General features: G+C 42.6%; 6 protein-coding genes across 6 annotated transcripts; 2 read left to right on the top strand and 4 right to left on the bottom strand.

Annotated features, from left to right (window-relative positions):
• Positions 1–32,235: 32,235 nt before the first annotated feature.
• On the top strand, positions 32,236–36,817 carry LOC310942634 (intraflagellar transport protein 140 homolog; the record flags this gene model as incomplete). Its single annotated transcript, XM_083908048.1, has 13 exons — positions 32,236–32,312; positions 32,439–32,616; positions 33,736–33,926; positions 34,002–34,097; positions 34,210–34,342; positions 34,866–35,009; positions 35,094–35,222; positions 35,352–35,534; positions 35,612–35,815; positions 35,899–36,111; positions 36,200–36,363; positions 36,441–36,582; positions 36,683–36,817. 13 exons carry the CDS (start codon positions 32,236–32,238, stop codon positions 36,815–36,817), a joined length of 1,989 nt encoding a protein of 662 aa, XP_083764174.1.
• Positions 36,818–40,043: 3,226 nt separating this feature from the next.
• On the bottom strand, positions 40,044–41,810 carry kbtbd11 (kelch repeat and BTB (POZ) domain containing 11; the record flags this gene model as incomplete). The annotated part of the gene is made up of 1 exon (XM_083907891.1): positions 40,044–41,810. The coding sequence occupies one exon, from the start codon at positions 41,808–41,810 to the stop codon at positions 40,044–40,046; it is 1,767 nt and encodes a 588-aa protein (XP_083764017.1).
• A 5,228-nt stretch (positions 41,811–47,038) lies between these two features.
• arhgef10 (Rho guanine nucleotide exchange factor (GEF) 10) lies at positions 47,039–87,126 on the bottom strand. Its single transcript, XM_083907492.1, has 29 exons — positions 87,054–87,126; positions 80,351–80,460; positions 76,380–76,742; positions 74,927–75,271; positions 74,029–74,065; positions 73,832–73,920; positions 73,447–73,503; positions 72,620–72,816; positions 72,065–72,181; positions 70,851–70,962; positions 70,643–70,755; positions 70,462–70,539; positions 70,206–70,385; positions 69,562–69,678; positions 69,370–69,462; positions 68,680–68,850; positions 67,954–68,099; positions 67,483–67,667; positions 64,253–64,368; positions 63,600–63,727; positions 62,292–62,392; positions 61,967–62,088; positions 61,121–61,207; positions 59,876–60,105; positions 59,065–59,222; positions 56,361–56,503; positions 55,269–55,443; positions 49,225–49,347; positions 47,039–48,588 (listed from the first exon to the last, which is right to left on the bottom strand). Exons 2-29 carry the CDS (start codon positions 80,385–80,387, stop codon positions 48,074–48,076), a joined length of 4,335 nt encoding a protein of 1,444 aa, XP_083763618.1. The 5' UTR covers positions 80,388–80,460; positions 87,054–87,126; the 3' UTR covers positions 47,039–48,073.
• Positions 87,127–87,976: 850 nt separating this feature from the next.
• On the bottom strand, positions 87,977–90,753 carry cln8 (CLN8 transmembrane ER and ERGIC protein). Its single transcript, XM_083907509.1, has 3 exons — positions 90,666–90,753; positions 89,619–90,236; positions 87,977–89,115 (listed from the first exon to the last, which is right to left on the bottom strand). Exons 2-3 carry the CDS (start codon positions 90,156–90,158, stop codon positions 88,810–88,812), a joined length of 846 nt encoding a protein of 281 aa, XP_083763635.1. The 5' UTR covers positions 90,159–90,236; positions 90,666–90,753; the 3' UTR covers positions 87,977–88,809.
• Positions 90,754–97,007: 6,254 nt separating this feature from the next.
• Positions 97,008–172,697, bottom strand: dlgap2a (discs, large homolog-associated protein 2a; the record flags this gene model as incomplete). Its single annotated transcript, XM_083907935.1, has 13 exons — positions 172,669–172,697; positions 141,802–142,943; positions 132,885–133,099; positions 126,280–126,348; positions 124,061–124,220; positions 122,841–123,057; positions 115,033–115,092; positions 109,360–109,745; positions 102,814–102,902; positions 102,279–102,718; positions 102,085–102,176; positions 97,605–97,757; positions 97,008–97,214 (listed from the first exon to the last, which is right to left on the bottom strand). Exons 2-13 carry the CDS (start codon positions 142,873–142,875, stop codon positions 97,008–97,010), a joined length of 3,162 nt encoding a protein of 1,053 aa, XP_083764061.1. The 5' UTR covers positions 142,876–142,943; positions 172,669–172,697.
• A 79,052-nt stretch (positions 172,698–251,749) lies between these two features.
• On the top strand, positions 251,750–257,207 carry erich1 (glutamate rich 1). The gene is made up of 6 exons (XM_083907926.1): positions 251,750–251,921; positions 253,035–253,175; positions 253,286–253,423; positions 254,759–255,124; positions 255,280–255,474; positions 257,096–257,207. Exons 1-6 carry the CDS (start codon positions 251,903–251,905, stop codon positions 257,194–257,196), a joined length of 960 nt encoding a protein of 319 aa, XP_083764052.1. The 5' UTR covers positions 251,750–251,902; the 3' UTR covers positions 257,197–257,207.
• The last annotated feature ends 7,695 nt before the right edge of the window (positions 257,208–264,902 follow it).

The raw sequence follows: 264,902 nt of genomic DNA, 5'->3' as shown, positions 1-264,902 counted from the left end.
TGTGAGGCAAGAAGACTGATGCGTCATCACAGCAACTCGTGCCCTCTGTCGCGTAATAGTCTGGTGTCCATGACTTCAGAGGACATTATATTGATTTACATTCATTTCCTGGAGACTTTCCTCTCACCTTCACCATAACTACCATTGGCCTAACCTTAACCATACAATAATATGTCTTCACCTTGAAATTGAATATTGTACATTATGGAGACAATTTCTCTTAATGGGTCTTTTTTGTCCTCATAAGGAAGACCAGTCCTTATAATGTGACAGTGTAAACAACATGAACAGCTCGAACACACAAATACACAGAGGTAAACACTGCTGCTTGTCCAACTTAGTTTTATGTCTAACAACAGCACTGAAAAGGAAGGCTTTCATAACAAACGGAGGAATTTGGAACGATTTTGAATTAGGCTAATTAGGTTTGTGTTTTGTTTGTTGTTCAGGAGGCATGATCAAAGCGATATTTCACCAATTTGTGTCAGTTTGCGGGGGAGAGGAAGAAGAGTTTGGAGAATTTTGCCTATTAATCTCCTCAGGTTCGGCACGCTGCGCGTTAGGGACGGTAATCAAAACAACAGAATTATGAATAATGAAAAGTGTTGATCAGAAAGGAAACAAAACAGAGGATGTGTGCTTTATTAGTAGATGAATAGTAACAGAAACTGGACTCGGTGTTTATTCCTCCTTGTTTGCCGGCTGTACAAAGAAGGCAAAGAGGGCTTCTATTTCAATACATGCTCAATCCTCCCTGCACAGCCTGAATGGAAGAAGGAAAATCAAAGAGATGTGGATGGCTTGACCCAGGAGCTCAGAGTCTTAGAGCAACCGGCTGTTTTGATATTATCTAATATTTATGAATAACTTCCTTGATATTTCCTCCGCTCCATGAAGCTGTCTGCTTTTACAGTGTTACACAATGATGTCTTAGAGGGGCGATGGCGGAGATCAAACAGGGCCTGGGCTCAGAATACAGAGAGTGCTCTCACTCTCTTTCTCTCTCTCTCTGAGGAAACCGAGAAGAAAGCAATCTAATGCTATGTGACTGAAATAAAAGCTCCACGAGGCTGCAGTGTGAAATGTGATGATATTTGTATTTGCGTCTCCGTCAAAGGAGGACGGGGACAGAGAGAGAATAAAGCGTACACTGTATATAACAAAAAAATTGACATAATGTGCCGGCTGCAAAGCAAAACTCACATTTTTGAAGCTTGGACCGGCGCCATGTCAGTTTTTGGATGTCCACAGATGTCACCTGCAAGACACGAGCTGTCAATCACACTGGTGTTCAGTAGTGATGGGAAAATTTAAGAGATTAAAAGAACTTATAATAGGTTATTTGTGGTGAATTTCTTCTCTTAAAATCGTCCCATGCCTAGTATCTTCTCATATGTGCAATTATTTATTGTCTATTTTTTTTTCTTTTGAGAAAGAGCTGAGTGTTTATTTTTCCATGGACTTCTGTTTTGTTCGACAGAGTTCCTATAGCTTAAAGCACGTTAACTTTAAGACTTTTTCAACCAATTTTACAGTAAACAAAAACAACAAAGCTGCCCAAAAACACATAAGTTAAGGACAACTTTGCTCAAATCGACTTCCCGGTGTTGGTATTGTGATGTCCTGGCCCGAAAAATAACTGTTACCAATTATTTTGAGATTTTCACTTCGCAAAAGCATTTTCAAGACTTTTGAAAGAGGGACATTTAAGACATTTAAATACTAATTAAGGCCTTGTTTTTAGATTTACGAATGCTTTTTAAGACTTTTTAAGGATCCGTGGGAACCCTGTTCGAGTACCTTTTGCAAACAATGTCCCCCCCTGGTGGCTAACTGCTGTATGGACCTTTTCTGCCATAAACACAGAGGAACTGGTTACGTTAAGGGATAAGATTTAAATTATAGGTTAGGTTTAGAAACACTGCTTTGTTGTGGCTGTCCAAAATGAATGGCAGTGTCCTTAGAAGAATAGCTGCACAAACCTGTGTGTGTATGAGCCATGTCACACGTGTGTTTTCTGCAATGGAGATAATTCCACACTCTGCCAAACCCATTGCTTTCCACAGACAACCATTCAAGGCTGTTTGGATCCATGATGAACTCAGATGCTTTTCACTATCTCTTCAAAAAAAAGTCAAGTGTTCTCAACATGTTATTTGCCCAGAGTGGCCTTGCACCAAGGCTCTATTGTTAGCCTAATGGGGGCTAGATGACACTAAGACTCTAATTATGGACACCAATGATCAGCCCTGATAATATCGAGAGGAAAGTGGGTAATTTATGGCTGTTGTGTTGAAGGGTTGAGGGGAGGTGAATACAAAGGCAGGGAGGAGGGGGTTGTGTGGCGAGGAGAGTTTTCTCGTGTCATCGCTCCATCGTCCGTCACCTTCATCATTTCCCCAGAGCAGAAAAGCACAGACATGGGCACAGCAGGAGAATATTAATGGACTGTGTGACATTATGGGTCCTGGCCATTCAGAAGAATTGTCCCATTACATTATGAGCCATCAACAGGTGATTTCTCAGCGCTCGCTCGGCCTCATCATACCTGTATTTCATGAAGTGCCCACACAATAAAGCTCGAGTGTGCATTCGTCTTTATTTATTGCAGATATTACAAATACATTAGGGCCCGAGCTTATATACATCAGAGGCTCGTTTGTCGCTAAGCTCGCTTTCACGTCTCGTCAAAAGATTATCTGACACAAAATGATTGACGGGGATATTTTTAATTGGACGTCACTTCTGCATTATCGTATTTTCCTACAGCCTCCAATCCCCTTAACGGTAAGTACTGCGAGGGGTTGCGATGAAAGCTAGGCCCTGGTCTGAGGTCTGAGTCTATCGCGGTCGATACTGTGCCGCGCCAGAATTGGCGAGACGGATACCAAAAGCAACTCAGCGAGCACTGTGCCTATTCTGTCAACACCCCCAAAATCAAAGCTGCTCTCCCTTGAGTGATCTGTCCAAACAATTAAAATGAAACCTCTTTGTACAATCACACTTAACATGTCAGACGGAGAAATGAAAGGAGCCTCGTGTACCCGGAGCCGCACGCCGCGATGCCTCCTGTGACAAGCCCCATCCAGAGAGAGAGAGCGGCACGCCACAGGAGTGACGCTACTGTTCAAATTTTAAATATGTTTTGACACAAAATCAAAAGTTGCACGCCATTATGGGGTAGAGATTCCCCCGTTTTCACGTGTGATCACTTATTAGACCCCTAGGTGAACGAGGCAGAAATACTGACACCTGAATATTCTCTTTGCACTTTCTTTGACATTTTTTTTTTCTCCTTTAGCAGATCTGGGAATCATATCACATTGTGAGATATCGTTTCATAAGATTGAAGCTCTGATCTCTGCACATCTGAGGCTCACAAAAAGCCACCAATGATCAATGAGGATTCCTGAGTGAGTTGCTGAGGTTTTTTATCTTATCTTATCATGTTCTTCCTTCTGGTGTCCAAAAAGCTAGGTTCGCTGCTATTCTATTTCTGATTATAGGAGTAGAGACGACTTGACGGCTTTGCCGTCGCGGCGCTGACAGCAAACTCTGGGTTATTTCTAACAATTCTGAAAATACACGGAAACGAGAATAATCTGTATTTGTCTGTCTTTTTGAAATCTGATTGGTTTGATTAATACGATCCCTAAAGAGCACTGCCTGACTAATCAGCTGAACAATCCCATCAATCAAAACAGCTTCCATGCGACACTTTTTCGTATAGGTTATACGACAACGGTGCTACGTGGCAAATAATACATTTTTCTTTCACATTAATAAGCTTGAGTGGCTTTAAACATAATGGGAAAACAAAACCATTTCATGGGCTTTCATCGTATTCTACACATAATCCCAAAGATGAAATGTCTAATCTTCTACCAAACAGGGGAGAAGTTTTAAAACCAAGACCCCAATTATGCCGGGCCACAAATTAGCATGTTTAATGCAGCTAAATGTTTTAATAAAGAATAAAATCAAGGCAGGAGAAAACAAAAGCCAACTGGGTAATAAGATTATCTCTACCAGACGCCCAGCGCACATCATTGTAGTTCACACAAATGGAAGAGATTATAAATCACATTCAAAAAAACAGACTAATCCTGGCAAGACTCCCCGATATGATTACTTTCTATTACGTTTGGTGACCGAGAGCGAGGGAGTTATCTGGAATCCTGAGGAGTCTTTAAAGTACAGTTGGACATAAAGGCAAAGAGCCAGCTGAAGATTAGCTCAATCCATCCATGATACGCAGTCTGCAGTCTGGCCACAAAATGGAGATAAACACAAAATCTAAGGAGCAGACGATGTAATACACATTCGACGGCTATAGATTATCCTCCGCAGATCACACATTTACATAATGTATCAGAGACGTTATCCCCTCTCCAAAACACACACATTTGTTTATTTGCTCACTTCTGTCGGGAGACTGAGATCGTCACGTTTCTGAATCTGACTTAATGCCGCCATTAATGCCGTACAGCAGTCGTCTTAAGTCATCGTTGTAGGTACTGCTTCAATGTGCTCCATCTCTCTTGGGCCGATTACAGCCTCCTTCATCCCTGACCCCCCCCCCCCCCCGCTCCCTCTTAGTTCCTGACAAGGTCAACCATTTCCCATTAGGGAAAACTAGGCCTTACCTTTTTCCAGTAAAGTATCCGAGTCATACATCGTGAAGGTCAGGGGCTGCATAATGAACTGGAAAATGTCACTTATATATTACTCCACCATTTAAATAGTGGATTTTCCGGCACCAGGAACAAGGGTGATATTTACCCGGTTTTTTTTCCCCTGCGCAGGCCTGAAGCGAAAAGTCCGCTTAATCCGGCTTGGAGTGTGAAATGGAGTCGTAAGTGTGAGGGAATGTGATTTCCTGGGTACAGAGATGAGCGAGTCCTGCTATGCTATATAACACGACACAACCAAGTCTTCTTTACACAGAAGAAAGACATGAGGAGGAAAAGTGTAATAGCAGAGTCTCTCTCTCACATTCTGGATCCTAAAAACACAAACGTGATAACAGAAAACGGGGGAAAACAGCAGCTAAAATGATATTTTTCCTGTGCCAAAATACACGTCCACTGAAGTGATGGCGCAATTGCTAATTATTAGTCTGATTATTCACATTTTCCAGCACATTCTCACACCGACAGGAATGTCAACGGCTGCATAAATTAGCCCGAGAATAAAACAGCGGAGGTGACAAGGCTGAGATGACAAAAGGGCATCCAAAGGAGAGTGTTAATAATGATTCCTCTCAAACAATTTCCATTAATTTTAAGTCATCTCGCTGGGGAGTAATATCTACATGCCCGAGGCAGGTTTAAATTGCACACTCTGCCTGAAAAAAAGGAGACGAAGGCTCCCCGGTGTCCAGCTGGCTGTCATCGGAACAGGAAGAGCGGGGGGAACGCCCAGGAGACGGTGCCACAAAACGTGCCAGCTATAAGCTATTAGCACGGTGTCAAAGCAGAGGAACAGTGCAGAGTTATTGTTTTGAATGATGACGTGAAACAACACACATGAGAGAGAGAAAGACACACGTGATGTTCAGACACACTAGGCGCTCCAGTATCCATGCATGCCTGCCCGCTACATAGCTAATGGGCAATGTCAAAGGTAGGACATGAATAATACGATCATTTCATATTCTGACTCCCTGCCAGGGAAGATGTCACTTGGACACCGGGTCACAAACCCAGTCAGCATGTGAAGGCAAAGTTGGCGCTGGAGAGGAGAGTAGAGGAGAGAGGGAAGGTAGCCAGCTCATGTCACACAGAACATGGTCAGGGATCCTCCCAAAGTTATTCAGCGGCCGAGTTGGCGGCAAAGCCCTCTTCACGGCCAGCTTTGCAGGCTTCTGCTCGGCGACGCAACACCGGGCATGTCTCGTGGGTGTGTGGACACACCCGGTATAGACAGTCAGGACAGGCACAGTATGTACTAGAGCTGCAACTAACTAATATTTTCATAAATGGTCCATAAAATATCAGAAAACTTTGATCAGTGTTTGACAAACCTGATTCTCAAATGTCTAATATTCACATTTAAGAAGCTGAAACAATCAGAAATCTTGTTTCAATAATGAAAAAAGCTTCAAACAGATTCATCGATTATCAATACAGCTGGTGATTCATATAGTGATCGATTAATAATCAAATAATTTAGTAATTGTTTGAAAAAATGAAGCCAAGAAAGAAGGATGAAGTAGCAGTTAGCCACCAGGGGGCGACTGTTTGACTGTACATAATTTATTTAAATCACTACTTACACATTCACACCTACGGTCAATTTAAAGTGTTCAATTAAACTGCAAGGTAAGAGCATTAGCCACTACTCCCCCGTGTGTACCCGGTGCAAAAAAAACCCTGCTATTTAATCAAATGTAAAATGTGTATCAATTGTGAAAATGTCTTCTTCACAGATTACTAACTAAAAACTACACTCAGGCAATTTGTTACTGGTTAAAAATCATTAGTCATCTGTTCATTTTCGTTGATACCGAAGCACTCATGTCATCTACAATAATCACTGCACAGTAAAGCTGTTAAAAGTTTGTGCAAAAAAATGACAAATATGTTAATATTATCGTTGTATTTTTTTGGAATAAATTAAAAAGGCAAATAGAAAACGACCCAGGAGAACTGGCGTGTGTCTATTGATCATCTCCTCCCACAGTCAGTCACAGAAAACCATATAATGAAAACAAAGTTTCCCTCAATGAAACTTTTCCTGTCCCTAGCTGCTTCCTGTGGAAGGTTCGATGTCTCATTTGCAAGTGAGAGTCAGGATAAGAGACGGCTGCCCACCAGCCTGTCCGTCAGAGGAGCTCACTGGGGAGTGTGTGTGCGCCAGCTTGAAGGAGTGTGTGTTGATTAATATCAAGAGGGCAAGGCAGCGCTCGGGCTGTGGCTGTCTGCGAGAGTGAGAGAGAGGACAGTTCTCTTCTCTGCCGCCCAGGGAGATGTCTGCTGGCAGAGGAGGTAATGAGCCAGAAACAGGCTGAGAGGAGAAAGTAGAAGCCTGCGAGAAGAGGAGTGGAGGAGGCACAAGGACAGGCCACACTCAACCCCCTCACACCCCACTTCACTCAATCTCTCGAGTTCCCTTACCCCTCCATCCCTCATGATGGACCCACAGTAAACCAAGCACCATCCAGGTTCCTCAAGCTTTCCTTTTCTCTCTTTCTTTTCCAACTTCCTTCTGTCTGTTCTGCTCTACATCACACTCTAAATTGAAAAACACATTTATATGTGCCTGCGTGCACACAGTCACAGGTTAGGCACACATGCATCTTCATTACGATTCCTATCAGGGCCTTTAAATATTGTGCGAGGTTGCACGCGCGCTACTCTCACTTCCCCACGTCCAATTATTGCCAACGCGCTTGCAGTTCACAGAGATTACATTGTTAAAAGTAATTAGATTGCACTGATAATGCATCACTGTTTTAGAAAATGGATGCATTTACTTATTTCCAACGCTACAAAGTAAGTAGTCTATATATATTAATAGACAAATAGAATTCAAATAGAACAAGGGACTTTCTGCGTGGAGTTTGCATGTTCTGTGTGGGTTTTCTCTGGGTTCTCCAATATGGGGATTATGCACATTGGTGACTCTAAATTGACCACATGAAGAAGGAAGGAAGGAAGTTAGACAGACAGACTTCAAATAGACCTCAAGATTCCAAATCTGACCAGAAGTTCACAGACGTCACTGGCAACCAGGCACAAATAAGCTGTCAATCACACTGTGTCTTCTCGTATGTCCAGTCAAGTCAGTTTTATTTATATAGCCCAACATCACACGCACAATGTTGCCTGGAAGGGTTTTTACAGTCTACACAGCGAGTGACACCCTCTCTCCTTAGACCCTCGCATCGAGTGATCAGCTCTCCCAGGACAGACAGACGTGCAGTAGGTGTCACATGAAATATCAAATTTAGAGTGTAAAAGTGAAGATGATAGAGACCAGGAATCAAATCAGTAACAATTTCTATTATCACTATTATCTTCATCATCTCATCCAAGGTGTGGCACGTGCTATCTCCATCTGGGATTGGCTCCAACTCCTTTTTTAATTGGAGAAGAGCTTAAACTGGTGAGTGAGAGAATCATCTCCTTAGGAAAATGACATTATGTCAACGTTACAAATCAAATGAGAAGTAGAAGCTCATTTTTCCCATAGACTTCCATTCAAACGGATTTCTTTGCAGCCAGTGCAGTCGCCACCTGGTGGTAAAGAGCTACTTCTGAGGCTCCAATTTGTAAACCAGAAGACTATGTCCATTTTTTTAAAGTATATATACAGTCTGTGTCAGTTAAGAAGATAAGTAAGATTTTTGTCATTTTGTTTTTTTAGTTGTAATTAGTTTTGGGATGTGTTCATCAAAAGTATAGCACTGTACTTGTCTCATCTTGGCAGCTAATATGCCAACACGTTATCACAGAAAGTGTGAAAACATCCAGATGGATTTTGAGCCAAAAGCAAACAGGAAATAAGACAATGAAAAATGTTGTATTTGTTGAGCTAAAGTAGAGTTACTTTTGAGGCTGCATAATATGAAATGGAAAAACTAACATACTATTATCACAATACTCTGCAGTGTTTTAGCATATTTTAGCTTATTGTCTTGGTTTTACAGGCTGAAACTCAATCATCATCGACAACCTCCTCAAACGAGTACAGCTCAAGGATGAACAAAATGTGAATTTACATAATTTTTCGTCTTAAAAGGAACATCTCTGCTACTAATCGACATAAAAGCCCAAAAACAGGTCCAGTATTTCACCATTACATGAAAAATAAACTGTTTTGAGGGCCTGTAAATCTCTCTCCGACTACACCAGCACTTGGACAACACTCATAACGCCGACGGCCTCAGAGCAGTAAGCCATAAAAAAAGAGACGGCGACAAGAAAAACTGGGCAACATGTGCCTTTTTCACAGTGGCCAGAGGGTAATGAGGTAAACAAGATGCCACGGGTGAGGACGAGGATTGGAAGCTCAGTGTTATGGTGGGGGGGGGGGGTCATCTCATGGAGCCATGATTTGTTTGAAAATATTAGCCAACAGATAAATGTGTGTGTGTGTTTTTAGAGCTGTGTGCTTTCTGGATTGAGGACTGAGCCATGCAGCGTCTGCCTGCCAAGAGAGGATGCATCCACAGAGACTTACGAGACAGATCTGGGCATTGGACGGGTGGTGAGGTGGGGGGGGGGGGGGGTGGAGGGTAGGGTGAAGGAAATAACATAAGCAATTTCATAAATGGAAGGGAGAGGCTGTGACTTCCTAAATCGTCTGTGAAAGACAGGGGAAGGGAGCTCGCGAGGCGGGGGAGAGACGGTGGACGAGAGATGAGGGAGGAGAGAGCGTGACGCAGAGTGTGAAAGAGAGAGGAGAGATGGGGCTCGGCGGTAAATGGATATAACTGGGTGAGAGAGGAAGGGGCAAAGTGAGAAAGAGAAGAGGCTGGAGAGATGAAAAGATGAAGAGGGCAGATTTCCCACCAGCTGAGTGAGCACCTCTATTACCCTTTCTCTTCCTCTGCCGTTCCCTCCCCTCCTCTATCTCTGTGTCCTATCAGCCTCAGTGTGGCATCCTCTCAGATCAGATTAGCTCCAGCCCAGAGAGATGGTTCAAACTCCTCTGTCAAAGTTATTTAAAACGCATCAGACGCCGAGGCCACGCTCTGGCTCTGCCTCCCCTCCCCGCCATCACTCTTTCTCACCGTTCGTCCTTGTCAGAGCCCAAACTTTCGACTGAGGCTGGAGACCCGGCCTCAGCAGCTCAGCTGGTACGCTGCAGCTCCCCCATGGCATCCAAAGTCACTATCAATCAAACATGAGGGTGCGAAGGAAAGGACCTAGGTGTGGTGGCAGGAAGGAAGGAAGGGAGACTGCAGGAGACTTCGCATAAATCACTAGCCAAAGGAAAAATGTCAGATATAAACATGACCTGGATATTATAATTCATCTTTCCTCTTTGAGCACAGATATATGAAAATAAAAGCTCCAACAGTCAAAGTGGCATTGAAAACTTATTGCTGTTGACTGTTCAGTGAGAGAAGTTACATTTACCGAGGACATGGAATCTTATTTTCATGATTTCTTTTTTCTGCAAATCAATAAAAACATGTTATCGGAGAGCTGAACACTGCAATCCAATGGAGCAGTTAAGGGAGACTTGTTTTTTTTTTTTATAGAGGCATGACTGTGCATTGACCAGCACTCTATGGATGACTCCCATGAGTGAGAGGAACACATCGAGCCATGAGCCACTGTGACAGGGCTTCATCCCCTCCTGATGAGAGAGGCCAGTTCTGTGTGGCACACAGCACAAACCTGGTGCAGCCCATTTTCTGACACAGACGGCTGTTTGAGCTCTCCAGTCATGGCCTCAGTGATGAATGGCCTCCACTGCTGGGGAAACAAAGGAGAAGGGGGCCTGGGAGCCCTCTGAGGATCAATACGTACGCATAGGAGGACCTGCTTCGCATGTTAAAATCCCTGATCCAGCCCCTCCTCTGGCCCGCTGTCTCCTGCATCACTGACGGACAAGCCTCTGGGACTAAGTGGGCGGGGAACTGACTGTGAGGAGGCAGGACTTGAGTGCGTGTGTGTATGTGGGTGCATGTGTATGTACATAAAGTGTGTCAGCAGGTTTCTACAGGGGCTGGCATGTCAGCAAACTCAAGGTCGACGAAACACACACGCGCGCGCTCATGCACCTCTGTAAAATGCGCCCGCTATTGATGCTGTGAAAGGGGCCCACACTGTGACATGGTAATTCAGAGGTGTCTAAGGCGATGGATATCCTATTAATGAGCCTAAAACAATGACGAGACTAATGAGCTTATAATGGGAATATTGAATGCATGGGAATGGGATTGGGCCGTGCGCGAGCCAAGTCGAGGGACCCCTGAATGAGAGCCAACGCACAAGGGCCAGAGGGCTAAATGCTCGAGATGAATACAAACAGCGAAGGGCGTAGCAGAGGCTGTTGGAGTACGGCTGTGTGGTGGGGCGCACAGTCAACCCAAATCAATACACCCCTACCCTGCCTTGGCTCGTTGGGTTTGTGATATACGAGAACAGGCAGCTTCTCTGAGCATTAATAAAACATGAAAATGCAACAAATTATCAGGGCCAACAGACAGAGATCTATTTACTCACTAATGCTGTATTTTTTATTTGTCAGATCAGTCTGCAGTGGGAGGGACTGATTGTTACCCTGCATCCAATTTGAGTCGACCGATTGCCAAGATGTGATTCAGCTTCTGTTTGCGAATTAATGAATTAATCAAAGAATGGTTGGTTGGGGGGGGGGGGGGGGGGGAGACAGGAGGGCGAAGCGAGCAAACGAGTGTACGGCAAGCAGTGACGGCCTAATAGCAGGAAAAGGAATTACAGTCCAATTGCTCTGTCTTATTCTGGCTCTAATGCTGTCGAGGCCTTTTGCTGCAGCCCCTCCGTGTGATTTGATTCCATTTGGAGAGCCTTATTTTCCTCTTGATCTCACACATTAAGGACCTTGCTATTCACCAGAGCAGAAAAAAGGGGGGAGGACGGACGGAGCAATGGAATGGATTAGCACACAGCTGTTGAATCCCGGGCAGGTCAATGTTTTAAATCTCTGGCCCTGTCCAGTTAAATCTGCCGGCCTGTGTCTCACAGACACTTGTGGATCTAAAAAGGGGGTGGTTGAGAAGAAAAAAACTCTGGCGTATGAAAGGCTGAGGTGGTGGCCTTGTAAAAGTGGCTTTTAGTTTCCTAGTAAAACTTGGAAGTGTCATTTGAAGTGGCTTAAAAACAACAGATGTGTTGTCTCTCAGAGAGTGAGTAGCTTTCGCATAATTTACAGATTTCTGGTTGAACAGAGCTGTGAGACGGGGTCTTGTTGCCCACACTGATTGGAGTTTAACATAACCATTAGTACAGCCATGTTTGGAGGACTCCTCATCACCAGAGTGATGTTTTCTGAGGAGGAGGAGGATAATGACGAGGGGGGAAATTTGTGGAGCAGCTGATGCATCGGAATGGTACATCTTGTTGGGGCGGGACTGGGGATCAAAACAATTGAAAAACATTTGATTGGATGGAACTCGGTACCCCATTTTCTACCGCTTTATCCTCCATATGAGGGTCGCGGTGGAGTGCTCTGCCAATCTCAAGTGACGTAGGGCGGGGTACAATTCACCAGTCCATCACAGGGCCACACAGGCCACTCTCACCCTACAGACAATCTAGAGCGTCCAATTTACCTAATCACCATACTGGAAGCCGGAGTAAACCCACGCACACACGGGGAGAACATGCAAGGATAAAGGCCCTTATTCAGACTGGGTCTCAAACCCAGGTCTTCTTGCTGCAAAGACAAGAGTACAAACCACTACACCAACCGTGTGGTCCCTCTAAAATCCAATGGTTTGATTACAGCACTAAAATTATGATTTTAAAGTAAGGGGGACTTTTTAAGATCTCAGAATAAACATGTTTAGTGCATCATAAAGGGCAACGAAACATGCAGCGTCTCAAAATCCATCGGGATCACAGACAAATGTATTCTTTCGGCTTTCCAACTTACGTTATTATATCGGATTAAACTGTGACCTTCAGTGGCTCAGATGCCTCTGCTGTGTGCGTTCGCGATGCTGAGGTAAGGGATGGAACTTTACCAGCAGGGCTCGTCTGCCCAGAGCACAGCCAGCCAATTATCCCTCTTAATTATCTATTGACGAGATGGAATTGATGTTTTTGGAAACGCTGATCGGATAATCAGGAATGTTGGCCACAGTTAGTCTCCTTGGCTGGTCTCACTCATCTGTCCAATCTGGTCTCCTTGTCTAAATAATCTGCTCGTTTGCGCGGCGTATTCCTGCTTGACAATAATTTAGGATCACAGTGAAAGGCATGGGGAGACGCCGCCGTACACTCACTGAAGACTTTACTAATAACACCTGTGCACCTGCTTATTCGTGCAATTATACAGTCTGAGAATCATGTGGCAGCATTGCAACGCAGATCCCGGTTAGACGCTTCAGTAAATGTTGACATCAAACATCGGAGTGAGGATACAATGCTGATGTCAGTGACTTTGGCTTTGACAGTGGCTTGATTGTCCGCCCTGGATTAGCAGGGTTGAGTTTTTCTGAAACTGCCAAAACTCTCTTTTTTTTTTTTTTTTGCCCAGAATGGTTCACTGGAGAATGACAAGACTGGCTGCAGCTGACAGAAAGAATACAGTAACTCAGATAACCACCCTTCGAAACTGTGATGAGCAGAAAAGCATTTCAGAATGAACAACATGTCAAAGCTTCAGGCAGATCGGCTACAACAGCAGAATACCACATCGGGCTCCACTCCTGTCAGGCCGCAACAGAAATCTGCAGTGGACACCGGGCTCACCGACACTGGACAGCTGAAGACAGAGGTAGTTTGCTTTGATGAATCTGGATTTCTGCTGAGGCCACAGATGGTGGAGGCAGAATTTAGCATCAAAAGCATAACTGGCCGTGATTTCCATCTTCTAATGGCACGTTTCAGCGTGACAATGCATCATGTCATGACAGTAAACTTCAGTGGCCTCCACAGTCACCAGATGTGAGCCCAGCGATGTGTTCATGTCAACATAGAGCGGGAATCTCGAAGGAACGACATGTTCCTTTGTGCATGGTTTCAGTTAAACACATCACAAACCCCCCCCCCCCAACAATAGACCAATGATTTCAGGAGAACAAATCACAACCTTTTTCCTTTCTGCTCTGTTCATTAACCTCCACCTTTATCTGCAGACAGGCCATTGCTTCTTCTGGGGCTCCATTTCCAAAACAAACCCATCCTGAACAAAAGAACTTAGCTGCATTCATTTCTCCCCCCCCCCCCCCCTTCTCCCTTTTCACAGCAGCAGCATTTTCTTTAAACTCTCTTGGAGATCGAGCTGGCACAGGACCAGGCAGCACAGAACGAGAGTAGAGTGACACTGATTGTGCCTCCTCTAATTAAACCCTACCTGACCCTGGTGTTGGGACATCATTTGTTCTCCCTCATAATCATCACACAGCAGCAATTACATTCTGTTTGGCCCTATTTGCATTTCACAAGATTTCCCTGAACAATCAGAGACAGATTGGGAATAGAGGAGGAAGCCAAATAAAGCATGCAAGTCCTAAATAAAGCAACTGGATTCAATTTCACAACAATACAGTGCAATGGATTGTTGCAGTGAAAGAATGTCTTTGCAGAAATATCATGGGAGCAACAAGGTTAAATGTAGAATTTTAATGACTGAGATCGTAGTGTGAGACCACTTTCCCATACAGCTTTAATGCTATCCTGATGTTTTCTGTGAGGAGGGGGGGAGACAGGAATAAACGCCCGTTCTTGACTAAAAAGAAAACACGCACGCAATTTCTAGCAGCACAAAAACACCGACTCCTTAAGTCTTGAGAGTCTCATATTCTGCCAGGAACCAGAAATGGGTTTATTGCAGAGATGACTGCCTCAATTGGGTAACAGAGAGCGAGAGAGACCGGGACACAGAGAAACTGAGACACTAAAAATAATCACACTCCAGAATACTCCACTGCAGCAGCCCAACGTCTCCCCACTTGCAGGAGGGAGGAACACGCACAGACACACACACACACCAGTGCAGAATAGAGCCATCCATGTAAGTACGCACTTCAGGGAAAGTGCACAAGGGCAGATCTTCCATCTGTATTCTGGGTGACAGCAGCGTTGTGCTGGGGTAGTGTTTCTCTCCACGAGATGCCGTGTACACAGAAACAGTCATACGTCACAGACATAAAAGCAGGCCCCTTGAAAGCTCATACACACAGTTGGCATTTGAACAAGCCGAAGGAGACTTTTTTTTTTTTTTTCCCTCAAACCTCTCCTCTCCTCTCATGCATCTGCTGTTACTAAATCTGACAACAGCAGCAGAGTAAGGTCGTTGTGTTAAGAAGAGAATTATGCTGGCAAATACCCCCGGGGGCATCCCGCTTTCTAGGCAGCAGACGATCGGACGTGAATTCTCATCTCCATACTGCAGTAAATAGAAAATGTTGTCATTAGAGTTGAGTCAACTCCGCAGTGGCTAAAAATATACGCCTCATACTCTGCAGCGAGCTAAACAACAGCAAATGTGCACTGGAATCCAGAGATGGGACGGTACAACTTTTTTGGTTCCGATACTGATACTGATATCACAAACTCGAACACCCACCGATACAGAACTATGGTTCACCTGTATTTAACTAAGCAAATAGGTAAGAGCCTCCTGCATTTGGTCAGGTCTAGGTTCAGCAACATTATGTGCGCAAAGAATGAGGTCAGCTGACGACATGAATATACTGAATGACCAGATTATTCCACGGGCATCTTCCAAGATGCCAATGCCAGGATTCATCGGGCTCAAATTGTGAAAGAGTGGTTCAAGAGAGCATGAGAGACATCATTTTCACACATGGATTGGCCACCACAGAGTCCAGACCTTAAACCCATTCAGAATCTTTGGGACGTGCTGGAGAAGGCTTTGCGCAGTCGTCCGACTCTCCCATCATTTAAAAAAAAAAAAAAAAAAAAAAAAAAAATGAACGCAACACTGGACAGAAATAAATCTTGTGACATTGCAGAAGCTTAGCGCAACAATGCCACAGTGAATGAGTGCCATAATCAAAACTAAAGGCAGTCCAACAAAATATTAGTGTGACCCTTTTTTTATATACATATACACATATACATATGTATATGTATATATATATATATACATATACATATACATACATATATATATACACACTTATACATATATATACACGTATACACACATATACATACATATACACGTATACACACATATACATACATATACACGTATATACACATATACATACATATACACGTATATACACATATACATACATATAAACGTATACATACACATACATATATACGTATACATACACAAACATATATACGTATACATACACATACATATATACGTATACATACAGGTATATATATATATATACATACACATATATATACACACACATATATATACACACACATATATACACACACACACATATATATACACACACACACATATATATACACACACACATATATATACACACACACATATATGTACATATACACATATATATACATATACATGTATGTATATATACATATATATATATATATACATATATACATACACATACACATACACATACACATACACATACACATATATACATTATACATTGTTCTCGAATAAAATGCGATCATCTGAACTGGTTCCATTCACTTTTTCCATTATCAACACGTCAGATTATTGTCAGTTCATTGATACTTTTTATCCGCTCCCGTGTGACACCCTCAACTGGCTTTTCTCTCACAAACCAATCTCCAGCCAAGTGACTCTAATCTCTGCAAAGTCTGCAGAGAGACACTGTTGTGGGATGCACTCTTAGCTGTGACTCCATACCAGAATTTAGATGATCTGGGCTGAGATACTGCGAGGTGCACTCATTTGTTGAAAGATGCACACAGAGCTTTTGGATATGTGGCTTTACTAAAACATAAACACCGCGCAACGCCATGCAACCCGAGAGCCGTGTGTTTGAATCCAAGTTATGAATACTCATTTAGATTCTGCTGGTTTATACGCTTAGAAAAAAAGGAACGGCGAGTGTCTCTTAGGGTGTAAACAACAGTTATTTTCATTAACGATAATAGTCCTGATTTGTTGATTTGCATTTAATGTTTTAAAGGACATCATTTTGTCTATTTTGTGTAACCGAGGAGAAGAAAATCAACAGAACAAAAACTACAAGATATTAAATTGGATTGGGAACAAAACAAAATCAATCGGATAATTAAAAACATGTACATTTATATAACTAACATCAGCTGGGGGGGTTTTGTTTTTGAAGCATTATTGAAAGTTGACAAAGTTGTTTTCCAAATCGACATCAATTATTTTTTGATTGTTAAATTAATCAGATAATTGTTTTCATACTGGTTCCTCTCAAGCTATAATACATTTCTGCACATAATGTCACTGTAATTGTGCATTAGAAGGACAAAATTGAAGGAAGCTAAGGTGAGTACAGTAAAATAAAATATTACCATTAAATAAACATTTTTCCTGAGGAGATGATGGTCTCAGATCACAGGATTTTTGTAGACTATGTTCCCATTTAGAGGAAAATAAACGTTAAAGTATGGTCATTATGAGTGATTGACAGCTGGTACCGTGCATCATGGTGTAGTGGTTAGCACTCTTGCGTTAGCATGTTGTGTGGGTTTTATCCAGGTTTAGGTTAGGATTAGGTAAATTGGACACTCTAAATTGACCGTTGGTTGTTTGTCTGTGGCCCTGTGATGGACTGGCAAACTGTCCAGTGTGTACCCAGCCTATAATTATATACCCCGTGACCCTAATGTAGAGAATAAAGTTGTAGATAATGGATGGATGGATGGATGAAAAGTGATGTCACAACCGCTTGCCACTTGGGTGCTTCTTAAAATACTGCATGATAAACTTGGGCTGTGATCGTCAGAATCCACAGTGACCATTAAAACACCAGCTCTGAGCTCATAATTACCCTAAAGTCAAGTTGGACTGCTCGGCTCGCGGGGGAATGTTACTAAATGCAAAGTGAACAGGAGAGCTCGCTAAGGACTGCTGGGAGCAAAAACACCGCCGACTATAAAAACGTTATTACAGGGCCGAGTCGGAGAGATGCTAAACAATATATTAGACAACTAAGTTCTCATAAAAAAGATCAACAGTCAAACTAGCTCTTGTTCGTGTTCAGTTTGATGGGCATTACCGTACATTCTGATGTGATATTTTCACTCCACGAGCCTACACAAAGCTATACTGTGGTGGAACGAGGCGCCGTATGAAATTGCAATTACTTTATTCAGGGAATAAATCATACGAGGTGGAAAAGCGTGATAAGAACTGCTAACAGGTTATTACAGGATGCCGTGTTCATCATGGCTAAAAACTTACCTCATACCGTCAGAAGAGAACAAAGTGTATTCCTGAGCCAGATTTCACATTAAGGCTATTTAAATTATCCAGACCGCCTAATTTAGGGGTCCGACTTCTGTGTAACTTAATTCGACAAGATTAATTATACAATTAAATCCAAACTTCTCTCAATTATGTGGAGAAATGCTGCCTGCCTGCTCGAGCCGACCCTTCACCTTTGCCGAGGCGAGGTACCTGATAAGCATAATTTCAACAGGAGCCGGAGAAACTGTGCCTGTTTTTTGTTGCAGAGCTAAACTCAGCACATCATGGCTCCTAATTGCTGGCAGACTTCGTAACTGTGCCCTTGACGTGCAAAGGCAAAATGTTACGCCATTTACTCGTGCATTTACTGAACATGCGGCAGCTCCTTCCTGATTGACGGGACAATCCATTGAAACAAAAGACTTAATTGTGTGTCAAATGGTCCTGTAATTACAATTGGCAGGCTTGCCACTTGAGTTTCACCGATTTATCATCTGCGATGAGCAAGAACCTAATGACATAATAAGGCATTAGCACAGCAGCGCGCCACAGAGTGTATATAAAAACGTGGTGTCAGCATTGTTCCGGAGGCTCCAGTACACCTGCAGTTTGGGTAACAGGTAATGTTCATGTCTTCTTTCAGTAAAACTTATTCTTCCACTGCTCTTTTCAGAGAATATTTTACCCTTTACAGCTCCACTGTCTGACAACCACCATGCAGGATCACTGCTAAACCCCAGTCGTGTTTCTTTCATATTTATGTTGAGGCCATGAGCTGAACCAGCAGGACTGACTCACAAAGAGCAGGTGGGCTCATCTGCTTTGACAAGCAGCTATTATCAACACACTTCTTGGGAGTGAGAGAGGGGGGGGGAAACCGCCAGGGATGAGTGTAAAAACCTCTTTCAAAGAACCAAAATCTGAGTTCCTAGCCTCACTCACTGTCTCTCCCCATCGCTCTCTCTCCCCCAATGCCACTCTGTCATCATTTTTTCCACATCCCTTCATAGAGGAGGGGGTATAGAAAAAGAAGGGGAGTCACTTGACCTTAATCTGCCCAGCAGTGAGTTTTCACAGAGATGACATGCAACCTCAGAGGTAAAGGGCAATTGTTTCTTTTCCCCCTCTTCTGAGAGCCAATTTACAGTGCCTGGGGACTTTTTTTTCTAAAAGTGCAAACCATTTCAGGTTCTGCCACATTGTTTTGGTTTCACTCAGACGGAAGAAGCTAAAGAGTGCACACCTCCACTTCCCCTTATTCTCCATCACCCTGCAGCCCATTTCGCTCCATTCAGTTTCCCTATGCCAGACAAGGGCATATAAAATGGTATTTGCATTCCATTGACAATAACTGTATGTGTAACCTATAATGGAAAATGTTCGCTGCTTGCCGCGGCCGCTATTAGAACAAGTCAGCAATAACATTCATCTCAGGGAAAAGCCCAACAACTCGAATTGTGCGGAGAAACACACCAATAAGAAAACAAATCCCAGAGGAAGTATTCAGTATGCATACCCCGAGGAAATGAATGAGATGTGCCATCAGTAGCAATTGGCTTAAGCAGTGTGTGTATAGCCGATACGCTCTGCAAGTCTGCATCAAAATCATGAAATCCTCAACTCTCTGGAAAATCAATTTTACAAGCAAGCACGCAAATAGACTAAAAATGTCCATTCTGTTAAAAAAAATATATCTTCATAGTTACATTGGCTGCACCTATGGAGCCCCAGACATGAGGAAAAACTCTATTTAGTGGCCATGAAATAGGTATAAAGAGCCGTGTTCCCTTCTGTAAATGTCACAGTGGTACCTGATGACGACTGCATGTAGAGATCAGTGTAGTTTCTCCAGCTCTTTATGGCTGTTGTTGTCACACCATTGTGTTTCAACATTTCATTTAAATGTCTTCGATCAGGGAAGTTTGAATATGTGAACGTCTTTCTTACTACTTTCAAACACAAATTAGTATTTCATGGCCACAAAGTATTTTGTGCACACAAAGTAGTATTTTGTGCATTTAATGTAGTATTTAATGCAAAGAAAGTAGTATTTTGTGCACACAATGCAGTATTTCATTCACACAAAGTAGTATTTTATGCAAACAAATTAGTATTTTGTGGGCACAAAGTAGTATTTAATGCACACAAAGTAGTATTTCATGCACCAAAGTAGTATTTCATGCACATAAATTAGCATATCATGCACACAATGTGGTATTTTGTGCACCCAATGTAGTGTTTCATGCACACAAAGTAATATTTTGTGCACACAATAGTATTTCATGTACACAAAGTAGTGTTTCATGCACACAATGTAATATTCTGAGCACATATAGTATTTCCTGCACACAAAGTAGTATTTTGTGCACACATTGTAGTATTTCATGCAGACAAATTAGTATTTTGTGCACACAAATTAGTATTTCATGGCCACAGAATATTTTGTACATATAAAGTAGTATTTAATGCAAACAAAGTAGTATTTTGTGCACACAATGCAGTATTTTGTGCATACAAAGTAGTATTCCATGCATACAAAGTAGTATTCCGTGGCCACAGATTTTGTCATGGTGACCTGTCCAGCATCTTTCACCCCATGTCAGCTAAGCTTGGCACCAGCGACCCTCAAGTGGAGGATAAAGATGTAGAAGATGAATGTTTCATGACGATGACTTGCCTTTGCAGTAGTTCAGGTGGCATGACTGATTAATCAGTTAATACTTTTACCTTCAGACAGTTAGCACCCAGCAGGAGACGGGAAGAAAAAAAAAAAAACATCACCCATGATTGCTGGATTGTTAGGTGGCCTAATCAGAACCTGCTCATTAGCTCAAGTGGGAATCCAACAAGGCTGACTCCATTGTTTTCAGCTTAAATGCTAAAAAGAAAAGTGTGGAGCCACATCCTGGACCACATCAGTATGATGCACAGGAGAAAGTGCACATTTCTTAAGCTGTAAACAAAAATTCTAACGACTTGAATATTCATATCAATATGTAAACAGACTGAACAGCAGCTCAGATTTTCTTTACTTTGACAGATTTGCCAAGTGCCTCGTGTGGAATAGTCGAGACGTAATACATATTTAACAATGTATAAAGGCAGAGAAATTAACATCAGACAAGTCTGGCTGAGCCAATGTGAGCCATGAATTAATAATTCGGGAGTGAAGTTATTAAGTTATTTGTTAACAGTAAATATTCTGTATGTGTCCCTGAGAGCATGACTTTTTAATAATTTGGATTTTTTAAACTTTAATGTTGAGCTCCGTTCTGGAAACAATGGTGCTTAGCTGTAATTGATTCTGCTGGCGTGGAGTAATTATGATGGCTGTGTCGGAGTGAAAGCCCCGATCCACTTGGCCCTGGGTGATGGAAGAGAAAGAGAGCGAGGTGGAGAAGAAGAAGAGACAGATTTAGAGACGAGGGGGAAAGACAGCACATGTGGATGTGGATATATCTCCTGACAGGCAGTGTGACTGAACTGGAGGCAAAATACTACACACTAGTGGGAATCGCTATAACTCTGAGGTATCCATCTTCTAACCACTTCTTTCTTCTTCTTTTTTTTTGCCTATTCACTTCATTTTTTATTTGTATGGTGTGGGACTCTCTGCATTTCATTCCATCACTGCTGCTCTCTTTGTCACTCTTTCCACCCCTTGGCCCAAAAGTGTTTTTTTTCTGCTCACAGGTCAGAACGCCAACAGCAGTGAACACGGTCGATCTCAGCAGGGTGGTATTTAATCCATCGGGGCTCAGTGGTAATTACTCACACGTCCACCGGGCTCTGGGAATGATCCCGTCACCATAGTCGGGGTCTTTGTATTAGGCCCATTATTACGTTTGGTTATAAAAACTACTACATTCACAGATTAGAACATTTGGGTTCAAAACAAGCATTTTAGCTCCATTTCAGAAGTAATCTGTGGTAGAGCGAGTCCTCTTTCAACTGAAAGGTTGTGGGTTTGATTCCCAGCTCCACTAGTCTACATTAGGGACAGGAATCGGCATTGCTCAAAATCACTGCTCCCGATATACCCTATATACCCTTACATATAGTGCCACGGCCATTATTAAAATGACTGTATCGGACTTACATCGGTAGATACATGAGTTTTTGATATCGGTATCGGACACAAAAATGTGGTATCGGTAACAAGCCTATGATGTGTCCTTGGGCAAGACACTTCATCTCCATGGTCTGGCGGCTGTCCCTGCAGCGTGTAAATGGGTATGAAAGACGCGTGATAGAAACAGATGCACTTGTATGACAGTGTGAGGAGAGTGTGAATTACAAAACCGCAGTGTAACCATCAAGACTAGAAGAAGCAGCGCTATATAAATACAGACCATTTACCACAAAAAGGCAAGAGAAAGAATAACTTTGTTTTGACTGAAACTGAAAGTTAAGTTTTAATGGAACTTTTCATTCACAGCTGATAGTGGAGTCGGAGCTGATAAGAAGCCAGAAGTGAATGTGGGGAAACTGCATCATTGCACATTGATACTAAAAGCCAGGCCTGGAGTTTGCACTCAATAACAGAACCAGGAGACTTTATGCATTTTTTGAATGAATATAAAATAGTGTGGATGTCACCTAAAACAAACACACAAGGCTTAATAATCCCGCAAAAAGGTAAAGGTGCACAGTCTGTGACTGTAGGTGTCCCACATAGGTCAACGTTTCACATGGACCACCGGGACAGAAATGCCAATTGTCTTGTGGGTCAAGACTATTCCGACCAAAACCACACAGACACACACACACACACACACACACCTACACCGAAGTCCTGTCTCGAGTGGCATAGAAAGCCCTGGTCACAGCTGCTCTCCCCCGCCTCGGGAGGAATTGCTTCCATTTGGCCTGTCACTTTGGCCAGGGCCACTGTGGCTTTTCTCATTTGTCAGAGAGCGGGGGTGATCCTCCGGCTCTCGCGGCTAATCTGCAGCCGCAGGCTAGGAGGAGACACGCGCTCCGCTCACACATTCACAAATACATACGTGCACACGCTCGCTCGCTCTTCTATCATCTGACGGTTACAGGCCGGGTTTTTTTTTCCCACTCCTTCCAGTCAGTAAGGGGAAAAACAAGAAGAAGGAAGAGACAGAAAAAGAGAGAGATGTACAACGCATGAAAGTCAAGGATATAACAAGAACTGCAAGAAACACAAAGTTGTATTTGTAATTATCCTCAACAACAACAACAAAAAAGATCACTTAAACTCAAGGAGTCTTAGCTCCTCAGTCTCTTCCATGCATAAGCTCTCACTTGGCACTTTGTATTAAAACATGATTTTAGTGCATCACAGAGAGGGATTTCAAGGTCCAAATGAACATGACCCTGTGACACACTAATTCCAAAGATTATCTTTGTCTGGATTCTAGGGAAGAGTATTAGGGCCTCGTCTAAAAAAAGCATGAATTCTGAGATTAAGCAAAAGTAAGAAATGTGAGATGAAAGTAAAATTCAGAATTGTGAGATTAAACACAAAATGAGAATTCTGAATAAAAAAGTCAGAATTCTGAGATTATACTAAATCAGAATTCTGAAGAAAAAAGTCAGAATTCTGAGATTAAAGAAAAAGTCAGAATTCTGTGATTAAACAAAAAGTCAGAATTCTTAGATTAAAGAAAAAAATCTTTATTCTGAGATTAGACAAAAAGTCAGAATTCTGACATTAAACAAAAATCTGAATTGTGAGATTATAGAAAAAGTTTCATTTATTTTTTTTTACATGTGGCCCTAATACTCTTCCATACAATTCTATTACAGGATATTGTGGAATACTACTACTACCACTACTACTAATAATAATCATACCTCAGCCAAGCACTGCTGGTTAATAACAATCTACAGCACTGAGGAAGCGCAGCAGTCCAATTAAAGAGCTGTCACACAAGGCTTTGAGGGAAACGCGGCCAACGTGCTGTGCCAAAACCGATCCCATCATTAGAGGCTGCCATTGCTTTGAGGCACAAATACTTAAAAGTCTTTCTTTCAGTCGGCCTCAACCGCAGTCAACAGGTGATGGCTCTATACTTGATCATTAGTCCCCGTCGTAAATCCACTAGTATCAATATGCATCTACCTGTGAGATCTCTGTCGGAATGAAAATAAATCCCCATGTGATCAAAAGCGGTTCAAAATTGGTTTGTCTGTTCAGATGAAAACAAATAAGTTGTGGCTCTCGTGGTGCTTTTAATACCCAGAGACAAACACAACAACTCCACAGGAAGTAAATGGGTCCGTGTCAGTTCAACATGTCGAGCTGCTCCAGATTAAGAAAAAAGAGAGAAGAAAAGACGCTCCTTTAGAAATAAGTAATTAAAGGAATTGTCATTTAGTTGGGGCATGTCTGACTTTCATCATCTGATAACATTTTAAAATAGAGTTCTTTTTTCTGAGGAAACGCGGCTCGTGTTTGCAAATAACGCTCGGAGCGTCGGAGATTACGGCGCAAACTAAACACTAATGAACTAATGAGTTCAATTTATGTTGTATAGCTATGATACACACACGCGCTCATTTTATTATTTTCAGAGAAAGAAAGATAATTTGAGCACAGCAGAGATTATTTGTCTGAAGCATATATTTAAAATATATGAGGCAGTTTAATTGAGAAACACAATTATTTGTGGGTTGTTGAGCGTATTCAATTATAACGTGCACGCACACAAAAACACACACACACGCTAAACTGATATTAACTGTAATAATTTAACTAATTGAAAGTACGTGTTGAAGTATTACTGCAACTGGGGGAAAAGCAGAACACTTTAAACAAATTAAACGTATGTAAATATTTGAATATTTACTCTTTCTAATATATACTTCTTTCATTCTTTCTGTGATGTAGTAAAGTGAAATACGATATGGTGTCGACATGGGATGTTTTATTCTGAAAAGTAAAACGGGATGTGTCATTTTCCTACTTCCTCTTCCGCTAGTGCTGAATACCGCCAGAAATAGAAGTGCTGCATATCCACACCGATACTGTGGGTGTGGCCAGAGGAGGACGGTTGGTGACGGAAGCCCGGGATGAGGCGGCTAGTATGAAAATTCAAATGTAATGGGAGGTGTTTAGGCAAAGAGGCAGTACATACAGCCATTTTTAAACACAAAATATGTAATTCAAATACTTAATACACAAAACTACCAAGAGTTGGACCTGGATAATTGAATAACAATACTATACTAAACCATATACACTAATCTTAGCCTAAAATAAAGTGGTTTAGGGGTTTAGTGACTCTTTAATTACTACTACTTTAATCTGCTGCTACCATTGCATATCCTGCTGCTGATTTTTGCTCTACTGTCTATTATCTAGTCATCTAATCAAGTCTAGTTATCGTCGAGTCCCTTAAGTGTTTTAGTGTCTTTATTTAAACTTGTCAGTACTGAAGCGAGAAGAGAAACTGCATTTTTTGATTTTTCTGTATGTCCTATATAGTGAATTTTGAACAAAAGTCTTTGAATGTTGAATAAAGTTGTATATACTGAATTTCAAACTGAATCGATACACATTAACCCTTAGAACACTCCTTCTTTCTATGTTTAAACATACACTATATACAGAGGCTATAAGAACGTGCGATATAGACTGTCTTGTATCCTTATTTTTAGCACAACCTAGGCAATCTGATAATAATTTTCACCAAAACAAACCTGAGCAAAATGTACTGAAAAATGTGGAAATTTGGAAATACGTAACAGTTCAAAAGTTCCCTTTTTATAAACCAAAAGAAAAAAGGTCTATTTTGTGCACAATTATTGCTACTTTATAATAAAACGTGATATAAAATGAATCATAACTGACTCAACAACACATAAGACGACAAAAAAAAAAAAACATCTTTGTGCCACAGATCTGCACTGCATGAGCACTAAGGGTTAATAAATAATTGCAGATACCTCCTAATGCATTAGTGGACGCTCTCAAAACAGTGAGGCTGTGAAGTGCAGGAGTTAAAAGTTAAGAAGTTGATGTTGTTTCTCTGACAGAGAACTCATAGGTGATCGCGTAACTTCCCCCGAGTATCCGGATAAGTTTTGTCACACACACACACACATTGATCAAAGTCTCAAGTTTAATTTGCAAATCGTTGCAAAACATATTAGAGAAAACATCATTTGAGTGATGGCCATAACTTTTAAAGTCTTTCTGACAACCTTAATATATTTCCAGGTTTAATTATTTCTTAATATTGACATTTCTAATTAAGCGGCATAATTGGAAATCCTGTGTGCAGCGGCAATTATTTCAGAGGCCACTGAAAATTTAATATATATATAAAAAAAAAAATTATTAATGAATACCACCGCTTTTAATTGCTGTGTACCCAGAGTCGTAATTGCTGCAGCATCCTCGCCAAAATGACATGATGACAAATACAAGTGTCATGTCAGCGCTTTCCTCCTTCATCTCACACCTCAATCAAAGCTAATCCATTTCACCTCGGCTATGAACACAGAGACAAATTAAAGTCCCATTTCATTTTCCACCTTCATTAAAGGCATAGTGTTTCCAAGGTTACAATCATTTAGTAACAGTGGAACAAACAATTTAAAAGGAGGGTGTGCGTGTGTGTGTGTGTGTGTTGATTTGTCGTGCGGAAGACTCTGGATGAAGCTTAAAAAAACAACAATAACAAAAAACAATCAGTGAGTTTTTAATCCTCGGCGTCAAAGTGTTTCCCACACACATTTATCTCTTTTTTTAATCGAAACTAATATTTTAATATTAAAAATCAGAAGCTTATTATGAATTATACTAATAAGTGCGTCCTGTTTAGAGACGTGCTTCTCCAAATCCATGACAGCATGAGCGGTAACATCATGTTCTTAGTGTTTCCTTAGTGTACAAAGACCTTTTTAAAGGTGGTAGTGTTATTTTTTTGTTGTAATCATAAAATAAGTCACATTTGGAGAGTGTTGACACACTACACTTTCTTCTTTGCTCAAATATAAAAGGAAGAAACTGAAAAAGAAAAAGAAACGCAGGGCTGGAGGATGTGGTGGAGGTGGTGGTGGTGGTGGTTGGGGGGGGCAATGATGAGCTCTCAGACTAGCCTCTTTGGCATGCAAATCATATCTGAATTTCCTCATTAGCATAAATGCATGAGCAACTTTAAATGCTTTTAATTTTCAATCTCGCCAAGCAGAGTAGTAATTTGTCACTGTCAGGATGGGAGAGTAAAAAGGGTGGGGGTGGGGGTGGAGGGGGTGGGACCAGAGGGAGCCAAGGACTCCACGCTAAACAGGAATCACTGAAAATTTCTGATTTACTAATTGACTGATGTGCAGTTCAGTCGAGTTGCCTTGAAGGTGTAAATAATTCTGTGTACATTCAAAATGGCAAAGAGAGAGAGAGTGTTGGGAGGATACAGGAAAGCACATTAAATGATGATGATGCCTCGCTCTCTCCCCAGGCCACACTTTTCTCTGCCCATTCTAATTTCCAGCCTTTTACATTTCCACTCTCTAAAGGGGGAGCGGGGGGGTCTGCTGTTTTAGTACACAGTACACAGATAATCAACGGGAAATTAAAACAAAATGTCACTTTTTATTTTTTCCTCTTTCTGCCGTTACGTGAAAAATCGAGGGCAGCTCAAAGGCTTTCAGCAGCCGAGCACAAAAACATTCCGGCAGGCTTATCACACGAGGAGCTGTAAGTCATTTTTTTTTTTTTTAAATGTTATCTTCATGCTTTCAAGACGTTAAGATCAGTTGACAGTGCACCCTGATGTCTAAACCATTAACGTCTAATTTTTACCGAACAAAGTAGTTCAGATTCAGACAGACCTTGTTAGCTAAATTTAGCTGAAGGTGAAAACGTGTGTGTGTGTGTGGGTGGGGGGGGAGAGGGAGAAAAGATTTAACAAGCTCCCCATTTTTAATGACTAAAACCAATTAAGCAAACATAATTAGTATTCTGTAAGAAAATCACTGACAACTGCAGCGTGAGGATAGCTGCTTACCTCCAAAGAAGGCGCCATCTGACGAGATCTTGGAGAGGATGTGTCCGTCTGTACGCCAGCTGGGCCGCCGAACATGGAATCGATGCCCTCGTCGCCATATTGCAAAGTTAATCACCTCCAGAAGATTTTTTGGGGACATGCGACTGCTTCGCACTTAGACTGGGCCCTGGAAAGAAACACAAACAGTAGCATGAGGAAATCTTGTGCCTTAAACCTTTACCATTCCTTCACCTTTACCTTCGCTATCCTTTATTTTTTTGGTGCCGTAAACAGAAAACTCAATTGTCACTTAAGATTACTTAACCCTTAGAACACCATCACTGTGTTAAAATGTACAGTATATACAGAGGCTATAAGAATGTGCAACATAGTGTCTTATATCCTATTTTTCAGCACAACCTGGGCTAAAAGTACTCAAAATGTTTAAAATCGGATTGAATTTGTTCACTTGGCTCCTTTTGTATGAACAAAATGAAAAAAAACACTCTTTAAAGCCTGAATATATGACCTATAAATACACACCCCCAGGATGTCCATATAAGTAGCTGTGTATTATTCCCACAGTAAATTAACATGGGTGCACTAAAGTTTAATTAAGTACAATAAAAATATGATAAGGAACTCATACAATCAGATTTCAGCAGTAATCACCAAGTAAGTTATAGCTGGATAGTAAGAACAGGAAATGTGTTTTATCCCATAATGTTATATCTCAACGTTAAGGTGTTAACTGATGGTATTAGGGCTGAACGATGAATAAAATATATGTTAAAGACGGTATATTTTACACCATTTAGCTGTGACACACACGCAACTAACGATTATTTTCATCATCGATTAATCTGTCGATTATTTTCACGGTTAATCGAGTGAATCGTTTGGTCCATAAAATGTTGATCAGTGTTTGTCAAACCTGGAAATGACGATGTTCTCAAATGTCTTGTTTGTGTCCACAAATGAAAATGATTGAGTTTGAATGACGGAGCAAAGAAACCAGAAAATATTCACATTTAAGAAGCAAAAATAATCAGAAATCGTGTTTCAATAATGAAAAAAGCTTCAAACCAAATAATTGAGTAGTTGTTTTGGCTCTACTTCTTAGTTATTATTATTATTATTATCATGTACATTAGAGCCGATTTGAACATTTATGTTACTTATCGGTTTAAAAAAAACTACCGTGTAACTTTTTTCTGTCTCTGCCAAACAGACCACTGAGCTGTGAACCTTTGCTTATATCAACACATAAAGAGGATACCTGACATCAGGGTTTTAGTTTCCAGTGTTTCCTTGTAGCATTTTTTATTTAAAAAAAACAAAAACACAAACTGAAAGCTATTTTGGTCAGACGGGAGACGGCAAATAGGAAAGTGCACTCCTGGTGTGAGCAAACCATCCCACAGGATCCTCAGATGCTCGTGTTGAAACGTCAGCGGCTGTCAATCATCCCAGCGCCATGGCAACAGGCGGAGGGAAGTGGGATTTTAGTTTTATGGTGAGTGAAATGTTGTGACAACTAACAAGGCTAATTAGTGAGTGTGATATTTTCCTTCATCCTGCACCACATTATATGGAACTCAATCTACACTACCGCGACTGATTTCATTTTATTGATTCAGTTGCTTTCCAAATGTCCAGTCATGATAATAATAACAATAATAAGTATAGGACATTTTTATACACAGGAACATGTAGCACACCTTACTGTTTCTTCATTTCCTGTGAAGTAACAGTCTTGCTCTGCCATTTCACCCGTGACAAATACAAAATAATTGGACCACAGATCAACCAGCGAGCAGGAGAAAGGAAGCTATATGGACTATATGTGTTTGGTGTATGGCAGCAAACACTCAAAGGTATATACTCTCTCTATATAACTCCTCTGCAGGCAGAGGGAGACATGAAAAGAGAGGAAAGCTGTGGCATATCAATTGCCTTACCTCACACTCATACTGCCCTCCAGTGGTGAAAGAGTGAATGACTGCTGTTGCGATGCCAGGAGGTGAACACACTGTGAGATGACAACAGTGCCACGGAAACATTAAAACAATAATCTCCCATCAGGATAAACATTTATTCTCATTTTGCAATCTGGAATAGTTGATTATTGTCTCTCGATTTCTCCTGCGCAAAGGAAGATAATTTCCCCTCGACTAATTTGACTATAAATTATTCAATTAGCAAGTAATTTATGAACTACTTCAGAGTGTAAAATAAAAAATCATTGTACACTAAAGCTTTTTGTCAGAGGTATAGGCTTATATGCATTTATATTGAAAATGTTAATGTGAAAATGTTCAAATCGTACGATTTATGGTCAAATCATATCCAAAGGGAAACACATGACGGGCTACCTGGTACATTATTATTATTATTATCATAATATAATATTATTTTATTCAGCCCAGGATTTCTACAAGACAACAACAAACTGCCCAAAATGTCTTAGCGTTAAGGTTGTCCTTCATTGGAGATAAGGGTCCTAAAAGACTGATTATGCCTGATTAAAAACACCTGCATTCAACACGAAAACAGGTGTGGCCAATTACTTTTATCCATATAGTGTGTTTTATTTTTTAAATTATGTAATATATATATATATATATATATATATATATATATATATATATATATATATATATATATATATATATATATATATATATATATATATACGTACGGTATATCATTGCAGACGCCATTAATGCTGAAATTTGATGGAATATTGTGAAGAACGGTTGATTAGACCTACTTGCTTCATTGGAGATAAGGGTCCTAAAAGACTGATTATGCCTGATTAAAAACACCTGCATTCAACACAAAAACAGGTGTGGCCAATTACTTTTATCCATATAATGTGCATTTTATTTTTGAAATGATGTAAAAATACATACCTTTATATCATTGCAGACGGCATTAATGCTGAAATCTGATGGAATATTGTGAAGAACGGTTGATTATAGCTCAGGCGGCCCGAAGGTGTTCGAGTTAGCGGACCCTAGCATGAGTTTTAGCATTAGCTTTGAACTGAAGTGAAGTAATGGATTAACATTCGTCAACACGCAGAGGAAATTAGACAAATTAATGTGACGTGTTTCAAACAACGGTTGCCATGTGTGCATTACACCGTAAGGTCAACAAAATGTTTGCTTTGTTTTAATTTAAAATGATTTATAAAGCACAAAAATAATCAAGAAGTCTGAATGAGAGCAGAGCTAATACAACTTTAACAAGATGTAGTTTGTCAGTGAAAAACTATGAACATTTTCACCAGAAAGTATAATTAATTAATTAAACTCACCATGTCAATCACAGCAGCTTTATTTTTTTTTTCAATCCCTTTCCTTCCGCCTCTTCTTCTTCTTCGTTGAGTTTTAATGTTAAATTATCCTAATGGCAGTTGACGAACCAGCTTGTTGGCGCATTGCTGCCACCTACTGGGCTGGAAGGTGTAGTGGTCGAAACATGGACGTACTGCGTAATAATAATGTCAAGTCAAATAACAATCATTTCAGAGGGATTTTCATATCCCATCAATAGTTTTAGACATGTCAAAAATATGCAAAAATATGATGTATTTATTTTTGGACTAATTCAACTATTTGTGAAATTAAACATTTAAAACAAATCTTTCAAACAAAATAGCAGTGATCAAAATAATGAAAATAATAGAAATTAAAAAAAAAATACATAGAAATATCAGTAAAAATAAATATTTATTCAAGATGTGAATCATAATGACTTTATTATTTATGGTTACTCCCTTCAGGGCTGATGCTGCATGGCTTGAATGCCGCTTCCAGAGTTGTGATGTCATCATAAGGCGTGATGTCATCGGTCCGCCTTTCATCTGTTCAAAAAGAAGTGACATCGCTGACGACATCACGCTTTCCTCTTTCAAAAGACGACAGACGTATTTCTGTCAGAGCATTTTTTTTTTAGCAATGTTAAATGAAATGTTGAATTTAGCTTTGTGTTGGATTCACATTAATTGTAATATGTGAGTATTATCTTGCACCGTCTGTATCTTTGTTGCTGCGACACATTTTGCCAAAAATCAGGGGCCAATTTTTACTTTGCAATAGGACTGAGGTTAGGCTGTATGTGTTCTCTTTAAAGTTTACTTTTACTGTTATCAATACAACATTCAATAAAGTATACATTATATAAGTGACATTATTTTCTTCTTATGCCATAGAACATGGATTCAGAAGCAAACGACATCCAGCTTCAGTTTGAAGCGCTACAAAAGCAGGATATGCACTCATCAAATGTCAGGTGAGTTACTTAGAGGCAGCATTTATTTCACATTTAATTCACTTAATAAGGAATATGAACAGGATTAAGTGTGAATCCAAACATACCGACACTGAAGTCATTTTTGTCTTATTATTCCCTCTGTAGAAAAGCAGAATGGGAAAACATGGCCCGCTTGTGTGTGAAAACCTGCAGGATGGATGTGGCACGCGTGTGCTTTGGGAAGATGAAAAACGCCCGAGCAGCAAAAGCGCTGAGGGAGGCGGAGGCCGAGCCGGAACCAGAGGCCCAGGTGGCAATGTTGGCCGTTCACCTCGGCATGCGAGTGAGACATCAAATATTTTTCAATGTCCATGTTTTCTCTGTTTTTGTTGTAAAGGGCCACTTCACACAAAATATAAACAGTTTTATATAGGGATGGGAATCGGGGTCGGTCAGTATCGGTATCAATATCAGGATCAATATCAGTGTCAGTGTCAGTGTCAGTGTCAGTGTCAGTATCGATCCGATACTGGTTAAAATCACGGGATCGGATATGGGATGGATAAAAATGTAAAAACCAATACAACCCAAAAATCATATATGTCGACTGAAAATTTTTTCAAAAATCAGCAAAAGCATTTTTTAGCTGAGTCGTGTATGTCTTTGAATCGGGATCGTTCAGTATCTGTATCAGTGTCAGTGTCAGTGTCAGTGTCAGTATCAGTGTTAGTATCAGTGTCAGTATCAGTGTCAATATCAATATCAATATCAGTATCAGTATCAGTATCAATATCAGTATCAGTATCAGTATCAGTATCAATATCAGTATCAGTGTCAATGTCAATATCAATGTCAATGTCAATGTCAATGTCAATGTCAATATCAGTGTTAGTGTCAGTGTCAGTCTCAGTCTCAATCTCAATATCAATATCAGTATCAGTATCAGTATCGGTCCGATACTGGTCAAAATCACTGGATCGGATATGAGATGGATAAAAATTTAAAAACCAATACAACCCAAAAATCTTATATGTCGACTGAAAAAAATGTCAATAAAAATCAGCAAAAGCATTTTGGCCGAGTCGTGTATGTCTTTGAAATGACATGGCACAAATTGCATCGCTAACAGCACCATACGTTCATAAATGGTTCAATGAAAGGACCGTATCGGACTATAATATCAATATCGGTAGAGTTCGTCATATCAGTATCGGTATCACGTGTCTCATTCCCACAACAAAAGAGGAAGTTGGGATTGAAATTTACAAAAAGTCGACGTCAAAGTCGCTTCCTTTCAAGAAAATAAAAGCCCAACACTACTCTTTACTGTGTTTGACCATTCGAACGTGCAGGTAAAACCACTCCTTTAAGTGTAAGCACACACCATTACATCTTAACGGCCAGGACTTTCCAGACCAACATACGTTCATCATTCCATTGTGTTTCCCTGTCGTTCCAACAGGAGGACGCCGAAAATCTGTACAAGAGCTGCCAACGCTACGACCTCTTAATTTATTTCTACCAGGCGTTGGGAGAATGGCAGAAAGCTTTAGAGACGGCCGAAACCCACGATCACATCCACCTCAGCACCACCCACTACAATTACGCCAAACACCTGGAGTCCATGGGTAATAAGACCCTGGCCGTTGAACAGTGAGTCTCAGTGTCGCGTGGATTTATATTCAAGATGCAGTAAATTGGGATTATAAGTTGTCGTTGTTGTTGCAGTTATGAGAAATCAGACACACACAGGACTGAAGTTCCCAGGATGTTACAGCACGACACGTCATCTCTCGAGAGCTACGTCAACAAAAAGAAGGACAAGTATGTCGAAAACGTCCCTTCATGATTGTTTTAATGTGTATTTTTTTTCTGAGAGACGTCTGCAATCAGGAGTGGACATCACGTGATTGTCATTTTACATTTTCCAAACCAGGGACATCTACAAGTGGTGGGCCCAGTACCTGGAGAGCCAGTCAGACATGGACTCAGCACTGCGTTATTATGAAAGTGCTCAGGATTATGTCTCCCTGGTTCGACTCTACTGCTGCATGGGGAACACACAGAAGGTGAGTGTCATGTAGCCATTATATTACGCGTCCCCACGCAAGTTTTCCCCCATGCAAGGCGGGTATGTACGCATGTACATGTTGAGGGTTGGTCTCTTTTGTCACGTATGAAGTTTCGAGGCGATAGGTCAATGTATGACGAAGCACTTCCTGTTTGGTGGCGAATGGTCGAAAAATTTGCCACCAAACAGGCACTTCCGGTTTCGAAAGATTTACTTCCTGTGTGCAGGTCATGACATGCAGTAATGTTCAAGGTGGGCCCCTGGAACTTGCGCATGAAGTTTAGAGGCGCTCGGTCGATGTATGGCCAAGTTACAGGGCACTTCCTGTTTCATGGCGGAATGACGGCTAAATTCAAAATGGCGAACATCACGTTGGGTCAAGTTTGTGTCCGTAAACGTGTTCGGGGTCAGTCTCTTGTGTCACGTGTGAAGTTTCGAGGCGATCGGTCGATGTATGGCGAAGTTAGAGGGCACTTCCTGGTGCACAAATGAGATAATAAATAAATATCCGTCTTTCTCAGGCATTTGAGATCGCTCACACCACAGGCGACAGAGCGGCGTCGTTCTACGTGGCCAGGAACTTTGAGCGCCAGAAGGACGTCAAACAGGCGGTCCACTTCTACATCAGAGCGCAGGCCTACAACAACGCCATTCGACTTTGTAAGGTAAAAGCACCGCCGGCGTGCACGTCAAACACGTGATTTCTTGTACGCACGCGGTTATACTCGCGTGTCGTCCTCTGTGAACAGGACAACGGTCTGGACGATCAGCTGATGAGCACGGCGCTGCTCAGTAACCCGCAGGACATGATGGAAGCTGCCAATTACTACAGAAAGAAAGACATCCACATGGACCGAGCTGTCGAGCTCTACCTCAAGGTTCGTGGATCATGCCTCCATCTTGTCCTTTGCCTTGTGTCCTCAACATGTCCTCCTCCACAACGTCCATGAACCTTCTCTGTGGTCTTCCTCCTGGATGTTCTATTGTATGTTTATGTTTAAATGTAGGCTGGTTGTGCCTCCGAAGCTTTTGAGTTGGCCTTCGCCACCCAGCAGTTCTCCACACTCCAGTCCATCGCCGAGAACCTGGACGAGAACGCGTCCCCGGCTCTCCTGGCACGCTGCGCCGACTTCCTCATCACGCAGTCCCAGCACGAGAAGGCCGTGGAGCTGCTGATAGCTGCTAAGAAGGTAACCGGATCAGGTCACATTAGTTGGCACCTCTTTACCATCTGCTTATGTGCGTCTTTTGTTTTTCGTGCTCCCAGTACCACCAAGCCTTGAAGGTGTGCGTTAAACAAAACGTGGCCATCACAGAGGAGCTGGCGGAGAGAATGACCGAAACCGCTTCAAAAGACTTGTCGGAAGAAGCCCACAAAGAAGTGCTGGAGCGGATCGCCGACTGCTGCAGACAGCAGGGCAATTACGGCCTGGCTGTAAAGAAATACACACAAGCGGGCAACAAGTGTAAGGTAAGATTGTCGCGCCTGGAAAACGCGAAGTGGACCCACAAGGCTCTGAAAATCTCAGATTTGACTCCACTTTCTTGAAACAGGCCATGAGGTCGCTCCTGAAGACGGGCGACACGCAGAAAATCGTGTTCTACGCCAACTTTTGTCGCAAGAAAGAGCTTTTCATCATGGCCGCGAACTACCTGCAGTCTCTGGACTGGCAAAAGAATCGGGAGATCTTCAAGACCATCGTGGATTTCTACACTAAAGGGCGGGCGCTGGACCTGCTGGCTGGCTTCTACGAAGTCTGGGCTCAGGTGTGGGGGAAATAGAATCGGATAATTTTTACGCTGCAGTAATATTTCGGGCACATGAAATGCTGAATAAACCGTTACCTTTGTTAAGGTGGAGATCAACGACAACCAGAACTATGAAGAGGCGCTAAATGTTTTGAACGAAGCCGCCAAGTGTCTCTCAAAAGCAAAGGACTCTTCGACTTCAACGGACGCGAGACTGGCTGACCTGAAGCAAAAGATCGCCCTGATCAAGACCTTTGTTCGTGCTCGCAGGTAAGAAATATAACATTTCTCCAGACCGTCGTTCTCTGGCTGTGATCATGTGAGCTCGGACCTTTTGTCTTCTGCAGGTTGTACGCAGAGAACGCTGGCTTTGCTCTGCAGATATGTGAAGGACTGCTGGAGGAGCCACAGTTAGAAAAAGCTGTCAGGATCGGCGATGTCTTCGGTTTCCTGGTGGATCACCACTGTCAAGAAGGCAACATCCAGTTGGTAAGTGACTCTTTTCAAATTTGATCGGTGAAACCTCTCCTCTAAAGGGAGTTCTTGGGAGGCTGAACGTGTCTCGTCTTGTTCAATCTTTCACGTGTAGGCCTTTGCTAAGCTGCAGGAGCTCCACAAGCTGCTGCCATCTCACAACGTGAGGCAATACATCAGCCAGGCAAGTCTGAAGGCCTTGCAGAAAGGGATGGCAGAGATCGGCGTGACACCCGGTGGTACACTGTGAAGGAACCAGGACTTAAAAATCTTATACTTACATAATTGCAATTTTCAATACACAATTTACGCCAGATCCTATTGACAAGTAATCATAAGAGTAAAAATTTGGTTTTGGAGAAGTGAGGGTAGAGTTGGATGCAATCAATCCTTTTTAGCATAGGCACGAAACTAGCGCTTGTTCCACGGAAGGGACCTGTATGCAGAATAGCTGGAGTTGAACAGCCAATAGGAGAGTCCGCTCTCTCTGAACTCTTCTGTGATTGGTCTCCTTGGACAGATCGTCTAAAAGCCTGCAATCAAAGTCTGAGTATGTGCAGTTTATCAGTTTAGAAATAAAGCAACATTTTTGAATTATATCGTGTAGGGTTAGGGTTACTACTACTACTGATTTGTTTTAAAATCTTTTACATCTTTTTAACCCTTTAAGGTACCAAAAAATTATTTATTTGCATTTTTTTATTATTTTGTTTACTTATGATAACCATCTTTTTTTTTAAATTAGACCCTACAGTATTTCAGATACAGGCCTCTACCAAACGGTTGAGACGTCCGTTTATAATAAACCTGGTTTGTATAATTCATAAAGTACAACATTCACAACATTCCCAAGCCACATTAAGTTAGTGTTAGTGAGTTCAGATTGATGATGTTTTTCAATGAGATTTATTGACTTAAAGTGTGGTTGACCAAATGGTTGAGTAGTACCTTAAAGGGTTAATCTTACCTTTTTTGTGTATTTATGTGTTACTTATGACTTTTTAGGCATTTGTAAGCACAAAATAAACATGATTTGTCAGATCACTTGATGTACAATACAGTTATTGAATCTTCTGCAGTTTGATGTTACAGTCAGTGTCCACTAGATGGCAGCCACTCACCAAACCAAAGCAGCAGCACATCACCATTTCGCTGTTATTCAGGGAGGACCCAGGTCTCGTTTTTTCCAGCCACAGAATATTTTATTGGAAACACTTAATCCTGACCGATACACATTATCCAACAGCATGTTTGTGAGCTCACTCCATGTGCCTTGAACAGGAAGCCTTAACGTTACATCACTTTTTACCGTCCATCACAGCAGCAGCAGCAGATCCCAAAAAAATGACCAAATCCTTACAAAAAAAGTCACAAAAGTACAGATGCCAGCCAGCCAGCTAGCCAAATATATCAAAACCACATCCATTTTGTCTGAGCCCCCACTGACTACACCGATACACATCTGCAAATATTATTCAAAACCCCCCCCGACTATATTAACGCAAAGCATGGTATTTATGGCCACTACTGAAAGTGAAATATCGCTAATTTTAGTGTCTTAAGACCAGGAAACGTTTGTAAAAGCAGTGGTGGTCATGAGCTGAACGACAGCACAGTGGTCGGATTTGATCTTCGGGTGAGCACGGAAGTTTAAAATGACAGAAACGGGTGTTCTAATCTAAACCTTCCATAAAGTGCCTGTTAGCAGCGAATACAAATCTACGGATGTGTCGAAAGTCGGCGTTTTTTTTGTAGAGGACTAACTCGAGATGCAAAAAGGTTTTTTCATCGCCTCAGAATATCTATTCATCTTTGGCAAATGTGCAGGAACTTATTTTTTTTCCAGGAGAATATAGGCACTATGACAGGGCAGCCCTTTTTTTTTGTCTCGTCAGTCCATCATGTCTTCTACTGGAGCTGTGGAACTTGGGTACACCTGCACGTTCATTATGACATCTCTGTTGATCTTCCACTTTCATAACCTGACTTCTATACGTCAATAAATACCATTTTCTACCAGTTTTTAGGTTGTTTTTTGTGTGTAACCTCCACATTTGCCTCGGCCACCTGCGCCCACGTTCACGTTCGGATTTGTGACTCAAAGTTTAGGTGCTCCATAAATGTTTGGAGGTATTTTTGTGCAGTTTAGAGGATGGATACAGCAGCGCGACGCAAAAGATCAATCAAATCAGCGATCTTGGAATCCATCCAGTCAAATCCACTCCACATTTTCCACATTTTTAAAGGACCAGTATGCAACATTCCGCCACACAAAGTATCAGGATACAACAAAATATTATCCTCTAAATCCTGCATGTAGTACAGGAAGTGCCGTGTTTTATTTCGCGCTGGGCACGTTAGCGATGTGTCAACGTTAGCGCGTGTCGCGTTTCCACAGCAACTGAGCGGAAAAAGACGTCCGTGACATCATGTTTACGTGACTCCCGATTGTTAAAATGAGTCTCTAAAGTAACGCAGTTTCTCGTGCAGTAGCACCAGAGTCCAGGCACCAGTTAGCTGCATTAGCTCCTTTAGCGCCGTTAGCGCGCCTACAGTCGAACTGGAGCGGTCTGCTTATTAAACGAAAAAGAGCAGCGCTGCAAATAACCAGCGTACCTGTGTACTGCATATGTGTGCCTCTGTTTTTAAAGTTTAGCGTTACTTTAGAGACTCATTTTAACAATCGGAAGTCGCGTAAACATGACGTCACACGTCTTTTGGCAGTCAGTCGTCATGGAAACGTGTCATGCGTTAACCGTGTTGCACTAGTTTTATTATCAGGCGTCTGTTTCAGTGGCTGCTCCAAGAGACGTATTTGAAAACGGGTTAATGAGTTTTCGCTCGAATGTGACATTAGCCTAGCCTAGCGGGTTGTTGTGTCGTGTTTCGCGGAGGCAAGATGGCAGAAAGTAGTTTCAGCTGTCTCCGGATTTAAGCCCCAAAGGAGCGAGCTTATTCTTTGGCGAAGAAGAAGATTTGAAACGAGGACTGAGATAGGACCATGTTCATATCCGAATGACTCCAATATTGCATACTGGACCTTTAAATAGCACAGCATAGCAGCAAACACTCATATATTCGCTTTCATTTGCATAAAACCATCATTCATAAAAAAGCACGCTGCAGCGGCCTCTGTCAACGAGACTCTTGTTCCTGTCACCAAACATCAACAGTGAGCTCGCTAATGCGTCATAAACCGCGTCAAAGATAATCTACTGTCACTTTCATCATCTCTGATGTCAGGTTCAAATAATTCCATTCAACACGTGCGCACACACACACACACACAGAAAAGAGATTTCCTTTAAGGCGTAAAACCTGTAAAATTGCCATGCAGATACACACACATTCCACTGCAAGCAGGCAATGACACACTGAGAGAGGGGGGAAAGCCGACACTGAATCGTGTATATATAAGGTCTTCTAATAATTCTAGATCTGCTAGGACACGTACGTCGCGTTACCACGCAAACACACTATGTTACTTTGTCGGGCTTTTCGGGCAAAGTGAGGACAAAGGGGAATAGAAAGCCCTTCGCCTCCACAGGTGCCGGCAGTGTCTCTTCAACAAAGTAGGCGTTCTCCTCCTCCACCACAAACTGAAGCGTCTGGGACTTGTTCACGCAGTAGATGCAGTTCCCGATCACCGCGCACCGGAACGGCAAGTGGCTGCCGAGCCTCTGCGACGCGCAGTCGTGCCACATCTTGACTATGGCGTTGTACTTGTACACGCTGATGCCCTGCTCGCGGTTGACGTCGAAGCGGTAGATGAAGCTCTTGAGCGCCACCATGTCGCTGGACTTCCGGCGGCTGTTGTTGTAGGGACACTCCTGCCACTCGTCGCGCCTGGCGTCGTACTTCAGCAGGCGGTAGAAGAGCGAGCCGCCCGAGACGTAGAGCTCGCCGCTGCAGGTGGTCGCCTCGTGGGCCACGGCGAAGGCCCCTTTGGGCAAGGGGGCGACGGTGGTCCAGCGGTCCATGCGGGGGTCGTATTTTTCCACCGTAAACAAACATTCCCCTCCGATGGCGTACAAGCAGCCGTCCATCGACACGAGCTTTAGCTGTGCACGCGCCTGGATCAGGGGTCTGACCTCGGCCCAGCGGTTGGTTATCGGGTTGTAACAGAAGACCTTGTCCGAGACTTTGCCTTTGTCCCCGTAGCCCTTGATCCCCCCCGCCACAAAAAGGTAGTTGTACATGGTGCAGACGCCGCACCCTTTCGCGGTGATGTCCTCGGGCATGGACGTCAAAGGTCTCCAGTCGTTCGCGGCTTCGTTGAAGTGGTAAATCATGTGGTTCTCCTCCAAAGACCCCGCCGACACGGGGCTCTGCGGGCGGCTGCCGCAGCGACTCGGCGGCCGGCTCCCGACTCGATCGAACACGTCGTTGGTCTCCACTACCATCAGCGTCTTCCTCCCGTCCATTCTCTTCTTCAGGATCAGATCCCGTTCGGAGCCGTTCAATCGGCCGTACACCGCCGGGTCCTTGAGGACCTGCAGGAAGTTGTCGCTCATGAACCCGTACGCCGTCTCTTTCAGCTCGCTGAGCCGCTGCTTCTTGGCGATGGTCAGGATCTCGAAGCAGTTCTCGGCGCTTATTTGCGCCGACATGGAGTCCATGGCCGCCTGGACGGCGCAAGGGATCTGCAGGACCTTCGCTCCCATGATGACGTCCACGACGTTGTCCTTGCTCACGCTCATGCGCGACGTGTAAACGTAGTCTATCAGCGTGGACAGCGTCTTGTAGTTGACGCCCTTCACCTTCAGAATGTCTCGCGAGAGCCGCGCCTTGAAGTAGTCGCTCTTCTCGGCCAGGACGCACTTGTGAGCGCTGATTGTCTGCCCTCCGACTTCGATGACCAAATCGGGATCCTTCTCACCCTGCGCGCTCTCGGCCGTTTCCAAAACCGACTCGGATTCCGCGCCGTAAGACGCTTTCGACCTGGCGCCATTGTGGTTTTCACTGCTTGCGCAATTCTGGGTGCCAGACACGTGATTGGACTCCAGATCCACGGCACACGAGCCGTTGCCTTCCTGGCGATCGATGTGATTGTTCTTCGTCGCTCTTCCATCCAGCAGGTATTCCTTCTCAAACACCGCAGGAGGAGGACTGAAATCCGTGTATCCTGGACATAAATCCCCGTCGCTGTCAGCAGGTGAGATGAGGTCAGGGTTCACGGCGTGGAGGATGACGTCGGCCTCCACGGTGAAGGTCCCTCTGCCTTTCCTGCAGCCTTCGTCCATGTTTGGGGCGTCGCTCACGCCGCGATCATGCTGCTGGAGAGGAGAGGAAAACCGTCTTATACCTGCATGAAGAGGGGAAACAAGAAGAGAATATGAGGCAACTTTCACTACTGCAGAGACGTCTTTGTTCTCCGAGGGGCGCCGTTTCTCTAACAAACTGGGAGGCGTAAAAAGGAAAGGATTTAGCCCTTGATGTGAAGGGTTTTCCTGGGTACTGCATGTGAATCCTTCCCCTGACAGTTGGCATAATTAAAAACAGGTGAGAGAGGAGAATGAGTCACACTCTCTTCTGTTTTTGTGCCGACAATGGATTCATAATCCACGCAGAGAAAGAAGAAAAGGAACGCCTCTTCAAAATCTGGAAATGTTGTGATGCAACCAGTGAGTCTCTGAGCCTGTAAACCAAACAAGGAGGGTTGATTTGTTGTGGATTACATGTAATTTATGCTCCACTCTGGAGCCAGTCTGCAACGGGCATATAATCTGCATGTAATAGCAGCTTTGTGAGGCTGTAAACTACACACTGGACTGTAAATATCAACACGATATGCGTTATTTGTAGTAATGTGGAGATATTCAGAGCGCATGCGCACACCGTGTTGCGCGGATATGGAGGATTTAATCCTTAACAGACGAGGAGAGAAAGAAAGAAAGAAAGAAAGAGCGTTGCATTTACAAGAGCAGCTCGTGTCAATTACGCGATTAACCGATAAGAACACAAGTCGATGGAATTCCTGCACAAAAGCATTTGTGCGCAATGAGACTTTAAAGTGACCTACCTGTGTGTGTGTGTGTGTGTGTGTGTGGCTGCAGCTCAGTTATGTAAAGGCGGTGGTGTCAGCGCTGGTGCAGCACTGACCAGGGCTGTGGACCGGAGCTCGCGTGGGGTTACACTCCGCTGAAAATGTCCCACACGGTCGCGGAGACTCTTGGAACTGTGCTGCGTTCGTGGCGAGATCTCTCCACGGGCGCGGCGGCGGCGGCGGCGGCGGCAGAAAGGGAGGACGATCCCACTGTGTCTCTCTGTCACTCCTCAGGTCGCAGCACCTTCAGGCTCCGCCGTCTCCAAAAGTGGTTTCCTCCTCCTCCTGCGGTGCGCACATCCAGCGTCCTCCTGTGGAGCTGTCCAGCGTGGACAGCGCAGACAGTGGCTGTCTGGTTTCTCTCTCTCTCTCTCTCTCTCACTCAATCTCTCTCTCTCTCTTTTACAGTTCACTACAACGAGGCGGATATTATTGACCTTAAACCACGCCCCCTTCAGTCGGCATTAACCCTACACTCGCGCGCACACACACACACACACGGCTTAATCTGTCGTGCGCACACATCATCCAAGAGATGCGACATTCCTTTACGCATCATCCCTGCATGCGCTGCTGGGTACCACAATATTGGGAAGGAGGGGGGGCTGGTGTCTGGTCTGGGGGTTGTATCTATGCGACATCACTCCCTCCTCTCACACACACACACACACACACACACTAATCCTAACACATTAAACTCTTTACTACGGAAGAGCATTAGGGCCACAATTCTGAGATTAAAGTCAGAATTCTAAGATTAAAGAAAAAGACAGAATACTGAGGAAAAAGTAAGATTTCTAGATATTAAAGACGGAATTCTGAGATTAAAGTCAGATTTCTGAGATTAAAGAAAGTCAGAATACTGAGGAAAGCAAACTGAATTCTGAGATGAAAGAAAAAGTTGAATACTGAGAAAAAAAACAAGAATTCTGAGATTTAATAAAGTCAGAATACTGAGGGGAAAAAAACTGAATACTGAGATTAAAGGAAAAGTCAGAATACAGAGAACAAAATAGGAATTCTGAGATTAAAGTCAGAATTTAAATATAATAAATAAGTCTATATAAATATATAAATAGGTTCCCTCACACACACATCGTCTATGGCCAAGTATTCACCACCAACATCTAATCAGTTCTTCCTGGAGACATAACCCACATCCCCAGAATAACTGACATTATTCTGCTCCTAAACTCACAGCTAAAGAGAGAGAGAGAAACTCTGGCTTAAACATAACCTCCTTTGGCAGAAGAAACTCAGCGATAAATTTCATTTACAGCCTGTTGGTTCACATTGTACTAAAATGAAATGAAGTACACTCTTGTGGTAATTTATATGGCAGCACTTAAAAACACTTTTAACAACACTTTAAAAATCAATAAGTGTTCCATTAGTGCTAAACCTGTTGGCGCGTGAGATTATCACCGTCTGCAGTCACATGATGATGATCTCGTTAAAACAGTTTAAGGACAGGAGAACGATGAGGACAGGAGAGTGACGAGGACAGCAGAGTGACGAGGACAGGTGAACGATGAGGACAGGAGAACGATGAGGACAGGAGAGTGATGAGGACAAGAGAGTGATGAGGACAGGTGAATGACGAGTACAGGATAACAAAGACGACAGTGAATGATGAGGACAGGTGAATGACAAGGACAAGTGAATGATGAGGACAGGTGAATGACGAGGACAGGAGAGTGACAAGGACATGAGAGTGACAAGGACAGGAGAGTGACGAGGACAGGATAACAAAGACGACAGTGAATGATGAGGACAGGAGAGCGATGAGGACAAGTGAATGACGACGGCAGGTGAATGATGAGGACAGAAGAATGAAGAGGACAAGTGAATGATGAGGACAGGTGAATGACGAGGACATGAGAGTGACAAGGACAGGAGAGTGACGAGGACAGGTGATTGACGAGGACAAGTGAATGATGAGGACAGGTGAACGCGATGAGGACAGGTGAAAGATGAGGACAGATGAAAGGTGAGGATAGGTGAACGATGAGGACAGGTGAGTGATGAGGACAGGTGAACGATGAGGACAGGTGAATACCATGAGGACAGGTGAACAATGAGGACAGGTGAGTGATGAGGACAGGTGAAAGATGAGGACAGATGAAAGATGAGGACAGATGAATGATGAGGACAGATGAAAGATGAGGACAGGTGAACGATGAGGACAGGTGAACGACGAGGACAGGTGAGTGATGAGGACAAGTGAATAATGAGGACAGATGAAAGGTGAGAATAGGTGAACGATGAGGACAGGTGAGTGATGAGGACAGGTGAACGATGAGGACAGGTGAACGATGAGGACAGGTGAGTGATGAGGACAGGTGAACGATGAGGACAGGTGAGTGATGAGGACAGGTGAGTGATGAGGACAGGTGAACGATGAGGACAGGTGAACGATGAGGACAGGTGAGCGATGAGGACAGGTGAGTGATGAGGACAGGTGAACGATGAGGACAGGTGAAAGATGAGGACAGGTGAGTGATGGGGACAGGTGAACGATGAGGACAGGTGAACGATGAGGACAGGTGAGTGACCCTTGACCCATGTTGACTGATACGTGTTATTTTGTCAGCACAATATAATTTGCTGCTATAAAAAAGTGTTATTACAGCAGGTTTAAATATCAAGACATGGTTGAGTTTAACTCATCAGAAACAATTCTGTGTTTCTATCCACATTTACTGAGATAAGATTATTTACGCAATTTTAACATTGTCTGTTGAAATGTATGACACCGGTGATTAAAAAAAACACAGAATGACACACTCAGCATGTGACACAGCCGCATCCTTGAAGGGCAGCAGCTGCAGGAGCAGACATTTTTATATCCAGGGTCTGCAAACCTCTACACATCTGAACAACTGACCTCCACAAATAAAAATAGAGGGGGGGGGGGCATCACAAGGACACCACGCAGTTATCAGAGCTGTTTGATTCGACAGCGTTCAAGCTGGGAGGTTTTAATAGTAGATATTCCAGAGAACAAAGACTCGCTGAGGACACACACACACACACACACACACACAGTGCGTCTCCATGGAAACCTCAGGGTCAGAGAGAAAACAAAAGATTTCCCATCACTGTGCTGCCTCGATATGTGAGCAACGGCAACACCCAGTCAGACACACATGATAACTGGGTTGAGGCGTTGCCATGCTCCACTTTAGTTAATAAATACAAGACAGTGTTTAGTTACAAAAGTTAAACATTATCTCCCCGGATGAAGTCGAGTCAGTTTTCGTAAAAAAAAAAATAGGAAGTTGAGGAAAAACCCAGCTCAAAACCATGAAGTCATATCGTCTATTTTTTGATCCAACTGACAACGCAGTGAAACTCAGTTGTGCAACAGCGTGTGTGGGCGTCAGAGAGAAAAATATCATGACCCTTTTCTTTCTGTTCAGCAGTAGGAGAAACACAGCAGCAACAATCTCCCGGAAGAGCTGTATCAGGATCAGCTCCTGCACTGCAGCCCCCTCAGGCACATTGCTAGTCCCTGCATGTACTGATGGCGACACACAGTCAGAGCAGAGCAACGTACAAAGAGGGGAAAACAGGCACACTGACACACATTTACTCCTTCCTTTATCTCCCACTACTGTTTTTTTTGTCTGGAACATCATATAAAACTGCTAGCTTTGCTAGCTTGTGTCGTCATTATTTCTCTGAGGGAGTTCAAATAAGGTCGTACCTATGTTCCCCAAAAAGGTCCTATGTGACCGGGGAACATAGGACACTTTTTCAAAAAAAAGGTCCCATGTTTCCCGGGTCCTTTTGGGTGATAGGGGCTAACATAGGACCCTTTTTCTCAAAAAAAAAAAAAGGTGCCATGTTCCCCGGTCACATACAAAGCGGGAAACATAGGTACGGCCCTGTTCAAATGATTCAAAACTGCTAGCTTTGCTAGCTTGTGACATCATTACTTCTCTGAGGGAGTTCAAATGAGGTCGTAACTATGTTCCCCAAAAAGGTCCTATGTTCCCCACTTTGTATGTGACGGGGGAACATAGGACACTTTTTCAAAAAAAGGTCCCATGTTCACCAGGTCCTTTTGGGCGATGGCGGAGAACATAGGACCCTTTTTTCTAAAAAAAACGTCCTATGTTACCCGTTTTTCCCAAAAAAGGTCATATATTTCCCACTTTGAATCTGACCAGGGAACATAGGACCCTTTTTCTGAAAAAAAAAGGTCCCATGTTCCCCAGTCACATACAAAGCGGGGAACATAAGACCCGGGGAACATAGTTACGGCCCTGTTCAGATGATTCAAAACTGCTAGCTTTGCTAGCTTGTGACGACATTACTTCTCCGAGAGAGTTCAAATGATTCAAACTCGCGCACTTTCGTGCACGAAACACACACATTAGCTCAATAAAACAACGTTTATGGATTTGCAATATACACGACGGACATACAGACAAGTTGAGACAAAAGTATAAAGCTTTTTTTTTTTTTTATCTTCTTTTTTTTCTGTAATAAACAAAGATGAATTAGAATTAGAGTAAATCTCACGTGGTCATCGCAAACACCCCGTTTTCTTTCCCTTTATGAATAGAAACCTGGCCAGCCAGGAATTCACCTCACAAGCCACCTCGCACTTATTCAGTCAGACAAAACATCCTTTTTTTCCCCCCTTAAAATAATAGCTAGCGCTAACTGATCCATTTCACGAAATGATCTCGACTCCTTGTTTTACCGTACGTAACGTCTTTCAAGCAGGACAGCGTCACGTCTTTGTAACACTGATTTAAATACTGCTCTGCTATTCAGTCGCAAACACCGGAGAGTAATGCATTAGCTAGTAGCTAGCATTAGCCGTGTTAAAATTAGAAATCTGAGACCTTTCACTATTTTGCAGCACAAAAATATCCTTAACAATTACATAGTATATCCTTGCAAGATGATGAATGAGTGGTTTTATTACAGTTTAAATAAATGGTCCTTGTTTAAAATAACACCTTTTAGTTATTTTGGTGTCAGTCTAGAGTTCTGTGTGACACCAGGTTTTGCTCAAAGCATTTCGCTTTTTCCTTTTAACACGGGCTGGGTATCAGACAATGAATACTTTTGTGGTATTGTCTGGGTGTTGGACTTTTCCCCGATTCCCTCAATATCAAATTTTGGCACTTACAGAGTTAATCTCATTAGCACCAGAGATCTAACAGTGCTCATGATTGGCTGTCTTGACTTGACTTGACTTGACTTGACTGGGTCAGCTAAAACTGCAGAATTTCACCATAATATATAAAGATTTTTTTTGTTTCCTAAAATTGGAATAAAAAAAAAGTATAGTTCATCAATATCATATTTGTTTAAGCAGCAACATGGGCTGTTTATATTAAAATAAAAGTGGTATATAAATAAACTTTTTTAATCAATACCCAGCCCAACTTATAACTCATAAAACTCTATTTTACTAACCGATCCAGGTGGTTTTTGGTGTCACATGTTAAGTAAGGGAATCTGCCAGATCATTATAGTGGACGTGGTGTCCTCGTGACGCGACTGTTTGGTCTTTTTGTTGACCCTGCGATGGCCCAGACCTCCCGACACCACCAGCAACGAGCTGACGTCCACTTTGCTCGAGCGGCGGCCCCTCTGCTGGTGGGCCGGGTCGTGCAGCACGTCGTAGAGCGCCCCGTCCTCCGGCCCGTGCTCCAGGGAGCCCTGGGACGGCGCTAAAGAGCCGCAGGACGACGAGGAGACAGAGTCTTGGAGGGCCATGGTGGTGCAGCCCGCCTCCCCTAACCACACGCCTCGCCCCTGAGGAGGAGATGGGGCTGAATCTGAGGGCGGCGGCGGCGGCTGCGCGTTCTCCCCATCGTCTGCCTCTGCGGGCTGGACTGAGGTGGCCGCAGTGGAGGACGATGGACCAGAGGAGCGGTTACACACTGCTGCAGCGACAGTGAGGAACTTGACCGGTCCATTGTGAGCGTGTAAGGAGACCATTCCCCGACCTGACAACACACACAAAAACATCATTTTAAATGTCTGAGTTGTTTTTATATATTTTAATTTACTCTCGCTAAACTATTGAGCGTGACCATAAAATATGTCTTTGTCCCTGCTACTGTGCAACTTAAATCTTCTTTAATTTCAGCTTACACTGTACAAGCTAATTTGGCTACATAAAGCTAAAGCAGGCACTATATAGTCCGATCATAGAGCCATGAGTTTCCTCTCCTTCTGTGTCCTCATCTTGCAGGTTGCAGGATCCAGATCCAGTTTTGAGGCAATTACTTTACCTTTGTCCCCCATTTTCCTTTCACCACAACCGGTCGAGGCAGATGGCCGCACACCTTTGAGTCTGGTTTAGATTAGCTACCAGGCAACGACAAACAATACTATCAAGGCAAAAATACTTGACAGGATAAACTGTCCATCTTACAGAGATAACTGGAGGTAAGCTAACCTAGCTTTGCTGCTGTAAGGTCCATAACTTCCTTGTTGTTAAGTTGCTACCAGCCATAAACTGCACTTTCTGTATTAGGACACGTAGGGGAATGAAATCGTGGTTTTCTTTCATGTCAGAAATTCACCCACCCTGTGGTCTGATGGCCGTTCAAAATGAGGTCAACAACGGGGGCCGTTACCTGTCACTTTGGGGATCCCCTGCAGTCTGGGTACAGAGAGACCCACAGTCACCCCCAGGTTGGTCCCTACCAGGAGAAGACCATGACAGACCAGCAGACTGCTCACAGACACTCTCTGGTTCCCTACACATGGAAAACAAAACACAACATGTTACATTTCTTCAAGTAAATTCAACATTTATTTTGTTTTGGCATAAAATCTCCTTCACCCAGCGTGATTTATGGTGTCTGATGTGAACTGTTCGTACTCACACAGGTGCACTCGGAAAATCAGAGACGCTCATCGCTAATGGGCCACTTCACTGGGCTTGAATACAGTGAAGTGTGTGGGAGGGAGCAGATGTATATCTTTTCTTTAAAAAAAAAAAATAAAAAAAAATAGCAGGGGCATTTCTGCAGCGATGATGCTCAACTGTTATTTGTCTCCAGGGCAACGTAGAGGAGGAGAGCGTGGATAAAAGCAGTGTCTGAACACAAATACAAACAGCTCACCACGGTGCGCTTAGAGCCAAACAAACAAACACAAAAGTCTTATGTAAGCGAATGTTGTAATCAAGCAAAGGGTCTCTGCCTCTATTCAGGAACCTTATGGCTGCTACAAAAGAACAAATCGGCGGTGACCTTTTCCTCTTCCCTCCCGGTTAGAGAATGCTTCTTCAAGACTTTAAAAGCAGCTATTGTGAAGTTGAAAGCACCTTTAAGGCAATAAAATCAGCCTCACTTGTTGACTGTCTGTGTTGGGTGACTTATTATATGGAATTTGGAACCAGACACAGGAGGGTTTTGTCAGGAATAAACCACGCGAAGAGACGGACGGTATCTCGTCAGACGTTTTCATCGTCTTCTTTTCGATTATATTTAGGAATCTGGCATTTGGCAAAAACAGCGCTCCGAGCGCTGCTATGTGGGAGGCGAGACTGTCATGAGTCATTACTGCTGTAACAGCTTGACTTGAATTTCCTCCCTAAAAGTAATCCTCTCGGGCTTAAGGGAAAAATTACTGCCAGCCTCTCCAGCATTGACCCCATCCCCCCCTTCACTGGATTTGACCTCTTGCTTGGGACACACACACACACACATACCATACTGCCACACTTCCAGGAATCCTGCCAGGCAGGTACAGTGGAAGACGAGGCTCCGCGTCTTTTGCCTTGCCCACATGTGCTTCGAATGAGGAGCCGGCGTTACACAGCGCAGCACTCGCTCAACTTCCTCCTTTCATAATATTTGGAGTTCCCCACCCAGAGGGTGAAGTAAAATAAACCTGGCGTGAGCATCAACACGACCCGACTCTGGCCCTGATCCTGCATCGCGGCGACACTTTGATCTGCACTTATTCCTGACAACCGCCAGCAGGAGGGCGGAGCAAGATCCCATACGTTACAATAATACACTATTATTATTATTATTATTATCCTTTTGCTATAGCTGGAAGTTATTAGAACCTCTTTCTATATCACTTTTATTGCTAAGTTCCACCGTTTTTCCACGTAAATCTGAAGCTCTGGCTCAGTTTGCCGCACGTCAACAAGCTCACGCTGACAACGATAACACGCTGACGTTTTGGCTGACACACTGTTGACTCTGCTCTCTCTTATTTCATTGCCATCAAAGGGTCGTAAATCAATAATATATTCCAGGGAGGAAAAAAATTCATGCCTGTAATAAATTACACGGGAAGCTATCGATAAAAAAAAAATCTGCCGAGACAGAACTGAAAGGAGATCGTCAATCAACGCAAGTATGGTTCATCGTCTGGATGTCTGCGTTCATTTTTCTGACAACTGTACCTTAGACATTGTTGAAATGAAGTATTTAAGTACGGCTGACGTTGCTAACCGTAGTTCCAAGCTGTTAAAAATAAGGAAATACATGTTTATTGCGTTGAAACCATTGTTTGAATGAGTTCACGCAATGCTAATTAAGGCTATCAGCTGCACACAATTCTGTTTTTCCTTCTTCAACACAAAGAAGCGTCCACAAAAAGTTTCAAAGAATGAATTCTACGGCTCAAAAACCCCGGTCTATAAGCAGGTTGAAGGGACGAATGCTTCCTGTGATGCCAGTGTATACACACAAACACTCCCACAGTCAGGTCTGATAGTATTGCTTGATTTTTAGAAGTCATGTTGTTACATTGTTTCAGAGGCAGAAAAGTAACTTGTTCAAAGAATATGTTGAGATTCAAAGATCAAGGTTTATTACTCAGGTCCAGGAACTGCCACAAAGTACAGTTTAAAAAAAAAAAAATTAGTTGTAAAAGTTAATTTTAAATCAAATTTCTGTTATTATTGAATAGCTGGAGTTCAGCCACAGTGCGCCGCCTCGTCGAGTCAGCGCTCGCATCACTCAGGAACAAGTGAATTACTCTGTATGTGTCCTGTATATCAGGAAATGAAAAACAAAAACTGAAGGTGTTGTTTACCGACTCGCAGTGATGTTTGTCCGCGCGTCGCTGCCTTTTTAGGTCACGGCGCAGCAGACTACTCGACCTCTGAGACATCATCACAGCACTGTCTGCTTCGATTAATATAGTCACTACATTTATTACATTTTAACCTGCTTTACACCAATAAATGTCCTTTATTATGAGCATTTTTTACAACTACATTATGGCTTTTTGTGTAGATTCTTTGCCCTGCTTTACCCTGAGACTCAGTGGCCACGCCCCGGTGCTTAAAATAAATCCGTGATCCAGTATAGTTAATCTCTATTCGTCTGGCTCTGAGGAAGATATACAGATTCAGATTCGGCAGCCACTGATACCACTGAATTACTCTAAAATATGAACCGTACAGGATCATAAGAAACACTGTGTTAATGACGCCTATTAACCCGCTGTGATCTCAGTGATGGATAAGGAAACTACGGTCTACAGCAGAGGAGAGTTAGCAGAAATTGCTCCAACATGCTTGAACATGAGACGCTTAACTCCACCTGCATTTACACACTGAACCATTCATGAGAGGCGTTCGCTCTGAAGACAACGCCCCGTGTTCCTTTTTTCTCTCATGTGGAGATACACAGTCTCTGGACAGGCCACAATTGCATTAGGCTCGGTAATGTAATATTAACTTCAGAAATAATGTGGACTTCCTGGGAGGATCCAGTCTGAAATAATGTCATTTCATAGCCGTTTTTCACATGACCGTTAGCTCCAGCTTGTGTCTCGGTGAACAATTGCAGAATTTGTGCAAAAACAGCACATTTCCTGACACTCAGGTGAATATAAGGTGGATATAATGCAGAACTACAACAGCAATAGAACCTTTTTTGATTTGAATTCTGACTGACAGACTGGAGATCAGTGCAGTTATCAGAGGAAGTGAGCTCTTAATAGGGAGGCCCAGCGGATGAAAGCTTTCATGTGCGGTAGTCTGTCCCAGAACCGGCTTCCTCTGCGGTCGCATGTATCTTATTAGGCGATATATACGCAGCGAGGTCCCAAAGCAGACCGTGCTTTATCGTTCACATCTGTTGTCCGATAGAGAGGCCTTTCCTGAAATTCTAAACACGACTTGTTTTTCCCCGCCATATCAAGAAGAGAATCCCAGATAAATCCAGAAGCAGTGGTTGCTTGCATTTTTTAGACTGTGAATGCAGAGCAGAAATGTGTTCTCTCTACAGTCAGAAACATGACGGTGCACAAACCACGTTAATCACTGTGCCAACGTGAACAATGTAGCCATGGATACGAAAGGCTATGTGCAAACGGTTCTTTGTTGCAGTTTGCATTTAACCCTTTAACAACTTCTAACATTTTGAGCTATATATTCCTAATGCCTGTCTAAATCTGAATATACCACTGCCTGATGGCAATAACAAGGGACTATACACAACTAGTCTAGCTGCAAATGTCTGGTTGTTGATGTACATACGTGTATAGAGGCCCATTTCCAGTGTTCTAATGGTACATTGTGTTTGCTAATAGGGTTAGAAGGCTATTGCATGATTAGAAAACCCTTGAAAACCCTTTTGCAATGATGTTAGCACAGCTGAAAACACTTTTACTGGTTCTTGGATGAAAAGCAAAGTTTGTTTTCAAGAGTTTTCAACTCTTTTGATGAATAAAAGTGTGAGTTTTTAATGGAAAATACCAAAAAAAGTGTATAAGTGACACCAATCTTTTGAACGAGTATATACATGCATTGCATTCTACACCAATTACAGACCTGCTAATGACGCTATAGATGAAGCAACTGCAGGCCAAACATTAACTGGACTGCATATTTTGAGCAAGTGCAAGAAGGGAAAAACATTCACATAAAATGTTAAGTCAACACTAAAGAACTGTCCTGGACAAATACCAACCCACAGCTGTGGGCATTACTCAGCAATGAAGAAAACGGCACAGATCCAGACTTCATACAACACACGTAACCATGTGTTTTTAGGTCAAGCTGACGTAACACAACAGGGTCAAGATCCCAAAGTTACTCCGATGACTTCACTCCAGGACGCCCTGAACGTCCTCAGCGACAATGCTTAGCAGGAAACGGTTCCCGTTTCACCTCCCACTATACACAATATCATCCACTGCCACAGAAACAAAACCACAATCGAAGCTTTAAGGACAGCAGCAGGAACCGAAACCACTATGATGCAATTACAATCGGTCGTGTATGGTTTGTACTTCGTAAAACAAACATTTGCTCTGCAGAACGAAACTCTACTGGGATGAAATGATGAGCAATGTGTGATTTTGGCTCGGCCTCTGACACCGCTGTGCATTTACAAGCTGCTAATGACAGGTTTATAGCTGCAGCGGTGAGGTGAGATAGTGGAATGATGAAATTAAACTGCCTTTCAACACAGGTAAAAAAATAAATAAATAAAAAACTCCTCTGTGATTATCAGAATTACTGCACTTGAAAAAACCCAACAATCTTCATGAACCGCCTGCACTGTTTTAACCTCTTATATTTGACAGGTTCAGTCTAACTAAATGAGGTTAAAATTAGGTACTTGTGAGTGGAGAAGGTGTTGTTTATATCTTTTATGATCATTATCTTTGCGTAACACTAACAAGCTCTTGTTTCCCGTGGCTGAGGACTAAACCTGTGCTTTTTTTTCCAACGTGGTGTCCTCTTGTTATATACTTGTGTTCAACTTTTCCTTCCAAAGCTCACGAAGTTGAACTTTAATTGTTATTATTAAATGCAAGACTTATGAATAGCGACTTAATGAGAGGTTTTCATATCGAGTGTTTAGAAGAGGACAAGAGCGTGACAGAGCTGCCATAACAACAGCTGCGTGGATGAGCACCTACACTGATGTCAGCTAATTACCGACAGGCACCGAGTAAGACGGCATTCTTGAAACATGAGCTCATGGGACGTGCAGCCGCAAAAACACAAGGTGGCTACAGGACTACACTGGAAGAAGACGCGCGGCGGTTCACTAGGCGATGACAGAAGATCACATATCAAAAAAAGGAGAACGCCGTTTTTTTGCTTTGTTGATCTTTCGTCCAACAAGTTTTGACACTCGAGAGCGTCAAAGAGAACCGAGAGTAGCGGCGGTGCGTAAAATGGTAAAAGGAAATGAGACCACAGAAACACAATGACTGTATTTTCAAACCGCAAGGCTGAACGCAGACCGAGGACTGACACAAGGTGAGAGAAATGCTTCGATAGCAACAGACGGTGTGGAATAAACCATAACGTCAAAGCATCAACGGGTAGATCTTGATAGGTCAGAACAAGGCAACCAGCTCCATCTTTCTGCATGGAGTTTCAGGCTTTCTATGGAGATTTGGTAAATTGGACACTCAGAGACACACAGAGAATTTATATGTGGTCCTGTGATAGACTGGAGAACTGTCCAGGGTGTGGCCCCCACCTATCGCCCTATGTCAACCCCCCCACGACCCTCATGTGGAGGATAAAGTGGTAGAAGATGATGGTGATTGGATGCAGTTAAGTAGAGTTATTTGGAAATGTAGGCTGACTAAAATAGTCTTTGATTTGGAATATTGGAACTATGAACTTCTAACTGAACCATACCCACGTTTTATTACTTAATAATTATTACTTATGTCTTACCCGGCAGTATGTTGTGGACAGGCGTCGCGATGTTAATGTCCTGCAGATGCTCCAGCGTCTCGGTGTGGAAAAGGCGAAGCGTGGAACCGGAGCTGAAGGCGATCCAAATGCCCACGCCGGCCACCACCATGTGGGACACCACCATGCCCTCTTCCTGGTGAACCTCCAGCTGCCTCTGTGTAAGGAAGGGTGAAAATACAGTTAGCCTGAGGGAGGATGTCTGTTTGCAACAACCTACTATACATTTGTATACAGAGAGAATTCATTATTTAGTTTAACTTAGAATACTTGGAAACGTGTACAGCATGTTATCGTTCTCAAGTGTGTGCATGGAAACCAATAAAAGTAGGACCTTTTTCCATCACCACCACTTGTTACATAATAGTGGAGTTATGTTTGGATAAGGAGAGTCCATTCATGTGTCTCAGTGCACAGCTCTGATCAAATGTGGCAACGTAGGAGCAGGAAACGTAGACGCCGTGTCTTGTACTTTTCAGTGTAAACCCTTATTATATATATATATATATAACTGCTACATGTTTATCTCTTAGTCACCACCATGGACAAACCTGTGAGAGAGTGAGTGAGTCAGGCAGGTGGTCCAACTTAATGAGCTTAATGAGGCTAAACAGATTATGAGTGAGTGCATGCCACAGGAACGTTACTATTCCTGGACCCAGGGCAGGTGCTTCCATTCCCCTGAACCAGGCCAGAACACACACATTAGGAATGAAATTCATACACAAGGATACAGAAAAAGGAAACACTGAGAGGAAAAGTTGCCCGTACTGAATTGTGTAAAAGGGCTTTTGTCCATTGGCACATTTTGCATAGAATATGTTGCTGAAAGACGGATTTTCCTGGTTAAATTAAATAGAAACACTGAATCTTTCTATGATATCGCATCTCCTCACTAAAATACTGAATACATTACTTTGGTGTCGAGCCACAGGTTTTCCCACCGTCTAGACAAACTCATATACATATCTCCTGTGTGATTTACACAGGGAGCCGGGGACAGATGCACACAGATAAGAGGAACATGGTCGTTTATAGCATTTTTACAGCACTTGGCAGCGCTCGGCTTTATACCTCCACAGAATGTGTGTGGGAGCTGACGATGAAGACCTGGCCGCCCGACGAAGCCCAGAGGTGCTCCTCCACCGCCAGCATGGTCTTTACTGGGAGGACGCCGAGCTTCAGCACCTCGGGTTTGTCGCAGTTCCACAAACCGTCTGTGAAAAACAAGGGAGACGATGTTGAGTGATTGGAAATGAATTGTGAATTGTTCACGCCACAGGAAATAATCAAGTGTAAGAGTCCCTCTGTCTTTATGGACGACGTCTGTAAAGTTCATTTATGCATTTATAACGCCGCTAATGGCGCTGGAGTGGCCATTGATGGGTTTCGCAGCCTTCGCTATGAATATAGATGGGCTGCGTGCGAGGCTTTAGTCAGAACGGAACCCACACACACCTCCTACACACTCTGTTCTACTCGACGGTGCCAGCTCGGCCGCAAAGAAACACACACGACACGGTGCGTCTTCATACAAAATATCAGCAGCACCGTTACATTCCTGCCACTGTGTGTGTGTGTGTGTGTTTCGATTTCAGTCAGAGAGTAAACATTAAGTTTGTACAACAGTTAAACAGCCTCTCTTTTTGTGTCAAAAAACGAACTTCATTTCCTCCAGATACCACATTCCCTGAGCTAATCTAGCCCAGGAAGGGAATGAGGCCTGACCAGGAACTGTTTGTTTAAGAGAAGGCACAAAGGCGGCTATTGAAGGAAACCACGCAGAGAGAGAGAAAGAGAGGTACAGTAATGACGGGGGAAGAAAAAGAGTATAGAAGCTGGGTGGGATTAGCATTCAAGCAACGCCATTTGTATTGTTTTAATAATCATACTGTACAGGTGAATGCACATGAGAGAGAGAGAGAAAAAAGCCAGGATTGCCAAACTAGACTTATGTAAGTTGTCAGCCCACATACTGTACAGTATCTCATTTTTTAACTGAGGCATTCCTGTTGTCAGCTGCAGCAAACTTGTGTGGGTGTTTCAGAGGAGCACATGTAGTAAACCAACTAATAAAAGCTCATAAAAAGGAGCCCATCATTTATTCCTAGAAGGGCTGCAAATATCAATTACTTGCACACGGGTTTTCAAGGATTTTCTAATCGTCCAATAGTCTTCTAACGCGATTAGCAAACACAATGTACCATTAGAACACTGGAAATGGGCCTCTATACACCTATGTACATATTCCATTAAAAACCAGACATTTGCAGCTAGAATAGTCGTTTAGAGTATAGAGTGTATTTCTGATTCATTTAATGTTATATTCATGGACATTTTCGAAGTGACCCAAAGGCGTGATGCAGAACAGAGCAGAGTTTATGCTCCGAGTGTCTGTCCGTGACATGCGACCTTTGCCAAATCGCCGCCTGCCTCTCGCATCGTCTCTCACACGGTCACAGAGGACATAGCATGAAACGCCAAGCGTGACAGAACAAGAATGAGTTGCCGGCAGCAGAGGAGCGATTCACATGCAACACCAACAATAACTCACAGCGCAGAAAGTTTAAAGGACATCAGTCGATCATTCTCCCTGGTGATGCTGGCGTTCTTTCTCTACAATGTAAAAAAACGGTCTGTGGGTGTGCTTTATGATGCTAATGCTAAACTGTGACAACTGTAGAGCAGCATGACAGTACGACAGGCATGCAAGGCACACTTTCTCTGCCAAAACTGTGCCGGATGAGTCATGAATTTAAGGATCAAACATCACGTCCGAGTGACGGAACACTTCATGTGGTGGAGATTATACAAATCGAGGGTTTCGGGGGGGGGGGGGCAGGATTAATTTACTACTACATACTAGTGGTGAGAGTCACTCCGAAGATTGAAAGTGGCATATACTCTACCACTGAGAACAAGACGTGCATCCAAACAAGGTGTAATGAGCGTTCAACAGAACATTCCTGAACTGTTGCCCATACTTCAGGTTTCTTCCAGGGAGGGAGGAGTTTTCCTACCGTCTTTCTGTCCTCGGGGCCATTATTTATATTAGACCGTTTCACTCTCTCTCTTAAAAAATATGAACTCATTTTTCCCCACAAGACACAATGTGACAAGGAGACGAATCACACAAAGACCTAATAAGAAATGGAAACAAAAATCGAAGATGTGAACGTCTTTCCTCTGCTAAGTCTGTGCCTCACAGGGAGGGAGGGAGGGGGAAAAAACGCTAAATAGGTCACTACTAAGATTGGCTTCTCCGAGACGACAGAGCAAATGGAAACAGGACGTCGACACACATCGGAGGACACCTCTGAACGCACTGAACCTCTGACTTAGGGCCCTGTCATGCCTTCCACGTCCACACAGACGTCCGCTAGCACTGCTAGCGCAACACCTTTCAGTCCAGTTGTTCAAAAGAGACAACAAAGACAATGGTGACCATGGTTGTGCTTGAGGTCATATGAGGAAGAGCTATGCTAACCACACATGTATGACTGAAATCAATTGTCAATTATGTCTAGAAGTTATGAAATTCAGACGCAAGAACAGACTAAACAAAACGTAAACGTCAGCCCTCACACTCAAACAAATTGAATTAACCCAACGACTACATTCACTCCTCGTACAATAGTAGCAATTTGAGCTTGTAACCGCCCTAATTATAGCAGTTTAAGAGAATCAACAAACCCTATGAAAGCAGAATTCAGACGACAGTGTCTCAAATTCAAGTCCACCGCCCTGTAGGTAATTAGACAGACACACAAACACACACCTTGTGATCTGGAGTACACGGCCACAGAGCCGCTGACCAGGCCGGCGTACAGACAGGGCTTCTTATAGACCAGGCTGGTGACAGTGGACTTGTCCGGTGTGAAGAAATGCTGCAGACGTACTTTCTTGAAGCGCTGGCTGCTTTTATACACGATGATGCTGCACGGATGGGGAAAAAGCATTATCGTTAAAGAATGCGACTTTAACATACATGTTTATCATAAATAACTGTGTACATAATTTACATGGTACATATGTTCTGCACACACTAATATTTTCCACAAGTCCAAATGCTGCCAATCGTTTAGGTAAAAATCCAAGATATAATACAAACACATAATGACTGTCTGTCATTCTGTCCATAAACATCTATTCTGTCTTGAAAAGCAAGATATAAATACTGGAGGTATTACATAACTTATTAAATAACTAAATGCACATGTTTGTGAATTAGAATATTGTGATTTTGGTTGTTATTGATTAATTGTGCAGACCTAACGCATATACCGGTAGTTAAAAATCAATGCAGATACCAGGGCTTATATTGGTCGGTTTGGCTCTGACCTGGTTCATGCACTATAAATGTGCATGTTGGGTTTTGTTCACTTGCTAGTGGACATAGAAGTGATACTACTAAATTCAAAATGTCATTATGACCCATTTAAGTGAGTGTATCTGATCAATATGATTGAGCTTTCCCTTGTTCTTTGTTGTTGGGGGACCAGACATTTACCATTTTTACAAGAATCATTTCAAGACAATCCATTGTGTCAGGTTAGTGCTGGAAACAGGAGGGTTATAAGCATGTGTACCTTCCATCCTCCATGCCCAGACAGACACTGGGAGTGTCGCTGGCCTTTGCAGGGGCAGGGACATTGTTGTTTTCAGGAACCTTCTCGCCGTTTTCCTGCGGTTGCTCAGCTGGGACGAAGGTCATGCACAGGATCCGGGACTCCACGTTGAAACACTCGGTCACTTTAGGGCTGGAGTTCTGCATGGCCACGATAGCGATCTGGCCCATCTGATTGGTGCAACTTGCAACCTGGTCCAAAAATGACACGTTCCTTATATAATGCATGAAATAAACACATAGGACTCTCCTAAGGGTGGTTCAATGACAAAGAAAAATATTTAATTATATTTAAAATAACTTATATCATATAACAATTTAAAAAATCTCCCCTTGGGGTTTAACGTAATTCGGCAACGTCTATCACCTCTCCATAAAAATAACCAGCTGAAGATGTGTTTATGTCTTTAACAGATGTGAGGTTTTCCCTAATGGACGAAAAACTTAAAAAATACTAAAGTCATAACTATTCCACTCTCTCACGGGCACATTGGACACATTAATAAATAAACAGCATAAACGTGCCATCTGCTCCGCTAACCCATTTTTTTAAGGAAAACATAAAAAGTGAAGGCTTAATGATAGCCAAGTGTTAAATAGTAACAGCGTTGGCTGCTGACTATACGCGACTACAAAAACCATAGCAGTGAACACTTGTTAATGCCACTCAACGCAGTTTTAAAAAGACTCAGATTTCAAAGTTGAGGCCCAGTTATGTACAGATTTAGCTCTACCTCTGAGTGGAAAAGACCCACATTACTGTCGGCGGCCACTAGAAACCATGGGAAAAGGTTGGTTTTTGTTAGTTCTGGGCACGTTGAAGCACGACGGGTTTCCGTGACGACTGACAGGAAAAAGACGAGCGTGACGTCATGTTTACGCGACTCCGGATTGTTAAAATGAGTCTCTAAAGTAACGCAAAATTTTAAAAACAGAGGCACACATACGCAGTACACAGGTACGTTGGTTATTTGTAGCGCTGCTCTCGACTGTAGGCACGCTAATGGCGCTAAAGGAGCTAATGCAGCTAACGCAGCTAACGGAGCTAACTGGTAAACGGTGCCTGGACTCGCATGTAAACATGACGTCACACACGTCTATTTTTAGGTTAACGTGCATTAACCTAGTGCCCAGCACTAGTTTTTGTTCACATATTTAAATAAGATTTTATATTATTAATAAATAAAAAAAATGAAAAAAAACTTACCCAGACACATCCATGGCCCACAATGGGAGTGTCTGCCGTGCTCTCAGTGTTGACATGAGGCTCTGGGTTATGAACGGCACACTCCACCTGACACAGAGTGGGAGGAAAGCAGGCAGGGTGAGGAAAGAGAAAGTCAAACCTCCACAACAGGTGTTACAGGTGTCAAGATTTATTTATGTTTACATTATTTACGACTGAATGACTCTTATTTTCAGTTTCAGTGGTGACATTTACCTCAAAGGCAAATACCATACCATATGAATCAAAATCTGATGGCCAGTACGGGGATCGAACCCGCGACCTTGGCGTTATTAGCACCACACTCTAACCAACTGAGCTAACCGGCCCATGTGCACTGGGAAAAATATTCTGAAAAAGTGCAGACGTATACTAACAAATGTGATTAATCCACATAGTCAGATATACAAGACATGTAACCACAGGTGTAAATAAACAAATTAATGATTGCTGAATTCCATTTAGCTTCCTCATTTTAAGGGTACGTGCTTGCTGATTCACCGTCACATTGTCCTGAAGGAAGCCAATCAATACGTTAGCATAACATTACAGAAAAACTGACTATTCTGATTAAAACTGTACGAAATCCAGTTTCTGAGAGTTGGACTAACACACACACACAGAGAGAATGCAATTGGGAAGTGGAGCTACTACTGTATGTACACAATTAGATCAGTGGGACCAGAGTTGGATTCAAGCTGACCTGGGTGCTCTGCAGAATTACTACACTGGCCTCAGCTGGAGCTTTCCAGTGTCATGTTCTAAATCTAAATAAAATCACTGATCAAAAACTACTTTCAGATGAGATGCAATAAAAAAAAGTCTCACCTTGAACTCCTGCAGTTTCGACATGACCACAGGCATCTGTCGCAGCAGGAGAGGGTGCTTCTGCTTCTTGATCTGATTCCCATCGTCTTCTGCAAAGAACCAGCCCTGTAGGTTGTCCTCTTCTAAAGTGTGAAACACACACAAGCACTTTAGTGTTAATTAATTCAGGAATGTTTTTTAAATGGCATTTATTTGTTGTTTGCAGCAGATTTTAATGTCTTATTTGTTTCATAATATCCGGTGACACTGTGTACTGTACGTTCACACAATTAAGTTTTGAAAAATAACCGTGTAACTGAGGCAGTAGAGGAGTATAATACGGTACCTAGAGCCAGTTTAGCCATCTGCAAGTTACTGATCCATGACTGTTTGATTGCTGGGCTCAGAGTGTTGAACACAGCACTGAAGTAAGTGGCTTTACCCGACCTGGCAACAGAGAGGACGACAAAAACAAACAAAACAAATTCATATTCAAGCAAATACAAGTAAATTAAAAACACGAACAAAGCACCAGGTGTTCAGTGCTTACCTGAACCTTAAAACACCTAAGCCTCCAAATGTTAGACTTTTAGACTTATTTCAACCACAAAAGGGCCAGAAAATGCCCTTTTTCCTGAATAACTTTCAATATTTGGCAGTTATTTACAATTTACTGCATGTTAAAATGGTGCATTAACAATTTAAAATGGAGAAAAACAAATAGTTTTATTTGAAAAAAAAAAACATACTTGGTTGAGTTTTTGTCCAAAAACAGACGAAAAAAATGGAAACTATGTATTTTTGTGAAATTACCGTAATAACCACACGTTGGCTTTGACGTGCAACTTCTCAGCTTTCGGTGTTAAAGGGTTAAAAGACGATAAGAGAAAACTTTGAAAGAAGATAAGTTGAAAGTTAATATTTAACGGTAGTAAGGCGGCTTGCAGAGTAAGTTAATTAACCAGACACCATTTAACGTTCTTTAGCGCCATGCATCGGTGATGTACCGAATAATTTACGATATATCAAAACTTAAGACACCCAGAGGCCCTGAACGCTGCATATCGAGGGTTCTGTTTGGCCTAAACTGCAGTAAAGGGAGGCAAAAAGTCAATTCAGTGCCGACTGAGTAGACAGACTGTGACAGAAACACGATACGAGTCGACGTCAATTGCTGCAGCTATGGTGCAGACACTCAATGTGTGTGTGTTTTTATTGTATAAGTGTGTGTGTGTGTGTGTACTGAGGGATCAGGAGGGAGGGGGAATAATGGAGGCACAGCTGTGTTTCTAAACATACCCGTGGATAATCTCGTCGGGCTAAATGCAGCAGGAGTGAGGGATGGAGTGAGGATGGGAAATGTGACAAAGCCAAAACAAAGTTTTCGTCCATGTGACGCCATGTGCAATGTTATAAGAGTGTGAGTAACTATGTGTCACACCGCCGGTGCTTGTGTCCAGCAACGGCAGCTGCAGCGCTGGGTAGAGTTTGAGTGTGGATTCTGAGAGGATGGGAGGAGGAAGCAGGGTAAAATGGAATAAAGACAAACCTTGGACAAACAAAAAGAGGGTTGGGGCAAGGACTAAGACGAGAAACTGTGTTAATGCCGTATAAGAGGTAGTAAATGTGTGTTAAAAAAACAAAAAATACAGACTTGTCTTGTTTGCCAGGCAGCTGGAGCTGGATCCGACACCGGTCTGCCGCCCTGATTTCTTCCTCCTTCTTCAGGATCAGCCTCTGAAGACCTGAAACCCAGTCCTGGGCCACTGTGGGGTTCACATTCTGAGGACATCGGAGAGTGATGGAGAAAACAGAGAGAGAGGAAAGGGATTCAATTGACAATAAAATGAAAACCACATGAGATGATGATACTGTAAGCAGCGCTGCGTTTTAAGCTGTAGTAAGCAGGAAGGAAGGCGAGGGAGACGCTTGATTGTCGAGTCTTGTGTTCCCTGACAGAGTGACCAACGCAGCACAAAAAAAACACACTCTCAAACACTCTTGCTGTGCTCTGCAAACAAAACATCCAACACAGCAGTTCAGGCAGGCAAGTGTGTGTGTGTTTCTGTGTGTGTGTGTGTGTGTGTGTGGCCACATGACATGACATTCAAGATTTTAGGAGACTTCAAATTACCCATGTTTTTAAACACCACAGCTTAAAAAGAGCTGCCCTGCCCTCAGAGACATGTTAGGAGTAAAACAATGGATGTCTGTATGAATTGTTTTGGAGTAAAAAAAAAGTTGTTTGTTTCTTCTTAAACTGGTTCTTTTTGTGTATAATGACTCCAAAGAGCAGTTGTACCATACCTGGTAGTTTCCTTTGAGGCTGCTGATCATGCTGGAGATCTGCTTGACCAGGCTGAGGTCGTGGATGAGGTTCTGCAGATCTTGGTACAACTGACCCGGGCCCATGTACAATTTGTCTACACAGAAACACACACACACACACACATAAAATGATTACTTATACGACCTATATGAAAGACAAGTGTTATAATAGAGAGCTGATGCTTCCACCAGTCCTCACACACAATAATGAGCAAAAAACAGTCGATGAAACTGTAAATCAATAACCACATCAACCACAGCTATTTTTTAAACCCTGGCTTTTAGAGACCGCATGTCGTACTATACCATCCTCTTGTGTACCTGCTGTACAGTACGCACTATATCATGTCAGTAATGGTCTTTGCCTCGTTCACGGTCATAAATCTCGTGAGCCAACGTTGAACAGTTCAGTGATCTCAGCTGTGTTGTTTTGTCGCTAAAAGGGCGGGAAACAATGGCTCGCTTTGTGCGTGCACGAAGAAACACACCGCAATTCAGAACACTTAGTCAGGCTCGTCAGAATTCTGCCAGGACATGAGTCTCTCTCTTTTTCTCTTCCACACACACACACGCACACATGTAAAGCGAGGAAGATAATGATGCAGAGAAAGCACAGAATACAGGCTGGCTGGTCAGTTGGTTGCAGCTGCCAACCGTCAAATTACTGAGGTCATTCGATTACAACAAAAACCCCAATTAACAAGTATAGGACTCGTGAATGTGTAACTTTTAAATATGACAAAATGAGTCCCCACAATGATGATTAAGCCAACGTTTATTCTGACTGTGAATACTGACTGAAATGTTGATATCCAAGCATGTGCATCCTCTTCTCTGTATTGACTATTGAGAGTATGTATATACAGAGTACTCAAAGAGGCTTTGGCACCTTCTGCTGTGTTTGCTTCTGCCCTTCTACTCTGCCTTCCCTTCCATCTCCTCCTCCTCCTCCACCTCTTCTTTTCATACAATGGTCACTAAGTCTAAGTCTGGCCGTTCCAAAACCATGGCAACCCAAGCCCGGTCCTCTCTTGAAGGTCTCGCTGACGGGGGCATTCAGGGGGGGAAACTTTACCCCAGTAACGTATTTGTAGGTGGTCGGTCTCTGTAGAGATTGAGACTGAAATGCCTCCCTGTCAAGTTTGTAAACAGGGAGCTCTGCTCGCAGATTGAGAAACCCTCTGTTGGCTCAGCACATTCACCACACAGCGGTCAAAGTAAAGTTGTTGAACGGATGGGATGGAAATGGTAAATTACCCTAATGTTAGTGGATCATATCGCAGCCACTCAACGATGCATCTGCGTTTATTTTTTCCTAAATGGTCAATACGATTGAAAGTGACATCTCAACTAATCTGGGTGAGTCAAAGCGGGATGGAATTCAGGTCAGGGCAGAAACGCTGAGTTAAGCCTCCACGCTTGATGTGTCATATTATGAGCAAACACAGATACAGCGGTACAGTGAACTGACGCAGAATACAGTGCTGTGTTAAGACTTGTAGATGTATTAAAACCTGTAAATCAAATCAATCAAAAGAGTTTACTTGTGAGTGTATATAATGTACATTTTTCTGTTTATTACCGCTGTGTAATTGCAGAAACAATGACAAAACAGTGAGGCATCACACTGTACCAGCGCTAGATTGACTATTCCCACAGACTGTGTTACCCCCCTTTTTCAAGTCACATCCAACTTCATGAATGGCTCTTTTGTGATGGTGCCAAATGCCAAGGGTTTTTCCCTCACAAAAACAGGCCCTAGGAGCATCTTCAGAAGCAGGCCAACGACACACAGAACCGGCACGATATCTACAAATTATACTGTGTATACTGTTAGAGCGGCGGGAAAAAAAACGGCGACTTCACATCGTGCTCAGTCAAATGCACGGTGGTCTGTTTGCTACGCTACATCGAGCAGAGATGAACTAACCAGAAAGTGAAAGAGGTGACATCATATGCTGAAGAGTCTTTTCATTCAGCCTACGCACAAGCTGATCGCGGAGATATTTTCGGCTGAACACAAACAATTGTTTTGGACTTGTTAAAAGGTTCTTGGACAAAGGACACATTTGTATGCACACACACACACACACACACAAGCTGAGAAAATAGAGCAACGGAACCATGTGAACGTCTATTATTGCTGACTAACACAACAATTCAGTTCAAGGGAATTAACAGCTCTTTTTGAAGCACTTGGAGTTGGTCCATGTCATTTAATAAAAACAATTCTAGAACATCTAATACAATAAACTGCTCTTTCCTGCTGCATATGCACTTGTATCATCGCATCACCTCTAAAAGGCAGTGAACCTGGAAGCCCTAGGAAAGGCTTTAGCCAGAGCAGATGTTTCACAGGCCTGTATGTGCCATCTGTTACATATGTGAAGCATCCGAGGTGGTGGATTTGCAAAGATGAGGGTGGGGGGGGAGCAAAAACACATCAAATGTGGCATAAATGAAAGTAAAGGGAGCAGGATATGAAGATAGATACATATTGAGAAAGAAAGAAAAAGTAGGTGAGAATGGATGTGGCAACCAATGGCCACTGAGAGAGTTGGTCCTTTGACCTCAGCTTGAATACACACATAACCTTTGACAAACCAGGGAGAATGAGAGTATTAAAGGAGTCACCAGCACAGCTATGTGCACTCCAGATACCTCGGCACAACCACACACACACACACACAGAAAAAATCTAGGTCCCAGAATAAAATCTGCAGTGCTGGGACCACAAAATCATACGCTCTGGTTCGGCTTCTTGTTTGTCTGATGTGAACTTTTTTCTAAGTGGCTGAGCAGCTGTTTGTGACAGAGGAGAACCCAGTGGAAAGACTGAAATCATTGGACTTGGCAGCCAGCAGACTGCAGGAGGAAAGAAATACAACATCGCGATGGCTGGATGGTCTGAGCAGGACTTACGCAATTTTAGAAATATCTGCAACTATCAGTTATTCTGTGTATTTATATAAAGTGGGAAGCACGATAGCTCATGGCACATTAGCACATTGCAAAATGGTGCAAATCTATGGATCTAATTGTTCAATGTGACACAGTTTCCTTACGTTAGCGAAGAGAACATTAACCAGAAAAGCACTGGCAGCTAACTCAAATCTATAAGATCTACACGGATCAGACCTCAGCTGCTTAACTATCTTCACTCGTAGCAGGCCTTTTGTCAAACAGACAGACTGACATCTCATACATACTCGGTTTAGCGTTGATGACCACCTTCTCCCCAGAATGAGGCGCAGAGTAGCGGCTGCTGTCGGCCATCTCCTCACTGGACCCGAACTCCAGCACCTCCACGAAGCTCAGAGGGACGCTCCACTTGAGAAGGAACTTCTGGTCGAGCGGAGCGTTTCCACTGACGCTCCCGGTGCCGTCCTGACACCTGGAAGGGCGCAAAAGGAGACCATGGTGTTAGCATCTTGTTATGCACGGATAATCCGAGTTTAGAGTTAACTCTAAAACCAAATTCAGTATGTGGTGTCCACCAAGCATTTTTCAATTAAAGGACAAAAGCTGAACAGCTGGGGAATCAGAACTCGGACACGGTAACATACAGTAACAGAGATCCTAGCTGTATGTCGGAAAAAGGTATATAAAAAGCACAAAATGGCAAAATGATTACAGGATATTGCATCTAATAACAAGAGCGAGATGACGGTGACTCTTACCGGATGTTGGGCGTGGCACACATGAGCACATCGTTGAGCAGGAAGAGGCGGCGCTCCTTGGTTTTGATCATTTCACCGCGTTCGTTGTAGACCGTCTCCACCATGTCGTCCGAGCGAATCAGGTAGCGACTGCCGTTGCTCAGAAGCTAGGGGATAAGCATGTCAGAGTGATGCAATGTCAGTGTATCTGTGTTGATATATAGCCATTGAGTTGGAAGCAACTGGACTTGGAGGCCACCTTCCATCAAGTCCAAAGTGACTTTTAACATTTCAGTTTGTTAAAGCTGAAACCTCACCAGTAAAAAAACGAAAAAAAATAAATATTCTGCGTATCAAGGAAATAGTGCAATCTTGCTTTTCCATCCCCCTTGTTTCCCCGTCACTTGCTACTGTGAAACCACCCATTCTGGATAACATATAATCCATGGCTTTCAACAGTGACTCTGACCAATTAAATGCTATGAGGAACAAACCTCCTCTGCCCAATGTGGGGGTATCCTGTAAACACGGCTCCACGCAGATGCCAGTGTGGGTGGCAAATAATTATACCTCAGTGAAAGCCGTGTGCGTTGTGTGCACATGTCGTGCTCAGCGCTGGGCTAAAAATATGGCGCGCAGGAGAAGACATTGGTAGAAAATGTGACCTGATGGCCGCCCACACTGGGACAGAGAGAAAATGCCGCAGCACATGCTAAAAACGATCGAACGTCGAGATCACAAGCAGACCTTGTTGAGGTAGCGCTCGTTCATGGCCTTCGAGATGTGACGGATCTCACAGCGCTGGTCGGCTTCCCTCTTCTTCTCGTTGAGCTTCTCCGCCAGCGTCTCCAGTTCGGTCAGGGCCATCTGGAGGGGCAGACGGTCAGCGTGGCCCACTGGTGTGTTCTTCAGCATGTCCTGGTGAGGATGGAAAGACGAGTTACACATTATTAAGTCACTTGTTGAATAAAAGAAAGTGTTTTTTTCCAGTCAATAGTTCTTCTGTATTCATACAATTTGCAGCCTGATGACAAATACAGATGCTATAACACATTGAAAGTCCTTTAAAATAGAAAACTACAGTTGTTTTACTGTCTCCTGTTTCAATTTAGACTGTAATTCCAAACTAAAAGGGGTTCCCTGGATGAATAAAGGTTAAATAAATAAACGTAAGGCCAATAAGACACTGTTATACATATATTCTTAAAAAGAGAACAAATCAAAGTGTTAGCTGTTTTGTTAAAAGACACAGGGCAAATGAAAGCAGGAATCAGAGAGATTTCCATTCGTAGCATTAATTCCTCATGAAGTAAACACTTCACACCATCACTTATGTGTATAGCTCGCCCTCTGCTGGCGAATACACGTACTACACCGTCTTCTTCACATTACACTGACTGTAAAGGAGCTCATAAAAATCTAAAAAGTCCACTGTACCTGAAGAAGCAGAATGAACTGTGGGAACCTTTGGATGGGTTTCATCATCAGGCCATATAAGGTCATTCTGTCGCTGCTCGTTTCCTGGCGATGCTGCACATGAGCGTACGGGTTATTGCAGAGCAGTCGGGGAGAAAGAACTGACATTAAGAAATCTGAATAAATATATAAAATGTATGTGCACTGTCCAACCTTGAGGAACTCCAAGAAGGCAGGTTTGGAGGCGCACGTCTTCCTCACGACTGCCATGGCGTTGCTGAAGTTGTTCACATACTCACTGTAGGCGTCCAGCACCATTGACTTTGAAAACTGAGGAGTAAATACATGAAAATGCTAATTACATGCAGATGAATATTATATCATAGCTTCTGCAGCCGTAATACAAGCCATTTGTGTTTTGCGATTAAAAATGTGCCACTGACGTTATTCTTTCTACATCTCAACAATCACGTTATATAATGAACACAGATGTTGGATGACGAGCCAAATAAACAGCACTAGAAAAATGATTATAGTTAAAGTTGTAAAAATCTTATTATATTTTATTGTACATAGACAGGGAATATAAATAAGTTCCATGTGCGCGAGAATTGTATTTTTATGATGGAGTGGGAAGTGTGAGGTGAAGAGAGGGCAGTAAACAAACTAAAATTGGTTCTCATTAGGGGCCTCGCTGCCCTTTTGTTGTCATGCCAAGAGGTTATTTCTCCTGTTATTTCTTCTGTCTGGAAACAGCTGAACTCACAGATACCAGAGCTAATGCAGCGAATCCTCCGTTAATATAAAAGTGGTGCAGTGCCTTTAAATAGGCCTTAAAATGACAGCCCCCAGCTTACCGATGCAACAAAGACATCCCCGATCATCTCCAGGCTCTCCCACTCGGCCACGCGGCACGCCAGGGCGATCTGGAACAGCGAGTGGCACTGCAGGATCTCGCGCACGCGGTAGAAAGTCATCTTCAGCTTCCTGTCGCTGAGCAGCCTCGGCTCGAGCTGGGACAGGGGCTTTTCGTATTGCTGGCGAAGCAGACAACGGGAACTGTAAGGACAAATACTTCACAATCTGGCGTTAGCTGCAGCTGCGGCTCCATACCTCTAATATCCTCTTCAGTGCATCCAGATAGTTCTTCTCGCTCTCCAAAATAGATCCCAGTATGCATCTTCTCACCAGCTGCAGAGGGAAAAAACACACATGTTGCTGTTTAGTGCATTTTCCCTTAAAAAACCAAGCTCACATGGCAGAGAGCTGAGTAAATAAGGATAGGGTTCATTACCTGCTGCTGTGAGAGACCAGCTGGTGCGACACACAACACTGGCTCAACGTTAAAACAATCCACTTCAATGAAGAGTTCAGCCTCCTCATCTTCAAAACAGGCTGATTTCCTCTCTGTGAACGGATTAAGGAGGCGAGAGTGGACCTTAGCCTTGAATAAACCACAGGAATCCCTCACAAATAAACAGGATCGTCTACGGATTACACACCATGACAGAATGACTTGGTTTTGATGAAAGAGCGTCCCTTTTTCACCGCAGCTTTGGTTTTCTCAAGCCCGTCCTTGGTGCCCTCCTTCGCTGCCTTTACCAGCTTTTGCATCTTCGGATAAGACGAAACACACAATTACATACATGGAAAATAAAAAATAACACAAAGCTTTCAGCGTCAAGGGTGAAGTTTAGTTCACATTGACTAAGCTGAGCAGGACAGACACGGTGTAAAAGCAGGGATGAATATACTGCACAGTGAATGGTTTACAGAGCTGATCAGACGATGGCAGTTACTGGGACATAAGATAAATATAGTTTTTAAAATACATTAATAAACTATTTTGTACAGAAGAGAGTTAGGGCCACACAGGAAAAACATATTTGAGTTCTGACTTCAAGTCAGAATACTGAGAATAAAGTCTGAAACTCAGAATTTCTGACTTTAAACTCAGAATTCTGACTTTATTCTGAGAATTCTGACTTTAAAACTCAGAATTTCTGACTTTATACTCAGAAATCTGACTTTATTCTCAGTATTCTAAGTCTGAAATGTTGAATTTAAAGTCAGAATTCTGGGTTTCATGTCAGAATTCTCAGAATAAAATCAGAGTTCTCAGAATAAATAAGAATTCTGAGTTTTAAAATAAGAATTCTGAGTTTAAAGTCAGAATTCGGGGAGGTTAAAGCCAGAATTCTGAGTTTTAAAATCAGAAATTCTGAGTTTAAAGTCAGAATTCTGAGAATAAAGTCAGAATATTTTTTGTCCTGTGTGGCCCTAATCCTCTTCCGTAATCTTGAAACAGTAAAACTACATGTTTTTACTTTTACTCAAATCAGTAGTTCTAATAAAACAGAATGTCCTGGCTCTGTTTCCTGAAATCTCAAATGTAGGTACTGGGTAAATAATAGTCAGGTAAATAAACTTCAGAAACTTCAGGAGCATAACGATATAATGAGACAGATCGATGCAGATGACGGGGGGGGGCAAATGAATCGGATGCAAATCCATCACCAGTACCAACACCACCATCACCACCACAACCACCACCTCAAGTCATTCACATCAGGAACATGAAGGGACTGTGAAATGAAGTGTCAAAAACACCAGACTGGTTAGCTAGACTGAGAGTTATGGTTATGAGGTTGGGACTACTTTGCCGTCGCACAGGCAGGCAGGTGAGGTGAGGTGAGATGAGCCTCAGGTGGTTTACCTTCTGCTCGTGTTTCTGTTTTAGCTGCTGCAGCTCTACCGTTCCCACTGTATTTGCCATTAGATCTTTCATCTTTTTCTCATAGTGTTCTTTCAAGCGAGTCAGATCTTGAGAGAGCTAAACAGAAGCAAAGCAAGCATTACTGGTTATTATTGTGGATTTGGAATCATCAGGTAGCAGCTTAGAGCTTGTTGCTACGCTGCTGTCCAACAAACACTTCCTGTTGAATAACCCACACAAATGGGTAATAATTAACTAGGTAAACATTTGCAGAGGACATGCCATCACATGATCTGATGTACAGTATTTCTTTTGTTAAGTATTTTTCAATGTGTGCCACACATTTATCAAAATAAAAGCCAGAATAAAACAATGCTAAAGAGAGTTTTCACCTTTCTCTATGAATGGCTGTGGTGCTACAGTGGCAAATATGACAAATTCTCTTTTTTTTTTAATTCTTTATCCACTGTTGTCATCCGCCCGCCCACAGATGGACAGTATACCGACACAGGAGTTGGTTGACATCCAGAGACAGAAATGGGAATTGTCACATACATGCGTCTTCTTCTGGGGCGGTTTCCCCCTCATGAAGGCGTGGGGCAGGCCGTTCTCAGGGGGACCCTCCCCGTCGCTGGCGTCGTCGTAGCTCTCGAACTCGCTGGAGCTCCATCCGTTGTCGAGGGAGCTGTTGCAGCCGCCGCCGCCGCCCTCCTCGCCGAGCTCCACGTCATCGTAGATCATCTCATCTGGATCTGTGCGACGCAAATGTATTTAGAAACAGTGCAGTGCATAGCTTGAAACCACTGTCAAAAGAGGCAATCAGCTCCACACAACTCTCTCTGGGTTTCTCAGTATTTGTGTTTAGCTCTTTAGCACACATTAAGTGATGGAGGACGAATGAAAACACAGAGAAGTGTCCACAAAAAGTGACAGAAGTTAATTCTACTGCGGTCATTCTGCAGTATTTGTGGGATAAATGCTTCTCGTCTCGTCCGCCCCAATGTATAGACACGAACATTCCCTCAGTCAGGACTGATTGTATTACTTGACAGATGAAGGGCACAGCATACATATAATATTACATCATATCTGCTCAAATCCACGACAAAAGAGTTGCAGACTGCAGCTTTGGTGTAATTACGTCCTTCTGAAAACACTATATTGTTTTATCGAATCTGCATGCAGCGATAATATACTGCACTAAATAGCCTTAAAATGCATGTATTTGTAATGCAATGTAATGACAAAATTAGGAGCCGTATCATTTGCAAAATTGCATTAAGAATGGTATTGTAATGAGCCAGCAAGAAAAGGAGAATTGAAAGTAAAAGTCACTGATAGACAAAAAAAAAAGCGACATACGAATGAGAAACAACACAAACCTGTGTTGGAGTCAGAGTTCTCTCTGGGTACGTCATCATAAATCACCTCATCTGGATCTGAATGAGACGAACGAACATACAGCGGAGGCGATGCGTGATTTCATTGATCATTTCAGTTTAAGGCAGTTCACAGTGCAAACAGGATGTAATGCGAGCGGGACCTAAAAAGACAGGCACACACACACACACACACACACACAACAAGTCCCCGCTTCCTCAAAAGAACAGGGAAGGAAGTGTCTGGGAATTCAGCATCGTTAAAAAGACAAGAAGAAATAACGGCACACTGAAGGAAGAGAAGGGCTGTGCAGAAGCGAGCATGCAAGAGACGGTATTCTCTTAGTGGATATCACTCACACACACAATTTTGGAAGTCAAATCTTACTTTCCATCCATGCAGTGTTGGCAGGATCTGATGCCCATTTGGCCAAAACATCCTCTTCTCTGATGGGTGGATTCTCGTCACTAAAAACACTAAAAAAAATGTGGAAACAAACATTGAACATATACAAAAAAATAAGTCTATATTAAATAAAATTTTAATGTATTGATATATGAAGCCATGTTGAGGGTGTCTCATACCTGTCAACGGACGTGTTCCCAGTCGCAACCACAGTGACTGAAGGGGGAAAAATAATGTTGTGAATAGTGAAGACAAGAAATCAGTGTCACTTCATCTTCTGCATAAAAGCTTTAAGAATTCATTGTTTCACGCACCACCACCAGATGTCACTGAAGATTTCATGCTTCCAACATTTTTCTTTAAAAAATGTGCATTTATGAAGTAAAAAACGCACATAACTTTGAACGAGACACAATGCCACTTTTGTCGTGATGACATGGCGGTGACTAAAGTAAAAGCCTATCATATACAGTAAGAAAGTGAATGTAAACAATTCTGTCCATTTTTCACACGAAAACCCTCTCTCAGTGTGACCTTGGTGAGATAATGACTGTGTAATCAGACTCTTCACAGTGCCAGGCCACAGGCTTGGACACTTCCACTGCAGTGTTTTAGGGGGGGGTGGGGGGGGCAGAAAGTCCTTCCACAGCCAACACAGATCTTTTGGGGGATGGCTAAATTTAGACTCTACTTCCTCGTGGCAAAAGCTTTAGAGGAAAAACAAGTGAAAGACAAAAAAGGAGGCAACGTCGAAGCAGCTCGAGTGGCGTTCGCGTGTCATAGCCTGTGAAAAATGAGGAGAATTTTCCTGGAAGCACAGAATTTACAAAGAGAAAAAAGAGCTTAGAGACCTGTGGGAATGAGTTATATATAAAAAAAGAAAGTAGAGCAATGACAGGAAATGAGAGGTGAGGCATGACAGGAAGAAGAGGCCCTGGCTAAATTCAGATCAGGGATATTGTTGTTTATGGTTAGAACCAAGGTCACAGGACAACTGGGATCAGCACAGAACTTTTAACACATCATAACTCAAACATAATTCAGAATAATCCGTGAAGTCTGCGGGCTCTGCCTTACCGTCCTCGTCCATGGAGAGGTGTCGAATGATGACGGGCGTAGTGTAAGCCGGTGTGATGAGTGGAACACCGGAAGGGGTGGCATATCCGCAAGGCACGGGGACAGAGTATCCCGAGGTGACGCCGACAGGACTGGTACGGATCACCTGGGCCTCGTCCTCTCCTTCTTTGGGCTCCGCTGGTGAAGAGGTGGAAGACGAGGCTCCGTGGTGCGGATCGACCGGCTGCAGCTGGAGAGGCGTGATGTCAATTACAGAGTAGGGGTTGACTTTGCCTTGAGAGCACGTCCTAGGGACGGTCTGGGGAAGGAGAGGGTCATCGATGGACGGAACCTGGTCTTCAATGCCTGTTGAAAGATTATGTTAGAAATATTCAAATGCAGCCCCTCTGATTTCCTGTTTGTAGTGTTGGCATTTGATGCCATAAAACAAAATGAGATGGTACGATTGACATGTGATGCCATAGATTTACTTCCTGATCAATCGTGTTTGGATTTGAAATCATGGCATTTCCTGCATCTGAGGGTATTTTGGCATCACAGAGTGAAAAGATGGAGAGCCGTCATGTATTTTTACAGTCTGCTGAGTTTAGGGCATAAAGGCCACAGTATACTTCTCCGGCTGCGTAATGCGATATCTGACTGCGTCACCACGGAGACCCCTCGCGCCTTTATAGTTCTCTGTGGTGCCGGATACACAGTGCAATTTCCCGCCCGATCAGTAGGGGTCGCTGCGCAAGGTTGTTGTGCTTTTGGCGACAGTGAGCAATGGCGTCCGGAACGCAGTTTTAAGATAATTTGAGCGAGAAATTTGCCATTTCTAGTCTAAACACGTGGTGTGTGTATTAAGATGTAAGCGACGTATTTATAGTTTGGCAGCAACGTTGTCGGCGGTGATCAGCTCCGCCTCTGTGGACGCTCGGTGCACACAGGGCCCGACACAGAGCAGCGTCACCTCGGCATGTCCTGAGGACCAATCGCAGCCCTTGCCGTCTCCGTTGTCCCTTGACGGAGTGACGGACACTTAAAAAATATTTAGTGCGGCCCGAAATGACGGAGAGGCTCTCCGGCGACCCACGTAGAGCACTTTACGCAGGAGTATACTGTGGCCTTAAGTTGGAAAACATAGTCGTAGTGGCATTAGTGATTGAAACAGTGAAACCACTCCTGTCCCCGCCTGCTGCCGCTGCTGCTGCTGTCACAACTTTCTGTGATAGAAACCAGACAACCTCCAGCACCAGGCAGCCAGAGATACAAGGTGTCTGGAGAAAGACATACTTCCCCCACTTAACAGCCCGACTCTGGCCCGCGCTGAAGACGCTGCATTAAAGTCAGATAATGTACACAAATCCTGACAAGAGAATGAGGGGGGAATTTTTCAAACCACAGACAGAAAACAAATATTCATGGAATTATTAACAGGTAGCCCTGTGTCCAGATACTCATATACACAAACCTGTTGCTCCAGGATCTGTCTCTGTGTCTTCATTAAGGAGAGGAGGTGGAGGTAGTGGTAAATCTGACTCTGTGTCAACAGCTCCGTCAGCAGCAGATGTCCCCTCTCCTTCGGCTGTCGTTCCGTTTGTTTTAAGTGTTGTTGATAGTGGGGCTGTGTCGAATGTGGGGGAAGGCACTGGTGGGGGGTCGGGTAAGGGGACATGGCCATCAGGGACACTGGTCTCCACATTGTCGATTGGGACTGGAGGAGCTGGAGGTGCAGGGGGTGGGTGGTCTGCCTCACGGGCGTCATCGTCGCTGTCGTCAAAGTCGAAGGCCTCCCCCTCGTCTTCATCCGCAAAAGCGACGCCGTCTGCCAACACTGGAAACAGAGACAGGATTCAGATGCTGGATTAAGTCAAGCAAACTACATGCAAAGAACCTGTGTGTGAAATTATGGAACATTGTTAAATTAGACAGAAAATGTGTGTTGAAAGCAGGGTAATCAAACCACACTTCAAATTTAGGCATGGTTGAAGTTGATAATCATATTATTTTACTCAACGACTACTTTAGCGACTGTTAAAATATACGCTGTGGGTGGCTGCTCTGGTTCTTTGGCTGTGAAAGTTAAAAGACTGCGGCGTACTCTATGTAGACTTATAATTAAGGGTGGGGTTGTGCTTCTGCAGTGTGTTTTTCTTACAGAAACGTTAACGTTGAGGATTCAGCCCCAGAACAAAAACAATATGTCGTCGAGCTCCTGTCCTGCAAGATACTGTTTAGTGTTAGCAAGTACTCGGAGGCTTTACGTTCACTTGGCAGATGACAGGAAGGGAGCAACCAATGAACTTCCAGTTTTCACACTGTAATTAGGCCGGCAGGAAAGAGAGCCGGCACTCCCCTCAGAAAACGAAAAAGAGTTTTGAGTATTATTTCTGATCTGACAAACTGCAAACAGACTTGCAGCTCCGACAGCCAATAATCTCAATAAGGAAAAGCACTGGATAAACTTTCATCAGCTGGTTTTCAAGTGTTTGGCATTAATAAGAGCTCAATGTGTAAAGATTAAGCCTTTCAGCTTTAAGTCAGCTACACTCACTGCTGAGGAAAATGCTGGCGAATCATTTTAATAGGTTTCACAGACCAATAAACCAGAAAGTCTGAGGAAAAAGAAACCACTATCCAACCCTCACAGTCTTCCTATGTGTTGCCGATTTCCTGATAAGGAGCAAGCATTAAGGGAGGCTTCTTTAACCCTTTGAGAACCTCGCTTTTCATTACCACACTTTTCCTCAGAAGCATACCATGAATTCTTTGCATGCACTTTCATTATGAGACCCCAGCTTTATTGTACTGGCTTTGTCCAAACTCTTACTCTCATATCCTGAGTATTTTCTCAAAGAAAACAGAAAAATTCCAAGTCTGAATGGGTTAATTTCCCCTATGACTCAGCGACATGGTCCTCATTGCTCCACCAGCCGAAATAGCTCAGTTGGGAGAGCGTCAGACTGAAGATCTGAAGGTCCCTGGTTCAATCCCGGGTTTCGGCACTTTTAACCTCTTCTGACCCCCTGCTAATGTTTAAATCACAAACCAAGTCACTGTGTAAACTCTCACATTCACTCAGACACATCCTACTCTGTTTAATTTGCAACTTTCTTCCTATCTTAAGTACATTAAAGTTTAGTTGACGCTGTAGAAAGTACATTTGTGTGAAAGATATTCCCTTAAGCAAAACCCCCCCAACACTTTGAAGTTCCTCAAAACAAAGCAGGCTGCTCTAAATCACGAGTAAAAGTCCCTCAGGCTCTGACAGGTAGTTCTTTTACTCTGTAGTCAGTGTGTGAGGAAAACGGTCTGTGACTAATGCTTCAGGTCGACACCGTGACCCCGTGTCCATCTGCACACACGACTAAATATGCAAGAAAAGACAGGTGTAAAGGGCAAAACTGGACTTCCAGATGTTATCTGTCCACTTTTTTTTTATTTTCCATCTGTGCAGTAATGAATGGTGTGGACCGCAGCAGAGATAAGGCACAGTTAGCTGACTTAACAGCCTGTGGTGACTCCAGGACTGTGGTGGAATGTAGATCATTTGCCAATACTTGTCCTACTCTGCAGTCAGTGTGAAACGCTGGACTGCACCACAACAGTAAAGCACTTGAATTGAATCGATTGTATATCTGGAACCTGACCCTACAGCGTGACCACACACACAAACATGCATACCTTGTCAACCAAGGAGGACCTTCTCGATTATTACTTAATAAAACATTTTGATACAGTAACAATATCCATATGGACTTCAATACCAATTCCAGAAATCAGTTTCACTCATTAAACAACCACCAGCCTCTGAAAACACAACACAGACATATACATGCATTTGTTAAGCCCCACCTTCCTCTTTTCCTTCTATGGTGATTACTTCCTGCATGCCTGAGTCAGCCAATCATGGGCACTGTTAGATGCTAATGAGATGACCTCTTTAGGTATTAGTCGTCAAATGACAAAACATTTTAGAAATGAGGCGATACAGAGGATGTTTTAGACTACTACTAGGGGTGGGAATCGGCAGGGAAACAATGATACGATAGTATCACGATATTCAAGTCACGATACGATATAATCACGATATTGTATCAAAAGCAATATATCACGCCGCAAAATATCACAATATTTCACTACCTCGTTACTACAATAAAAACTTAGGTCCGATACCCAGTCTGAAGTTTGGTCAATATCAAAAGTATTGAAGTTCAATATTCAGCCCTAGTCTTGATAGACAATCCTCCATCAATGCAGTAGGAGAGTTGCGACTTGGGAGCAGTTTGAGTCTTTCTTCCCTTGTGAGAATGCAAAGTACAAGATCGTGGCACGATATCTGCACTGTGTGAAAGTGAAAGTACACTGGACACACGCAAACGGTTACCATTGTCGATTCATGGCGACAATATGGATTCTGTTCCGTGGCTTTATCTCCGCACGAGCGACATAATGCTCCTCTGAAATGAGTCACTGGGATACAATCCGCTCCTGCATCACCCTGGCAACAAAGCAAGTGACTGGGCAGCAGGGGACGAAGCATTTTCTCTGGCCCGAGCCTATGTGTATCCCCCTAGCTGTGTGTGTGTGTGTGTGTGTGTGTGTGTGTGTGTGTGTGTGTGTGTGTATGTGTGTGTGTGTGTGCTGCAGCAGTGTTGCAAGTCTAATACTGAGCCACATTGTCTGGTATTCACAGCAGCACAGCACATTTTACCCGCCTTACTCCCTGCCCACACACTCTCCGCAGCAGTGAAGGAGCAGAGGAGAGGAATCCGTGTTGTTTACTCATATTGTCCGGCTTCTGCAGACCTCCAACTATGAGATGTCCCACAGATACTAGACGGAGACACTAATGGTGTAACTCTTCAAACTCAAAATCCAAAATCCATAAAAATTGAACACGTATGACAAGAGAAAGTCTTGAGTTTGGTCAAAAAGTATCTCCAAATCTATTGGGCATTTCTTTTTAAAATTAAAACAATTATTCATTTCATTATAAAATGATGAAATAATTATTATTATTGATAATGAAATCACAAAGAAAAGCCTCAAATCCACACACATAATATTACTTAAACAATTAAAACTGTCTAACAAAAACAACACTCCCATTTTTGCCAATGAAGTAATCAATTTCAAGCTTACTGGTTTCAACGTGTTATTTGTTTGTGAATTCCTTTAAGTTCTCCTAACTTTTACTTTGCATTGAAACCAGTGAGTGTGGCGGTAATTTTGTCAAGTCGATCGTTGCTGACCCCTGTGAAAAAGGGGTGTGGCCAGTACGGGGATCGAACCCGCGACCTTGGCGTTATTAGCACCACGCTCTAACCAACTGAGCTAACCGGCCCACATTTGAAAGAAACTTCACCCATCACACAACCCAGGTTATCACCACTGTCTGCAAAGTTGTTAATGTGAATGACAAAGCTGTGTTGACTTTACTTTCAGGGGGTGGGGGAGGAAAGTCTTCCACGTCCATGCTTGCTGCTCCTTTAACTCCAAAACTCCTCAGACAGCTGCATGCAGGGGATCAGCTACGCCAACACACATTCCTAAAGGGAAAAAGACAAATGTCATAAAATATGAACTATGTGGGCAGATTATGCACAGTATTATGACATGAGGCATTTATGTGTATAAAGAGGCTGCTTCTAACACATTTTTTTTACTCCGTGTTACTTAATCACAATAGTGAAACGTCAGCAGAAGAGCTTTGTTGTGGCTTTGCTGTGGTCACGGTCTGGTACCTTTTGTGTCAACACCAGAATCTGAGCCACGACTAACGCAGACAAATGAGAACAAAGGAAGCTCTTATAGACCTTCCCGAGGACTGTTGACACTGACTTGTTTACGTGTACGGAACATGCTCATTTGCTAATTGTGGCATCGAGTCATGTCATGGGTATAAAAGGACTGAGGCCCCCCCCCCCCCACACCCCCCAATGGAGTGGCCATACCAAAAGCAGAGGGAGGGTTTCTGTAGCTACAATAGTTATGCAAAGCAGATTTTGATGGGAGAGTAAACACTGGTCAAGACAAACACCACACTTTTAAGTTGTTTTTGTTCAAACACAAGACAAATCTATTATCAAGCTTGATCATGGTAACAGGCAGTCAACAATATGTTACTGTAAAGTGTATCCCAGCAAGGTTATCATGTCTGAACATATCCCCATAACATACCCTCCTATTTCTTGACATCATGACTTGAAATAAAAACATGTAGTATTGCAGAGGCCAGTGTGACAATTTGATGGCATCCATATACATTACGGCCCAGGGAAAGACCAGGGGGAGAGACCTTTGGACCTGCTTGGGCACGATGAGAGACATTGCATTCCAGTGCAGCACAGGCCTTTGTTTGCTGATGTACAATTCGTATCCAGAGGTGACAGTTTCTGTCAAGGACTTCCTCTGCAAGAACTCGCGCTATTTCTACTCGTCTAGTATCCACACGAACAGACGGCAGAGTCATGACATCATACCAACGCAAAAGGAAGCCATTGTTGTGGCGTGCATGTCCCGGATTCTACACAATCTCTACAGAACACAAGTTTAAAAGTCTTCTTCTTTTAACTCAGACGGAAACTTCAGCAAACCAAGATCTGGAGGATAATAATAATAAGTCACTCTCAAAGCTCATCTCGTCGCCAAAACAGTGGAATCCTTCGCTTGTTTGTCCTCAACAATATTCACATGGCACACGGCCAGAGCAGTGGCTGTGAACACACAGGGCCAGTGTGTGTGTGTCTGAGTACAGTGTGGCTGACAGACAATGCTTGCACTAACAGGGGGGGCAGGTAGAGTATGCGTAGCCTGAGGATACAGCAGCGAACACAGAAGAGCAGAGAGAAATGAAAGAAGCCCCAGTGTTATAGAGCAGGACATGTGTGTATACGAGGGTTGAACTGTTTGAGAGAAAAATCTAATTACTACAACTAATCGAACTTAACGATTATAGTACACTACACAGTTTGAGGGAAATGCATGTGCGAGAATAAAAACAGTGACATGATTAATGTGGTTGCGATTTGACTGGCACATCTGGGAGTGGGACCTACGTGCCCAGTCATGACGGAAGCTTTGAAGCCTGACTCACCTCTTCCTCCCCAAGCACCGCACGAGGTTGAGGACAGCAGGAAACTGAGAGACAAAAGACGAAAAGTCTTTCTCACTTCTGAGTCGAAACAAGTCAACAGATTCCTTCGAATAATACTCTGCACAACACTATTCGTCCCTTTCCCCCCCCCCTTCTGCATTTTGAGAGAAAACTATTTGCACCACACAACAAATGACATACTGCACTACCTGTGGTGCATTTGCACCATACAAGCATCTGGCTCACCTTGTGGAATTGACCAGCTGGAGAAAAAAAAGCAATCCTTACATCTGTAGCAACCCGTCCTTAACAGAGCTACGGTACGCAAGCAAATGTGTGCGCCTAAACTAATCCCTCTGTTGATGTGTTTGATGGTTTAATAAAATGCTAAATGTAATTTAATCTCACAGCAATGATTGAGGACAAAGCAGACGGCATCCGAGAGGTAAAAACCCCCCCCCAAAAAAAGAAACAGCCGTACAGCTGATGACAGGCTTGGTCGAGCGTGTCGTTACATGCAGGGAAGGCAGGAAAACAGTCATCTGGCCCTGCCAATTTGCTCACCTGTGTATTCCTAATGCTCACATTTGTCAAAGAACAATTACGACCCGGTACGCCATAGTGTCAACGACACTACTGTACATACAGGAGGTTTCACAAGGCACATTTTCCCTCATTTAACTGAGCAAAAATTGGACTGGTTTTGTATAATTCAGTCAGGAACATTCCTGTCATACTTTAACACCCTCTTGCAACAAATGGAAATACAGTGCGATTGGTGCTGATGGCTCCGCTCTCCACGCTTCCGGGATTGGACAAGATAACCAAACCACAAAGTAGGGAAACCCCCGTAAACAAGAGTAAGCCCCAAGGAGTGTTATTTGAACTCTTTAAAATGGTCTGTGTATAAAGGTTATTCATGCATTATTTATTTTTTTTAATGAGAATGACGTTCTGCAACCTCCTCTGTTCCTAGTGGTCTATCTTGGAAATCTTAAGGACGTGACGTTATGTGCACTCCTGACTCCTCGACTTCCTCCCACTGTTAGTAATAGTGTGCGAATATGAAGAAATACAACGAAATAGAAGGTTTTATCAAGCGTACCCCCATCGAGCCACACAAGAATGCGACCAATGCTGAGCGAAGAAGGCTAGAGTGATGCTTTTCAGTTACCTCATCAGTGTGCATCTTGCATTTCAGTTATGGCAACACACGTTGCTGTAGAGAACTGTTTTTGAAACTTGCGTACACTGAGCATGCACAATCTAGCACTGGCGCCTGTATCTGTGAATGTTACCTCATCCGCCAAAAGGGCGATGCAGTCAACGAGAAGAACTTCAGCCGAAACAAATGTGCAGCCATTAAGTCGGTGCTTCCCGGCATTAAATAATTCAATTAAATTTCTGTACATTTTTCAAATTTACGTAAAAACAGCGACTCACTTACGGCACCCAGAGATCCGTCTGAAACGAAATGTGTTTTGTCGCTGAGAGCTGCTATAAGTCAAACAAACACCCTGGTTTGATGAGGAGCTTTTTGATTATTCTGGAGAGTTTTGTGTAGCACACTTAATGACAAGTGGCATTCCACCACACACGGGCTGGAAGACATGAACAAAAGCCTGGGGGGGGGAAAGTGCAGTGAGAGAGAGAGAGCGAGGGAGAGACTTGCAGTCTGCTGTGAGCATCTGTCTTTGGCTTTGCAGTTCTGTGGCTGAGAGATGCATTGAGCAGTGTGTCGTCGTGGTCTTCTCCTTTCCACCATCTTTACAGTGAATCGGGCCTCAAACGAAAACAGCAGATTCTGGGCTTACAAAGAGCAGATGGACAGGCGTAACACTGCACTGTAATGTATTTGTGAGGAGGTTCAGGGGAGGATAGTCTCGAGGGGGTGCTCTGCAGCATACTAAACATTCCTTATTCCAGCTTCTTCATAATCAGCATTGAAGTAAATATAAATAAATAAATAAATCTATAGCCACAAAACTTGTAGAAACGCTTTAACGTGTCAAATAAGTGACACATTACGTTACATTCTCACATAATTATAACTGTCTAAAAAAGATCTATGGCCCCTAACAGAATCACACTCACACTCCTTATTGTCACATTTTGATGAACAGCCACTCTGCTGTTCTCTGCTGTGCCAGGCAGCGGAGGCCCTGTCCTCTAAATCTCAAACTAAAAAAGCCTGTGCAGCTCATACACGGCAAACTTATCTCTCAGCATCTGGGTAAAGCAGCCTTGACAACACTTCACAAACCCACCCTGACCTCAAAAAACGGGTGTGGGGGGAAACCACACAGACAGACAGACACAAGATGGCTGCCTTTCAGAAAATCTCCTGACTCCTGGGAGAATACTTGCTGACACAAATGTCACAATAAATCACAGATATGCAAACAATCTCCCTCATAATTGCACAGCAAAAGACGGAGTCGTCCACCCAATCCCCCACTCGGTGTAATAAAACCTACCCTCAGTGAACAATCGACAAAAGGATGAGTCTCTTATTCACCGTCGGCTATCAGTTACATATGCAGGCCTGGATTTTTCGACATTTTACATTACAAGCTTACTTTTTAACAGGTTTTCAGAGGCTCTGTTTTCACTGAAAAGAGACCACTTAATTGGCCCTGCCAGCTTTGGGAATCACAGAGCAAAAATGACAGACTAGAGCTGCGTAGTATTTAAAATGTGGCGTCCGTTTGAAAAATCAGTGACAGCCACGGTCTTGGCTGTCACTACTCAACGGTCTCCACCCGCCCGGTGAGCCACAGCAAAGCTCCGAGAGGCTAACGTGTCACCAGAAGAACACTACACAGTGTCCGGCGAGGGGCGGATAAGCGAGCGGCTGCTCCAAAGAGCTTTTGTTGAAGGAATTTTAGGGATGAAAGGAGCAAGTTATTCATCAGACGACGACAAATGAGCTCCGCAGAACTGCGACACTCTATTTCGTCCAGCGTCTGAGGATATGAACATACCCTTGGCTGCAAAGAACAAAGATATTGGTATAGAATGCGAGTAATTTGTCACATCCACTTGGAGACAAGTCGTGGGTCATGGGTGGACATGAAAGCCAAAACTACCCATCGTGTAAATGACTGACATGAATGGTATGCTGGCTCGACACAGCCAGTGTGTTCTCTGCGCCACGAGGAGTTTGTTGATTTTTCACCACAGTTACGGTTTCTGCCTTTATAAAAATAATAATATTATATCCACAACTCTGCAGCCAGACGTGAAGAAAATTGATGCTTGGCTCAGTCAAAGACTAAGAAAAGACTCGAGCTAAAAATACCATATCATCAACTTGAAGGAATACCTTCTGTTTTCACAAAAACAAATCACAGAACACTGTGTTGCCCTCTCCTTTTTGTACGTGTGCATGTTTTCAGCAACACGTGCATGAAATGGAGACGTGATTCATTTATCAAACTGACAGTTTATCGGTTGGAAATGGCTGATTAAACTGTTATAAAACAAAGCAAACTGTCATGAGTGAAACGGGTTGTGACGGCTTGTCATCGGTCACCAAAACAGTGCTTAATACTCAATAACAGAAATGTCAGACGCATTATTTCCCTTGAAGCACAAGTGTCCTCAATCAAACTATGTGTAGTCGGAGAAAGTGACGCACATAAAGAGATCCGAGTGTTGATTATATGAGTATTTATATTAACTACAGGGGGGAAAATGTATCTGTGACAGCCTGAGCCTTTCCCCAGGTTTTATGACAGTGGGTGGAGGCATGAAGCAGCTGTTTGCAGCCTGGTTATTTGCCAAACAAATTACCAATGTGTACCTGTCTGTGCTGTAGGTGCTGTGTGACCTCCTGCATGTCCCAACTCAGATCCAGAGCACAAAACACAAATGAAGATCAAAGCTGCGCGTCGTTGTTTCCTGTAAACACGATGCTGTATTTGTGCAGAAACAAGGCAACTACAGAGAGAATTAGTTTATCTTTAAATCACAGCTTTACCTCTTTTTTTTTTTTGTTTTGTTTTATTAGACTGATCTTCCAGTTGACTGGAGCTGGGTGGTCTTTCTCATTGAGGAATGCCATGCATGACTACTTGCGGATGAATCTGTGGATGGGTTTCAATGCTCCTGCTCTGAAATAGGAGTCTTGTATTTGTTTTTTTTGTGACACCATTCGTGGTTATTATCAAGATGAGGAACTGGACATGCTTATAAATCTTTTTTAATCTCACCTAGCACCTGCAACTGCACCCTTGAAGTGGGTTCAGGTTGTAGTTAAAGGTGCCATATGTAAGAATGTGGCCAAAAACGGTTACTACATTCAAATTCAAAATACCGAGGGCTTTTAGGTTTCGTTTTCTGACGTAACTGGCAACCCGCGGTTCCTCGGCAGCTTAGACTCTACTCACTGCAATGATTAGTGGACAGCAGTAGGTGGCGCCACATGCCAAAACATGATTTCGAAAACATAAACATGATTTGCAGTCTGCAAAAGTTTTTTTAATACAAATATTTTGGCCGTATTGTTGTTGTTGGTGAGTTCAGTTTGTTATATTAACATTATTCCTGAGTCTCTGTGACATATTAGGAGGATTTTAAGGCCTAGCTAATTTAGATTTATTACATAATGCACCTTTAACACTGACCCATATGTGATAATATCAAACCCTGAGGATATGTATTAGTATCAAGACATGCTAGTGTGTTAAAACAACAACAAAAAAAGTATATTTGGGATTTCTAGGTCTTCGCAACTGCTAATTTAGATATTACAAAGGAAAAAGACGTTGTTAAAAAGCTGTGGCTGTGTTTGTTGTGGCAGGTATTCCAGTGTTGGAAACTTGGCAGTGTTGCTGAGGCGCCACGTTATAGCCATCTCCCCCTCAGACACTGTTCTAAAGGAAAACACGCATGTCACACGAATAACAGCTAGCTCTCCACAGCTAGCTAAACACGAAATGCTCACCTGAAACATATAGCTAAAACAGCTAACTTAAAGACGTTTAAAAAAAAATAAAAAAAAAACTTTGCCAGAAACGTTAAAAAAAAGTATCCCCAACTCACCATTTAGTGACGTTTCGCCGCCGCGAAAAACTGCATCACTCTCACCGAGTTAAAGTGAAAAGCTGTGCATTTCTCACTTTGACGCGACACAATTTAAAAAAACCAAATTAATTAAAATCACGACAGAACACATCCAGCGCTTCCCAGTGTCCTTCTCTAAACTTCTCCCCCTTCGTTGCAAACTGACTCCATCCATGAAGACGCTCACCTCCTCCTGGAAGCTGATTGGCTGACACGGGCAGCGGGAGAGGAAGTCTCTGATTGGCTGGAGGGAACGTCAATCAAAGATTCCGCCGTCCTCTCCCGTGGGAACGGGAGTTCCTCAACATCACACGTGACGCGTGAGGTGGCTTCCCTCAAAACAGCTGTCCAAAGAGGGATGTTGGACCAAACCATTAGCAACTTTCGAAATACTACTACTAATCATAATAATTATAATAATAATAAAAGAGAGAGAATCTGTTTCACCCACACTTTTCTTTAATGTTTACTTTCGACTTTAGTAAAGACTGGGGCAAATGTATTTCTATTAATTAGAGCTGAAAAAAATACTATAGACTTCTGATTGTTTCAGGTTCTTAAATGTGAATATTATCTTAAATTCTTTGCTCCATATAAGAAAGAAATAATTAAAAAGTGACATTTGTGAACATCATTATTTCCAGGTTTGACAAAACACTGATCAACATTTTTTAACATTTTCTGACATTTGTATGGACCAAACGATTACTCTAGCAGTTACCAGATAACTATTAAGAAGTTTTTTCCACATAAAATAAACAAAACAAATGATTCTGCAACTGTAAAAACATTCCAGCAACCTTACAATATCTCAGAAACAATTATTCTCAACAACAACCCTACTTTTAAATATGCTGCTTTGTTATTTTGGAGGGAATAAACCTTAAAGTGGGACGAAAATACTGTATGTGGTTACTCATGGATTTGTGCTGGTCACACCGAATCATTCTGCTGCCACCTACAGGCTAATGCACAACCTTAATACACACATACAAAATAGGAAGAAAAACACAATACTATTATGCCAGTAAACCATTTTTAGTATGCAAATCAAATCAAAAGTGTTCCTCACTTGTGTTACAATACAATGCTTCCATGGTGTTACGTTATAAATAAAATGCAAAAAGGAAATACAACACTATCTGATGTTAGTCATTTCATGTACAGCAAGAGAAAAAACAATACACACTGCATTTCTGTTTATTAACTGATGAAGATACAATATTTTCAAATACTATATCACTTCTTTGGTCGCTTATTAGCAGAACTAATTATGAGGTAAGGTAGAAATACTGTTACAGAGCTTAGACTCTGAGAAATGCTCAGCTGTTTTGAGAAAGCGAGAAAACTCTGCAGTCCCTAAAGACACAACATGTGACTTCTCGTCTTATACTTTTGCTTAACAGAACAATAAGGAAACAATTCAGGTTTTTACTATCGGCGTTACAGTGGTTATGTTCTCTCTGTCACGGCCCTTTCTATTCTTCCCTCTGTGAATGAACCGACCAGACTGGATGTTTCACAACACGCTGAATGTGACAAATGCAGCCATTCCACCAGCTTACACAATTACACTGCTGAGAGGTAAAAACAGGTTAAATATTAAAAAAAAAAAAAAACACTGCACTGGGAGGAAATGTGTATTGAAGAGCATTGAAGAGGCCACAAAATACGATAAATTTAAAAAAAAAAATATGTCATCAGTCAATCAGGAAATGACCTTGTCGGTGGAACCTCAGCTCGCATGAGGTTTATCGACGGCACCGTTTACAGGAACCGACTTGTTGCCAAAGTTCCAGTCCACGGGGTTGAGCAGCTGCATGGTCTTCTTGTGTGTCCAGACGGGGTTGAGGACCACCGTGAGCATAGCGAGGCCGGTGAAGAAGATCAGCCGATGGGCCAGGGCCATGTGAGCGTTGATGTCGCTCCAGTGGGTGAAGGTTACCCACCACATGTAGTAGGTTAGGACCATGCGACAGTGGAACATGTGGATCATCACCCACTGGTTGGCTCTCCAGATGAGGGTGCGTGCCCAGCCAGCCTGTTGGGGGTGGTGAAAGAAATAGATTTTGTTAATAATGCAGCAGGACAGTGTGTAGACAAGATGCTTTCGAGGAAGCAGGAGAATTTATTGAGGATTTGGCCATGACATAGCAGCAACTGGTTTGAGTTTAGAGGAGGACACTGAGATTAGCTTGAGTTTTTATCTGCTATGTTCTCAAAGGAGTTCACTATGGACTGGAAAATATACCAGGGAACTGGCAGGAGAATCGCTGTAGCGACTTCAGTTGTGTGTTCATACATACAATCCCCAGAGGTCAATGCATGTGTGAAAGCAGCATTAGAAAGTAGTAACTCTGCAAAGAAAAAACAAACAAAAAACTTCCTCTTTGCAACAGTTTGGTTCACAAGACACAAGAGGAACTGAAACCTGATGATGTTCTTAGTTATTTATTGATAGGATCTGTACAAAAAAGGTAAGCAGAAGGAAACCAACAACATCAAACACACCACAGAAATGTGTGCAAGATTAAAGTCTCTTACCTTCAGTAACATCCAGGATATACAGGTAAACGGTGTGCTCATCTCCAGCAGCAGAGTAACCATGGGCAGGTAGTGACCAGTGAAATCCCACACAACCGCCCCGGCATACCCCGAGAGGGCGAAGAAGTGGTGCGTCGCCAGCGGGAGGTCAAATGACCGAAACACCACGCTGGAGACGTGAAGTGCTGCGTTCTCAAACACGAAGAAGCCCGTGGCTGTGAGGATAGTGAACCACGACCAGTCCTCCTGACCTTTCACTCTGTCTCTGGCCAACACAGAGTTCTCAGTGAGCGCCCGGAGGCCTGCTACGGAACTCTGGACGCCAAACACGGCCCGGGTGGCTGCAAGGTTCCAGAACACTTTCTCCTTAGATAGCAGGGAGTTGTAGGTGCTGGACAGAACCACAGAGACGAGGTGGGAGAGGAGGAACGTCGCTGCATAGAACCCGAATCCCAGACTAATAAGCTGGAGGCGATAGTCCCACTGGAAATAGTGTGCACTGGGCTGGGGGAGAGGGCTGTTTCCCTGGTCAGCATCCATGGTGAGGAAGGGAGAACACTGGAGTTAAAACGGACTGAAGCTCTGCTGCACAAGGGATTGTGGACCATGCATGGTCGACTGGAAAAACAAAAAGACAGCACTCAGTTAACACGAACCAGATAGTATATTGCGTTGCTATAACAGTGTCTTAGCAAGTGTGTGCCTCAGACTGGGCTTTAAAACTATACCATTAGTCAGTGCTTAGCTTAAATGTGGGCGTGTGTCATAAATAATAATACATGTTGAATTTTCGTCGACACATTTTTAAGCTAACAAGTTAGGTTCGCTGTAAAGAACAACTCAACGTTAGCATAGCAACTCGGGAACAAAAAGGCATTTCAGGGGGCTCCGTACGTAGTAGCTAGCTAGAAACGTAAAAGTTAGTTAGCGTTTCAATGTAAACAAAGGGGGCTACATACATAGCAAACTTAGCATAAACTTAGCACAGCGGAGACTCCGACTATAACAGCATAAATAACAGCATCTCAACATGTTCGCGATACATACCGTAATTAGTACATAGCGTACAGAGGCGTCTCCAGTGAACACTTTAGTGCCGCTTCAGCCCCAGCAGCAAACACAACTCACATCACAAGACTTCAATTTGGTCATGTGCCGTTTGAAGGCGGAAGTCACGCCTCTTTCGAAAGCCCCTACCTCCCATTGGTCAAGACCTCCGGAAGCCAGACCCCCATTGGTTGTTTTCTTTTCCTTTTGTTTTTAACCTATGAGATAATAACGAGATAATGAGACTGAGTAGAGGAATTACATAATAATCCGAATTAATTTGAGTATATTTCTACTGCAAGTTCGTCTCTACTAATCAATGTGCTTGTTTTGTGATGATGGCGATTGTGTGCGATAGAGAAACCATGTGTAAGTTATCTACAAAGTGATCAGAAACAGTATCCGTTATGCGTGACAGGCAGGAAAAAAAAACAAAAAAAAACATTGCATGCATTTCTTTCTTTGGCCAAAAGGTGGCGACCTTGCCTCTTATATTATAGATTGTCACAGTGTCAGAAGTTGAGGCTGAGTTTTAGGTCATAAAGTTGTCTTTAAGTATGAGAAATAATGAAATTATTCATGCTTTTTATACTTATAATGTCTGAAGAAATAGAACCAATAAAAATAAACAGATGGTTAATTGGATAAAAAGCTGAATTAGTACTTATTCACTACACCCTATCACGCATAATGGTATTTGGTGATTCCAACCACGCCACTGTGCTCTATCTGTTCCAGGCCCTTTTGAGACTAATGATTTTTGTAGTGAAGTAAAGTCCAAGTGTGTAGTAAATCCTTGCAGAAAAAATACATTCAAACTTTTTAAACCAATGCTGCTGTTGCACTAGGAAGTTTGGATAATACAGTATATAATATGGATAATAACAGACCAAGCAGTCAGTATCAACATTTCATAGCTGTTAAATGTCCTACTTTAGCGTTCTCAGATGTTCGATATCTCGATTTTTCAAAGCAACCCACAAAGACAAAACATTTCCAAACTTTTTCTTCCAAAAATTTAATTGCAGGATTATTTACACTGGATGACCTCAGCAATGATCAAACTAGTCAAAGAGGCAAAAATCTTTCGATAGCTCAGCTAGGAAAGAATGGGAGGGAAATGCATATGCTGCTTTAAACTGTTTAAATAATAATAATAATAATAAGAATAATAACGATGATAAACGGTAACTTGCACTGAGAAATGCATATGTGATCAACTTAAATAAATAAATAAATAAATACATAAATACATAAGGAAAAAAAACATACGTACAGTGAAAAAGGAAAAGCCTACATTCAGAATCAATATTTCGCATGCCGTCATATCAGCGCACAGTAGAAAACAACCGTAACAACGAAAGAATGAAAACAAACAAGACGTGGGGCAAGAGCAGAAAATAGTCAATGTCGTCGATGAAGCATATATTATATATATATATCTATATATATATACTGTATATTTCTTTACAAATAATGAATATTTGGAATTATATTCATCCTCCCTAGAGATATGATATACAAGAGATGAAAATTGGTTTTTTTTTCGCTAAACGACTACAGTTTTTTTCCTTTTATCTAGTAATTATAGAGTTGTTCCACGTTCTGAGTTCACAAAAAATCCCCCCCCTTTGAATTATTATTATTATTATTATTATTATTATTATTCAATGTCGTGGGCTCTCGTGTGAAAAGCAAACAGACAAGAGAGGCCACAGAATGTCAGGATACGGAGGGTTTAAATGAGAGAAATAAGTGATGAAGAAGGGGGAGATGACAGGAATGATCTGCTTTAAGTCATAAAAAACGATGGCATTTTCACAGTAAACGTGACGTGGACGATATTATCTGCAGGAGGGCCTGTGTTATATGACCGTAATCTTTTTTAAAAAAAATGGAAAAACAAAAGCCACTGCTGCTACTTTCTGCCAGGTGAAGAACCCTCACAGTGTCGCACGAGCGCATATGTCAAACCCCAATGGAATTCAGCACCAAAAATCACTTCTTTTTGAACACGTGAAAGAGTAAGAAAACACTTCTTAGAGGTGGAAGATTAATCGCTGGGATGAATTTGACCAAACGTTACAGCAGAAAGATGTCGTTCGTCGCTTAGAAAGAAGACTCTGAGAGTGTTTCGGGGGGTAAGTACTGAGGTACCAAGGTAAGATTCTTCTTGTCTGAAAACTAATGTATGATACAAGCAAACTTTGCTTCTAACCATACACTCTTAGCAATAAGGGTTCCAAAATGGTTCTTCTACAAGGGCTGAGGTTCTACCTGGAACCATTTTCTTCTGAAAAACCCTAGGGTTTTTCAAGGGTTCTTAGTAACACTAATGGTTCCAGTAAGAACCATTTTGATCCAGAGAATCTGAAAGGGTTCTTAGTAACACTATGGGTTCCAGGTGGAAGCTTTATAAAAAGGTTCTACCTGGAACCAAACAGGGTTCTCTTATGAGGACAAGCCGAAGAACCTTATATGGTTCTACTAAGCACTTTTATTTCACAAAGTGTACACTCTTAGAAATAATGGTTCCAAAAGGGTTCTTCTACAAGCGCTGAGGTTCAACCTGGAAACATTTGCTTCTTAAAAACGGTTTCCCAAAGAAAGGGTTTTTCAAGGGTGATTAAAGTTGACCCAGGGAACCCTTTGAAACCCCTTTCCTGAATAAAAGGTTTTAAAAGGGTTCCAGGTGGAAGCTTTATAAAAAGGTTCTACCCAGAACCAAATAGGGTTCTCCTATGAGGACAAGCCGAAGAACCTTATATGGTTCTACTTGGCACTTTTATTTCTAAGAGTGCAGCTGCAAATTTACTCAAGTCTGTGTTTCTATTGCACAAATCCTTTTTCAACATTCTCCGCTCCCTCGTGACTTTTTTGGCACTGATCTTCCTTCGCTCTTTAAAAAAAAAAAAACGCGGTCTCGTTGCAATTACGTAAGAAGCGAGAGAAAAGCTTGAAGAAACGGAACCAAAGGTGGTTGTTTTTTTCCCCCAAATCTTTTTTTTGCATATGAGAAAGAAAAAAAACACACGTGTGTTGACTGAAACTCGCACAGTGCTGCTGATTTCGCAGCGAAGGCCACTAATTCAGCAAAGCGTCTGTCAACGTAAGCCGCGAAGGACCTCGGAGGTCGTTCGCTTGATCTCGCCGAGGACCCTCGAAATCTTACATAAGCTGCTTTTGCTTAGTCAAAGACAGGCAGGGGAGAAATATACCCAGCGAGCGACGCGCGGCGACACGACAATCCGCACGAGTACAGCGTACAACACCAGCAGTTTGGTACTCGTTGCGGGCGCTATCATCTCCTCTAAGCCAGCATATGTCAGGCCGAGTCTGTCTCGCTGCCGTCTGCATGCCACTGTGGCAACAGCAGGGGGGGGAACGTCTCTGCTCTGCCAACTGACTGGTGCTCTCCACAAACCTGCTGAAAACAACAGCAACAAAATGAGGATGATTTTTTAGCTCAAATAGGCCATATATGACATCTCACAGACGCTCACACGTTATAGACTTTGGTTACTTGGCAACTTGTTCGTCTGAAAAATACTTATTAGCTTTCTGAAAGTGTATAATGTCCGAGTTCTGCTACGAGGAGTATATCATAACTGAAAAAAAAAAATGTTGATGTGAAGCCAAGGAAAGTTGAGCGAAGGCCAAGTGAACTTGGTGGGGAAAGGTCATACATAAATATATGATTATATATATATAGATAGATCTTCTTAAAATGATCCAATGATTGATTTAGATTAGATTGTATTTTATCAAAAAAAAATAAATAGAATGTGCTGTTGACACGGTGCGTATCTGTTAATGTGTTAATGAGTGAGTCAGATATAGGTCAAATTCACAGAAATGTACTTTAGTGATAAAATGTCCTTCGAGTGCTTAATGAAGCCAGGCTCGCTGGCACAATTACTCAGCCCAATACATTTATAAGCCGTAAAAAAAAATGCTCCAGTGACATTGCATTGATCGGCTAACATGACCTTATGTCGCATTGATAGTCTGTCTAGTACTGTATTGATTAAACAAAAAGGCAGCACCGTTTTGTTCATTGATTATCCAAAGTTCTTACAACAGACTTCGGGGCGTTTAAATCAGAAATTTCGACGTATGAACCTGGAAAGAAACTCTTTACCTGGAAGGGTCTGACAGAAGTATGCTAAATGAAAACAGCAGTTTTGTGTGTGTTCCAGTTGTTATTGATGTTGTGGTGGACCTAAATCTGTTTACAGTATGGTTAGCATGAGTTTAGGGTTAGCGCAGTAGTAGTTAAGTAGTTATGGTTAAAGTTAGCGTAATGGCGTGTTTCCACTAGCTTGATTTGCCTCGCCTCGGCGTAGCGCGGTTATTTTTGCGTTTCCACGAGCATAGTACCTGGTACTTTTTGTTTAGCACCTGCTCTGGTGATGGTTCCAAACGAGCTGAGGCTATACGATGCGTGACATCGCCAGAGACGTCCGACCCAAGGATCGATGCCAAACTGTAGGACATATGGGGACATGTTGTATTGTTAGCATGAGTTTAGCGCAGTAGTAGTTGTGGTAAAAGTTAGCGTAATGGCGTAATTTTGCGTTTCCACTAGCATAGTACCTGGTACTTTTTTTAAAGCACCTGCTCTGGCGGTGGTTCCAAACGAGCTAAGGCGATACCATGCGTGACGGCGCCAGACTGCTGGGCCACTGAATTGTGGGGACATGTTGTATTGTTAGGGTTAGCGCAGTAGTAGTTATGGTTTAAAGTTAGCATAATGGTGTGTTTCCGCTAACTTGCTTCGACGTAGCGTGGTTATTTTTGCGTTTCCACTAGCATAGTACCTGGTACTTTTTTTTTTAGCACCTGCTCTGGCGATGGTTCCAAACGAGCTGAGGCGATACTATGCTATCAGAGTGCTGTCACAGGCGTGAGCAAGATGTCCAACACAAGAATCAAGGGATTTTAGAACACAGGGCTTTTCGGAACATAGGGATTTTAGAACATAGGGATTTTAGTGTCGCAGTTTCATGCAGCCGTACAGTGATGACTCCACCCACGTTGAGGAGGCACTATATTGTGATGGAAGCACAACCTAAACCGTGCCGCACCGAGGCGAGTCGAGCTGGGACCGTACGTGGAAAAGAAGTTACGAATGTTAATCAATGTAATGTCAGCAAACCTAGATTTGTCAAAAGCAATAGCAAGGGCAGGCAAGCAGTGGATATGTGCGGGGCGGGCGGGGGGGAAACAAACGGATAATGAATATTCTTCCCGCTCACAATTCAAAAATACAACAGTACTATTGTGAACTTGGATATGTACATTTCCCTTGGAAATAGAGAGAATCGTTATAAGTGCATAAGTGCATTTGTCTACACATTTTGATCTAAGGAGTTACACAAACCTTCATAGTTTCTTTTTTTTTGTGTGTGTGTTTTTTTCTTCTTCTACTGCATTGACATGATGGAAATGTTGGCACACGACTTGCATGTTTTCTGCTTCAAGTAAATGTCAGTACTTTGAGAGTTGGCAACAGGAACATGAGATATATGGGGAAGTCGGTTTGAAATGTGGACGTTAATGAGCTGAAACGTGTCGTTCTTCCACCAATGCAGACCACGAACGATGTTTTGACTATGACCAGATTGGGTAGAAAGCTGCATTTTTCAACACTGACCAGACCAGAGCTTGTACAGGCTGCCTGAATAACCTTGAACAGGTGATCAGTGCCACATGCACATAGTTGAGGTATTTCAAGCATTGGCACTTTTCAAAAAGATTCGAACTTACAACAATTTTGTGATATTTAGCTTGTCGTTTTTAACATTTACTCCAAAAAAGGAACAAAGGAATAGTCACAATGTAAGATTAAATTATTTAAAAATACTAACTTTGACCATTTATTTGAGTTAAATATAGATTTACTCTTTTTTTTTTTTTTTTTTTAGCTCAAAGGCCTAGTTGCTGGTAGGTTTTCAAAGCTGCACTTTTTAAATGGCACTTTGCAAATGCTGAAAAACTACAGATGTACCCATCCAGGACATCGGATGAGAGAGAGCTTGTGTAGGCCGAGTTATCGGGATCACCAGCAAAAACCACGGATAAAACCCCAACCGACCCGCGTCAGACGTACACACATCTCTGCGAAACACATACTCTACTGGGCGATGGGAGAAGAAGAAGAAGGCTCGGCACATCCTGCAGACCGATGACGATGATTACTGAGGATGGCGAAAAATCCAGATCAGACAACAGATGGATAAAAGGAAGAGTAAAGAGAGTAGCAGTCTAGAAAAAAAGGCTAGTTTTAAAGTCGTTTGAACGTGGGAGCAGGGAGACGTGTCGGCCCCTGACCCGATCTTCTCAAAGTCTAGTCTGAGCCTCGGGAATATAGATCTCGATGCTGTCCGCTCGCTCCGAGGCTGAGTTCTGCCGGAAAGAGGCCGCCCTCTTGGCCGCCATGAGCCGCCGACGAGCCTCCTGTCGATGCCTATCTGGAAGGTCCAAGGATTTCTCCCTGGTCACTAGACTCCTCTGTCGAACTGTCTTCTTTGGTACTGGAGCTGGTTGCTTTAAGGAGAAGAAGAAGGAGAAGATTGTGAAGTGGTCGTAATGGTCCTTTTAAAGATTGTTATTGTTCAGGCAGTGTGTGAAAGTTCCCCAGAGTGATCCATACTTGATCCAAAATAAAAGAAATTGCCAATTAGCCCCTTAAAATGTGCACGAAAGAATTTAGAGCAGTTTTTTATACTAATAAGCCAGTACATCACACAGTAGATGGCTATTTTTTTTGCTCCCTTGAGGAATAATTAAACTAAAGTTTGAGAAGACCCTCTTCTATCACTTTCTCCCCCCAAAAAATCTATCTTCAACATCAGGACGATCACACAAACTACGGGCGACTGACAAAAGTGACATCTTGGATCTGCCTAGCGCTAACCCTTGGAGACTTCTTCTTACCTTCTTCTCCGGGCTGTCGACGGGCCTCCAGTTGTTGTCCTTGATCTGCTGCAGCTGGTCAAACTTCACGGTGACGTCTTCGATGGAGAGCTGCAGCAGGTCCCAGAAGCCGGCGAGGTCCTGAGAGGTGGGCCGCGGCATGGCGCTGGGGTCCTACACGGGGACGCACGAGCGAGAGGAGTTTACAACCCGAGACGCGAGAAAACACGCATAAACAGGCACGGAGGCTGCACCTCTTAGCTGCACTGCAGCTTGCGTACCACTAGATGTCCTTATCAGATTCAACAAAAACCACTGGTGGACATGAAGGATGAGAATATGTGATGATGTATTCTGTTCTGTTCTGTTTGCCTGTCTTTTACCAGGATTACTCAGCAAATACTGCGCCAATCTCTTGAGGTTTACCAACGCTGAAGTTTCGGTGTTGATCCAATTAAGAGAGTGGATCGCAGCACTTCATTTTTTAAGACTTTTTAAAGAATCTGTGAAAAAGAATAATGCAAGGGGACATTTTATGGAGGGGAAAAAAAGGCACTTTTAAGATCTGGTGCAGATGAGGATTACGATCCAGATTTTTGGGGGTTACTGTACAGTCATCTGTGCTGTTGTAGTCATCATAAAATAAATATTATGCCTGGCAGAATATGAGAAAAAAAAGCAGAGTTAGAAAGGCTGGTTATTGGTTTGAGCCCTTGAGTGTTGGCAGAGGTGTTTGCTCTCTGAGCTTCATGGATGAGCTCTGACATAATAAAGTGCCTCCATCAGTTGGGTCCAATTCATCACCCGATCACTGCTGAAATGAAATGAGCATCAAGATTATCTGAGCGCCTTAATGAGTCATGAAAATCCGTTTTTTTTTTAAGGTAACAAGTGTTAGTGTGTACGATTGTTTTAGCTTTAGTTGTTTAGAAACCAGAACAATATTAGGCACCATCTGTGTAACTGACTGCAAACATGGGGAAGAGATTATCTGAAAAGCACGAGCTGTTTTTGAAATGAAAATAGAAAAAAAAAAAAAAAACACTTCGGAATATTATCTGAAAAATCTGGCTGTGAATAATCACAAACTATAGCTTTGTGACATGAAAAAACCCCCAAAACAAATGCTGTGGGAATAATACAGAACTCCTTATATGGACATCCTGGGTGTGTGTGTGTTTATAGGTCACATATTCAGGCTTTAAAAAAGGCGTTTTTGTTACAATTCATTTTCTATCGCATTTTTAGTCATGATGAAAGTTGTAATAATTGTGCAGACGTCACAGAAATAGAGCATTTTTCTTTAATTTTTGTTCATAAAAGTGAACTTTGAACCTTGACGTATTTTCCAAATTTCACAAATTCAATCTGATTTTGAGGACTTTTTGCTCGGGTGTGTTTATATAGTTGGTGAAATCCTTTTTTTTGGGTCTAGTTTGTGCTATAAAAAGGATATAAGACACTATATTACATTAATAGTTCACATTAAACTTCAAACGTATTAATTATGCATAATAGGGTGACTGGAACATGAATCTCTGTCCACGTCCTCTTGGTTGCGCTCGGTCTACAAACCCAGAGAAGTCACATGTTCACGATCTATGAAACAACACACTTTCATGTATCCCTGGTCTTCTGTGTCATTTCTTCAGGACCTTTAAAGATCACATGACTAGTAATACCAAGGTCACAGGGTTTGCTTTCCTGAATGGACTCTTCGGGTATCATCGTCTAATTCCTTTCACTGCGTCATCGCTCAAAATAAGCAATTTACTCCAGAAATCGTGAGTCTTCTTCAACCTCGTCTCGTTATGACCACAGTGTCCACACGCTGTAACACGCTCCAACTCTAAACCCTGTGACATTTAGAGAAGGCGGCTGGGGAAGGTTGCCGCTGTCACGTTCATGGTATGACGGTAGCGGCTGGTACCATTCCAAATGATATCTTGACCTTGACATTAAGGGTTATTGACGATCTCACAGGGAAAACGCTACGGCGCTACGACAGAAATGCATCGGTGCTACTGAGAGCCGACGGTGAGGCTAGTGTGCTTCACCGTATCGCTTTTTAAAATGCCATTTCTCGTGATTTAAAGCTGCAGTGGGATGAGAGAGAGCTTGTGTAGGCCGAGTTATCGGGATCACTAGAAAAAACCACGGATAAAACCCAACCGACCCGCGTCAGACATACACACATCTCTGCGAAACACATACTCTACTGGGCGATGGGAGAAGAAGAAGGCTCGGCACATCCGAGTGCAACTTGTGGGGATTTTTGTTGTTGTTTGGTCTCCGATGATCAAGTAGCAAAAATGCTACGGTGCTACATCGGGCAAAAACTTTTCATTCGGCTCGTTTCACGACAGAAATGTATCAGTGGTAGTGAGAGTTGACGGTGAGAGGCTAGCGTGCTTCACCATAGCGCTTTTTAAAATCGTTAGCCTAATAGCATAATTGCATGGCGCGTTTCCATGACTACTGACTGGAAAAAAATGTGCGTGACGTCATGTTTTAAGTGACTCCCGATTGTTAAAATGAGTCTCTGAAGTATCGCAGTTTCTTCGTGCCGCAGCACCGGAGTCCAGGCACCGTTAACCAGTTAGCTCCTTTAGCTCCGTTAGCTCCTTTAGCGCCGTTAGCACACCTATAGTGGAACTGGAGTGGTCTGTTTATTAAATGAAAAGAGCAGTGCTACAAATAACCAGCGTACCTGTGTACTGCGTATGTGTGCCTCTCTTTTTAAAGTTTAGTGTTCGTTTAGGGACTCATTTTAACAATCGGGAGTGACGTCACGCGCGCACTAAATTGTTTATAATTCTTACTACAAAGTCTCGGCGTTTACTTCCGAAAAAACCACACTCTAGACTTTAAATAAGTGCAATATCCATCTTGTTCAGGTAAAAGTTTTCAGTCATTACTGGTGCACTGCTTCACTACTGATCACTTTTACTTCCACCTCTGCAACTTTTGAAGTGCTGCAAAAACGCCTCGCAAAGACTCTCAGGGCTCAGATTATCCAGTCAGTGACAGCTCCATGAGAAGTCAGTATAAGTTTTAAGCCCCGACTTTGTCAGCGAGCGCTTTGAATGTGGGAGAAAAACTGTTTTGTCTTGTTTTAGGAAAGAGTCAAGCTCTGCGAAAGCTTCCGTTTTGGGGCGCATTTATTCCCACAAATGACGGCAATAATGTGCGAGATGAATCGTGTTTGGCTCTCTAATCCCCCTGTGATTCCACCTTCCCCCTGAATGAGCAGCAGAGTCGCTTTCTTCTATAACTACAAACACACTTCATGTGAAATATTGTGTGTTTGGTTTCAGATCGATAAAGCAAGACAAATATGAGGCAAAAATCCTCTCTCTCTCTCTCCCTGTTTCTTAACTCCTGGGCGGAACATTGCAACAGCAGCTCTCTGAATATTTAAACTCAGCCTCGTTCCTCCCCCCTAAAAATATTCCGGTCACATATGAACGTGCTGGAGAGCTATTGACTCACAGAAGTGTTGCTTTCCCCAATCAATAACACATCCAGGGAGTTTTGATTCAGTGGAAGGGTAGAGAACAAAAGGTGGTGAGGACGCAGCACATTCATAATAATCAAATGCAATTTCTTCAAACTCCTACTAATTTATCTTTCCCTGACTTAAAATACAGATTCATGCAAAAACCTATGATGAAAGAAGTCAGAAAAAAATGAAATGATAATTGTGAGGGAAATAAAATGTCACAATTTTGATTTCTCATAATTTCATAATTTTTATATTTTTTTAAATATCCCATACACTTTTTGTGTCATAATTTCAACATATTTTCCATTTCATCCCACAATTATGACTGATTAACATCACAATTTTTGACTTTTACTTCAGTTATCACTTTTTGATCATTTTATCGAACAATTTTGTCATTTCTAATATTTTTACATTTAATCTCATAATGTTGACCCCCCCCCCACCCCCGAGACTAAATGTGTAATTTATCCCACAATTGGAACTTTTTAAAAAATCTCTAAAATGTTAATTTAAAAAAAAAAAAATGTTTTTGGCATTAAATCTTGTAAATTAGAACCTGTAAATTACATCATCTTAATTTTCTGGTTTTTAATGGAATATGTACATAGGTGTATAGAGGCCCATTTCCAGTGTTCTAATGGTACATCGTGCTTGCTAATCGCGTTAGAAGACTATTGGATGATTAGAAAAACCTTGAAAACCTTTGTGCAATGACGTTAGCACTGCTGAAAACAAAGCAAAACTTTGCAAAGTTTGATGCAAACTTGTCTTGACTATATTTTCTATTCATCTTGCAACTCTTTTGATGAATAAAAGTGTGATTTTTAATGGAAAACACAAAAAAAATGAATAGGTGACCCCAAACTTTTGAACGGTAGTGTATTAATACGTAAATTCTGCTTTGGGTCCTTTCCTTAAAGTCATACGCTTCTATCTGTAACCTGCTCTGTAAACATCCGTGATCATGTTCTGCCGCTTTGATCGGTTTCTCACCAGGTTTTGCTGACAGAGCCAGTAGAACTGCTGGAATTTCTGAGACATGAGCAGCTGAGCACTTCCCACTGCACTTCGGATCTTGCCCAGGACTGAAACACACACACACACACACACACACACACACAGCATATTAAAGAGAGGGAAAACACACACACATAGTGCCACTTTAGAATCAGAACTATTCAACTCACTCTCCTCTGTCAGGTCGTTCTCTTCGGCTTCCGCCTCCATCTCTTTACACCAACCCTCCATCCTCTTGGTCTCTGCGTGCAGCAGCTGCATGAACCAGGTGCCGTCTCTGCGCAGGGACGGCGACGCCCGGCCGGAGTCCACCGACAACACCGCGATCTCCCGCGGGGGCGGCGGCTCCAGCTGCCAGGGGGTCTCGCTGGTCGTCTCCCTGGGGCTGGAGGGCTCCGTCGGGGTGCGGTAATCCTCGCGGTAGCTGAACAGTCCCTGGGTGCGCACGGTTCTCACCGCTCCGTACTGCGTGGGCGTGCTGGGCTCCGAGTGGCGCTGGAACCCGCCGCCGAACTGCAGGCCCTTGTCCTCCATGGTGGGGAAGCACTCCAGCTCCATGTCGGCCTGCACTGCTGCGGTCACACTGTTGGAGCGCTTGAACCGGCCCTGTCTGAGAAGGAAACACAAGGCCCGGGATGACAAATAACCACGGCAGCGACAAATAAGAAATATTTGGCCTCCCTCTAATGAGGTTCAAATGATTACCCTTTCTTGTCGTCTTCCACCTGGACCCCAACAGAGTGATACTCCGGCGAGCCTTTGCTTTCAGATTCCGAGTCAGTGGCTGCTTCCACCTAATACAAAGAAATGATACAAACCAACAGTGCTTCTCATTACGCCAGCTACGATTCCCCCGCGTTATTGGGTTTATTGGTTTGGGAGCACCTTAACTGTACCAGGGCCTGTCAGAAAGTAAACACTCGGTGATTTATGGAGGCTCCGAAGGCAACAAGATGGAAGAGCTTTACTACAGGAGGGGTTTTAGGATATCTACAGTGGAGGAGAACGTGTTACACTGCACAGTGTAAAAAAAACAATTTAAAGGTGCCATATGTAAGAATAAGTTACCACATTCAAATTCAAAATACAGAGAGGTCTTTAAGTTTGGTTTTCGGACGTAACTGGCAACCCGTGGTTTGCTCGGCAGCTGAGACTCTACTGACTGCAATGATTGGTAGACAGCTGTAGGTGGCGCCACATGCCAAAACAGGATTTCAAAACATAAACATGATTTGCAGTCTGCAAAATATTTTTTTTAATGCAAATATGTTGGCTGTACTGTTGTTGTTGGTGAGTTCAGTTTGTTATATGAACATTATTCCTGAGTCTCTGTGACATATTAGGAGGATTTTATGGCCAAATTTATTACATAATGCACCTTTAACGTCCATAGCATGACTAGATTAGATCACTCGGACAGTTTGAATAGAAGTCTACGAGAAAATGGGTCTTCTAACTTGATTTACAACATCCGTAAAAACCTTTTTGATGAAGAGTTAATGGCCTCAGCTCTTAGTTTGACGCCTACCTCAAAAGAACACGACGTCAAATCCACAAATTATTTTCCTATTTAAAGGAAAGATAGGGAAGATAAGATAAAGATAAGATGCAAAAATTGTAAGCAGCATATCTTCTTAATCATACATTTAAACACACATTTTGATGTTTTTGTTTCTGGTAATGTAGGTTACAGTGCAGGAGAGAACTGGTGAGATTTTGGTGCTGAAATATGCAGTCTCGGTTGACGGTTATTCGTAGGCGAGAAAGAAAGAGAGAGAGAGAGAGAGAGAGGGATAGATATTTTTTAAGCCAAAGGGAGAATGAAAACTGGACTCGGCATGAAATGCATTATTCAAGCGACTGCAAATGAAGCTCAGTGTCTGCAGGACGACGAGTTTGCCGACAAACTTCGCCGTCTTACGCGATGCAAAGACCGTGTTTGTTGCACCTTGTTGTTCTGTCTAAAATGGCCTGGGAAGAAAAAACAACAACAACAACAACAACAACAACAACAACAACAACCCCAGAATCCTCTGGACAAATCATCCGATGATGATCCTGAGATCATGACCCAGCAGCACCGACTCAGAGTCTCTTCATTTCTGTCTGCTCCCCAGAGCTCCACACGTCTGCAAACCCTGACAGAGCTCAGCTGCTTTTGCTTCTTCTGACAGTCGTTTTTCTTCCTCGTCCCTCCATTTTCTCATCTCTTTCCTTTTATCTCTATTTGTCCGGCGTTCATATTCTGTCCCGCCGGCTTACTGTCACACTCTTTGTCTTTGCAGTCTTAAGCCTCTCTTTGTCTTTTCACTCTATTCTCTTTAGTGCCCACTGAGAGTTTGTGTTTGTTTCAGAAATGGTTTTGGATATCAAACCTGATAGCACATTGTGGCATATACCGCATGGTTCCTGATTCCCTTTGAATGTAGCTGCCATAGGAACAACATTTTTCACATATCTTTTCATTTCGTTTTCTTTTATATCATAGAATGTAATGAAAAGACACAGGCTTATATTTCTTAAATGTCTCACACAGGACGTTCATTCCTGCCTTTGCCAAAAGAATGATTGCAGAAACCATCCAGAAATACCTGTATGAGGTCTTTAGTGTCTGACATACATTAAATGTGGTGTTATGACTGAGACATACTAAAGTGTGACTTTTTTGTCAAATTTTGGACGACATACTAAAGTGTGACTTTTCTGTCCAACTTTGGATGACATACTATACTATGACGTTTTGTCCAATTTTGGATGACATACTAAAGTGTGACTTTTATGCCAAATTTTGGACGACATACTAAAATGTGACTTTTTTGTCCAATTTTGGACGACATACTGAAGTCTGACTTTTTAGTCAAATTTTGGACGACATACTAAAGTGTGACTTTTATGCCAAATTTTGGATGACATACTGGAGTGTGACTTTTATGCCAAATTTTGGACGACATACTAAAATGTGACTTTTTTGTCCAATTTTGGACGACATACTGAAGTCTGACTTTTTAGTCAAATTTTGGACGACATACTAAAGTGTGATTTTTGGTCAAATTTTGGACGACATACTAAAATGTGGCTCTTTGGTCAAAATTTAGACGACAGACTATACTATGAATTTTTTGTCAAATTTTGGACGGCATTCTACGTAAAAAGGGTTCACATTTTAAAATGAACACGCAAAATCTGGAGTTCGTGTACAACTACAGTGCTTTTTTCCTCAATAAAGAAAGTTTCAACTGTTTTTCTTCATTTTAACATGCAGTAAATTGTCAATAACTGCCAGATATTGAAAGTTATTCTGGAAAAGTGGGCCAATGCACATTTTCTGGCCCTTTCATGGTTAAAATGAGCAAAAAGAAGCCCAGACGTTAAAGCCAGAGAGTGACATTCTTGGCCGTTTTGTATTCTGTCCGGCCGTTTTGGAAAAAAGTGGTTGTGGAGAGTAAATGAGTGTGCAGTGTGACCTCCATTAGTTTGTGTTAGAAGGTGAACAAAGGCCATATAGTATGAAGAGAGAATGAATTTGAATGAGTGCGATGGATGAAGAGTGAAGACGGGGTCAGACAGACTTATTTTCAGTAGATGGTGAAATACGATGATTTGCATATTCACTCTCACACAAACATACACACACACATACACACGCTGTGTATTTAAATATGCTGTAATCCCAATCACACCATCAGCACAGGTGTGAAAACTGTGAGCATCAGCGAAAAGCGAGGTGGAAGCCACTGCGCCTTTCAATGGAAAACACCACCTGGTGACTTTTGTCGCGCCACCATCGATCGTTTAAGGTTAAACGCTGTGGCTTCCTCTTCACGCGGCCTCGTTATGTGATGTCTCCAATTAAAAACAAATCATTTCTGTAAATAATCCAAACATGTTTGTGGCAAAAGTGCAGCTGTAAAAAAACGAGATGAAGGGATCTCCGGGGACAAAACAAGACATGGTCAGTGATCAAAGATTAAATATAGTTTAACCTTTGGAGACACCGGGGGTTGTAAATAGGGGAACAGCGGATCAATGCAGAGGCAGGCATGCTGATTGAAGGTAATTTACAGATCCTCCATTTGCAGAGGTGAAGCACGCACTGACTGACATAATGAGGTCGACTGATGCTATCTGCAACAGAGATAAATCAGTGTTTTACAAGTGCATCATCATTATTGCTATATCGTTATCTAACGCAGCTATACTGAAGTGGTGTCTATCAACAAACTACGCAGTAAATAAAAGCCATTGTCTTTGGAAATTCATCTTCAGATCAATGGTTTTGTGCAATTTCATTTCATGTATTAATTTTCAGGTAATCCTACGTTATGTCTCTACTTGACATACCATCAAGTTTCTCTTCATCCTTATCCATCTAAACCACTTTCATCAGGTGAAAACCAGAGCATATGAGTAATTAGTAATATCAGTTGTCAATAAAGGTGCAAATCTTCACAGTTTAGTGCAAAGTACTGAAATTACACTACTGCCAGCTACTGCATTCAGATTTTGCCATATACTAGTTTAATAGTGCTTTTCCACTACCCAGTTCCAGCTCAGCTCGACTTGCTTTTCCATTAGGCGATAGTGCCTGGTACTTTTTTTTAGCCGATACTTTAATATGTGACGTCGACAGACTGCCGGCCACTGATTGGTCCAAGAGTGTCGTCACTGGAAGAGATCACGAGTGCGGGAATCGAACCGAACGATGCCGAACTGCAGATCGGTTAAAAAGACTTAAAAATCCAGAAGACATGCGTTAATCTCCAACATTTACCTCAGGAAATGTCTAAAATCGGTACATTTAACAAAGGAGTCTGGTGTATTTCGCAAAAGCTGGTGATCGAGGTAATGAACTAATATGTTGAATTAACTGGTTCCGATGATTCGGTTTCACCGAAAATAACGCTGACGTTGCTGCAGTTTCATGCAGCGGAGCTATGAAATGACTCCGCCCCCATTGAGCAGATACTATATTAATGGAAAAACCAACCAAACCGTGTTAGCGTAGAGCCGTGCCGTGCCGGGACTGTATAGTGGAAAAGCGTTGTTAGACCATGCTCGCATCACTGGTACACTCTTTCATCACTCTTTTGTCCAATCAGTGCAAAGGCTCATTGTCCCAGACTCCTCCCACCACCAGACCACGCCCCCTAACTGCTCTGCACACTCAAATCAGGTGCTGCAGAAGAGGGAGCTTTAAAGGTTCTTTAAAGGTTCCACAAAGTCATATTCCAGGTTATCACAGAGCGCAGAAAGTAACCGCTTTGTGTTGGAGGCTGCATTCACACATAACAGTGAAATGTAATGAGCGGAGCAAAACACGCTGCCGGACACTCTAATTAATTTAGGGAACGACGAGATACAACACAACACGTTTATCAAGATCAATTAACTCTGAGTGTAGCGTTTCTTTCCTGGCCGACTCCTCGACGCCGACATCTGACAAGTCGCTATAAGCTTCAGCGCTATTTGGAAAGTTGGACACAGATCTCCAGCCAAAGGACTTTTCTTAACGCGAGCTTAAGGTGCGTATGATATATTTTACAAGAAATCTGATTAGCACCACGGTGACATTCATAAACTCAACTCCCACCCCCCCCGCTAAGATTAATGGAGTGGTCTGATTTAATTCTTCAAATATTTGAAAGGTTTCCCAGCGCCACCTTTGCACTCGTCGGAGCAAATTGGACAGACGTGAGCGAGCGTGCTCATGTATAGATTCATGTGTGGGAGAAGAGAATAAAAAGTGAGTGACTGTATGTACAGCCAAAGTAATAGAGGGAAGGGATTCTTTTTTTTAAAGTATTCTGAACTGTAACTTTGACGTGAGCCGCCGCAGCAAACCTGTGACCTTCAGACTGTGACATGAGCCTCAGCTCCGGCATTAAAGATGGAAAAGGTGGTGAGATCACAGAGAGTGTGCAGGTGGACAGAGACAAAGAAATACACCGAGAGACACAGAGAGAGAGAAAGTGAATGAACCATGTTGTGAGATATCATTCACTACAGAGCCTGTGCTCAATGCACGGGTTGAATTTTAAATGATGGATTGCAGTAATATGACTCACTCCTGCTATTTTTAGCTGCTGAAATAATAGCGCGCTATTATTGAGCCGAATGCAATGCGTGTTTGTGCCATTGCTCCTTGACGTGAACTTGGAACAAATGGAAATTATTGCACGTAAAAGTGTCTTTAAACATGAGTGAACCATTGAATGAATCTTTTGAATTGACCTTAAAAGAAAATGATTATAAACTATCGTATATTGTGTATGTCTTTAATCAAGCGTTGTGTTTAATCCCTGGACTCCACTGAATGTCTGTATGTTGGGACAGGAAGTCAAACACCATTATAACATTAACCCTTTCACATCTAAAACTTAATTTTTGCTTATTTTAACCATTAAAGGGCCAGAAAATGTCTTGTGTGAGTAAATGGTTTTGTCCATTTTTCCAAAAATAACTTTCAATATCTGGTTATTTACAATTAAGTGCATGTTAAAATAGTGCATGAACAATTTAAAATGGAGAAAAACCAAAAGTTTCATTTATAAACGCCAGATTTTGCATGTTTAAGTCACAGTATAAAACATTCAAAATAACATTTGTTTGAGTTTTTTTCCTCAATGTCGAAAAACAGGCCAAAAAAATGGAATGGGCGTTTTTCCAACTCTCTCCTCTGATTGGCCGTCCTGCTGCAACAGTGCTAGCGAAACTACCGTATATAATTTTTACCGTAATAATAGCCACACGTTGGCTTTGACGTGCAACTTCTCGGCTTTTCAGAAAGCGTTGAAATTTTTTCCCGATAACACAAACCGTCACGTAATTACGGTAATGCAAAGTGCATTAAATACACTGGCGCCTAAAGGGTTAAAAGTGCTATTTTCAAAATAAAAGCCCCCCATTTGGTAATAATCATTTTGTTTTGATGATTTAGTTTTTGTAAAATACAAGTTTCGATGAATTGCTTGGCCCTAGTTGTAAAGATTCTCACGCTCCTGCAGTCATTATGTCAACCGTCAATACTTTTGTGGTATCGACCGATATCATACTTCCTCTGTAAGTCAAATTTCTGTACCTAAGGAGTTCTCATCAGCATCAGTGAACCAACAAGCGTCCATCACAGTGTTTGACTAAGATCGAACGGTGCTTGTGATCGGCTGAATTGATTGAAAATTTCAAAAAAATTGGTCCAGTATCAACATTTTTAGTCAATAATAACAGCCCTAATCACATGGATTGAAGACTGACCTGTATGCCTATAGACGACCGAGGGGTCTTGAGATACTCCTCAGCCCTGGACACCAGGATGGCCTTGTCGCAGGTCAGCACTGAGCTGTGGCTGTCCGTGGACGGGTGCCTTTTCCCAGCCATGACTCCGGCCGCCTCCATGGCTATGGTCACGGCTTTGGTGCTGTCCAGACTGTCAGTGGAGTTGTAGAGGGCCCTGCCCGGGCCGAGCCCCAGACTGAGGCCGTCGGGGGCCCACATGCCGCCGTGAGGAAGCCTCGCCTCGTGGTACGCGTCCTGCGTGGACTCGGTGCTGCTCTGGGCCGTGATGGAGATGAGGGGTTTGGGGGTGCAGCGGGGGGGCACCGGAGGCGGGGTCTTCTTGTAGTTGGGTGTGTAGGTGATGGCTGGAAAGACAGAGGAGGTATTATTACAGTAATACCATGTTATTCAGACAATAACTTGATAATGTTTGGGAATCAAAATCATACATTGAAATTCATCCTCCCTTATCCTACACACATTTTTTACGCTTTCATTACCAAGCGATCGCTATAAAATAACTAAATTATGACCATACTATTACCAAAATGTAAACATACAGATGTATAATTATGGTGAGTTTTTAAATTGTCCATTGGAAGCATGTTTTGGTATAGGCAGCACTTAAAGGACATTGTATTGTATCACATTCAATAACGAAAACCCTGTAAATGTGCGCTAAAGTGCATTTTCTACAAACTTAAATGACATTTTAGCTATTTCCTTAAAGTATCTGGTAGTTTTTAGTGATTGCTGATTTAGTGTCAGATTATTGGGGGACTACAACAGATCTCATATTACAGAAAGGAATAATCTGGATCACACTTAAGCTACGTGTACAGTCAACACTTGATCAGCTGCTTTGGATTTGTCGACAGTGAGACAGTGGAATATCGGCGAAGAAGTGTTCCCTTCTTCTCTCTCAACCACATGATTGCTGATTGTTATTTTCGCACCGTAGTGCTGAGCAATTAGTAATGAAGCATCTCTGCCTCTGGGATCTCGCTGTGCTGTTCCACGCCTGATTATATCTGAAGTCTTAAACGTTTTATTTCCCCGCACAGTGGCACACGGTACGTGCAACTGGCAGCACTGTATTTTCGAGATATGCGGTCTTACACTCTTAGAAATAAGGGTTCCGAAAGGGTCCTTCGACAAGGACTGAGGTTCTACCTTGAACCGTTTGCTTCTGAAAAACCCTTTTCCCGAAGAAAGGGTTTTTCAAGGGTTCTTGGTAACACTAATGGTTCCAGTGAGAACCATTTTGATCCAGAGAACACTTTAAAACCCCTTTCCGGAATAAAGGGTTGTAAAAGGGTTTTTGGTGGAACCCTCCAAAAGGTAACTTTTATAAAGAAGGTTATACCTGGAGCCAAAAAGGGTTCTCCTATGAGGACAAGCCGAAGAACCTTACACGGTTCTACTTTATAAATCATTGCATGATGTTACATGTGTATGAGCCTCATTTTTCAGTTGGCTCTCAATCGTTCCCGATCATTTTATTGATCCGAGCTGGTGAGAACATTCTGTTGAAATGTGTATTCTGCCTCTCCACTGTAGAAACCCCCCTTATCCCCTCCCTCCTCTTTTGTCCGCGCTCAGTGCTTCAGATGAGGCGGCGAGAGCGCTTGAATAATGGAATAAGTCGATAAAGTAAGCGAGAACATCAAAGCCTTTGTGACACGAGACTCGTCAGACGTGGACGACGGCGAGAAAACCCGCGAAGTAATCAACGCTCGACTCGTCTCTTCTTATTCCGTCCGTTTCATCGCAGAAAGAGGGGGATATTACTCTCTTTCAAGTGCAAATGAGAATATGGACATAATCCACAGAGAGGTGGACAGGGTTCTAGACTCGAAAACACATCTTTATTATCAGGCGAGGGCTTCGAGAGACAATTATTGTTGCACGTGTCTGCTGTGTTTAGTGTGTTCTCGATCAAAGCTGAACAAGTGCCAGGTGACTCGTGAGCCAAGACGAGAAGTAAGACAATTAAGAAGCCGGCTACGAGGAAGAACAGTGAGTCACGCTGCAGGTTAAGTTATGGGTTATCATCTTCCCCGATGAAGAGGCGGACGTTGTTGAACTCAAGAAGGGAGCATTTGGAGCTCTAACTAGACGCATTTGTCACGCAGGGCCTCCAAAAAAGATGAATAATAGAATTAATCATGTTCAACAACACAATTACGAGACAAACATGGTTCAAATAAACTGAAATAATAACCTGATTCACCTCAAAGCAGCTTTTGGCCTGGTCTCACACCCATGTTTTGGTCAGGTTTATAAATAGCTCGACACTGTTAAAAAGCGTTCGGCTGCAGGAGCGAAGAAGAATGACTCACGCTGTTTTTTTTCCATTCACAGAATGAACTTTTGCGCAACGATGAAGGGATGCACCCGTTAGGGTTAATGAGGCGAATGAACACGGAGATTTGGTGAGAGAGCCAGGATGAAATGCAGGGCACGAAAGAGAAATCAAGGGGATGAATGAGTTGACCCGTTCCAGGGGCATGATTCAGCAGGAGGGAACCGAAATATAGTCATTATTACCAAGCTGTGCAAAAGGGGGGGGGGGGGGGGCTCATCCAATCGCTCACTCTGACTGAAATCAGAATCGTGACATGTGTGAGGGGCGACCAGTCAATAAAAGATCTATGTTTTAATCCATGCAGCAAATTAACCAAAACAATGAAATGGTTCAGTTGATGGATGAATTGCCAACTGGACAAGATAGGAAACTGTCCCCCAAAAAACCCTAAACCTGGGAAAGCGCCTGCACTCTTAGAAATAAGGGTTACAAAAGTGTTCTTCTACAAGGGCTGAGGTTCTACCTGGAACCATTTGCTTCTGAAAAAACCTTTTGTGAAGAAAGGGTTTTACAGGGGTTCTTGGTAACACTAATGGTTCCAGTAAGAACTATTTTGAGCCAGAGAACCCTTTAAAACGCCTTTCCTGAATAAAGGGTTTTCAAAGGGTTTTTGGTGGAACCCTCCAAAAGGGTTCTCCTATGAGGACAAGCCGGAGAACCTTATATGGTTCTACTTAGCACTTTTAATTCTAAGATTGTGATCAAACACGGGATTTATTTAAATGCTGAAGAATGTACTGTTTTTGACTCATGTAAAGTGACGACTGCTGCATCGCAGCTACTAATGCTAGCTAGCCGTGCTACTACTAGCTTAGCACTTTTATTTCTAAGAGTGTGATCAAACACGGGATTTATTTAAATGCTGAAGAATGTACCGTTTTTGACTCACGGAAAGTGACGACTGCTGCATCACGGCTACTAATGCTAGCTAGCCGTGCTACTACTAGCTTAGCACTTTTATTTCTAAGAGTGTGATCAAACACAGGATTTATTTAAATGCGGAAGAATGTACCGTTTTTGACTCATGGAAAGTGACGACTGCTGCATCACAGCTACCAATGCTAGTTAGCCGTGCTACTACTAGCTACCAACATTTGCGAGTGTTTTGTAGTCGCGGAGAGAGCGGTGACATCTCGTCGAACAGGGTGAGCCTCTGACTCCTCAAAAAAGTGTTTGCTCGTCGTTAGCCTGCCGTCTGTGGCTAGCGTTAGCCGTGTGGCTAACGTTCGGGCCGGTTAGCTCACAGTCCGCTGCTGATTGTGTAAAACCGAGGACTGGATTTCCCAAAAGAAGGAACTTGAGGAGAGGAACAATGAAGTTTGAAGACACACAGTCAGTACAGTGAGAACAGTTAAGTGATAGATGTTGTTTTGGGCGGTTGCTAAATGTATTCAGTGTGAATTCTCCACTTAATCTCCCTCTCTCACACACACACACATCAACAAACTACCGTCGGCCCGGTGAGTCTGATAAACGCGAGACACCAAGGTAGTGATTCAAGCGCTCCATCTCTGTTAGGCCTTCTCTATCTATCAGGACTGGCTTGAATGCTTAAGTGAGGGTGGGGATTGTGGGAGTTGAGTGACACGTCATTAAGAGTCTCTCTCTCACTCTCTCTCCCCGATTGGATTTATCACTGAACAGGAAAATGCAGCAGTGTTTGTTTTGCGGCAGGAATTTAAGGATATGCAAATGATCCGGAGGGAGGGGAAGATGAATGGTGGGAATCCATTATTGGCACTGTCACCCGGGTGGCAGATAGAAACAATCAAGAGATTAATATAAAAATAGTAAACAACAATAGTAGGAGCGGTGTGTGAGTTGTTCGTCGCTCTAGATGGATTCAAAAGTGTCAAGCGAGTTGTGATGCATCTCCGGCAACAAAGAACACCAGCGTGGTTGCAGATGAAGTCGTGTCATTGCTAGTTTTTCTTGATCGATGGATTTTTTTTTCTGATGTTGTGCTTCTTTTCATCAAAGTGATACGGCTGCTGCAGTCTGAGAAGCCTGCTTTTATGAAACAAACTTCTTGCCAACTGAGTGAATTTCTAAAAAAAAGCGCACAAGAGCGCGAGAATGTGAGAGCTACGCAACAGGGGAAACACGCTGCATTACAACTACCAAAGCTAGCCGTGCCAGTAGTAGCACTAATTGCCATGTTTTTTCTGTTGCCCCGCGTAGTTGCTGAGAGAGCTGTGGCATGTTGTGTTCTAGTCGAACGGGGTCAGCCTCCTCAAAAAGTGTTTGCTTGTCGTTAGCATTGCCGTCCGTGGCTAAGCGTTAGCTCTGTGGCTAACTTTTGGGCCAGTTAGCTCACAGTCCACAGCTCATTGTGTAAAACACTTGTTTGAGACAAGACACAAAGGGCCGACAAAGGGCCAACACCTCAAAAAGTGTTTGCTTGTCGTTAGCCTGCCGTCTGTGGCTAGTGTTAGCCGTGTGGCTAACTTTCGGGCCAGTTAGGTCACAGTCCGCAGCTGATTGTGTAAAACACTGGTTGTGACAAGAGACAAAGGGCCGACAAAGGCTGAGACCTCAAAAAGTGTTTGCATGTCGTTAGCCTGGTGTCTGTGGCTAGCGTTAGCTGTGTGAGTTAGCTCACAGTCCACAGCTGATTGTGCAAAACACTTGTTGTCTTCTTCAATATTTAATTCCAATAACATTTATTTATGTTTATGTTTCATTGACTGGCCTTAAATCCTCTTCATAAAAAGCTGAAACTGAGAAGTGTAAACTTTGTTTTACAACTGAAAAACATTTTAAAATTACCAAAATAAGGTACCGTCTGGCACCCGGTACCGAATTCCAGATACTGTTATTAATGGTACCCAACCCTAACGGACGATGTGGACGTGTACATGCGGGAAACTCTTGTTCGAGTCGTAACTGTGGTCTCCGGCATGTTTGAGAAAGCGACAGAATCGTAAATATGTCCAACAACAGCAGGGAAGGGGGGAAAAAAAGCAAAGCACTCTCAGCAATTGGGAGTGTGTCAGGACTGTCGTCACTCTCAGTCAAAAGAAAAAAAAAGAAGAGCAGAGCGATTTATAGTAGTTGTAGAGTAGAGCAGGTGCAATGGAGCAACTGCATGTACCAGACAAGCCAGCAGCTGGAGGGGTCAAGTGCTTCACGAAGGAGCCGCAGATGTTGTGTTTGTGCTCCGAAAGCTCAAACCGATGACTGAAATCCTTTAATTCTGAACATGAGGGCTACAACTTCATGTTCTCAACATTTGCTGGTGATGTACTGTACAATATGGAGGATGTCCCAGGCTGCAGCTTTACCTGGGGTTTGCTGAGGAGGCCGATCGATGCCGCAGGTGGAGGGGAGGCAGAACTGGATCCCTGGAAACAAGGTGGGGGGGGGGGGGGAGAGGGGGAGAGGGGGTGGTACATACACAGCAGTACAATCTATTAACGTTAACACAAAGGATGAGTGGATACAGTGGGAGAGAGAGACCACAAGAAAGAAGGTACGATTCCAAAAACACGACCAGAAAGAGGAGCGTTTCCGTCCTTTATTTCTCTTTAGAGCATCACCGGATTATCGTTAGCCTCGTGGTTTATTCTACACCGTTTTCATTTAGATGGAAAACTGATCTGAAAGTAATCATAATAACCACTTAAATGACATAGAGATCTATGGTAATTGGTGTGGATTTTTTTTAACGGTGATGCGCATGAAGTTATAGTTACAGGTGACCATTGGTTCTTATTATATAGGGGAGAGATGACTGATAGTCCGTAAGTTCTTATTTCTCATTATATAGACAGAAAATTGAAGCTCTTGACGTCATGTACAGCAAATGATTTATTTAAACGTTGCAACAAAATAATTTGTGTTGTGCAAACTTCCTTGAATGTATCTTAACCTTTATATGACCTTTTTAAAGTGCGATACTTAAGCAATAGCTCAGAGCGGGCCGTGACGTCACGATATCACGGCCGAGGGCTTTGTTCAGACTGATTTGAACGTAGGGTTTTTTTATTTCATTTTCATTTTTATTGACATAAACGATGGGGATTGTTTCAAATTAGAAAAAAATAGATAAATCGAAAAAATGTATCAAAAGCAGCTGAACAGTCTATTGTCTTCTGTGGAACAATGGTCTGTTGATCGGTGTTTGTCAAACACTGGAAATGACGACGTTCTCGAATGTCTTTGTTTTTGTCCACAAACCAAAATGATTCAGTTTTGATGGTTTTGATGTGATGTGGAGCAAAGAAACAAAGAAAATATTCACATTTAAGAAGCTGAAACAATCAGAAATCTTGTTTTAAACCCTAACCGATTAATCGATGATCAAAACAGTAGTAATCGATTAAAGGTGCCATATGTAAGAATGTGGCCAAAAAACGGTTACTACATTCAAATTCAAAATACCGAATACCTTTTAGGTTTCGTTTTCTGACGTAACTGGCAACCCGTGGTTGCTCGGCAGCTGAGACTCTACCGACTGCAATGATTGGTAGACGGCGGTAGGTGGCGCCACATGCCAAAACATGATTTCAAAACATAAACATGATTTGCAGTCTGCAAAATGTATTTTTTAATGCAAAAATTTTGGCTGTACTGTTGTTGTTGGTGAGTTCAGTTTGTTATATGAACATTATTCCTGAGTCTCTGTGACATATTAGGAGGATTTTATGGCCAGTTGATTTAGATTTATTACATAATGCACCTTTAATTGTTTCAGCTCTATTTGTTGCTAGTCATCACAGGGTCTTTGTTTTTGTGGGGTTTTGGCAGCTTTAGCTCGAAATAGAACAGCATACGGCACAGAATAAACAAGCTTACTTTCACCCCTAAGTTTAACCCCTGCATATGCGGCAGGTGCTGGTTAGGGTGACGTGAAAAGCTAATTATGTTGGTATTTGTTCAAACCTTGTAATTAAGGTTACAGGCAGAGTATGAGGTTAAAAAGATTAACACGGATGTAACCCGGAAGCAATTATGTTGGGCACACCGAGGTCACGGGGGTTAAAAAACAGTTACGTCCTGTGTTACGACGAACACAGTGAACACATCAAATAGTCTCAACAAAAACAACAACAAAAAAGGCAGAAATTCAAAAACCACTCTCCAGCATTAATCTCTTTGTTCCAGCGCGCATAGCAGCCGCCTGTTATCATACACACATAATCTGTCAGTGCATTCCCCCACGCTATAACTTATGAATAAACATGATGTCAGCGCAGTACAGGTGGAATTATGCACTGCTTTTATATCCCCCCCAAAGTTAAACGTGGAGCCTTTTTCTTTTTATGCCCGCGAAATGAGCGGAAAGAATAAAACAAACGCAACCTAATTAACTTTAAAAAAAGACACAAAAAAGGAGCCTTTCAGATTCAGTCAATTTAGCAAAAACTTTCATGAAGTGCTCTGTGCATATTCCATTCAAAACATCACACGGGAAGATCCTTTTTTTTCTTTCTGGCAGCGCACTGATTAAGCTCTCTTTGTTCCAGTGCACTTTATTAGAGCACAGACTTCAGTAAGGGATTCTGCACGGAGCCCATTAACAGGATAGATAGCACAGATACATCTTGTGATTTCGCCTGGCTTTTAGCCGCTCGCTGCCGCTAACAGGATTCGGCGTCTTCGGCGGCGGCGGCGGTATTGTCGGCTCCTTTCATTGCACTGATTATCAGGACGAAACAATGAATAAGAACCAAGCACTTACACGGAGGCACCGTGTATGAAATGCACAAAAAAGAAATATTGAGGCCATCTGTCATGCACCGATTTACCATAGTTTTCATTATCCAGTGTCACACAATTAAAAAATAAAATAAAATGGCCACATCAGGATGTCTAACTCTTTTCAGTCCACTTATACTACACTTATTTCCCCGTTACATTCGCGATCTGTGATTCCTGAGCATTAAAGCGGAATTCTGTTTGTTTTTGGGTGCTATGTTTATAAATGTGGGAGTATAGTAGTCACGAGACCAGTTTTAAAAGGTTTGTGAGTACTAATCACGTTACACGCTCACATTTAAAAACATAAAACCCCCGATTGAAAACTTCAGTAATTCCCCTTTAAGATAATATCTGACTGTAAAAAACACACTAACACCTATCAACAAGGCCCGTTATTACACTGGTTGATTATCACACATTGTATAGTTTTTAAATAGATGTATTTATACTCATGTGTATCTGTATGTGCTGCGTGTTTGGTAGCAAACTGTGTCGGTAAGATGAGGCTGAGAGGCTACATATGACGTCACTGTTATATTTGAGCATGAGCGTGAAAGTATTTCCCCGTAACAATTTAAAAGCGTGTCGTATTCTAGCTCCGTCGACGTATCGTTTCACAGCATTGTTTCCTTCTTTTTTTTTTTTGTCTTCAGCATTGCAGAATCCATCACATAGCTCACATAGTAAACAGTTTGTTTTCGTATAGTTATATAATAACTGTCAAAATTAAATTTCCCCCCCGTCCCCATTCTGGAGTGACAATAAGCACAGAGGAAAGTTTCCGTCGTCTCTGCGAGACGGGATGTCTGGTTAGCTCTGAAAGAGTCTCTGAAAATAGATGTGCAAAATGTCTTTGTCATAATCCACTGTTCTGTTTGAACGGGAACGTTCACGGAAAAAAAAAGCTCATCCAGTGATTATAAAGGTAACCGTCCTGCAACAATGCTCATATCAGCAGCGGCGGCGACCTGACTTTTAGCGACCTTCACAATGCTTCCAGTGAATGTTCCTGACACATCCTCTTTCAGTCACAACAGAGAGGGTTTCATCGCATTCTTGCAATCCATGACATACAAGTTCTTACGGCTCCAGATGCTGGAATGTCACTGCTGTGTACGGCGAAAGTCTATTTTAATCGCCAACGATCGCACAACATTCTATTTTGAATAATAAATACAGTTTGAGCTACATCTAGTCTGCTGAGAATGAGGTATAAACTCACAGAGTGAGAGAGACGTATGTGATTTCCGCGCTATTGTAGTCATATCTACCACTCCATAGTTCCACACTGGCACTCCGGCGTATCGATGCCGGTCTGTGGACCCTCCTCTGCCACCTGCACCACAGAAAGGCCCTCTCACTCGACGACCTTTCAGAACTACCTGTGGATTCTTCTCCGACGCTGTCGCCATGCTCGTGGTACGCAGCCGCACACTCCAGCGTCTCCACTAAAACGTCATCGGACTCCAAATCCGCTGAGGGTGTGACTTCGAGATCTGGTGAAGATGAGCCTGATGTGGGACCACAGTCCATCTCTAGTGAGGTGTCAGGGGATACTGAACTAGGCGGGGATATCGTGACAGTGACCTGCGGGAGTGGGATGCTATCTAATTCCAAGGCCATGTCCTGAGGTGAGTGATCTAAGAAATCCTCTAAAGCCAGATCAGAACAGAGGGATTCTGCTAACTGTAAAGGATCGAGGGGACATGGCGAGGCCGGGTCAACGGGTGACATGGGCGAGCAATCAGAGTGGTATAAAGGTGGGTCTAAATACTCAGCATTAGATGGAGAGTCAATGCTAAGGTCAAATGGGTCTGGTTCAGGGTCCATGAACACTGAGTCAAGATCGTCTTGGTCTAGGGAAGTCAGCATGACCAAGTCAAAGTGAACCAGATCAGCGTGATATATGGTGGTGGTGTCGAGTGGCTCCGGAAGGGGCGGCCACTCTGTATCTTGGGACTCTGGTTCAGTAATCTGTGGTGTTTCTGTTGAACTGGACGTAAAGGTTGAGGCTGTTGCCATTTGGTCTGGGGGATCATCTGGAAAGCTGATAATGGGATCCAGATTTGTGTCACTGCCACTGTCACTGTCAATGATAGGACAATCACTATCCAGATACTCTGATACCACAATAGATGGACAGCTGGTGCCAGTCTCTAAATGACAAGGTGCAACAACACCAAGATCAGGTGAGGGTGCGACGCAGGGCGGGAGTGACCCTTGGTTTACTGGGTCAGAAAACATAGTTTCTACTTCAGATGGTTTTGGCTCTAATTCTGTCGATTCAGCATCAGGGTCAGAATCATCTGCTTCTGAACTTGGTAAAGACACGGTCGCATGATCTTGGGAAACTAAATCTGGCTCGTCCACGATGGCAGGATCTGGAGACTCTGAATCTGACATGACATCTTGTTCCTCTGGTGGTGATACAGTAACTACAGGGACTGGATATGGTAATTGTATATTATCTTTTTTAATTAGTTCTGCCTCTGCAGATATCATGTCAGGGTGAGATGATTGAGTATCTGAATGAGGCACATGTGCTGGGTCTATATCTATTAGCTGTGGTGTGATTGGCATTTCCTGTTCTACTGTAACGGCATCCTTTGGGATTTCAGGGGCTGTTTCTGAGTGAATTGGTTCTGCACCACGTGTGGTGACTGTTTCATCATCAGTGATAATGTCAGTTGAACTCAACATGTGCTGGTCCGTCAGCCCTGGCTTTGGTTGTGATATATTTGGTTGTGGATTTTCAGAGGACACTGCGTTTAAATCCGATGGCTCGAGTTGGGCTGACCTAACACAGCTTGGAAGAATGGGATCCAGAGAAAGTGGTATGGCACTCTCAACATACATAGACTGTGGACAGGCCAGGATGCTTGGGTCCATTGAGAGCTGTTTTGGCAGATTTCGGCGGGCGCCTTTCTTCTCTTCACTCTCTTCTGGACAGTTGACGGCTGCATCTGCAGTGCTTTGCCGAACAAGCACCTTGCTTCTGGCCTGGGTCCCCACAGACACTTTGGATACTTGTGGTTTCTTTTCTTTAGCTCCCCCGGTACCTCTATCTACTGTAGAGGACCCATGTCCTACTTTACCACCTGCCCCTGAAGCACCTGCCTTTGCCGGTATCTCGGTCCCTGCTTCTGCCCCTGAACTTGCTCCTGTGACTGTCCCAGACCCTCCACCTCCACCTCCACCCGAGCCTACCCCAACTCCAGTTGCCGCGTGGCCAGCCTGTGGAGACCACGTGTTGTAATGCTGCGTGAAAGTGTTAAAATTGCTGTTGAACGCACGGAGCTCTTTGCAGAGGTCCCTCCTTAGGTCAGCAAGCTCTCGGCGCATGGCGGAAACCTCTTCCTTCCACTGCATGCTGATCGCTGCAGCCAAGGTAGCTGACTCTTTGATACTGGCCTGGATGGCTTTTGGCGAAGGCCGTTCGGGGCCACTAGATCTGGGGGATCTGAAGAGGCTTGGAGAAACAGGTGGTCCTGACAGAGGTTTGGCTGTAGCTCCCATGTTATCCTGCTGGTAGAGCCTGTCTCTTCTTATGGGACAGCCTAGATCATCATGAGCCAAAGGGGCTGTGTCTGCCAAATCCTCATGTATACTGGTCTGGTCAGGTAAACAAGAGTCTTCCTGCACATAATTTCTGTCTGGAAGACAAATGTAAATATGTATCTGTAATATGGACGGAGGTGTGAGCAGCTGGAGAGAATGTGCTTTTAATTGCCACAAAGCATTAACATCAAGTCATGCACTGAATGCCATGAGTCAAAATAAGATAAATACGTAACAGATAAAGTCCTAATCTTTTGATTATTGCCCCAATTTGCTCATCTTTAAATGTGATGTATTTTGAAGAATATTCATATTATAGTTGCTGTAATTGTATTATAAATAATAGTAGGAGATATTCCCATTTTGACTCATTTCAATTAATGGCTTACACTGCCTTCTCAACCTTAATTTGTAGCATGCATTCTTCACATCTTTTCAGTGCACAAAGCTATGTCTTGCTCCAGGAACACATCACAAAGAATGGAAAAAATATTTCCAGTAAACGAGGTGTAAGAACGACCCTAGCATGCTCTCACGGCGTTCGTTTTTCGAGGTAAAAGCAAAGTGTACTTTGTGCAATGAAAAGAGGCAAAGATGAGCAAACCTTCAAGACCTTCGTGTCTTGTCACTCAGGAAGTACAGTATGAACCCTATTGAAAATGTCAGGTCCAGTTTGACCCGCTGATTTCGAAGCACCAACTGCCCCAATGTCCAAAATGTCACATATCAAACTCTGCATCCGAAAAATGCAATGATATTTTTTTAATTAAGAGAAAGCAGTGTAAGCAGACATTTATCAGTATGACAGATTGATGATCAGCACATCTCCAGATGTTCACACCTCTAATCCTCCCTACCATAGACTGACTGACGGTATTCCGTGAATATACAGTGGGGGAGGAGGTGGAATCCGCTCACATGTCTTGTCCAGACATTGTCTTCTTTTCCGTCCCCCCATTCTTCATCTGTACAAGGACATACCGTTTCCTCTGTGAATCCAGCAATCATGGGAATTGTTGTAAGCACCACCACCACCAGCTTACAATATATAATCAAGGCTCACTCGCAGAAATAAACGAACGTGTCATCTGAGTCGATTTATCGCAGCACGTTTGCACATGTGATATATGTGCGTGACGGCTCAGTTGCCGATATATTTTATTGCCAGCTTTTTACAGTGTTTATTATCCAAGGCCAGACAGAGAAGTCTGCATCTTTGTAGTGGGATCTCATTATGTGTAAACAACGACGGGGGGGGGGGAAACAATTTAATCAGATGAACAATCTGTGGGCCAAGTTTGCAGCAAGGTGTAAAGAATGCAAACTCTGCATTATATATGGAAATTATAGCAAATCTTTGACCAGATCGTGATAAAGCTGTGAGTGCAACGGGTGTCACCATATGGCACCAAATCACATATCCAAAATGAAGTGGCGAAAGCAGCCATGTCCTTATTCTGACCTGATTTCAGATCATTTTTTCCATTTGTGATTTTCAATAGGGTTCATAGCTTTACTCTCTGATGCATCCGATGGATGAGCGGATGAAGCACTGTTTCCCAAAAAATACAGCCGCATGAACTGGTAACAGCGCACGAGTGACAGCTAACGTCATCGTCCCTCCATCAAGAACAATGAAAACATACAGGTGTGTGATTCATGCAACGATGTCGAGCTGTTTGACAGCACAACCCTAAATGTTCGATAATCATCCATGACAATACATCAATGTAAGCTTTTGGTGTCAGTTTGTCACGTCGACTTAAAAAAACGACCGACATCCAGGATGTTACATGTTGTAACTGTGTAAAAATAAATGTCTAGTTCTTACCTGTGGTGGCCCTAATGGTGGACGTGACAGTGGAGGCCAAGGGGGGGATGCAGTCATCGTCTTGGGAGTAACCGGCCTGAATGGCTCGCAGGTAGCTGTGACTCCGGGTCCGAAAACAGCCAGGGAGGTCCAAGGCCTCCATGGCCTGGGATTCTACCTCGCTGAACACGGACTCACACACAGACTCAAACTGGCCATTCACTTCTGTTTCGCTCACCTGCGGAGGGGGAAACAATAAGCCATTTTCTATACTGTTCTCCGTAAAATGGAATGGTCAGGTTTCAATATAATAGCTGTAACTGACAAGAACTGACGCTTGAATGTTACAAACATCTGTTTGTTGTTTGACGGTTGTCATCCCGCTCCCATTTGGCAATACAAGCTTTTTCTGCTCGTACCCAGAGGCGATTCTAGAGTGTGTAGGGGCCCTAAGCAAAAATTTGCAGGGGGCCCTTCCAACCAGTATTCATCACCATTATGTTATAAATATGTAAAAAAAAAAAAAAAAGGTATGAGTTGAAAATATATATTTTTTGAAAAACCTTATAATTAAAAAGTATGTGAAAATATAAATGTAAAGAACAATAAAATACTGTAAATAGCGTTTAAAAATGCTATATAAACTGAGTTTCCAACTTGCAGAACGACTTCACAGAGGTTAATGTGAGGTGGGGCCCCTTTAGGGAGGTTTCCTACTGAGATGTCATTCCAAATCGCCCATTGTTGTTTAAGGGGGACGGGGATGCGGCTGGTCACTGCAAATTTCAGTAAAAACAGCCCAGTGTCGGGGGGGCCCCCTATTGGCTAGGGGCACCAAGCAGTTGCCTGCCTTGCCTGTTCACAAACTGCGCCTCTGCTCGTACCTGGAATTAGTAGGAGTTTAGTTGGGGCTTTTAAGACTGTGAACAAATCAATACCGCTCTCCTTGGAGATTGATGCTTTAACAGAAAAAAAATAGTTGCAATGAAGTGTCATGTCGCAGTCAGCAAATATGTATTAATATCTAAAGAAGAGTTGCTGACAGAGAGAGAAATCTCTGTTTCAAACGGTTGTGCTGTGGGATTTTAAATGAAGCCCTGTGGTGAATTTCATTCTTGTAGATTTTGCTGGAGATTCCCCTGGGACCTCCTCTGGGGCCCTTAGCAGTCTAACAGAGCGAGTAGCACATTATATGATATGGATTTGAGTGTTATGTGCTAATTGAAAGGGTTCACACTCACCTGGCTCACTTGGCTAACACAGCTAGCCTGACTGAGGGTGCTGACTGCTCGCATATAGCTCTGGTTCCTGGAGCGAAACTTGGGCGAGTTGTAGTTGGCAGAGGGATCCAGGGCAATGCTCGGGTGCATGTCTCTGGCGGCTTGCAAGTGGTAGCTCTGACTGAACAGAGAGAGGAGAAGAGATGCAAGCAGGTAGTGAGACGACAGGTACTGTGACGACCTTTTAAAAGGTGCTATATGCAAAAAAATTAGGTCAGAAAATGACCATGAAATTTCATCAGGGATTAAGGAAACATGTTTAGGAGATTTACCCATCCACGATCAATACATATACTTTAACGTCAACGTTAACCTCAACGTTAACGTCAGCGTCAACGTTAACCTCAACGTTAACCTCAACGTTAGCGTCAATGTTAATGTTAGCGTCAACGTTAGCGTTAGCTTCAACGTTAACATTAGCGCCAACGACTCGTTTCCACGACGACTGACTGGAAAAAGACGCTTGTGACGTCATGTTTAACGTAGTCCAGGCACCGTTTACCAGTTAACTCCTTTAGCGCCGTCAGCGCCCCTACAGTCGAAATGGAGCGGTCTGTTTATTAAACGAAAAGAGCAGCGCTACAAATAACCAGCGTAACCGTTGTACTTCGTATTTGTGCCTCTGTTTTTAAAGTTTAGCGTTACTTTAGAGACTCCTTTTAACAATCGGGAGTCACGTAAACATGACGTCGCGCGTGTTTTTTCCGGTCAGTCGTCATGGAAACGCGGCATGCGTTAATATGTGTTGACACCGTTAAACGTGCCCAGCACTAATCGTGATATTATCGGTGTCATGGACCATGTATCGCATATCATATCGTGAGGTATATCCTGTGATATAACCAATAACCTGTATAGCCTGTACACAGTTAGCTGCAGCTAACCCTTACCCAAACCTAAAAAGCCTCACTACCCCTCTAAAAAATGTCTTGGCGCAAAATAAGGTTCTGCAATAAAGATGCGTTAATGTGTTTGTTATTATTGTCTTGTTATGTAATAATAAGTACAGTGAAAAAAGTTTCAGTTATGTATGTGTATATGCATGAACACAGTGTAATAGTTTGGGAAACATTTTAAAAGCTAAATGTTGCTGTTGTACATATCAAATTAAATATAATTCAGTGTAATATCATTTTGCCTCGTGTGGCTGCAGGTGGAACATATTGACAAAAGCAATCAAGTGCTATTAAGCCCAGTGAGCCTCCTCTGGGTAATCTGAACTTGAGATTGTGTCGCCCCCCCCAAGAGGGTTGCCTTTCTTTCTTCCTGTTCCTCTCCCACCCGCCGCCCCACTGACGAGTTCACCAGCGTCATTATTTTGATTTCCCGGGTGCCTGAAACGTCAAATCAATGCTTGGAAATGACAGAAATGCAAATTGGGAGCTAGTTAGCGAGCAAGCACTCCAAAGAGCACCCCCAGTGTCAGGAGGGTCAAATAAATGTGTTTGACGTCCGAAACTCATGACGGGCTCTGACCACTGCAGAGAAGACGAAACACAACAGCACAGAGGAGGAAAATGTGCTTTAAGTAAACTAGGGACTATTTGTGAGTCACCTAAGGACTACCAAAGTGCGATGCCCACATCCAGATCTATTTGCAATGGCAGCCAGGGATGACTAAGCATTTTCAGAGCTTTTTATAGAGACAGACGCTGGTGTTTGGCATGGAGGGAAAACGCCATTGTGATTAAAAGGCCCTCAATCCATCTTGTCATGCTGCAAAGGCTGCAAAATCAACCTTAGCGACGCTCAAAGTCGTCCTAACGCAATAAAGAAATAGTCCGAGATTAAGTCTGAATTAAATAGTAAAAGTTTGGAAGCTGTAAATGGGACGAAAGACTTATCTCGGAACTCTTAATCTCTCAAAACACATCAGCTTGAATATGCGATTTTATGCAATATGTCATTTACTGCCACGTCTTTATTATGTAATCATATTTAACAATGCCTAACGCTGTGCCTGTATAAGAGCAGATTGCCCCAGGTGACCCTTCACTGACTGATTTGGAGTGTTAGCTCTCTGTGAGACGTCCATATTGAGCGTGTCAGCAGGGCAGCGAGCCAGCTGGCTCCCACAGCTGAGACTGACCACCGCAACACAGCAGCAGCAGCAGCAACAGAGAGGCAGAGGCAGAGGCAGAGGCAGAGGCAGGGGGAGGAGGCGCTGAGCTTGTATTCACCTTAAGTCTGCAGCGAAATTGGTGATGTAGTTACGCATGTCACTGTTGATTTTATCCAGGCGGTAAGAGCTGTGGGCAGAGAAGAAAACAGAGTTAACTGGGTCCCACAGGTGGGAGTCGGATGGTGGATGTGACGTCACTGGGAACGAGTCCAGTGGCTCTGGCTCTGCAATGGTGCACCGAATGTTTGCCTGGGGGGGGTTTTTTCACCAAAGTGCTGCGATACAACAATGACAAGGATATGGAGCGTTGATAGAAATGGGGGGAAAAAAATGGGGTTAATGTTGCATGGAAGAGGCAATTTCTTGAAAAACACACACGTGTGATGTGACGTGAGATAATACAGCACAGACGTTTCCCATGTGGGCCATTAGATTTAGTTAATAGAGCCAAATGAGAGTAGAAAAAAAACAAATAAACACAACAAAAAAAAGAAAAATCGCTTAACATCCTTCCCCAAGTACGGAAACTTGGTCGAGCGTTTGGCTGACAAGATCGGCTCTAAGTGGAGCGACTGAGGCATAAACGGAGTGCACTCAAAACCCGTGACTGTCAGGAGTGCGCTGTTGTCAGCTGAGTGAGTGGAGGCTGTTTTTGAGATGGCACTGGCTCTTTATCAAATCATGCCACAGTGCATCTCCTCTAATGTCTACAGAAGCATACAAGGGACACGACTTAGTCCAGTGTGCAAGAGGATGCTCTATCTATTAGCGAGAAAAAACAACAACAGAAAACTCCCTTCGTCACGACTCTCCGCTGCAGTCCCTTTATGACTTTAAACCGGAGTCAGACCCAGAGTCAGAAGACACTGTTGCTCATGAAACACCTCCACAACGGACGTTATTCTTCTTCTGCGGTTCAATGTACGCAACCGGATGTGCCCGGACTACCGCCCGGAGCAGGACGATCGGTTGTTCAGGAGAACCGCTGCTTACGTAACGTTAACGGGATTTTCAGTGATCTCGTTGAGCCCCGAGATTACAATAAAACACAACTTTCTCAGCAGTGGCTGAACTGTTTGTTTCGAACCGTCAGGCTTCATAAACAAGGTAATGACGCAGATACACACCAAAAAAAACAGCGATAATAGGAACTTCCGGTCTAGTTCCGCTTTAACGCATGTAAACGCATGACGACTAACCGGAAAAAGACATATGTGACGTCATGTTTACGGGACTCCCAATTTTTAAAATGAGTCTCTAAAGTAACGCTAAACTTTTAAAAACAGAGGCACACATACGCAGTACACAGGTAGCGCTGTTCTTTTCGTTGAATAACCCGACAGTTCCATTTCGACTGTTGGCTCGCTAACGGAGCTAACTGGTAAACGGGGCCTGGACTAGGGTAAGTATGACGTAAACAAGGGTCTTTTTCCAGTCCGTCGTCATGAAAAACGAGTCATGCGTTAATGTGCGTTAACGTTGAGGCTAAAGGAGCTAACACAGCTAACGGAGCCAACTTGTAAACGGGGCCTGGACTACGGTAAACATGATGTCGCAAGCGTCTTTTTCCAGTCAGTCGTCATGGAAACGAGTCATGCGTTAATGTGCGTTAACGTTGACGCCGTTAACAGCCGTTAACCGCCGTTAACAGCCGTTAACCGCCGTTAACAGCCGCGAACGTGCCCACACTGACTTTATATTAGTGCAGCAAGCACATTAGAGCCTTGTAGATATATACTAGCAGACGCAGTGATTTGAATCATAAAACGTGGCAACAGGAGACAGAAAAAAGGTGGAATGAAAAGCAGAATAAAAGAAAAAAAAGCCTTGAAGAAGAGAAAATCTACTGTATGCTCGCCACGTCTCACGCGGCCTCAAATCAGTGGAAACAGAGTTGTGCTTTGACCTTGATTTCTGAGGGAGAAACGCTCACTCGAGTGAAGTCTGAACGAGTGATTACATCGTGTCACATCAATTATTATTGAACGCTTTGCTCGTGTTTAAATTCGATTCATTACGAGGGGGCGACTCAACAAGCTAATCAAGGCTGTTTTGGGTGTTTTAGAAAGTGTCAGAAATGGCACGTGAATGATTGATTGATTACCTTGTGATGTTAAGACGCTTTCATTTCACAAGAAATGTCCTTCTGTGTATAATTATGGCAGATTCCACTACAGGACCTGAGGATGAAGGTGCAATTGAAGCCCCGTCATTAAAACAATCATCGACATAACGGCACAGGGTGTTCCGGCTCAGCGGGCACATGACTGTGATGTGTCCTTTATTGGCGAGATGAGCAAAGAAGCGACCCTATCCCTGTCAACCGCGAGAGGGACAGCCTGTTCTCGCTTTTAACGTGATTTGCTTCAGGGGAGCGGCTGCTGTCAAACTTGTGTTTGGCCCCATCTGAACGCCACAGCGGGAGCATCGAATTGGGGGGAAATACAACCTACACGCGTCGCACACAATGCCTGTCTTGAATCCAATCTAATTCCATCCCAACAAGCCCGATGAACCATAACAGCACCAGAGCTCTCATGTCAGGTGTCAGCCAGAGTGAATCTTATGTGTGGACTCAAAATAGAACCAAGGAACACGGTGCTTGTGCTGTCAGGGATAAAAAAAAAGAAAAGAAAGAAAAAAGAGACCGGATACAAATATAGTAGCACCTAAAAAAGAACGTGATGACTGGTTCAGGCATCTAATCTAATCTAATCTAATCATCTTCATTCTTCCAAAGATGAAAGCACAGGCAGCCATATAGGTGTCATAGCTGAAACACAAGTCATTGCCTCAATAACGGTGTATTTTTTGAAGATAATCTGATTATTTAATACCAAAAATACATAAGAATGGATAAACAACAACACTTTAAATTAGGGAACACATATTCACCATTAACTAGGTGCTTACTAACATGCATATAAGTCGCATACTAGCCCTTTATTAGTAAATATTAAGCACGTATTAAGACCTTATGTAGGGAAAATCTTAATTCATGTCGTAATCGAGGTAGAATAAGGTTATCTAGAATAAAGTGTTAATAGGTGCTTAATGATTACTAATAAAGGTCTAGTATGCGACTTATACATACGTCGCATACTAGACCTTTATTAGTAAATTTTAAGCGCATATTAACACCTTATGTAGGAAAAATCTTAATTCATGTCATAATAGAGGTAGAATAAGGTGTTAATACGTGCTTAACAATTAGCAATAAAGGGCTAGTATGCGACTTAGGTATAAGTGTGTATATGTGTTCCCTAATCTAAAGTGTTACCATAAAAGATACTGAATCAACTCCAATATTTGAGCATTATCTTAACCGATTAGGGTAACATATATTTAATTGTACATGCAGTATACTATATTATTACCTGTATTCTGTTACTATGCTAGCTCAATTCCCCCAATAGCCTTCTAACACAATTTAGCAAACACAATGTACCATTAGAACACTGGAAATGGGCCTCTATACACATATGTACATATTCCATTAAAAACCAGACCTTTGCTGCTAGAATAGTCGTTTACCACATTAACAATGTATAGAGTGTATTTCTGATTCATTTAATGTTATATTCATTGGAAAAAAACTGCTTTTCCTTTCCAAAAATAAGGACATTTCTCAGTGAGCCCAAACTTTTGAACAGTAGTGTATATGATAGATAGATATTGCCAACCTAATCCAAAAAGAGAGACACCACATAATTGCGTTCTTAGAGTGGGTTTCCGAGGACTCTCAGGTAATGACACTCTTGGGGACACTCGTGGTGTTTGAAGCGAACGTGACAACAACACCTTCTCCTTCCAGACTCAATAATAATATAATACCTCTGCTGTCAATGGACTCGGACGCAGGCCACACAGCCTGATCCCTGCTGGTCAATATCTTCCTTTTCAGCAGAGCCCAGCAGACTCTCAGTATAACCACTGAGAGAGCCATTATTCAAAGGGGCCTTGGAGTACAATAACAGCAACTGATAGCCCTTCCTGCTGTTGCATCCTCATAAATCATTCACTGTTTGCGGGCTATTCAAAATGAATTGTCAAGGGGGGGGGGGGGGGGGGGGTCGATGGTGGTGGCCTCTACGTTACATCATCGAGTGAAAGAGCTGCGAAAAACGTCCGAGAGGCTGCGTCTCTATCTGGTGACAGCATGTCGTTACGATCCTTTGCTTGATCACAATCCATAACATTCGATCTATCATTAAACTGTTTTTCACACTGGGATGTCCTTCTGTGTGTGTGTCAGTGCAGCACGTACTGTATACGGCAGATTCCACTATAACACAAACGTTTATCGTGTCTTGGGACACACAGGAAGTGAGGACGAAGGTGTAATTGAAAGGAAATAAAAGGCAAGTCATGAACCCTTAGTGCTGACATGGGAATAACACACAACTCCTTATATGGACATCCTGGGGGTGTGTGTTTTTAGGTCACATATTGAGACGTTAAAACGTTTGTTTTCGAGTCAAAGTTATGATTAATTTTATATCACATTTTTAGTCGTGATAATTGTGCAGAAGTCACCCAAAAAAATTTTTTTTATTAAAAAAATAAATAAAATTAGTGAAGTGATCAGACCGCAAATCATGTTTTGGCATGTGGCGCCACCTACCGCTGTCTACCAATCATCGCAGTCAGTAGAGTCTCAGCTTCCGAGCAACCACGGGTTGCCAGTTGAGCTACAATGGCGGAGAAAACAAAACCTAAAAGACCTATCATTTATCCTTATATATATATATATATATATATATATATATATATATATATATATACACATACATATATATATATATATGTATATTCAAACACCATATTTGAGCTCAAACTGTTGTAGAAATCACTTGCATCCAATCCTGAGTGCCTTTTGACATAATACGCCTTTGCGGGGTTATTCAGGTGATGTGAATGGTCCAAAAAAATTGCTCTTCTAAAGTATACACAGCTGACAAAGCAGATTAAAAGGCAGATTAAACACAACAGAGTTTTGACAGAGCAGGACTGCAGATCTGGGATAATGTACTGAATCGTCTGTTTTATTAAAACAGGCATTTGTGAATCTCGGGCTGTAATTACTGTATCACATTCAGCTGAGAACAAAGAGGAACAAGTCCTTTTGAAGGGGATTTTTTTTTTTTTTTTTTTTTTAACTTTCCTCTGCTGTCATCTTTGAAAAGAGAAACCGGGAAGGATTTATCTTTAACTACCTGAACGAAGACAACAGTACAATTTAAGACCACAAGACAAAATATTTGCATTAAAAAAAATCTTTTGCAGACTGCAAATCATGTTTTGGCATGTGGCGCCACCTACCGCCGTCTACCAATCATTGCAGTCAGTAGAGTCTCAGCTGCCGAGCAACCACGGGTTGCCAGTTACGTCAGAAAACGAAACCTAAAAGACCTCGGTATTTTGAATTTGAATGTAGTAACCGTTTTTGGCCACATTCTTACTATTGGCGACTTTAATCGCTGCAGGCAGGAAGTGAGCAGTTTTTAAAGGTGAGGCAGGAAAAGAAAACATGAAGTGCACAGTAATTAGCACATACAACACAGTAAAAGTCCACTTCTGAGCTAGAAACGTGCATCTTGACGGTCTCTTAGTTACACCACGTACTCTTATGTCTCCCCCGTAACAGAGTTCCTTGTGTTTATTGACATTGTCTTCTGCTTGTCTCATCATGTAATCCTCTTATGAGTATCCCTCCACCACAGAGCTACAGAGACAAAAGGCTCTCCCCGTTCTATCCGCGTTTAATAGGACACATCCCAGAAGAGCGCCTTCCTCACTAGTTGAAAACACTGATATGAATATCCATGAAGGCGCCGTAATGAGCGCAGGGTTCGGCGATCGAGTGTTTGACACTGAAGCAGCAGAGCAAGAGCACAGACGACACCGCGAGAGGGGAATGTACATAGGTAAGTAAGTAAATAAATAAACGAATAAAAGCATTCTGCATTCTTTAAAACAGGGACACGGAAACAGCAACGTCTTCAAAATGGAATACAAGACATCCGGAGACTAAATCGCACCTTTTTTTTACGCGGATTTTCAGAGATTATTATGTTATGTACAGGGCCATTCAAAAGTTTGGGGTCACCTTTCCAATTTGTGTGTGTTTTCCATTAAAAGTCACACTCTTTTTTCATCAAAATAGTTGCAAAATGAATAGAAAATATAGTCAAGACATTGACAAGATTAGAAATAATAATTTTTTTATCCTGTTTTCAGCTGAGCTAACATCATCGCACAAGGGTTTTCAAGGGTTTTCCAATCATCCAATAGCCTTTAAACGCCATTAGCAAACACAATGTACCATTAGAACACTGGAAATGGGCCTCTATACACCAATGTACATATTCCATTAAAAACCAAACGTTTTCAGCTGGAATAGTCGTTTACCACATTAACAATGTATAGAGTGTATTTCTGATTCATTTAATTCAAGTGCTTTTCCTTCAAATATAAGGACATTTCTGAGTGATCCCAAACTTTTGAACGGTAGTGTATACGTTGTATGAAAGGCCAGCAAAAGTGAGAGTTTCACTGACTAAAATATTCATATTTGGCGCCACCCAGTGGTCATGTCATATGAATGAGCTGCCATACATAGGGGAGTAAAATCCGATTTAAAAAAAGGTGACATTGTTGTACCTCTGAGAGTCCAGCAGCTCCCTGGGTCTGATCATGGCCTTGACCAGGGCGTCCGGTCGCACCGACTTCTGAGGCGACGTCTTGGGGCTGGAGTCCGACTCGCCGCTCTCCTCGTCGCCCATGGCTTTGACGTAGCTGCTGCTCCGCATCCGGCGGCAAGGGATCTCGTCGTCCTTCCCGCCGCCGGGGTAACCGCTCCACTCGTCCTGGGGCACCTGGGTGAAAAGAGGGAGGGGATAAGACACGTGTGCAACGTATGTGATGATACGATGGTGGTGATGGAGTAGGTTTGGCGGCATAAGATAAGAGAATTTGAACTTGGATAACACAAAAGTGCCAGAAAAATGTCCTTCGAATGAGTGATTTTTTTTGACAGTATTAACACTTTAACACGTCAAGTTTGGTGTCTCGTCTCACTCTCTGTCTTGTCGTAGTCACGTTATCGACAACCAACACGAGACGGTACAAACTGAAACTTGCCATTTCTGTTCAAAATAAATGAAATAAACCAAGAATTATGCTTTTTTTCCGCCTGTTGTATCGAACCGTGACCCTAGAACTAAAGTACTGTAAACATTACACCCCTACCATGTAGCGTTAAAGCACAATGAGAGCTATTTTTCAACTAATTACAATAATTAGCGACAACATAGCTGTTTGTAATGTGCCGTCAGCTTAGTCTGTAGTTCCAATTATCGCCCATGTGCTTTATTTTTAGTCTAAACTACGCCGATCTGCCACGACATTAAACCACGTTCCCAGTTCTCTAATGTTTGTGGCTTGTTTGTAAAATCCAATGGTTCAGCATTAAAAATGCTCATCATCGGTGTTATAACAAACACATTTTTCATTCACGAAGCAATGTGTCATCTAATAGACCCTCCCCGTCCCTTTCTACCCCAGGCGCCAGTTATTATTTTTTTCCATGATGACTCAACCCAACACTAAAAAACCCTTCCACAGCTGCTCAGCTGATGAAAAAAAAAACCTTGACTGACACATGCTGTTAGAAATGTGGATAAGATGTTAATCATAATCACTGGCAAACGATATCAGGAGGAAACTTGGCTCACGCTGTTCATGTGCAAATGTTCCAACACTTTTCTTCCATTTTGTTAAAACCAGGTAATTGAGTATCGAGACGTCACCGTCGCACTCTCTGCCTGTCACATGGAGTGAATATGTCACACTGAATGAACACCTTGTTTACAGGCGCAGGTGCAGGTTAACCCTGAAGTCCACATCGGGGTTATTATAGTTAACAGAAACTAAGTGTAAAACTAAAACCAACAGTGAATAATAAGATCATTTAGTAAACTGATATAAAAATAAAAACAACAATTAAAAAAACAACCAAAAAAATAGGTCAGAGCTCTCAAAGTCGTGGCCCGTGGGCCATTTGTGGCCCCCCCAATCAATTTCATATGGCCCGCCACTGTATGTTATTTTTAGTGCTGGGCACATTAACGGTGGTTAAGGCACATTAAACGCATGAATCGTTTCCGTGACGACTGGCCGGAAAAAGACGCATGTGACATATTTACGTAACTCACGATTGTTAAAACGAGTCTCTAAAGTAACGCTAAACCTTAAAAACAGAGGCACACATACGCAGTTAACAGGTACGCTGGTTATTTGTAGCGCTGCTCTTTTCGTTTAATAAACAGACCGCTCCAGTTCCACTGTAGGCGTGCTAACCGGCGCTAAAAGGAGCTAATGCAGCTAACGGAGCTAACTGGTGCCCGGACTCCGCTGCCGGGGCACGTAAACATGACATATTTTTCCCGGTCAGTCAGTTATGGAAAGGTGCCGCGCGTTAGCGTTGACACCGTTAACGCCCAGCACCGCTTTCGTTTCATAAACCGACCGCTCCGGCCTCGACTGTAGGTGCGCTAACGGCGCTAAAAGGAGCTAACGCAGCTAACGGCACTAATTGGTAAACGGTAACTGCACTCTGCTGCGCGGCACGTAAACGTGACGTCTTTATCCGGTCAGTCGTCATGGAAATGTGCCGTGCGTTAGCACTGACGCCGTTAAGCACTATTTATTATTTACATAATTTGCATATATATTGTTCGATATCAAAATAAACACTTTTATTTTGAAACTCTGTGTCTGTTACCACGACATACAATAATCATGATGTATCATCAATATTGCGATACAACATATAAGATCATATCCATACCCACTGTATGGATATGATCCCAATTTCAATTGGCCGGCCCCCTACTGACCGTTCAGTGGCCCCCCCAAGTCATTTTTGTTTGAGGCCCCTGATATAGTTGGAAAAGGGGCTCAACATCTCTGCCATACACAATTTTTATTGTCATGACAATTGATTTTAAGCACTTCGCGTGTGCGTCTCGCTGCAAAGTGAAACAATGTGATTCTTTTATTACGGCAACACGTCGTTATACAACGTTATTGTAACGTCGAATAATGTTTCTGTTCTGGAGAGACGCGTCGTGTGCCTGATTAAAAATCTGGGTGGGACGAGTTCACCCACTCACATAATGAACTGATGAGGATTGTTCACAAACTCATTATACAACGCAGTAACGCACACATTGGAAAAACACGCGACTACACACGGCACCACGGGGTTCAATTAATGTTCAATTATTACAGCAGCAGCCGCGTCGGCTGAGTCAGGCTCTTTGGTCTCAACACACACGTGCAGTCAAACCCTCTGGATTCACCTAATTGCTTTAGAGGGACGCTCATTAACATAATCAATGAGCTGCACCCACAAAATATGACATTGTCAAAAATCATTACATTCTATGAGGAAGTTGAAGGTTGCTCTAATGCTGGAGCTATTTGTCACTTTCTGGCAGCAGGGGGCCCCGGACCCTTGGCTCAGAGCCAGTTCACCCAACACCAGATTTCATTCAGTTCAAATCCGACTCCATAGTCCATATTTTTCATCACGATGAGTTTTAAAATATCCCCTAACCCCAGCACTTCACAACATCTATTAATTTTAATAACACTGTGTAAAGCATGCGATTATGGCGATAACACAGTTTTTTTTTTTTTGGGGGGTTGCTTCATTTCTTATTGCGATCAGTGACTCACTCCCTAGTCACAGGTTCACGGTGAACTGAGTGACTGTTGACAGGCTGTGGCGAGACGTCAGGACGAGATAAGCAGCATGCAAATGTCACAGAGGCGTCAAATACACGAAGAGTCTCATCATTTTTGTTGCATGTTTTTTGGATGATGCGGCACAGAAGGTACAGTAGGTCTGTGCCCAGAATGTGATGCAGGACATGCACATGGGATGAGACTGGACTCTCTGATACACACTCACACACTCACATCCTGATAACAGTCATTCGTCTTCCCCTCCAAACACAGTTCTTGCAGCAGCTACCAAATGGAGTCGATGGGTTAATTAAGTCTTGGAGGGGTTTGATATTTTTAGACATCTAATTAATGAACGTAGCGCTGGAGGACAGGCGCAAGCTGTGGTTAGATTCCTTTCATTTGGATTTGCTGATAAACGGGATGGTGTCTCCCAACGAGGATATATATATATAAAAAAACAGTCTGGGCAGCAGCAGCAGTGAAGACTGTCGACTGCTGCGAGAATACACACGGCGACCCAGCATGCTCGGCGTCACTTTCCACCAAAAAGCGATCGACTTTCCGATCGATCAATGCAACTTTATTTAAACAGGTGTCGAGACGTAAAAGCCTCTATAAGAAACACACCATGAAACAGACGTCCGGAACATAGTATACTAACCTCCCCCCTCCCGCCCTACATGGAAAGCCCATGTTGCGGAAACACGGATGGGGCCACCATGGAAACCATGGACAAATACGCTTGGGACCCATATTGTCATATTTTTTTTGCAGAAAATGATCACTAATGCTTTACTACACAAGTGTATTATGAAGCTGATACATGGTAAGTCTGTGTCTGAAGACAGGGCTTAGCCATGGGTCAATGATTAGAGTTTTTTTTATTCCTTTGTACACATGACAGGTCTCTTTTTTCTGTCCAACAGCTCATTTTGCGGCGGCGACGACAAAAGGAGGCCTTTGTGAATACAGAGTGAGCCGAGTTTTGTGAGAGCTGTGTAAAAATGCTCAGCTCCGGTGTGAAGATTTACATTACGAGTACAAATTTCAAACGACTGCAAGCCCTAAAAATGACTTCCTCCTCGTGCTGGGAATGGTTCACGCGGCTGTTTTAGGACATCAGCTGAAATGGTTCCAAAAGGAAGGGATAAGCAGACGTTTGGACATTAGATTTATGGGTACCTACTTTTTTTTTTACTCACAATATAGTGTGTGTGTGTGTGTGTATATGAGAGTGCACAGGGCGTAGGCGGGCTTCAGCTAATGCTCCTGCAGTGCAGCAGTGCATTTCATTGATTAACTCTGCAGCTCTATACCTGTATACACACAGCATCTCTCCCACCAGGAAGAAAAGAGTCATGCCATTAAGTAAAGACATAGAATGGAGTGGACACAGCAAGAGAGAGAGAGATCTAGTAAGACTAGTAGTTTTAGATTGAGAGGCAACTGTATGCCAACATTTTGAGACTGTAGGCAACATGGAGAATTTTTACCTAAGGTTCTTTCATCTATTCATCCATTATCTACTGCTTTATCCTTCCCCGGAGGGTCGCAGGGTTGCTGTGCCTATCTCAGCTGACATAGGGCGATCGGTGGGGTACACCCTGGACAGTTCGCCAGTCCATCGCAGGGCCGCGGTTCTCGTCTAACCCTATGTATTGTTTTCGTTCTGTTAAGGTTTGCACGATCAATCGCAGAAGGTGCTGACCAAACCTCCCACCGACTCCCGTTTTTCACAACTTTAAAAGTGAGAGCTCCTGAACGCCTCCTGATGATCACAAGCCAACAATTCCTGACACTGAAGTCCTCAGCAGGTCCAATATGCCCCAGCATTCCCAAAGGCACAGCTTAGATGAACTGGCCATGTTTGCAAAGATCGCCAAAAAAAAGTATTGCAAAAGAGCACAAGGTGAACCCAAAATACCACTACAAGGACACTCGGAAGTCGTCTATCGTGGACAAGAATATTCCAAGAAGGTACCTGCACCTCAGGGCTCTACATCCTCTCTATATAGATATTAGTATTCCGGGTATTCTCGGATTGGACTTTATAGTCATCTGCACACCCACCAAAACCCACATTGAGAGAAACCAGTTGAAGAAACAGGTTGAATGAGTCTCAGCTCACAGCTCGACATAAGGAGATCTCAGACCAGAACCACAAGGGGGTGCAAATCTCCCAGCAGCAGGCAAAAGTCGGAAAAGTCCGTCTATGATATTGTATATTTATCTGTTTCACCTTACTAAAAAATTTCTATCCAAATAAGAGGAAAGGCAGAGTCAGTTTGCTGTCATAGGTGGTAATTCACTGGCTGAGCACTGTCAGTGTAACAACAAATCACCTCACCGCCTAGAAGGCTATTCCTGTCAAGTTCAGCAGGCAACTGGCTGACAGTGGAGGGTTGTCAGCTCATCATCATAAAAGCTTGCCCATGTGCTTTCGCCCTGTCTGTTTCCCTTCAGCCGACAGCTTTTCTGCATCGTCTCCCTTTGCACCTTTAACGGCAGCACAGCACAGGACAGCACATGCCCCGACTCACACATGATCTGCACACGACAATTATCTGTCCAATTAATACATTTTTATTCTTAGCCAAGTCTCTTAAGTGAACTTTGGCGTCATCTGCTGGTGACGAACAAAGTAAATGTAAATATGTGTTTTAAAACAGCCAAAAAACAGCTTTGATTATTAGCTATATTATTATTATTATTGAGAATAATTTGTGGAACAATTCACTTTTAAATTGTCACATGTCTAACAATTTATTTGAGATAATAAGATAATGATAACACATAAATAGCAGACAGATGTTTGCCAACACGGTGGCAACCACAGAGCCGCCTTGTTGCCTCGGGGGGAACTTGTCGATAAAGTGACATTTATCTACAAGCTGCTTACGGATCCTGGGGTATCTGGGACAACATCTCGCTCAGTGATGATCCACATTGCCGATTCACAAAAACTATCTGGGAAACCCGTGAAAGAAAAAGTAAGGGAACACCTGTGTGTGTGTTGGTTATTTTAGCTGCGCCAGTTTGGTTTCTGCAGCTTTGCACGTCACCTTTGTACTTTTAATCATCCACCTTTCTGCCTTTCATACACTCTTAGAAATAAAAGTGCTAAGTAGAATCATATAAGGTTCTTCGGCTTGTCCTCATAGGAGAACCCTTTTTGGCTCCAGGTAGAACCTTTTTATTAAGGTTCCACCTGGAACCCTTTTGGAGAGTTCCACCAACAACCGTTTTACAACCCTTTATTCAGGAAAGGGGTTTTAAAGGGTTCTCTGGATCAAAATGGTTCTTACTGGAACCAAAAACCCTGTCTTCAGGAAAGGGTTTTTCAGAAGCAAACGGTTCCAGGAAGAACCTCAGCCCTTGTAGAAGAACCCTTTTGGAACCCTTATTTCTAAGAGTGTATTGACTCCATATTGATAGATAGTTGGTGTCTATCAATAGTTCCCAGTGTTCCCACAGTGTTAGGAAGGGAAAATATAGTCAGAGCCTTAGCTACTTCCACATTCACAAATCAGGTCTGTACTGCACACCATTAAATATTCATAGACATATTAAATGATGTATGGGGGTAATATTTATTTTATAATAGTTTTCATCGCTGCGACTGAACGGTGCAGATGTAAATAAAGTAGAAACGTTTAGAAAAGTGCAGCTGCTTCATGTCAATCTCACGTCAGATACCGTAGTTTTTTTTTTTTCTTTCCCCATGGCAACACTGATCATTAACTAAAGTGCTGATAAATATGTGTGTGTGTGTGTGTTGGAGCTAATTTAGGCTGATTTGTGAAATGACTCAGCCAGAAAACAGGGAGCAATGACTAATGCCAGGTCAGATACCCCTAAGTGTCATTTCAGTGAGAGAGAAAGCAGCCAGAATGAATCCGTCTCTGTCGTCTTCAACGGCCGCTTAATCAATCTCTTATCCGCACACACACACACACACACACACACACACTAATGTGGAAAGCAAACACATTAACACGCAGATGCTGTTTTTTCACACTTCAAAAGGTGTTTTCCCCCCCTCCCCTCTGTCATCATCCAAGGGCACACACAAGGTGACTGGCACATCATCAAATCAACTGGTGGATAATAAAGAGAAAATAAAAATCACACACACACACACACGCACGCACGCACACACATTAAGTCCAGTCCAGTTGTGGGAAATCCAAATCAGAAGCAGCAGGAAGTGAAAGCGTCTCAATGTGACCCCTCGGTGTGAGCATCACTCCTGACTATTGGCTCTATCGCTCTGCCTGACTGCTCCCGGTGATGAGAGAAACAACAGTAGCCATGGGGGGTGGGGGGGGGGGTGGACAGAAATAGCCATCCCCAAATTTGCTGTTTTGTCCCTCCTGCTTCCTGGAGGATCACAGTCCATCCTCAGAGGCGCTACAGCCTCCTCTCAGTCGGATGCACCTCCAAATGTCCCCCCCCCCCTCCTTCTCTACTCCTTCCATACATCTTCTAGTGCTCGGAGAGGGCATTGATCTCCACTGGGGAGGGAAGATGTGTCACCCTGCATGGATTGGATTGATCACAGCGGGTCTAAATATAGCCCTGCAGCAGGAAGCAGAGGAGGAGGAGGATATTTTTAGAAGTGTTTATAGCCCCGACGTCTTGGACACTGCCTCGGCTGAATGACCAAATAGAAGAGTTTTGCTTTCTTTAGCTCAGTTTAATTTGAGTAATGTATTGGTTTTGTGATTACAGCAGATCAATTCAACACTCAGAGCACCGACGCTTCTCGTCCTCTTTCCCATTACGGTGAAGTGCTCTTTATTTTGGTCTGCGGGGCGGCACTAACATGACGCTATATAGACAGATACGACGTTTCACATTTGATTTGCACTTTCCCTATCTCTGGGCATACTTTCACAGTATCCTCTTCGAGCGCGGCATCTAAAAAAAAAAAAAACGACAAAACACTCCTGTGAAAAAGTGCTGACTCACTTCAGATTGATCGCTACGGCGTCTCACGCTTTGTGAGACGCTAACCAATTTCCGGAGCTCAAACCTATGTAAAATCATAGCAAATGACACGGTCAAAATAATCATTGATCTCTGAGTCTTTTGTTCTCATACCGCTGACTCTTCACCTTCATCTACGGTATGCAAGTTAATTGATTTGTTCTGCTGTGATAGCTCTTTCTGCTGCGAGCTACATGCTGAGCCCCGGGATAGGTTCACTCTGTGATATAGAGCAACAAACAAAACACTGTCTTTCTGATCAATCGGACATCTGGGCTGTGATGAGGTTTTTTTTTGTGTGTTTATTGATCAATAAACCCTATAGAAAAAGAGTGAGTTGTTTTGTACGACGGGGGTTCATGTTCTGGTTTATGACTCATGGTCGGACTAACTGTCACTGAGATGAAATGGACGCTTTTTCATCATCGCTATCTCCCGTCATGGAGCCATCCATGCATTTAAAGGTGCATTGTGTAATAAATCTAAAGCAACTGGCCATAAAAGAGACTCAGGAATAATGTTCATATAACAAACTGAACTCACCAACAACAACAGTACAGACAAAATATTTGCATTCCAAAAAATATTTTGCAGACTGCAAATCATGTTTATGTTTTGAAATCATGTTTTGGCATGTGGCGCCATCTACCGACGTCGACCAATCATTGCAGTCAGTAGTAACCACGGGTTGCCAGAAAAACTGAAAACCTCGGAATTTTGAATTTGAGTGTAGTAATCATTTTTGGCCACATTCTTACATATGACGTGTGTTCGAGTGGAAAAGTTGCATACAAATGGGAACCACAGCACAACAGAGTAGAGAAGCTAAACTCACCTGTAGATAGTGACAGGGCCTGAGGTTGGGCTTAAGGTCAGTGGGCGTCATGGGCTTCTCCAGGTTGAGTGAGGACTTCCTGTAGGCCTCCTTGGCTTGGCTGACCGTTAGCGTCGACCAGGAGCTCCTCTTCATGAACTTGCCCTCGGGTGCCATGCTTATGCTTTCGCAGGCCGAGCACTTGACGTCATTGTTGCTCTTGGAGGTCTTCAGGGACAGGTCTCCTGCCAGGTGACTGTGCATGGAGTCCGGGTAGCAGTGGCTGATGTGGTCCACGGGATGCCGCGACATGATGCTAGGTGTTCTATACGTGCTGTCGCTGTCCAGGTTATCGTCCGAGCTCCACCAACCCCCGGAGCGCTGCTTGCCTTCAGATTTACGGTCTTTGCTCTTGCTGCGTTTGCTGTGTTTGTGGTGGCCTTGGTGGTGGTGATGGTGGTGGTGCGAGTTGTCCCGGTGCGAGTCGCCTTTGGTGCCGTTCATCTTGGAGGAGCCTTCTAGAGAGTGGGACTTTGTGAAAAGCTTCTGTACCGAGTGAACCAAGTGGCGTATTCGCCCGGGGCTTTCGTTGCGCTGCTCCGTAGTTGTGGTCGTGGTGGACGTGCGTTGGTACTGCAACGTGTGGAAACCGTCCCGGTGCAGCGGCATCTGCTTTTCAAATTGGTCCAGGAGGTTTGCTGGGATTCGGTTCATTTTGCCGCTGCCACCGTGCGACGATGAGCCGCCGTCGTCTCGGGACTCCCTGCCACCGGAAGTGTTTCCACCGCTCTCCCGCGACGCGCTGCCATAGTGCATGCGCGGGAAAGTGCTACTGGAGATGGAGTGGTCAGTGGCCGACATGGACACTGGCATCACCATGCACTCAGAGTGGATGGAGCTCCTTGGGGAACAGCGGTGGTGACTCTCGAGGGGGCAGCTCTCGGTGGGGCTGAGGAGGTAGGAGGGTGACCTTGTGTCGCCATGATGGAGGTGGTGGTGGTCCAGGATGTGGTCACATTCAGCCAGGCCGCAGGTGTGGGAGGTGGGAGAGGTGAGCTGGAGCTGGGCAGGGCGGCCACCGGAGAGACCCTTCATGTTCCTGGGTGGAGGGGAGTAGGTGTCCTCATCGAAGTACTGCGAGGGCGACCATGAATACTGCTGGTCTAAGAACAAGGAAGAGACCGAACATTAGATCACACAATCCTGTCTTTAAACTCTACACATCCACACACCCAGAAAAAACCCCAAAGTCAGCCCATCCAATCTTTTACCCTCACTCTCCTCAGGTTCTGTGATGACAAACTGCTGGAGAGACAGGGAAACAAGAGAGAAGGACAGGCGACAGGTAGGCGCCCGCATTGCCATTTATCCAATGCAAAGTGAAGTAATAGCCTATCACTTTGTGCCGCTGGTGTCATCCATCAAAACCCTGAGGACAGCGCTGTGAGCCTTATGGCCGGATAAGCGTCCTTGGGAGGTGATCAAACACACTCTCCCTCCCCTTCTCTTTCTCTTGGCCTTGTAGTTTTAGATTAACACCCAGTTCTATGTGATTGGTCACCAAGGGCAGACATCCCCATATTTTACACAATTGTATTCAACTTAATCACAGGATAGGGTTTACTTTATCTTTATACCCTAGCATTGACTGCTTCCACTGTAATTACACTGCCTGTCTTTTGAAATGTGTCAGGAAGACGGAGGTTAAAATGACTACTATTTTATTAATAACACCATGAATACGATTAATGCCTTAAGAGAAAATGATCGTGGAAGGTTTGAACTACTGATGTAAAACTGAAATGTCGGAAAGGTATTTTTTATCATAATTATCATATTGTATATATCATGAGCTCCGCCATGTTTCAAACGCATCTGCATCATGTCTTATAAAACAAAAACAAATAAATAAGTCAAAGAATAGCAATATCCAAGACCACTTGCCTGCCAATATTACACCTCATAAACTCTCTGCACTTTCACTCCCACTGTAACCCCATAAAATCTAAGAGAGCTTTATGAACTGCAATAAAATAAGAGATAGAAAAAGATGCATCTAAGATATAACATATCAATATTGTTATAAAGTTAATTCTGATACTGTGTCATAAATACAACATTTTTTTTAAATTAAATGAAAAACACCATGAGCTGCAAAATATCATCATCTAGCACAACACTATTGCTGCTGCAGTGATTCACACTCGTAGGATGACGTTCTACAGGTGTTGTATGAGGCACGGACAGAGAAAAGAGGCCGTGGAGCAGATGTAGAAGTGCAGACTCACCGAAACAAATCCACACCTGCTTGAGTCTACGATACAATTAACGCTTTATCTTATATAAGACGGCCCTTTTCCAGCTGGCGACCGAAAACTGTGTCGCTTTCTAAAGTGCTTACTCTCTGAACCGCAGTCCATAGAGAAATTCAGCCATTTTACAACACAGTCCACAGGAGTTGGTAATCCACTGCTGCCGCCGCCAATAAGTTCCAATAGATCAAAACGCGCTCGGATGAGTTTGCTAATTTACGCAGGGTGCAAATCACCAAATAGGATGGCAGAATTCAAAATGGCCGACTTCCTGTTGAGTTGAGGCCATGGTTACGATCTACTTTTTTGTTCGTCTTGGTCTATAACATGTTACCCCCCAGTTTCGGGAAATTCGGTAGAACTAAATTTTGCCTCTGTTTTCACCTTAGGGGCCGTTTCGTCCGCTGCCATCTGTGCTGGGGCTGAGTTCAAAACTCTTCCTGGAACAACGTCACTACCCAATTAAAAAGGAATTCAACACCAAAACTTTATTTATTTCATACAATACAGTTGAGTAAGCGTCCACTGGGTCATGTCGCTATATCACTGTGTGCAATTAAGATTTTCCTCTATGGTCAAAAGCTTAGAGAAAGTCAAAGAGCACACGCACAAAAAACATCCAAGATCATGGGAACGGCTTATTGCTCTGTCAGGGAATTGTGACTAAGGGTCGAAACGTTCGGTTTTCATCTTTCGCGTTGAGATGAAATGTTTAGTCATTTCAAACTTTATTTTTTAATGAGTTCTAAGATCTCAACTCCCATATGTCGAGATAAAAACATATTCTCGCTTTTTTTTTTCAAACCAGTCTAACGCGGGTACGTCTTCTTGGCAGCCTGATGTAAAAATGAAGATGAGACGCACACGGTTTGTGTGAGGCTGCATATAAAACACAAGGCTGAAAATGCCAATCAAAAACCCACAGGTTATATAAGGATCATCGTGAGTCCCATTCATTACTGCAGCAAAACGATGAGGATGAATTATTGATTCGTGATGGTAATTCGCGAGATTACGTGACATAACATGACGGATACATCCAAACTCCGATCTGTACTTAAGCCAAAGATGAGTAGAAAGGCGTCTGCCGACCTGCTACACAGAACATAAACACGAGAAAGCGCTTCAAAGGTTATTTAATTTAGACATATTTACAGACTGAAGGGGAACGCAGCTCTCTCTCTCGCTCAGTTAGTGTGTGAATCCCTCTGGCAAGTGCTCTGTGCTTATGTAGAGCCTGAATATGTGACCTATAAACACACACCCCCAGGATGTCCATATAAGGAGTTGTGCATTATTCCCAAGGCAAATTACCATGGGTACACCTGCAGCACAGATCCTTGCCGCGTCAGCACTCGGGGTTAAAGGTGCATTATGTAATAAATCTAAAGCAACTGGCCGTAAGATCCTCCTAATATGTCACAGAGACTCAGGAATAATGTTCATATAACAAACTGAACTCACCAACAACAACAGTACAGACAAAATATTTGCATTAAAAATATATTTTGCAGACTGCAAATCATGTTTATGTTTTGAAATCATGTTTTTGGCATGTGGCGCCACCTACCGCCGTCTACCAATCATCGCAGTCAGTAGAGTCTCAGCTGCCGAGCAACCACGGGTTGCCAGTTACGTCAGAAAAACCTAAATGACCTTGGTATTTTGAATTTGAATGTAGTAACCGTTTTTGGCCACATTCTTACATATGGCACCTTTAAATATATACAATATTTTTTAATAACATAGATTCGTGACCATGTCTCTGAAAGGCCATGAGCCACTTCACTCGACACAGGCTTTTTCACCTCGACGAGCAGACTCTTCGACTGAAAAGCAAACCCGCCGCATTCGCCCCAATGCTCAGAAGATTCTGCAATCATCCAATCATGTCTGACTTAACACCTGAACCAGTACTCAGCTCACAAAAATGCTGTCACAGCCCTCCGGGCTCGGCCGTGATAAACACACCTTATATATCTGACAACCAGGAGAGGAGTGAAGGGGGGAAACAGAGTCAAAGGTAGAGGCTCATTTATTATGGGCTTCTGTTTTGTGCCCGGCGTGCAGAGTGTGAGTAAAGGTCGTCTTGCTCCTCTTAACACATTAGCATTTAAATAGCATTATATCTGCGCTGAGCATCACTGACAGCTCCCACTCTTCCACTGGCTCTGACCCTAACTGGAGTTGAAAACAAAGTTAAAAGATAATAAAGCGCTGGACTAGACTGGGAGATCATCGGCGGTGTGCGACCTTCAGACTTGGCAGAGGGGTCAGCGTGCTACGGCGGGGCTAGCTGCAGCACTGGAGATGAGAGGATCAGGATGAAGACGGCCGTCAGCGCTGGGATCCAGAAGTGTTGCGACACGGCCTTTAATGTTTTGCATCACAGAGAGATTCTGTCATTTCTCAGTAGTCAAACAGATGCAGAGCTCATTTCACGCCCATATGCTATCAAATTAAACTGTATATCATGCAACACATGCTAATGTTGTCCTTGTGTGTTGTAGTAAGGAAGCATTCTGAGAAATGGCAAATCAATGAAATAGCTTTTCCTTGTCCATATTCCAAATTCTGTCATTTCTTCAGAAAACTGCGGCCTCAACCCTTGGGGTAAATCAACAGTAGTCTGAGTTATTAGGTTTGAGATGGAGCCATTGGACAAAGAGGAAAAGCAACAAAGGGGCCACATACAGTGCTTTTTTTTTTTTTAAATCGTCAGTACGACAAAACGTGCTCAGACGAGTTTGCTAATTTATGCAGAGTGCAAATCACCAAATTGGGTGGCATAATTCAAAATGGCCGACTTCCTGTTGAGTTGAGGCCATGGTTACGATCGACTTTTTTGTTCGTCTTGGTCTATAACATGTTACCCTCAAGTTTTGGGAAATTCGGTGGAACTAAATTTTGCCTCTGTTTTTGCAAAAGTCTGTCAGTCTTTTGCAAGCCCGACGATGTCAACCTCAGCGGCTCGGATCAAAATAAGCTCTGGCACAGATCCCGCTCACTTATCCGTCCAAGTGACGGCTCGGGACGATTAATTTCAAGAGTCGAGCGTGAAACTGACCCTGAACCTACAGCGTTTTAGTTGCTAATGCGATACTCGAAGCCGTTTTAAAAAAAAAACGGCCACGGCAGTCGGCGACATTTCCCCCCTCAGAGATCATTCGTCTTTGGCCAACCGTGACAAGTAAAGCACCGGATTAGAAACACGCGGTTCATTTTATGCTCACAACTATGACTGACGGCTATTGCTGAGGCATTTTGAGAAACAGAAAACCCAAACTCTTAACATTACAGTTTGCTGAATCAGCGCTGTGTGTGTGTGTGTGTGTCTCGGGATCGCAGATTGTAGAAGCTGCTCTCACAAATGGCCATAAATCAAATTGGCAAAACTACTGTCGAGGAGTCATTGTCACACGAATCCATACAACAATAAATCACTCTATTAAAAAAAAAAAGAGCAGCAGTCCAGACACCTCTGTGAAATACCAAGTGACACACGCTGCTGACAGATGTCATAATCAACTGTTTTAGACAATCATTCACGGGAAAAAATACTTTTTCCATGCGTGTGAACTAAGGATTGTGCATCTGTGTGCTGTTATGGATAATTTTTTTATCATGTTTTACAGACTAAATTGGACACTAAATCAGGGGGTGTCAAATTCATTTTAGTTGAGGGGCCACATACAGCGCAATGGTCTCAAGTGGGCCAGACCAGTAAAATAATAGCACAATAACCTATAAACAACAACAATATTCTCTCTCAACCTGAATAACCTGAACTTTCTTGAGAAAAACAAGTGCAATTTCAACAATATTATACCTAAATGTACCATTTACACGTGTGCATTACAACTCGCAGACCACAGTGGATCTACAAAGGGTTTCACAAAGGGTATCTAAAGCATATCATTAGATTCATCCTGAAGACTGGATTGGACCCTGTGGTGGGCCAATTCTAGCCGATGTGGCCCTGTGACGGACTGGTACCCTGCCTTTCTCCCTATGTCATCTAGGATTGTCACTCGCAACCCTCATGTGCACTCTTAGATATAAAGGGTTCCAAAATGGTCCTTCTACAAGGGCTGAGGTTCTACCCGGAACCATTTGCTTCAGAAAAACCCTTTAGACCCGAAGAAAGGGTTTTTCAAGGGTTCTTGGTAACACTAATGGTTCCAGTAAAGAACCATTTTGATCCAGAGAACCCTTTAAAACCCCTTTCCTGAATAAAGGGTTTTAAAAGGCTTCTTGGTGGAACCTTTCTAAAAAGGTTTTACCTGGAGCCAAAAAGGGTTCTCCTATGAAGACAAGCCGAAGAACCTTATATAGTTGCACTTTTATTTCTAAGAGTGTGGAAGATAAAGTGGAAGAAGATGGTTCTTTAATACTTTTAAAGAGTTAGCACAGTTTCCCCTTTCCCTTTAGGCACGTCTAAGGAACTCAGGTTATCTACATAACTGAAGGTACAGACGGTGAGTATAATGGTATGAGACCACCTTAACTTTCTAGGTCACTTTTCCCCCTTGATGGTAAAATTAAGTCCTTCTTTTCTAAAGACATAATTCCCCTGCAACAGACTGGGTCCTGGACCAGGGTGAACCCCAACTTTCATCCGCAGCTGGAATGAACGGAGAGGGAAATTCTGCACGATCTCTCTGGAGACTAAAAACAGACGTGTAAATGAATCTGTATATATGGTATTTCCCTTTTTCAACTCAAGTATACTTTTATTTATTGGGAATAATTATCCTACTAAAAAACGTGAACGAATTCCCTGCCTAATTACTGGTTCTGAGCATGTTTATACTGTATTTTGACATGTGTGCGCAGGGAACTGACAAAATGAGCTGTACGCGCCAGATTGGGGGCGGATTTTGGTGTTGCTTTTCATGACTATTTTCTCCCTTAACCTGAATATGGTGATCCTAAATTGTGTCAGTTTGTGTAATTTGTCTGGACAAATTCTATCAGTTGGGCTTATTGCACTAATGTCTAGGGTTCTTTGTTGTTTGCAGCTACACTCAAACGCCAGAATGTGCTATTTATGCATGGAGAAGTTAGTGCAAGTAAGTGGATATCGTCTTTTAGTGCCAGTAAACGACAAGTAACGATTATGCGAAGTCAGTTTGTGCACATTTTCGGGAGAGAACAGGTACAGGAGAGGCTGCAAAACAGAAGCTGTAGCTCCCCCCCCCCCCGCCTCCCCTTTCCCAAAAGAGCTGTGCGTCTATCAGCCTCTGCACTAATCTCTTCAAAAATGATTAAGCTATTGGCAGGCTCTTGCTACAAATGTAAAAATAAGAATTTCCTTCTCTAACACCCAATTTCACCAGCCGAGTGGCGAGCTGAAGTCAGTCGTAGTATTTAGCTGCATAGAGAGAGAGAGAGAGAGAGAGAGACTACAGTGGCCAGATAAGGAGAAGCCGCTGCATGTCTGAATACTTATCGTGCGGCAGCCGCTAATGACGAAAAGTGCGTTATCTCGTGCTTTGCTCAGCGCTCCTCTCTCTCCGACTCTGCCAGTCAAAGTAAAGACGGAGCCGTAGGTGACAGAATTGAACAAATTCAGCGTTCTTTTGTCTCCTCCCGTGAATGACAATACTAAAGGGCTTGCAAACTTTCCGGCTCCTTGGAATGGAAGACAAAAGGCTGAATTTTACGACGCTTTATGTTGAGGATATACAGAAGCATGCATGTTCTGCTGTGATAAATTCATCCCACACATCATCATCATCAGCAGCAGCAGCAGCAGAGTCGTCTCGGCTCTCTTTTGTTTCGCTTCCTCTTTCGCAATCTCCTCGATCTCAATCATTTATTTTTTTTGTTTACAACAGCAGCCGCAGAAACGACGCCCTGCCGCAAAAAAAAAAAAAAAAAACGTCTCAAACGCCAAAGTGGTAGATTGCGCGGGAGCTTGCGTTTGCACGGAGGACTCATAAATCTACAGCAGCTATGAATTAATCATGCTGAATGTGAAATGCTGCCACAGGAAAAGCCCTGCTCCTGTGTGTGTGTGTGTGCTCCTGTGTGTGTGTGTGTGAGACTCAGCGAGTAAGTTGCATCTTATGTAACAGCCAGGACTGCATTGCCAGGCAACTTGTTAGAGGGAAGCTTCAGAACTGTTCTTGGGTTGCCATGGCAACATACTCTCAAGTTCACATGCTTTGCAAGCCGCCTGACGACTGGAGGAGAGAAAAACGAACGAGATAATTCGATATCGTCGTCCTTGTTGTTATTCGCGGGGACGATGAAGAATAGCGTGTGAAACGTTCAACGCGGGTTTTCTGCAGGAATCGGCTCATATTTTTTGCAGGAAGACGAAAAGGTGTGGAGCAGAACCTCGCGGTCCCACCCCCCCCCTCCCCAGAGACAATCCCATCAGGAAATGTATTTCCAAAACACTACAGATCCCATGGGCCCTGCAGGCATCCACAGTCCTCAGCCTAAAGGAGACAATTGAAATCCTTTCTCCTCTAATGTAATTTTCCTCTCCGCAGACAGCAGCAGCCCACAGAGTGGAGGAGGAGGAGGATGGTGGTGGTGGTGGTGGTGGGTTAGCCGTAATGACTTTTTTGGAGATGGAAGAGATACAGACAGTCCAGTTCAGATCCTTGTCTCTCAACTGGCCTTTCCTTCCTTTGCTTCGTTCCCCCTCCAAAGTCAGCCGTCGGGACGTTAAGCGCCCGCAAAGTCAATCAGTGCGCTAAATGATTAGCCGTGATGTTAATCTGAGCAAAATCAGATTAAGAGAGCGGCAACATCTTCGCTATCGACGGTAAGCAAAGGATTACATGTACTGTACGGAGGGAAATCAGTGACACTTTTGGCGTGTTTCCATTATTATTATTTTTTTTAGTACCTACTCTAGCGGAGGTTCCAAACGAGCTGAGGCGATGACCAATGATTGGTCAGAGGGCCATGACAAGTAATCGAGCCAAACAATGTCGAACTGTAGATCAGTTAAAAAGACTTAATAATCCTGAAAATGTGGATCTCCCACAAGTACCAGGGAAATGTCTAAAATCTCAAATTTACCGCAAAGGTAACCAGCGAGCCGCATCACAAACTCTGCCGCTGTATTTCAGTCTAGTGAACGGCATCAACGGCGTTAAAAGGCGCTTGACGCCATGTTTACGTGGCTCCCGATTGTTAAAATGAGTCTCTAAAGTAACGCTACTTTAGACACTAGCGGCACCGAAGTCCAGGCACCGTTTACCAGTTAGCTCCGTTAGCTGCGTTAGCATCTTTAGTGCCGTTAGCGCACCTACAGTCGAACCGAACCGTGGCGGTCTGTTTCTGAAACGAAAAGAGCAGCATACCTGTGGACTGCGTATGTGTGCCTCTGTTTTTAAAGTTTAGCGGAACTTTAGAGACTCATTTTAACGCGCCATGCGTTAACGTTGACCGCGGTTAACGCTCATTTTTAACTGACTGATTCTAATGATTCAGTTACACTGAAAACAACTGCTGTACAAGTCACTAGTCACTCATTTGTTTGTATGTCGCGTGTAAAACGAAGTTACGGCCGTTTTTCATGCAGCCGTGCGGTGATGACTCCGCCCACATTGAGTTTTTGTAGTGGAAAACCAACCTAAACCGTGCCGTGCCGAGGCGAGCTGGGACCATAGGTGGAAAAGGGACTTTTGTATATTACAGTACACTATAGTAACAGTATTGCAGTAACAGTGTCATGTTCTAATATCCATGTAATAGCTTGTTATGCCTTCTATAGGCTAAAAACAGTGTAATACCTTCACATGGCGATTACTATTACCATAATCATACTTTTATAAACTTATATTACAATTATTACCAGGAATTCAAACTCTACTGCTACACAAAACCTTCGACTAAAATAAAAGAAACACTCAATACACACACACAAAAAAAAAAAAATACACCCACGTGTTGTTTTGATTCGAACGACGGCAGGTTGTACGTCGCTCCGGGGGGATCGAAGGTGAACGTGGACACAAATCTGACGGTAAAATGCAATTAGTGGAAGTGCCTGTCCCAGTGTTTTACTGGCCTAATTTCACAGCAGTAAAACAAAATAAGTGCTATTGACGATGGCCCGGCCGCTCTCTCTCTCTCTCTCTCTCTCTCTAAACGCATCATGTAAAAAAAGGACAGTATTTATCAGGCAGTGATGGAGCTGCCAAACAACAGCGACATGAAGCTGCTCAGTTAAGCCTGGTGACTGATGTGCTGCAGACAGCTGCCGCGATCACCATTAAAGGCGCCATATGTAAGAATGTGGCCAAAAACGGTTACTACATTCAAATTCAAAATACCGAGGTCGTTTAGGTTTCGTTTTCTGACGTATAACTGGCAACCCGCGGTTGCTCGGCAGCTGAGGCTCTACTGACTGCGACGATTGGTAGACGGCGGTAGGTGGCGCCACATGCCAAAACATGATTTGCAGTCTGCAAAATATTTTTTTGAATGCAAATATTTTGTCTGTACTGTTGTTGTTGGTGAGTTCAGTTTGTTATATGAACATTATTCCTGAGTCTCTGTGACATATTAGGAGGATTTTATGGCCAGTTGCTTTGGATTTATTACATAATGCACCTTTAACGTGACTGCACAATTTGGTTTTATTGCTTTACCTCATTCTTGTTGCTAATGTCAAACGGGTGCCGAGACTTCGACAGTGCGATAAGAACAGCGCGTTTTATCTGACGTCTGCGGGGTTTGCGGAGCGTGACGGCAACATTAAGGAAATTAAAGGAAGTCTCTCATCGGTTCCGTTCATTTTCACTCCACATCACCGTCACATCTCTCTGGCCCTGATGAACGAGCGTACGCTGCAAATGACGCGGTGACTTTTCTGTGTGTAACAGTGTGTAACAGTGTGTAACAGTGTGTAGGAGCGGGAAACACAATAACGAGGGGGAAAATTGGACGTGACGCGCTCGGATCATTTAGAACGCATTCATCGAACGTGAAGGAGGTGAAATCTATAACGTTTTAACTGGAAATCGAAGCTAACACACATGAGACTAAGGTTGATTATTAATTCTACTTTAGAATAGTCCGCAGATTACGTCAAAACAGGTGGTTTTGATATTAGGGCTACGAGAGTAAATTGACTATTAATGAATTCACTGAGTGATAAAATTGATAAGAACGTCTTTGCTCCAGAATTGATTAAAGTTGTGGAAAAAAACAAGACATTGGAGAAGACGTCGTCTTTTTGTGACATTTTACGCAACAAACTTATTGATTATTGTGGAAATTTATTTGACTTCTTATGCCGAATTCACACTGGACGCAATCCAAATTTGTCATGTGGTGAGTTTACGCACAAAGGCAACGCACAGACGTCCAAGTAGACGAGATTTGGTGCGATTAGTGTGATGACAATCGTGCCAACGCTCAAGAATTGCGATTATGTGATGACCAACCAGTGTTGAGATACCCTACCAGTGGTCCAGTGTTCTAATGGTACATTGTGTTTGCTAATGGTGTTAGAAGGCTATTGGATGATTAGAAAACCCTTGAAAACCCTTGTGCAATGATGTTAGCACAGCTGAGAACAGTTTTGCTGGTTCTCTGACGAAAGGGCAAAGTTATTATTTTCAATAAAAATCATTATTTCTAATCTCGTCAATGTCTTGAATATATTTTCTATCCATTTTGCAACTCTTTTGATGAATAAAAGTGTGACTTTTAATGGAAAACACAAAAAAATTGTATAGTTGACCCCAAACTTTTGAACGGTAGTGTAGTTCTTGTCTTATACGAAGCTTTGGCTGCAGCTCCACTTAACAGTTAATAACTGTAGTTTCCAGATTCTTAACTTTCTATTTCATGTTCCCATTTGGTCCAATCAACAGTCAAAAGAACCCAAGACTTAAAAAATAATCCCACTGGCAGATGCCTGTTCTCACAGTAATTATTTCACCATTGGAGGCTTCAAAACTAGTGAGTATTTTACTCTACAAACATGTTCTTCACGTCTTAAATATCACATGCAGTGGATAATCTCAGTGGGTATAAATATATTATGACAGGTAATAATAGTATATGCAGATGTGTTAGACCTCTTAAATGAAAGTGAAAGGTTGCTGCAGACACTGAGAGTTGAACACTTATGTTGTTTGATCTTCAACATCTGGGCTAAAGAAGTCCTAAGTGGGCACGTTGGCTTTCATTTTGTTTCCCCCCAAGGTGGTGATTCGAGGAATAATTCAGCATCCAACACCAAGTAGATGTAATGGGATGTAACGGGAGGGATGGAAAACATGGATATAGGCACATATTGAGGAACTGGACTGAAGCTGTGATCCGTTATTTGAAGTGTGCAGAATTATATCTGCACAATGCCCATAACTGAACGCTTTCAGTGGAAAAACCACTACACCAGACATCCACTCCTCATCAAAGACTCTCTCCATGTTCATTACTTTCCACGCTTTTGAGGTGGAGGTTGCTTAGAAACGAGTGTCTTTGCCCACAGCCACGAGAAAAAAAGAGTGAAGGGCAATCGTCGCAGCCATTAGACCGTGTCACGGTTCAAGGACGTGATCGTCTAAAACTTTGTTTTTCTATATTTAAAACCCTCACACACAAAAACAACCTTGCCTTTTCCCTCCCAAATACATAGAAAAAACAACTGTATTCCTATGTACATGGAATCTTTATGAAATTGTAAAGCGAGAGTCTGTAAAATCCACTGGAAAATACCATATATTAAAAATTCAAACATTTAAAAAAGACTTCAGTGTGAGGTAATTGTTATACTGTCAGTTAAAGGGACATTGGGTCCTTTTTTAAAGAAGTAAAAATACTAAAAAACGAGTGATTCTAGCTTTAAGTGAACTTCCCCATGCAGTGTGGAATCAATGTAATATTGAGAGGGAAAAAAACACCTCTAGTTTCCATTTTTTGTCCTGTTTTTCGGACACTTTTCAAACAAAACATTTTGTTTTTCTTAATTTTGAATTGCTATTAGACAATTACAAAAAAATAAATGAATAAAAAGAGCATAAATTGTAAATAATTGCCAGATATTTAACGTTATTTTGTAAAAATGGGAAAAAACGTAGTCACAGAACATTTTCGGGCCCTTTATATGGAGCCCCCGAAGTGACATGGGGAAAAAAAAAAGACGAAAAAAAAAAAAGTTGAGTTTCGAAATGTTAAAAAAAATTAATAATTTCGTCCAAAAAAATTTTTTATAATTTTTTTGAAACTCAAGATCTGGACTTTGAAACTCGAGATTTCAAAAAAATCACGAATTTTTTTTTTTTTAGAATTTTTTCCCATCATTCTTTAGAAACTCAAGATCTCGTCTTTGAAACTCAAGATTTAAAAAAAAAATTCATTATTTTTTTTCCCCGCCATTTTTTTTTCCTCACGTCACTTCAGGGAGTCCGTACTTTTATGATTAACATAGGCACACAAAAAAAAGTCCAGACTGACATTTTGAGGCTTAAAGCAGCAACACAACGTAGGATTTCAAACTCCAAATAATGTCCAACATTTTGCTGATACATCAACTTACAACAAGCTGAAAAAAGTACAAAAAACACCCCCAAAAATTCAGCATACTGTACAACAGCTGCCATATACAGAATATAACTCTTAAAAATCATCACAGATACATTAAATCTTGTACAATTTCCGCTTTACATCAACATCTAAGTCCAATCAAATACGCCCTCAGTCCTCTTTCTGGCAATTACATCACTGTAGGTTGTTAATGACACAGTTTGCCTCATTGTTATTTGAATTTTGTTGCAATAAAATGCTTTAAATGTGATTGTACGAGTACACACACCGGTACGACAAGTGAAATACCGCAGCATCCTGCGAGGTCTGTCCCTTAAATGAAATCACATTACAGGGCCGCTCCCCTCCGTCATCTCTATTTCCAACAAGGCTTAGCCCTCAAGGGTAATGACATCATTGCATCACACACACACACACACTGCTTCCTGATGGGGATTTAATGCTCGTCCTTGAGGCCCGAGCATTGAAAAAACGTCTCCGTATGCGACGCATGGACATGATACGGATCAGCCGAGGACCACTACAATTACATCACAAGACGACCAAAACAGCAGATGATTCCCCTTCCTCTGCCTCTTGTTTCCTCCTCATCACAGAGATTACACTTGTTGGGAAAACATGAATTACAGAGTGTTCAATATTTGCAGGCGTGGTTTCAAAAGCAACCGGCGAACTACCGCGGCTGTGGGAAGTCAGTATGTGATTCTGCTGTTAATGAGAACAACTGCTGTGCTGAAGAAGAAGAAGAAGAAGGTGAATCAAGACGAAGCACGCAGCCAGGCACGCTTATGATGGATTAATGCTGTTTTGCATGAATTAACGGGAAATATATGGAACATGCTGTGAATTTGTTTCACTCAATGGTCAATTTAATACAATTTAATACCTAATTATGTTTCACTTGTCATACTTTAATGCTGTCAGGACGTGAACAGAGAAAGGACGGTGATTTAATTGATGCTGGGCCCCCTTTGTTCAGCTGTGTGAATGATTTTTTTTTTTTTTTTTTCACCCACGATAAAGGCAAGAGATACCCCGGTCATTACCTTGAGTTATTAATGTTGTGTACGCTCGCCGAGCACAAGGCATCGCTCACTCAGTCCTGCTGGGATCCTCTGTGCAGAAACAGGGGGCCACATAGACATGAGGAGGGTTTTGTAAAGCTGTGGCTCTGTAACAAATCACAGACGGGGACGGACGCACGCAACGTCCGCACAGCTGCTTTACGGGAAGATATAAATTGAAACGGTACTGGAAGTAATTAAAGCGTTCATGGCTCTTCCAATAAAGTGGAATATATCGTCTGAGGTCACCGGACGAGAGCAGAATGTGTCGATAGCAAAGGTCAGGATGTCTTAATCTAACTAAACAGCAGCTGTTTCGTTTGACTCCACAGGCCAAAATAAGACATTTGCAAAAATATATATATTTTTTAAAAACTTTTTTGTGCTTATTTTAACCATAAAGGGCCAAAAAATGTAAATTACAAAAACAATTTTTTTTTGTAATATCTGGCAGTTATTAACAATTGACTGCATGTTAAAATACTGTTTTAACAATTTCATATATATACATATATATATATATGTATACATATATACATGCATACATACATATATACATACATACATACATATATATATATATATACATACATACATACATATACATAAATACATATACATATATATACATACATACACGCATATATATATGCATGCATACACAAATATATATACATACATATACATACATATACATATACATACATACATACTTACATACATACATATACATACATACATACGTATACATATATATACTGTATATATATACATACATACATACATACATACATACATATATATATACACATATATATATATATATAAAATATAAAAAGGATAAAAATGTACCAAAAAAACTAAATCTCAGATCCTCTGATGAACACATTTATCTCTGGAAATTAGTTAAACATTTTATTTTTTGGGGGTGGAGTGGCCCTTTAAGAGCATATTTTGATATTAATATTTTGATAGTGAATATTGAACTGAACCTCGACTCAAAAAATGACACCACGATTAATTGCAATTGCAACATCAGTAAGAAAAATCCCAGCCTGAATGGAGACCATGACGGTCTGTGCAAAAAAAGTGAAATTGCTCCCCTACAACATTTACTGCAGAGACTCAAGCAAAGTTATTGCAACAACACACGGACAACAGTGTCTCCCACCTCCTCACCTCCCACTGACTGTTGATGAGAGCGCACAATAATAAACCGGCTTCTGTCAAGCTGTTGTCGCAGCCGCCTTTCCAGCCTGTGTCTCATCCCACGTCTCAAATCGCATGAATCAGACGCCGTGAATCAGAGCGAAAAAGTAACAGAGATCTCCTCCACGCAGACACAAGGAATCATTTAACCATCATAAAGGTTTTGTTTTTTTTTGCAGATAGGTGGCGGTGGAGGGAGTTTTCTGGGTGCCAAGAGGGGAAACACCACAGGTTGCGTTACCCCTATACAGAAGCGCCTGTGTGGCCCGACAGTGATGGATTGTTAGGTTTTTAGAATGAACACTAAGTGGGGCCGAGGGCTGTCACGGTTGTACCAAAGGGAAGCAAAATTAAGTATCTTGTGTGTTCGTAGAAAGCACTTCAGTGGAGCTCAAAGGTAGTGCGACCCTGCTGCTAAGTGCAGGCATACAAAAGTAATTCCACTCTTTTCCACAAAATTGCAAAACTAGCACTAGGGTTTCACCTCGTCAGGAAATTATGAAGCTCCCATAGACTGGAAGTTCCAATTAACGCTGTTTTTTGGTGCATATCTGCGGCATTACCTCGCTTATGAAGCCCTAAAGTTTTAGAAATAAGCAGTTCAGCCACTGCTGAGAATGCTGGGTTTTATTCAATCGCTCTGAAAAAGCCTGGAATCGTGACGTAAGGATCCCGTCTCCTGAACAGCAGATCCTCCTGCTCTAGTCCGGGTACATCCGGCTTGCGTACAATGAACGTCAGAAGAAGAAGAAGAAGAAGAACGTCCATTGAGGAGGTGTGTCACTTGTGACAGTGTCTTCTGACTATGGGTCCGACTCTGGCTCAAAGGCGTAAAAAGGGACTGCGGTGGGGAGTCGTAGTAGCGGTGCATCCACCGTTCCAGTAGGGGGAACTGCGCTTTTGAGAGCTGACATGCTAATTACGTCACTTTCAGGTAGCCCGCCAATTACAAGACAGTTGGGAAAGCGCTGGTTTACATTGAAACAGCGTGGCTGATGAGAGCTTCAGTGAGGAGAGATTTAGATCGGCTTGTTTGCAGCAACTAGGCGGTTTTTGACCATAAAAACAAGTTAATGTATGGAAGTAGACCTCCATAACTCACATATATGTGCGATAGGACCACTATACAGGAGCTTTAAATCTCAGTAAAAAAAACACATCTTTAGGCATCCATCATCCACGGCTCCAATCGTCAGCTTCCTGACCCGCGATGACCTGGACCACAGCTCTGCGAGGTATTAGCGTTTCCTGAGGTCTAGATCAGACCGAGTCATTATGGAACGCCAGGAAAGAGGGGGGTGGGGGGGGGAGCCTTTAGGGTGAGCACACAGTACACACTATTAACCCCACTGATCTTGGATTATAGCCACATCAGACTGATTCGGGTTGCCACACACAGGCCGGGGCGAAAGGGCTCAGTGTTGCGTCCTGAGGTCAGTTTGCCACAGGAGGTGCGGTGATTGAACACAATTGGTGACACAAACACACACAAAAACTTCCTCTTGTCGAGTAAATTTCCTGGACAAAAGCAGCAATCGCCGGGAGCTATACACGCCGTCAAACGCGACGTCTCATTTCGAAAAACCGGCGATCCTCTCCGTTAGCTGCTCGCAAGAATCTAAATCTAAAACCACTTTAGCAAATAAATCGTTTCCAAACAAAGACTTTTCAAATAACACTTCTGCAAAACTTGTGTGGGAGGGAAAAAAAAAAAATCATTTGTGAGCAGATCAGCCTCGCTCACATGATGATTCAAATGTCCCCCGACGGAGAGGAAACAGAGACAAGTACAGAGGGGAGCCAAAACTCACAGGTTTGTCATAATTGTGACTAAAAATAATGACAAGTCACCCTCAGCACATCAAGCTGTGAGCACAGTCCCTCGCTTGCTTACTTGTGTGTATTTCCCAGGAAAAGGGAGGGCATAAAATGTGTTTATTTTTGGCACCAAAAAGTGTCCCTGCACCACAGACACGGCCGTCAAGACCGATAAAGAGCTCCAGCAGCGCAGCTTTGTGCTTTAAGTGCGTCATGTTGTTAATAAACAACTGTTTTTTTTAACAATTTAACAAATTAAAAATGTCTCAGAAGTCGCTCCAAAGGAAGCTCACAACACACACTCGCTATGACGAGAGATGAAGAGACACAACGCTCGGTTGTTGACCTGAATTGTTATGTAAGGTTTGATGCTACAAGACCTAGCTGTGTTTCCAGCATTCGCGACGATGGCGCGTTCCATTTTCCTTGATAAACGTTTGGTCCTCTGCATACACGTATGCAAGTTGTGTCACTTGAGTCAATAAATTCCGTGCCACTGGGAAATCTGTGTGATTGCTCAACTCATTTTGCGTTCACCCGAGTTGCACTGCAGGTTAATGGCTAATAGAGTTGCAGACGAGTCACTGAAGTGCTAGTATTCCATAGTCCAAGGTAGGGAATGCATATGAACGCAAATACAACTGATTTCAAACAGTAGTTTGGTATATCGCGAATTAAGTTATGGCTAGTTAATGGACCGTCAATAAAGCAGAGCATAATAATGTGATTTTGGTTGCAGGTGCACGAACTAGACGCGAAACAACTTCAAGCGAGAGGTAGTGTTTGGCACGACGTATTCATTATCCGCCACGTCGCAGTGATTCAGTGTCAGCGACAGATTTAATTGTCTGTCATCCGGAGACAGAAGGCATGAATGACACAAGGAGGACTGTGACCTCAAGCTGTGAGAGCTTATCAGGTTGTGAACAACGCCATGGCAATAAATTGACGAGCACTATGTGTCACCTATTGCGTTTTGCCTTCTTTTAAAAGGGGCCATATGATGCAAAATCAACTTTTTAAAAAAAATAATTTTAATACTTATATTTGGGACTCGGGAGGCCCCATAAGTGGCAAAGTGTGAAAAAAGATTATGTCTGTGTCCTGTTCTTGGCAGCACAGAGTTCTACACAAACTTCCAGCCTCAGAGGATTCACGTGTCCAGTGGATACATTTTAGTAGAGCAAATGATGGCTTTTGTCAAATGCTAACTGCTGTTAGCTGCCGGAGCCTCGGTGACGCTGACGTCGTTTCCTGTGTCTCATTTGCATTTAAAGAGACAGGCACTCAAAACAGAGCGTTCTGAACAGGGTGATCGAACTGCTGTGGTGCTTCATCCTTAAGGTATTATTGACGAAAGCATGTCACAGACGTGTTCATTAGGACACCAGGGAACTAGGTTAACTAGGAGAAATAGGGTATTATACGAGTCCTTTAAGAGGAATTAGGAATTAGAGCCCTCGTTTCCCGTCATGCGCGCTCATGGTGAAAAGGAGACAACTGCAGGAAAGAGCGAGACATTATGTGGAAATTCGAATAGGAGTGTTCATGATTCACCCGTGCTGCAGCCTGACAGTAGCCATCAGTCTTATACGCTCTCCCCATCCATTCTTCTCAGCCTATACATAGCAACAGTGTGCTTCGCGATTCAGTAAAAAAGCCAGCGCATCATCCGATATCTCCGGTCCTGCAGAACGCGCGGCTGGCCAAGCGGCGCATCTGTGAAGACTTCATGAATAAAAATGTGGCAGTAAGCTTTGATTCCAATCAGAAGAAAAGGATGTCGTATTTATGGCGAGTTTGCAGTGCTCTGTAATCACTAGCATCACCGAGGTGCCGTCGTTTTGCAAAAAAAAAAAAAAAAAGATGATTAATTTCCTTGTGGCTTTTGATGATATAGGCTCGAAACTGTCTGAAATGAAAGGGCTGGCAGAGAAATGATGTGCAATAATGACACCGGCGGTTCAGGAGGGGAGTCTTATTAGAGTAATTGGTTCTTGTTGGTGGGAAAAAAAAAAAAAAAAATGAACGAGCTCACGCCTGACTGGGCGGAACAAACCGGAGAGAAACTTGCACCTTTGCCCCGAGTGAGTGTGTTTAAAGAGGAAAGGGAATAGAGAGACGGAGAGAGAGGAAAAGGTGATGAGGGAGAAGGAGAGCAATAGGTTCCCAGAGGCCAGGTTTGGGGTTTTTAATAAGCAGTTCTGAAGAAGGAAAAAAAAAAAAAAAAAAAGGCAGTGCCTGGAGGGAGAGGACCTCAGTACTGATGACCACAGCACAGTGAGGCTCATATTAGGAAGAGGTATAAAGGCAGGGGAGATATACAGTATGTGAACCAGAGAGAATAAAGCCTGACAGTGTGAGGAGCCCTGCCCTTTTTATATCGACTGAAATCACAGAGAATGTTACTCTCTCTCTTGGTTTGGATACCAGCAATTAGAAGAAGTCTAAACAAGACTAATTGTGTGATAAAAATGCAGCGACTGATTTTTTTTTTTACAGAATATGAAACACCTCATCCTATTTAAATAAAAATCATAAAATCCTCCCAATATGTCACAGAGACTCAGGTATAATGTTCATATAACAAACTGAACTCACCAACAACAACAGTACAGACAAAATATTTGCATTAAAAAAAATATTTTGCAGACTGCAATCATGTTTATGTTTTGAAATCATGTTTTGGCATGTGGCGCCACCTACCGCCGTTTACCAATCATTGCAGTCAGTAAAGTCTCAGCTGCCGAGCAACCACGGGTTGCCAGTTACGTCAGAAAACGAAACCTTAAAGACCTCAGTATTTTGAATTTCAATGTAGTAACCGTTTTTTTTACGGCCACATTCTTACATATGGCAGCTTTAATACTTCGAATTGCAATAGAATGTCGCAGCTTCAGAACGTTCTAACTCTGGGACACATGAGAAAAAAGTATGTTTTCAAGGAGGCAAGGTTGAGATGGTTTTGTTCACATCCGCAGAGGAGGGATAGTGATTATTTTTGGACAAAGGGTGTTGAAGATGGAGGAAAAGAGGAAGACCACAGAGAAGGTCCATGGATATTGTGAAGGAGGACATGGTGTAACAGAAGAGGACAAGATGGAGGTACCGGGGAAGAAGAAGCTTCACTTTTCAAATCCCCAGTTTGATTGGGACAGTGCCCAGGGTAATCGATTAATGGTTTGGTCCATAAAATGTCAGGAAAAAAAACATTGATCAGTGTTTGTCAAACCTGGAAATGACGATGTTCTCGAATGTCTCGTTTTGTCCACGAATCAAAATGATTGATTTTGAATGATTTCTTTGTTATGTGGGAGCAAATATATATATATATATTTGTTTGTTTAATGTCAGCTGTGATTGGCTCCATCTTTCCTGACAACCTTCAAAGGATAATAGCTACATAGAGACCTAGTAGACAAAAGGCAATTTGTACCATTCGCTCCACAAGTGAAATAATAACAGTTATATATATATATATATATATATATATATATGTGAGGGTGACTTCTCTGGCACAATGCCAATATTTGTTCTCACCACTATTTACACTTCTCCAAGTGATTTAGAGCAGGAGTGATTGGTGTTTAACCTCCATCACCAAAACTGTAGCCGGAAGATGTCTGCACCAAGAGAAGTGACGATGCCTCCCCCTGGCCAATTTATACCCCCCAGCCCCAGGGAGCATTCCCGGTAATGAGCCCATTTGCATGCAGATGGTCAGTTGCTCTTGTTATCTCCCCGAGAGGCTCAATAAAACACCGCGTGAGCTACAGCGAGTTCAAAAGTGTCACTCTCACTTTGTGGACTAGAGTGATTTTAGTGTAAAACAAAAGAAAAAAAAGAAGTTGCACAATAAGCTTATTTAAGACATTCCGGTTGGAGTTGGTTCAAACTTGCCCCCGATGTTTCTGCTGCTCATCAGCTTATTGCCTGGAGTGATGTCAAGCCCCCCCTCCCCCCCCTCGCTATCCCAGAACTGCTCTGTATGTGCTCCCCTGAAGCCAAATTTGGATGGTTGCTCACCTGGGGAAGACATATTCACACACAGTTCACAGTTCCCACCATGCACTTGCGGTTTCTCAGGTTTTGAAAGGTGCAGCGAGGAAAGGTGAAACTACTTCTTCCTGGGGAGGCGTTGGTTTCTCTGCCTCCTCATTACTCTCCTCCGCCACTGATTTTTTTTGGCATCACCGGTCAGAGTCAGAGGTGGACAGCAAACGATGGCGGCAAACGTGTGAAATAGAGAGGTGTTCCATTTCAATCTCTCCAGCACGGATACATCCCCGCACATTTGTCATAGGCGCGCGCTCAAATTGAAGCTAGATTAGATGGCGTGTAATATCCGAGGCAGTGCCAGCCATCTGCCTCCTTTGCAGCCTCCTCCTTCGTTACGTTTGCCGGATAAGATTTTATACGTCGCAAAAAAAAAACACAACAAAAAGGCTCTCGAGAGACATTAGAAATTCATTTCAAATGTACTGAAGGGTAACATTAAATGTAAAAAAAAAAACATAAAAGTGGCGAGGGGGAAAAGTATGTTGTGCTACGTTAAGTAGTGGCGGTTTTTTTTTGTGCGAGTCGTGCGACTCAATAGAGAATGAACCGGGTTGAGAAAGCTGAGAGTGCAACTTGATGATAAGCTCAAAAGACTGACTGGCTGCTGCACTTTTCCCTGCCTGCCTGGTGAAGGGGGGGGGGGAAATGCTTGCAGTTTAAATGGCATGTTTTCTTAATCCCACTTCAGTGGGCAGCTGCAGGCAATCTTCAGATGTTATAGCTCCTTCTTTCTCTCTCTGTGCACGGTCGCTCTTTTCCTCATGGCTGTTAATGACATAAAGCTGCTGCTTTGCCATATCCCCCCCCCCCCCCCCCCCCTCAAACACTAAGTCCCTGAAACATTGTGTTGGCCTCATAGGGCTGGGAACACAATACTGCACTGTTGGCCGTCAGGCTGCTTGCATCCTCAGCTGCACACTGTATGGAATATGGAGCGCGGCCAGATCGACTGGTAAAGCTGCAGCCCAGGATTAAAAGTGTAACTACACATTTGAACCACTTTTTTTCCCCAGGTGTAAAACCAGTGTATACGAGTATCTAATAATAGTATTTGTTGATCTAGTGTAAAGTATTGAAATTATACATGTATCTACCGCCTTTCTGGTCAAACACCAGCGATTAACAGGCTCCTTATTGAGCACCTGCTGCTGGAATTTTCCACACTCCCTCACTCAGCTCTCAGCCCGCTCCATGGGCATTTTTCACAATCAGTCACTGGGCGGAGTTAGCCTCAGAAGAGTGGGTTTGATTGTGAGGTTACATGATAGTCAACGTTTCTAAGTGGCAGTGACTGTAATGTGTAACTGTTTTTAAATATAAACATAGCTCTGTTAGATTAAAACCATATCAAACGAGTTCAGACAACGCTGAATAAGCCTTAAGCCTATCCACTACAGTACACATGGCTGTGTTTAGAATTCAATGTCGTCCCACGATGTTCCCACGCTGCACACAGGAAGTGATTTGCATCCTTGGTAAATTGCCGCGGGAATAACACACAACTCCTTATAAGGACATCCTGTGTGTATGTGTGCTTATAGTCTTCTTATGTGTTGTAAATCTGATTTTAAAACATTTAGTAGTACTTTTTGATCAGGTGTGTTTATATAGTTGGTGAAAATGGAAAAATATGTCATAGGTTGTGCTGAAAAAAAAGGATATAAGACACTATATTGCACATTATTATTGCTACTGTTGCTACAGCTGTATACAGACTCTCTCAGGCAGGTCTGATAGTATTACTTGACAGAGCCCGTTTTCAGATGAAAGAGGCAGCATCAAAATAATGTTACATTGCTTTTTTAAACGAAGACCAAACAACAACAACAAAAGCACCCAAATGTAGGCTCTGTTCCTTTGAATCCTTCTTACTTTAATCCTTTTTTTTTTTTTTTGATGAAATGAAATTGATGTTTGTTATTGTGCCGATTCTCCCATGTCGTTTCAAAGAAGTGATAACATTTCTCACATACCTGGGGGGGGAAACCTCACTTAAGATTTGCGCCTGTGGAATGGCATTTTCCCCTGTAATAGTTGTGACGTGACATTTGCAGGCCGGTGTTGCCAGGCAACGTGATATTAACTATGGTGGGGAGTTAGCAGTTGTACACAGCCTTACAGCATTGATAGTAGACAGTTTTATCCCTATTTCAAACAAGCACAACTTCCTAGCTTGCCTGTTTGGCCTTGTCAAATGGTATTATTTGCGCCCTCCTGCACAGATGCTTTGCCTTTCAAATACTATCATTGTTAGGAAACTAAAACATCAAGAGCCCTATATATATATATATCAGTACAGTGCATGAAAAATAAACATCTTATATAAATCAAGAATAGCGGCACAGGTGAATTAGCTTTTCACTGATAATAATGATTTTGAGGAGCGGAGAGAACACTGTGAAGGATGTCGTGTGTGTTTAGTCATGCACAGCATCAGGGCTCCTGTCACACCTACCAACAACAAGCCTCCTCCATTATTGTACGCTGACCTTGGCTCGAGGTCTGGCATGCTCTCTATTCGTCTGGCCGACATACAGTACAATGTAAATGGGTTTTTGAAAATTAAAAATCCATGCTGCCCAATTCAATATAAGACAGTGTTTCTGGGCACTGGGGGGGGATATGCATTAGGGCCTAATGATATTACTTATAAGTTCAAGAGGCTCCCTCCCCTACTCTCCAGAGGCAATGTCAAGATGGGGGCTGAATGCATATAATGATTTAATACAGTGGAGTCTGTGCTACACTTGGCTATTTCTGGTTCCACTCAAACTGAAACACATTTCGCAATTTGGTTTCCTTTTGCCTGTTTTTTTTGAATGAATGGAAATTATTTCCTGTGTCCTGCTCCTGCCTCCCTTTCTTTGAAATTCTGTTTGAAACCCTTCAAAAAGGTACTCGCAACCATTTGGTGGACCGCACTCTAAGACACATCTCTACCGTTTGGTGTAAGTTAAATGCAATGCTCATGCTCTATTCAGTGTTCCAACATGGTCAAAAACCCCCAAATATTTGTGAGTGAGTAATATTGGTCAAGAAATTGCAGTTAATATGACTTGTTGACCTGAATGTTGTACTTTTATTATGAACAGACGTCTCAACCGTTTGGTAGAGGACTGTATCTGAAATACTGTAGGGTATAATTAAAAAAATAAAATTATATATATATATATATATATATATATATATATATATATATATATATATATATATATATATATATATATATATATACATATATATATACATACATACATATATATATATATATATATATATATATATATATATATATATATATATATATATACATATATATATACATACATACATATATATATATATATATATACATATACATACACATATATATATATATATATTGTCATTGTTATCATAAGTGATTATGATTACTTTTTTCTTGATACGTACCTTAAAGGGTTAAAAGGGTAATTTGGTTGAGGATCCAATTTTTAAATATAAATACCAAATGTATCTGCTCAAAATGAATCAGTCCAGCAGTCGTGGCTTACTGGTCCTTAATGTCCATAAAGACAAGTGTACAACAAAGCAAATGTATGCTTGTGTAAGCTACCAGTGCTTGTATCATTACAGTCATTACACTGGACTCTAAGCAGTGTTAAAATGCAGGTGAATTACAGCCGACTGTGTCCTGCGGTCAAATGTAGGGTTTGGTTAATGATCACATGCATGTACAGGACAACTGAAGGACTTCGGATCAGAAAGAGGTTGTTTTTTTGTTGTTGTTCTCACACAAAAATGATACTGACACCACATGTCAGACCTTCACTTTTCTTTGAATTTTCATTTCATTTTTCAGGACCGAAGTCATAGAGAGCCTGTCATTGTGAATAATGTTTAAATTCAAGGCTGCCCCGTCTATAAAAGCGTCCTCCTTGCCCTTGTTCAATAAAAAGCTGTGACTCAGGCCCTCTGATTTTCTCTTACTGCAGCAGTTTACACCCACACAGACATACAAAAATGTTTCCATGTTTCTTGCATAAAAGTGTGAAAAGTGTGTCACTTTATGTCACATTGCTTCCACAGTTTTTTCTCCCGGAATCGCAAATTTCAGCGCATAGCTAGAGGCCGGATCGATTGCACCCACCAAACCTTTAGAGGAAGTAGAAATTGGTGCATCTTTAATAATAATAACTCTGGCCTACCTACACAAATATTCTGCAAGAGTTAGTGGGTGTGCAGCCAAGACTTTGGCAGTTCAAAGTCTCATTCAGGCTTTTCACTGTACTGAAAGACAATGCTCGGAAAAGACGGATGGAGAAAGATGGTTTGGCGAAATCAATCGGTAAAGCCTTAAAGGTGCATTATGTAATAAATCTAAAGCAACTGGCCATAAAACCCTCCTAATATGTCACAGAGACTCAGGAATAATGTTCATATAACAAACTGAACTCACCAACAACAACAGTACAGCCAAAATATTAGCATTAAAAAACAATGTTTTGCAGACTGCAAATCATGTTTATGTTTTGTGGTTGCATGTGGCGCCCCCTACCGCCGTCTACCAATCACTGCAACCACGGGTTGCCAGGTACGTCTGAGCTACAATGGCGGGGAAAAAGAAACCTCAAAGACCTCGGTATTTGGAATTTGAGTGCAGTAACCGTTTTTGGCCACATTCTTACATATGGCGCCTTTAATTCAAATGCATGATTAAAAAAAGAATCAAAAGAAAAACAATCTATGAAACTACTCTTAGTCTTCGTAAGAATCCATTACTGAAATCAATCCGTTTCATATCACGCTGCCGCAAAAGACACACAATCATCTTATCTAAGTGACGTCTCAACAGGAAATGTTTCCTCAAACATTCGGCACAAACACACGGAGACAGAATTAGCAAACATTCGCACGTTACTCTCTCCGACTCTGCATTCTCCCTCCATCGCATCTCACTCTCTCTCTTTGTCTCCGTCGCTCCCACAGGACAGCAATTACCTGCAGGCGGTGCGGCCTCGGCCCGGCCTTGCAAATGCATTTGTTCCTTCTCTAATAACTGTCAGAGCAAAGACAAGAGATAAAGGCTGTCTATTTCATTCTTTTCAAACACCAGTACGGGTATTATACACCCGGTGTTGATAATCATAACAAATTAGCATCCTTCTGTACAGGACGTTAGAGCGGCACAAATGTTTGCGCTTAAATATTAACAATGGGTCAAATGATGTTGTTCACGCTGACGTTACCCCCCCACAGCGATACATGGCATTTTATCTGCAGAATTATCCGTTTTATGGCCCATAAACTTCACTGCTTTGATTCATTTCCTGTCCAATTTTGTCATCTTAATTTCTAAGTGGCAAAGTAAAAAACTGCTGCATCTGTTTTTGGAAACAAAACCAGTGTGTTCCATTACGATGCTTTTTTTTGGTGTGTGTGTGTGTTCATCACGTAGCTATGAAAATAATCTGCACCAAATGCGACATATTATGCAAAATCGACTTTTTAATCCATTTAATACTTATATTTGGGACTCTGGAGGCCCTATGAGGAGGCAAAGTGTGAAAAAAGATGACTCAGCTATGTTTTTGTGATCCGCGTGAAGTACAGGAGATAAAGCATGCAATGTTCACTTCTGCACGGTATCTGACGTCAGACATGACAAATTCCTGGAATCGTGGAGCGCCCCTTTGTCCCTAAAAAACGCGAGAGTGCAGGCGAGGGCAATAGTATCCGGAAGAGCGGAAGTCTGAAGTGTTCTATTCTTGGCTGCACAGTGCAGCACAGAGTTCTACACATACTTCCAGCCTCAGAGGATTTACATTATATATATGACGACAATGTGCCGGCAAGAGTGGGCAAATGATGGCTTTTCCAAATGCTAACTGCTGTTAGCATTTGCCTCAGTGACGCTGACGTAGTTTCCTGTGTCTCATTTGCATATTTAAAGAGACAGGCACTCAAAACGGAGCGTTCTGAACGGGGCTGTTTTGGCAGGGTGATTGAACTGCTGTGGTGCTTCATCCTCGAGGTATTTTGACCAAAGCATGTCACAGACATGTTCACGAGGACACGAGGGAACTAGGTTAACTTGTAGAAATAGGGTATAATATGAGTCCTTTAATATGTAGTTGTAGATCTCAATCACTCTCTGTCAACAAGTGTTGTGCTACACACACACACACACAAACACAGACACCCTCTCTCCAGTGCTCGTCTCCCATTGGATGTGTTAGGGACAACATGCTTCTCCCTGTGGTTCTGGCCCTGATACAATGTGCAACATGTAGCAACAACATAGAAATGCCTGGAGAGCTCCACCAGATCCACACAAGTTTACACACACACACACACACACAACAGAACACACACACATGCTCACTGTCCTTCCCTCAGGCTCCCCTCTTTCCTCTGCCCATTTTCAATGAGAAGGTCACAGACACACAGTTATCGCGCTCAATTTGATTACGTCTTAATCCAATCAAGCAAAGCAGAGAGAGCGCCATTGATTTTGGAGACAGAATAATTCTTATTGGCCTCGGGGCACATGGCTGGTTCCTGGACAAGGTTAAGTCCAGGGGGAAATATCACATCTGTCGCCGAACATGTTTAGAGTTTATTTCTGCGCTCGTCCTGCCAGCTCCTGTTGCGTTCATGGGTTATTTCTGGTCACTTTGTTTTTTCGTGAGATTGTCGGTAAACAACAACAGACTTCCACATGAACTCAAAGAGGCAACAAAAAGAGAGAGAACCCTATGAAGAAAACAGGGACAGAGCATACATACAGCATTCTGTCTTCTGCTGGCTTCAGACTACACGTTAAAGGTCCAGTGTGCAAGATATGGTGACATCTACTGGTGAGACTGCAGATGCGCATCTTTCTTCTTAGTACTTGATAGTAAGGACCTGCTGATGTGACTAATGCTACCCCCCATAATATATAAGCATATCGGATATCGGCATCATGCATCTCGTGTTTGTTTCGTTTTCCTGGCAAACCAGTTTTTGTTTTAAATTGTTTATACACTCATGCAAAAAAATATGTACTGTATTTGGAAGTATATTCAATTTGTGCCAATATACCTTCATAAATGTTACACACTGGACCATTAACCAGCAGCCACCCCCGAGCCATTTTCACGCTTCTGCTCTGCACCGCTAACGTCCCGTCTATGTACATCGGACAGACAGGCAGACAGAATAACTTCCCCCGTCTAACAAGAACTTCAGACAGTCTCCAGACTTTATCTGCAGTTACTATTTTCACACACCAACCGGAGGAATGTACACGCTCGCTCGCCGTGAACGTTCCAGACAATGACCTTCTCTGTTCATACTTCACCTCGATCAGACTTTACACAAACTTTGTCTGAGGAAATGTGGTTAAAGTCTGTTTAATGTCTCGTTCAACTGTTTCAGTCATTCAGTCTAAACCTACAGGTAATGTCAAGAAAAGTTCAGACGGTGTCACCCAGGGCACAGCCTCCATCTGGGTAACAGTCTGCTGCTGCTGCCAGTCACACTAGATACAAGGAGAGGTCTCTTGTCTGTCTCTTTTACACAAAGTAGCTGAGGTTTGGCTATAAAAAGTAACATCTATATTTAAAAAAAAGTTGCCAAATTGCTTGAGAAAATGTGCAATAAATGTGCAAACCTGGCAACACTTCCTGCCCAGAGATGCTAAAGACACCGTTCACACCATTTCATTTTGACAGCACGGAGGAGAGTCCCAACACTTGGCCCGGCCAACAATTTTTGTAATTGATCAAAAACTCCATTCTATCACTGAGTCAGTCACAGTCACGCACTGTAGTCCATGCAGGGGGATGCACTTTGGGTTTAGGGATGCCATGTAAAGAGAGACATATGGAAATAACTAGTTTTGCACTAGGCAATGCATGAGCACATAGAAATACTGGTGGTATGGTGTGTTTCCACCAAGTGGAACGGTTCAGTTCGGTAGATTTAGGAATAGGCCCCAACATTTTTCAGTACCCTTCACTTGGGGTACCAGAGTAAAGGTACAGTACGGATGATTTGGGCGACAGAATTGCGTCATGCCCTTGCGACCGGTGTTTCTTCAACCCCCTGTTGTCTGACGCCCACTGCCCGATCTGCTGTATCGTCTGTATGTTTGCGTTGTGTATGTGTGAACTGACGATGATCGTGTATGGGAAGCTACAGATGGAATTGCCCTTCTCGGACCAACCCAAGTCTCTTCTCGCACAAAGCTCTTCTTGTTGAGATAAACAGACACAAACCGAGCAGAAAAAGAAGAGCTGCTGGATGTCCTCCTGTTGTCTGTTGTGTTGCATTGGATGTCGTTGCCCCTTGTTTTTTTACAACACAAAAGACAACAGGAGGACATCCAGCAGCTCTGAGCTTTCGGGCACAACACCTACCAAGTAAAGGTACTGTTCAAGCCTGACTGAGACCTTTACCAGTTCGAAAAACGTACCGTACTGTACCAAACCGAGCTGCACCATGATGGAAACACACCAGGAGCGACTCAAGAACATTGGGCCGGATGCATTTTGTCGTATGAGTGCGAGTGTACACAAATCACAGCATGAAACGAGATGTGAAGCAGTTTGCGACACGGTGTCCTTCAGCCTTCATTGCCGTCAGGTCACTAGGAGTAAGATGGCTGCCTCCTGGAATTGCATTTCTACACCAGCGATTTTGTGAAATATGCAGGTTGCTGAATGCTTAACAGTAAATAAAGCCAAAACAGGAGGAGGTTATCTCTTTATAGCATTTTTTCTGGACTGCTCTACTGATCTGAAGACTGAAGAACAGTGCGTCTCTGCAGAGAGTTGCCCCGCTACCTCCACCTCCGTCTCCCACTCTATACCCAAACAGCAAACAAGCCGGGAGATGATGATGACAAGAGCTTTTTGGAGGATTGGCCCACTCACCTTCTGGTTCACCACACAGTGTGCACTGTGATTCTAAACAAGGACCAAAGAGAGATAACAGCAGATTAATAAAAGGCAACACTGAAATACTGAATGTGAACATTTTTTTTTGTTTGTGCATACATGCGTGGGAGGGGGGGACAAACGCGAGCATCGCCCCCTTTATGTTCAAGTCAAAAGCACACAAACAACAGATTTTCACCACCGCCTGATGTACTCGCAGAGCGGTACCCATGTGCAACATAACCGAAACCAAGCCGCCATGCATAATATGACCGTCAGCCACATGCGGCTGCATCAAAAGATAAAATGATGCAGAGAACAAACAACAAAATGAGAACATCTTATGAGGTCACTTCATCACTGTCAAGTGCAATTTAAACTTTAAATTAAAGTCACAAAAGGCATTGATTTTTGATTGCGTGTCATTCATCACTTCTATTATTTACATTAAAAAGGTCCTTTCAAGGATGTATCAGGGTTTCCATGCATTTTTCTTTATGCAAATATAAAGTTGCTTTTCCCATTATGTTAAAAGGTTGTTATTATCCTCATGCAAAGATAACAACAAGCAGCAGTGTACTCCAAGCCTCAAAGTCTAAATCAATACATGGACATTGCTGTTAATGAAGGATCAGCCTTTTCCCCATGAGCCCACAGAGTGTAGGCAAGTGTTCCAAGTTTATTTTAAACAAATATTATTAAACATGAGTGTTTAGCAGCAGGGACAAGGCATGGGGGGGGGGGGGCATAATGATTGGGATGATGATGAAAATGAGCATTATGTCCTCGGGCCATGGTTTCCACAGAAGAACCAAAAAAACAGATGTGGTTTTGTCAGATTTTTTTTCTTCTTCTTATGTAGCAGTGACAAAAAGAGGCCATATTCTTTTTTTTAAATCAAGGCGCTCCTTCATCTCATCACTGCTAATTAGGGGCTTAATTAGAATAGCAGCAACCTTGGAATCAGGACTTCCCTTATTAAGATTGTGAAAAGAAATTGTGAGGCAGCGTATTTTTCATGGTTGAAATCCTCGCAGTCATTTAGACTGTGCAATACAACGACAATAAAACATGTCCACAGATGCTCACAACACTAAATTACTGCCATGTCTCTCCCCAGATGACCTTGCTAATGGGCAGAGTGCAGGGAGGGCACCTGTGCAGTTGGTAAAGGTGAAAAATAAAAGCATTTCCTATGCTTATTTGTAGCCGTCTTATCTTTGCCGCACCATGGATACATTTGGCAACGCTAAAACAACACAGAGTCAGACAATTCCGTACACGGCGCCACAACGACGCACAGACAGACTGAGAACACTGCTAAAAAACCGCACATGCATTAGAAGACCGTAAAGCGATTCGACTGAGATAATCCAGCTGTTATTGTCACTCTGCAAAAGTAATTGCGTTGTATAACTTAATTTGGATCTTTTTTTTCTGCGGAGGCGGCGGTTGAAGTCTGCGGTTTGAACCGCACATACACGAATGGTCGGGGGGGGGGGCAGCGCAGTGACGGACGGCTGAGGCCTGGAGAGAATTTACCGGTTTAATTAGTCTTTTTTACTTCCTTCTCCCTACAGTATAATTCCACAGAGTCAAAGCAATTGGCTCTATTAGTTTGTGCTGCCTGTTTAAATCTAAAGCACTCTTGAATTTCCCCAAGTGGAGCCCATATTGATCTTGATCAGGCCGCTTTTACAGTACAAGAACAAGGCTAAATCTCCTTTGTTTTCCAAGTGCAAGAGTGTAAAAATGGCTGTCAGCCCTTTTGTCAAGGACTCGCATTGATAATGCTAAAAAGCTGATATTTAGCAAGTGTAAAATAGCAAATAAATGTGATTTCTCGTGAATTAGCATATTAGCTTGCTAGTATTTGCGTACTAGCATAAAGTGCAGCAGAGGATTATGGGGGAAGTTACTAATGAAGCTTGGGTCATTAACTAAAACTGACCCAAAGGTTCCAGGACGTGAGATACACACTGTTGTATATATTGTTTATATTACATATATATGTATGGGAAAAGTTACTAATGAAGCAGGTGTTTGGGTCATAAACCAAACTGACCTAAAGGTGCAAGGCTGAAACGTGAGACACATACTATTGTATATATTGCCTATATACATATATATGACTAAAGTGTATAAAAATGGCTGTCGGCCCTTTTGTCATGGACTTTTTAAATGCTAAAATGCTGATATTTAGAGCAAGTGTAAGTGTTGTTCCTCATGTTAGCGCATTAGCATGCTAGTATTTGTGCACGTGCTCGGGTCGGGCTTGATTTGTTCGGCCCGATCTAAGTTCTAGTCCAAAAACATGCAGAGGTTCATTGGACACCGTATACATTTAGGTTCATGTAACCAGGCTCAAAACGGCATTTATACATCACTGCAACATTTTCAGGGCGTAATGTTCTTGGCAATTTTGAAGTTATCACTGTCGGAATTATTTTTAATTAACAATCTTTTTCATTTCAGATGGCGGCAATGAGCTGAACAGCCTAAACAAACGACGAGGGCCGTATCCTGTGGCCTCGCTTGAAAGGGAATCAAATGGAGACATTTCTCTATTCGTGCTCCAAGACACTGACAAAGGTTTCCAAGCAACTGCATGATCTCATATGAGAAAGAAAACAGACAGACAGAAGCCATCGTGGAAAGGAAGCAAGGAAACACATTTAGAAAGAGCGACGTACAGTGTCTTTAGAAGACGGTACTTTGTGTGACAGCACCACAAACAGAGATTTCTTGGCGATAAATTGTAGATCTAAAGTCATAACAGAGACTGATTCAGTTCTCCAGGCCTTGAGTAAACACAAGCTGACACAGGGTCTGAAGTGTCCATTGATATCAATCTCCAAACACAAACATACACAGTGAAACAAATCCTTGGCCTTGATCTGATAATGTATTCATCCATAATTAAAGCCTTCATTTCCATATCAGCGCGGCTGGTTCACACCTTCCCTTCTGCCTGATCTCCTTCCTCGTGCCTCTCTTCCGTTCTCCCCGATCATATGACACGTGAGAGAGACACAGGTGCTAATTAGCCTGTGCTAAGATTGTTCTTGGCTTTTTCACAAGAATGCATCGCTGCTAAAACACACACACACAGTTTACGCGGCTATATAAAGTGAGGTGAGACAGAGCAGGAAAAGTTTGTTCTGGGAGTCGTCGGGGATTTACTTCAAACAGCTCATTAAGCTCGGAGACGGGCAGATGCAACACAAAGTATAATAGCGGCCTGTTTTTGTTTGGACATATTCAATATAACGAAGTCCACCTGGGTGTTACCCTGGATTTCTATCGGGCGCGTTACAGCAGCGGAACGTCAGTGCTATCTATAAGTAGCTGTTCTATTTGCTGAATCGCGCCAAGCTCAACAGAGCAGATCGAACCAGACAGCAAGTCTGGTTCGTTCCGCTGATGTTCTGCTGCCGTAATGCACCCAGTGGGGATTGGCGCCGGGCAGAGGACGGTGCAAAACCGCGCCGCTGATGTTCCACTGCCGTAACGTGCCCAGTGGGGATTGGCGCCGGGCAGAGGATGGTGCAAAACCGCGCCGCTGATGTTCCGCTGCCGTAACGCGCCCGGTGGTGATTGACGCCGGGCAGAGGATGGTGCAAAACCGCACCCCTGATGTTCCGCTGCCGTAACGCGCCCGGTGGGGATTGATGCTGGGCAGAGGACTGTGCAAAACCGCGCCGCTGATGTTCCTCTGCTGTAACGTGCCCAGTCGGGATTGACGCCGGGCAGAGGACGGTGCAAAACTGGTCGCTGATGTTCCGCTGCCGTAACGCGCCCGGTGGGGATTGACGCCGGGCAGAGGACGGTGCAAAACCGCGCAGCTAACGTTCCGCTGCCGTAACACGCCCGATGGGGATTGAAGACGGTGCAAAACCGCGCCACTGATGTTCCGCTGCCGCAACGCGCCCGGTAGAAATCCGCCTTTAAGGTTACCCAAAATAACACTCAAACCCCAAGAACAGCACACTCCTTCCTTGAGGTGGACGTTCCCCAATTTCAGTTTCATTTGAGTAGCACAATCCATCTTCAGCAGGGACCCCTGTGCACGTATGCGGCCTCCCTTTAGAGCTGACCTAGCATTTTCTCAAAAGGAGACGCTGAGTTGAGCACTGTGCTGGGGGAAGAACTCATCAGCGCGGCTGTATAAACCCTGTCTGCTTCCTAACGGCCTAATTGCACGGCGCTGCAACAAAAAAAGAAACTCTCGCTGTGAATAAAAACGTGTATAACACTAATAATACATTGCAGGGGGCAGTTTTTGTGAATCACTAAGTTTTGAGGTCGACTGTCCTGCAAAAAATTGGATTTGATGGTCATGGCCATTGCAATAAAAGTACAATACAAGCAGTAGAAACATATTAAAAGCTGATTACAAATCTGAAGACCTTAGCTATCACTCCCCAGGACCAGCAAGGGAGTCATGGCCTCAATATAGCACAACAATGAGGAGGCTTATTGTCAAAATATTCATATTATTTCCATCTTGGAGAGCGAGCAGCAGGCATCTGACATCAAATAGCAACAACAGTTTGAAATGAAGCCCGCCATCAGGGGTTTTTTTTGGGGCGGGGGGGGAGTAGACGCCGTGACGCGACTACAAAACGAATTTGCCGCCGCGTGAACTCGGAAAACAAGGTACAAGGTGAAGAAAGCGGGGTAAAAAGAAGCTTTCTGTCAGCTCCCGTTGCGAGCGAGGAAGGTTTGGGTGCGACGCGAGAGCGAGGATCTAAGCGTGACCTTCAGTTGGAGAAAAACACTGTCATTCTGCGCCGAGTAAAAAGCCATCACATGTCAAGATACATCCCCCTTCCCGTCTATTCAGGAAAATCCTTCTCGCTCTGCTTCTCTTTCCCCCATCTCACTGTGTGATTGAGCACATATTCCATCAATAGCAATGCCAGTTTGTGTGATTATTGCTCCTTTTCTCATATTGGAGGACGGCGTTTCAAAGAATTTTATTAGAATTTCGTTTTTTTATTGAGATCTTAACGCATTCTAGATGAATTTAATCAATTCATAATTGTACCTGTCAACATTTGAACATAGTGTGTCTTTACTGGAACATCCTTTATCGTACTTTATTGGCTTATCAGCGATCTGCTTGAAAACTAAACAAGCCACATGAGCTATCTATAAAAATCTAATTAAATTGAATTATTTACAACTTTAATAAAGATTGGTGGCTTTCTGATGAAGCTGGCAGCAAATATGGATATTTAACAAATCCACTATTGTGTCACTTAGGTGTGACATATTTAGACAAAGTAGAACATGTTGGTAGTAGAACATTCTAAGGTGATTATGAGTACGTTTCACATAAGCCGAAATATGTCCACCTAGAAACTTTTTTGGGCTTATTTTAACCCTAAAAGAGCCAGAAAATGTCCAGTAACTCAGTGCTTTTGCCCAGTTTTTGCAGAATAACTTGAGATTCCAATTTACTGCATGTTAAAATACTGTTTTGACAATTCAAAATGAAGAAAAACGCTGTAGTTGTACACAAAAAAACAATTTTAACAGTATAACACATATGTAAATTGACATTTGATTGCGTTTTTGTCTCAATGAACAGTTATTGTGTGCGATGCACTCAGTGCTAAAGCGTTTTAATGTCTTTATGTCTCTACTTTATGTTCACTCTCTCATCTCTAATGCGTTAACATCGTGGTGCACGTTGCTCTGTAAAGCCAAATAAAGTTCACTTAATTCACAATTGCACTTGCACTAGCAAATGCACTGCATAAAATAATAAGTACATATGTGTTAAGTGGGCGCCGTGCATGTGTGAATGTTCGGCTTAAGTGCTTATTGCTTGTTTAAGATGTTTGTGGCGCTGAGAATAAAGGAGTCGCTGTAATTGGTTTCCTTGGCCAGGGAGACTTCACAGTGACGGCCTAATGGTAGGAGACTTCTAGGGGTCCCTCTATGATGAGGGTGACATTTTTTCTTTCAACTGCCTGGGTGTAAAGTGTGCAGCAACAGTTCATTTAGCAGATCGTTTCCTCGTGTTTAGTCATCCAAGAGTTGTTTCAGCTGGAGGAGCGGAGGAACAAGCAGTGCACAACAAACACCAAAATATTCACCGCGTTACAGTCGCAGGAGTCAGAAAACGGACGCGTAATCAAACGGGTGCAACCAATCAAATTAATGTATACACTACCGTTCAAAAGTTTGGGGTCACCTATACAATTTTTGTTGTGATTTCCATTTTCCATTGAAAGAGTTGCGAAATGAGTAGAAAATATTGACACGATTAGAAATGATTATGATTTTTGTTCAAAATAATAATTTTGCCCTTTCGTCAAAGAACCAGTCAAACTGTTTTCAGCTGTGCTAACATAATTAGCACAAGGGTTTTCAAGGGTTTTCTAATCATCCAATAGCCTTCTAACGCGATTAGCAAACACAATGTACCACTAGAACACAGGAGAGGTGGTTGCTGGAAATGGGCCGCTACACTCTTAGAAAATAAGGGTTCCAAAGGGCTGAGGTTCTACATGGAACCATTTGCTTAAGAAAGGGTTTTTCAAGAGTTCTTGGTAACGCTAATGGTTCCAGTAAGAACCATTTTGATCCAGAGAACCCTTTAAAACCCCTTTCCTGAATAAAGGGTTATAAAAGGGTTCTTGGTGGAACCTTTATAAAAAGGTTCTATCTGGAGCCGTTTGCAGCTGGAATAGTCGTTTACCCCACTGACAATGTATAGAGCGATTCTGATTAATTTAATGTTATATTCATTGAAAAAAAGTGCTTTTCCTTCAAAAACAAGGACATTTCTAAGTGACCCCAAACTTTTGAATGGCAGTGTATATGCACAAGTCTGTGCACCACATGGAAGGAGGGACAAAAATATGGAGAAAAGTCTGTAAGACAAAGGAGAAGGAAAAACAACCCATCATGTTTCCATCAAACACCAGGGCCTAAGGGTTAGGTTATATGGGCAGTTGTTTTCCTCCTGGGAGTCAAAAAGGAAGAGGGGGATAAATATTTAAGAGGGTATAATAGGATTGTGGTATATGTCTGAAACTGCATCGGGAGTGATTTGCTGCATCTAAACTTGGTTAAGGAGAGCGAGCGCCGTGTGTGTGAAAGTGAAGGACACGCGAGGGGCGGACAGATGCAAAAGGCCAAAGAGAAAGAGAAGAGGGTGTCGTCGACGCGGGGAGACTTTTGCAGGGAGAGAATATTGATGAAGTCCTTTAACAGCCGCCCTGAAGCCTTCTGTCTTAGTGGAGTGTCTGTGGCCCCCACAGACAGACCATAATGATACCTGTTAATGGAGGAGGTTGTCACCATCACTGACACGTCTGTCACTTCTCCTCTCCTCGCCTTCTGCATGTCCTCACTCTACTGCTACAGTCATCGTCGAGTGTTTTTACACACACACACACACATCAACAATATTACAATATATGCTTGTGTGTTAAGTGAATGATACGTAGGTGCAGAAGTGGATGTGAATTTGCACGTTTTCGTGCAAAAATCACCCTTTAATCAGAGTGTAAATGATGCTAAAAATGAACTCAGTGCCATGTTTGTGTTTTTTATATTGTGTGATATGGCTTGAGTATTAAGAGTTAAAGGTGCATTATGTAATAAATCTAAAGGAACTGGCCATAATATGTCACAGAGACTCAGGAATAATGTTCATATAACAAACTGAACTCACCAACAGTACACGCTTATGAAACTTATTATGACATAAGTAACGAATACAGAAAGTTATTTATCAATATGTTACAGAGTAGTTACCTTTATTTTACATTATATTTGGTGATACATTTATTCTGTTTGACAGTTGTAGCTGGCCCTTTAAGGGTGACCACCTAGAACCCTTATGGAGGGTTCCACCAAGAACCCTTCTAAAACCCTTTATTCAGGGAGGGGTTTTGAAGGGTACTCTGGATCAAAATGGTTCTTACTGGAACCATTAGCGTGACCAAGAACCATTGAAAAACCCCTTCTTCGGGAAAGGGTTTTTCAGAAGCAAAGGGTTCCAGGTAGAACCTCAGCCCTTGTAAAAGGACCCTTTTGGAACCCTTATTTCTGAGAGTGTACAGCCAAAATAGTTGCATTAAAAAATCTTTTGCAGACCGCAAATCATGTTTATGTTTTGAAATCATGTTTTGGCATGTGGCGCCACCTACCACCGTCTACCAATCACTGCAGTCAGTAGAGTCTCAGCTGCCGAGCAACCACTGGTTGCCAGATACTGTATGTCTCAGCTTCAATGGCGGACAAAAAAACGAAACCTAAAAGACCTCTCTATTTTGAATTTGAGTGTAGTAACCATTTTTGGCCACATTCTTACATATGGCGCCTTTAAGTCAAGTATCAATATCCTGTCTTGTATAAAGTACCTAAAAGGGATACTTGAGTAAAAGTACCTGAAAATTACTTTGGTAGAAGCCGAAGTCACTGTTTAAGTATATGACATTTACTTCATCTACTTAAGTATCAAATGTAACTTTCTGATATAAAATGTACTTCAGTTGTAGAAATAAAAGTATTAAAGAGTAAGGATTGAGCCATGGTGGGGCTCAGTGGTAGGACGAGTTGTCGTTCAGCTGGAAGGTTGTGGGTTCAATTTCCGTCCCTGCTAGTCTATATGTGTCCTTGAGCAAGACAATGTTGAAGAATGTGAATGGGTGAATGGCAAAACTAGTAAGTAATAACTAGTCGTCTTCTTTTAAATATATCTAGTGAGCTTTCTTCCCTGATATCTAAGGGTGGTGTGTTCCAAAGTTTAGCGGCGTAAGTAACAAAAAGCGGCATCCCCCAATTATCTTTTTCCCCCCGATGAATCAATACAAATGAATCGTTGTCAGCCGTCGATCGCGGCGTCGTGTTTCGCGTTTGCACTCGAGCTGCGCTCGGTGACAGTGAAGCGTGAAAAAAAAAAAGACTCCGTCGAGCATGAAAGCAATCAGCAAGGTCAGTGACAGTGGTTGCTGGGGCCAGCGTCTATTATTCTTTATTCACTCAGACATTCACACTTTTGTCGCTGCGACGCAAACAAGACACGGAGAAAACAAAGTGGGAAAAGAGGGCGGGGGGGGGGGGGGGGGGGGAACACAGAGAGTGTGAGTATTATAATTAGCATGGAATTCTCTCTTTTTTTATGCCTCTTGAAACTAATGGAGAAATTTTTATGATGGCGTTTTCCCCGTGTTTCAGTCATTTTCAATTAAGGCAACAAAGCAGCGCAAATCCAATCACTCCATTTGCATCAAGAAAATGAGACTTGATTGAAGTAAGCAATTTTGGTTTGATCTGGAAATATATTAAATATATAACATTTTTTTTTCTTTCTCTGTGTTGTTGGGGCTCAAAGCCAGATTAATTTAACTCAATGACACGGACGTTTTGCTGCACATTTCTTTTTTTGTTCGAGCCGTGCACCGGGCACGGTGTCGTTTTCACTGACCACAACCGAGTGTCAAAAAAGTCCAGAGCCTGCAGCCCAGACGCTTTATTAGGCTGCACTTATACTGTACGGAGAGCACTGCTGTAAAATGCTAACATCGTGGATTCATACTTTAGCAGGTATAATGTTTTATCACTTCCAGCTCCCTGTTTGAACATTGCCTTATTTGCACAATATACATAATCTACACGGGAATGTGTTCCAGGGTTTAGTCAGAAACTGCACAAGAGGACAAATCTGTACTTTTTTTAAAAACAGAGTAAAATCAGACTAATTATAATGAAGTATCTGAGTGCACATGTGAAAGGAAGGCAGAATGTTTTCATTTTTTCACTCCTGCGTGGCTTCGATTTGAATACGTTGCCATTTAAAAATTATAATTGTGACAATGAAAATAAAATTATTTGTGTATGACGTTTACTGTTCAAAAAGAAGGATGCACAGAAGAATGATAAAGTGAAGGAACTATAATACACATATGTAAATATATATATACAGATATATACATATATATACACATATATATATATATACACATATATATCAAATTCATCACCATTACTTCTTATTAAATTTTAATGTGATTTGACATTTTTCATTGATTTTAGTGACAAAATCTGCCTTTCAACACAGCGTCACTCACTACACAGCTAATTTGGAGCTGCGTGGTGCAGGAACAGCAGCAGCAGCAGCAGTAGCTGTGTTGCAGGCGCGTAGACAGTCAGGTGTTCAGGAGGAGTGCTTTATTCGATTTCTATCGACGATTGCGCGATTGACAGTCACGTTCATTTAATCAAAAAAATAATTGACTTCTAAAACACTTTGCTATAATTCGATGTCGCGTTTCCGACTCGCCTCAGTCACTCGTGACGTAGAATGCATGACTTTGTGTGAGCAGTGCAGTACTGTTTTAAATAGTAACATACACGTTCATAGGCATCACATTAAGGACTTTGAGGGGAGGATAATTACTGTAATACTCATTATTTACTCAACAGAATAATCACACACACACACACACACTCACTCTTATCTTCAGGGGAATTTACAAAGACTTGAATGTATTCCCTGTAAGCCAATCCCATCGACCAGTTCCTTACTAATGATCCCAATCTCTGACTCAGTAGCAGTGGCACGGTGTCACCGCGCTCATCAGTCTACTCGATCTCCCTAAGGATGATGTCAGTGGCACTGAGCCTGGCTGGTGGCCCACTGGACTGAAGGGGGCCCAACTCTCATTATCTCCCGTCCAGATTTATAACACTGCCCTGCTCATATTTTACACAGGGGGACATACAGAGAGGAGGGAGGGGAGTCAAATGTGCCTCACTCTTTAAAGAAAACTCCTCTGTGCCAAATTTGTCTTAAAACGCCATATGGTGTCAATAAAAAAAAAAAGTATTTTAACACAATTCTATTTTCTGTTTATGTCTTTCTTGCACTAAACCTACAGAGGTTACTACCTGTGCACATGAGTTATGAGTCATCTGGGAAGCAAATACACACACACACTTCTTAGATGCTCATGTGTGTCTCTTTCAAATCAAAGCAAACGACCGAACTCTCCTTGTCAGAGGCGGTTCTAGAGTCTGTAGGGGCCCTAAGCAAAAATTCCAAGGGGGCCCTTCCTTCCAACCAGTGTTCATCACCATTATGTTACAAATAATCTGACATCAACGTAAAATGTATGACTTCAAAATATATTCTTTTTCAAAATGAATGAAATAACATGGAAAAAAGTATGTGAAAATATAAATAAAAAACAATACAATACTGTAAATAGCTTTTTAAAAACTATATAAACTTATAAAAAAAATACATTACACTGTAAAGAACCCACATTATAAAACAATATAAATATATAGAACAATAAAATACTGTAAATAACTGAAAAAAACAAACTGAGTAAAAAAAGATATGCATTACACTGCAAATAATCCTCTTCATTTTCCAACTTGCAGAACGATAACTTCACACAGGTTAAAGTGAGGTGGGGCCCATTTAGGGAGGTTTCCTACTGAGATGTCATTGCAAATCGCCCATTGTTGTTTAAGGGGGACGGGGAGACGGCTGCTCACTGCACATTTCAGTAAAAACAGCCCTCAGACTCCGAGTGTTGGGGGCCCCCCTATCAGCTCAGGGCCCCAAGCAGTTGCCTGCCTTGCCTGTTCACAAGCTGTGCCTCTACTCCTTGTGCTGGATGCAGGTGTATCGACACCACCACCTCCTCCTCCTCCAAACTCCCCTTGTGTCTCTCAATCTCTCCCCGTCACCATAATAATGTCACAACATCGCCGCCACGTGACCGCGCGTCTGTGTAACGATGAAAGATCGGCATATGGCATCGCCCGTCGCGCGCCATATTTCAGCATCTACACACCGGCTGCCTTTGGCACAGAGCGACCCTGCCTGGGACTGGTGCACAATACAGATGTAGCGACGCACGTGTTTGTGCGCGTCTGTGCGTGTGTGTACTTTATGAGCGTCGTCCAGGTTGTTGCATTATCCCCGCCACCTCTTGGAATGCGCCTAATGGGCCGTGAGCAGGAAAGCAGGCCCAGAGGCGGCGTGCGGTGTGTCTAACACCTGGTCAGCCATGTCACCAGGCAGCCATACTGGACGTGTGCCGGGGTCCTTCTGTCTCTTTGTTAAATAGTAAAAAAAAAGAAAAAAGAAGGCATTCTGGGAAACAGCCAAAGTGACTTTGCTGACATTAAATTCTTAATCCAAACCAAGTGCCCCCGCAGACTGGCAAATTGATATGCCGAGATGCCGACGTGAATTAAAAACAGTCTGCGCGGGTAAGTGCTTGAATGTGTCTTAATCGAAAAACAGGACAACAGACGATGCATCACGGAATTAAGAGTTTCAGGGTTTCTCAGTACATGTCCTCAGAACCAGGACTTGTTTTTATAAGAGATGAGAGAGATATTTTTTTGTTGAAAACAACTGCCTGCTGAAAAGAACGAATGCTGGAAAGAAATTAAAGCGGACCCAGACCGGAAGTTCCAATTAACGCTGTTTTTTAGTGTGTATCTGCGTCATTACCTTGTTTACGAAGCCCTGAAGGTTCGAAACAAACAGTTCAGCCACTGCTGAGAACGCCGTGTTTTATTGTAATCTCGGGCTCAGCGAGATCTATGAAAAAACCCGGTTCGGTTACGTAAACACCTGTTCTCCTGACCAGCGAATCCTCCTGTTCCAGGCACTAGTCCGGGCACATCCGGTTGCATACATTGAACCGCAGAAGAAGAATAACGTCCGTTGTGGAGGTGTTTCACGAGCGACAGTGTCTTCTGACTCTGGGTCTGACTCCGGGTCAAAGTCATAAAAGGGACAGCGGCGGGGAGTCGTGAAGAAGCTATTTTTAAACACTGTTAAAACAATGTTTTGATAATGAGGAGCAGTGCATCCACCGTTCCAGAGGGGGGAGCTGCGCTTCTGAGAGCGTGTGTGCTGATTATGTCACTTCCGGGTATTGGCCAATCACAAGACAGTTGGGAAGGCTCTAACGCTGGCTGGCCAATCACAACACAGTTCTGTCTTCTGGGTGTGAGAGTAGAGTCTGAAATATCGCGGCTGGGGAACAGCGTCAGAAAAGCGGATTTCTATCGGCTCGTTTACAGCAACTAGGAGGTTTTTGACCATAAGAACAAGTTAATGTATGTAAGTAGACCTCCATAACTAACATATATGTGCAACAGGACCACTCTATGTGAGATTTAATAAAAACATCACTGTCAAACCAGGAGCGAGAAGACTAAACACTCAGTAGGGTTTAAGAGACGTGCACCGGAATTGACAATTATCCGCATGTTCATCGTTACATACAACCCCCCCCCCCCCCCCCTTTTCACGTCGCACATCGGAAACAGATCCATTTAAAGCACGGTGACATCACTCAGAGCCGCGTTAAACTCAAAGCCAGGGCATTGTGCTCCAAGCAAGAGCCACGCAAGCAACACCAGGAGGGGCCACAAAGGGACAAATTAAAATCCCGCGAACAAAAAAACATGACATTTGAGTCTTGTGTCTTTAATCAGCTGCGCGATCGTGCAAAGACAACACAGACTCAGGTGCACAAGATCGGCATCAATAAATGTCCTCAGGCAGATAAGGATGAGGAAATAAGAAACCGCCAACACATCATGACTGATGCTCCAGAGGGAGGTGTTTGCTTTGACCATATTGAAGGCAGGGGGGATGCGTCTTCCACACACTGATGACAGTCCCGTCAGTGACTTTAGCTCTGCTGACCCGTTATCATCACCCCGCTTGTATCCGTGTCCCTCCCTCTGTCCCTTGTCATCAGAAAAAGGAGCGTGAATTTTGTCTCGCAGCAGCTTGATGGAAATACAAGGGAACTAATGCTCTCCCCCCGTCAGATGCTGCAGGGGTGGCTTACAAGGGCAAAAGCTTACAGTGCAAAAAAAACCCAAAGGGCTACAAGAAAGCTGACACGGGGGCTTGGCCTCGTTCATCTGCATCCAAGTCAGAATCAGAGGCGTGCTGGGGAACACCGAGCAACTGCAGTGCAGCACGAAGCAGAGGAGTTCTTTTTTTTTTTTTTTTCTCTCTTCACTGTTTCACGATGCGATCGCTTAAAAAAAAAAAAGCTCCTTCATGCTGAAGGCCGCACAGTAATGTGTGACAATTCATAACCGAGGAAATCTTAAGGGATCCTCCGTATCCCTCTGTAGCCTAGCAACCGCAACACCACTTCCTTTTTGTCTCCGCAGTGTCGTATGTTACAGGTGGAGGCGACGCGACCGCAGTTGTAAGAACGACAAGGCGAGAGCAAAGAGAGGAGGGGATGAGCGACGAGGAAGAGGAGGAGGAGGAGGAGGGGGGGGGACACATAGGTGTGACAGCAAGTGACAGAGATGCAGAGAGAGAGTGAAAACAAGACATATTGAAGACACTCATAACTGCCAAAAGCAAACAGACAACATCCAGCACCAAAAGCCCTGAAAAAAAAGAATCCTGAGAGGCTTCCAAATTCCTCCACACGTACATCATAAAACGTACGCAAGAAAACCCAGAGCGGTGATGACAGATTCACACTGAAGCTCTTCCATGTTCAAAAGACATAGCGTTGCCATAGAGATAGGAGGGGAGGAAGCAAGGGGAGGTGTTAGCAAACTCTTATTCCTCTTAGTGTTTCCTCACTTACAGCAGATGATGCATAAGCATAAAGTTCAACTGTCGTCTTCACCAGCATTGATGTTATGTGGCTCCTTCCAGAAGGAAGACACTAACACTTACTCCTCTTAGGGCCAATTCCAATTCCTATCTTAACCCTCAATCTCAACCCTAAATCTTAACTGGCCCTCAAAACCAAGTGTTGAGGGTTATTTTGTCACTTAGAAATGGGACACCCCCTTAAATGCAGATACGTCTTCAGACTGTAGGGGGCAGAATAACGCAATAAAGCTGCCTCCAGTCTGTCAACATCAAAAAAAGAAGAAGAACACATTAACGTCACGATTATTTACGATCCGTTTGTCAGTCAAGTTATTAGGTTGTCAGTTAGTTATAAGATGATACTCATACAAATACCACAACCACGACATATTCAGCTGACAGTTACCACACACCACGACTTATTGAAGGGTAAACGATAGCAAACGATCGCTTGTCCGCACCGGACAAAAGATCGTAAAATAAAAATAAATCTTACGCAACAATGACGTAAGTGATCATAATATGGGCCTAAACTAAGTACTAGTACAATGGTTTTCATATTTTTTATAGCTCTATTAACAAAGAAAATACTTTAATTTGTTACGTACTCGTTTTGCTGCTTTCGGCGCCATCTTTGTTATGTCAAAACACGCAATGCATTCTGGGTAGCCCTTGCTCCCAAGGGTGGTGTCGGAAAATCTCAATATTGAGGGCGATACAGCCCTTAAACTCGCCCCTCAACTTAATTTTTCTGAGAATCGGGACAGCACTTGCACTGGAGCGCGCATTTTTGAGATTGAGGGTTAAGCAAGGAATTGGGATTCAAAGTGTTTCCTCTTACTTACAGCAGATGATGCATAAGCATAAAGTTCAACTGTCACCAGCATTGATGTAATGTGGCTCCTTCCAGTCCACATAGGAAGGAAGACGCTAACGCTCTTTGCTCTCTACAACGTCGGCGGGCGCTCTTGGACGTGCTTGAATTCACCGGTTGAGGCACGAGCGAAGGGTTTACCGCTGACAGAAAAATTATTATTACATGATGCACGGTCATCCTCGATAAATATGCTTATGAGCTGCCGAGTTGCAGAAGAAGTGTGTTTGCGAAATTGCCATAAACATCACGTCGATGGCCTCTTTTATGTCTTTACGACTTCGCAGCGCCGGCCATCTATCACCGCGCTTGTTATTTCCTTCATCGTCCGACGGCGAAAAGCACTGCAGAGACAGAAACCGTTCGCTTAGTCACGGGGCCGTTTGTTAGGTTTAATCGCCTTGATTTGAACAAAGTGTGAGCTCATGTGGAGGAGTGGTAGGCGAGTGATAAATGTGGGAATAGGACGCTGCCGATGCGGAGTCTAATCTATAAAAAAAAATAAAGATTCCCACCGCTCCCTCGGATGTTCTTTAAGCATTGATCAGAGGGACTGTGGATGGATGAGTAGTGAAGTGCAACCAGGCATGGATTCCCCCATGACCCACGCCCACATAATAGCAAGAGCACCGACTGCATCCTCAGCCAAACACACACACACACACACACACAGTGTACAGCACACTAACCTATATTAGCATGTGTCCACCCACATGTCTACGCCGATTTAGAAACTGCTCTGTGCAATCATGTAAACATTCACTCTCTCCTGTAGGTACATGTGGCCGACATGCTCCCCACATACAATTTAATTCAGCACCATTTGAAGAGTGACAGTCTATTGTTTTCCCGCTCTGCTCCTTAATAGACTCAGAAAACCGTCTGAAATGACTTTCTGGGGGTACATTAGCCCTGACCTTGTACTCAGAGTGTCTGGGTTAACAAGGTCTAAATAGCAAGACGGCAGTGCAGGAGTCCATACGAGCTCGTCTTTAAGCAGCCATGACTAAGTGGACACTGGATCCAGATGAGGCCCAACTCAAAGTTCTTGGGGAACTCTGCTGCTATACAGAGGCTGCAAACCTGCTGACATCCAGGGGATCTTTATGGCACACGCATGTCATTATCAGTATTTACATTTAAAGCTCCCATAGAGTGGTCTTATCGCACATATATGTGAGTTATGGAGGTCTACTTCCATACATTAACTTGTTTTTGTGGTCAAAAACCTCCGAGTTGCTGCAAACGAGCCAATAGAAATCTCTACTCACTGAAGCTCTCATCAGCCGTGCTGTTTCAGAATGGAATGCAAAAGCCCCTGTCGCAATATGCCAGGTCAGTTGCAAAACAGACTGCACAACAACTGCTTGTTGCCAATTTGTGAGGAAAATATATAATTACAACTTTTCTGTGAGATGTCACATTTGCAGTATAATTTCATATAAATCAAGGCTCAGTTCAATATTCGCTGTGTTATTGCTAGCACCACCGGATGCTGTCAAAACATTAACTCATCTGATATAAATTGTTGTTCACAACATGTCTGTCTGTGTTAAACTTCCTTGAATTTGCACAGAAAATAGAACAATCAAAAACACTGAATACAAGAATCAAAGCGGTATCATTTTGCAATTTATTAATTGTGCCGTTTCAAATTGCAGTTTTAATTTGAACAAGGCTCCCATGCTGCACTTCCATTTACTGATGATCAAAATGAGATGTTTTCAGTGTTGGTGAATATTCTGGCAGCTGTGATCACCTGAGGGTGTGTTCACACTTTTTTGGTTTATTTTAAAATGCCACTGCCATCTTTATTTGTTTATTTTAGCATTCAGGACAGCAGGCAGTGGCTGCAGGGTGATTGTTGGAAAAGCCGGAGTTCAAAAAACGAATTGGACACTTCCTTTTTTTCAAGCAGAGGGGACCTATTTGGACATTTGAGTAAATTCATACATATTTTTCATGAAGTTAAAAACATGGCTCGCTATTATACTTGGTTTTTAACTGAATTCATGAATTATACATAAAATGTGAACCCAAGATCTGAGTTATGGTTATAAGTGGAGGATATGTCTAAATAGTGATGATGAGAAGACTGAAATCATCAAACACATTTAAGACTCTCACAGTTTCCTCTCTGTGTCTGGGAATAGAGAAAAATAAGCCAGACCGACATAGATTCTCTAACATGATTTAAGACCATAAATAACAGGTGGAGAACTTGAAAAAAAAAAAAATGGATTTGCATCAGCATTTCACAGATGGTTCACTTTTGGTGCACACTTAGAGGCTCAAACATCAATTTCAGCAGGGAGAGAGCGAGACATAAAAGATGTTAAGTCTCATCTCCATTAGTCTGTCATCCCTTTGAAGACGGCGTAAAAAGATTGATGCTCCTGGTGAGAATAAACAGCTGGAACGTATGGAAGCGGTCCGTCTGTGTCACGGTCAGCCTTGAAATTCTCAGGGATGACGTTGAGTTGTGTGACGTGGCTGATTAAAGCCAAAAGCATGCAGGGAATTTTGCAAAGCTGGGATGTCGTATGAACAAGGAAGACACGAGGACAGGGTGATGGCAAAGAGCCACTTTTACATGTTTGATAAACATCAGTATCAGGAGCTGTGAACCTGATATACACTGATATGAAACTTGTACCATCCCCTGAGGAGCAACTACCAAAACACTGCTTACTTTACATAACCTACAACTTATATTATTTGTTTCTATGACATTTTGATAAATCACATGTGGCATATTTTCCTTCAAAGAAGCATTACTCATTTGGACTGCATCCAACTGTGGAGCTGCAGGGTCATGGAACAGCAGCAGCTGTGATTGACACATACAGGCAATTTTTCGAGCAGCACTTGACTTGCTTTTTATTCTATTCCTAGATCATGCATTTCCAATATTGGGTGATTGTGTGTGATAAAACGTGTGACTATGATTAAAATTCATTCAGAGCTGATTTTAGCAGCAGAGTGTGAACCTGATATACGCTGATATGAAACTTTTACCATTCCCTGATGAGTAACTACCAAAACACTGCCTTTTTTACACAACCGACAACTTCTACCCTCCTATTATTGGTTTCTATGACGCTTTGATAATTCATATATTTTCCTTTAAAGTAGCACTACTCATCTGGACTAAATCAACTGTGGAGCTGCAGGATCATGGAACAGCAGCAGCTGTGATTGACACATACAGGTATACAGTCAGCTTTGCATTCTATTCCTAGATCATGCATTTTCAATATTGGGTGAGAGGTAAATATTGTGATTATTTTGGCAGCAGAACCCACTTCTAAAATTTTCTTGGTACATCATGTAACAGGACGTTCTGGATGAGCTGCTTAGAGGAAAAAAAAACGAAACAAAAAAATCGGTTGAAAGCGTGGTGCAGTCGATAGTTTAGTGACAAAGCTGTGGGGAATAACTCCGTCCAATCAAAGAACACTTAGCTTGCGAGTCATTTGCATTTTTCCCCGCAACGCCGGTGATTTATGCTCTTTAAATAAAAGTCATCATCCTCTGGCAGTCTATGGCCCAGTGTGATTAAATTAATGACAAGCACATCAACTCCCATATGTGGAACATGCCTGGGAGTTTGCTTGTCGATCAGCATCTGCCGCCCCGGCGACAAAATATGATTCCAATCAATGCTGTAATGGCTTAGAGGCCCCAGACCTAATCAGCTTGGCAGGAGCCACAACAGCAATGGCAGGAATGATGGAACATTTGTCAGTGTGCACGTGTGTGTGTGTGTGTGTGTGTGTGTTTGGTTATGGGGAAATATTTCCATTTTATGTGAAAAAATGGAAGTGTTTACCAATGTCTTCTGCGAAACAGCTTACACATGAATAATCAAAATGCCTTTGTTGTCAGAGTAAATAATAAAGCCATTGGAAACCACGGGACAGGAGAAGGAGGAGGTGGGGATGACGGTGAGCACATTTGCATTGTGCGCCACAACGCTTAGAAATAAGGGTTCCAAAAGGGTCCTTCTACAAGGGCTGAGGTTCTACCTGGAACCATTTGCTTCTGAAAAACCCTTTTCCCGAAGAAAGGGTTTTTCAAGGGTTCTTGGTAACACTAATGGTTCCAGTAAGAACCATTTTAATCCAGAGAACACTTTAAAAGCCATTTCCTGAATAAAGGGTTTTAAAAGGGTTCTTGGTGGAACCCTCCAAAAGGGTTCTCCTATGAGGACAAGCCAAAGAACCTTATATGGTTCTGCTTAGCACTTTTATTTCTAAGAGTGTATAACACTGTTGGACAGTTTTTTTTTTTAAATGCAACAGACATGAGATGAAGCTAATCCCAACCTCTCTCACTCAAATTCACATTCAATCGAAAGTCTCAAATTAACTTCGGCCAAACTGGTCCTGAACGACCTCATAAATGCACAAATCATCAAAACAGACCTGAGGTTTGGGGCAGTTTTTTTTTTTCCCCACCTTATCATAGATGAATGTTTATGATGGAACAGTTAATGTTTCCAGCCCAAAATGATATAAACTTTCATTGAACAAATTTCGAGGCAACCTGTCGTACTAATAAAAAAAGCATCTGTTTTTCTGAATCAGGCAGTTCTAGGTGACACTGTGATTACCATTGTCAGAGCCTGGTTGGTGGTGCTTTACTGCAGTTACCATCCGTAATGTTGCCATTACTGCCTTCTTCTGCAATTAATCATCCATTACTTCTCCTGTTTCCTTTCCGTGCCCCTTCACTGCTCAACCCCAGAATCTGGTTTACTCCGTTGCTACTTTGTCTCACAACTTTCTGAGAACGACGCTAACTCCTTGTGAAACCATGACCTCATTTCATTTAAAGTTGCATTATGTAATAAATCTAAAGCAACTGGCCATAAAATCCTCCTAATATGTCACAGAGACTCAGGAATAATGTTCATATAACAAACTGAACTCACCAACAACAACAGTACAGCCAAAATATTTGCATTAAAAAAAATATTTTGCAGACTGCAAATCATGTTTATGTTTTGAAATCATGTTTTGGCATGTGGCGCCACCTACCGCCGTCTACCGATAATTGCAGTCGGTAGAGTCTCAGCTGCCGAGCAACCGCGGGTTGCCAGTTACACGTCAGAAAACGAAACCTAAAAGACTTTGGTATTTTGAATTTGAATGTAGTAACCGTTTTTGGCCACATTCTTACATATGGCACCTTTAAATAGCGTGTTAATAGTTTAGGTTTGGAAAGTGACCTTCACGGAAAACGAGATAAGACCGGAATCAACGGTTTATCTTTTCCAACAAGCTGCTAACTTGACCTTAAACTGGTTTCTCATTTTCCTTGCAATACATAATATTATACTGTATGTCTGTTTTCATTAGAGACGAGCTAAGGTATCGGGCTGTCTAACGCTGTCTCGCTGCCAGCATTCTGTGCCTCTTGTTGAGCATCTAAGAGCCACTTTTTCACCCCTTACAACACGTCGCTGTGAACACATAGCGAGGCCGGAAGTGTTGCCAACAAAGCGTGTCTTTTGGTCACAGTTGCTGTGACTTGTCGCAGTGAATATCATGAATGCAGCCTCAGTTTTTGCCGTACATGCATTTACCACTGCTTGGAATACTTTTTTAACCAGCTGGTTCGAAGAGACGGAGGATTGTGGAAACATATTCAGAACAGCAGTAAGGGTTTTTTCAACCACCATCTGGGTGTTTTTTCCTTCAAAAAAATATCTTTCATAAAAATGGATGCTTGGCTTTGTGATGTGGAAGTAATGACAATACACCAGGCATATATTTAGTCTTGAGTGTGTTTTTTCCCCAACCACCTATATACTTTAAAAGACATAGCAACACAACACAAGTATTTCCATCAGCGTGACAGAAACAAACACTGTGATTCAACACCAACAATCAGTCTTGAAGTCGGCTTTTCTAACCCTAAAGCTTTCCATTTGGAAAGAATACAAACAATGCTAATGCTAGCACAGGTAAAGACCTGATGGTATAGTACGGGAACAATGATTAATATTCTGCATGTGCTCATCTATAGTCTTGTCTGTGGGTGATAATGCCAGACATGTGCTGCTCAGTGGAGTTCACAGTGGCACCACCTGGCCTAATGACCTTCCATCTCTCGAAGTCAGCAGGTCTCTGGCTCGACCTGCTACGGATGAGCTGTAAGGAGGGGGAGGCGAGTGGATGTTGTGGATGTGTTTGTCAGCCCTGAGGACGAAGGTGTTAACTCGCCACTTTAGCATCACTGTGTTTGTCCTTTTTTTAAAAAAATCTGTTCGCATGAATCTGAACACATCTACTTAACCCACAATCGGTCATTTGATTACAAATCAGTGTTGTGTCACAAACATTGTCACGTTGTACATTTATTACTATTAATAAGAGCTGTGGGTGGCGATGATTGCATTCTGGCGTTGATGTGACGCTGTGAGCAACAGTGAGTCATAGTCCACTGAAGTCCGTCGGGCACTTTCAGTGACTTCCTCGGTCGTCGGAGCTCCAAACCTTTCATTAGAGCCATTTTTAGACATGACATGTCTGGAGATTTGGGTCCGGACACAAGCTCTCTCAGAGAAGCTCACTCGGACATTAACTGCAGATTAGAAGTCGACAGGAGAGTCATCCGAGCGACTCGTGCGAACATTTGTGTACACACACCGGCCCACCGATCAATCTCTGGAGAGCAGCCAGAGTGCATATGTAAAAGCAGCTTTTGTGTCTTAGAGCTCTAAAAAAATAGTAGAAGAAAGTTAACTAGTATCTCAACACACAATTTACGTACTGTGAGAAAGAAGTAACACACTTCAAATGTCGCTTTTCCACGACTTAGCTCAGATTGGCTGACTACTTGTTTTTTTGGGCTTTTCCATTAGGGTTAGTATCAGATACCTGGTGCTTTTTTAAAATATGTGCTCTAGCGAGGTTCCAAGCGAGCTGAACTGATTCTAAAATGAGAATGACGACATCAGAAAAGCCAACACAGGAATCAGACCGAACAATGCCGAACTGCAGATCGGTCAAAAATGTCTTAAAAATCCTGAAAACATGCTTTAATCTCCAACATTAAGCTAAAGGAATGTTCTAAAACTGAATAACAACCCATTCCAACGTATTTCAGTTCAAGCACTGTGTCAGATGGAATCTGTGCGCCGGTCATGCAGGAAGTACTGAACTAATCTTTTTTTTAATTAACTGATTCTAACGTTTCAGTTACACGAGCAACAACTGCTTTGCCCGTCGCTCGTTTGCGTCGCGTATAAATGGCGTCATGAAAACCCCGCCCACGTTGAGGAGGTACTGTAATAATGGAAAACAACATGCCGGACACAAAGTCACATCCTCATTTTAGGACCTGTCACTGGCTCTCATTGTATCTATTATAATATGTAAAGCACTCCTGCCTTTCTATAACTTACTTACTTACTTACTCTATTGTTACTGCCTATGGTCAACCTGCAATCCATAGTGATCACCCTAACCCATCTAATCCAAACTGCATCTTTATTCCGTTCAAGGAACCATGAGCTGACGTACATGTCTCCTCCTTTGGTGACATTGGAACCAAATCCATGTCCCCCCCCCCCCCCCATGACATGCAGTCCATAAAACCACATGTACCACATATCTAACTGATCTCTTACAGTTCTGCTTCGACCAAAGAACGGGAACTCCATCATCCCCAAGTCTCTGAACAGACTTCGCTACAGCCTGCGACAAACCCAGTGATCCAGATGTTATCCCCGACATTTAAGGACTTTACACTCGTTATTTTTTGTAATTGTGTATCATATGTTTTGGGTAACATCTACTGCGCGGCTAACCGTCCAGGGAGTGGATCCCTTTTTTCCCCCGTTATAAAGGTTTTTTCCATGATAGTTTTTCCTTACCCTGGTCGAGGGTCTCAGGACCTTACCCGAAGTCTCGTGAGACAAACTCTGTTTTTGATTGATTGATGCTGTTGCCAACAACAATAGTAGCCCATCATCCACTGATTTCACCAAAAGCCCCAGAACCAGGACGACATTCAAACACATCACAGAAGTTGTGATGCAATCACAGATTTTCTAGTAAGATCTTTCTAAAAAATCTAAATAAGTAGCTAATGTCTGAAACATCCGAGGAGAATATAGATGAAAGGAAAGGAGTCGGATGCTTTCTCGTGACGGCGGCTGAAATGACTTCTTTAAAGTTTACAGTCAAGCACATTAGCCATGCAGTTCATTTAATGATGCAACTTCAAAAGGAAATATATTAAGACTTCCTCCTCTTAAATCCCCATACAAATATCTCACGGAGCACTGATAACACCAGTATTCTGACACACATTTAATGCATATACCATTATATACAATGCCTATATATATATATATATATATGTAGAACCAGCTTTTCCATACATCCCAAACCTTCAGCGACTTATGCATGATCCGATGAATAATGCCTACAAGACGAGTGCCAACATAAAATAATCTGACTGTTGTGAAATGTTGCCGGTGCAACGCTTAATCACATCAAGCAGATCATGTCGTCTCTGACTCAACGCCACCTGCTATTTTTGGAACAGGTCAGTGCGTCACATGACGGCTCGACTACGTTGTTGTGATTGCAACAGCCGCTGCTCTCATTAGCAAATAATGGAGAATAAAAGAAAAGAAAAGAAAAGGAGAGCATTTAAAACATCCCTCTGATGTTCTGATGTGTTTTTAACGTAGGGTCTGTGAGCGGGTGGATCAGCGGGACTTGTGAGAGAATACATTAATATCAGTGAAGGAGTCTGGATGGTTTATTTGTTTGATTCGCTCGCTGATGCTGCCAAACTGCAGACTTTCAAGACGTCTCTGTGCAGAAATGTGAGACCGGGAGAGATTCTGCGGCGGTATAAGAAAGAAAGGGGTGAACAAAAAAAAATGGATTCTTTCAAGATGTCCAGGGCGATGTTTAACTGTGTGTGTGTGTGTGCTTATCTGCAAAGAGTAAACAAGTTGGACAGAGACTCAAGACTCGGATGAGCGAATGTGTGTGTGTGTGTACCTCTGTGGGCGTGGGTGGATAACGGAGAGCGAGAGAGCAAGCACAGAGTAAATTGGTAGGAGGGGAGAAAAATGAGTGTTCTGCAGACGGCTTTTTGGCCATGGGCAGATCCAAAAGGGTGAGTGTACACTGTATTCAGTATCAAGGCTATCAAGTACTGAAAAGTGTGGCCCTGAATACCTCTGCATCCATGCACCAAAAAAAAAAAAAAAATCCTCTGTTATTTACCAATGATTCCTTGGCCATTTTGAACCAGGAAAAACGCCAGATTGATGGTTTATCCCCAACATATTCTAAACCTGACGCTACCTCCGTCACGGTGTTCTCTAAAGACTCGACACCAATGTCATTAGTAGGATATCGGAAAAAGAATTAAGTAGAGTGGAGTGTTTGAATTGTGTTTTATGTCAATCAATGAAAGAAACAAATGAACCTAAAACTTTCAGCTGCCGTCGTCCTCACTCAACACCAACGGCAGACGTATATCTAACTTACTTGGTCTTCCCATCTCTAGAAAAATCCCAATTTTCTCCAACTAGCGCGGTGCCCGTAGGAAGTATGTATTCCTACACACTAAGAAATCAATGTATGAGACTGTACCTTTTGCTGTCTCTCCAGTTGCACCCTATCAGGGTACAAGCACTGCACCTTTCCCAGTGTGGTACAGGTACATTTTTGTCACTAGGGGTGCAGAAATGTTTCTTTAGAGGTACAAACAAGCAGGTACAAATTTTAAAAGGTACACCTGATAGGGTACAACTGGAGCGGCAAAGCATTAGGTACCTCTTACTTTGATTTCTTAGTGTGTATATTATTTCGCAGTTATGGTAATGATATAGCATGATAAGGAACGTAAAGGCTAACATAACACACAGTCACAACACCTAGCTATGCTGGTGTAGCGTGATAAAATCAGCGAAAGTGCAGCATGATAAAATCAGCGAAAATTTAAATTCCTCCAAAAAATGTGAAAATCAAGGATGCAACGCCATCGGGGCCATGCTCAACCCCTATCCAAGGTCTAAGGCCGATCAGCGAGATATGCCCGTCACAGACACAACGTGCATACACTCTTCGAAATAAAAGTGCTGAGTATAAGGTTCTTCAAGTTGTCCTCATAGGAGAACCCTTTTTGGCTCCTTTTTATTAAGGTTACACCTGGAACCCTTTTGGAGGGTTCCACCAAGAACCGTTTTAAAACCCTTTATTCAGGAAAGGGGTTTCAAAGGGTTCTCTGGATCAAAATGGTTCTTACTGGAACCATTAGTGTCACCAATAACCCTTGAAAAACCTCAGCCTCAGAAAGGTACCTCAGCCCTTGTAGAAGAACCCTTTTGGAACCCTTATTTCTAAGAGTGTAGATAGATTGTCTCACGTCTGACCTACAGAGACGTTTCCACAGAGCGTCAAAGGTCGCAGTTAACGTCGCACATCTCTGCTCACTCTCCTCCAACCCACAATCCTCTGTGACGGCAAATACCCTGCGACGAGTAGAAGCAAAGCAGAGGCGGGGAATCACGGGGAACTCACCGGCACTCGATCATAGCTCAGGTCGACGAGAGGCAGGGGCTGTATCTTGTCGAACCATTGATCGGGAAAACTATTTTTCTGCACTAAATCAGAAACGAGAAACTAGACTGGGCAGGTACATGAACAAACATGTTTGGTGGTAAAGACATATGAGATGATAGCTTTATATTAAGTGGGTATATTTGTCTAAGAGGGCAGTGAAGAACAACAACAACAACAAGTGTGTATTTATCCCTGAATTAGTCATCACATTCCACTTATAGAAACATACACACTGTAACGGAAGCACACGATTAACTGCAGAGCTTGTTGGACACAAATAGTTTTTTACATTACATCATTACTTACAAACAAGAGCATCAACGGTTCCACACGTTTAGAACCGTCCCAGTACTTCTTCGTAAAAATTCATAAAAAGGTGCACCCTATATATTAAACTTACACACTTCAGCCAATATACATTTAATATTGTGTGTTTTTTTCAGTCCATCTGCTGACGACTACTTTGCAGAATTACTGGAAACCATTCAGTGGCCGCTGTCTACGGTAATATGCCTTTAGCCAATTAATACAGCAGTGCAGGAAATCAGACTATTAGTCCAGTAAATTGATTTCAGTAACGTGAAGAAGCAAAGCTGCCACAGTGCATGAACAAAAAAAAATCGAGTCACTTGTCAGTGTTTTGGGATTAGCTGACACAGTGTTATAAGCAGGTGAAAACGGGGGGGGGGGGGGGGGGTTGCATTTTGTCACACTCTCTTTAGGTGTGATTTAAAAAGAAGGAGTCGCGGATTTTTGTCATCACACAGTGTGAACCGGCCTCAGCGAGGACTTGAAGCAATGCAGAGGGAGGGATGACGGCTGCAGGGATCAAACTGAAAGGCAAAAATACGCTGCACTGTTGCAGCAGCAGCAGCAGCAGCAGCAGCAGCAGCAGCAGCAGCAGCAGCAGCAGCAGCAGCAGCAGCAGCAGCAGCAGCATCCCTCCACCCACACTATCACACACGTACTCCACTTATCTCTGCTAGAGGACCTGTGTGTGTGTTTGTGTACAGTTGTGCACAGTATATATATATGTATTTATATATATATGTATATATATATACATATACATATATATATATATGTATATGTATATATATATTTATATATATACACATGTACATACCAATTACCGTACATACATACATAGATTGTGTTTTCTGCTCGTTTTCTCCATCATTCATCCTTCTCCTTGTCAGTCTCCTTCCCCCCTTTTACTCATTCTCTTAGTCCCTCCCACTTTATTTTCATCTCTTTCTTCTTTTTTTCGCTCCCACTCATGTTCAGTGTTCAGTCACACACACGTGCACGTGCACCCGACGTTACACCCACACACACACACACACAGTTGGCACGACCTATCCCCCCCCAAAAAAAGCAGCATGGCTCGGTGCGGGGTTATGCAAAGAAATACAAAAATTGGTGCGGCGCCACTATCCTAATGGTTGTCTCCATGGCAACCAAAGGAGCAAGGTCCTGTGATGCAGTGTCAAACAAATGCAGGATTTAAAATCCTCAGGGAAAATAAATGACCTGTGTACGTGTTTGTGTGTGTGTGCTGAAGATATGGCATCAAAGGTTCTTTTAATTTTATATATCAAATCAAGCCGTTTGACAAAAGGAATACAAAGTAACATGCATTTTATGTTGTTATAATAAACATGAAGCTATATCAAGTTACGCTAAGAGTAGATTAAGTTAAGATAGAGGACAGGAAAAGATGGGAAACATTAGCCTGGTTTTATCTAAAGTTAACTGGAACTCTAAGACTGTACGTCTAACCCTGGATTTCCACTGGATGCGGAACGGCGTTGCAAATAGCTTCCATTCTAATCAATGAGAGCATTTCCACCAGACGCACTATGGCTCGTCTCAGCAGCGTCCCAGATGCGGCTCGCTAACTTTATACACACAGTCTATCGCTGGATCTCGCGAACTCGCGTCCGTTCGAGATTATCGCGCGATCTTCCGTGAATACCGCTGGCTCCCAAGGCTCCGCGCCGCTGCCGTAACGCGCCCCGGTGGGGATTGACGCCGGGCAGAGGACGAAGCAGAACCGTTCCGCGTCCAGTGGATATCCAGAGGGTAAGTCTCAGCAAGTAAAAATGTCAAAGTACACACGGACAGAGACACGTTACATGGGTCTGTATTAAAATAGCACATTTACTCGTTTTAAATTACACTTTTGCCATTCACTCTTTCACACACATGCACTGCCAGCACAGCAGTTTGGGGTTAAGTTCTCAGGGCAGGTGACAAGCAGAGGCGGGAATCAAACCCCCATCCTTTCAACTATCAACTCTACCACAGCCAGCCCAAAAAGCTACACTGCAGAAAACGGATATATAAACATAGTAGTGCACAGTAAAAGCAGAGATGATGGTGGTGGTGGTGTGCCAGCGCACACTACAGTTGATCAACCTGTGACTTGTTGTCTGCATGAGGGATGAAGGTGTGTCAGGAAACTACTGGAGGAGCTAAAGGCAGGAAGCGTCAGCTGCTTATTCACGTCTCTGCCTCTCGAGAAGCCGGGTTTGCGTTCAAGTCGCAAAACAGGTTGTTGTGTTTCAGTGCGTGTCACTTTTTGGGCTTTAATACTTCATCTGTGGCTGAGGGAAGGAGGTCGAGACGGTGGAGGGGGGGTGTGATGGTGAGCGACAAACACACAGATCAAGATTCTCAATAAGCAGAGAACCCCGTCAGGTTAGACTATTCAGAGATCTGTGTGTGTACAAACCTATCTTTGTGAGGACATTTTTGACCATGTGGGGGCATTTTATCTGGGCCCCACAACTTTAAAGGGCTTTTTCAGGGTTAAGATGGTTGGTTTTAGGGTTAGGGTGACAATTGGGTTTAGGGTAAAGGGGCTAAGGAATGCATTCTGTCTACGATGTCTCCTCACTAAGAGGGTTCCCCTTCAGAACCTTATCTGTCAGGCCTACGAGTCCTTCAGAAGACCAAAGCCTGGTCCCATGGAAGCCTGGAGGCATAATCAAATTTTCTGAGGGTCTGGTTAGGATTAGATTGAGGTAGTAGTAGGAGTCGAAGGGTTTTTGAGGGTCAAGACTTGGTTCAAGGTTCAGGGTTAGAACTGGGTTTAGGTCAGGGTTAGGTTAAGGATTAGGCTTAGGCAATGGGTTAAAAAGTCGGTGCAGTGTCCTGAGAAGAATAAACTCCCAATTGGTGCCCAAATGACTCCAACCCTGTCGTCTAACATTGCAGCCACATCGTGCTTAAGATCTATGCTGTTTTTTTTACTGACTTGTCAAAAACAGAGTGCAGGAATCACTCAGGTTGCGTTGGGCATTCAGTAACACAACCCCCTCCCTCTCCGAAAGGTTGCTTTTGTTTATCATACTGTCAGAATCTACAACGAGGGCGCTGCCTCGTACCAGACTGGAATATCACGATGACATCTGGGTTGCCAACAGTTTTATGTGTTCTCCCAGAGCCGTTGGGACATTATCCTCATTGTGCCACAGCCTTCATCCATGTCAGCAGCTGAACTATGATCCTTCCAGATTAAGCTGTCACTATTTCTACATCATTCTGACCAGGAAAAAAAGTCAAATTTACTGTAAAGCACCTGCAGCTGCATTGCAACAGAATCTAAATAAAGTCGCCGTGCCTCTGAATATATAAGGAACTTACAGAGACACTTATCTGTCGTTCCAGATGCTTCCTGTAGAACTGTGAGGTTGAGTGTTATTAAACTGTGCGAAAACCGACAAACCGTGAAACCTGAGCGTGGGCAAACATGATTTGTGACCCCCGGTGATGCAAAAACACCCCGAATTAACGTCATCCACGTCTTCAAAATATAAAATATAAGATCCCATGCCTTCCTTAACTCTGTTAAAACCATTTTACTCCAGGCCTCTTGCACAGAGAGAATGAATGTCGTAGCTGTTCCATTTGTCTCTTTCGCGCATTCAATTTACATGACGTGATGTAGATTAGCGTCCCGCGAGGTGCTGATGGCGATGTTCTGAACGCGGATCTCACAGCGACAGCGACGTGTCAATACGCAGTGGCGTGCAAGACCGTACCGTTCCTTCTGGTCGTGTTCTCTCTGATCCGTTTATGGCCCCGACGGCTGTTTTCACTGTGTTCAAGCTTCGAGCGAGTTTGAGCGTTCACGACTGTTGCGATCAAAAGCGGTCCATTGTTCCAGATTATACCGACACGGGCCTGCCAAGAACGCATGGTTCTTCCATCTGTGCATTATTTAAAGCGCTGATCCCTGTGTGTGTGTGTGTGTGTGTGTGCACTCAAATAGTCATTTGTCCTTCATTTGCTCGGTCTAAGGCACATCAAACAGAAATGGAACACATATGCTGCATGGTCAACCTGGAGGCCTCCAAAGATCACATGCGTATTGACCGAAGGAAAACACATTATGTAAGCAAGCTGTTTTTTTTTTTCGCAATCAAATTCAGCCACCACTCAAGGGCCATTCATCTTGCTTGAAAGCAAATGTGACAGTGTCATTTTCAGCAGACAAACAGCTGTATCTGTCTCACTCCTGGTGCCTTGTCAATCTGCTGAGAGGGACAAGAGCAGCAGAGCGAGTGCCCGGCATGACAATCTATATCCTGTCATGGTTAATACACGCTATATACATCTGCATTACTCGGCTCTGCTGCTTGATTGCAATCAATCAGCCTCCAGGTTGAATGTGCTGAAGCTTTAACAGAGCACCGGGGTTAACTGTGCAGCGTGTACTTTGCGTGCAAACAGAATGTTGCTTGATTTTAACATAGACCAACCTGCCAAATGTGAGTAAAATATTATCATTGCTATTGGTGTCATCAAGTTACAGACGCCGCAGAGGCAAATTCTCAAATACGACTGCAAAATCTCAGTTGCAGCATCTATAAGCGCAACCTGCTCTTTTCGTCGCACTTTCGGGAGACTACGTGCAAAAAGTTACGTTTAAATTGAACGGCTGCGGCGATAAAGCTCAGTCCCGCGATTTGTTTTACATCCTCCGAGCAGATGTGCCAATCACAGCCGAATATGGATTTTCTTAACGTGCGGATCGTGCTCAGAGAAAGGTAATCTACCGTCATTTCCCTTAGTCTTGATCATCTGTGCAGCTACAGGCACATAACAGGAGGCACTTTTACACCACAGGTGCTTTCACGTGGTTCTATAGAACTGCAAATTACCTGCTATTTGGCAAGTCCACACCACATGTATGATGACAATCATCTGGCTTTAGCTCAATGGGAATCACAAGTGATGTAAGTGTACATTGATTGACCAAAGTGCTCTTTTAGCGCCACATGGTTCGCGTTTACGTCGCATTTACGTACAATCAGCTGGTTTATGTTATGAGGACACTAAACTTGACCAAAAAAGCATAATGCATTCACTTGTTGTTCGCCTATAGTACATATATACGCAATGGTATATGGTGCAGTCCTGTATTGGGAAATATAGGATAACCAATATACATATTTCCTCCCCATCAGCCTCTTGACATTTGACTTTGCAAAGGTAACTTAAAAATCCATAGCAGCTATATGACCTTCTCATTCTGTTATGTGTGTGCTCTCCTGAATTTACTCTTCATATTTATATTCTTTAGGAGCCTCTTGAGAGTGGAAAAAAAATTGATTAAAAGCAAGCACTTACCCACTGCAATGAGTGGTTCCACTGTAGCTTTAATTCAATAGCCGTGCATCTACACACGCATGGTAAACCGCTGGAAGTGCACCTGAACGAGCACTTATGTCGAAACGTACACGTATTAGTGTGCTGGCTCAAAAAAAAAACAAAGAAAGGGTCAGCAGGACAGATGAAATGCTGTAATATGAGTACAGTAATGGGCCTGCTGCATTTAATGTATGTAGGGGGAAGCCCCATTGATATTCTAATTAATGAGCACTATTTGGGAAGAGAGAGGTTGATTATCAGTATGTCTGTTATGTACAGTATGTGTTGCAGGAAATATTTCTCAATTAACACCTAGGCAGCTGTGATTCTTCAGCGCGGTGGCGTTGGTGACACAGTTGTTCAAAGTAAGGCAATAATAAAATAACACCAGACACAGACGCCAGTTCCTATTAGATACAGTGCATCCACCTGCACCTGCACACAGAATGCTGCTGGGAAGTTACGTTACATCACAGGTGTGTGTGTTCAAATACCACGGAGTGATCAGTGGAGAGTCTCTCCAGCCAGGCCAACGCCGTCTGTGGCCCGAGTAACACATGATGTGTTATGAGCAGCTCTTGGTAGGAGAGGAGAGAGCGTGTCTGCAGTGCAGCAGTGGACACAGTGGACGTCCACAAAGTGTCTCCTCCAAACCGGCCGCAGTGGCTCCGTGCTTCGCCGGGCAGCCAGATTTACGCCAAGGGCAAGGACCCGGGTTGCCAGGTTGTAAATCGTCACCAAGCCATAAGCTATAACCCACAGTCCAAAACGCCACCCAGCAGCTCATTAAGAGTCCTAAAAACGTGAACGTGTGTGCTGGCTGATGCATGACGCCTGAGCTCGCACTCACATCCAAGGGATGGGAGTCACTTGATGATGTTGAAAGCGGCAGAAACACGTATGTTACACACACACACACACATAACAGCACTTCATTCACAAAACACAACAACATGATGCACACGCAGCCGCCCACGCAGCAGCAGCAGCAGCAGCAGCAGCAGCAGCAGCGCTCTCCCCGTCTCTCCATGAGAGTTTTACATTAGACGCATCACATGCAGCTGCCCACACACCCGCGTGCACGCGCGCTCTCTCTCTCTCTCTCACACACGTGCACGCGCGCGACGTAGAGCGCACCTTCCATTGTACCGTCACAGAATTTCCTTGTGATCATCTGTGCTTGCCCCTGCACGCCACATTCAGCGTGTCTTAGGGGTTTCCCCCAAATACAGGGGAAGAAAATGCTGCACTCTTTTTTTTTTTACATTTCCACCCCCACCTCCCTCCACCCCAGTAAACACTAAGAGACTCAGATACACATTGGAACATCTACTACCACTCCCTGACACCCAATGACATGCAAATCGTGGACAAGAGCGAATCCTGGCTCACTATTTGAAAAGCAAAAAAAAAAACGCTTTCAATTTGCTGCAGTGAAACTGAATTTAATGCAAAATAAGAAGCACACATGGTTTGCACATGCCTTACATTGGAGCAGTTTGCACACAATCCCAGTCATAACATCATGTCATAAGAACATTAACCTCCCTCGGGGAGGGGAGAAACGAGCTGAAGGCGCTCCTCTGCCAAACCGCTATACATGTAATGCAGAAGAAAAATAGGAAGCCAGAGGGAGAACTTACCTGGCACAGAGTCTAAAAGCAGGAGGCATCTAAGAGCACAAGCTTCTCTGTCATCCAGAGGCAGCGGAACATCACACAGTCATGTGTAGGAGATGTTGAGATGTCAAAGACTTCCTGATCTCTTCCCTTCTTCTCTATCTTAACACTTCCCCCCCCACCCCCCACCACCTCCCTCACATTTATCCAGACGCTCTGACAATAGGGTAGGGAGGTGGCAAAAGGTAAAGATGACACTGAGATGCTCAGATCTCCTCCACTGAGATGAGTTGTGAGCGGCACACACACACACGCGCACACACACACACACCGTGAGGACCATCCACTGCAGCAGAGCAGAGTGGAGCGCAGCAAGAGAGGGAGAGGGAGCAGAGAGGAGAGAGAGAGAGAGAGAGAGGCAGGATAAACAGGAATTTGCTGCTGCTGGATCCAACAGTAAGGCTCGGACAAAAATCTGGGACTGGATGTCTGGATCCTGGACTAAGAGCATCATCCGCCGTTGCGTTTACCAAAGCGCATGAACAGTTTAGGGAGGGAAATAAACAAGTGAGAGAGGCTGCACCCAGCAGACTCCCCCCCCACCCCACCACCCCACTATCACAGTGCCATCCCTCCTTCTACATGACACCCAATACACCATGATTCTCCTCCAGTGTCCCTGTGGACGTGTCTTTCTCGCAGCCAACGACGGCGGGACACTATTTTTAGACGTCAATGCAGAAGATGCAGCAACGCCAAAGCACGTTAACGTAGTCGATACAGAAGTGGAAATCTGTATTCGAAGCTTGCAGGAAAATGTAAATAAAAAAATGTCAGTTCCATTCAAGCTACTGCCAAATGAGTTCCATGAGTTCCGGAATTCCATTAGTCAACTCAAATTTTCTAATCTCGCCGCGTCGCCCGCCGAACTTCCAGAAATCCATTTTACGTCGAGACTGACAACAGCAACGAGGAAGCACAATTCACGACCAATATACACAGCGATGCAATTGTCTTCAAGCAATACAATATAACAAAGGTTCAATATATATGGATATATATATTGTGCACACAATGTGAGACGCTGCACTGAATCAATTGTCAGATGTCTTCGCTGGTTCTGTGTTTAACAAGTTGTTTCGGTGCACAAACAAAAAATATGTAAACAAAAATTCAATTTATTGGTTTCTTTGATCGTCAAGCGCGAGGAAAGAAACACGGTTTAAAGGGGTTTGGCTGAAAATGGCAACAAGTGTCCAAGAAAAGTGATTCTACTGGTCAAAAAACTAACTATTATATATATATATATATATATATATAAAATATAGGGTGGCCTAAATCATATTTTATGTTTCTATAATGCTTAATACACCAGTATTTAGAAGCTCTTTAACTGACATTATTATTTCCAATGCCAAAAAATAATAAGAATTATGTCTCAAATTCACTGTTTCACAAAAAAATAGTAATAGAAACGCGTTATTTTTTCTGGACGTTAGCGTTAGCACATGACGCGTTTCCATGACAGCTGACCGGAAAAAGACGCGCGTGTGACGTCGTGTTTACGTGTCACGGCAGCGGAGTCCACGCACCGTTAGCTCCGTTAGCTCCTTTAGCGCCTGTTAGCGCGCCTACAGTGGAACTGGAGCGGTCTGTTTATTAAACGAAAAGAGCAGCATTAAATAAATAACCAGCGTACATGTGTGCTGCATATGTGTGCCAATGTTTTTAAAGTTTAGCGTTACTTTAGAGGCTCATTTTAACAATCCGGAGTCACGTAAACATCACGTAGACGTCACACGCGTCTTTTTCGTCAACCGCCGCTGCTAATGCTAAAAAAAAATTCAAATTGTAGTAATTTAGTTATTTATATCCATGAATAGAAACATTACTTTTAATGGTTGGAAGTTATACTTCAATCATTTCTCAAATTCGGGTATAAAATGTGTAAATTCAATTATTTACCAAAAGATGTAAAGTTAAGCACTGTATATAGTGGGTCAGATATAAATGCTTGAGTGTAGTGAGTAGAGAATTGGTGGCAGTGGTGTGAGATCACCTGGGTATCTTTAATGCAGAGTTTTTGTAATTACTCAGAATTCCTCAGGTGGACGATATCATCCATCCAATCGTGCGTGGCACATCGTTCTATATTGGAGGAAGAAAAGTGGTATTTTAAGTCCTTCGGCCCCCCCGGCAGCGCCCAAGGTTGCTTGGCAGAGCTGCCTCGATGGCCACGGCCCGCGAGCTTTCAATAATTAACGGCGACAGACACAACGACGCAGCTGTCAAATCAGATCTATAATCTCGGTCTAGCTATAACCCGCCGCGCAATCTAACACAGCGCTCGACCAGGTGGAGCGGAGATTTACGAGCCCTTTGGGGAAATATTAATTCCCCAGCTCATCAGAAGGGTGAGTACAACGATAACACTGATACTAGAAAAAAATAAAAATAATAATAATAAGGTGACAGAAGAGAGGCTGCCTGGATTTAAAATATGGCCGTTGCACAGATTACAAGGGCCGACTCCGCTCGGATTGATCACTTATAAATCGTCTTAAAGGTCCATCCATTCATCGTCTACTGCTTTATCCTCCACATGAGGGTCAAGGGGGGGCGCTGTGTCAATCTCAGCTGACATAGGGCGACCATTCACGCTCATAAATAACAAAGGTTAAAGGTCCAGTGTGTAAAATGTAGGTGAAATTATGGCAGGAAATGAAGATAAAATAATTATACTATGTTATATTGTAATATTTATACGTGCACATTCACCTGATTGTATGATTTTTTTGTTTTTCACGACCTCCATCTGCAGTCGTGTCAGCGCAACAATGTTTTTACATCTTCTGGGAACACAAATGTTCAGCTGCAATAAATATTCCACTCAAGTAAAAGTACCACTATTTAATAGCATTTTACTTAAGTACAAGCAAAAGTACTTGTCTAAAAATGTACTCATTGACCTCATTGATTGACTAAAGTATGATGAGAACACCTTTGTTTCTTTTTAAGATGATGTAGCCATTAAAATAAAGGCTTTTTATGTACTTTTTTTCACCTTACACTCTTAGAAATGAGGGTTCAAGAGCTGAAGTTCTACATGGAACCATTGCTTCTGAAAAACCCTTTGCCAAAGAAAGGGTTCTTGGTCATACTAAGGGTTCCAGTAAGAACCATTTTGATCCAGAGAACCCTTTAAAACCCCTTTCCTGAATAAAGGGTTTTAAAAGGGTTCTTGGTGGAACCCTCCATAAAGGTTGAACCCACAACCTTCTGACTGAAAGACTCGGGAGATACTTAGGTAACTAAATCACACAAATAAGACCAGAGCCCACAGAATCTCCCTCTATTTAATGTTGTTATTTTTTTGACACATTTTGGATATGGATATGAATTTTTTTTTCAAATTTTGGCCAACTTTTTTTTTTTTTAACTTTTTTTTTTACTAGTTTTGTACAACAGTATGATTTTTAAAAAACATTTTGGCCAACATTTTTTAAAACTTTTTTTTTTTACTTTTTTTGGACACATTTTTAATTTTCTTTTTGACAAATTCTGGACAACATACCGTGGTATGAAATTTTGGACGGCATACCGCGATATGACTTTTTTTCAAATTTTGGACACATTTTTAACTTTTTTTTGACAAATTTTGGACGACATATAGCAGTATGACTTTTTCTTTTTTAAATTTTGGACATATTACTTTTTTTTCTTCAAATTTTGGAGGCAACTAAATCACACAAAAAATACCACAGCCCATCCTCTATTTAATGCTGTGTCAAATCAAAAATCTGAGACGATATTATACAAGAAAAAAAAAAGTTAATTAGCTCTCTTGGAGAAAGCAGCAACAACTATTCACTGTTGGATCAAAAAAACGTTTCAGCCCATGGGAACCTGCAAAAATGATTCCAATGCATTCGCCTGCGGAGCAACTTAATGCAGCAAGAATGTGACGGTCCTCTGGGAGGAGCGGGTTGGAAGTTTGAACTCGCGTTTAATCCGTCCAACGTCGACTTTCAAAATATTCATAGAGACGTCCAATTAAAATCCTTGGAGATCAGAGTATTAATCGTTTTTTGGAAACGCATTTCATGCAAAAGAAAACATGGTCGCATAGTGAGCTCAGCGGCACGGTCTAATCTGTTCCGTTCAGCATATAAGGTCAGCCTCTCAGTTACTGCATCTCCTACCTCGAAACGTCTTTCTTCTTTATCTCTTTTCTCAGATTTGATGATTTCCCGAGCTCCCCCACACGCCACACATACAATACCTCTCTACTCTCGTGCCCCTCACGCTTTTCAGTTAGCTCGAAAATGCCTCTTTCTGTATAACAAATCTCATTTGACCAAAAATATTCATTTCACGGGTTTGCTGTCCCATACAAGCTGATACTCACACAGGGAAAGGCTTTAAGCATTATTCCCTTCTCCATTCAAATTGGAAACAGCAAAGTGGGGCCTGTGCCAGAGATATGAGCCTCCTGCTCTGTGTGGTTTGTCCTTGTAATGAGGTTGCAACCGCTGCTAACTATTCATTCTAAGTCATTCAACATCCAGTCCTTATCGCACATGCTCGTAAAATGGCTGTGGGCAAAACACGGTGCAAAAAAAAAGTGGGTATCTCAGTGGAATTGTCAGATCAGATGGACGTTTTCTGTGCAGGTTGTCATTTTAAATGATGCACATACATGGAACTGGAGTGTGTGTGTGGTCCTGGAATTGTGTTACTTTAGTATGTTTGACATAATTTGACAAAAAGGTAAACAAAAAGAAATGTGACTTTTTTTTTCTTTTTTTTTTTTCAAAAAAATGTAAAAGTCATACTCGTCCAGAATTTGAAAAAAAAGTTTTAAAAAATATTTTGTCAATAATTTGACAAAAAAAGTAAAAAAAAATGTTGGCCAAAATTTGACAAATTTGTTAAGAATTTGACAAAAAAAGTCATACTTTAGTATGTAGCATCACAGGAAATCCAATGTTTTCAAATCTACCGGGATTTACAGATAAACAAAAAAAAAGTATCATACAAAAACATACAATTCAAGCGTAAAGTCAAGGAACCCAATCCCCAAAACACCCAAAAAAGGCACCCAAGAAAAATTAATTGTCACTATTTGTTGGGTGTGCAAAATGACTAGAGACTTTATATGTAAGAGAAACGAAGAAAACTCCAGTAACGTTAATTTAATCAACACTAATATGCTATAGCAATGCTCGGAGGCATTACTCATGACACATGTTGACATTTGCAAGTTAACACCCATCGCACTCATACTTTGGTTATAAATCAAAGGATTGGACAAATTAGATTTCCGAGTACACGGCGCTCTGGAAAAAGCAATCGACTTACGGCCGTTCATTTTGAGGAGTGCACGAATGAAAGCGACGTCACGGAATGAACCAATGAAAGTGCAATTGTTGTAAACAGTCGTTTGGAGCTTATATCCCATTCACCAAGTGTTGGTCTGTAGAATCAGGGATCCATCCATCAATGTCACCTTTTCCAAAATCTGATCTACCACCTCTTCCATTGTGCAAGTTGCGTCTTTCGTTTGACTGTCGCTGTTGTATCTCTTGACACGCCCACTTTATTAGGTACACATGTTGATCTGCTTCACACATCAGCCAATCATATGGAAGCAACTAAGCGCTTTTGGGCATGTAGAAACGGTCAAAATGACCCGCTGACGTTTTGAACGTGGCATGGATGTTGGTGCCAGATGGGCTGTTCTGAGCATCTCAGACAGCTGATTTACAGGGAACCATTCCCCTTCTCTAGGACCACTTTATTCTTAGTCCACCTCATCTGTTTATCTACCAGACCATATACAAAAACAATTACCAGTTCCTATCACATCCGAAACAAAACGAGTTTACGGATTACGCTGTAGTAATAAAAGCAGCGTGCGTTTACCTGCGCACACTGTCCAAGCTGCTAAACCACTGTGACATTGAATGTATCCAACAGGAAATATCAAACTCTATCAGACAAATCTAATCCAGAGTTAATTTAATAGTGGATCTGTATTCCTGGTATATCTGGCTCTGCTCGCAGTCACAATAATGGATCTCCTGAGTTTATCTGCTTTCTGTGATCTCATTTGCCTCTATGTTTTGTTAGTGTAAATGCTCTGTGTGTGTGTGTGTGTGTCTGAGTGTGTAACCATTATATAACCACTGAACCTGCTGCTGTGGCTGTTCAAGGTGATATCGCCCACATTATTCACAAGGATTTCTCACACAAACAAAACCTCGCAGCCCGGTAATACGTCTACATTACAGCGTAGTGCATTGATCCACATTTAGCTGACTGCACCACGTTGGGAAATAAAACAGCTCCATGGTGTTTGAATCATTTACAGCTGTTCTTTTTTATAAAAACATGGGAGGAGGGTGTTTGAAGGGGGGGTTTGTCTCTCTACATCAACGCCCCGGGGCAAAGTGAAGGAGGAACTGCAAAGAGAAGTGTATAACACACACACACACACGTGTATTTGTCACCGTTACAACGACAGCCGCAGCTGCCCCGTGCACTCACTGGGTCAACGCGAGACTTGACGAATGACGCTTGCTCTGGGCTCTAAGGGAAAAACAATGAGCTGAATATGCCAGGGTTGTTCCGTTTGCAGTTTGCAGGAAAAGCACGAGAAACGAGTGCGAGCAGGTGATTACCCGGCTGCATTAAGCAGCGTGATTGATTTTCCCGAAGGTAATAACGCGACCAACAGGAGACAAATGTGTGAGCGACGGCGCTATTACTGCAAGTGCATGGTAAAACAGGTGAAACATGAGTACAACACACACACGCGCGTACGTAACAGGATCCATGTTACAACATCATAGCGTCCGAGCAATTTTGATAGCTGAAGATGGAAAAGGAGGTGAGGGACTGTTGGGCGGGAAGGTTTCATTTAAAGGAAGCCGAGCGATGGAACCATCGATAAAACGAAAACAAAAAAGTTTATTGACAATGACGGAAGGAAGTTGCGATCCTTTGCCTCGACTGTCAGAAAAACAGAGGCGCGACTAAATCGTTGAGACCTGCGCAGAGGAATTCCGTGACACCGCCAACGAGTGGAAAGTAAGTGGTAAACGAACCACTCTAGGCACAGATAGTGTCCGTAATATGCTGGCAGCTGCCTGGAGACTTCCAATTGGACTGAGGACATTCTCAGGTGGATTTTTTGTTGTTGTGATGTTAACACTTTTTACATTACATTGAGTTATTTTTTCTGATAACTGGTCTTATAAGGTAAGTGAAGATGACTAACACGTCCAATTACTAAAGGGCAGCAACGATCATTCGATGAATCAATGACTAAAATAAAATCAACAACTATTCCCATAATTGATAAACTGGTTTGAAGTTTTCAGATATTTCTGCTTTTTAAGTGTAAACATTTTCTGGTTTCTTTGCTCCATATAACAAAGAAATCATCAAAAATGAATAATTTTGGTTTGTGGACAAAACAAGACATTTGAGAACATCATCATTTCCAGGTTTGGGAAACACGATCAACATTTTTCAACGTTTTCTGACATTTTATGGACCACACAAGTACTAGTTGCGGCCCTACCAATGACACTTCCCTACATGGTGATGACCATCTAACTGGAATAGGTGATCAGAGCCGGACATCGAGTTTGAGGTTTGCAAATGATGCATTCGCCCATTCCTGACTCAGCAGGTCACTTTGTGGCAGCAGAACAGAGACCTTCAGCAGTTTGCCTGACTTTGATTCATCTAAATCATTAGCTCTTGAAAAACACCAAGTTGGAGGGCAAATATTTATGGCCAGGACACATCAAAGGTGTAAATCAGCCCTGGTAACATTCCCTCCCTCCCCCCCCCCATGGCATCATCAAAAATAATGATAAACAGTCAGCACATTCAAGTAAAGTTACTCATTCAACTGCCACTTTCTCCCGCAGAGGTCACACCGGTTAATCTTCTGGGTGTTCGAGATGACAGGATATGAGACATTAAAAAGGAAGCATGCACAGTCTCGTTATTCCACCACTGATGGGCGGTTATAGTTGCAGTAGCACGACTGACTGACTGTCTAGGCGGGCCCCCCTTTTGCCCTCTACACTGTAGCTGCAGAGCGCACTGCCATGTTAACTTGGATTTCAAAATAAAATCTCCCTGCGGTGTCACTGTGTAGGAAATACACATTTGTAGGAAGGCAGGAATAGGACATTCAAACATTCTTTTGGAAAGGGTTTTTCAGAAGCAAATAGTTCCAGGTAGAACCTCAGCCCTTGTAGAAGAACCCTTTTGGAACCCTTATTTCTAAGAGTGTACAAGTAATTTTCTGGTAAGATACTTGTACTTTTACTCAAGTATCACTTTCAAGTACTTTATACAAGACTGATCTTAAGGCATGTGAGCAATGACACTGTCAAAAAGCAGGAGGCATATTTCATGCTGCTACACACTCCTGCAAACTCTCCGGGGGCCACTTTTTTCGTCTGCTCGAGAAAAATGTGCATTCTCAATGACACCAATGGCTACACAAACATGATCGGTGTTGTTCCTTTTACTGTGAAAATGTGACAGATATATATATAAAAAAAAAAAGATTTCACATGACACTAGGTGGAAGGTGAAAAACGGAAATGAGATGCATTACCGAGCGAGCGCGGAACCGATTATTTTTGCGGCCGGCACCACGAGATGCGGTCGCGTTTGCGAGAGCCAAAAGCTGGACTTAATGAAAAGACGGCAACGGGATGAAGAAGAATTGTGGTTACCCTGAAATTCAATATCGCTTCATGTTTCACAGGCAGGGCCCATCGGAGCCGCGCTCGCACGGATTTTAATGAGTGTGAACTACCTCATTCAGATGGGAAGAGGAATCGGGGAGCTCAATAAAGAACAAATCAGGGAGATTATGCGCACGAGCGTACGTGCTATTGTGGCTCTGAATAATTCCCACACTGGTCTCTCATCTCTGTGAGACCAAACATACTAAATGAAATGAACGGGATGAATTAGGACAGTGATTTTTCAGTGTCAGGGTCACTGCAGACACAAATGTTTACGTTGAAATGGCACGTACTGTAGGTTTAGATCTCTATCGCTCAAGGTAAAACAAATAAATACTGAATCCAGTATCCATGACTGGATCAATACCAAAACTTAATAATGTCTTTCTTGGGCCGTGACCTACATTCCCCAGAAAATGTAATTAAAATCCTTTACTTTTTGAGTTATGCCGCTCACAAACATCAAACCAACACACACACACACACTGAAAACACAACGTCCTTGGCAGAGGTAAGTAATACGTCTTTGCCCAGGAAGTCAACTCAGCATGACGTTTGTGTGTGTGACATGAAAAAAAACAAACATTTTTTTTTATATTGAAGTCCTCATTAAAATGTCAGTGGAGACGGCGTGTCAATTTACCCAAGACAAAATCGTTTTAATTTGCCAGCCAGGGAGTTAATGTGATAAGATCTCCCAACAAAATCATCATCATTATAAAATGCACACGAGAGAGAGCGGAAAACCTGGCAGGTGTAGCAACATCGACTCAAGGATCGGGGATGAGATAAAGAATTGCCTGCAGTTAGAATGATGCAACTGCTGCGTATACATCTGCACAGGAAGCCACGTGCGATTTGATCCGCATCACATCTGCATTAAACAAGACGAAAGACTTCCAATCAGGGCAGCAATTCATTTTTTTTCATAATAAGCAGGTGACTCACGCCGCCGCCACCGCCTCCACGCGCTAAACCCTGCACCTGGTGTTGCAGCACAAAGACAGATTATAGGGGTCGTCTGTGGATGTTTACAGAAGAAAATTAAAACCAAAGTGTGCTCACAATAAATTACTTTGACCTACTGCGGTGGAACCGCGCACTTATGTGGCTTCTATGCCGCCGTTGGCTTCCCACGCGATGAAATGTCACCTTCCTTCCTGCTAAATATGGCATATTTGAGCAGAAAACGGAGAAGGTGTTGTCCTTTCTTAGATGTGCGATGTGATTCTGGGCTGTAATGCGCAGAAAACAATACCAGCCATCCATTTTCTACCGCTTTAGCATCCATATGAGAATTTAAAACATTTAAAATGTCCTTTAAATCCTTTGTGGTCCAAAAACTCGTCAAAAAACCAAAAACGATTCAGTTTGAATGATTTCTTTGTCATACGGAGCAACCAGGAAACCAGCAAATATTCACGTTTTTAGAAAATAATGAAATTAAAGAATATAATGCATGCTCCCATACAGGCTACTGTCCATCCTGTGTTTGTTTAGTATATAATTTGATGATTGTTCCACATGATTTCCTTTAATTTAGCATTTGTTCTTACCAGGTTACCAGGGGTACATATTCCTCGTAAACCATGATTGCTTTCCCTCTACTGAAACTACCTGTGTGGTACTTTTGAGTTGGTTAGCTGGTTGTCTGTGCTCAGCATTGATTACAACTCGTATCACTCTTGTCATCACCATGGTTAGAAGCACAATAAATTGACTATACAAACTCATATTTGTGCCTTTTTGTGTTGAAGCCCACGCGTCTGCTCCACTGGGATGTACTAAATCTTTGTCAACAGCCTAAAAGTCCTCATCGTCGTTATTTCAGATGATTGCCAGCCTTTTTTCGCGTCTTAAGGTGAGATGAAATTAAAGCAATCGAGTTAGGTTTTGCCCGTCTTGTAGAGCCATTTGATATTTAGAGTAGCACAGCACAGCAGTAATAGCTGAGGGGGAGCTAATTTGCTGTGATTCTGGGTATGACAGTGATGGAGTAGCAGCCCTCGACTGTATTATATGGCTTCCATTACGTGTGCATGGAATCAAAAGTCAGAGAAAGCTGGGAATTAACAAGGATGTCGCTGCCCTATACCCCATAATAATTAAAACTGCTGAACTGAACTGGGAGTGATACGGGTCATGAGTAGGGATTTTTTTTACACATTTGGTTGTGTTAGCAAGTATTGAGCTGTTTCACCGGCTGCAGAAAAAAGAAAAAAACAGTTTGAAAAATTGGTCAAAATCCATGTCCTAGGTTCATAAAAACCCATTATCCTCAATCCACGTACAGGTAACTAATGCCTGGTAGCACCGGTTTGTTTCTCACCGAGAATCTCAGGAGGAAAGACACATCACAAAAAAACATCACAACACCCCTGTTCATCCATTATTCAACATGTTCAGAGTTTTTGTCGCCGCTCATCTTTGAGATTCAGCTTCTTTTTTGTTTTGTCTCAAAGTGTACAGATCCAAGCAAAGAATAAACAAAGTCAAGCGCGGCTAACGGGGGCTGTCATTAGATATGTGACACAAATATGTACAAAAAAAAAGGACGTCTTCTCAGTATAAAAGAAACATGGCCATGGCTGTACACTCTTGGAAATAAGGAACCTCAGCCCTTGTAGAAGGACCCTTTTGGAACCCTTATTTCTAAGAGTGCAGGAATAATCTAATTTTAAGTAGATGCTTATGATTAGCACATCTTTCTTAAAGTCCACCTATTTTTTCTGCCTGTTTTTTTCTAGTTTTCAAAGCATTTTACAATTACACTGGTGAAAACTCATATCACTCTAATTCACACAGGTACTTACAAACCCCTCGATCTGTACAAAATATAGTTTTGGAGGCGACTACACCCACTGTTACATTATTAGGAGAGCGTTCAGCTGCTCAATGCGTCAAAACATTGTCATAATGAGTGACATCTTTTTTGCCGCTTTAGTTTAAGTATAGACGTTAAATGATATTAAGGAAAATTGACGTGTTTATTATTGTTACGATGACGGTGATTAGCGGGAGTCTAAAAAGCTCGGTTAGGATACGTACTGTACACATAAACTGCAGTAAATGATATGTGTGATATTGAACAGCTGTTGTTTCCCGATGGCTCCGCGGAGCCGGTTTCACAGAACATATTTTGACGTATCACAATCGGAAGATGCACAGTTGTAGATAATAAAATGGTTTTATTCAGCCTTTTTTTCCTATTTCAGGATTGTACAGTACCAGGCAACTGCTCGGGCTCGAAGGAGACGGTAACAAAAATGGAATGTGTCCCTGTGACAAAGGCGCAATTCTTGCATATTCTTTTCCTTTGTCCTGTTGCAGAGTTACAACATCAGCACACAATCTCCTCGCTACTGCACATAAACTATCAATTCCACCTTGGTAGAAGCAGCATCCCATTAGAAAAATCACTGGCAATGTGTGCTTTTTGTGTTGGTAGTTGGTCCGCTACAGCAATTAAACAGGTAAAGTGAGTGTTTTATTGCCGTGTTCTTGAACTATGTAGCCACCGAGAATGATCGAAAACGTCAAAATGGGTTTTTAAATGTCATCGTGTTACTACGCGAAACGTAAAAGTGTGTCTTTTCGTTATTGCTTCGGCTCCGTGCCAGTTCGCCGAGCTGCCGTCCAAAGCGCTGGGCTGTGCATGAGAAAACCTGCCTTCCTCCACACAGTCTGTCTTTTCCCTTTCTCCTCCTCTTCCCACAAACTCTCTCTCTGTCTCCGTCTCCCCCACCCTCTCTCCCCCTCCCAAGCGCCCTCATGCCAATCCGCCTGTTCATCTCACGGCACCAAATGGCAGCAGGCGAACCAGACAGCATGACTCCGACAGTATTACAACACAACAGACCATTTTTGTAGGAGTTCTGGCCGCGTTTGCTTCGAAGCGAAAAAGGATTAATGTGTTCGAAGAGCCCGAGAAACGGAGGGCAGAGGGCTTCGCTTAATTAGATTGTGTGATATATGAATACGGAGCTAGTGTACAAATAATATGCGTTTGTTTTCTTTTCTAAATCCACCGATTTCCAGCATTTATGTCGACTCGGCAGTGGAGACGGTCGAGAGTGAGGCTGAAATCCATAATATAACAGTGGAGAGAGAACAACCACTCTGCCTGGGACTTACTATAATCCTTCAATTTCATATTTTAGCCAGGCACGATAACTGGGCCACTCTATCTGCCACACACTGCCGGCACTGTGTAAAAAAAACAAAGAGTGGGGGTCAAAAGATCATCCTCTTGCAATTAAGATTTTCCTCCACGGGTCAAAAGTAATATACGTGTGTCTGCGAATATAGCAGCTCGAAGACACCACAGGATTTCCCTCTAACGTGGCTTGGAATAAGAGATCACAGCTCCCCCGTGAGGAAGGGAGGTGACATAGGATGACATGGAAGTAAGAGAAAGTTTAAGAAGGACAAAAAGAGGAGGGACACAGTTTTACACAGACACTGTGAGGGTGGGACAAAGCCTATGGGATGCATTTCAGGTTTCTTTGCACCAACCATCCTTTCAGTGTGTAGATTGGGAAAGAGTAGCAGGACTGGATCGTCCAATATGACAATAGTGAAAGATGTTTGTGTTTTTTATATATATATATATATATATATATATATATATATATATTTCTTTTTTCTGGAGAAAATAGAATACCAGGTATCGGTATGTCTATATGTCTAGAATAGCTCGCCACACATCAGCAATTTTCCCAAATTCCCACATGAGGGGATTAAATCAGAAAAGATCTGCGTTCCTCAAAACACAGTACACAGAGTAAATCTGAGCAGAGAAACCCAGGACCCTACGACACTGTTCCACTCTGCCCTCTCCTCTTCTCAGCCGAGGAAATCCCCCGCTACAGAGCGCGCGTTTAACACGCTTTATTAATAATTAAAGCGTTCAAATGGGACGTCATCAATATACGCTGACTCAGGCCACTTCTTTGCACCGCCGGCCAGTAATAAAGGGTGTCCCCGTGTGATTAATGGCCGCAATTATGCAAGAGGTCTAGGTACAACGAATATTGAAAATTCCAACGCGTGGTGGTCGTAGCGCTATGAATAATAAATTGTGGGCAGTGGATATTATGTAGTGAACACTGATCATGACAATATAAAATTATGTGTGCATGTACACAAACGCTATGGGGGAAAATACTGCAAGTTGTACTTGTCGTCTGTGTATAAATGTGATATAATAAATATAAATATATATGTGACATTGCCTTTGATCTTCCCGCTAAAAATCCACTGTTGCCTTTGATCTGTCGTCTCCGAGTTTATTTCCTGTCCTGAAAAAGTTACAAAAAAAGGAAATATAAATAAAAAAAGGGGGAATATATTATATCAGGAGCGTAGGTTGGAGCGTTTGTGATGGTTGTTTATGTCTGTGATGGACTGGTGATCAGTACCTTGCCTTTCATCATACGTCTGCTGGGATTGACTCCCTCATGAGGAGGATAAACCGGTAGAAGATGAATGGAGGACTATCCTAAGATTGATTTATGAATTATTGAAGCAGGTTGAGGTATTTTAAGAGGAGGTAAACACCGAAAGAGGTTGAATAAGCATCTAATAATAAAAGAAACCATCATAATATGACCTTAAAATCTGAAAAAAATGCAGTAAATTGCTGCCCGTCTTGCCTTGTTTCAATTATTCCTCCAAGGCTCGACACTAAATTGGCAGCCTGTTCAAATTTAGCCTCCTACTCCACACTTGTGTTGACTTTGCAGTGTTTAGGCAGGCGGCTAAAGCCCTTTTCAAATATCCATCTTGTGTTGCGTGCACGCGTGCCTGCCTGCAAGGCACCGAGCCAATGCGTCGTGATGGCACACAGATTGAATGCTTCACAGGTCCCCCGTCAACTCCCCCCCCCCCCCGGTCCGCTCTGCTGCTGCCCCGTATGCCCCGGTGACGTTGCCTCCTCAGCGTCCAACGGGGAAAAGTGATGTAAATCTTCTGCAAAGGCCTGTTCACTGCAGCTGCACGCTCCCCCCCCCCCCACCCTCCTATCAGTTGTGCAGACTAAAGATAAGCTGAGTCACGGTGCACGGCAGGTGAATGCTAAGCAGTAACGGGTGAATTTCTTAACCGAGGCGAAGAAGAGCAAAGAAGTGGGTAAAAGACTTAAAAAAAAGAAAAAAAGAAACAGCTGCAGTCCAACGTGCACATGCAGAATCTTTTACCTAAAAAAAAAAACATGTACAGCTTCAGCAGAAAAGGCGAACAGATATAAATAAAAAGAGCACAGTTTCTGAACAGTGTTACTGAGTCAGTGATCGCAGCACTTATGTGCACCTTGTCTTTCAGCAGCATGTATTTGCTGTATTCCCCTCTAGTAAACAGAAAAGATCCCAGTTCAGGCACACAGCACCACCTCATGGTCTCAGTCAGAAGTTCATCTCCAATAGAGAAAAGTGAAGCTCAGGGCGACCTCTCCTTCAGTTACATAAAGTATTCTCTGCTACTGTAAACAACTAATATAACATATGCAATATATGCAGTCACCCCTAGGGAATTTAACCCTTTAACACCTAAGCCTCAGCCTTATTTTAACCATAACAGGGCCAGAAAATGTCATTTTTCCAGAATCACTCTCAATATCAGGCAGTTTTATACAATTTACTGCATGTTAAAATACTGTTTTTAACTATTTAAGTGCCTCCGATAGCACAAACCGTCGCGTAATTACGTTAACGCAAAGAGTGCTTGTGCTAGCGTGTCACCTGCTTAACACATGCTTTGTTAAAGGGCTTCAATGGATGGATTGTCCAGGCAAACTTAGTCTTCGGGGGCTGAATGTTGCCGGTTGTCTTTGGGGTCCATGTGTTTCGTCGAGGAGTTTTACTTCCTGTCCAGTTTGACCTCCATCGTAATTGGCTGTCCCACCTTGGTGCGATTAACGCGCGTCTTATACGATTGTTTACAGATCGAGTCACAAAAGTGTCACTAAAGCAGAAAACGATATGGAACATAAGAGAAGACACCCCTTCGTTGATTCCCATAAGGACAATTCAGAAACAGGAGCAATTTCAGCAAATTTCTAGGTGAGATTCAGCTCGAGAGGACACCGATTGTCCGTTATGCCTTGGTTTTGCCGAGTGCTGCAGCGGTGCAGGTTAATAACGTCAACATTCAGCTCATGTACGCGACTGGTGCCGGCCGAAGACAAGCATTTTGATGATGTGTTGGACTTATCGACGCCCTTTATCTGCTCTTGCCCTTCACGCTCCTTGTGTTTCCCCAGGAAACTTTCTATTTTTTTGACTCATACTTGGCCTCTTTTTCTTCTTACATTTGGTTCCTCTTTTGCCTAAATCGTGAGTCTACGCGTTAGCTCGGCGACACAATTACAACAGTGGAATAAGCCAACAGTTCCTAACATCATTTATTTAACATGCACTATCAGAGATGACTGTGGTGGCGGCAGCATCACAGCCCCACATACATAGAGGGAAGACACAAGCTGTATTAATTATTAAAGAATCTCACTCTGGCTCTGCAGGTTCAAACCCATCTCTCTTGCCGAGGACGAGGCAGGCTGCGGGATTACATAATCTGCACGACGCAGCCTGGAAATAGGAGGCAGAGATAAAAAAAATGGCGCCTTGGAATAAAAGCATGCCGGAGCCGAACTTGTAATAGCCTCATAATATACGAGTTGCTGATGCGGAAAATTAAATAGATGTTGATGTTGCCTCGTGAGAATGCACTGACTGAGCGGGGGGGGGGGGGGGGTGTCAAATAGAAAAAAAAAGAAAAAGAAAAGCTAATTATGAAACTAGTAAGTGATAAGTTTGTGTGAGGTTGAATGTTGAGCGACTGCTAATTTACTTCACATCTGCTTTTATCTGCATCCATCATCGCTCACACTGTTCTTATTTTTTGCCTAAAAATAAAGTTAGAGGAATAATCTCCATCCATCCATTTAATACCACTTTATCCTCCACATATGAGGGTCACAGGGGGCGCTGTGCCAATCTCAGCTAACATCCTGAACAGATAGCCAGTCCATCACTAGGGGCACATAGAGCCAAACTATCATTCACTCTCACACCTATAGGGTCAATTTAGAGTGTCCAATTGACCTAATCTGCATGTTCTGGGGATTAGGACTGTGGGAGGAAACCGGCTTCATAGGAGAACCCCTTTTGGCTCCAGGTAGAACTTTTTTTATATAAAGGTTCCACCTGGAACCCTTTTGGAGGGTTCCTCCAAGAACCCTTTTAAAACCCTTTATCCAGGAAAGGGGTTTTAAAGGGTTCTCTGGATCAAAATGGTTCTGACTGGAACCATTAGTGTTGCCAAGAACCCATTTGCTTTTCAGAAGCAAATGGATTCCAGGTAGAACCTCAGCCTTTGTAGATGGACTCTTTTGGAACCCTTATTTCTGAGAGTGTACAATTGTGTTGTTTTAAGAGTGGGGTAAGCACATTTTGCTTCGATAAATGTCAACGTAGCCACTTTGAAATTGTAAAGTGCTTTGAAACTAGAAAAAACAGGTAAAAAAAAAGTAGGTGGTTTTTAAGAAAGATGTGCCAATCATCAGCATCTACTTACAATTAGATTATTCCTGGGTTAGGGTTAAGGGTTCCAAAAGGGTCCTTCTACAAGGGCTGAGGTTCTACCTGGGTTTTTCAAGAGTTCTTGGTAACACTTATGGTTCCAGTAAGAACCATTTTGATCTAGAGAACTCTTTAAAACCCCTTTCCTGAATAAAGCGTTTTTAAAAGGGTTCTTGGTGGAACCCTTCAAAAGGGTGGAACCTTTATAAAAAGGTTCCACCTGGAGCCAAAAAGGGTTCTCCTATGAGGACAAGCCCAAGAACCTTATATGGTTCTGCCTGAGCAAGAGTGTATTTCATTGAATAATATTTGGCTGATTTCTAGTAGGACTGTGTACAAATATGAGGCCATCCATATGCGGCATACGGCGTCCAAACAGAGAGCCATCATTCCAGTAAAGTAGACGTATACCTGTAACCGATAAACACAGCGAGCCTTCCCAATACGGCGTGATGCATGAGCCATTTACCTGCCGTCATTACCAGGGAAGTGTCATTAGCGCCGTTTACGCAGATGCTCCCTCAACACTTCAACCGACGCGGCGACTCGAGCACAAAGACACGCGCCGACGCACGAGCCTCACCTGTCAATAACCCTCGACACACGGCGGCGTATATACGTCGTAGGACACGCCGATTAACTTTGATGCAGAGCAGCAGGTCGGACAAAAGCTGTGCATCGCCTCTAATGGACTGTGTGTGTCTGCGTTTTTGCTGAGGCAGGTGTGTGTGCGAGTGTGAAACACTATTACTGCTTTCTTAATGAGAGCCCTCTGTGAGTTTCCCCCTGTGGCTTCCCCCAGCGGGGGCCTTATTTGGGCCCCGGCGCCGTTGGACACGCAAGATCGCCGTGATAACCTCCATCTGTCTTCATGACTGTCTGGGCCTTTATTGCTTTAGGAAAAATGCTGCTTTCACAAGCTCTTCTACCCTCTCGCTCGGGCCAGGAAAACCAATATTTGTTTCAGCGTTGTTGGGGGGCCCCCCCCCCAACACTGTGTGATTTGTTACTGGGTGGTTTTACATTTCTGGTCCTGGCTAAAGTAAACATAATGTGTTCATCTTTATAAGGCGAAGGAAAATCTTGCTTTGAAGGTCATGATGAAGCACCAGATTTTCAAAGTGGCCTAACATTTTTTATTCCATAATATAAGATTTGATATTTAACTTGCATGCAAGAATAAATAAGGCTCCACAGAACTTTCAGGTGGTATTTAAATACAGTTTCGCCCCACAACAACACATTTTAGTAGAGATAACCCAGGGATAACTCAAAGAAAACCAAAGGAACAAATGAAACTAATGGGAATGGTAATCCATCCATCCATTTTCTAATAATATAATATATATATGATAATAATAATGTGCTGCAACTAATTCTAATCGATTAAACCTGTCGATTATTTTCTCGATTAATCGTTCGGTCCATAAAATGTCCGAAAATGTTGGTTTTTCAAATAGCCTTGGGCGCATTAACGCGATAGCTGCGGTTAACGGCATCAACGTTAATGCACGTTAACGGAAAAAAGACGCGTGTGACGTTATGTTTACGTGACTCCGGATTGTCAAAAATTAATAAACAGACCGCTCCAGTTTGACTGTAGGCGCGATAACGGCGCTAAACGAGCTAATGCAGCTAACGGAGCTAACTGGTAAACGGTGCCTGGACTCTGGCGTGGCTGCACGCAAACATGACGCAAAGGGCGTCTTTTTTCCCGTCAGTCGTCATGGAAACGCGTAATGCGTAGTGACCAGCACTATTTTCAAACCTCAAAATGTCTAAAAATTTTGTCCACAAACCAAAATGATTCTGCTTTTTAATTATTTTTTTGTCATACGGAGTAAAAAATAAACAGACAATATTCACATTTAAGAAGCTGAAAAATCAGAAAACTCTCACTCAAACCAATTAATCGTAAAGACGGTCGACGGTTCACTTACTAATCAAATAGTTTCTGCCCGAATATTAATTAATTGTTGGTTATTTTTCTCTAAATAAGTATTAGTATTACTCTAAATTAAAATACTTGAATATTTTCCCTCCACAGAAAGGTGCACAACACCCAAATCATCACCAAGTTTAAGTTGAAATACATCTATATTTTTTACATTTCGGTCCTCGCTTTATATGTTATTTACTTTCCTATGCACTCATAAACATAAAGGACTGAAAATATATATTGTTTTGACCCTAATTAAATTCGGAGAATTTCTTAAACATGTACTTGAACATGAAAGGTCATGATAAATGGTGCACTTATTTCAAGGATAAAAACTGGTTTGGATTTTTATGTCGTTCAATCATGTTCACTTTCCCTTTCATTTTGTAGTAATTGATAAATGATTATATTTTAATTTACAAGATAAAAGAGATTTATTGTTCATAAATGAGGAGTTCATTATTGACGTGCCAGTGTTTCTGTATAATCAAATGTCTCCACAGGCTGTTGTTCAGTTATTTATTCATTTTTTTATTTATTTTAAACCATATGAACCCAATACACTGTGTGCACTTCAACTTCCTGCAATTAATTAGTCGCGAAGGCAGCCAGAAAATTAATAATATGCAAATTAAAAGACATTAAATATCGCGGTTTGTGTCATTACCTCCCGTCTTTGGCAACAAAAGGGAGCAAAGTCAATGTTATTAGTGGTTCAATGAAATCAAAGTTGCAAGACAGTGAAATGAAATGAACCTCATTGTGAAGAAAACGTGCCAGTTTGTTTACCATGATGTTGAAACTGTCATTTTTGCGGCTAAATGATGTCTCTATTTAACAAACTGCTGGCTTCCCCCCCCCCTTCCCTCCCCTCCCTGTTGCTTCATTAACCAAGTTCAAGTTAACAAGCCAAATGTCTGATGGGGCTGTTTTTGGCAAGGACGCTTGTTGTGTCACAACAGTACTGAGGAGAAAGTTGTCCTTGCTGCAGCGACAAATGAACAACACCTGGGAAACGCTGGGGACGCACAAACGCTGTGTGTTGCTGCCTCTTTAATTACGAAACAGAAGGGTCTTCTTCTATGAGATGGTTGATTAAGAAGAGAGGAGAAACGGTTTTTGACGTGATATTTGTTATACTAAGTTCTTATTTTAATCATAAAAGGGCCAGAAAATGTCCTGCGAGTAATCGATTCATCGATTATTAATCCATTACTAAATTAATCCTCAACTATTTTCATCATCGATTAAGGGGTTTGAGGGTTTTTCATTATAAAAAACAAGATTACTGATTGTTTTAGGTTCTTATATGGGAATATTTTCTTAATTTCTTTGCTCCATATGACAAAGAAATCATTAAAAGTGAACCATTTTGGTTTGCAGACAAAACAAGACATCGGGTTGTGTTAGGGTTAGGGCTGGGATTAGGGTTATGATGTTATAGAACATCATAAATTCCAGGTTTGACAAACACTGATCAACTTTTCCAAACGATTACATCGATCGACTAATGGAGAACATAATGGACAGATTACTCGTAATTTGCGGCTCTAAGTAAGTGCTTTTGCCCATTTTTCCAGAATAACTTTCAATATCTGGCAGTAAATAACCTTTTACTGCACATTAAAGTAGTGTATTAACCATTTAAAATGAAGAAAAATTCAACGTTTTATTAACAAAAACTATAGTTGAACACAAACACCAGATTTTCCGTGTTTAATTTGAAATTTGAAAAGTATAACACATAAAATAGAACCAAAGAACTCAAACCCATTTAAAATGTAAAACACTATGTTAAGGGCGTTTTTCCAACTCTTTCCCAACCCTTTTTCCAACTCTAATTCGCCCGCTTCCTGCAACAGTCCGAGTGAAATTACCATAATAACCGCACGCTGGCGCTGACCGACTTGGAATTTTTCCGATAACTCAAACTGTCACGCAATTACGTGCTATCTGTGATGCGCTTGGTGTTAAAGGTTTAAATGCACATGTCACATAAGTGGATCAATTTGTTTTTTTGTTAACTTCACAGGACTCGTCTGAAGAAGAAAGTGTTTTCTTTTTGGAGAAAATGGGCAACTCGATCTTAACAAATGCTATAGATTTTGTAATTTCTTGCTGCCACTGTTCCAGTCTTGCAAAATATAAAATATCCGCTTTGTCTGGAATAACAAACGTCTGTTTTTACTTCTCCACCACAGGTGGCTTTTCTACTTGGGCTTCTTTTCTCACATAAGTTTGAGCTGAACTTAAAACATATTTGAAAAACATTTGTCACATCACATCATTAAAGAAGCTGAATTTGCTGCTCTTAATTTCTCCATCACGCCAGTGCTGCAATACTTTTTTTTCACTATCTAACGCAATTTAATTAAGTTTCGACGAGGTCTTTAAAGAGGCGCTAAATCACGATCTTGACCTCCAGACCGTCCACTCTTTAATGTCAGCTTTGCTTTTCCCGGATTAACGGAAGCATTAGCAGTTTTTAGGGTTAAATCAAATCAATCAGTTTTTCATCACGTCTCCTTCTCTGCCCATCGCTCTAACACACCCCTAAACTTAACCCTAACCCAAACTAACCCTAACACGGAGCAATGAAATATCCCGATGAGCTTGCGGAATGAGAGCGACGCTGGTCGTCTTTCGTCATTCGCCCAGCTGGAGTTCTGACTCTTGCCACAAGGGGGGGCAACCGTGCAAAGACAGAGCAGACGATGACAGCGGAACCATTATTGCCAACATTGTGCCTGAAACAAATACTCTATGAATAAATTAACCCTTTAAGGTACTACTCAACCATTTGGTCGACTACACTTTTAAGTCACTATATGTCATTGAAAAATGCATCAAGCTGAACTCACTAACACTAATGTTGAACAGACGTCTCAACCGTTTGGTAGAGTCCTGGATCTGAAATACTGTAGGGTCTATTAATAAGAATAAAAAATTATAACTTTTCCTTGGTGCGTAGATTAAAGGGTTAAATATATATATATATATACATATATATATATATATGTCCAGACCTCATTTTTCAAACGGTAACACTCAACGAGTAAAAACACGTCTTTCTCGACTGACAACCCATTCGAGCTTAATAAAGGTATTTCGAGGCGACTTGTATAAAAGAGCCAATTTGTGTGAGGCATAGTGAGATAAAAGAGGAGCCAGGTCATCTCTGTTGATGTCGATCGCCTCTGACAAAGAGGAGTTATTGATGTCATATCAAGAAAAATGGAACATAAAATCCTCAGTGAGTCATTGGCTGATGTCTCACTTTACGCCTCTCAGAAACTCGGGTGACAAAGAGCGTGTCGGGTTTATATTTGTTAACGGCGAACTGCAGAATCGCAATTAGCCAAAGGAATGTGAAAAAAACAGTGTGAGGGGCTACATGTGTGCTGTTTTACTGATTATTATTTCTGAGCAGAGAAGGAATGGCCTTGTCTCACTGTCTTTTCTGGGCAAAAATATTCAGTTACATTCAACAAAGAGCCAGATAGGGGAGTTGTGAGAACCTGTCCCTGGTGGCCGGTGGCCCCGAGAGAGTACTAGAACCAAGAAGAAGTGCATGTGCTCGCACCTGAAGGACATTGGAAGTGTTTTCTGTCCAAACAGGACACAGAAAAACACGTTCATGCTTTCACTTTCAGCAGATGAGTTTGTTGTAACTGTGTCTTTCCAGGTCTTAAGAGGAAAAAAAAAATCAATCGTGCAGCGGCTGCTGCTACCAGAGTCCTGACAAATACCAGGACCAGTGGACCAAATCACATCGGTACTCGCTTAGATCGATAGGATAGAATTCAAAATCTTACCCTTGGAACAAAATGCAAGTTCCCCTTTGGAAGCATCCAGAGCCCTAAGATCATCAGGAACAGGTTTTCAGTCCTTCCTGAATACCTCAGATCATTTAAAGGTGCATTATGTAATAAATTTAAAGCAACTGGCCATAAAATCCTCCTAATATGTCACAGAGACTCAGGAATAATGTTCATATAACAAACTGAACTCACCAACAACAACAGTACAGACAAAATATTTGCATTAAAAACATATTTTGCAGACTGCAAATCATGTTTATGTTTTGAAATCAAGTTTTGGCATGTGGCGCCACCTACCGTCTACCAATCATTGCAGTCAGTAGAGTCTCAGCTGCCGAGCAACCACGGGTTTCTTCCGAGCTACAACGGCGGAGAAAACAGGCCCTAAAAGACCTTGATATTTTGAATTTGAGTGTAGTAACAGTTTTTGGCCACATTCTTACATATGGCGCCTTTAAACGTGAATATTTTGTTTCTTTGCTGAGAACTGACAGATTTTTGGTTTGTGGACAGAACAAGACATTTGAGAACATCATCATTTTCAAGGTTTGTGAAACACAGATTAACTTTGTACGGACCAAGTAATCGATTAACGGAGGAGAAAAGAATCAAAATCGTTTCCTATTTTAACAATTTCGGGAACAAAGTAATCTCGTCAGTGACATCTTTGTCTTTTATGCTCCAAACAAGTCACCTTGACAGAACCTTAGGTGACATTTTATAGATCGTTTGAGCTTTAGAGAAACAATTTAGCCGATTCATGCTACGTATTGCATTTTTCATGTCCGTTTTCTCCTACGACACACTAGAGAATCATTACGTCACAACAAATGACGTCGTCTGTATTCCACTTCCTGCCTTGAACGTGGTTTTGGCCGTGATCCTGGTTAATCAAATCACGGGGTCTCGTCTCTCTCCAGACGGGCCCCACTGCTGGCCCCCGCCGGCTACGGCAGCTCCACAGATAATGTCACTTCCGTGGGGAAAAAAAAGCAAACTGATTCTATTACCAGACGTGGTCACTGTTATCCGTCAAAGCATTACCGCAGAATAGAAAAGAAAAGTGCTTCAAGTGTCTGTTGTGGCTGACGAAACGGTTTTTCGGAGAGGGGCGAGAAGTGTTGGCCTGAGTTATCGCCTCCCCTCTGAGTAACCCGAACGCCCGACAGTGCAAACAGTAAGATAAATGTTTGCGTTTAGATTCCTCTATTTTATTTGATGAAAACAATGTGAAAAGAGACAAGGCAAATAAGACGTGTGGTGCATCACAAAGAGACGCACGACTGTCTGCCTGCAGCGTGTTCAGACGGAACAGGTGGAGCACAGTCGGAACCCTGCTCCTCGTCTGGTGTGGGAGAACTGCGAGCTGCCAAACGAGCGCCACGTATTCAGCCACGTTCTCGCCACTGCGATAAATAATGAGCGTAGAAATGAAGGGTGTCACTTTTTTTTTGCGTTAATTGGTGCAGCGGGAGGAGCACGTTCAGAACATCAGGCACATACAGAGCTTAACACATGTATTAGATCACAGCAGGCCTAAATTAACAGCATTTTCTATGTTTCTCTAATGGTTAAAACACCAGTATGAAGAAGCTCTTTAACCGAAATGATATTCGCAATACTAAAATACAATTTATTACACAGATATATTATTATTCTTTGATTAAGATGTCAAATTAAAGTTATTTAGCTGCAGTGCTGAGCAAGAAAACAAGTTTTAGTGATTGAATGTGACGCTTGATTCATTTCTGACTTAATAAGCGCAGTGAGCCGTTGAGTGGCAGTCGTATTTTTTACTATGATAATTATATCCAGTAATAATACAATAATTACTGAGCAAAATGATGTATGCATTACAAGATTGCTTTTTGTTTTTTGTCCTTAAAAAATACGAAGAAAACAATCAAAGTGTTTGGTGTTTTTTTGTGTGTGTTTTTGCTTTGAGACGCTGCTATAGTTGCAGAATTTTCAATAAATTGGTTTTCAGTTACAAAAGAAGCGTGTTGTACATCACATTTTATATATATATACACGTAAATATATATACATATATACACATATGTATATATATATATATACACATATATACGTAAATATACATATATATACACACATATATACGTAAATATATATACATACATATATGTAAATTTATATACATATATACACATATATATACACATATATACACAAACACATATATATACATACACATATATATATACATACATACATATACGTAAATATATATACATATATACATATATATACATACATATACGTAAATATATATACATATATACACACACCCATATATATATATATATATAAATATATATACACATATATACATACATCCATACATATGTATATACACACATATATACATACATCCATACATATGTATATACACATATATACATACATACATACATATGTATATACACATATATATACACACATACATATACATACATATATATATACACATACATATACATACATATATATATACACATACATATACATACATACATATATACACATACATATACATACATACATATATATACACATACATATATATATATATATACACATACATACAGTGCATACATAATGTAAACTAAAGTAATATGATTAGCTTTTAAAGGGATACAAGCTTTCCTACAACTGTATATATGACCTTGATTAAGTCAAAAATACATTGACAACATTAAAAATAAAAGTTTACATGTTGCTCGCTATATGTATAGCTTATCCTGATCGATAGATCATTTATTTTTCTTCACTTTTTGCCCCTATGTTGTGATATTAGCGTGCCGTTACTGCAAACGTGCGTATTATTAAGGACGCACGTAGCATTGATTGAAATAACACGGAAGTCACGGTGCGATGACTTTCATTATTGCATAATTGTATGTGATCTGGGAAATGATCGTTTCTGATTACTACGCGTGTGCTGGCAGCACAGGAGTGCGCCCAGTAATTACCTGTAATTATTACAACCCTGGTACTTTTTAGGACGATGATAAACACTCCCTGTATTAAATGACTCTATGAGCTAAATAAATAATGTTTCATTGTCACTGCAACGGTGAAGGAAATATATCATCTTTAAATGATGATTCATTCTGTAAATAGTAAAAAAAAAAAAAAAAACTCCACTACCTCATTGTTGCCTGTAAAGATGAAATGCCATGGCTACTAAATTAAATAAAAATGTGATCATTTTCATCTGAAAGTGTAAACCTGAGATGGACAGAAAAACTGGATCAATGACATCCTTGCAACTGACAGATAAGGAGAGTGAGCACTTTAGTTTAAATATGCACCCGGGGGGGGCTTCTAAATGCCAAAATGCCAACCTATGGAAAATCAATACACACTCACTCATGTAATCCTCCAGTAAAATGGTGAAAAGAATTGCAATGAGGGTGCAACAGAGACGCATGATACTCGCACAAAAGAGACGGCTAAACGCTCTCTTTATATAAACTTTAGTAATAAACTTCAGTACCTGTTAAAGAGGTCTTTGGGGGTCTAATGACAGAGGGTGTCTCTTTATGAACAGATAAAGCCCATTAAAGGGCTCGTAATATACCCTATTTCTCCAAGTTAACCTAGTTCCCTGGTGTCCTAACGAACATGTCTGTGACATGCTTTGGTCAAAATACCTTAAGGATGAAGCACCACAGCAGTTCAATCACCCTGCCAAAACAGCCCTGTTCAGAACGCTCTGTTTTGAGTGCCTGTCTCTTTAAATATGCAAATGAGACACAGGAAACTACGTCACTGAGGCTCCGGCAGCTAACAGCAGTTAGCGTTTGGAAAAGCCATCATTTGCCAACTCTAGCCGGCACATTGCCGTCATATATTAAATGCATCCACTGGACACAGAAATCCTCTGAGGCTGGAAGTTTGTGTAGAACTCTGTGCTGCACTGTGCAGCCAAGAATAGAACACTTCCGGATACTATTGCCCTCGCATGCACTCTCGCGTTTTTTAGGGACAAAGCGTAGGAATTATTAGTGTGGAATTCAACATTGCCACAAAAACATCATCTTTTTTCCCACTTTGCCGACTCATAGGGCCTCCAGAGTCCCAAATATAACTATTAAAATGATTAAAAAAGTAGATTTTGCATAATATCCATCATCCATCCATCCATCCATTATCTACCACTTTATCATCCACAAGAGGGTCACCAGGGGGTTGAGCCAATCCTAGCTTGGCAAAAGGTGGCATACACCCTGGACAAGTCACCAGTCCATCATAGCAGATTAGACACAGACATACTCTGAAACAAAGTGCCTCAAACACTTCCTCAGATTATACGAGTGAAGCAGAAGCAGCTCGCTGTTACTCACCATCACCTTCATGTCCACACGGAAGCACAAAGACTGGCCGACGTAGGTTTGAAAGACTCAGCTTGTCAAAAGCTCTACAGATTTTAAGATGAGCTTTTACAATCGCCCCTCTCTGTCACCTTACAAACTCAATTTTATCTAACTACTCCATGGAGGCAACTAGAATAAAACATGGAGGCAGTGGGCTGCAACTTCCCCCCCCTCAAATCCCTCAAGGAAATTAAAGCAAAAATGCTTGTAGGTCTCTTTCACTTTGTTTTACTCCTCGTCTTAGATGTACAGAAAACATCGTCCACTAAAGTCAGCAGAAAAAAAGTGCAATGTGGACCGTTGTATAGCGTCGATACAACACTCACTAATCCAGACAGCGACGGGCCAAACAACTTGATAGTGGAGTGCGTGTCACGATATTATCTGCTGGACTGGCACAAAACACAAGGACATAAAAGAATGATGGGGAACTCTTGTCATGTTTCACATAACGTCGAGTTTCAAGAAGCCTCAGAGCAAACGCTGGCAAAAAACAAGCAGCTAAGGTTCAACTACGAGTCTGAACTTTTATCCTTTACTTTGGAAACAGGACGTGACAACGCAGTTTGACCGCGAGGTCCGTTCAGTGCCAGCTGCAGGACTCTCAGTTGCATCATTAAATCTTCCTCAGCAGATGGCGTGAGTTCACACACGCTACTATGGGATTAAAGGCTTTTTCTTCGCAATGGAACAAAAGGGCAATTGTTGACTACAACAAATACGGTAGCTACTCGAGGACAAACCATCTATCAAACCAGTATTTTTTTCTTTTCTTTTCAAAAAGGAATATGAATAATTGGTAGTTTATGTCTATCAATATGCTCGGCCTACCATGGTCTACAGTTAGGCCCTGTCCCAATACCTCCCCTAACCCTACATTTTTGCCCTAACCCTATATTTTGCTTATAATCAACCCTCAACATGTAGTGAGCTCTGATGCGGGCTTAAGACAAAGTGGAAGATGAAATTACCCATGATGCTTTGCGAATTCAGCGAGCCGGCTGGTATTTTTCCAAAGATGGCGGCCACATCTGCCGAGGAACATTCTCGTTGTAATATATGTTTGCAAATAAGCACGTTACAGTGTCGAAATGTGTTGGAATATGTTGGTTCGACTATTGAGCTTTGAACACAACGATATATGAAAGCAGCTAGCTAATTAGCCAGCTAGCGGCTATTTGCCGAGTGCTTCGAGAGAGTATGCCCGACGCTCTCGAAGCACTCGGCAAATAGCCGCTAGCTGGCTCTGCTACATCTGGGTAGTTTTGTCGTCAGTGTTTTGGATGTGTGTACCGGCGTTCACTTCACCTCAATCACATTTGTGAAATATCGTTTAAGAGGACGGAGAAAAAACGGCGTCGACGGAGAAAACATAGCCAACGGCGGCATTTTTCCTAAATGAAAATAGTAGCACGCTCCACCGGTAGAATTGTCAACATGTGGCGTAGGTTAGCACGTTCGTTATGTTCATTAAGCTAATTTGCATGAAATGGTGCGGAATTGGGATCCCAATTCCACTTCCCTCAACGAGGGGAATTTACGGTTGAGAGCACTCAAAAACAAGTGGAAATTTTAAAGGGGAGGTATTGGGACGGAGCCTAAATCTTCACATGCCCAGCACATCTCATCTATGGATTTTTGGAGCGATAGAGGAGAGATGTTCAAAAAAGTACTTCTCAGTTTGGCCGTAGTCCATTCTGTTTCTGTGTCATATTTGTTCACTATCAATTTCAGCGCTGCAGGATTCCAGTTGCGCATAGATTGGGCCTCGAGGAGGAAAAGGCCACGTTTCAAAGCCGCCCACTCTTGTACCTTTTTTAGCAGGTTCACCTTCAGGGAGCTGGAGGGAGTGCAGAGGAGGGAGGCAAGAGATGAGGGTATAAGGCTAACGGAAGAAAGTGGGGAAGGCTGAGGAGAAGAGATAGTGCGGGAGTCATTATCAGCTACAGCAGTCGAGAGTTTAGCCGACATGAGGAGCTCCTGAGGGGAGCCAGCACATGCACAGTCACCTCCTCAGAGCGTGGTTCTCTCTATGGAGGTTTTTCAGCTGTCCAAATGAATGGAAGTCAATGCTGTGTCCTAACAAAAACATGTGTGTGTGTGTGTGTGTGTGTGTGTGTGTACCTGCAAGAAGATTGTCTCCAAACATGGTGGAAAAGGGAATATCATACAATAATTGACAATAAATTGTTATTTCGCAATTAGCTAATGGCAAAGGCTGCAGTATATTTGGTCTCTTGTTGATTGTCGATTGATAACGGATTACTCGGATAATTGCAAACTATGTTGGTAATCATTTAAATGGGTTTAAGTGTGTGTTTTTCTTATCAATCATGCTTTTGGACTAAATAAAACATTTTCATCTCATTTTGGAAAACTACAATCTAATTTGGACAAACAAAAATTCTGCATATTACGAGCAAAAAAAACAAAAAAAAACTGACTGTCCAAGAAAGCAATGAACAGATTACGCAAATTAATCATTTGTACATGTTGGAAAACCAAGTCATCATCCTTGTATTGGAGCATATAGTTAATATTTTGTGTTTTAAGTCTGTGAACAAATATTGAGTGGGATTTAGGTTTTACATTTAAATTTGCATTACAGAATAGAGCTAGATAGATCATTTAAAGCTTTTATTAGTCAAAAAAAGTGTCCCATATCTTTAAAAAAAGCCTTTAAATTAAAGAAGAAAACACAATCATAGTTTAAAGGAGGCACTATAGACACAAGCTGAGGCCCGATTACATATGATCATATGGTAAGAATGATATAAATTCAGAAAATTGGGTGATAAATTGCTATAAAGCATTAACCTTTGAAATAAATAGAATCAGATACTGCTTTTTTGATTCACTAATCAATCATCATTCATCTTATGACACCACAATAATTTAAAATATATGTATTCATTCAACGTTTTCCATTCCGTCATATTTATTTGGCCATCATCTTCTCTTTCTCTCTTTCCGAGTCAGCATCAGGTTCCGCTGAGAGCTATCAGAAAGAGACAGGCTCTCCCCGGTCGCCTCGCTTTCTAACAGATTGATATCGAGTGCGCTGGAGGACACACGTTTACTGTGTGTGTGTGTAACCAAAGAAAAACACTGTAAACCGTAGGAAGCGAGGACATTTCGGGGAAATGAGAAACATTTGTGTGTGGTTGTCACATCTTCTTAGTCTTAGTGTAAGAGTAATAAGCATAAGGCATTTTGAGTATGCGAGGTGCTACGTGAACGTGGACACATTCACGGGGGGGAAGTGACAGCTCGCCCGTTAATTACGAAGGCTAATAGAGCAGCTGCTGCTTCACTCCTGGGTCAGCGAGAGTCACAGAGGGAGGGAGGGCGGGAGGGCGGTGACGTGGAGGCTGATGACTGACGGAGCTCAAGGACTTCGACTGTGTCTGGACGAGGACACTTTGAGACGCAAAAAGTAGTGAGGACGCTCCAGAGAAGTCAATCATTTCCTCTTTTAAAACAACTCCCGAATATTTTTTGTTATGATTACATCTGTTCTCTTTAATGTCCCCCCCCCTCTCCGAATCCTCCTGGCCAACTTGTTTCCATGGAAACGTGTCCTCAGACAAACCCTTTACACTTAAAAGTTGACAAAAAAAAAATGGAGAAAGAATAGAGAGTGAAGTAATGGATGTTAGATTTTGTGATTCTGGCCCCAACCACTTCTGAACTTGTGCTTTGAATCTTAAATCATCAAACTTGAGGCTTCTGTTGCCTTAAAACAGGGCTGTCAAACTCATTTTCACTGAGGGCCACATCTGCATTATGGTTACCCTCAAAGGTCCAGAGGTAACTGTCATACAGAATAAATGTAACTAAATGTAACCAAATATAATGTAAAATAAAGGTAAATACTTTCTGTATTTATTACTTATTCAATTTCAGTCGTCGCATGATGCGTATACAATGATACACTGCGATCTAGTGGCGGTGCTGTCACTTTGCGGGTAACGCAATCGCAATGCATTGTGGGAGATGTAGCTTATGGTCAACGCACGCCTTAAAACAGCAGATTTTTAAGACCAATTAATCACTCGCGGGCCACATATAATGACGTGGCGGGCCACATCTGGCCCCCGGGCCTTGAGTTTGACACATGTGCCTTAAAATATCACCGTGGTCATGAGAAAGAAAGGCCAAATATGTTAATACATTACTCTGTGTGGCTTAGATTATGATTCAATGGCGTTTAAAAAATTTTAATTGTGACAATGGAAATATTTTGTTATAGAAAAGTGCATTTGTATTTAACTTTTACTGTTGAAAAATAGATCAAATTTAGGACACCCTTACAGTCGGCTAAATAAGCTGCTACCTCCTTGTCTTTTATGACAGCATCCTCTACTACAGAAGAGAAGAAGAGACTAAATGACCTCGGCAGTTAAAGGTAAAAGGAAAGACGTATACATCGGTATCGGTTTTCGACCCAAGCACTCCGGATATATCGGCATATCGGATATTAACACACACTCATGCAAAGCACATGGGAGGCATGCTTCATTTACGGTCCAGGCATGCCATGTGAAACATAGTAACGCGTGCAATAACAACAGGTGCACTTACCTAGCTGCACACAAGAGACAACACATGGGAACTAGTACTATACACTATTGTTCAAAAGTTTGGGGTCTCTTAGAAATTTAGAAAACACTTTTTTTCAATGAATATAACATTAAATGAATCAGAAACGCACTCTAAACATTGTTAATGTGGTAAACGACTATTCTAGCTACAAACGTCTGGTTTTTAATGGAATATGTACATAGGTGTATAGAGGCCCATTTCCAGTGTTCTAATGGTACATTGTGTTTCCTAATCGTGTTAGAAGACTATTGGATGATTAGAAAACCCTTGTGCAATTATGTTAGCGCAGCTAAAAACACTTTTAACGATATTTTCTATCCACTTTGCAACTCTTTCGATGAATAAAAGTGTGACTTTTAATGGAAAACACACAAAGAATTGGACAGGTGACCCCCAAACTTTTGAACGGTAGTGTATGTGAATGAATGTTAAACAGGGAGTGGTTTGTTTTGCAGGGGGGGAAACGAAAAATCAATGAAAATTTAAGAGCACTGAAAAAAAGTGGCCAAACGGGAAGATAGAAGACTTTCCCGGATTGCAACCGTCAGCGTGCCTCTTTAGCATAATACGCAATGCTGATGCGATAACAGTATTAGCAATTTTGTAAGAGACGATACGCGCAGTATCTCTGTAAGACGACCTCCCTGCAGCTCAGACTGAGCACATTATGTTCCAGTCATCCTAATAATATCAAATACGAGGATCAAGTAAATTAAATCAATGGAAATGAAGACTCGCTGTCCTTTCTTCAATAAAATATCAGATCGGGGGGGGGGAATGGCTGCGGACCGGAAAAATATAGGAGGATGTGATAATAGGATGCCAGATATCGTGCGTGGACATGAAAAACTGCAACAAATGGTGAAAGTTAATTAATATCTATAAATAGAAAAGGGTTTGTGGAACGGTGAGTGCATAAAGTACATTTAGAGAGGAGGGACACGGCGATAAGGCTCAGCATCATTTACGATGAAGGTTTTTAATTACTGTACACCAACAAGAACAGAAGAACAGAAGGAGTAAATGTCTGGGGAAGCTGCCCAGAAGAGGGCGCCCTTCACTCGATACAAAAGTAAAGCGCACACACACACACACACACACCAACAACAGTGCAGTGTCTGGATTTCAATCACCAGCAGAACACAACAGTACAATATATTAAAGCCTCCTGTAATGTGATTTCCTCTTTTTTTCAAACACCGCTCAACCCCCTCATCCTCCCTCAAAACCCCGCACTCTGCCTCCTGAGGCCATCTCAAGTGTGACACGGTAAAGTGTTAATCCATACCTATATCTATTTAGAATATGCTAAATATAACAAGCCACACACACCACATCCGATCATTACAAAGAAGAAGTATTGCTTATTAAAAAAAAAAAAATGGACACAATCGCATCGACTGGAACCAGAAGCTGAAGTTGCCATGGGAACAGGATGCCAAAGTGGATTTTTATAAATGCAGATAGTACTGAGGGGGCACTGAGGTTGTTAGCGACTGAGCCTCGCTGAAGTCACTCAGCGTTTGTGTTTTTGAGACGAGACATGTGCATCAGAGTGGCCATAAATGTACTCCGTCTTCTTGACAGCGTAAGGTATTATAAAATGTATTTTTAGAGAAGCACAATGTGTTGTTTTTTTTTTTGGTTTTTTTTTTATGGACGAAATAGAATTTTGAAAAAGCAATTGCACGACGAAGCCGTTACGATTCACAAGGGTTTTATACGATCGAGTAACCGGACTGAAATCAACCCAGCAAAAAAGTTTCAAAAAGACATCCATATTCATGAGGTTATTCATAAGGCTATTTTAATAAACGTCCACTCTGTCAGGACACCTTGTTCTACGTCCGGTTGAGAAGTGAACTCCTGGGTCCTCCATATTCATCGGGCCGGAGACTGCCACACACCTCCACTAAAAACACACAGCAACTTGTTCCGTCTGGAAAGTCAAGTCATGCAAAATACTCCGCAACAAACACTTCACACCGGTGATTTAAAGTAGTAGTATGTTATACCCTATTTCTAAAAGTTGACCTAGTTCCCTGGTGTCCTAAAGAACATGTCTATGACATGATTTGGTCAAAACACCTTAAGGATGAAGCGCCATATAGCGGTTTAATCACCGTGCCAAAACAGCCCTGTTCAGAACGCTCGCTTTTGAGCGCCTGTCTCTTTAAATGCAAATGATAGTTACTTTGCGTGGGGTGTGAGGGTAGTAAATATGACAAGGGGTCAGATATCCAAAACTATTTTGGAGCTCACGCGCCCGGCGTGACACAGAATATTATGTCACTTTTGGCGTAGTGCCCTCTATGTTCATGCGGCTGAATTTCTATTTTTACTCAGTAAGGGATTGGATTTATAAAGTAACAAGTACAATACTTGAGTCAATAGGTAGACAAAATCCTGATTTTAAATTGTACTTAAAAAATACAAAATACACAAAAAAAGTATTCAATACAGTAACTCGAGTATTTAGTTAGTGTCATTGTGACGTAGCAATGAGTGCGGAAGTCAACATCCCGTTTTTTCTCCTGTACTTAGACTGAAGCGGACCACAAAACCATGACTGAGTCATCTTTTTTCACACTTTGCCTCCTCATAGAGCCTCTAGAGTCCAAAATAAACTGGTCAAAAAGTTGATTTTGCATAAAATATCTCCTTTAAATGCTTCCAAAACAGTTAACAGGACTGGAAAGAGATGAGCACAAACCCATCCAGAACACGGATGGGTTAAGAAATGCTGATTTACAGGTTCGTCAGGTTCCTTATCTTATGCTTAGAGGCTGATAATCTCGCCAACATGCCCCATAAAATATTAATTTCACGCTGCCTGCAAGATGCTTCACCATTATCAGTTCTAGCTTGGCGCTCCTACTTCCAACACCTCGCTACAGATCTGTGGCCGTCGCCAAGGTTGCCGCGCCCTCGCCGCTCTCACACCTGCGATTCATGTGTGTAGTAAGCTTTCTCTGTGCGTGTGTGTGTGTGTGTGTGTGTGAAAAACAGCTGTCCGAAGTCCACTAACGAAGCCAGATACTCATTCGATGACAAAATGGCCATGAGTCTGACATGAAAGGTGTCAGAGAAGCATTAGTGAGGTTTTGTTAGTGGGGATGGATGGATGGTGTGAGCCCCGCGTGTGTGTGTGTGCATGCAGTCGCATCGCAGTCAAAGAGGTTAGAGAGAGAGAGCGGCTGAGTCGCCATGAAGAAAATGCACAGAGTAGGCAGAAGAAGAAGAAGTCATTGTTATTGTGAGGGGGGCCGCAGCCTTGTGAGGGGTACCTGAGTATATCTCCCTGCTCTTCAATTTCATCAGCAACCTCTTCACACCTGCAATGATGTGAAGAAGCCTGTCATCATCACAAGTTCGCAACAACCGGGCCCCAAATCCTTCACTCCCTCTGACACATAAGTGGAGAAAGCAGAGAGTCAGAAAAAAAACTTCACTACATTTGTCGTTTTCAAGCAGCTAATAATAATAATAAAACTCTGCTGGAACAACAACGCATAGTTAGCAGGAATGTATAATGGGGCACATGGGGCTGTGATGTACACAAAAAACACACGTGGACAGACACAATATGACGCCACCCACTGTGCATCCATTCCCATTCTACTTCTGTTTCCTTACCTGTGTTCCTGTCTGGTAAGATACAGCAATGCTTCTGCAGTATGCCTGGCAGTACCTGCCAAGAGGCGACAAACAGGGGTAAGGGGAAAGGGGTGAGAGAGAGAGAGGCAGAGATGTTAATATCCCAGTGGCTCAGAGCAGATAAACAGAGGCGGAGAGAAGACGCACCGAGCCGAGACGTGACCCACAATTACAGAAGAAGCAAACAGGTGACTCCATATTCCATATCCGAGACCTTGGTTCTGCATCGCGATCCGAGCACAGAATGATTGACGTTTCCGCTTCCGTGGTGAAACGGAACAATAAGTGTGTGAACTAAAAATGTGCTGTCGGCAACAGTTTGTTGAGCGAGAGGAGCAAAGGAATCGAACGCAGCTCAATCAAGGTGAACCGCGTCCATCTCGCTACGCCAGGAAGTTTTATCAAGAGCCAATTATGAGCCGATGCCATAGAAATAAAACGCCACGCTGCGTATCCTCTCGACAACAAGAGTTGAAAGTTTGCGGTGACATGTTACTGATGTTCAAAAAGGGGCAACGGGATTTCTTGAAAGAAGCCCAGGGATCGGGAAACAGAAGGAGAAGCGTCGGTGGCTCAGCAGGTGTGACTCTTTGTCCTTGAAGTGACAGGAAGCTTCCATTTATCCGTCAGATAAATGGAAGCCGAGTCCAGGTGACATTGTGTGAGAGGCTATTCAATATTTCCTTTATTTGTCGTTTCTTATGCATTTGCATTGCGTAAAAAAAAAAAAAAAGACTATGGTGTCTCATTTCATTACACGGACAGACCTCATCTTCCTTTCTCTTCTTTTTTTTTTTTTTAGCACTCCATCTGGAACTGACAGGTAAGTGTCATTTTTAATGGAAGAGAAGGGCACATATAATGGTACCTGTTGAAGAGAAGTAAAAAAAAAGAGAAAAGAAATTAACCTGAACGGCGTCGTCTCTGCCATCGACCCACCAGCCCCCGCTCCATCATTTATACACGAGGAAGACCTCGAGCACACCGACTCCTGCCATGCAATCCCATTTCCTACCTCGCTAGCGGCACATCAAGAGAAATGATACCGTCGTAAATTAAAAGCTTCTCTAGCGTGCGCCGCGTTACGCGCCAGTTTGTTTATTTTACCCCGAAAGGGCAGGGGCTACGTTAGGCCTTTAGTGTTGCAGGTTATTAGGGTCTGAGTTAAAGCACCTGCTCAGGGACCGCTGAGACAAATGTACTGTCCATAAATCTGGTTTTATAAGGCGAGGTTCGGTTATTGGAGAGCCTTATAATCGCACTTCTATGTACTTTAGGCTAGAGCTGCAACAACGAATCGATTTATAATCGATTACTATGCAAATCATCAACTATTTTGATAATCGGTTTAAAGCTTTTTTTCATTATTAAAACAACATTTCTGATTGTTTTAGTTTCTTAAAAAGTGCATTATGTAATAAATCTAGTGCTGTCAAACGTAAACGGCGTTTAACTGCGTCTGCGTTAACGCATGATACGATTCCATGACGACTGACCGGGAAAAGACGCCCGTGACGTCATGTTTACGTGATTCCCGATTGTTAAAATTAGTCTCTAAAGTAACGCTAAACTTTAAAATCACACATACACAGTACACAGGTACGCTGGTTGTTTGTAGCACCGCTCTTTTCGTTGAATAAACTGACCGCTCCAGTTTCACTGTAGGCGCGCTAACCGGCGCTAAAAGGAGCTAATGCAGCTAACGGAGCTAAATGGTAAACGGTGCCTGGACTCTGTCGCGGCACGTAAACATGACGTCATTCGCAGTTTTTTTTTTTATCTAAAGCAACTGGCCATAAAATCTGCCTAATATGTCACAGAGACTCAGGAATAATGTTCATATAACAAACTGAACTCACCAACAACAACAGTACAGACAAAATATTAGAAATTAAAAAAAATGTCCACGGGTTGCCAGTTACGCCTGAGCTACAATGGCGGAGAAAACGAAACCTAAAAGACCTCTGTATTTTGAATTTGAGTGTACTAACCATTTTTGGCCACATTGTGACATATGGCGCCTTTAAATGTGTATAATATCCTAGTTTCTTTGCTCCAAAAATACATTAAAGTGTGGCATCCTTGAATTATTATGCTGAGTCAATGCACTACTTTACCAGGGATAATCCAGGCTGTGAAAGCAACATTTAAGTCTATATGCCATAAATTGCTGACCAGCAACCAAGATCACTTTTATTATAATCCACAGTATTGTCACTCCTCAGAAAATACAGGTGGACGAGAGAGAGAGAGAGAGAGAGAGAGAGAGAGAGAGAGAGTTGAGTCACAGATATAAAATAGACGGCTCTGAAGAGAATAAAGACAGCGATCGGTTTGTAACGACTCCAACAGCTGCATGATGTACAATCATAATTTATGCTGGATCGCTGGCTGGCAGGCAGAGAAGTTAAACTGGAGGAGTGTGGAAAACCAACCGTCAGGGATGCTTTTCTGTGTCACACACACACACACACACACACACTCACAGACAGAGAGAGAGAGAGAGCTGTCATGTGCCTCTCATTTATGCTTTAAAGGGATTGGAGTGGATGCAAGGCATCTAATTTCACATGCGACAAATGCGCGAGGCATCCAGTTGCTTGTCTTTTATCTCGGGATGAGCATAAGAGCAGGATTTACTGACGTTACTGTGCTTTTTTTTCGAAACAAGACAGATTTATAAGAGGACTCCCATGAACACATGGGCTTGATATTTTTGGGAATTTGGTTTCTCACATACTCTCGCATGTGTATATCTGGAACAGCCATGTCAAATTAAAAGACAAAACAGTGTCTGTGTCATCACTGCATACGCAAAGACAGATTCTCAATGACATTTCAAAGTAAAAACACCTCAGGACTTGAGGCCTAATCTTGTGAATGACTCTTTAAACCCCCATTAACCTTTTATGGTACGCACCAAGAAAAAAGCAAAGTAAAAATTATTTCTTTACATTTTTTATTATTTTTATTTTATTTACTAGTGATAACAATAACGACAATCAATATATATATATATATTTTTTTTTTTTTTTATTATTATTAAACCCTACAGTATTTCAGATACAGGCCTCTACCAAACGGTTGAGACGTCTGTTCGTAATAAACCTGGTTTGCATAATTCATGAAGTACAACATTCAGTTAGCGAGTTCAGTTGATGCATTTTTCAATGCGATATAGTGACTTAAAGTGTGGTCGACCAAATGGTTGAGTAGTACCTTAAAGGGTTAAGTGAGTGAGTGAGCAAACAAAACATGGCTTCTCCAATAGGACTGGTTTCCATTCAACAGGATTTTATTTTTGGAGATATCACTTAAAGGTGCATTATGTAATAAATCTAAATCAACTGGCCATAAAATCCTCCTAATATGTCACAGAGACTCAGGAATAATGTTCATATAACAAACTTAACTCACCAACAACAACAGTACAGCCAAAATATTTGCATTAAAAACATATATTTTGCAGACTGCAAATCATGTTTGTGTTTTGAAATCATGTTTTGGCATGTGGCGCCACCTACCGCCATCTACCAATCATTGCAGTCAGTAGAGTCTCAGCTGCCGAGCAACCACGGGTTGCCAGTTACGTGAGAAAACGAAACCTAAAAGAGTGTCGTAACTGTTTTTGGCCACATTCTTACATATGGCACCTTTAACTCTACACCCAGCTATATCTACAATTATTGTGGCATTTGGTGTAAAAATTCACAAGATGAGAGTTGAGTAATAAAACTGCTGAATGATTCGAGGGGGAAATATCTACTTGCCATTTTTTCCAGACAGATAATGCTGCAATTTTTTTTTTTTCACACCAAGCTTCAGTTCACTGCGTAAAATATTTAAAGCGTGATAGAGCATTAAACCGTCAAAATATTGATCGCTCTCTATTCGCATGGACGTGGAGAGCAGGAATATCAAACGGCCTGTGCAATTAGCTAATTGCATCGTTTTAAATTGCAAAAATATGGAAAGCCATTGCCGACTGAAGAAATAATGACTATTTATTTTCTGAATTTGTTTGGAAATCTTATGCGAAATTTGAAGACGGGACATATCCATTACTGCTGCGTCGGATTTAAACCCATTTTAAAGGGTGAGTGAGATAAAAAATAAAAAATAAACACAGCGTCTAGGCTGAGAAGCATCACGTGGAAATTCACTACTAAAACTTATTCAAGAGGCTTTTGCGTTTCATTAGTGAAAATCATCGGAAAAAGATGGCTAATGGATGTTTCTTCTTGTATAAACTTCCCGTTTCTGGAATCGCTAATAATTCTAATTCAAGGCAGACAAACGTGTGGAAGTTGTAGAAGAGACAAACGACCAAGTGCACAATGTATTCCATGTGCAAATGCGCATAAGCGGCGCAAGCAATCACACTTGGTTAATATCACACGGCATTTAAATGAATGGAAATAACATTTCTCCTCCATTAAAGCAGTGATTATTCCAACCCTTCTCAAAGTCCATTGCTTTGCAATGCTGTTTGATGGAGCCTGACCAATGAAACTAGCCATAAAAGTCAAGTTAAAACATGAAAAAGTACATATAAATAACTCCTGGTTGATAAAATATTTGCTGGATGCAGGAATCATGTCAACATCACTGCAATATCTTCAAAAAAAAAAAGGGTCAAACTCAGACTCAGGAGTTTGCAACATCACTTGACTACAAGAACTCTTGTCCCACTGTTGTTTTCAAGACGCTGACTATAAGAAAAATACCCGTTTAAATAGAAGTCACACAGACTCAGCATCTATCTCCACACACTATCACTGCTCGGTCCAGGCAATTATCACGAGTGGAGGTGTATAATAGGGTATCTTGGCGCCTGCTGCTGAGGGCTGGAGTGCAGCTCTTGGTGAGCTAATGGAGATCTGGGAGGACAGACTGGAACTATAGAGTCAGTCCAATGCATTTCAAAGCTCTTCCCGTCTGCCTGGAGCGCCGTTTGCTCCAATATGGCCGATAAAACAGAAGATTTTTTTATATTGGAACCACTCACTTAAGCTGTAGTCATAAAAAAGATATATAAAAAATATTGGAAACATCTTTTTGATGGGATGCAAACTGAACACAAACTGAATGACCTTCAGTCATCATCCAACAACTCCCTGATACAGCGTCAGCAAAACACAAAATATCCGTTATTGTGCTGTTAATCAATCGCATTAAACTTGGTGTAAAGAAACAAATATCTCAGGTCTCTCTTCGATGTGCAGACTTTCCCTTGAACTGTTTGCTATTTGCTTTCACTGCACTCTTGACTGAAAATACCATTATCAATATCTTAAATGTCCTTGCAACTGCAGAGACGAGGGCACTTAATATTTCCCCCATACCGAGCTCCCACAGTCTTGACTTGCTGCTGCAGTGTAATCACGGGCATCAGTAGCATACACTGCATGCAGGGATTTGTGACTCACGCATGCAAATGCACAAGTGTTTTACTTAGTCCTTGAACGGTCAAACCGAAAACAACTGCCGTTTATGTCAAACGGCTTCAGCACATTAATGCGATTAAAGCGCCGAGTGAGTTTTTCCGAAGCTTAATCAAACCTCTTACACCTGCAGCCAATCAAATATTCTGCTGTCAAGCATGACGTGGTGGTCTTTCATTAAAGTGTGTGCACTGTTTTATGAAGTCAGTATATCCGAGTTGATTAAAGGGTCTGTCAAGAGTCGACAAACGCAAAAGAGCTGTGCCCTTCCAGCGACTGTTGTGGTGTCGGACGCTACAGGAGAAATCTCGTGCACGCTTAGCGTTGTATTTCACGTTAAAAGGCACAATATGTAAGACATTAAATGACCGTAATGTGTCACGAGAGCGAGGAAACATGTTAAACTGAAGTGCTGGCCACCCACCACCAGCTAATACCACTCCAACTCATGTTATATCAACAGAGCCAGCAGAGAGTAGCCAGCTAAAAGCCTCAGAATGCCTCTCAAAAACGTCTCGACCAGAGGAGAATATATATATATGTACGCGACTACACAGGCTGTACACGTCCAAGTGTCTTAAAGGGACATAAAATCGACTTTTATTTTGTTTTGGTTTTTCTTTTTAATTATCGAATATATCGATAACGGCAAAATGACGTCGATTATCGTCGTAAATTTCGATAACGATACATTTTTCGATATATCGCCCAGCCCTAGAAGCAACTTGTATATGGATATTTATGAGCAAAAATAGCATGTGCAATCGCCTAAATTCACAAAGTGTTGGGTTTTCTTCCAGTTTAGACAAAGCAGACAGATGAAACTCTGGCTCTAGAAAGGTCTCTTCCTCTTTTGTTTTTACCTTCAGGCCATGAGGGAAGTTGGCAACGCAATTAGCAAATTGGAAATGTTGCAATTGGATATTTCTCCATTTTTGATTGTTCTCTGTTCTATCAAAATGATCTCCCATCTTTAGACTCTTATCCTTGTGCAATAGTGTAGTATAAAATGGATTTTGCCGGTGTCACGAGGCAAATGTTTAAGTGAAACTTTGACTTAAAAAATGTACAGAGAAACTCAAATTGCATTGCAATTAGGGCATTGTAAAAACCCTAAATACTGGACCTCTTAACACAGTGAGAGGGACACATTTATATTTCCATTCAAAGAGGAGACACAACACGCAGATGTTTCTCTGTTGTGCACAACTTTCAAAGGCTGCTTTTGAAAGATGGGAAAAAAAACAAGTTGTTGCTATCAAAAGGGAAAAAAAAACATCATAAATTATGACATTATAAACTGGCATCAAACAGCCAGTATTTATGTCTGTGGGAGTAGAAAGGAGAAGAAAGGTCACAGACGGCAGTAAAAGTGCTGCTAGACTCACATCTGACTTAAGGCTATAGGTAGCTATTGCACAGTAACACTGGGAGACAGCGATGACACCCTAGTGCCTGGATGATCTGTAACATACACTGTATATACACAAACTTGGCTCTCATACATTATTGGATTCATAAAGTTCTGCTCCATCCCTTTTTTATTCCCGTAACATCATCCATCTACAGAAGCCAAACTAGTACAGGAGGTGGGGAGGTGCGTTCATCAGGGAATGAATAGAGAATAACAAAAAAAGCAAAAGAATGGCAGAACAGAAATACATCTATCATAAAAAAAGCTGCTGAATGTTTCAACATTTACTTTTAGTCTCCTCACCCCTACCTGCATCAAAATGACATCAGTGCACAGTACGCACACATGCGGTGCTTCAAGTTCACTATGCATTTTCAAAGAGATTGTGAGAGCTTTATCGTGTCACTGTCAGGGTGATGACTCCATAGGGTTATATCCATAGTAATTTACCTGCACGTCTGCAAGGAAATCACTCCTTATTCTTGCACGTGCAAAGCGGTATCCTTTCACATGACTCATCATGACTATCGCTGAAAGTCAACTGAGTTGCCTGCATTGGTTTAAATGGTGACGTGGATGAGGTTAAAGGTGTGTGTGTGTGTTGGGGGGGGGGGCTCCTAAGTGACAAGTAATACATTTTCAGTCGTGCATTCATCACCTGTGCCACCTGCCCGCTCACAGGTTATGCCTCTTAGGCGACATATGACGGATATTCCTGCATATTAATTGTCATTTTCATGAAAGAAACATACAAATATGTCACACATTTCATTTTTTTTTTGGGGGGGGGGGTGGGGGAGAGTTTAATTTATCTTTAGCAAGTAATCGCCACGCCTTTCTATTTGGATATTGCAGTTTTATTGTGCAGCAGATTTATAGGCACTACATTTACCCCCTAACTGCTATCACTACCACTGATATGTCTCTTCTCGCCACTTGCATAATGAATGAATGTGGCCCCCCATTACCTTGAAATGAATCATAGTTGCTACTACGGCAGAAAATGCTGTTTCCATGCTGTGCGATTGACACGATTTTAACCCTCTAACATCGGCCTATCGGAGTTAGGTGTCACTAAAGAAAGCTGTGCGGACCACTGCTGTCTAAAAATAAGAACTCTTTGTATTATTGAGCAGGGTACAAATGCAGCATTTTTGTGAACTTTTATCCACAATGGTGAACAGCAATAACTCCACTGAGCTTAAGCACTGCAATGAATATAATGCCCTATTTTTAGCATCACTGTGATTATGATGTCTGATGATGCGGGTCCTGGCAGCCAGCACTTTGTCACTCATTGTGTGTGTGTGTGTGTGTGTGTGTGTGTGTGTGTGTGTGTGTGTGTGTGTGTGTGTGTTCAGCAGCGGGTGCTGAAGCAGGCATTCTATACAACTTGCCTTCTTCCCGTGGTGCTCAATCAATGTGAATGTACACTGGAGCTGAGACATCAATGCGTTGCGAGTGCAATGGATCTCAAACAACACGACCTGTCAGCGTGTGTAACTGACGCAGATGACAAGCTTTTTTGCACACAACCATTTCAATCCCCTAACAACGAAAAAAGGAGGCTCGATTCAATCACACGCTGACTTCTTGTGAGAACAATGCTTTTTGTCCCCCCCCCCCCCCCCCCCCCACCACCCCCCCACTGCAAATGAATGTGTAATACAACAGATCTGAGATCTGACAAAAACTACAACTCATCCAATGCCATCTTTTGTCCAGCTGTAGGGAGCTTCACTCTCATTCAAGGCTGCCAGCACCGAGCCTCCGCTCTGTCTGACACAGTCAGAGAAACTCATCCACCCACATAAGACTACAGTCAACACGGTACATGCAGCATTACATGACAGCATATATAAAACAGGAGGAGCTCAAACCTGACACAACACACTCTCAAGGAGTTAACCCTGTGCTAAGAGAGCTTTTCCCCTGCACCCAAGTCTCCTCTGCGTGAATAAATGCAAGTGCATGAATGACATCCAACAGTCAAAGTGGTTGACATCATTCATGTGCATGCACTAATGCAAAAAACAACATGGTACATGTGTGTATTGTCATCACTTACCAAATATGCATATTGGTACTTTGCATTGTTACTATTATTAAAATTATTATTTTGCCCTTTAAAAACACTCCAAAAGTCTTAGTAAAGTGCACAACTAAAAAAAAAAAACCTGCAGCAAAATTGCTTAAAAACACACTCTTCTTTTTCCTCCACTACTGCATGCATCTTTTCATTTACTGTCATCATGGATCATGTCACACATGCATGCACTCATTGACTAATAAAACAAACGGGGGTTCTTTACCTTCTTCAGAGCTGACATTATAGGTGGATCCTTCCTCCTGCAAGAGCCCGTTCACATGCTGAGGTCCCAAGCCAAGTTTGGAGAGGGTGCGCAAATCCTAACTCAGCCCGGTGGTGATGCTGAGCCATGAGGTGCCTGTTTAATATTCTCCTCTCGCCTCAACCCCATCCTACAGCTGGCTGGGTGTGCGCACGCTCCAAGAACCGCTGCAGCTACAGCATCCGTGCGCATGGGGAGCTATAAGCAGATGCATCACAGTCATCAACATTTATTTGTACTGTCATTAAAAAAATTAACTGGCTTTCACTTATGTAAATGTGCTCCTATAAAGATACTCGCGATCATGTTCGCGTAAAAGGAGTGGATGACTCCATCTCGGTTGTTTTCATGGACAAGCAGTGTAAACCACTATGATTGATGATGTATATAAGTGTTAAACAACAATGCTTTATATGCCGAATTGAAGAATGGGGGTGACTGATCCAAATAGTATAATTATTTCGTGATTCAAGAACACGTAGTGTTCAAGGAAACAAAAACAAGATTAAATTCGCATTAATTTGAAAGGGTACCGGCGTCATGAGAGTTACCCTCGCGACGCTGTCACTTCCAGCAGCACGTGTATAGGAGCCGGTGGAGACCGTTGCTGGATATGTCCAGACATTGTTGTGTTTTGGTCTGACTTTACCTTTCAGGAGCTTTTCGGTTGCACAACCTGGGACTACCTTATTTTCGTAACGACGACACATTTTCCGGTTTGAAGGGGGAATTACTTTTACAAGTTAGCATGCTAGCTAGCAGGCTGACTAGACTAGCATGTTGTTGCACGCTGTCGGAGCTTATACATCTACGTTAACGTTCTTATTCGCCACAGAACATTAACGCACGTCGTTATGACACAACGGAAAGAAGGTGAACAATGTCTTTTTTTACAACCTAAGCTACACATAGTGCTCCTGTTTGTGTTTGATAGTACACCAGCTAACGCACGCAGTTGTTCTCGGTGGCTAGTCTCGCGTCATCCGAAGGTAAACAAACAGCAGCACACGTGTGTCAGCCAACTCTTGATTGCTTTAACACCGTGCCCAGTCACGTGCGTAGAATCAGTGGCGTGCACAGACATAATGGAAGAGCAGGGGCGAACATTTAAAGGGCACCTAGTGCATTTTAAGCTAGGGACCCACCACACAACTTCCACACAGAGTTAGCTCAAGACATTCAATTCAATGTTTGATTTGTCAACCTGAAAAGCCTGTGGCTACAATATGGCATATTTACATCTAAATGTCTGTCAATGTGCATTGTCCTTATTTAAAGGTTTAATATAAAACAGTTTAAAAAGATGAAGTTGCATGTCGCAGCTGGATATCCCTTCCTTTCCAAGTTGCCTTTAGTTAGCATCACAACTCGATGTTTAGTTTGTCCCCTGTGAAACAGAAAATAAGGTGATCCAAAATGGCTGCCTCCGTAGAGCTGACTTGGCTCCTGATATAAATATATAAGGCTAATTTTGGGCTGTACATTAAAGGTGCATTATGTAATAAATCTAAAGCATCTGGCCAAAAAATCCGCCTAATATGTCACAGAGACTCAGGAATAATGTTCATATAACAAACTGAACTCACCAACAACAACAGTACAGACAAAATATTTGCATTTAAAACATCTATTGCAGACTGCAAATCATGTTTACGTTTTGAAATCATGTTTTGGCATGTGGCGCCACCTACCACTGTCGACCAATCATTGCAGTCATTAGAGTCTCAGCTGCAGAGCAACCACGGGTTGCCAGTTACGTCTGAGCTACAATGGCGGAGAAAATGAAACTTAAAAGACCTCTGTGTTTTATTTTAGGCCACATTCTTACATATGGAACCTTTAAATGAATTGCAAACAGAAGAAATGTAAAATGTACACCTCTAGCTTGTCAAACTGACTTCATTGTTTGTGATAACGTGGACACAAGAGGCAATTCACGTTTTTATTCCATCCTTTTAACATGTAGTTGTTTATTGTGTGTCACAGTATTCAAGTCAAAAGTCCTGCAGAAGCTGTACCCGGCAGCTCCCACATTGGAGAAGAAACCCAGCCCTCCACGGATTGTCGAGGCTTTAGCCAATAAAACGCATGTTAGAAAAAAAGCCTTTCAAGGTGACACGACTGCAGGTAAATTCTGAACCTGTCAGTTTTCACATTTCCTTCACATTTCCCTTATACATTTTTTTTTCTAAATACACAATAACATACCAACACATGACTACTGTATGTTTCCACAGGACAGACACAAGGTGCAGCCATTCCCAGTCCACGGATATACACGGTCTTACCTCCTCCTGAGGACTATAAGAAACATTTGGGCAAACCTGTGCTAATCCCTCAACTAGAAAGTATAAATACTGCCAGAAATCCAGCTGGTAAGACAACCATAATCTCACATTCACGGAGTTGTGCTATGCACCATAAAGCCAGGAGAGATTTACGACATGGGGTTTTCTCCCGGGTTGGCTCTCTGTTGTTAAGTCACTCTTTGTGATTGTTGCTGTCACTCCAGTTAAGGGAAACGGGCAGCGATAATCAATTGTGTTCCTCAAGTGAGGAGAGTTTGAAAGCAGTGCAGATGGCGTTTGAGCCTGGGTGATTATATTTTTCACTTCGAACAACTCCATTAAATGTGCTGTTTTGACAGAACAGCCTAGCGAGTAGACACTTGGCCCCTGTTGATGCAGCTGTATTTAAGGATGAAATGTGAGCGTTGCGGTTTGATGCCAAGTTGAGATGTTTTTGACCTGCGATGAGTCAAGTTGGTTGTCAGTTTTGATGCAGAGGCAAAGTCGCACACTTGGCAGTTGATATGCATCATTCATTGTACCGTTTACACTCACAAACCGACTCGATTGTTAGGTTGTAATAAAACCCCTGGCTCATTACACATGTCTCTTACCTTCTGTAATGTAGACCTCTGTCCACCTGACAGGCGTCTTTACCTCAGTGACATAAAAGAGATTTGTTTACCTCAGACGGTGACGCATCCAAAGTTAACCACTAGAATAAACGGTGACGCCGGGTTTGATTGTTCTGCTTCTGTGTAACTCCTGCTTTGTGTTGCAGGAGAAACATATATTTTTTGATAAAACATCTAAAGAGAGCATTATATGTATTCCTTATTTTGTCTCATTCTCTTCAGACACTCACTGGGCACAGTATTAAGAACACTGCACTAACAACACACTCTCAAAACAGCCTCTGATGGGCCGAGGTGCCCAGATGGCGGCCTAAACTTAAAATTAATAGATGCTCAGAGACGCACACACGCGCTGCTCTAAAGGGTTTTTCCTTCTATTTTGGTCAATGCATTGCCACTTGTTCGGCTGCAAAGAATTTGACGGAGGCTGGTGTATTCGACCTCACAGAGAAAGGATGTGACGAAGCGCAGAGCAGAGCCCAGTTTCTGCATTGGCTCGTATACTCATTCCCACATAAATTTGAAGATACAGGCCTGTTCTCAGTTACTTAACAGTGATTAAACATTGCAATTAAACCGTAAACATCCTGTAAAACTAAAGTCGAATTGGATAAACTGTAATGCAACCTGCAGCCTCTCAGCCTTCGTCGTAGAAGTCAAATTCCCGAATGGTTTGACAGCAGGTGCCCCAGGCAAACCTGTTCTTTTACCAATTTTCTGATTCAGGCCTGTCAAGTGTAGAGTTGCATTTGAGGACTCAAATTGACGCTAATCTTCTCCTCCTCAGACGAGAGCGTGCATGAAAGAAGCGATGAAGAACTAAAGCAAGGTGAAGAGCAAAGAAACGGGAGAAGAAGGAAAAGGAAACCGAGGCAAGACGGTGCAGCTGCTGGGAGCGAGTCCGGTGCAGGTCAGAATCAGACGGAAACTGCGGTTGACGGTGGAGAACACGTCAGCAGGAACAAGAAGAGGAAGCTGAAGAAGAAACGGCACAAAGAGAAGCTGGTCTCCATGGGTGTGATGCCCCGAGCCGCTGCCCTCGTGTTTACATACGAAAAAACTGGAGAAAAGGAAGAGGAGGAGGATCATGGGAAGAGAGCTGCTGAGGTGTCGGACTTCCTTAGGACAACACTGGAGATCTATGTGTCAGATTGTAAGTAATGAGCGCAGTGTGTTTACCTTTATGGATTGTTTTCATTGAATAAGTTTAAAAGCAAATGATATGATATAGTATAATAGTTTGTGTTTTGTAGTTGTGTGAGTTGAACTATACTTGTCTAAGAAATCAAAAAGATGTATTTTTCTCAGCCCATCCACACACAGACAAGCGTCCTCTCCTGCCCGGCACAGTGGAAAACCTCCTGAGCCGCATATCCAGTGGCTGTAAACCTAACGCTGCCCTGATGCAGCTCTATAATCTCAAGGCCTGTGTTCAACAGAAAGAGGTGGACAAACTGGAAAAGGCGCTGAAGGAGCTCCCTAACTCCTTGTGCATGTCTGCAGGTAAGTGCAGAGACCAGTAATTTCAATTTGTTAGTTATGGGACAGCAGCTACTGTATGTTTACATGTCTAATTTTGACTTGCCTCACTGTGCATAATCAGTTTAATTCCCCTCCCCTTTTCGTCTTTCACTTTCAATTCTGTTTATCGGTTTTTTTGTTCAACAAAACATTTGTTTCTCTTCTGTTCTCTGTAATGAACGGCTAACGGCTTAGCAGATCGTATGGCTGCTGTGTTGTGATAAATGGACGGAGAGAGGCCAGGAGGACATTTGCATCAATCCAAGTGCATTTAATTTACTGCTTTACAATCTTGGAGTTCTTTTAAACTCTCCAATAAAAGAAATTGCGTTGGCTTCTGCCATGTTTCTAGAAAATATTAAAAGTGGAAATATATAATTTATTTAGGGGACGCACATGATAACCCAAACCAGGAAGTCATGATCAAAACAACTGTTTACGTCACCAACGGGAATGAATGAGCTGATCGCATCAGAGTTTCTGGATTAGCTTGTGACGACTCTGCACCTCTTGCATGGATCTGCCCCCCAGGCAGTTCAGTGACCTGTCCCTGCAGGTTAATACTTGCCCCGGTCTGTCTGTGCTTGCCTTTCGTTCCCTGTAACCCGACTTTGTTGTTCATCGTTCACCTGCACAAACCTGCCCTTACTTGCCTTCGTTAGCATCTACCTGCACGTACCTGCCCTTGATCTGCAACACCAAACCTGGTCAATCACCGCCAGTGAGTTAACTAACAAGTTGGAACTTGTTGAAACACTTCTTCTGCGCGAATTTGCGTACTCGTAATGGGATCAGCTGGGACTTGGCTGCTGTCATGTGTGTGTGTGTGTGTGTGTGTAGCAGTCTGGTAAGGGGATTCAGGCTGCTTTAATAACGGCGCCCACAAACTGTTGCTGTGCAAGCGTCTCCGTCTGTCCCTGTCGCCAAGACGACGCGGGTATAGTTTGCCGAACTCAGGCAGCCTTAACTGTTCCTATCCTTTTCCCTTTTTGCACTATAATCCTCAGCAGCACCCACTGCCTCATAATGCATGAGTCATGCTTTAATTCACTGTTTTTTTGGGGGGTTTTATTTTTTTTAAATGCAGCTTTGTAAGGAGATTGTGTCAGAGTGGCAAAGCTCAAACCACCTTATAAAACAGCATTTGTGCATGTTAATTAAAGCCATTGTCACTTCCATGCAGGAGCTTATCTGAAAGTCCTTCAAGTGAGTTCACAGAATCACTCCTCTGTACCTTTGCAGGGGCAGTCACTTGACTGCAGGAGCAGCTCCGAAGCACATTTCCTTTAAATAGATTTTACCACACCCTGGAGTTTCTCTCAAGAATGACACTGACCTGATGGCTCCCCCCCCCCCCCCCCTTTTATATCATCCTTTTTTGTTCCGCACAGATGAAATTCAATTCAAAATGTTCAAGAACAAGAGAGAGAAATTCAGTCTCTGCGGGAGACGGGCGAAATAGATCGAAAGTTTGCACGCAGACTGGCAGGATATTTTCATTTCTTTTTGCTGGAAATATATCGTTAAATAATACTCGACGACTCTTCCTGTGGTATTTCCAAACTATAAGTGAAACGTTTCTCTCTTTGTCTGTCTGTTTCAGAGGAAACGGCTGCAGTCACTTCACTGTTCCAATACTGGATCACAGACATCCTTTCCATGCGCGGAGACGAGACGACGAGACTTTCCACCGCGCACCCATGAGACTGTCACTCACGCTGAAATAGAGATGGCACTGAAGGATTACTTTTGCTCAGTCGGCCTAGAAAAGTGCTGCCAAAATGTTGTAATTAAGGTACGACGTTGCACCCGCTATGCATTCGTTTCAGGGTGGAGCAACTGTGGCACCGTTGTGGAGTCCCCTGAAGACACTGGTATTACCTTACTGTGGGGATAACCCTTTGTACCTCTTTTTCCTGGAGAAGAAGAAAAACTTTAAAACTTGGCCACGTTAACGCACATTAACACATGCCGCGTTTCCATGACGACTGCCCGGAAAAAGACGCCCGCTACGTCATGTTAACGTGAAACCCGACCGTTAAAATTAGTCTCTAAAGTGTGTACACAGTACACAGGTACGCTGGTTATTTGTAGCGCTGTCAGTTTGACTGTAGGCGCTAACGGAGCTAGCTGGTAAACGGTGCCTGGACCCTGCTGCCACGGCACGTAAACATGACGCCACATGCGTCTTTTTTCCGGTCAGTCGTCATGGAAGTGCGTCATGCGTTAATGTGCATTAACGTTTACTCCGTTAACGTGCCCAGCGCTATTTTTTTACGAATAAATATGTCTTGAGTTTGATTTATGCTTATAAATTATTATGAAAACGGATGATGTACAATTCATTTTCAAGGCCGGGCCATCCTGAGTTTGCGATTCCCTCAGAATCCGAGTCATAAAAACTTCACCGTCTTTAAGTGTACGCTTAAAGTTATGGTCAGCAGCTGACCTTTTTGTTTGCCCTCATTTTGTTTCCAAGTTGTTTTCACGCAGTTAAGATTCATCGCACACATACTTGCCATTATCCTCTCGCGCTCTTCCTACTCATCGTACCCTCCCTAATTGTCAGAAAAGTAAATGCCAGCTCTGTATTGTTTGCAGATGCTATGACATTTACACCCAGCCAGTTAACCTAATAGCTCCTCAATTTTTCTCCCGAGTACACTCCCTACAAAACCATGTTGCTATAGACTGAGTGCCTTTTTCAGATGTGCTCGTTTACCTACTGCACCAGATCCATTGGTATTCTTCAGGGGGGTAATAGTGACACTAATGGTGTCTCGGCAGATACGGAGCTGACTGATAAAGAGCAATAATCCGCCCAGCCATTATTTCCACACCCCCTTGTTGCTGTTACCTAACTATATACTCAATATAGCAGCACAGTGTGGTGTTGATGGACCGTAGGATCCAGTGCCACCTGGGGAGTCCTACCTGTCTACGGCTATGTTAATCTCTTCTATTACATTTAGCCATACCTCAGTGCCAGACGCTGAGTTCAGGAAAAGGCCAGAGAATTATCCAGGCTGGACTGCGCCACCGCGACAACCTGCGAGGAAGCCGTCTGCCACATTATACGGCTTCAGAGGAGGTCTCGAACTGGGTTATAACACACACAGCTCGGTTTGTGTATTTGTGTGTTGAGCAATTAGCACGATGGCAAACCGTCTGTGGTCTCTCCATTCATGAATGGGAGCACCAGGTGCTGTGACTGATAGACATTCAAGGGCTCGTTCTGCCGACATTAGCCAGAGGATACAATGGAGGCAGAGAGCCCGTTTACTGAGATGCTTATGTGTGAAGTTCATCATATGTGGGTTTTATTCTTTTGGGTTTTGACACCATGGTGCAGACTGAAATATCTCATCTATCTTCCATGGGTTGTTATGGGATCTGTTAAAGATATCCACGATGACCAGACAAGGAATCGCGACACTTGGCGATACTCTTAAGAATCAACAGTAGATGAAGCTCAATCTACTGGATGGATTACCAACATTTGGTGAAGATGGACACCAATCCATTGATTTTTTTTGCTCCAGCACCAAACCGTTAAAGGGAAATGTCTCAATAACTATTGGATAGATTGGATTAGCAGCTGTAATCTTTAATTTCAGATCAAGTGTCCAAAAGAAAATGATATTCTCCTCACCTCAGCTCTCTGTTTTATGTTTAATATTCATTTGTAATGTATATTGTATCTGCTAATTGTCAATATTCTCATTATGAGAATGTTGGTTTGCTCTCTTTTGCTTTTTATCTTGGCTAATCTGTGTTTTCTGGCACTGTTCCCCTCCTATGGCACTGTAAACGCTCTACGGGAGATGTTTTCAAGACCGCCGACTGAGCTCATGACCCCTTAGGCCAGCAAGGACATCGAAGCTTAAGGAAAGTCACTGACATGGCAGGTAGAAGCCGTTCTCGGGGGGCCATCAACGGGGGGAAAATCCAAATAAATCGATAGGGTGTGGCAGATTTATTGCTGTATCATTTAGATTGCACGAGGCTATTTAATGAACCACTGATGTCAGGAAATGTAAATACGTGATGCTAATGTGCTGCGAGGTTATTCATTTTGTTTGGGGCCTTTTTTCGGGCAGATTAACCTCACTCTCATTCAATAATGTCATCATATTGATGACGGATGATGGATGGATATGCTGTTTTTAATTGAATAAAACAATAATTCAGTATGATTATATCATTTCATTGTGGCTCCAAACACACTTTGACGTGTTCTTTGCCCCTGTGTGCCAGCTCCTGTAATCCCCTTAGACTCACCACATGCATGACTGCTTGTTATGTAAAGACAGAGCATTAAAAGAATCGACCAGGCTGTCCTGCATCAGATAGCTGAGGGCAGGGGACCAAAGGTGCACAGAGGGTTTCCAGGCAGAGGAAGCTTGTTGACAGTGAAGGAGCCTGTAACATCTAACGAGAAGGCCACCGCGCAGCAGTCCGCGATGTTCCCGAGACTCTCAAGACTGACGCCAGGCTACATCAGGTTCCTGCAGGTGAGGGAGAGCAATCTGGTTTTCAGAAGACTTTCATAAGACATATATCATTTCTGCGTTTTTTTTTTTTATACTCGGATGCAGAGTGACACTAAAGCTTCCTCCACTACAGTGTATCAGTGGCCTAAAGCGCTGAGTCAATACAAGCTGCCTGCTGTGGAATGCACTTTATTGCAATGTATCTGCACAAGGCAGTTTATTTTGATTTAAGACCTTTTAAAGAAAAGGGCAGAAAATCCCCTTTAATGTATTGAGTCAATATATATATATTTTTTTTTTTTAATTAGATCCTACAATATATCAGATACAGTCCTCTACCAAACGGTTGAGACGCCTCTTCATAATAAAAATACCACATTCAGAGAAGTCACATTAAGTGCAATATCTTGATCAATAAGTTCATCATTTTAACAACATTACCAACATTAGCTAGCTTCTCTACCTTTACCATAATATGACAAGTCAACTGTTTGGTAGAGCATGTTTTGAAAAAATAATTTGACCCTTATAAGACTTATTTTTGTTGAATTAAGTTACATAATTCTGTAAAACAACTCCTCTGAAACGATAATATGTCAACAAAATAGCTTGATGCATTTTTCAATGAGATATAGTAACTTAAAGGCGCCATATGTAAGAATGTGGCCAAAAACGGTTACTACATTGAAATTCAAAATACCCGAAGTCTTTTAGGTTTCGTTTGTTCTGACGTGACTGGCAACCCGTGGTTGCTCGGCAGCTGAGTGCAATGTTTGGTAGACGGCGGTAGGTGGCGCCACATGCCAAAACGTGATTTAAAGTCTGCAAAAACATTTTTTTGAACGCAAATATTTAAGTTCAGTATGTTATATGAACATTATTCCTGAGTCTCTGTGACATATTAGGAGTATTTTATGGCCAGTTGCTTTAGATTTATTACATAATGCACCTTTAAAGTGTGGTTGACCAAATAGTTGAGTAGTACCTTAAAGGGTTAGCCATAATAACCCAGGTGCCGCCATGGGCAGCCATTATTTCAGTTGGGGCGTCTGAACAGATTAAGTCGTGACAAGAAAATAAAAGTAAACGCGTTAGTGATTGCGGGAGGCATTTGGTTTTAGCTCACAGAGCATGGCATCGCGTTGTTTACTAAGAAGACAGTGGAGAAAACCAAGCCTATGATGGTCCATTGCACTGTAAATGGAAATGGGGGAACTGGGTGAGTGAGCCAAAGCAACGGCTTCTTAACTGCCCGTGACACCAGCTCCAGTAGAGACTATGAAGTTTCTATTATTTGCTCCTCTACGCTCTCCGTAATTGTCAGGGACCCCGTGGAGGAAATTGACTGTGTCGCCAAATAGAAGAGCTCTTTTGTTTTGTCAGAGGAGACAGACGATCGCGATTTGGAAAATGAGAGAAAATGCACTTTAAATCCCTTGCACATTGGGGGGGTGGGGTGGGTGGTGTTGAAAGGGGTTGGAGGGCTGAGGTGAGCATATTGTGACTCATTTGATGCAGACGGTTGGTCGGAAAGGGAGCTGCAAGGAGAATGTTGTTCTCCAGGGCTGTGGTCTTCACAACTAAAAATTGATCTCCTTCCATGCATATATAACGAGTCATAACTCTGTGGTTATTCTTTGGCAAAGTGGTTGTGTTATTTCTGGACCGCTGTGACGAGACAGTTTACTCGAGTTTTCACTCCGCACCCTTCTTTCCCTTTCAGACCCAAGCCTATGTGTCTGTGGCGCCTCCAGCTGAGCGGACCACGCCGGGTATGGCTTTGCTGCTGGGCGCCGTGGGGATCGGGATGTGTGGCTACAGCTCCAGGCAGTTGGCGCTCCACCACCGGCCCTCTGCCCGCGCGCTACAGTGGCTTGGCACGCACAGCGAAGCCAGCGCGGTGGGCGCAACGGCCCACAAGACCCCATTCCTGGATGTAACTCGCCAGGCTAATAATGCCTGTCACGAGATTCCTCCCCCCTGCTTCGTCGGCCAGAAAGTTCCTCCAAAATAACGTGTGGTTTCGAGATTGGATTTAGGTTGGCCAAGCGGCAGCTGTTGATTTTCAAAAACGGCACTTTTGCACGTCCAAGCCTTGTAGCCGTACTGGCCCGTGTGCGCAAGAGTGGGTTTCTGACTAAACCTGCATGTTGGCAGGAAGTTGGAAGCGATCTCTAATGATACAGAAGCTAGTGCAAACGCATGTGGAAATGGTTTACATTGTACTAGAGTCTTTAATGCAGTTAGAGGACACTAAGCAGCGTGAATGATTGGATGAGCATGTAATGATGTTGGAACTTTCCAAAAAAAACTGTTGCTGAATGGGCGTTGAATGAGCTGAAATGTTTAATCAGGAGACATTGTGTGTCTCCTTGAGGCCTGCTGAATTAAGGGATTGATGCTTGGCAGTGCCCCTCTGTACACAGATGGTTGGCAACCCTCTCCCTGTGCCCCCCTCTGCCCCACCACCACCATGCTTCCCCAGGCAGACAGCCATGTGTGAGTGCTTCAGCAGCCCCATAACTGCCCATGACTTCAATTGATTTCCTCTGAGGAGGAGGAGCAGTTGCCATCCGTCAAGAAGCTTTGGCACTGGCAGGGACAGTCCGACATCAGCTGTCAATCAGCGGTGGAAGACACAGATTATGGCCTCCACGACTTTGCGTCGCGTTAACGCGCCAAACATTTGCACAAATGGATTGAGACACCAAGCTGAGACACTGCAGGTGGCAAGTGGGCAAGAGAGAATCAGTCAGATCATTCGTCCTGGATTAGCCTGTGGCCTCGCTGGGTATTATTAACTCAGGTGGAAAATCAATCCTGGCACACTCTCATTTACCTAATCTGGTATTAGAGAGACAGGGATCCACGAGAGCCAGACAGTTCTTGTGCATCCCAACTTTGTGCCATTCACCCTGCAGTGTCCAACCACTACATGCTGGTATTTCCTCCCAAAAGCGTAGGAGGAGGTTTTTACTCATATTTTTGGAAAAATCGTCACTAAAACGTCAGCCAGAACTTTATTTCGATCACTAAAAAAGCCAATTTTTTTTCTGTTTGCCTAATTGGACCAGCAGTTATTTGTGGTAAATTGGGAGTTTTCATAACACCCGGTCGTGGTAATCTAGATCACCATTGCAGTAGGTCACTGACAAAACAGCCATGATCCACTCAGCAGAGGGAGCCAATGGCTCCAACTGGCATCAGGCTCTGACTCCGATTCCTGGATCATAAACAATTTCATAATGGCACTGTGACGTCTCCAAATAATAACTCGATGAAAGAGTAGTTGGTCATTTTTTAAGCAATTTCTTTAACCCTTTAAGGTACGCACCAAGAAAAAAGCAAAGGACAAATTATTTATTTGCATTTTTTATTATGTACCTATGATAACAATAACAACAATCCATACATACAATACCCTACAGTATTTCAGATACCTCTACCAAACGGTTGAGACGTCTGTTCATAATAAACCTGGTTTTCATAATTCATAAAGTACAACATTCAGAGCAAGTGACATTAAGTGTTCATGAGTTCAGCTTGATGCATTTTTCAATGAGATATAGTGACTTAAAAGTGTGGTCGACCAAATGGTTGAGTAGCACCTTAAAGGGTTAATCAGTAACAGATAACAATGTTATTTTGCCCGATCACATGCTGATGCTCCGGTGCATTTTTCTTTTCAAGTTCACGCGCTGCACTCCCATGAGTATGGAATCGATGCAGGTTTGGGTTGGAGGTTGTGAAATCCACCCTGGCTGGTTTTGATGGATTCTCTCTCTTCTGCACAGTGAGCACAGGGGCTCTGCGAAAACCTATTGATCTCAGTCGGGGGAGTGTGAGGCGGGAGCTGGTCTGCTCGCCGCAGCCCACTTCCCCCCCAGATTCACTCGGCATCGCGCAGTTTATGAGGCAGAACTGCCAAGACAGTGGCGCGCTGACAAAAACGAATAATCTGGAAACGCGCTCGCCGTCGCTTTCGCCGTTCGTTTTTTTGTTTGCCGCGAGTTTCACACATCGGTGCTCATCCAATACAATCCAATGATGGACTGCAAACTCCAGAGTGGCAATTACAGGAGAGGTTCTATCTGTTTGGAATATAATTAATATTTAATGGCAAGATGTTAGAAGAGATTTATGAAATAAAAGCATCTGGCAAACTCAGTCGCACCCTTGTGTGTCATTGCTTCTGCGGAGGAAGGTTTTTAGTCAAAGAGAAATTCATGCTGTTTTGCTGTAATCCATCTTAGAGAGATTAGACTAGTTTCAATCATTTTGTATGTGTCGTAAAAGACAATAAATAATGTGGTTTCATCTTTCAGCTAAAACATATCCCATTATCATTACTTGATACTATAAGCAGACTCCCTCGAACATGTGACCTGTGTGGACAGGTGTTTGTTTGAAAGCTCTTCCTTTCATTGTTTTAATAGACAGCGTAAAATGCTAATTTTCCCAGTTTCCGTGTCAACTATACTATAAATGATTAATGGCGCACTGTGCAGAACGCCAAGTCCGTCTAAGCGTATACATGCAGGAGTAATCAGATTATGAAGCACATTATCCAGGTGTGTTAGTCTGACTAAGCGTAAAAATGCTAAAATGCTAATTCTGTGTCAACTGTACCTTAAATGATTAATGATGTACAGCGATGTGCAAAACTCTTAGGCCACCATTAGATTTGTTATTCTAGCATTACTTTCACAAGTGCGTTAGTCAGACTAAGATAAGCTCGATTTTAGTCGGACTGAGTCTATGTGTACATGACATTAAGAAAACCAATTACTGTCTTAGTCTGACTAAGACAAGCTTGATTTTAGTCAGGCTGAGTTTGTGTTTACATAACATTAAGAAAACCAAATGTGTGTTTTAGTCTGACTAAGACGAGTTTGATTTTAGTCGGACTGAGTTTGT

This window comes from Microchirus variegatus (genome assembly GCF_963457635.1).
Source record: "Microchirus variegatus genome assembly, chromosome: 21".
NCBI lineage: Eukaryota > Metazoa > Chordata > Actinopteri > Pleuronectiformes > Soleidae > Microchirus > Microchirus variegatus.
Note: the sequence above shows the minus strand (reverse complement) of the source record. Positions and strands in the feature narration are given on the sequence as shown.

Bases quoted from the DNA above. Each gene is read 5' to 3' on its own strand.
- arhgef10 (XM_083907492.1), bottom strand. From the start codon at position 80,387: ATGGACGTGGAAGACTTTCCTCCCCCACCCCCTGAAA. The intron at 49,348-55,268 runs GTAAGACATAAG...TTCCATGTGTAG, and splicing joins TGTCCACAACATACTGCCGG to GGAACCAGAGAGTGTCTGTG. The intron at 48,589-49,224 runs GTAACGGCCCCC...GTGTGTTGTCAG, and splicing joins GGGGATCCCCAAAGTGACAG to GTCGGGGAATGGTCTCCTTA.
- cln8 (XM_083907509.1), bottom strand. From the start codon at position 90,158: ATGGATGCTGACCAGGGAAACAGCCCTCTCCCCCAGCCCAGTGCACAC. The intron at 89,116-89,618 runs GTAAGAGACTTT...CACCCCCAACAG, and splicing joins TATCCTGGATGTTACTGAAG to GCTGGCTGGGCACGCACCCT.
- erich1 (XM_083907926.1), top strand. The intron at 255,125-255,279 runs GTAAGTAATGAG...TATTTTTCTCAG, and splicing joins GGAGATCTATGTGTCAGATT to CCCATCCACACACAGACAAG. The intron at 255,475-257,095 runs GTAAGTGCAGAG...TGTCTGTTTCAG, and splicing joins CTCCTTGTGCATGTCTGCAG to AGGAAACGGCTGCAGTCACT.